Source organism: Apodemus sylvaticus, chromosome 10, assembly GCF_947179515.1.
Source record: "Apodemus sylvaticus chromosome 10, mApoSyl1.1, whole genome shotgun sequence".
NCBI classification, from domain to species: Eukaryota; Metazoa; Chordata; class Mammalia; order Rodentia; family Muridae; genus Apodemus; species Apodemus sylvaticus.
In genome coordinates this window covers 96814159-97087446 of record NC_067481.1, presented here as the reverse complement: position 1 = coordinate 97087446, position 273288 = coordinate 96814159, and the positions used below count along the sequence as shown (strand labels likewise).

General features: G+C 51.6%; 15 protein-coding genes, 2 long non-coding RNA genes and 2 other non-coding genes across 40 annotated transcripts in view; 11 read left to right on the top strand and 8 right to left on the bottom strand.

The window, feature by feature from the left end:
• The window catches only part of Abca3 (ATP binding cassette subfamily A member 3), a 58670-nt gene extending 24794 nt beyond the window's left edge, over window positions 1-33876 (top strand). For all 3 annotated transcript variants that reach the window (XM_052197118.1, XM_052197116.1, XM_052197117.1), the window contains 25 exons: window positions 1098-1214; window positions 1398-1518; window positions 2427-2600; window positions 6643-6824; window positions 8409-8552; window positions 8994-9123; window positions 9934-10088; window positions 10351-10506; window positions 10685-10895; window positions 11924-12074; window positions 16800-16898; window positions 20494-20680; window positions 21388-21691; window positions 22387-22660; window positions 24458-24662; window positions 25013-25232; window positions 25431-25589; window positions 26915-27087; window positions 29272-29400; window positions 29537-29731; window positions 31221-31408; window positions 31771-31941; window positions 32203-32393; window positions 32491-32564; window positions 32922-33876. In XM_052197118.1, coding sequence (XP_052053078.1) covers window positions 1098-1214; window positions 1398-1518; window positions 2427-2600; window positions 6643-6824; window positions 8409-8552; window positions 8994-9123; window positions 9934-10088; window positions 10351-10506; window positions 10685-10895; window positions 11924-12074; window positions 16800-16898; window positions 20494-20680; window positions 21388-21691; window positions 22387-22660; window positions 24458-24662; window positions 25013-25232; window positions 25431-25589; window positions 26915-27087; window positions 29272-29400; window positions 29537-29731; window positions 31221-31408; window positions 31771-31941; window positions 32203-32393; window positions 32491-32564; window positions 32922-33053 — 4242 coding nt within the window. In that variant the 3' untranslated portion in view covers window positions 33054-33876. The remainder of the gene's footprint in view (window positions 1-1097; window positions 1215-1397; window positions 1519-2426; window positions 2601-6642; window positions 6825-8408; window positions 8553-8993; window positions 9124-9933; window positions 10089-10350; window positions 10507-10684; window positions 10896-11923; window positions 12075-16799; window positions 16899-20493; window positions 20681-21387; window positions 21692-22386; window positions 22661-24457; window positions 24663-25012; window positions 25233-25430; window positions 25590-26914; window positions 27088-29271; window positions 29401-29536; window positions 29732-31220; window positions 31409-31770; window positions 31942-32202; window positions 32394-32490; window positions 32565-32921) is intronic.
• Window positions 33877-34511: 635 nt separating this feature from the next.
• Window positions 34512-41442, bottom strand: LOC127695178 (uncharacterized). The gene is made up of 3 exons (XR_007979913.1): window positions 41171-41442; window positions 35435-35552; window positions 34512-34981 (listed from the first exon to the last, which is right to left on the bottom strand). It is a non-coding gene; the product is annotated as an uncharacterized LOC127695178 (long non-coding RNA).
• Window positions 41426-51529, top strand: Rnps1 (RNA binding protein with serine rich domain 1). 4 transcript variants are annotated; one of them, XM_052197121.1, is made up of 8 exons: window positions 41452-41521; window positions 41833-41952; window positions 44803-44958; window positions 46337-46528; window positions 47557-47659; window positions 48094-48247; window positions 50078-50219; window positions 50697-51529. In XM_052197121.1, the coding sequence occupies exons 2-8, from the start codon at window positions 41909-41911 to the stop codon at window positions 50794-50796; spliced, it is 891 nt and encodes a 296-aa protein (XP_052053081.1). In that variant the 5' UTR covers window positions 41452-41521; window positions 41833-41908; the 3' UTR covers window positions 50797-51529. The 4 variants fall into 4 exon arrangements, with proteins under 4 accessions (XP_052053082.1, XP_052053081.1, XP_052053079.1 ...); XM_052197119.1 differs by lacking the exon at window positions 41833-41952 and adding an exon at window positions 44380-44560 and having other exon boundaries at window positions 41455-41521; XM_052197120.1 differs by lacking the exon at window positions 41452-41521 and adding an exon at window positions 44380-44560 and having other exon boundaries at window positions 41837-41952.
• Window positions 51530-52080: 551 nt separating this feature from the next.
• Window positions 52081-68362, top strand: Eci1 (enoyl-CoA delta isomerase 1). The gene is made up of 7 exons (XM_052194537.1): window positions 52081-52194; window positions 52307-52393; window positions 59886-60013; window positions 65620-65766; window positions 66738-66859; window positions 66950-67128; window positions 68105-68362. The coding sequence occupies exons 1-7, from the start codon at window positions 52155-52157 to the stop codon at window positions 68269-68271; spliced, it is 870 nt and encodes a 289-aa protein (XP_052050497.1). The 5' UTR covers window positions 52081-52154; the 3' UTR covers window positions 68272-68362.
• Window positions 68363-69041: 679 nt separating this feature from the next.
• Window positions 69042-72743, bottom strand: Dnase1l2 (deoxyribonuclease 1 like 2). 4 transcript variants are annotated; one of them, XM_052194542.1, is made up of 7 exons: window positions 71714-72743; window positions 71487-71575; window positions 71316-71399; window positions 71089-71189; window positions 70897-71009; window positions 70525-70776; window positions 69042-70214 (listed from the first exon to the last, which is right to left on the bottom strand). In XM_052194542.1, the coding sequence occupies exons 1-7, from the start codon at window positions 71912-71914 to the stop codon at window positions 70161-70163; spliced, it is 894 nt and encodes a 297-aa protein (XP_052050502.1). In that variant the 5' UTR covers window positions 71915-72743; the 3' UTR covers window positions 69042-70160. The 4 variants fall into 4 exon arrangements, with proteins under 4 accessions (XP_052050502.1, XP_052050500.1, XP_052050498.1 ...); XM_052194540.1 differs by having other exon boundaries at window positions 69042-70776; window positions 71714-71872; window positions 72080-72743; XM_052194538.1 differs by having other exon boundaries at window positions 69042-70776.
• An 86-nt stretch (window positions 72744-72829) lies between these two features.
• E4f1 (E4F transcription factor 1) lies at window positions 72830-84939 on the bottom strand. 3 transcript variants are annotated; one of them, XM_052194535.1, is made up of 14 exons: window positions 84723-84939; window positions 80911-81062; window positions 78803-78914; window positions 76376-76566; window positions 76154-76274; window positions 75842-75994; window positions 75577-75743; window positions 75055-75267; window positions 74540-74645; window positions 74210-74427; window positions 73830-74028; window positions 73593-73735; window positions 73460-73522; window positions 72830-73383 (listed from the first exon to the last, which is right to left on the bottom strand). In XM_052194535.1, exons 1-14 carry the CDS (start codon window positions 84874-84876, stop codon window positions 73027-73029), a joined length of 2349 nt encoding a protein of 782 aa, XP_052050495.1. In that variant the 5' UTR covers window positions 84877-84939; the 3' UTR covers window positions 72830-73026. The 3 variants fall into 3 exon arrangements, with proteins under 3 accessions (XP_052050495.1, XP_052050494.1, XP_052050496.1); XM_052194534.1 differs by having other exon boundaries at window positions 74540-74648; window positions 84723-84938; XM_052194536.1 differs by lacking the exon at window positions 84723-84939 and adding an exon at window positions 84022-84120 and having other exon boundaries at window positions 74540-74648.
• Window positions 84940-93092: 8153 nt separating this feature from the next.
• On the top strand, window positions 93093-95801 carry Pgp (phosphoglycolate phosphatase). Its single transcript, XM_052195039.1, has 2 exons — window positions 93093-93833; window positions 93930-95801. The coding sequence occupies exons 1-2, from the start codon at window positions 93194-93196 to the stop codon at window positions 94253-94255; spliced, it is 966 nt and encodes a 321-aa protein (XP_052050999.1). The 5' UTR covers window positions 93093-93193; the 3' UTR covers window positions 94256-95801.
• A 355-nt stretch (window positions 95802-96156) lies between these two features.
• On the top strand, window positions 96157-98027 carry Bricd5 (BRICHOS domain containing 5). Its single transcript, XM_052195989.1, has 6 exons — window positions 96157-96226; window positions 96692-96933; window positions 97105-97260; window positions 97331-97432; window positions 97681-97834; window positions 97933-98027. Exons 1-6 carry the CDS (start codon window positions 96157-96159, stop codon window positions 98025-98027), a joined length of 819 nt encoding a protein of 272 aa, XP_052051949.1.
• On the bottom strand, window positions 97992-101741 carry Mlst8 (MTOR associated protein, LST8 homolog). The gene is made up of 9 exons (XM_052195040.1): window positions 101665-101741; window positions 100977-101115; window positions 100768-100819; window positions 100511-100673; window positions 100121-100196; window positions 99874-100026; window positions 99029-99153; window positions 98750-98913; window positions 97992-98652 (listed from the first exon to the last, which is right to left on the bottom strand). The coding sequence occupies exons 2-9, from the start codon at window positions 101103-101105 to the stop codon at window positions 98534-98536; spliced, it is 981 nt and encodes a 326-aa protein (XP_052051000.1). The 5' UTR covers window positions 101106-101115; window positions 101665-101741; the 3' UTR covers window positions 97992-98533.
• Window positions 101742-110317: 8576 nt separating this feature from the next.
• On the top strand, window positions 110318-130449 carry Caskin1 (CASK interacting protein 1). The gene is made up of 20 exons (XM_052196960.1): window positions 110318-110725; window positions 117498-117549; window positions 117652-117749; window positions 117976-118121; window positions 118204-118299; window positions 118401-118531; window positions 120863-120971; window positions 121066-121174; window positions 121258-121352; window positions 121500-121617; window positions 122498-122599; window positions 122692-122780; window positions 122860-122944; window positions 123033-123136; window positions 123884-123994; window positions 124088-124189; window positions 125571-125709; window positions 125792-127795; window positions 128317-128731; window positions 128927-130449. The coding sequence occupies exons 1-20, from the start codon at window positions 110632-110634 to the stop codon at window positions 129024-129026; spliced, it is 4299 nt and encodes a 1432-aa protein (XP_052052920.1). The 5' UTR covers window positions 110318-110631; the 3' UTR covers window positions 129027-130449.
• Window positions 130450-130666: 217 nt separating this feature from the next.
• On the bottom strand, window positions 130667-149354 carry Traf7 (TNF receptor associated factor 7). 2 transcript variants are annotated; one of them, XM_052195562.1, is made up of 20 exons: window positions 149196-149354; window positions 140880-140995; window positions 140431-140488; window positions 138330-138424; window positions 136371-136487; window positions 135817-135909; window positions 135575-135608; window positions 134844-135027; window positions 134607-134735; window positions 133888-134179; window positions 133648-133696; window positions 133444-133571; window positions 133189-133271; window positions 132477-132516; window positions 132268-132384; window positions 132063-132185; window positions 131767-131886; window positions 131547-131678; window positions 131346-131465; window positions 130667-131182 (listed from the first exon to the last, which is right to left on the bottom strand). In XM_052195562.1, the coding sequence occupies exons 2-20, from the start codon at window positions 140955-140957 to the stop codon at window positions 131168-131170; spliced, it is 2007 nt and encodes a 668-aa protein (XP_052051522.1). In that variant the 5' UTR covers window positions 140958-140995; window positions 149196-149354; the 3' UTR covers window positions 130667-131167. The 2 variants fall into 2 exon arrangements, with proteins under 2 accessions (XP_052051522.1, XP_052051521.1); XM_052195561.1 differs by having other exon boundaries at window positions 134601-134735; window positions 149196-149353.
• A 286-nt stretch (window positions 149355-149640) lies between these two features.
• Window positions 149641-150226, top strand: LOC127694210 (uncharacterized). The gene is made up of 2 exons (XR_007979807.1): window positions 149641-149873; window positions 150074-150226. It is a non-coding gene; the product is annotated as an uncharacterized LOC127694210 (long non-coding RNA).
• Window positions 149913-149990, top strand: LOC127695678 (small nucleolar RNA SNORD60). Its single transcript, XR_007980048.1, has one exon. It is a non-coding gene; the product is annotated as a small nucleolar RNA SNORD60 (small nucleolar RNA).
• Window positions 150227-150584: 358 nt separating the features above from the next.
• On the bottom strand, window positions 150585-155145 carry Rab26 (RAB26, member RAS oncogene family). Of its 7 annotated transcripts, none has more exons than XM_052197149.1 (9): window positions 154793-155145; window positions 153623-153733; window positions 152229-152318; window positions 152088-152154; window positions 151918-151970; window positions 151593-151658; window positions 151450-151506; window positions 151274-151360; window positions 150585-151191 (listed from the first exon to the last, which is right to left on the bottom strand). In XM_052197149.1, exons 1-9 carry the CDS (start codon window positions 154988-154990, stop codon window positions 151135-151137), a joined length of 786 nt encoding a protein of 261 aa, XP_052053109.1. In that variant the 5' UTR covers window positions 154991-155145; the 3' UTR covers window positions 150585-151134. The 7 variants fall into 7 exon arrangements, with proteins under 7 accessions (XP_052053109.1, XP_052053108.1, XP_052053111.1 ...); XM_052197148.1 differs by having other exon boundaries at window positions 151274-151350; XM_052197151.1 differs by having other exon boundaries at window positions 151274-151321.
• A 13583-nt stretch (window positions 155146-168728) lies between these two features.
• Window positions 168729-215164, top strand: Pkd1 (polycystin 1, transient receptor potential channel interacting). 3 transcript variants are annotated; one of them, XM_052195033.1, is made up of 46 exons: window positions 168729-169142; window positions 184095-184166; window positions 184281-184352; window positions 184526-184695; window positions 184961-185632; window positions 185733-185916; window positions 187040-187260; window positions 187527-187642; window positions 188129-188255; window positions 188555-188787; window positions 189267-190019; window positions 191096-191227; window positions 191436-191611; window positions 191907-192040; window positions 192575-196197; window positions 196393-196542; window positions 197481-197624; window positions 197711-197990; window positions 198057-198270; window positions 198342-198501; window positions 198784-198936; window positions 199734-199878; window positions 199968-200588; window positions 200908-201064; window positions 201251-201503; window positions 201614-201809; window positions 204961-205131; window positions 205208-205351; window positions 205452-205662; window positions 205746-205872; window positions 206450-206563; window positions 206672-206721; window positions 206915-207099; window positions 207190-207283; window positions 209728-209846; window positions 209922-210124; window positions 210194-210388; window positions 210730-210869; window positions 211501-211613; window positions 211868-212009; window positions 212142-212267; window positions 212473-212647; window positions 212763-213053; window positions 213143-213277; window positions 213354-213659; window positions 213754-215164. In XM_052195033.1, exons 1-46 carry the CDS (start codon window positions 168928-168930, stop codon window positions 214219-214221), a joined length of 12882 nt encoding a protein of 4293 aa, XP_052050993.1. In that variant the 5' UTR covers window positions 168729-168927; the 3' UTR covers window positions 214222-215164. The 3 variants fall into 3 exon arrangements, with proteins under 3 accessions (XP_052050993.1, XP_052050992.1, XP_052050994.1); XM_052195032.1 differs by having other exon boundaries at window positions 206669-206721; XM_052195034.1 differs by lacking the exon at window positions 206450-206563.
• Window positions 215165-250687, bottom strand: Tsc2 (TSC complex subunit 2). Its single transcript, XM_052195035.1, is given in 43 exon segments — window positions 215165-215463; window positions 215547-215645; window positions 215728-215819; window positions 215887-215965; window positions 216552-216691; window positions 216842-217028; window positions 217703-217789; window positions 217969-218044; window positions 218269-218759; window positions 219093-219223; window positions 220243-220311; window positions 220937-221140; window positions 221849-222061; window positions 222985-223097; window positions 223185-223337; window positions 223526-223690; window positions 224852-224980; window positions 226032-226126; window positions 226296-226398; window positions 226552-226645; window positions 227386-227575; window positions 228640-228774; window positions 229540-229662; window positions 230664-230759; window positions 230761-230815; window positions 231027-231133; window positions 231811-231933; window positions 234797-234913; window positions 235350-235505; window positions 236643-236724; window positions 237008-237111; window positions 237570-237707; window positions 238480-238623; window positions 239394-239520; window positions 240550-240623; window positions 241308-241433; window positions 241724-241772; window positions 243753-243870; window positions 244680-244824; window positions 245591-245701; window positions 247924-248010; window positions 249964-250130; window positions 250589-250687. Coding segments are annotated over 42 exon segments (5430 nt in total). The 5' UTR covers window positions 250102-250130; window positions 250589-250687; the 3' UTR covers window positions 215165-215298.
• Trnak-cuu (transfer RNA lysine (anticodon CUU)) lies at window positions 249298-249370 on the top strand. Its single transcript has one exon. It is a non-coding gene; the product is annotated as a tRNA-Lys (tRNA).
• A 43-nt stretch (window positions 250688-250730) lies between the features above and the next one.
• On the top strand, window positions 250731-257299 carry Nthl1 (nth like DNA glycosylase 1). 2 transcript variants are annotated; one of them, XM_052195036.1, is made up of 6 exons: window positions 250731-250905; window positions 252102-252340; window positions 252917-253087; window positions 253861-254020; window positions 256878-256983; window positions 257062-257299. In XM_052195036.1, the coding sequence occupies exons 1-6, from the start codon at window positions 250803-250805 to the stop codon at window positions 257183-257185; spliced, it is 903 nt and encodes a 300-aa protein (XP_052050996.1). In that variant the 5' UTR covers window positions 250731-250802; the 3' UTR covers window positions 257186-257299. The 2 variants fall into 2 exon arrangements, with proteins under 2 accessions (XP_052050996.1, XP_052050997.1); XM_052195037.1 differs by lacking the exon at window positions 250731-250905 and adding an exon at window positions 250931-252033.
• Window positions 257300-257776: 477 nt separating this feature from the next.
• On the bottom strand, window positions 257777-268541 carry Nherf2 (NHERF family PDZ scaffold protein 2). Of its 2 annotated transcripts, XM_052195714.1 has the most exons (7): window positions 268156-268541; window positions 265737-265937; window positions 260268-260447; window positions 259913-260066; window positions 259805-259848; window positions 259087-259149; window positions 257777-258889 (listed from the first exon to the last, which is right to left on the bottom strand). In XM_052195714.1, exons 1-7 carry the CDS (start codon window positions 268366-268368, stop codon window positions 258734-258736), a joined length of 1011 nt encoding a protein of 336 aa, XP_052051674.1. In that variant the 5' UTR covers window positions 268369-268541; the 3' UTR covers window positions 257777-258733. The 2 variants fall into 2 exon arrangements, with proteins under 2 accessions (XP_052051674.1, XP_052051672.1); XM_052195712.1 differs by lacking the exons at window positions 265737-265937; window positions 268156-268541 and adding an exon at window positions 263099-263319.
• Between the last annotated feature and the right edge of the window lie 4747 nt (window positions 268542-273288).

Genomic DNA, 273288 nt, shown 5'->3' with positions numbered 1-273288 from the left:
TGCTAACTCCTCCAAGATCCTCCTGGGTTTTGTTTTGTTTTGTTTTGATTTTTGTTTTCTGTGCTAGGAATGGAACTCGGGCGGGGCTTCAAGAATGTAAAAACTCCACCAGTGAGCCACACTCCCAGTCTTTCCGTTCCCCAGTCTCCGCAGCCCAGCTTTAACCTCCCAGAGCCCATAGGCAGCACTGGGCAGTGGAGGAGCCAGGTCCTCGTGGCACTTCCTGACAAGCTGATGAATGGGAGAGAGGGGAAGGTGTGGTCAGAGCACTCCGGCTCACCTTACCCTGTGCCTCCACAGAGACAGGAAGCACCCTTCCCTAAAAGGGTTCTGGGCTTCTCCTTCAAAGTGGGAATGAAAATGAATGGATCCCAGGTCTCTTAATGCATGTCCTCAGCCACACACTTGTCAAGGCTCACAGCCCAGGAGGCTGCTGGCAGTGTGGTCAGTATGGCCTGCAGAGTCTTTCTGCCAACTGTAGGAAGGGCCAGGCTTCATGACTCTGGACATTAGTGCCAGATGCCACACTCCTGACTTCTGGGAATCAGCTCAAGCAAGGTGAAGACTTGGGACTATCCCTTGAGAGTTTGGAATTGCTCCACAGCATACGAGGCTTCCCTGAAGGACTCAGAGAAGTCATCAACCTAACATCTCTTGGGTACTTGTGTCAGGCCTGAATGGGCCACAGACAGAGAAGGGGGTTTCCCAGTATGACAGAGTTTGGTGGGCCAGGCTGGGAAGTGACTTCACTCCCATGTTGAGGATAGGGCAGGCCATCATGACTTAGGAGGAAAGGGCAATTAATACTGAACTGACCGTCAGGGATAGCCTCCCAGATAGGGTAGCACGTGCCACTGATACAGAGCTAAGAGCTGTTGGACAAAGAGTAGCACGCCAGACCACAGCCTTCTTGTTCCCCTCATGTGTGCTGGCTAATTCCTGCCTATGCTATATAGCACAGGCATCCTGGTGCACTTTCCTGCTCTATACGCGCACTGCATTTATGTAAGCAGACCGGCACACGTGGAGCTATGGGAAAAGCCAGCTGCGTGCAGACAGGATAACAGCCCGACTGCGATACTGTCTCCCGTTCACAGGAGTACATGCGCATGATGGGACTCAGCAGCTGGCTACACTGGAGTGCTTGGTTCCTCATGTTCTTCCTGTTCTTCCTCATCGTGGTCTCCTTCATGACCCTCCTGTTCTGTGTCAAAGTAAGTGTGGCTTCCATGAGGGCTCTGGAAAGAAGAGGGTACGGAGGCCATTCATGGCCCCCGACCTCAGGGCAAGTCTTTCCCTGCTGTGGAAGACAAGCAGGCCTTCTCCTGACCTGCACCTTTAGACCTGCCCAGTTCATTTCTGCCTTCCCTGCCTCACCTGGCCGGCCTGTCCTGCAGGTGAAGAAGGACATAGCAGTCCTTTCAAACAGCGACCCGTCCCTGGTTCTGGCCTTCTTGCTGTGTTTTGCAATCTCCTCCATCTCCTTCAGCTTCATGGTCAGCACCTTCTTCAGTAAAGGTGAGCCCTGTTGTTCCCCTAGGGCCAGAGGATGAGGTAATCCGAGTCTAGGGAAACTAGGGGGATTTATACACAGTTAAGGGGCTAAAAGGGATGTCTTTCTGATGACCCAGAGGCTGAACTGAAGAGAGAACTCCTGAAAGGCTGAGGCTTAATATAACTGGTTGGCGGGAAAGGCAGACAGGAATACAGCAAAGCTCATGAGCCCCCCAGAATCCCCCCAGGAAGAAACAGGCAGTGAATAGGGGCAGAGCACCTGCTGCGGGCCGAGGAGGAGAGGCCGCTGTGTTAGGGCAAAGGCAGTTGGCAGAAGCTGAGCATGCCCACTGTGGACTGCTAAGAATACTAGAAATAAAAGCTGTATCTGCTTGCCCCCTGTGATTTCTGATACATTCAAGCTCTGCCCTTTGAATTCGGGGTTCAGCTTATTGTTTAGTGCTTATGTTTTCTGCCTCACTGCCTTCTGTTGGACAGAGAATGCTTCCAGTAGTTTTTAGAGCTCTGATAGCTTGAAATATACAAAGTACCTTTCTTTTAGTGATTACCCTTAACTTGAAATGCTTTTACATTACTCCTAAGAAGTAGTATGTCTCAGGTCAATCCATAACATGCTGTGAATCCCCAAGCTCCCTATTATTTTTATTTTTTAAAAAACCATTTGCAAGATAGTAGTTTAGTTGCTATTTTTGCCTTCAAGCTGTTGCCAGCCTGCTCTATGTGTATTCATTGGTGTGTGTGTGTGTGTGTGTTACTGCTTCAGGTGGGCAGAGGACCTGCACGAGGGGCCTAGCAACACCAGAAGCTGCAGTCCCCCAGTGCTGGGATTTGGGTGGGATGGGACTATGACCTCTGTTACTCCTGAAAGTCTCATGGCAAATTCTTGCCACCCCCTCTCTCTGTGCCCACAGCCAACATGGCAGCAGCTGTGGGCGGCTTCCTGTACTTCCTCACCTACACCCCCTACTTTTTCGTGGCTCCTCGGTACAACTGGATGACACTGAGTCAAAAGCTCTCGTCCTGTCTGCTGTCTAATGTCGCCATGGCAATGGGAGCCCAGCTCATAGGAAAATTCGAAGCCAAAGGTGAGTCCTGTCCTCAGTAAGTCCTCAGATCACCAGTTCCTGGTCCTTGCAGCTTAGGGAGCACCTTGGCAAAGCGTTCCCAGCAGTTAGCCTCACCTCGGGTGGGAGGCAGGCGATTGGAGCACCTGAGCTAGGCCTTTATCAGAAAACAAGTACTGCGTGTGGACAGAGAGCTTGGCCCTGGTCCGATGGGGAAATAGCTCAGATAAGGCCAATCAGAGCCAAATACAACCAAGGGTTAAAACGCCCAGAGGTGGTGGTCACCCAGCTGCTCTGCCCAGTGACTGGATCTTACCGGTTGGTTTTCGAGTCACTTCCTACTTTTGTTTCAAAGATTTTTTAAAATATATTTTTATTTTCAACACTGTGTGTGTGTGTGTGTGTGTGTGTGTGTGTGTGTGTGTGAGTGAGTGAGTGAATGGGGGTGTGCATATGTGAGGGAAGGTGCCACAGAGTCAAAAAAAAAAAGGTATCAGACACCCACTCCCCCAGAGCTAGAGAGTTGCAAGGTATTAGGAGCCATCTGATGTGGGTGCTGGGAATTCAACTCCGGTCCTCTGGGAAGAGCCACAATGCTCTTATGCCATCGGCCATTCCCCTTAAAAACTTCTTATTACGTATTTTATTGTGAATGTTTGTATGCACACAAGAGCATACATGTGCCACAGAGCATGTGTGAACAGCCAGCTGATAAGTCAGGAGTCATTCTCTGCTTTCACTGTGTGAGGTCCTCCTACCACATGAGCCCTGCTACAGAACTCGGGACTGGCAGTACCTGCCTTTGCCCCTGAGTTCTCCTACCAGCTCCCTTCTTCTTAACACCTTCAAAGTGGTTGCACAAGTGACCTCAGAGCTAGGGGATCTTGAGGTCTTTGAGTCAGCTCCCAGCGTTTGGTGAGTATAGGGTTAGCATGTCCTGCACTCCAAAACCCCCTACAACATCTGACTGTGAAGGCAGAGAATCCTGAGAGAAGCCAGTGAGAGCCCTGGAAATGCATGCTCTGATTTTTGTGAAATTTCCTGTTTTGAAACATCACGGAGGCCAAATGAAGCCCTTGCTGGGCTGACTGACTGGCACACTCCTGCTTGTAAAGCCCGTGGTGGATACTCAGAGTTCAGACACTCTGAGCTTCTCACAGGAGAACACTGGAGAGGGGACCACAGACTGGGACGTGGCCTCCCTTCTCCCTCTGCAGGACGGGTGAGGAGATATAAGTAGCTGTGTCTGGCCACTACACAGTCCCCCGACATCCACTCTCAGGGGATTTGCATGCTGCTCGGCTTTCCTAGAAGTGCAGTACATGAGATCTACTTCCTTTTAAAAAAAAAGAATTATTTATTCATTTTATATACATAAGTACACTGTTGCTGTATTCAAACACACCCGAAGAGGGCATTGAATCCCATTGCGGATAGTTTGTAAGCCACCATGTGATGTCTGGGAATTGAACTCGGGAAGAGCAGTTGGTGCTCTTACTGCTAAGCCGTCTCTCCAGCCCGTAATCTACCGTCCTAAGGACTCAGCTAAGATAATTTAAGATGGTCTTGTCTCTCCTACCCAAATGTTCCCCTAGGCCAAATTTTCCCACTTCTTCCAGTCATATGCCTTTGCCTGTTTGCATTGCTATTACAAAATACCTGAGACTGGGAAATTTGTGAAGAACAGAAATTTATTTCTCAGTTCTGGAAGTCCTAAGATGCAATACCTGGTAAGAGTCCAACGATTGCTTCCAAGATGGCACCATGAATGTCATCCCTCACAGAGAGGACACTGAAAGACACAAAAACCACTCCTGTAGGACCTTTTATAGGACAGTGTTGTCCATTATGAGGGATATCTCTGACCAATGAACTTAAGGCCAGGCATTTAAACCATACCCTGAGCAAGATAATCGTAGCACTAAGGAAGCTGAAACAGGACTGCTGTGAGTTTGACCACACGATGACTCCACACCTGGGCTAAAGTGAAACCCTGTCTTATAAAATAAAAGCAAACAAACAATAACAAGACAGCTAAAACGTGTGGGCCATATGCACATGTGTGCACACATGGAACCAATGGACATATGAGCCATATGCATGTGTGTGCACACATGGAACCAATGAAATGTAAACCTATCTAGTCAGTTCATGAGTCAGTTCCCTAGCACTGCATAAAACGAGACATGGTAGTGTGTGTGTGTGTGTGTGTGTGTGTGTGTGTGTGTGTGTGTGTAATTCCAGCATCAAGGAGATGGGGCAGGAAAATCGAGAAGTCAAGAAATGAGGTTTATGTCTTTCTAGCATTAGTAGCCTCCTGATAAAGTGTAGACTCTGTAAACTAGCAGAAACTTCCCAGGCCTCTAGTACTTTTTAAAAAGTCTTTTCCGGGGCTGGAGAGACAGCCCATATTTAAGAGCACTTGCTGCTCTTTCAGTGGACCCCAGTTCAGTTCTCAGCACTCACGTCAGGCAGCCCACAAGGTCCGTCATTCCAACTACAGGGGAGCTGACCCCTCCAGGCACATGCACATAGCCACATGCTGACACACAGACCTACCTACATGTAATTAAATATAATAAAAAATCAGTCTTTTTAAAAGTATTAAAAAACTATAGTGACTTTTCTTAAAACAGACCAACCGCTAGCTGTTTAATGGTAAGCATTCAGCAAGGCTGTAGAGCAGACATTTGCATCCAGGAAATGGATGACCAGACTGTTAGACACTTAGGTCCAGGCTTGCATGGGCTGTGACATTGATGGATCATGAGCTTTGTAGCGCTTCACATTAATTTTGAGTTCTCCTGGGGCTGGAGAGATGATGGCTCAGCAGGTAAGAGCACTGACTGCTCTTCCGAAGGTTATGAGTTCAAATCCCAGCACCCATATGGTGGCTCACAACCATCCGTAAAGAGATCTGACTCCCTCTTCTGGTGTTGGAAGACAGCTACAGTGTACTTACTTACATATAATATGATAAATAAATATTTAAAATAATATTTTGAGTTCTCCCAGGTTCATTGGTTACATTGACCTAACACCTATGTGTGTGTGCATTTGTGTGCATGAGTAAGTATACATGTGCATATATGCACATGTATGTACACCTGTAACCAATGAAATGCTAACCCATCTATCTAGTCAGTTCATGAACTTTTAAAAATTTTAAAGATAGGGGCTGGAGAGATGGCTCACCAGGTAAGAGCACTGACTGCTCTTCCAGAGGTCCTGAGTTCAATTCCCAGCAACCACATGGTGACTTATAACCATTTGTAATGGGATCTGATGCCCTCTTCTGGTGTGTCTGAAGACAACTACAGTGTATTCATATAAATTAAATATAAATCTTTAAAGATGTACGGTGTGTGTGTGTGTGTGTGTGTGTGTGTCTGTGTGTGTCCTGCATTCCTGTCTCTGCACCATGTGCATGGATTACCTGTAGAGGCTAGAAAGGGGAGCTGGATCCCCTAGAACTGGAATTTCAGAGGGTTGTTAGCCACCAGGTTGGTGCTAAGCGTCAAAGCCAAGTCCTCAGGAGGACGCGCCATTGCTCTTAACCTCTGAGCCTTCTCTCCAGCTCCAGCTCATTGATAGGTCTATAATCTACTGATTTTTTAAAGGTTCAGTTGTCTTTAAGACTTGAAGAAAGTTGGGTAAGGGGTGGGATATAGCACAATTGGAAGAGTTTACCTAGGGTTCAGTCTCTAACATGTCATAAATTGAGGGTGATAGTACACACTTGTGATACCTGCACTAGGGAGGTGGAGCCGACAGGATTAGAAGTTCAAGGTCATTCAGGTCATTCTAATCTACACAGTGAGTTTGAAGTCAGCCTGGAATACAAGATTCTGTTTCAGGGCAATTGAGAGAGAGAGAGAGAGAGGGGGGGGGGGGGGACAGACTTGAAAGCTGTCAGATTTGTTACAAAGTCTGTAAAGAGACAGTCAAGGTAAGAGCACAGGGAACATGTGCACACACACAAGCGTGAGTACACGGGCCATCAATGGCTTTGGCACCTCACCCCTCCTAGCAGTCAGGACTATCTTCCTGTTGCGTCCTCCAGGCACTGGCATCCAGTGGCGTGACCTCCTGAGCCCTGTCAACGTGGATGACGATTTCTGCTTTGGACAAGTGCTGGGGATGCTGCTGCTGGACTCGGCACTCTATGGCCTGGTGGCCTGGTACGTGGAGGCTGTCTTCCCAGGCCAGTTTGGCGTACCCCAGCCCTGGTATTTCTTCCTCATGGTGAGTGCTAATGCCCCTGTTCTTCAAGCAGGCCACTTTGGGGGACGAAGGTGTCCCCTGCACTCACTTGGGACCCCTTTAAGTCCCAGAGCATGACCTGCATAGGCCTGGGATAGAAAACTCTGACCTGTGCTTGTGTCCTGAGGGCCCTTATGATTTGTCCAGGGTCTGAGACAAAGGACAGGGAGGCTGACTGATGCACGTGGCCTCTGCTGCCCCCCCCCCCAGCTCACTTCTTTATTCATGAAAAATCTTTTTTAAAAATGTTTTTGAGTAATACTGAGGTCTAATTCCAGGACCTTGTATATATGAGGCAAGCACTCTAATACTGATCTATATGCCAATATCTTACTGGATTTTCTGCCTACAAAGCAATGAAGCTTTTGGGGAAGGCGGGTAGAGGGGCATGCTTTAAAATAGATAGCATTTGCCACGTCAGGAAAAAAAAACACCCTTGACACCTGCTTGTGCCTCTCTGATGCTTTTCACATTGACAAAATAACTAACAAATGCATCTTATGAAAAAAAGGTTTGATTGTGGCTCATAGATTGGGGGAAAGGCGTGGCCATGGGACCATGATGCCGCAGTGTCTCTATTCAGGAAGCAGATGTCCTGAGTGGCAGTGCTCCGCCTTTCCCCCCCTTTGTTTCAGTATGGGATGGATGGTACAATCTATATTTCATATGGGTCTTCCTACCCCACCCAGCACCCAATCCAGAAACTCCCTCCGAGACACACCCACAAGCTTGTCTCCTAGGTGATCCTGGATGCTGTGGAGTTGACAGTACTGATCATTGTAGCCTTTTCAGACTTGTCCTGTGAACGTTCGACCTGCCCCTGCAGATCATCTGCTTGATAAAAGCGGGCCATGTTATAAACAGACCAGAAACTCGTTTTTGTTTTTGTTTTTTAATTCTAACAGCTTCTGTTATCTTAAGCACATGAATGTACCTATGTATCTATAAATACAGTTCTTTAGACTTTTATGTAGCCATTCTTATAAATGTATTGTTAATTTAGCAGTGTATTTCCACCTAAATATATAGCTTTTTTATGAATGAACTTCATTTGTAATGACCACGTAGCATCCCCATACTCTTTACATGTGAGATATGTGTCCAGTACTGCCATTGCAGTATTCCTCTGTGTACTGGAGACAGAAATAACAGGTCCTCACCAGGCAGCTGACTCTCTAGTGTCCCTGTCCACAGGGAGCCTGCCACAGAGAAGGTCTGAGACACGGCCTCTTTCCTCTTAGGCTCCGACATGCTCTAGCCTGGGATGTTCAATAATGTCTCTTCATACATTGACAAGTTCCCTTTTCTCTCCATTAAATCGGAGTTTCACAACAGATTGTGCCCATTTTCCAGATTAGGAAGGCAAGAGTTAGAGCTTTCCCAGGTACAATCAAATCAAGAAATGCATTGGAGTCTAAGAGGGTGTTGCCTCTTTAATCAGATGCCCTGTGGTTAAGGCTCAGGTCATGTTTTGCATGTTTAGCGGGTCAGTGGTACTTATTTTGTTGGTGGCATACAAAATGGACTGACACTGCTGACCGTGGCGCCCATGTGCCTCCATCCCAGCCATCCTACTGGTGTGGGAACCCAAGAACTGTCGTAGGGAAGGAGGAGGAAGGCAGCGACCCAGAAAAAGCTCTCAGAAACGAGTACTTTGAAGCCGAGCCGGAGGACTTGGTAGCTGGGATCAAGATCAAGCATCTGTCCAAGGTGAGGCCTTGGAGGCAGACTGGTCAGCGGCCGGCTGGCCGGTGCCTTCCCCTGCAGGCGCTCCCTCCAGCCGCCCCGAGCACCTGAAGGAGGAGGACAGGATTCCCCCGGGCAGCTGCTCTAGACCCACTCTCCAGGGCACAGGCCATCCCTCCACACCTGGCCGCATGCTGGCAGCCATTGCATTGTTGTGGCACTGTGACCATACAGTCCTGGGTGCACTTGTCATTGCCTCTCAGTTCATGTCACACTGGATGCACAATGACAAGAAGAAGGTCATGAAGGGACTAAGAGGGGGATGTAACCTCTGCCCCACATTTCTGTTCCATGTGCATGCCTGGGACTTGGTTTAGCGTCCTGAGATGTTAGGATCATGTTCCAAGGGGGAAGGGAGGCCCTGAGGGCCACAGGAAGTCAAGGCAGCCTCTGACTTACCTACAGGTGTTCCAAGTGGGTAATAAGGACAAGGTGGGCATCAGAGATCTGACCCTGAACCTCTATGAAGGACAGATAACAGTCCTACTGGGCCACAACGGTGCTGGGAAGACCACGACCATGTCGATGCTGACAGGTGAGAGGTTGCCCCGAGGCCATCTGGGCCTGGCAGGCCCTTCCCCTCTGTCTGCTTTACATCAGCCACAGACCTGTTTTCCCATAAGGCCTCAGCCCTTCCCTGTGACAGGCAAGCTATGTTTAGAGCCAGTAAAGTTTTAGTCCCGTGCTCCAGGGGAACACCTGAGGGGCCATTGATGGCTCCCACCCTGCCTCAGCCTGTCTGTGAATGCCCAAACCTGGTGGGATCAGCAGAAACCAATGAGAGTGATTCTACAGCCACTGAAGGACAGATCACCCATACTGACTGACTAGCACTCATCCCCCTGTGCTAGGCTAGGGAGGAGACCGGCAGAGTGAGTGACAGGCAGTCATTGAACCCTGGGTTCAGTCCTAGTTCCCATGGGGGAAAGTAAGTGATAAAAAGATGAAAGGTGGGGACCTGCCCCCCCCCTAGGGTGCTGCACCATCCGAACTACTCCTTGTCTTCCCGAAACAGAGGTGCTTGTGAGAGCACACACCTTAGTGTTGAGAGTGGGGTTTGTGATTGTAATGGATTTGGTTCCTACACACTGTGAGAGACACACAGAGCCAGCAAGAACGAGGCTCTTCTTTATGACAAAGCAGTGTGCCCTGTAACAGAGCTGGAGCCCATCTCTGGGCTCCAGAGGATGGATAGAACCCAAAGTGGAAGAATGCAGGGTCCCTCCTATGGACAGGATCCTCAGTAAACTGGGGGAAGTGGCTTCCGTGAGTCAAGAAGGTCATGTACCATGCACAGATGAACGAGATTTTCATAATGAATTTGGGGCCTTTGATTCGGCTGCAGGTCTCTTCCCCCCTACCAGTGGACATGCTTATATTCACGGATACGAAATTTCCCAAGACATGGTTCAGATCCGCAAGAATTTGGGCCTGTGTCCCCAGCACGATGTCCTGTTTGACAACCTGACAGTTGCAGAACATCTTTACTTCTATGCACAGGTAAGTGTGTGCGTGTCAGGGGCATGTGGGTGGTGACTGTTCCCTTGATAATACACCTAGGGATGCTGCGGCTGCCCCAGTATACCATTAGCCTCACAGCAGTCTGTTCTGAGGAGCTATTCTGTGAAAGCAAGGGTAATCTTGGTGGGATACGCAGAGTCCAGGAATGCCAAGGGAAGACATCTCTTGAGCCAGAGAACCGCTGGATGGTTTAGCGCCTGTCAATCCCCCTGCCTCATGTCCTCTCATTCCTACCTTCCAGCTGAAAGGCCTCTCTCTCCAGAAGTGTCCTGAAGAAGTCAAGCAGATGCTGCACATCCTCGGTCTGGAGGACAAGCGGGACTTGCGGTCCAAGTTCCTGAGTGGGGGCATGAAGCGAAAGCTCTCCATTGGCATCGCCCTCATAGCGGGTTCTAAGGTAGAGGGCAGGGGCCAGCCTCTCAATGCAGCCACGTCAGGCTCCCACAAGGACAAACCCAGGGTGGTGACTTACCCAAACCCCAAATCAAGCTGCAGAAGGCCACATAGCGCAGCCATCCCGAGCCTGAGCTACAGCTCTGTCATTGTCACACAGCTTTATCCCCTCCGCCCTCCAGGTGCTGATGTTAGATGAACCCACCTCAGGCATGGACGCAGTGTCCAGGAGGGCCGTCTGGGACCTTCTTCAGCAGCAGAAGAGTGACCGCACCGTCCTGTTAACCACTCACTTCATGGACGAAGCTGACCTGCTGGGAGACCGCATCGCCATCTTAGCCAAGGGGGAGCTCCAGTGTTGCGGGTCCTCACTGTTTCTCAAGCAGAAATATGGTGAGCAGCGGTGGGGAGGAGCCTGGTCAGCCTCGTGACAGGCCCGTGCCACCACCCTCCAGCATGGTGAAGGATCCAGACAGTAACTGGGCAAGGCTATCTTCAGGCTTGTCTCTCATTCCACACCTAGGTTTGCAGGCATGGTGAAGCACAGTCATGCCAGGACGACAAGCGTCCTGTGAGTGGTCACCACCTGTGAGTGGTCACCACTGCTCTCCTATGTGAGGCTCTGAGAGCGATAGTCACTGTACAACCCAGTCCAGCAGGTGGAGCCAGAAGCCAGGACTCAGCCACCTTGCTGTGTGGAATGCCTGGCTTTCTGCTGTTACTTCCTGGTCTAAGTTACAAACCTGGCTCCTACCCTCAGAGAACTCGTCCCCTCAGAATGCCCCATGGTTCACATCTTTCTCTCTCCTGTGCCAAGCGCATACCCCTAGCAATCCCCAGTAAAGCTAGAGCAAGTTAGACAGGGGCCGTCGTCCTGAGTGGGAGGACCTGGGGTACCACGATCAAAGAGGGGTGGCATCGGTCTCTACTAGAGCCTCAAGAGCACCACACTCGCTACTTCTCGCCTGGCTGCGGGGTAGCCAGACCCTGGGTCCAACACCCTTACCTCTAAAGGGAGTAAGAAAGGGCCATTTCCTGCAAAGCATTATTGGACAAGAAGCCAGATAGAGCTCAGTCTACATACAGTTGTCTCTCAGCTCCTGCTGTGTCCCTTCCCTGCAGCCATGTTCAGCATGAGTCTTCAATGCAGACACTCATATGATCAGATCACTGCTGTGGTTTTATCCTCAGGAGGTCTCTGGCTCCCTGTAGGTGTGCCTGGCTACATTCAGTGAACAGTCCCCAGCGCTTCTCCCCAAATGGGTTGTGGGAAGTAACATGAGCGCCGCTTGGAAGAGCCCAGGGAGCGTCTGCTCTGGCCCACTTGTACCCCGCTGTGCAGATGCTTCCCCATAATCCTGTGTGGCATGGCAGAAGAAGTGGGACCCCGGTGGGCCTAACACTCGCCCCACGTGTTACAGGCGCTGGCTACCACATGACGCTGGTAAAAGAACCTCACTGCAATCCTGAAGGAATCTCTCAGCTAGTGCACCACCACGTCCCCAATGCCATGCTGGAGAGCCACGCTGGGGCTGAGCTGTCGTTTATTCTTCCCAAGGAGAGCACACACAGGTATGTGTCCTAGAGAGCACAGGTCCAGACCCGGGAAGGCCTCGTGCCCATGAGGGCTCTATACCCTCTCTCTTGTGGCTACCAGCACCCCTCAGTCTTTAGGTCGGGGATGGGCGGCGGCGGGGTGAAATTGCTTACTACGTATTGCATATTACTTATTACAGCAGAGAGAGATACTGCTGGTGCCTGAGGAGGACAGACAGACAGCAGACAGGCTAAACACATTCAGTTCTTGTCTGCATTCAGAAGGGACAGGGACTCCCTTCTCACACCAGCTTGTATATATATTAAAGCTATTGCCAAGCGTGGTGGTGCACACCTGCAATCCTAGCACTTGGGAGGCACAGGCAAGAGGATCATTTCAAGGTCATCCTCAACTACACAGAGAGTTCAAAGTCAGCCTTGACGATTTCAGCCTCCCTCCAAAAATAAGAAAATAAATAAATAAATAAAACATATGTAGAAGTACAGTTATTTGTGCAGCTGCTGTGCATTTGCAGACAAATTGCGAGTGTTCAGAACGTCTCTGTCTCAGGATTAGAAACAGTCAATTCACCCATTTTCCCGGCTCATGCTCCTTTTCCTTCCTTCCTTCCTTCCTTCCTTCCTTCCTTCCTTCCTTCAAAAATATAAACATTTTACAAACTTAAAAAGTCCCAGACTTTAAAAATTCCAATGTTTCAAAATCTCAGTCTCAGATGGGCAGTGCTGGTGGCGCACGCCTTTAATCCCAGCACTGGAGCCTGGTCTACAGAGCAAGTTCCAGGACAGCCAGGGCTCCACAGAGAAACCCTGTCTCAAATAAACAAAAAGTCTAAACTCTCCATAAAACTCCAAAATCTCTTCTAAAACTTGAAGTCTCTCAACTGTGGACTCCTCTAAAATAAAAAAATAAGTTAAATACTTTCTTATTTCAAGAGGAAAGAACCAAGACACAGTCACAACCAAATCAAAGCAAAAGCAGACTCTGCCTGTGTAAATAAGACAGTGGATGATGTCTGAGTCCCTGATGATTTTCTAGGATCCTCAGACTTGGGCCGCTTCTCTGGACCCTCCACAGCACACACAGATTGTCTCCTGGGCTCAGGCTGGCTCCATCCAAGAGCTGCTGTCCTTGGTGGTCATCCCATGGTACTGGCATTTCCAAAATGCTGGGGTCTCTGCTGCAAGTGGGCCACACTTTCACCAATAGGCTCTCCTGGGCTCTCCAGAATTCTGGCCCTGCCACAGTGCCAAGTCCCAGCTGCTCTTCATGACTCCTCCATGCCTGCATGTACCACCTGACCAAGTGTGGCGCCCAGGATGAGGTACCTGATGAGGCCACCTCTGGAATACAGCTGCTGTGGGCTGACTCTGAGGAAACATTTCCCAGAAGATTTCATCTTAATGATAATGGTCTTTTCTTTTGTTTTATTTGGTTTTTTTTGTTGTTGTTGTTGTTGATGTTTTGGATTTTGGTTTTTTCGAGACAGGGTTTCTCTCTATAGCCCTGGCTGTCCTGGAACTCACTTTGTAGACCAGGCTGGCCTTGAACTCAGAAATCCACCTGCCTCTGCCTCCCAGAGTGCTGGGATTACAGGCGTGCGCCACCACTGCCCAGATGATACTGGTCTTTTCTTAATGCCGGTTAATTTCTCAGCTCCAGCTGAATAGCATTGATTATCCCAGCAAAGCAAAGGTTTCACATTAGCGATTCTGGTATCTTATTAAGCACAGCTGATTCATCATCCCCAGTAACTAGGACTACAAATTAACTGAAAAATATGCAGCATCCTCAATAGAGTGACTTAGAATTCCCCCGCCTCATCCCTACCCTGGAACCACACAGCCCAGGCCTCCATCATCTGCATTCCTATTAACACCTTCCTAGCTCCCACAGAACAGCTCACCAAAATTTGAACATATAATGGCTTTTCTAACCCAAAGTTGCAAAGTCCACAATATTCTCGAAAGTACGCGGTCAGGTCTCTCTCGGCAATACCCCACAATCCTTGTACCAATGTCTGTCTGTCTTAGGGTTGATATTGCTTTGATGAAACACCATGACCAAAAGCCAATTAGAGAGGAAAGGGTTTGTTTTGCTTACACTACCATATGACTGCTCCTCACTGAAGGAAGTCAGGACAGGAACCTGGAGGCAGGAGCTGGTCCAGAGGCAGAGGAGTGCCACTTACTGGCTTACTCAGCCTGCTTTCCTATAGAACACAGGCCCCCCAGCTGAGATGACCCCACCCACAATGACTGGGCCTTTTCCTGTCAATCACTAATTAAGAAAGTGCCTTACAGGCTTGCCTGCAGCCTGACCTTCTGAAGGAATTTTCTTAATTGAGGTTTTTTCTGTTAGAAGTTGATATAAAACTAGCCAGCACATCAAATATGATTATGTGAGGTTTTGAAGAGGTTTCTTTTTTTTTTTTTTTTTTTTTTGGTTTATTTGAGACAGGGTTTCTCTGTGTAGCCTTGGCTGTCCTGGAACTCACTCTGTAGACCAGGCTGGCCTCAAACTCAGAAATCCACCTGCCTCTGCCTCCCTGAGTGCTGGGATTACAGGCGTGCGCCACCACTGCCCGGCTTTTTGAAGAGGTTTCTAATTGATTTTTGTAACACAGAGGCTCAAACCCAGGGCCTCATGCATGCTAGACAAATACTCTGCCCTAAGCGACATCTAACATTGTTAGGTTTCCCTCATGTGTGTGAGTGATTTGCTTGTTTGTGTGTCTAAGCATTACATGCCTGCAGTGCTCCCAAAGGCCAGAAGAGGACTGAACCCAGGTCCTCCGCAGGAGCAGCAGTTGCTCTTCTGCACCATCTCCCGGCCCAGTGATGCACTTTTATAGAAACATGATGTCCTATGACTTGGGTGCGGCAAGGTTTAAAACTCCACTATTATGCACTCATTTCACATTTTAAAAAAAAACTTTGTCAATCAGACCATTTTAGGGAGCCCACATCTCTGTCATCAGTGACTGTCCCTGCACAGGTCCCCAAGAGCAAAGCAAGCAGATCTCCTTCTGGACGAATAAGCTTCCTTCTTTTCCCATCTTCAGGAGAAGAGCATGCAACTGGGTTTTTTTTTTTTTGGGGGGGGGGGGGTAGGGAATGAGACAGGGTCTCATTATGTATCCTTGGCTGTACTGGAACTTATCTATATAGATCAGGCTGACCTCAAACTCAGAGATTTGCCTGCCTCTGCCTCCTAGTGCAGGGGTCAGAAGTGTGCACTGCCACACCCAGTGGAGAACATGTACCTTTTACATGGCTGCTTGCTTTGAATGAGTCCCGTTGTTAGTGTTTAGTAGTTAGTTTTCCAAAGCAAGGTTTCTCTGTGTAGCCCCGACTGTCCTGGAACTCACTCTGTAGGCTCAGCTGTCCTCGAACTCAGAGATCTGCCTGCCTGTTCCTCCCAGTGCTGGGATAAAGGTGTGCGTCAGTACATCCCAGCTTCAGCATTTCCTGAACAGGTGGACAAATACTTGAGTGCCACCTTTCTCCATTCTGCCATCCAGGAGCAGAATGGTTTCACGGCGGTTGACTTGGGGTGCGTCCTCTGGGTGGTATCTCTAGCTCTATGATATGTCGCTTTTAGATGTTCATGACTAGCAAGCGTTTGGCCCCAGAACTATCTTCATATCCACTGATCCATTGAAATGTCTATATGGTTTACATGGTTCCGTGGTTCGTGTGTGCTGTCATCTGCCATTTCACATTTGTGCATCACATCTGTTCCATGTGGTTCCTTACAATTCTATTCTCAGTCTTCCACTGCCCCACCCAACTCGTAGCCATCGGAAGGTTAGTGTGTGAGTGTGCATGCCCGCTCAGTCTCTCGCTCACTCGCTCAGTCTCTCGCTCACTCACTCAGTCTCTCGCTCACTCTGTCGCTCAGTCTCTCACTCACTCGCTCAGTCTCTCGCTCACTCTCTCGCTCAGTCTCTCGCTCACTCTCTCGCTCAGTCTCTCGCTCACTCGCTCAGTCTCTCACTCAGTCTCTCGCTCAGTCTCTCGCTCACTCACTCGCTCAGTCTCTCGCTCAGTCTCTCGCTCAGTCTCTCGCTCACTCGCTCAGTCTCTCACTCAGTCTCTCGCTCACTCGCTCAGTCTCTCAGTCTCTCGCTCACTCGCTCAGTCTCTCGCTCAGTCTCTCGCTCACTCGCTCAGTCTCTCGCTCAGTCTCTCGCTCACTCGCTCAGTCTCTCGCTCAGTCTCTCGCTCACTCGCTTAGTCTCTCGCTCAGTCTCTTGCTCTCTCAGTCTCTGGCTCACTCGCTCAGTCTCTGGCTCACTCGCTCAGTCTCTCGCTCACTCAGTCTCTCGCTCACTCAGTCTCTCGCTCTCTCTCTCAGTCTCTCGCTCACTTCTTGGGTTGTGTTCTTTTCTGGTCTCAGAGCCCAAGTCCAAGCTTTCTGCTGAGAGGCAGAAAAATGAGCAGCATGACATAAACTCTGTCCTCTCCTCTAAGGTTCTCCATAAACCTAAAATTGCTTTAAGAAAACTAAGAACTCAGAACAGAAGTGTAGCTATAGCTCTCTAGGCAAACACAAGCGGGGCCTCGGGTTTAATCACCAAATACATTTTAAAGAAGGAAATGTCATTTTTAAAGAAGGAAAGATGTCATTGCATGAGATCATTCCAACCTGTCTCTTCCTCCTTGCATACAGGGGCAATTATTTAGAAACAAATTATTTCGGTGTCTGAAAAAGCCTTACAGCGCTGGGTCTTCTTTCAGGTTTGAAAGTCTGTTTGCTAAACTGGAAAAGAAGCAGAAGGAACTGGGCATCGCAAGCTTCGGGGCCTCTGTCACCACCATGGAGGAAGTCTTTCTTCGGTCAGTGTGGGCTTCCGTCCCTCCCAGACCGTTATGGGAGATGATGCTGGTAAAGGGTTCTGCTCTGGAGCACTGTGAGAGACAAGGGCCGAGGGCAGGGGCTCAGAGCCACACTTCAGATGCGAGTTGTACGGACACCTGCATCCTCAGGAAGTCATGGCCTCCGTGTGGGAATGTGCCTGGGCTACCAGGGTCATCCTGAGACAACCATCCACACTCAGGTCACACTCAGGTCACACTCAGGTCACACAGCTAGTAAGTTCTCTGAGGCATGGATCACCCCACAGGCTTTAGGCTTCTACCCCGGAGTGTGAGGGTTAGCTCTCAGATCCTTAGAGTGCCAGGCCACTGCCGTGGTTACGGAATATTTCTAGAATGCTTGTTTAGCTGATAGAGTGCTAATAACTGGAAGTAAAATATATACTTAAGTAATATTTTTTCTCCTTGAGGAAACCATGGTCAGAGGAGGCAGAATAATAACTGACCAAAAGCTGTAAGACCTTGTGCTGTGTGCTCAAGGCATCTATCTCAGGGGCTGCGGAGACAAACAGGGAAGGCCAGCTACTGCAGGGACACTGGTGGGGAGAGCTGAGCACAGGAGTTTGTACACCTCAAAACAGAACAGCCAAGAGGAAGGAAGGAGGGGTGAAGGAAATAGTTGTTTGCTCACCTGTGTCCAGCACAGAGCGAATCAGAGTGGCTTTTGGTGTGTCTTGATTGATTAATAAAGCCACATTCCAACCTCCTGCCAACTGTGCCTCAGGGCTCAGTTCCAGCTTGCTCTCAGAAGCTGTGGGGCCTCTGCCCCTCAGTGTTTCCTGGGAGGTGGTGCCTGCCTAGCCCCGCCCACTTGGTCTCCCCATTCCCATCCAGCACACGGCCCCGCCCAGATTCCCCGGCCTTCCCTCACCTCAGCTCCAGGCCAGTGCCTGACAGTGGTTTGTTTATCTGAGTGTCTCAGGTAAAGAGATCTGCAGGAGGATCCTCAGTGGTAAAGGCAGGTAGCCCCTGCAGTCACTCAGATGGTGGGTGGCCTGTTGTTAATTCAAAGAAAATATTGGTGAGACAGTAACACTTGGTGCCTCTGACTTGAATCTGTGATTTGACTGAAAAATCAACAGGTCTGGAGCCAGCGATGGTTCAGCACAGGCCTGTCAACCTGAGCTTGGGCTGCAGGCTCCACAGAAAGGTGGAAGGAAAGAAACGCTCTTCAAAATGGTCTTCTGACATCCACACATTCATACTCTCTCTTTCTTTCTCTCTTTCTCTCTCCCTCTCTCTCTCTCTCTTACACACACACACACACACACACAAATGTTTTTAAAGGCCAGGCATGGTGGTATACACCTATAATCCCAGCACGAGGCAGAGGTCGGCAGATCTCTTGAGTTCAAGGTCAACACCAGGCCAGCTAGAGCTGCACAGCAAGTTCTTGTCTCAAAAGGAAAAAAAAAATGGTCTTGAAGGAAAATCAGTTTTTTTAAAAAAAAAAAGAGGGGTTTGGTGAAAGACCAGCAGAGCAAGGCCTGAAGCAAGCTTGGGGCAGGTGGGGTAGGTGGGGCAGGTGGGTAGGTGGGGCAGGTGGGGCAGTTGAGCAGGTGGGAGGTGAGGCAAGTGAACAGGTGGGCAGGTGGGTAGGTGGGGCAGGTGGGATAGGTGGGGCAGGTGGGCAGGTGGGGCAGGTGAGCAGGTGGAGTAGGTGGGGCAGGTGAGCAGGTGGGCAGGTGGGTAGGTGGGGCAGGTGAGCAGGTGGGCAGGTGGGAAGGTGGGAAGGTGGGAAGGTGGGGCAGTTGGGCAGGTGAGCAGGTGGGGCAGGTGGGCAATCTAACCAGGCAGAGATGAGCTTGTTTGGGCGAGATCAGAAAGCTCCCCCAGCCTCTCAGTGGCTTCTCATCACCCCTGATCATGCTGCTGGAAAGTTTGGTTTCTGCAGGGCTAAGGATCAAACCCACGACCTTTGCGAGGTGTACAGTTGGGTGGCTTTGGTGATCTTGAGATTTTTGTCATTCTCGCCGTATTCAATTTACAGTGTTTTAGTCATTCTCTGTACCACCCTGAAAAGAATCCACACACTGGCGGTCACCTCCAGTTCCAACTGTGTGCCTGATTCTGTCACTAAGGCTTTGCCTGTCGTGAACATTTGGCATAAATTGAATCATACAACATGTGGTGGTCATGTCTCCTCTTCAGCTGAGCACAGTGCCTTTGCGGTCCATCTGTGCTGCAGCATGGTCAGGAGAGTGTCCCCCGCCATGCAGGACAGCGTGCTTCATCTGGGGTGCCTTTGCGGTCCATCCGTGCTGCAGCATGGGTCAGGAGAGTGTCCCCCGCCATGCAGGACAGCGTGCTTCTTCTGGGGTGCCTTTGCGGTCCATCCGTGCTGCAGCATGGTCAGGAGAGTGTCCCCCGCCATGCAGGACAGCGTGCTTCTTCTGGGGTGCCTTTGCGGTCCATCCGTGCTGCAGCATGGGTCAGGAGAGTGTCCCCCGCCATGCAGGACAGCATGCTTCATCTGGAGTGCCTTTGCGGTCCATCCGTGCTGCAGCATGGTCAGGAGAGTGTCCCCCCGCCATGCAGGACAGCGTGCTTCATCTGGGGAGCCCTGGGTTGTGTGTTTGTTTCAGTTGAAGGACATGGGTGCTGTTTCTCTTTTTCCACTGTTGTCTTTTTTTCTTTTCTGGATCATGTTGCTGTGAACATTTTGTATACACGTTTTTGTGTGGCTGTGTGCATCGATTCCTGTTGGATAAATGCCTCCATTCGTGACAAATTCCCCTCATTTAGAGGCTTCTGTCAGAAGCACTGGAACAGATAAGATTGTCCTTAGCATCCTTGCTTGTCCATCTGGTCACTTGTCACACTTGCTCACCCATCTATCCATCCTGTCTCTACTCAGTGACTTCCTAGGGACATCATGGGCAAAGCTGGAAAATGAGAGAGAAGGGACCAGACAGGGCTCTGCCTCTGAGAACTTTCTAGGTGTGTGGGGAGGCTAAGTAAAGTTCATATTTGTAACCAGAGCCTGAAGAGAACGGTATTAACTCCACGGAGCCTGATAGCCTGGAGTAGGCTACAGTATGACCACAGCACGTTCTGACCCTGAGCACCTTCTGCAGGACTTGCCAGCCCCACCTCCTGCCCTCCCGCTGCTGTGTCTGTCCCTGTCATGGCCTCCTGGAGCATAGCTGGCTGCCACCTAGTCTCAGCCTTGGCAGGCGGTTCCCCTGACCTTTGCCTTCTTGGGTTGCAGCACAGGCTGGCTGTGTGATGTGCCCTTTCCATACGTAGGAAGCCATGATGCTATCCATCCCTTCTTTCTTCCTTGAGTAACTGGTTATAAATGATGACTCTGGGAATCCCCTTGGGAAACAGCACCCTATGCACTGGAGCCCCAACTGGTGGTCTCTTTGCCATGGACATTACATCTGGCTACCTAGAGAGGATGTTCTGGAGATGTGTTGATGAATGAATGCGTAAGACAGAGTATCCACTGATAGCTTTGTTCTGCTTCAGAGCCTCGTTTTAAAGTCCTCCTTCTGGGTCTGTTGTCCTCCCCACAAGCTGAGTCATGGCTGGCGCCTGTGTTCTGCTGCAGGGTTGGTAAGCTGGTGGACACCAGCATGGACATCCAAGCCATCCAGCTTCCTGCACTGCAGTACCAGCACGAGAGGCGGGCAAGCGACTGGGCTTTGGATAGTAACTTGTGCGGGGTGATGGACCCAACGAACGGCATCGGAGCCCTCATAGAGGAAGAAGACGTTTTGGTCAAGCTCAACACAGGGGTGAGTGAGCACCTCAAGCTGGGGCCACACAAAGGCTGCTGGGAAGGTTGTCATCCTCTGAGCGTCACCAGGGCTGATGTCTACACGGCAGGAATTTCACTGGGAAACAGGGCAGATTACAGCTTGTGCTGCAAGGGTCAGCAGAAAGGGGAAACATTCAGATGGCTTTTTTTATTTGATTTTTTTTTTTTTTTTTGAGAAAAGAGCTTACCCTGTTATCCAGGTTGGCCTAGAACTCAGTACATAGACCAAGCTGGCCTCAAACTTGTGATCATCCTGGCTCTTTCCAAGTGCAGGATTATAGATATGCTCTGCCACACCCGGCCACAATGTCTTGATGTTCTAACTTGGGCAGTCACAGAAAACTCTATTATGAAATTGCCTTGTTGGGGAGCCTGCCTTATGCCAAGCTGTGTGCTAATCTGCCATGAGAGCCCCCTAATGAACTAAGAGGGCAGGAGGGACCCTGCTCCCATTCTATAGCCAGCGAGGAGAATGTCAGCCAAAGTCCCACAGTTGGTGCCACTAAGGTCGTCATGTATGCATGCCCCGTGTGCACCCTCTGTGTGGTGTGCATGCCCCGTGTGCACCCCCTGCATGTACCCCCCCTGTGGTGTGCATGTTCCATGTGCACCCCCTGTGTGGTGTGCATGCCCTGTGTGCATCCCTGGTGTACAGCCGCATCACCTGCCTTCCCTCTGCCGCAGCTCACCCTCCACTGCCAGCAGTTCTGGGCCATGTTCCTGAAGAAGGCTGTGTACAGCTGGCGGGAATGGAAGATGGTAGCGGCTCAGGTCCTGGTGCCTCTGACCTGCCTCACCCTGGCCCTCCTGGCTATCAACTACACCTCAGAGATCTTCGATGACCCTCTGCTGAAACTAAGCCTGAACGAGTATGGTAGAACAGTTGTGCCCTTCTCGGTCCCAGGCACGTCCAGGCTGGCTCAGCAGTTGTCTGAACATCTAAGAGACATGCTGCAGGCTGAAAGGCAGGAGCCCCGTGAAGTGCTAGGTAAGGAGTACTGGGACATGGGGCCCAGTGGTGCTGACTGCCAGTGCTGTCTCTGGTGACTTGTCCTTTCCTGTCCTTTGCCTTCATAACACAGTTAGCATCCCTGGCTTGGTCTTCATCATATCGTGACAACCAACTTTGCCTTTGGACAGCGCCAATGTCCCTTAGGCCAAACTTGATGGCACTGAGTCGGAGGAAATATTCCTGGGACACCAGAGACACAGTCTCACTGTTCGGAGTTGGACATACCTATTCTCCCAGACCTTCTCTGAACAAAAGCAGAGCCCGGTGGTCTTCCTGGGCCTTATCTTTGTAGATCCCTTGCTCATGCAACACCTGGACCTTAAAACTGGAGTCTCTAATAGCCATGGGTCAGCACTGCCTCTGGTTAGAACCACCACGTTCTGGTTAAATGGAGTGTACTGTTTTTTCCTCTCACCACTCCCTCCCACATTGTGACCAGCAACCCTGAGGTTCTATGGTCAGATCAATGACAAAATAACCAAATTCCTTCTTGGCAAATGGGTGATTCTATGAGCCGTCGGGAAGCAGTCTGCATCATGATGGGTACTACTGGCCCAGCAGACGCCCCATCTCAGCTGTGTCTGTGTCCTGAATCCCTGATGAGAGTCAGTGGGATGCTGATGGTGTCCTATCTGTCCCACCGGGTACCCTGACACTGCATTGCTCCACAGGTGACCTAGAGGAGTTCCTGGTTTTCAGGGCCTCAGTGGAAGGAGGCGGCTTTAATGAGCGGTGCCTGGTAGCAACATCCTTCAAAGACAGAGGAGAGCTGACCGTGGTCACTGCCCTGTTCAACAACCAGGCATACCACTCCCCAGCCACTGCCCTGGCCATCGTGGACAATCTTCTGTTCAAGCTGCTGTGTGGCCCTCAGGCCTCCATTGAGATCTCTAACTATCCCCAGCCCCGGAACACCCTGCAGGTCGCCAAGGACCAGTTCAACGAGTACGTATACAGCCCACACCCCTCAGGCTTCCCTCACCAGGACTGCCACTGAGGCAGCAGCATAAGTAAGGTTTTGTAGATGGCAGAGTGATGGAATTATTCTTAGATGCTGCTGCTTCTTGGCCAAGGTCACTTCAGCCTTTCGCATCAACCATTCTGTATCCACAAATCAGAACTGAAACACCCGTCCCAGAGCAGCTAAAGCCTGAGGATCCAGTGGGCATCTTGGCCTTCTCTTCCAGGCAGGGCCCTCATCAGTAGGGCAAGGGCTGTACTTAGAGCTCAGAAAAGGCAATGACATCAGTCAGGTTGCAGGCCAGAAGGCCCAGGGAGCAGCTAAGGGCACAGACTACCGTGAGGACAGTCATCCAGGCGGGGTGTGATCTAATAGACACCAATTATGCACGACAATATCACACACAGAGAAAGCATGCCGTCAGAGGCTTGTTTGTGCAGCCAGACATGGCCCCTTCCCCTCTGTCATCTTATTGGCTATCTCATCATCCCCAAAACAGCTGTACCCTCTAGCGGTCACTCCCAACTCTCAGGCCTCGAAGCTGCTCACCTGCCCCGTCTCTGTATGTCTCCTGGTGTCTCATAGAGTATGTGACCTTTCAGCGGGGTGTTCTCATGCCCAGGCCCTCACTTCTCCCCTCTTTCCCCTTCTGCCCCTTTCTTTCCCTTGTCAAATACTCTGTTTTTGTTTTGAGACAGAATCTTTACTATGTAGTCCTGGCTATCCTGAGGGTCACTGTGTAAACCAGGCTGGCCTAGAACAGAGATCTACCTGCCTCTGCCTCCCCGGTGCTGGGATTAAAAGTGTGCACCACCACGCCCAGCTTTACTATTCTTTACCTCAGTACCATTTGTTAAGATCTGAAGATTTTTAAGCCCTGGAGTAAATAAAGCCTTCACGGTGAAGGGCTTAAAAAGAGAGGATTGGGGGTTAAGGGAGTGTGGCATGGCGGTGTGGGGGAAGGGGATGCCCAGGCAGGCCCTTGTCCAGGCACTTCTTCCCTCTGAGGGACCACACACACAGGCATGGTATAGAATAGAGTTTATTCAGGGTAGAGAAAGGCAGAGAGAGAGAGAGAGAGAGAGAGAGAGAGAGAGAGAGGAGAGAGAGAGGGGGGGAGGGGAGGGGAGGGGAGGGGAGGGGAGGGGAGGAGAGGAGAGGAGAGGAGAGGAGAGGAGAGGAGAGGAGAGGAGAGAAGAGAAAGGAGAGAAGAGAGTAGTGGAGGCCGGCCATGACCACATGGAGGGGGGGAGAGGAGAGCCGAAGGGGCAGAGAGGTGAGAGTAGGTGGGAGAGCAGAGAGAGAGCAAAGAGGGAGAGGAGGGGGAAGTAGCCCCTTTTATAGTGGGCCAGATCTATGGGGCGGGGCATACCTGGCTATTGCCAGGTAGGTGTGAGGTGGAACTTAGACAGAATACCAACACATGGCCTGTTTCTAGAAGCTGTTGCTGTCAACTCCCTGTAGAACACAGGATGTAACAGAAAGAGGATTTATCTTCCACAAGGTCCAGGAACTTACAGTGAGGTCTGAGTGGAGAACAGTGCAGAAGCTCCCAGGGACACTGTGCAAACAGAAGTGCAAGCATCCCACTGAATGCTCAGGGACAGGGGGCTTAAAAACACCTAGAAGCCTAGGAGGGAACGCTGCCCTTGTTCATGCAGGACGCTGGGAGGAGCTGTTCCCCCTGGAGTGGTTTGGCTACTGTCCTTGGATGTGGATGGTCATGACCAAGGGCTCACTCTTTCCCATTACCCAGACGCACTGTGCTCTGCCCTCCCCAGGGGCCGGAAGGGATTTGACATTGCCCTCAATTTGCTCATCGCCATGGCGTTTCTGGCCAGCACGTTTTCCATCCTGGCAGTCAGTGAGAGGGCTGTCCAGGCCAAGCACGTCCAGTTTGTGAGCGGCGTCCACGTGGCAACTTTCTGGCTCTCCGCCCTGCTATGGGACCTCATCTCCTTCCTCGTCCCCAGTCTGCTACTTCTGGTGAGTGCTGGGTGTGCTGGACCCCTACTCTGCACACCCAGGGAGCACACCTGGGATCCCCTTGCCAAACCTGGACCAGCAGGGAAGACCATCTATAGCTGAGTCTGCCCCAGAAGGCCAGTTGGGAACTCCAGGTGTTTTCTTTCCTGCCCTTTGATAGGCGAGTGCTGGGCTGGCTCTGCTGGTTCTAGCTCTAATAACCAAGATGCCACTGCTCAGGACCTCAGGTAGCAGCCACTGTGGAGGCCTTGGGTCAGCGTGGCCAGTCGGAGCCTAGGGACCACCCTCTTCCTGACCGGGGGAGCCTCCCCTGGCCTGTACCCTGAGCTGCCTCGTGTGTGCTGCTGCAGGTGGTGTTCCAGGCCTTCAACGTGCACGCCTTCACGCGGGATGGCCACATGGCTGACTTGCTGCTGCTGCTCATGCTGTACGGCTGGGCCATCATCCCCCTCATGTACCTCATGAGCTTCTTCTTCTCGGCTGCGTCCACAGCTTATACCAGGCTGACCATATTCAACATTCTGTCGGGCATTGCCACCTTCATCGTGGTCACCATCATGCGTATCCCAGGTGGGAGACTGACTGCCACCCTAAGCCACTGGCCACCCACTCAACCATTTTGTCCAAGGAGGCTCTGCTCAGCCAGTCACAAGGTGGGAGGGTGGCTAGAGCGTTCTCCCAGGGGAGGGACCTTCTTCCCTGCCTGGATCTGTCCTCAGGCACGTATATAGTGTCTGCCAGCAATAACTAGTCTGTACCTCTTCACAGCCGTGAAGTTAGAAGAACTTTCCAGAACCTTAGATCATGTGTTCTTGGTGCTGCCAAACCACTGCCTGGGGATGGCGGTCAGCAACTTCTACGAGAACTATGAGACTCGGCGGTACTGCACGTCCTCAGAGGTTGCTGCCCACTACTGCAAGAAGTACAGTGAGTGTTCAGACCGGCCCTTCTGCAGCAGTTAGCAGCCAGGGCTTCCCCAGGACTTGCCGAGCCACAGGGCTTGAGTTAACCTGTGTTCTCTTCCCTGTAACACAGCATCAGAGACTGAGTATGTTTTAAACCAAAAAGGACAAAGGCTGACTTCTGGTAATGGTCATCTTGCTCAGTGAACCCCTAAGATGTGCAGGGCTTCCTGTGACCTGAGACGGGTTGAATCTCATGTGTCCTCTGGCCCCTTTAAAGCCACCAGGGTTCCGTTGTGAGGCTTTGCCCTGTAGACTGTATGTAATGCTAATAACCTTCAGGGGCCCCACCTTTGAGTGCCACAGTTGGATTAAATGTCTGTCTTTAAAAGAAAAATGCCCATAAGGGTGCGTGGCTGATACCTACTGTCTGTGTACCACTTTCATGCTTGGTACTTAGAGCCCAGAAAAGGACATCAGAGCCTCTGAAGCTGGAGTTACAGGTGTTGTGAGCCACTGTGTGGGTACTGGGAACTGAATCCTCCTCTGGAAGGGAAGCCAGTGGTCGTAATGCCTTGCCTTCCCCCAGCCCTGGATCTCCACGTTTGTAATACCCCACAGTAGGGATTGCATCTCAGCCCCATAACAGAGCCCCTATGGTCTGAGTCATCCCCACACCTGCCCCTTACTCCTGCGTACATGTTCTGGACCTGCACCTGGGCATCTGACTTTCCTAACTGTCCTGGTGCCCTGAGCTTCTAGAGCAGACTACCCTCTCTCCTTAGGTCGTTAACCAGTGACATCGTCAAATGTCTCATCATAGATTAAAGGTTAGCTCTATTTGGGGTGGGGAGCTTTTTACACCTGGAATGGTCTCCTTTGTACATCAGCAGGGAGCTAGGCAGTCACATCTACAGAGCCCTGCATACCTTCAGGCAAAAGTGAGTCTCCCCTTTCTCCCCCTATGTTGCTGAGCATTGTGCTAGGACAGAGCTTGGGAATGCCTGTCCCCACTCTAAACTTGAATGCCTACCATCGGGGATATGATTTGGACGTCTTCAGATTAATACACAGTCCCAACTCAAGGTAGTGTGACTAGCAGACAAGGGTGTAATTTGTGAGCCGTCCCTTGTCACAGGTGTGCAAGCGACACCTCAGATGGCAAAAGTCTTCCAGAGGTCAAAACACCTAGACTCTTGTTTGACATTGACTGACACAAGTCATGGCTTAAAGAGTTAGGACGTAGGGCCTGGCCATTTGTGTGGCCTAGGGAGCTAAAGATAGACCTGGGGTCTGGGAAGGGAGGGGGTCCTCAGCCGGAGGCCCAGCCTTGCTCCTTGCCCTGCACAGACATCCAGTTCCAGGAGAGCTTCTATGCCTGGAGCACTCCAGGCATTGGCAAGTTTGTGACTTCCATGGCTGCCTCGGGGGGCATCTACCTCACCCTGCTCTTCCTCATTGAGACCAACCTGCTGTGGCGACTGAGAACCTTCGTCTGTGCCTTCCGGAGGAGGTGGACTCTGGTGAGTGGCCCCTGGAAGCTCAGGGGTGCTGGAAGGTGCACCCCATCTCCTCCATTGGCCTGGAACGGTGAAGGACTGCCTCCCTCTGAGCCCAGTCTTGAAGCTTAGCTCCTGCTCCCACTTGTCACACTCATGGCTGACACGGTTTCTCCAGCACGGCCAGATCCAAGGACACGGTCACAGCCCAGGGAGGGGTCACAGCATTCATTATTTCCAAGGTGTGCCATAAGGCCTGCAGCCCGTCTGCTGTGGCAGCCTGAGGCCGTATGCAAAGGCAGTTCCTGGTCAGTTGAGGTGCCCAGCTGGGCAGGTATCTGCGCCACTTGTTAGCACATATACATACATATCCATTTTTAATTAATTAATGTGTACTTGTGGAATATGCAGGTCAGAAGACAGTTTGTGGGAGGTGACTCTGTCCTCCTTCCATGTGGCTCCCAGGAATGGACCTGGTCATCACCTCACTACCACACACACTCGTTTTTTCATATATACCCCCTGGCTTCATTCCCTCCTCACGTAAACAAAGACTGTTAGAATCATTCTGGCTCTCCAGATGAACCTGAATTGAGCGGACTCCGCAGAAACATTTCAACGTCTCCCAGATAAGTTCTCTCCACAGGTCAGTCTTCCCAGACAGACGCAGTGGCACACATGTACAGTTCCAGCTACTCAGGAAGACAAAGCAGGGGGATTATTCGAGCGCAGTAGCGAGACTAGCCTGAATGACATAGCAACACACATCTCTTTAAAGAAAATGAAACAATGAGCTGACAAGATGTTTCAGAGGGCAAAGTGCTTGCCACAGAAGCCTGACAACTTGAATTTGACTGGAACTCATGCTGAAAGACAGAACTGAGTCCTACGGGCTTGGGGAAAGCATCTTAGCCGTTAAGAGTGCATGCTGCTCTTGCAGTGAACCCCAGCTCAATGCCTGCCACCTACTTTAGATGGCTAACAAAAACTACACATAATGCAGGGGTATCTGACTCCTCAGACCTCTGTGGGCTCTACTCATGTGCGGACGCACACACAATAGAATTTTAACTTAAAAAAAGATGCCGAGGGCAGCAGAGATGGCTCAGAGGTTAAGAGCATTGACTTCTAGAGGTTCTGAGTTCAATTCCCAGCAACCACATGGTGGCTCACAACCATCTGTAAGAGATCTGACGCCCTCTTCTGGCATGTCTGAAGACAGCGACACTGTGCTGATACGTAAAATAAATACATCTTGTTTGTTTATTATATAGGAGTACACTGCAGCTGTCTTCAGACACCAGAAGAGGGCGCCAGGTCTCTCTACAGATGGTTGTGAGCCACAATATGGGTGCTGGTATTTGAACTCAGGACCTTCAGGAGAGTAGCTGGTGCTCTTACCCACTGAGCCATCTCTCCAGCCCGTACCCCCCCCCCCCGGCAATAAATCTGAAAAAAAAAAAAGGCTGAGCAGTGGTGGCGCACGCCTTTAGTGCCAACACTTGAGAGGCAGAGATAGGTGGAGCTCTATGAGTTCAAGGCCAGCCTGGTCTACAGAGGGAGTTCCAGGCCAGCCAGGTATACATGGAATTTCTCTGTGTAAATAAATAAATAATAAAGACAAAAGAAAAGTAAAGCAGGCTGGGAGCCGGCTTGCTGGTGATGAGCAGTTGTTGCGGTCCAGAGGCCCCAGCATTAGTCATCAGATGCATATGGTGGCTCACACCCAACGGTAACTCCCTTCCCAAGGGCTCCACCGCCCTCTTTTGGCCTTCACAGACAAGGCACCCATGCGGTGCACGGGTACACATACAAGCAAACCAAAACCCATACGTATAAAATACATTTTAAAAAGCTACTTCTTAAAAAATTGCCTGTAACTCCAGTTCCATGGGATTCAGTGCCCTCTTCTCCAGCGACATGAGACATGCAGGTGGTAGGCAGACATACATGTAAGCAAAATGACCATACACAAAAATAAATTTAGAAACTTCTTTCTTCACATCACTCAGTGATTATGATTTTTCTCCCTGAGTTCCACACAGTTTTTGAGCTACTTCCCCTCTCCCTGGACCCTGAGGTCAGCCCCTCAGACCACCTGCTTCTTGTGAAAGAGTGGGTGGGCATGGGAGGGGTGAGATGGCCCATGGAATTTCCCACCTCCTGGGGCTGGAATCCACTTGTGTGTTCTTCGTCTTGACCAATCAGGCAGAGCTGCAGAACCGGACATCCGTGCTCCCTGAGGATCAGGACGTGGCTGATGAGCGCAGCCGAATCCTGGTCCCTAGCCTGGACTCCATGCTTGACACACCACTGATCATCAATGAGCTCTCCAAGGTGAGGCAAGCTCTGCCCTCCCCTGGCCACCCAGCTGGCCCTAGTGCCCCAGAAGCTAGTGGGGCTAGAGGCCAGAGGGCCTGCATTGTCCTCAGGCCTCCTCACCAAGGGCTCTCCTCTGGCCGCCATTTTACAGGTATATGACCAGCGAGCTCCACTCCTCGCCGTGGACAGGATCTCTCTTGCTGTCCAGAAAGGGGAGTGCTTCGGCCTCTTGGGTTTCAATGGAGCTGGAAAAACCACAACCTTCAAAATGCTGACTGGGGAGGAGACGATCACCTCAGGAGATGCCTTCGTTGGTGGTTACAGCATCAGTTCTGAGATCGGGAAGGTGAGTGCAACAGGGACTCTCTACTGGTGTGGAGCAGGCAAGACACGGGCTGCCCTGGAGGCAAGAGAGACTCGCCTCTGGCTCACCATAGACATAGAAATATTTGTGGACATCAGGACGGGACAGTTGCATGTGGTGAGCGTGTGGTAGAAAGGAAAGAAATGCTAGCCAAAGAAACAACTCAGCTCTGTCTCTGTCCATCCAAGACTGTTCTGTATCTAAATGTGGACAAAAATAAATAAATATGCATTTGAAGACCTAGAAAGATAAGCAGAAGGAAAGGAAGGTCCATTCACAGGTTCTCACTTACTGGGCTGAAACCACAGTGGTGGCCAGGCACAGCCCGCGTGTCCCCTAATGCCCGAGAAAGTAGAGAAGGCTCATATGTGCCAAGCAGATCTGGAAAAGGAGAGGGGATGAGTGTAAGCCTGGCAGTGGACACTCCCGCTGAGCTGGTGGCAGGGGGCGCTGGACTGCGGCATCCCCACATGCTAGGATGCCAGGAAGTCCTCTGGAGGGAGTGCCCAGTGCTCGGTCGGCTCTGAGATTGAAACACCATGTCCTGGTGTGTGAGCACCGAGAACCTAAAGACTCTCTAGAATCTTTAGGATGTGGGCTTACCTGCCCCAGCCAGCAGCAAGTATGGCGCAGATGGCACACAACTCACACCAGAGCCAGGAGAGGCCTGCTCTGGTGTCCTGGCTTTGCCGCACAGTCACTTGCCGGACACCTCTGAAGAGTGATGCCCACAACAAGGCTATTTATTACCGATGAGCACCTCTTATTAGGAGAAGAAACATCAGATATTTGTTAAATACCTGAGAGAGGAAGTGAGTGATCACATGTCAGCTGTAAAGTTTTATGTGGTGACCACTTGTATAATAATGAAACTATTTTCTTTTTTTGTTGGTTTGTTGTAACTGGTCTTGTTGTCCTTATTGTTGTGGTGGTGGTTTTTGGTGGTAGTGGTGGGTTTTTGTTTAGGTTTGTTTTGGTTGGTTGGGTTATTTTTTGGTTTTTCAAGACAGGTTTTCTCTATGTATCAGCCCTGTCTTGGGACTCACTTTGTAGACCAGGCTGGTCTTGAACTCACATAGATCCCTGTCTGCCCCTGCATCCAGAGTGCTGGGATTAAAAGCATGCACCTCCACACCTAATGAATTCTTATGCTAGCTAACCTCACAGTGGTCTGTCATAGGCTCCCAGCTTGACCACTTGCTTGCCCATCTGCCCCTTTGGCAGCCAAGTCCTTCCTGTGTCCCTACTTGGTGGGTGTATGGCTTAGAGAGCTTCGGCTGTGGTCAACCACCTGGGCCTAATGACTAACTCTTTAGACAACCCCGGGCAGACTCCTGGGATGTAGACTGTGGACAGGCATTGAGGACTGCCTCTATAGGCAGGTACCATGGCCGGTGGGGGTGGGGGGGTCCTCTGGTCCTCTGAGAGCTGACCTCTAACCCTTTCCCTCCCATACCATATTCTAACCTAGGCACGGCAGCGGACGGGCTACTGCCCCCAGTTTGATGCACTGCTTGATCACATGACTGGCAGGGAGATGCTGGTCATGTATGCACGGCTCCGAGGCATCCCGGAGCGACTCATCAACGCCTGTGTGGAGAATACTCTGCGGGGTCTGCTCCTGGAGCCACACGCCAACAAACTTGTCAAGACTTACAGGTTCGACCTATACCCACCCTCTGTTCCTGAGATGAGCCCTGGCCTTCTCAAAAATAGTTTAGGGTCCCCTTATCATAGAGCTCAAGGTCAGTGGCTCCAGAAGCAGCCTAGATGTGATAGCATGTCTCAGACCCAGATGTTCCCGTCATTTCCTGCTAAGACAAGCTGACTGGCCATGTTAAGGGTCCCTGGTCACAGCTCCCTGGGTCTCCAGCCCCATGCGGTGGGCTTTCCTGTCCTACCCACCTCTTTTCTCTCCGCTGGGGTGCTCTAGAGTCCTTGGCTGTGGGATTTGGCTGGGAGCGAGAGTATTCATGTCAATTACTGACTTTGTCTCTCACCTGTCACCTCTCCACCGCCAGTGGCGGTAACAAGCGCAAGCTGAGCACTGGCATTGCCCTCATTGGAGAGCCTGCAGTCATCTTCCTGGATGAGCCGTCCACTGGCATGGACCCCGTGGCCCGGCGTCTACTCTGGGATACTGTAGCCCGGGCCCGAGAGTCTGGTAAAGCCATCGTCATCACCTCCCACAGGTAGAGTTTGGGCATCTGTGGGTCAGTGGAAGAGCCAGGATGGGTGACTGGGTGGGAGCCCGTGAGCAGAAGCCACGGCAGCACCTTACACACAGTCTGCCAGGCCATTCACCAGGCTCTGCATGGGGGTACGCTCGGAATGGACAATCTGGAATGTCCTGGTCTGGGCACAGATCCCCCTCCTGTCTGCACAAGACTTTGACATTCAGGGTGGGCATCAGCCTCCTCCGGCACTGTCTCAGGCCTCCACCCTTTCCCCAGTATGGAGGAGTGTGAAGCCTTATGCACCCGGCTGGCCATCATGGTGCAGGGCCAGTTCAAGTGCCTGGGCAGCCCGCAGCACCTCAAGAGCAAGTTCGGCAGCGGTTACTCCCTGCAGGCCAAGGTCCAGAGTGAGGGGAAGCAGGAAGTCCTGGAGGAGTTCAAGGCATTCGTGGACCTGACCTTCCCAGGTGTGTGACGCTGCTGGATGGGGCCTGGACGCGTGTGGGCCTGTCGGCTGTCACACATTTATCCACACACCTGCCCCGCCTGGTCTCTTCTCTGCAGGCAGCATCCTAGAAGATGAGCACCAAGACATGGTTCATTATCATCTGCCTGGCTGTGACCTCAGCTGGGCCAAGGTGAGTGCAGGCCCCAGAATCCCGCAGGGTGCTAGCAGGGACTAAGAAAGAGCTTCTAGGACTCCCCTTGCTGCGTGACTCCAGGCTCTTTTCAGGCTAGAATCACATTCTAGTTTTCCTCTGCTGCTCACCCTCATATTGGCTGAACTTGAGGTTCTGTGCGTAAAATATTTAAGGTGGAAAAAAAAATAAATGTTTGCATGCAAGAAAACTGGCCCGGAGATGAGACACAGTTTACCCTCATGGGAGTGCCGTCTCCAGGGGACAATGGTAGGGTGAGGTCTAGCCTCCCATTCTCAGAGGACCCGCCTTCTGGGACCTGGGCTCTCTTACCAATAGCTTTTCTGTTTCAACAAGGTATTTGGTCTCCTGGAGAAGGCCAAGGAGAAGTATGGCGTGGATGACTACTCGGTGAGCCAGATCTCCCTGGAGCAGGTCTTTCTGAGCTTTGCCCACCTGCAGCCCCCCACCACTGAGGATGGCCGGTGAGGCCCTCGACTGCCTCCAGAGCACCAGGCGTGGGAGGGGCGAGGCAGTGCTTAGCTGTGCGCCCTCCCCCTCCCAGTTTCTCTTTTCTTTCCTTTTTAATCACTCTTTTCTATGATGGACATGAAAAAAATCAAGGTGATATGCACAAAGTGGACCGTGTGTGTCTGTCGGTGCCTGCAGGCAGGAGTCAGCATGCAGGTTCCGCTCCTGAAGTCAGGGCTCTGGAACCACCGTCCCAGAGCCCATCCCGCTGTGCACGCAGACAGGCCTTGGTCTTAGGATGGGGAACTGTCCCAGCTGGCACTGCAGCTAACCTGGGGGGTTGAGCTTCTTTCCAGTGCTTATCCAGGGAGCCCCCAGGGACCTGTCTATGTTTACATATGACACTAAGCTCCCCTAGGGGGGAGGGATAATGAAAGCCAACAGGGTTGAGCAGCAACAAGGACTTCCAGGCTGCCAGGAATGAGCAGCAACGTTGCAAATAACTTCATGAAGGGAAGATACTGGCTATGACTAGGTGCTGAGACCTTTGGCTCCCAGTGCAACTGCGGAGGCATCCTTGGAGGTTATTTCCTTCCGGTATGGACAGTGCACCGGGCAAATCTGATCCTGAGCCAGATGTCATCCCACAGAGCATCGGCAGCACAAGAGAGACGTGGCCAGACGTGAAGCACAGTCCTCTGTTCCCAGTTCTGTGCCTTCAAGAAGTCACTGGCCACAGGACAGTCAGGGACCACTACAGGGCTGAGTAGTGTCATCTCTTGAGGATACACTTAAACATATTGTGATTCTACAAAAAATAAAGGCTAAGGGGACATGACCAGTCTTTGCATCATGCAAATGTGCTATGGGGAGGGGTCATGGGACTAGATCATTATTACCCAACAAATCCCATATGGCTTTCATACCAAGTTTCAAACAAAAGCAGGAGTTGGCTTCTCCTAACAGAGGAATTCACTGCTATGGAGTGAAGGATTAGGTATGAATTACTTTCCTTGTGATAAAATACTTGGACCAAAGTAACTTAAGGGTGTATTTTGGCTCCTGATTCAAGGGCACAAGGGGACAAAGCTGTGGTGCTGGCAGCCTGGAGTAATCAGTAGGCAAGGATGCCAGCCCTCACCACTGGCTGCCGCCTTTTCAGTCCAGGACCCCGTGGAATGCTGTTACCCACATTTCTCATAGCTCAGTCTGCCAAGGCAGACACTGGGACTACAAGAGAAAGGTAAATTGCAGGTCAGACTTCTCACCTCAGTACAACCTAGAAACTCCTTCATGTGCTCAAACATGTTACTGTGGTGATTCTAAATTCTATCAAATTAATAATCATCCCTATCACAATTCCCAAAGGTAAATGAAAAGTGGGTCCTGTCTATATGGAAGCAAGCAGTATGAGAACAAGTGCTAGACACCTCAGGCTCCAACATCACCCATGGGCACAAAGACTTTCAGAAGGTCCTTCAACATGAGTCCCCTTTTATTTATGTGCTATTGCTTCTTGAGTCAAAATTTCTGCATTTTACATCTTTCTAGAATTGGCTAGTTTCAGAAGAACTGCTTTTCAGAAGTCATGGCCACAGGACAGTCAGGAACCACTGTAGAGTCAATGGTATCTCTTGGCTATCCAGAGAAAGGCTGAGGGACATGGTCACGGTCTGAGTGACACAGGCAATGGGGACTTCTGGGGTTTGGTCACTCTCTGTCTCAGTGAGCTTTCTTATTTCTGGGTAAAGCTCCCATGACAACGAACCATTCATTTCAGCTCAGGTTATGCTCTAGCAAACCAAAGTCACAGCAGCTTGAAGGAGTTGCTCATGTTGTATCTTCAGTGACGTAAGAGTGGAAAGCAACAACTGCTTGTGCTCAGCTCACCTGTGTCTTCTTAGAAAATGAGTCCAGGACCCAGCTGTGGGAGTTCAGGAGTCACCCTACAAACCACACGAACACCAATATCAGTCACATAGGGATGGTTTATTGAACACACACCTAAAGACTGATGGACCAGGATGGGACCGTACATTTCTCAGGACCAGTTTATAAGGGCAAAAGCCACCACGAGCTCATACTCAGGTGCAGAAAGTGCTGCCTGGTGGTGGGCTCTGACCATTTAATGGTTCAAACTGACCTTTAATTTGATGAGTCCTAAGTGAAGCTTATAGTTGTGTAACTTCTTAAAATTAACAAACCTCAGAACATTACAGGGTATGTGGTCAGCATGACCCTGCTCTGAGTCAAGTTATTTTTCTGTGTCAATGACTGGCAACAATATGAAATAGCTGGCAGGCGTGGAACAAGGTCACTACAGCCATGTGTGCTGGCTATCCCTGGCAGTCAGTTTAACTACATCTGGAACAACTACAATCCAGAAATGTAGGGCATACCTGTGAGCCAGATCTTGAGGCTGGAAGACACAGGCTTCTGACCTGGATCTTGACCTGAAGATCTTGAGGCACAGTGGCCATGAAAAGCTTATGCCCAGGCAAGGTAGTGAGTGCATGCCTATAAGATGCAGAGATTGAGTCAAGCAGATTTCTGGGTTGAAGGTCAGCCTGGGACAGAGCAAGTTCCAGACCCAGGCATGTTGGTACACACCTTTAATCTGGGCCACACCTGCTGCACTGGAAGAAGGAAGATTCTCTCTTCTTCCCCTGCTTGCACTTACTTGCCAGCACATCTGTTGGAGCCCACTTCAGGATTCCAGCTCATACAGAAGACCAGCTGAAACAGCTCCTGGGACTGAGCAACTACGAGAGGCCTGCACTCCCCATTCACAGCTGAACTGCAGACTATAAGTTATTACAGTAAATTCCCTTATATAGAGACATGCCATAAGTTCTGTGGCTCTAGAGAACCGTGAGTTCTCTAGAACACACTATGCTAGGGGGCTGGCGTCAACATAACCTTAGGAAATGAGGCCACCCACAGTGGGCATGCCTTCCTACCTCTGTTAACCTAATTAAGATGATCCTCCAGATGTGCCCAGAGACCCATCTCCTAGGTGACTATAAATCTCATCAAGTTGACAACTGAGATTAACCATGATGTCTCATCACTTTGAGACAGTTTGTTTTATTGTTTTAGTTTTTTCAATATTTATGTGTATGAGTTTTGCTTACATGGATGTCTATGAATCTCACTGTGTGCATGTGTTCTTAACCACTGAGCCACTGCTCCAGTTCCTCTATTGTTTTGAGACAACATATCACTACGTAGCCCCGATCAGCCTGGAACCCTCTGGAGACTAAGCTACCTTCAAATTCAGAGGTTTCCATTTCTGCCTCCCAAATACTCATTAACAGCATGGGCTACCACACTAAGCAACAATGTTTTTAGCCAGTCTCTGGAATATTTATAGGAATTTCAAATAGTTTCCATAGCATTCATGGCTTTAAAAAGTCTTCGAAGCAGGGCAGTGATGGTGCACACCTATAATCCCAGCACTTGGGAGGCAGAGGCAGGCGGATTTCTGAGTTCGAGGCCAGCCTGGTCTACAGAGTGAGTTCTAGGACAGCCAGGGCTACACTGAGAAACCCTGTCTCCACAAACAAACAAAAAAAACAAAACAAAAAAAAACAAAAAACTTCAAGGCTGGATATAGTGGTGCACACCCAGGAGCAGAGCCAGGTGAAGCTCTGCATGAGCCCCAGGTCACCCAGGTCACCTAGAGAAACTGTCTCAAAAGCAAACAGCAGATCCACCTGCTGCTGCTTCCCAAGTGCTAGGGTCATGCTGAGATGAAGCTGTGAGCCGCCACCACTCAGCCCTGGCTTTGTTTTTTGTAGTTTTGTTTTGTTTGAGACAGGGTCTCTCTATTATGTACTATGGCATTTAAAAAGATTTATTTAAGTAGATGAGTGTTCTATCTGCATGTACACCTGCATCAGATCACATGATAGATGGTTGTGAGCCACCATGTAGTTGCTGGGAATTGAACTCAGGTCCTCTGGAAGAGCAACAAGTATTCTAACCACAGAGCCATCTCTTCAGCTCCATTATGACATTTTTAAAAACAAAGTGTTTTAGTGATTTTCTTTCCTTCTCATTTCCCCCACCCCAACATTTTTTTCCAAGTGTGCAAAAAGCCTGGATAAATAGGCTATACAAAATATACCTGTAAGATGAGCAGGCTTCAGTACACATGGACACTAGCTGTCCTCTCGAGGGCAGGGTAAAGCTGCCAGCAGAGGGCTTATGTGAGGATTGCAGCACCAGACTGCTTCTAGGGAAATCTTCTAGTTTCCTTTCCATTGCTGATAAAATACTCTGATCAAAAGCAATTTAGGAGCTGGGACTTGTCTGGCTTACACTTCAAAGTCACAGTCCACTGAGAGGTAAGTCCAGACAGAAACTCTTCTAGAAACCATGGGTGAATGCTTCTTGTTGGCTCACTTTGTGATTTACTCATTGCTTCATGCTTAGCTAGGGGTGTGTGTGTGTGTGTGTGTGTGTGTGTGTGTGTGACACAAGGTTTCTCTGTATAACCCTGGCTGTCCTGGAACTCACTCTGTAGACTAGACTGGCCTTGAATTCATACAGATCAGCCTGTTTCTGCAGATCAGCCCGTCTCTGCTTCCTTAGCTCTACAATTAAAGGTGTGCACCACCACCACCACCACCACCACCACCACCAGCTCTTAGATTGTTACCCAGCCCAGGATGGCCTGCCTGAGGAATAGTGCTGCCCATAGTAGACTGGGCCCTCTTATATCAATAATTAAGATGATCCCCTTACAGACATGCCTACCTGATCTAAGCAATTAACTCAAGTAAAGCATCTCTGATGGTTCCAGGCTGTGTCATATTGACAATTAAGGCTAACCAAAACAAAGACAATTCACAGCTATGTAAAGAGGTTATGGACAGGGCTGCAGAGATGGCTCAGCCGGTAAGATCACCAATTGCTTCCCCCTGAGGTTCTGAGCTCAAATCCCAGCAACCACATGGTGGCTCACAACCATCTGCAATGAGATCTGATGCCCTCTTCTGGTGTGTCTGAAGACAGCTACAATGTACAGAATACGTAAGATAAATAAATAATTTAAAAAAAAAAAGAAGTTATGTATACATCCCTGGTCACGGCACAGGGATCAAAAATATCAGACATATACACAGCTACAGGCAGAATCCAGAACTTTGGATGTCTATGAGAGGAGCCAAGAACAAAGCATGGGTGACAGAGCAGCCTAGTTTTAAAAAGACCTCAGGTGAGCCAGGCACTGGGGGGAGGCAGAGGCAGGTGGATCTCTGAGTTCAAGGCCAGCCTGGTCTACAGATCGAGTTCCAGGACGGTGAGAGCTGCACAGAGAGAAACTGTCTCGAAAAAAGCCACAGAAAGGAAGGAAGAAATAAAGGGAAGAAGAGAAGGAAGACAGACCCTAAGAATAGCAGGAAGGGTTTGCATGTTAAAAAAAAAAACTGGGTGCAGGGCTAGGTGCTCAGTACTGGAGTATCAACAGCAGAGGCAAGAGTGCACCATCTGCATTGGCATTTTTAAAGCTATGCAGCGATGCAGTTCTAAGGACTAGAAAGGAAAGGAGCTGTGTGGATTTCTGAGACGGTGCTCTAGTTTGTCCTTTTCATATTCATTCTCTTCCAGACCCAAGGCCCAAGCTAATTTCAGGTGGCTGCTGTACCTGGCTCTCTAGTTCTTCCCAGGGACTCAAGAAGCGAGGCTGTTTCCTCTGTTCCCCATGGTTTCAGGAGCCAGTCCTGCCGGACAGCCACTATTTCTTCCCTTAGTCCTATATGCCCAACTAAGTGGCTCAAGTGAGACACTGCCACTGTGTGCAGAACTTCTTGGAGAGGATGTAAGCGTGGGGAAGCCCTTGTGTGGGCAAGACTGGAGCCCAGCCCCTCGCTGCTTTTCTAGGTTGAAGGGAAAGGGCTGCCAGGAATGATACACACACCTGGACCCACCACTTGGAAAGTAGGCACAGGATGATCCCAGATTTGGTTGTTGTTTTGTTTTTTGAGACAGGGTTTCTCTGTATAGCAGCCCAGGCTGTCTGGAACTAACTCTGTGGTCCGGGTTGGCTTTGAACCTTGAGAAAAGGAAGGGAGCTTAGAGTACTTGCCAAGGCTCACGTCACCCCTCAATTGTGGCCAGCTACTCATGTTTCTTCCAGCAAACCAGGGCTACAGATGCCCTGAGTCCCTGGAAATCCTAGCTCGGTGGCCCTTAGCCATCTTGGCTAACATAAATAATAATCTTGGCTGGTATAAGTATGCTCGAACTCTTGGAAAGAAAGAAGGGTCCAGATATTCAGTTCTCACAATCTTTCTGCTAATCCTCAAAATGGTAAAAGACAGGAAGCTCAGCTCTCAGGGCCCAGCAGCTTGATAGTACACTTGATTTACAAAGCCCAGAATATTTAGCAACAATTTTTTTATCAACGCATCTGAATAAATCATGCTTGTAGATGTGATCCATGTTAAAGCTTACATGCATGCCAAATTAAATTACTTTGAACATCAGGGGGGAAAGCAGGGAAGAGGCTGTTAGCCTGGCTTCTTCAGTCCTCACCCTACCAGCCATATGGGGTCACCAGGTTTCTAGGGTGTCTATGCTGCTCTGGACCAAAAACTCATTAGCTTCTCTAGTCAGAGACTCCACCAAATCTTCAAGAAATGGTACATGCTGCCCAGTGTGACCATTACCACCTCATCAGAGACCCTCAAAGGCCCTTTCTCTACAAGAGCCAGCTGAAGTCCCTGGAACACTGCTCTTCTGACCCACTGAGATGGTGGTCGACTTGACTGAATTTGGAATTAACGGAGAGGCATGCCTCTGGGCACACCTGGGAGGGATGTTTGTGATTTTGTTAAGTAGGAAGACAAACCTAAACCCGGTCAGCGCTTTCTCTAGCGTCTGCACAGAAGGCCCGAGATTCACTCTTGTTGCTTTTCTCCACAAGTCCGTCTACCTTTGTGCTGCCATCTTTCACTGACATCAGAACCCAGCTTCTTCAACCTTCCAGCTAGTGAAGACCAGGAATCCTCATGATTTCAGCACCAGATTAAGACTACAAAGGCATCTTAGAAAGCTACTGGTTCTCAGCCTTTCTAGTGTGGATAAACCAGACTACGTAAATGAGTGTCATTATTTATTTGTTTATTTTCATTCTGAGTTCTGTTCCTCCAGAGGACAGCTAACATCCACTTACCACTTGGGTCTGACCACAGCAGACACGACAGCAATGCAGGAAAATCAGCTTATCCTAAATATCCTGTAAACCAAATATCTTCAATCCAACAAGGGTACCAAACTAGTGTCTAGATCTGCTAACCCCACCCCCAAATGAACTGGCTCCTCAGGAGAGCAGACTTCAGAAACAGGCTCCTTTTCCTGGCTGTCCTGTGCCCAGCTCCTTGGACCGAGATAATTTCTTCTCTCCATCTCTCCGGGGTCACCAAGCTGCACGTTGGCTTCTTTCCTATCTCACAGCAATATGTAATCCGAATCTAAGTTACTTCCCCCTGAAGCCCACCTTAGATCCGTTCCTCTTTCTTTGTTCCTGCCTCAAATCCACGTTGAAAACCGCGGGGACTGTGTGCATATGCCTTTCTTCCGGAAAAAGTCACGGAGCAAGAATGCTAGGCAGAGTTGGAAGGCGGAGCACTACGGCGGGCGCTACTCTTTAGCCTCGTGCAAAGACCGGATCTCCAAGTCCTTGCCATGAAGGTACTGACGGTAACCCCGATCCAGACTAGCGTCCCCCGTCTTCTCCCTGCGAGTCTGAGCGCCTTTGCTGTTCCTTCTGCCCCACGCATCCTTGTCAGAAATGTCACCTTGGAGAAACCTCCTCGTCTTCAACACTTCCTCAAATTCCTTTTCGTTTTGTTTTTGGATTTGGTTTTTTCGAGACAGGGTTTCTTTGTATAGCCCTGGCTGTCCTGGAACTCACTCTGTAGACCAGGCTGGCCTCGAACTCAGAAATCCGCCTGCCTCTGCCTCCCAAGTAATGGGATTACAGGCGAGCGCCACCACCGCCCGGCTCAAATTCCTTTTCTTTCTGGCCACACCGGCCGCCCGCTGCACCCAGTCAGCTGAATCCTACCAGCAGAGACCACGTCTACGTGAACACTAATGACCAGAGAGTTTTGACGATACGAACTCACCGTCTGTACCAGCCTGTCCCTTTACAACAGCGCGGCCTCAGCAGGGTGCATAGCCTTAGACCCTGAGGACAGCAGAGCTAACAGTGGAGGGAACCCGAGTAGCTCCAAACACACAGATCCGGGAAAGCATAGACCAGCGTCCAATCAGGGGGGGGAAGAAAAAAAAAAGCGCTATTACGCTCCGCCCACAAACAGTTGCTGTCCTTTAGTCCTCACCGCTAGCTTGCATTGGTTGGTGTGCTACGTCATCGCTGCGCGCCGACGGCTGCGCCTTCCCGCTTCTCTGACGACAGAGTTGCGCCGGCGTCCGGGTCTGAGAAGAGCGGGAGGTGGCGGCGGCCTTGGGAAGATGTAAGTCGGGATAGGAATCCGGCCGCATCCGACCTTTGGGGGCCTTCTGCCAGGCTTGGCGGGGCGCATCGTGGAGCCGGTTGCCTTCCGCAGCTCCGCAGTGCGGCAGAGGTCCGCCGGCGAGGAGCAGAGCACGAAGAGAGTGTGGTGCTGGTCGGGCGGAGTGGGAGGTGTCGAGGCCGCGGCCCGGAAGTGGTCGAGGCGGACGCGAACGGAAAGGCGATCCCGCACCGTTCGCTCGGCCGCGACCAGTTTAGCCTACAGGACTCCAGCAGCTGCGAGCTCCGCCGCTTCTCTTGTTTTCTTGTCAGGCTGGAGACCTAGGCTCGCCACGCCGGGCCCGACCTGAGTAGTGAGTGGAGAAAGGGTGGGAGGCGAGGTCGCTGTATGTGGCCGGAGCGGACGGTGCAGATTGCGAGCCGGCCTAAAAGGTTGGTTTCCTTTTAGATCTCTTTCCACGAGTATTTGTAGGAATCCGGTATGTAGTGCTCAGTTCTAGGCCTTGAGGATCCGTCCTAGGATGGACTGAGCACGGTTACGGAGCTCAAAGGGAGAGGATATGGGAAGGTTATGGTTGATGGTAGAGACGCGGTGTATGCCTGCTCCCTCTACCTTGTGTTACTTCGTAGGCAGATGTGCTTTTATATGTCGAGAGTGCTTTGAAGATTGCCAAAACGCCCTCTGCTCGAGATTTAACTATTTGTTTTCTCCTCTCTCTGGCTGTTGGACGCACACCTTTCCGGAGGATGGGAGAGGTGACCAAGGTCCTGAGCTGTTACCTGAGCTCGTGTGAACAGAGACCCTCACCTTTGCTTTCTAGCACTCGACCACACCCAGCGAAGTGCTCGCTTACTCCATGGTTCACAATTTATAGAGCGCTTAACGATGGGTTCTACTTGTTTGGTTCTAGCAGGTTGGGTGGGGTGATCAAGGGTTAGTCTCTACTCTTTGCCATTGGTATGAAGCACTTGGATAGCAACCCAAACTGAAGTATAAAAGTGCATATCAGATTTAAATGACTTGGTATAGAAAACCCACAAAGAACTTGGTAATTTTATATTGGTTATATGTTAGAAAGATAATACTCATTATCTTGTTAAAAACTAGTTTGGGGACCCTTTAATCCCAGCACTGGGATGACAAGAGTTTGAGGCTAGCTTGATCAACCTAGGCTAGCCAAGGCTGCCTAGTGAGACCATGTCTCAAGAGGGGGAAGAAAAAAAAACAAGCAAAGCCTTTAATTTTGGACTGTCAGTATTTGTCAGTGGTAGAGTTCTTGTTGAGTGCACTGGGCTCAGGGTTACTTTGTGTAGCCTTGCCTGTTCCAGAACTAGCTCTGTAGACCAGGCTGGCCTTTGAACTCAGCCTCGTTCCCCGGTTCTTGAAAAAAGGGTTTCATTAATTCTTGTGATTTGGCTGAAAGGAAATTTAAGGATGTGCTCATGGTTCACACTCATGGACAGTGCTGCTGTAAGTGAGCTCACCCACAAGTGAGCTGAGTTATAACAGTTTATTAAGCATTCAGAAATCAACTACCATTTACCACTGAGCTTTTAGCCTTGCCAGATTGAATATTGATTTAGCCAAGCAAGGCTTTGGGGAACTAATTGTCAGGAATTCTTGGTAGTGAGCTTTTGCCTGTTGTGCTCTACGCCCTGGTTTCAATCTCTAGCCCCATATATAACGCCTATAATCCCAGGTGGAGGCAGGAGATCAAGTCATCCTACATAGGATATTTGAAGCCATCCTGGGCTAGAGACCTTGTCTTTAATAAAATTAAGCCTTTAGTCCCTGTACTCAGGAGACAGGAAGAATGACTTCCAGTAGGGTGTTGTGGCACAAGCTTTAATCCCAGCACTTAGGAAGCAAAAGTAGGGGATCTCTGTGAGTTCAAGGCCAGCCTGGTCTACAGAATGAGTTCTAGGACAGCCAGGGCTACACAAAAGCAAAAAAAAAAAAGAGTGCCACAATCCAGAAGGCCCTAGTGGGGCCTGAAGCACAGGCATGCTTACTTACTCCAGACCATTAGAAGACAGCTTGAAAGATGGTAAAGCCCTGGAAAGAAGCTGGATAGGAAATCATTTGTATTTGTCAGAGTGGAAGGGAGAGCTGTTCTCGTGGGCTAGACTTACTCAGCAGCTTTTAGAAGTGCCCTGTCTCTGAAATGGTATTTTCGGATAACAAGTCACATTTTCCCCATGTTTGTTTATAGTTTACCTGACAGTCTTACTATTTCTTGCCTTTTTCTTTTCTTTTTTCTTCCAGACAGGGTTTCTTTGTCGCTTTGGCTGTCCTAGAACTAGCTCTCTGAATCAGTCTGCCTCTGCCTCCCAAGTGCTGCGACTGAAGGCTTGCACCGCCACTCTGGCTTCCAGTCCTATTTTAATGTTCTTCTGTGATGTCTTGTACATTGTGTTGAGTAATGTTTTGGTGCTTGCCACTCAAAGTGACATCCACTCATTACTCATTGTATCTCTAAAGAAAACTATGCCAGTAAGACAAATCTGGGTTTTTCTCCTGAGGCCATTGCAATGTTTAGTATGTTGAAAGCCATCTACATACCTGCCCCATTACCTCTCCCATCTCATTAAGGAGAACGAAGAAGAATTGTAATATGCCTGTGCCTTAGATGTGTAATACAGTTTGCATTTCTTTTTCCAATAAAAAAACTAAGGTGGCCTATGGAGTCTGAAAGGCCTCCCTGAAGCGATGAGGACCGTCCCCTGGGTGTGCAGGCTGTGTGGACACTTGCTGTTTGCTGTGCTTCCTGTTTGTGTGCTCAACTTTTTTGATGCAAAGTAGATTTGATGCGTTGTCAATTGGCTTACTCTATTTAAATCCTTTTATCTTGTTACTAGGCTGCTCTTTGGCGTAAATTGCAATCGATTAGGGATCGTTTCTCAGACTCCACTTAGAAGTGAGAGTTCAGATAAGTGAGGCCGACATTGCTGCCTTGAAGAAGGGGAGAATGGATTTATCAGGAGTGAAAAAGAAGAGCTTGCTAGGAGTCAAAGAGAATAATAGAAAGTCCAGCACTAGGTAATCCTCTGTAAGATCTTTCTAGTGCTATTTTGGGGGTGCTTGCTGTTTAAGGACCCTCAGAAAGGGGAGATTTTTGTTGTTGTTGTTGTTGTTCTACAGTGTGTGCCCTAATCCACAGATGATTTCGCTCTGTGATCACCTGGGATCTTAGTAATCCTTTTGGACCCCACTACTGGGTTGTGCTATCTCAGGGTTTGGTCAGGGGAGCCTGCAACCTCACATTCTCTCTTATCGTGCAGGGCTCCTTCTCCTACCAAACGCAAGGACCGCTCTGATGAGAAGTCCAAGGATCGATCTAAAGATAAAGGTGCCACTAAAGAGTCAAGTGAGAAGGATCGTGGCAGAGATAAGACTCGGAAGAGACGCAGTGCTTCAAGTGGAAGCAGCAGCACCAGGTTGGGCAGACGCAACCATGTCTTCCTTCACTGTAAAGCCATACAAGAACAACTTTGGGAAAAGGGGGTGGTGTGTGTGTTGTGGAGGCCAGAGGTCAGCCTTGGGTGTTAAATTCCTTCCGTTGGAGAGATGTAAAGACCATCTGCCCTCCCTATGTTCCCACAAACAAACCTAGGTGGGGTTCACCAAAGTTCACTCTGGGGAAACCAGTGAGAGTTCGTTAGGCTTCCTAACAAAGTACAGTGGGTGAGGGATAGCTGGTGGGAGTGTGGGTGGTAACTGCCCTGTGATTGTGCTCCCTGCCCTCACAGTCCCCTACTTAAATCCTTTGCCTGAGACCTGAGGACCTGTGCAAATAGGGCAGAATTGCAACTGGTGGAGGGGGGGTCTGGATGCTCCACTGAGGGTCCCTTGACCCTGTCCCTTCCAAGAGAGACAAGCCCAGTCGAGCTGAGAATGACAGCATCTTTGCTGGGAGGAGAGGTCTGTCTGCCTTGCTTTTTGATTGCTCTTTCATTGGTGCCTGTAGCTTGCCAGTTGAATCCAGCTGGTTGCCCAAGGGAAGACTACCTTGCCTTAACTACTTCGAAAACTGACTGACCCTAGGGTTATTGATAAGGCCCTAATAGAGTATGCTGATTTTGAGTTTCATTATATTTTTTTTACTGTGTAATTTTTTTTTTTTACTGTGTAATAATTTTTTTTACTGTGTAATATTTTATGAGTTTGGCTGCATCCTATACATGCATACCATGTGTTTCCCTGGTTCCCACACAAGCCAGAAAGGTGCATTGGGTCTCCTGAAACTAAAGTCAGAGGCAGTTGTGAGCTGCCACGTGGCTGCTGGAAACCAAACTTGGTTCCTCTGACCTGCAGAGCCATTTCTTCAGCCCCTAGACCTCCTTTTTTTTTTTTAAAGACGTATTTATTTTTATGTTATCTTTTTTCTAAGTGCATTGTCAGACACACCAGGGCATCAGATCCCATTACAGATGGTTGTGAGCTACCATGTGGGTGCTGGGAATTGAACTCAGGACCTCTAGAAGAACAGTTAGTGTTCTTAACCTCTGAACCATCTCTCCAGCCCCTTTCTTTCTCTCTCTTTTTTTTTTTTTAAACCTGCCTGAACTGGCCTTCAGCACAGTTGAACTGACTTCTGCTAGACTGCTACTTTTTTCTCATTGGTAAAAATAAGTATTCTGTATAGGTAACAACAGCCTATCTCACAGTGTTGGGACTTGTCTGATGTCATTACTGGTGAAATGGGCCTTAAAGAACCAGGAGAGCTCTCTCCTCTCCTGAGCAGTCAGTCCTTGCAGAAATGCTACTCTAGCTCACTGACCCTGCGACCCCCACCCCCACCTTGTTTGTCCTCAGGTCTAGGTCCAGCTCAACCTCCAGCTCGGGCTCCAGCACCAGCACAGGCTCGAGCAGTGGCTCCAGCTCGTCCTCTGCCTCCAGCCGCTCAGGAAGCTCCAGCACCTCCCGAAGCTCCAGTTCTAGCAGCTCCTCTGGCTCCCCAAGCCCTTCGCGGCGCAGGCACGACAACAGGCGGCGCTCCCGCTCCAAGTGAGTTAAGAATGGCTAGCCTGCTCCTTGCCATGGCTGCTAAAAGAGTAGTTTGGGCTGACAGAAAGGTCTTTGCTGCCAAGCTTAACAGCCTGAGTTTAATCCCCAGGACCTACACGGTGGCATGTGGTAGCTCCTGTGGGCTGTGCTCTGACCTCCACATAAGCACAGTAACGCACACGTGCGGGGTGTGCAGTGGTGCATACAGCATTGTAGCAGATGGTCAGAGATGTGAGGTCATGGTGGGCTGCTTGTGAGCCTGTCTCAAAAAGACATGAAAGGACGTGAATAAAAGGAGTTAGAGGATGGGCAGGAAGTACAGGTCAGTGAGGGTGCTGGCTGCCATGCCTATCACCCAGAGGGCGTCTCCCACAAGTTATTCTCTAACTCCATCTGTGTTGCCCTGGTACGTGCCCACACAGAAACAGGTGCCACACATAGACACACAAATTTGAAGGGGTCTTAGTTTGATTTCTGAATCAGGGATAGTCTTATAAAGGATGTCATTGTAGTTTCAGAGGTTTGGTCTATTATCCTCTTGGTAGAGAACATGGTGGCACACAAGCAGGCACGGTAACTGCCAGGTGTACACCCAGATCCAAAGGCAGCAGGAAAATGGAGAAACAGGCCTGCCGTGCTTCCTCCCACAGGACCATGCCTCTTAATCTTCTTCAGATAGTGCGCTCCCTGTTACCTAAGCAAATACACGTGCTATGGGTCCAGTTTCATTCAAACCATAGATAATATAGGTGAATTAATAAGAAACTCCTCTAGAAGCTGTTGAAGCTAAGAAGAAATGTCACTGTGTTTGTTGCTGAGGCAGGGTCTCACTAAGGCAGTGCCAGTTGGCTGTTTAAACTCCTCCTGGGCACTGGGATGTTAGGCATATGCCAACCAACACACACACAGCCAATAGGTTTTCTTTTTCAGTGCTGAGGACCAAATCTAGGATGTTACCCTGAACTCCACCCCTAAAACCATACTGTACTTGGGGTGTGCTGAAAATTTCTGGGTATTTTTGTTTTCAGGTCCAAACCACCTAAAAGAGATGAAAAAGAGAGGAAAAGGCGGAGCCCTTCACCTAAACCCACCAAAGTGCACATTGGGAGGCTCACCAGGAATGTGACCAAGGTAAGGTCCACAGCGGTTGGACAAGCTGGAGTCGGGCAGCAGGTGCATGTAGAATGCAGACCTTCTGGAGAACGATATGTGTGCAGCCCATGACTTGGTTAGAATGCTGCTACATTTATTTACTAAATAAATGGTCTTAGCCCGGCGGTGGTGGTGGCGCATGCCTGTAATCCCAGCACTCTGGGAGGCAGAGGTAGCCTAGTCTACAGAGTGAGTTCCAGGGCTATACAGAGGAATCCTGTCTCGAAAAAAACCAAACCCAAAAAAAGAAAAATAAATAAATAAATAAATAAATAAATACATAAATAAATGGTCTTATTTATTAGACTTATGTCCAAGAGAGGTCCTGGAGAGATTTACTCAGCATTTAGTGAATTCCCTTTGGCCATTAAGTAATGGATTGGCAAACAGGGATGTGACCTTTCTCTCTCTAGGATCATATCATGGAAATATTTTCTACTTACGGGAAAATTAAAATGATTGACATGCCTGTAGAAAGGATGCATCCCCATCTATCCAAAGGCTATGCATATGTGGAATTTGAGAATCCAGATGAAGCAGAGAAGGCACTGAAACACATGGATGGAGGTAAGTGATGCTGTGCCCGCCCTCAGCCCTACCATCGCCTCTGTCCTTGGAGAGGGACCCTGAAGTAGATTTCCAAACTAGGTGCATCTTACGTAGTAGGGGTGTGTGTACCAAAACATGTTTTATGAAGCATTTGCTATTCTTGAAAAACTTAGCAAATATGAATATATTAGCATTTTAAGAAATCTTCAATCTGTTAAAAATGAAGCTTTTCACAAGTAATATATTTGGCTTTAAAATGGGAGTATTTTCTAAGTATCCTTTTTTATTTTGCCAACATTTCAGCATTTTTAGGATTGCTTTGCTGTATGATACATGTACTGACTTCATACAATGTATCTCTTAAGGCAATGTTTATAATTTTGTGTTAGTGGAGTGGTTTTTAAAGCACGAGTACTTAGGAATAGTTTTTGGTGGCCAATTTCCACTTTGTCTATAAATCAGCATCTTAAGGAATTACAAAAGTTGTTTCTAGCTCTAGGATGTAGGGTGCTGGGGCTGAGAACTGACAGCATACAGTCTGGACCATCAGCCTGTGTTGGGGGAACTGGAGAATCCTCAGGTGCCTGTTAAGCTTTACAAATGACGGTTTCGGGGTTTTTTTGTTTTTGTTTTTGTTTTTTTAATGATTGCCATTGAGTATGGATTTTCTCTGATACTTAGCTGCTACTTCAGGCCCCCTCACATGTTTCAGGGGCTCGCCTTAGCTACCTATGTTATTCTTACCAACTTGGGTCTGATGAGTCACTTTAAATCTGCCTATCATCTGGAACTGGCATAGTGAGAATTTGGTAATCAGTTAAATTCAGGGGACTAGAGACATTTAGGGTGGTCTGCGCTGGCAACTGGCTAGATGCAGTATCTTACCTAGATGCAGTGGTTTCTACAGTGACTTTCTTCATTGGAGCTGGTTTGGCTGAGAGCCAGCACCTGTCTTAGGCTGGGATTAAGTTATATTAAAACCTTTGGAGTGTAAATGAGTGTACCTGAATTAGCTTCTGGCCTTGTTAACCCTGAGCTAGGTTTGTGCTCTCAGGGCCAACCCTAGATGTGGAGACTTCAGCTGTTAGGTGTTCCTGTGTGCACCTCAGTGTTCTTGGCTTTTTTTTTTTCCTCTGAAATGTGTCCTACAGCGCTTTTCTTTGAGATCATTTCTAAATTTTTCTTATCTCTGTTTGAAAATTAGTTCATGCCGGGCAGTGGTGGCTCACACCTGTAATCCCAGCACTCTGGGAGGCAGAGGCAGGCGGATTTCTGAGTTCGAGGCCAGCCTGGTCTACAGAGTGAGTTCCAGGATAGCCAGGGCTATACAGAGAAACCCTGTCTCAAAAAAACCAAAAATCCAAAAAAACCAAGAAAATTAGTTCATGTAGAGTGCTGCAGACGTTTTCAAGCAGGTGTCCTTTTTCTTTAGCTCAGCCTGAGCTTCCCACTATCTTGAAAAGAAGGGAATTACAGGCCAGGTTTGATAGCATGCGTCTTTAATCCTAGCTGTTCAGAGGCAGGAGGTGGGTTTGTTCAGTTCCTGGTTGGTCTGTTCCACATGGTGACTTCCAGGACAGCTATGTGGGAAACCCAGTCTCGAAAAACAGAAGGAAGCTCAGCTTCTAGTGGCACCTTCCTGACCCTCAGGAGCCCCCCACTCTGCAGTCAGTCCTGTGCTGTCTTGTCACTGTTGACTCGAGTTCTGTGCCTTATATCTAGCAGCTTTCAACACATTCTTAACAATCTTGTCTTCTGGGAAGTTGTTCAGTGTCTCTTTTAGATCTCCTGCTTTTTTCCTGCTGTGATATATTAGAAATGTTATGGTTTTGTTCCTGTTTTCTACAGGACAAATTGATGGCCAAGAGATCACTGCTACTGCTGTGTTGGCACCCTGGCCTCGACCACCGCCTAGGCGATTCAGCCCACCCAGGAGAATGCTTCCACCACCTCCCATGTGGCGTAGGTCACCCCCACGGATGAGGAGAAGGTGAGTCAATTTGGAATTGTCCTTAACCCATCTTGCTTCTTTGTATGATTTATAAATCTAAATGGCTGTGATGACTTTTGGTCATTTAGGGTTGGATGTGTAGAAAGCAGGTCAGCAAGTATGACGTCGGAATTGGCCAGGAAAAGGACAGCCAGAATGTGTTATTGACAGGCAGATGCGTCCCTTCAAAAGAACTACTTCTGGAGTCTGAGGTGTCTTGGGTCCCAAGAGACCCTCTATCTTTCATAATGAGGGACCAGACAGGGTGGCACAGGCATTTAATCCTAGCACCCAGAAGACAGAGACAGGAAAACCCTGTCTCAAAAAACCAAACTGGAGTGTAGGGAACTTTGGGGTCAGACATAGCAGAAGCCAAGTTTGGGGTTGTGAACAAAAACAGGATTGTCTTAGAAAGGCCAGTCTGTCCCCTAGCTGCGCTGCTTGAAGATTGCACTGACCGAACTTCTCTTCCCGCAGGTCCAGATCCCCAAGACGCAGGTCCCCCGTGCGTAGGAGGTCTCGATCTCCTGGCCGCCGCCGCCACAGGAGCCGATCCAGCTCCAACTCCTCGCGATAAGCAGGGACATTGATTCGTACCTCTGTAACTTATGTTCCCCAGACTCAGTTTTGTCCTTTGCTCTAGCCAAATGAGGGCCTATCTGTAGGGAAGGACCCCTTTGAAGACAGCAGTTGAGATGGTTCCTCTGCAGGAGGGTTCTGGCTTGGAGAGGTACTGTTGATTCAGGACTGTTCCCATAGACTACCCTGTAGTTGTCTGGCTAGAAAGTTCACCCCTTCCATTCTCGATAGTCTGCTAGCAGAGCCAGCTGGAGCCCGTGCCAGCACACCCATTTCCTCCATGGATGACCCAGAACCAGTCAGACAACCTGCTCAAGCCCTTGGTGTCACCGCGCTGCAGCTCTGGAAAGGACCAAGCTGCTGTTCTGTTGGGCCTGACGGTGCCCCCTGCTGAGTGCTCTTCAACTTCTAGGGTTAAAACCTTTGCGGGATTCCTCCACAAATGCTTATCTTTTTTCTGTCCCTGTGTCTCTGTTACTTTGTAAAATTAGTGAGCCAGTTCTACAGGATCCTCATGGAACCTACCCCACCCCCACTGTCACCTGCCATTGGTGGTGACGTTGCAGGTTAACCTTGGCAGTGTATACATTGCCCCCTTTGCTTTTATTGTACAGTCGTACTATAAAATTTGTTTTGAGTTTTATAACTTTGTAGCATTTTAGATAAGGTTGTGGTTGTACTTGTGTAGAATAAAAGGACGGTGTTGAATAAAATCTAGGTTAAAATGCAAACTGAGTGATTTCACTGCCTCATCTTAGTCCAGAACAGTCTGGATTTGTGTGACTAAACTAAGAACTCACTTTGAGTTTAATCTCCAAGGTAGCATTTCTAAAAGCTCTGAGTTGGTGGGGGTGTCCAGTTTCTGATTTCATACCGGTGCGCCACAGAAGTCTTCACCAAGAAGGAAGACTTCTTGTATTTGTGCCCCTTCAGTATTGAAACAAAAATATTGAGGACAAGTAACCCGCGTAGAAGGCCTCCCAAGCTCGCCCCTGTGCTGGCAAGTCAACCTCTTCTTCCTAATCCCAGCTCTGCAAGTGCCTGCGGAAGTTCTGGCAGCTTTCCCAGCAGATATCTGGCAGGAACTCTAGAAAAGCTCTCTGTGACACACACACCCCGACCGCGCAGTCCCGGGCCCTGGCAGGAGCTCACTCAATGCCTAGTCAGATGCCAGCGGCTGAGAGCTGGGGGGGTCTCACTCTGACCCAAGTAACGGGCTGGGATCCTCCCAGTCTGGACGCTGCGGGCTGGCTCTTCGTGACCTGGCGGGGGCGGGGCCGGCCGGAGAGGAGGAGTCTGCAGCGCTGGGCTGGAAGCGAAGCCTCTCGGGCGCTGGTGTCCCCACCGGCAGCCAAGATGGCGCTGCGTGCTGCGAGTCGCGTTCTGCTGCACGCGGGTGCGTGGCCCGGGCGGGAGAGCGGCGGCACGGCCTCACGGAGGGCTGGGTGCGCGGGCGGCGGTGGTGAGAGTCTGGGCGTGCTCACTAACGTGCTCCGGGCTGTCCGCAGGATCCCTCCTCGGGCGCAGGGAGGCCGTGGACGGCGCGCGGCGCTTCGCTAACAAGCGGGTGCTGGTGGAGACGGAGGGCGCGGCAGGTGAGTGGGAAGGCGACATCTGAGTAAATGTCCTCCGGCTGCGAGCCCACAAGTTCCGTGTGAGGTCAGGCTGGGGACGAGCACTTTGAATTTCCAAAAGCAGAAACTCACATAAACTCAGATTCTGTTTAAAACTTAAGTTCATACCGGGTAGTTTCAATGACAGAATGGTTGAGTTTTTAACGTTTTGGTTAAAGTTCCTAAAGTTATGGTCTGTTACTTAAACGATTACTTAAGAATGATTATAGCTTGCAGCGGTGGCTTATGCTTGTAAAGTCAGCTGAAGCCAGTCTGAGCCTCATGAGACAGTGTCTCAAAAATCTGACGTGAAAATAATTGGGAGTATTTTTTGAATATTTTCCTAATACTGGAGTGTGGCACAGACCCCAGCAACCATTTTCCTAGTTAATGTTTGGGAGCTATAGGTAAAGTGCCGATGCTGGGGGTTTGGGGGAGTTGAGTGGAATTTTCCAAGATGAAAGTTAATGCACTTATGGAAGAAAAACCTGGGAGAGGAGGACGGAGCTGGGCCTAGAGTTTAGGATCACATTCTAACCCTAACCCTGTTCTCTCAACAGTAATTCTTGGCACCTATCGGGTGAGGGATCACTCTACCTTGGACATGGAGGTCAAAGTCTAGATCCCTGCGTGATAGGGATCACGCTAGATCAGTGCTAGAATATTAGTGCACTGGAGAGAAGTTCCTTAATGGTAGAAACTGTCTTAACATGTGCTAGGCCTGGGCTTTAATCCCCGTACCACAAAAGTAAATAAATAAAAATACTAGAATGAATAGAGGTGAAAACAATACCATGACAAGTCAACGGATTATACACTTAAAGGTGACTAGATATTTAGACTTACTATCATGTATTTGTCATCACAATTTAATAAGTGGCATATATTTTTACATGTATATATTTACCTATATTTTTTATATATAATTTAAAGTAATAAGTAGCATGTGTATCTCCAATGTAAAAAAAAAAAAAAAAAAAGAAAAGCAAAGATGATAGCAATTGGTTTTATTTATTTATTTTGGTTTTGTAGAACCAATGATACCTATATTTCAAAGGCAAAATGAAAAAGTCCACGTGTCCCTTTAGCTTATGGGATTTTTGTTGGTTTTGTTCGTTTGAGACAGGATTTTATTTATCCCAGGCTGACCTGGAACTCATTATGTAACTGTCATTGAGACTGACCTTTGACCTCAACCCACCTGCCTCTGTGATCATAGTTTAGCACACTTCTTTACCTTTTTTTAAACAATTTATTTTATTGCCAGGCAGTGGTGTTGCACGCCTGTAATCCCAGCACTTGGGAGGCAGAGGCAGGCGGATTTCTGAGTTCCGGGCCAGCCTGGTCTATAGAGTGAGTTCCAGGACAGCCAGGGCTACACAGAGAAACCCTGTCTCAAAAAACCAAAAAAAAAAAAAAAAAAAAAATTATGTACATAGGTTTGGGGATTTTCATTTTTTTTTAATTTTTTTTTATTCGATATAATTTATTTACATTTCAAATGATTTCCCCTTTTAAGGGTATTTTCATTTTTGTTTGTTTGTTTGTTTGTTTGTTTGTTTGTTTGTTTTGGCCTGTTTGTATGTTTTGGCCTGTGGAGGACAAAAATAGGATGTTAAATCCCCTGTAACTAGAGTTACAGACAGTTATGAGCTGCCGTGTGGGTGCTGGGAATCAAACCCTGTTCCTCTAGAAAAGCAACCAGTATTCTTAACCACTAAGCCTTCTCTCTATAACCATAAACACCCTAAAGACTGAACATTGCTACCACGGGAATAGTCTCTGTCAGGGTTGATACAGGGTCTTTTTGGCAGAGGGTCTCCTTATATGAAGATGGGCTCTTTGGCCTGTTTTACCGTCTTCCCAGTGTCGCCTAGCAGGCCCTTCTAATGGGCAGACTCCTCAGATCAGCTGTGCCAAAAGCCAGAGGCATTTATGTTTGGTTTTAGATTCTGCTCAACTCACCATTAAAGATTTTATCTAGGCCGAGCAGTGGTGGCTCACGCCTTTAGTCCCAGCCCTTGGGAGGCAGAGGCAGGCAGATTTCTGAGTTTGAGGCCAGCCTGGTCTACAGAGTGAGTCCCAGGACAGCCAGGGCTACACAGAGAAACCCTGTCTCAAAAAAACAAAAAATAAGAAAAAGAAAGATTGTATCTTCTGTGCGCCAGGGGGTCGGTTACCACTCCCACAATGACCAAGTTCACCTGTTTTCTCTTTTGTTATGTCAGGTTCACCTTTTGCCTCTTTACCTTTCCCCTAGTGCCCTCAGCCGAGCCAGACTTTTCAGATCTTTTTCTGCCATCTAACCTAGAGGTGTTTGCCCTATGCAGGCCTCTAACTGGGCCACAGTTACCTCTTCCACTTAAGTTAAAGGTCTTAACAGAACCCACTTGGCACCTGCGTCCTCAGCTGAGAGGCTGCTTGTGATCTGGGAGCCCTTTGAGCACTGCCGATGCCAGTGAGCGGCAGAGCGCAGCAGAGCCAGTACTTCTGGAGGCCCGCCCTGGCCTTCTGCACTTAGACTACAGTGACTGTGCCAGAGCCCAGGGCTGTGACGGGCACCTGGAGCCGGCATTTTCAGCCACGGTGGGTAAATGAGTGGGAGTTGATCCCCCACTAGAAACCTTGCGTATCTGGGTCTGAGAGGTTTCTGTTGCCTCTTCCTCTGAAGACCAGTACAGAAAAACAAGAGGGATTGCACAAACGGATGAGTTAAAGACAGGAAAGGTGAGGGCGGCCTGACCCAAACAGTCAGGGGCGCTCTGCCCGCTGCCATCTTGCAAGACACCAAAGTCACAGCCCAGATGGATCGTCTCTGCTACCGGCTCCTTGGTGTCTTTGGACTTGAAGCACAGTGCAGTGGGAGTAGCAAGCCGCTACAGTGTTGTCGGGCTTTGGGGTGTCAGGGAAACCTTTACTTCTAACTACAGTAGGTTCCTCGACAGACACGAATCTCCAGGCAGGTGGGCTGCCTTAAAAATCAGATGGTCGCCTGTGGATACTGGAAAGATGGGGAACACGCAGGGACCTGAGGCAGGTGCCATCCAAAGAACACGTGTTTCCTGTGCCCTTAGGACTGGGTGGCTTATGCCTGGAAATGGAGGTCTGTGGGTACTCCTTTTAATCTGTGTGTGTGTGTGTGTGTGTGTGTGAATGTGGGTATGCCAGTGTGTGTGTGTGTGTGAGTGTGAATGAGGGTGTGCCAGTGTGTGTGTGTGTGAATGTGAATGTGGGTGTGCCAGTGTGTGTATGTATGTGTGTGTGTGAATGAGGGTGTGCCAGTGTGTGTGTGTGTGTGTGGGTGTGCCTGTGTGTGTGTGTGTGTGTGTGTGTGTGTGTGTGTGTGTGTGTGAGACTGAATGTGAATGAGGGTGTACCAGTGTGTGTGTGTGTGTGTGTGTATGTGTGTGTGTGTGTGTGTGTGTGAATGAATGTGAATGAGGATGTGCCAGTGTGTGTGTGCATGCATGTTCTCTTTTCTGAGGCCCAGAACCCAGAGAGCTTACAAATTCCAGTTAGAACAGCTATCCAGCTTGCTCTGGGAATCCTGTCTGCCTACAGAGTGCTGGGATCACCAGTGACGGCCTTGCCTGTCCAGCTTCTATGTGGGCTCTAGGGACCAGAGCCCCAGGCCTCTGCCACTGTCTTTATGTGGCCTTCTTGCACCTTTCCTCTCATGAGGACAGCAGTCCTATTGAACATAAGGACCATTCTAGTGTGACCTCACCTGGCTTACTGCTTTCCTGAGACAGGGTCTCACATAGCCCACTGGCCTATGTAGCTGTTTCTTCTCGGGTAGAAGGGCATCTGGGACTTGGAAGCCAGGAACCACACAGCTCTGAGGGGAAAAGGTATCCCAGTGGAAGGGTGTCCTAAGACCCAGAGCCCAAGAACCATACAGCACTGAGATTGGGCAGCATCCCAATGGAGAGGCATCTGGAGATACGGGAACCACAGAGCTCTGAGAGGTAGCACCCTCCTCAGCAGAGTTGTTGCAGCTCCAGGAGAGGGGATCCCCAGCTGAGCTGAGCACTTCAGGGGCCCAGCCCCACTCCTTCTCTCCCCTTCTTCTCTTCATTGCTTCGTGTCTTCTACCAATGAGAGAGTCACACCAGGCAGCAAATCTGGAGGGTCCAGGATGTAGAAGGGTGAATCCAGGAGTGGCTACCTATGCTCACAGGAGCGCACAGCGGGGAGCTGAGCATAAGGCGGGGCTTCTATAGGATTTCTTAAGAGGTGGAACTTTTCAGAGCAGAGCTTTCTGGACCAAGGATTGGTGAGATTTCAAGTCCTGAGCTTCCCAAGGTTTGGTGGGGTTTTTTACCTCCTCTTCCCCTCTTCCATGGGTTGGGATGGAAAGACCTTCTTGGCCACAGGCAGCTTCGCCTGAGGCACCATCACTGCTGGGGGAGGCTGGAGAGGAGGTGTCACCATCGTGGAACCCCCCCCACCCCACCCCCCGCCGCAGGACAGCTCCTCCAGTGTTTATTCCACAAAAGCAGACGATCCACCATGAATAGCCCCTGTGGTGGCTGAGGAAGTGTCTTGGTGCCGCCCTGGTGTTTTCCTGCAGCTGCAGGCTGAGGCCTGCCTCTTGACAGCTGTTGCAGCACGCCGCTAAGACTGTAGCGACCAACTTTATGTTCATCCAGAAATGACCTTGAACTCTGATTCCCCTACCTCTGCCTCCTTCAGAGTCATCTTTCCAGCCCTTTTAAGGATATTTTAGAGTTCATTCCTAAGAGATTCTTTAGAGTGTGATTTGGAGTTAGTATCTTTATGTATTATTTTGAAATGGAATCCCACGCTGACTGAGTTTCTTGCCTGTGCTCCCAGGTGCTACAAGTAAAGGTGGGTTTTTTTGTTTGGTTGGTTTATTTTAAATGTTGTTTCTGTTTGTTTTTATGTTTTCTGTATAGAAAATGAAAGTAGATTCCCTATTGCAGGGGAGGGGGGTTCTCTGTAGCCCGCTGACCTAAAACTGCAACCTGCCTACTTTTTTAAAAGTTGAAATTGCTAGGCAATGTTGGCACACACCTTTCAACCCAGCACTCCGAAGGCAGACGCAGATGGACATCTTCAAGTTGGAGACCAGCCTGGTCTGTATAGTGAGTTGCAGGGCAGCCAAGTCTACGCAATGAGACTGTATCCAAAAAAGAAAAAAAAAAAAAAAAAAAAAAAACCTCGTTTATTTTTGCCGAGCCAGAGCAGATGGGACTATTAGCCACTTCCCTCCCCTCGCTGGACTTGTCATGTGGACTGTCTCCATCTCCCGGGCTCCCTGAGGTGCCTACTCAGGCTAGGCCTCAGTGATGCCTTCCTAGATTGGCACAGCTCCCTGGAGCTATTAAGTACCTAAGCAGAGCCAGGGAGGCCTGACTGCCGTAGAGTGTGTCTCCTGCCTCCGTTGGGATATCTCTGAAAGAAGGAACCTGAAAGGATGACAGAGGCACGGATGAGGCATCCAGGGGCTCCTGCCCAGTGCCTGGTTATTTGCTTCTTTTAGAGAAGCAGGACTCTGTCAAGCCTGTATTTAAAGGCGTGGTTTTCAGATGTGTCACCCTATAGCGAATAATATGCAGTAGCCAAGGACAGCCTAACACGAATTGTAAACTTACTTAACACATGAGTTGTTTTGTTTTTTGTTTGTTTTAGTAACTAATTGTATATTTCTCTTGTTTGTTTTATTTGATGTCCACAAACAAATTTATTTACTTATTTGGCTTAATAAACAGGGTTTCTCTTTGTAGCATAGATAGATAGATGGATGGATGGATGGATGGATGGATGGATGGATGGATAGATAGATAGATAGATGGATGGATGGATGGATAGATAGATAGATGGATGGATGGATGGATGGATGGATGGATAGATAGATAGATAGAGACAGATACTTTATTGTACATTTAGTTTAATTTCAAATTTTATTTATGTTTCTCTGTGTGTGCCTCCGTGTATGTGGGTGATGGTCACAGTTCAAAATTTTCAATGACTGTGGTAGGCTGCCATCTTGTCTGGTGACCTCGCCAAGGTCCATTATACAATTCTTGAATGTGAACTTTGTAAATGGCAATGGCATGTTGCAGAGTCAAAAGGCTGGATGTGGCGGTTAGACCACGTGCCAAGCTGTGTGTCTGTCATGCTGGGTGAGCATGTTGAGCTCAAAGCCTCAGAACCACAATAGCACGTTCCCAGCCAGGCTGTCTCCCTCCGTGAGCAGAGCTGGCAGCCTGGGCTCATGCCCACCTCAGTGTCTCGAGCTTTGCAGGTCCCAGGTCCTCTGATACTGCCGCCCTTGGTGAAACTAGAAATTTCTGGCAAATTCCACTTCTTGCCTCCAGCAGGGAGAGCATCATACCTCTCCATGGACTAGTTCTGCCTTCTAGGGTGCCGTGACCTCTAAAGATCGCGGACGGGCAAGAGTCTTGATGGCGGTACCCTACACCCCGGTGTCGCGTCCAGTGTCGTGTCCGTGTCCCCTGCCTAAGGATGAGAAGGGTTGTTCATGATCTAACATAGGCTTAGGTGCCCCTTTGTCCAAGTACTTAGAGCAGCTGCAGAATCTTTGTTCTCAAGAGGACTAGTGACATTGTCCTGGGTGCCTGAGACAGGACTTAACCTTGACCCTTCAGGAGGGTCATTATTCAGGGGATTTGAGATCGAGAAGCCAAGGGAGCAGAGTGAGGCTGCCCTCGGGTACACAGAACTCACCATCCATCCACACCCTCACCAGAAACCACATTTCCCAAATCCTGTATTTTCTTTACCTGCTAAGCCTCCTACCTGAACCATTTTTGCTTGTTTTTTTGTTTTTGTTTCTCTCTCACTCTCTCTTTCTTTCTCTCTCTCTCTCTCTCTCTCTTTCTCTCTCTCTCTCTCTCTCTCTCTCTCTCTCTCTCTCTCTCTCTTGGATTTGGTTTTTTCGAGACAGGGTTTCTCTGTGTAGTCCTGGCTGTCCTGGAACTCACTCTGTAGACCAGGCTGGCCTCGAACTCAGAAATCCGCCTGCCTCTGCCTCCCAAGTGCTGGGATTACAGGCATGTGCCACCACCGCCCGGCTTGTTTGTTTTTCAAGATAGGGTTTCTCGGAACTTGCTTCAAAGACCAGGCTGGCCTCAGACTCAGATACCTGCCTCTGTGCTTCCTAAGTACTGGGGTCAAAGGTGTGCACCTCCACACCCAGCTCCTGGCTGAAGGTTTTTTTTGGGGGGGGGAGGGGTTAAGACAGGATTCCTTTGTATAGCCCTGGCTGTCCTAGAACTAGCCCTGTAGACCAGGCTGGCCTAAAACTCAGAGGTCTACCCATCTCTGCCCCTGAATGTTGTGATTAAAGGTCTGTGCCACCACCACCTGGCCTGCCTAAACTTTTAAAACCAAATTCTGCAGCTTCTACAGCCAGACTGAGGCCCAGGGGTGGGCAGGTGCAGCTTGCACTGAGCCCTTTCTGAAGACCTCCTCTTTTCTAAACTAGGGATTGCCGTGATGAAGTTCCGGAACCCTCCAGTGAATTCCCTCAGCCTGGAGTTTCTGACAGAGTTCATCATCAGCCTGGAAAAGCTGGAAAATGACAAGAGCATCCGAGGTGTCATCCTCACTTCGGTACGTACCTGGTCAAGCCACACACACCCCAGCCCTGGCTGCGGTAGGGGTAAGAACCTGGAAGATCTGGAGCCCTCTAGCACATGGGACTGAGTCAACCGTAATCACCACTAGGGACCCTAGACAGTTTCCTGGAAAGCAGGTTTCGAAGCATTTACCTATAAAAGTATTTCTTCTCCTTTTGTAATTGGTGTCTCGGAAATTTAAAATCTGGCTTCTCTCAGCTCTGCTTGGCCTCAAACTACCTCTGGTGATCTGTTCTAATTAATCTTCTGTGTCCTTTTCATCCTTTACATTCTCGGCTAATTTTGTCTTCATCCTTGTCTAGCTTGTTCTTCAACCTGTCTCTGTAAAACGCTTCTGGTAAATCTCTCTCTCTCTCTCTCTCTCTCTCTCTCTCTCTCTCTCCCCCCCCCCCCTCTCCTGGTGAGAGTTGGGAAGATCCTATTCTGTCAAATCTTCTTTCTCTGATTCCGTCACTTTGTCTGCCACTCAATAAGATGTCACTTTCCAACATGGCTGCTTCCTTCCACCGTAGCCTTTACCTTCATGGTTTAGGATTAAAGATGTGTGCTAAGGCTGAGCCACACCACAACTAGAAACAACTTTTTTTTCAGTAAATTATACATCTTGGGGTTCATTGTGTGACCAAATGTCTGGTTAGGGTTTACATTTACCAGGCCCAGACTTTCCACAGGAACCTGCTGAGCACTCTCCTTGGAACTCTGTCGGGAGCAAAGTCTTTCCAGGAGCCACCTGAGGTCACCTAGTCATTGGCAGGCGCAGCAAGGATCTCCAGGCTGCCTTCCCCCAGGAGGCTACAGGTGTCTGAGCCAGTCTCAGCAGGACATATGCCTCCAGGGCATGAGTCTGCTCTTCTTTGGGGCTCCTAAGTCAGGTATCAGAGGGCAAGTTCTGCCATCTGAATCTGGCATTGCCCACAGTGCTGGTGAGAGCTGATGTCCGCACCCAGGGGAGGTTGTACAATAGATAAGGAAGTCCTCAGAGTTTGGGTCTCTGGCCAGCCTGGGCATGGCGTCCCCTGCCCTTCTCAGTGCAAGGACATGACATCAGATGTGGAGCCGGATGGATTATTTCAGTCACTTTGGTCTTGTCATTTGGAGTCAGGTTCTTGTGTCCCAGACTGGTCTCCAACTATAGTCAAGGCCAGCCTGGCCACCATGCCAGTCTGTGAGGGGCTGAGAGCCCGACCCAGTCTTTGTGGTTGCTAGGCCAGTGTTCTTCCCACTGAGCTACACACACATATATATATGTATATGTATATGTATATGTATATGTATATACACATATGTGTATATATATGTATATATATATGTGTGTATATATATATACACACATATTCTTTTTCTCCTCCTCCTCCTCCTCCTCCTCCTCCTCCTTTTTCTTTCTTTTGGGGAATGATGCTGGAGATTGAAGCCAGACCTTCTGAATTCTGGACAAGTGTTCTGCTACTGTGACACTTTCCTCAGCCCTATACCCTATGTAAGGTGGGGTGACAGTGCCACCAGCTCTCAAATTAGGCTCAGAACACAGATGTCTCCCCATGCTGCATGCTACAGTAATACCGAGAGCAGACTAATGAGTGGAAAGCTAATATTCACCACATCCCACGGGGCGATACCTCCGAGAGAATCAGTCACTACCCGGGACCATTCATTCCTGTGCTTTTTATCACTGGAAGTATTAGTTTATTTATTGAGACCATAGCCTTAGCAGTTCATCTCACAGCTAATATCACTGCAGGCCACCTTTAATGCATCTGATTGTGAGATACATTAGTACTAATAAGCATTGGTCCACAAAGTGCCACAATTACATTGATTATTTTTTTTAAAGATATATTTATATATGTGTATATGAGTACACTGTAGCTGTCTTCTTCAGACACACCAGCACCTGTACAGGGCATCAGATCCCATTAGAGATGGTTATCAGCTACATTTGGTTGCTGAGAATTGAACTAAAGACCTTTGGAAGAGCAGACAGTGCTCTTAACAGCTGAGCCATCTCTCTCTAGCCCTACAGTAATTATTCTTATCCCATTAACTGTCCTAGAATTTGCTGTGGGCCTTCTGTGTTTATACCCTCTAGTTAGTCTTTATTTACATGATAACACATATTGACCCACGAAATGCACTCATGTAATGTAAGCCAAGCCCAACACCATTAACTGGAGTCCTCTTGACCCTCTGACCTCTGGCCTAATGTTTCAGTTAGGGTTTCCATTGCTAAGAGACGCCATGACTAAGCCAACTCTTATAAAAACATTTAGCTGGGGCTGCCTTACAGGTTCAGAGGTTCAGTCCATTTATCGTCAAGGCATAGCAGAATCCAGGCAGGCCTGGCACTGAAGGAACTGAGAATTCTATGTCTTGTTCCAAAGGCAAAAAGGAAAAAATTACCTCCTGTCTTCCATGCAGCTAGGAAGAGGGTCTCAAAGCCCACCCCCATAGTGACACCCTTCCTCCAACAAGGTCACACCCACTCCAGCAAGGCCACACCTCCCAATGGTGCCACTCACTCCTGGGCAGAGCAGATTCAAACCAGCACACCTAGTAATGTGATTCCATTTCAACCCTTTCTCTTACTGTCCTCAGGCCTTATACCAAATACTCTTAGCATGTAACAGTGATGATGTGACATTATTCAAGAGTAAACATCCCAAGGCCATCACACCCTACAGAACAACAGAAAGACCTTTGTTGTCTTATTGTTTCTGAAGTCTTTTTCTTCCCCTGCAGGGTTTTTACCTGAGCTGTCTATCTTCCCTGCCTTGTCCCCTCACACGAGCTAGGTGGAGATGCTGACCACCTGCAGGAACTGTTCACTGGCTGCTCTCCGCAGCCTCTCCCACCCCCATGTGGTGCATCAGGTGTCCTACCACCGGGGCTTTCACACAGCTTACCACAGCTGGTAGAGGGAAAGTAAAATCCCATAGGCCAAGCCTTGCTAGTTACAACCGCGTTCAGACTGTACTTTACCATTCTCCGAGCCTCAGAACACTTGGAAACATCGTTTTCTGCTCTTACCGCCCATGCATTTGCCATAATTTTCTTTATGGAAACACCAATAACAACTGTAGACTTTGGAAATTGGTTAGTCCCCTTAATAATTGGAGCTCCGGAATGACATTCCCATGAAGCGTTGATGAATATTCTACTGAGAGGACGTATTATTTGGAGGTGATTTGTATTGTAGAGGTTATAATGAGAACCATCGTGGTGCAGGTGTCTGGACGCTCAGAATAGTGGTAATATTCCCAAGAGCCCTAGAAAATACTGAGGGAAAACTGTAGCGTCTACTCTGACAGATGTAATTTTAGAATGAGCTTTTGCTTATGTGTCATCTGGAATACATTCTGAAAAAAGGGAAATCGGTGGACAAAAGTATCCACTACAGAGAAGACGGAGGAGAAGCGAGCCACTAGGGACCATGGAGGACGGCTCCAAGTGAAACGATGGATAGAGCAGTTCCAGTGAGGCCCCCAACGTAAAGAGGCAGGAAATAAAGTGTAGGGCACACAGGATAGCAGTAATGCTTTCTCATGACATGCAGTCATCTGGGGCCTTGAGCTCCAGTCGCAGCAGCAGTAATTACTGTAGCTGACGGGAAGTAAGCTGAGTGTCTACATCAAGGCCTACTGTGGATATGTGACAAGCCCATGTGATAAATCTTAAGAAACTAATAGAGGACATATCAGAACTATTTCTGTATATCCAGTGGCTGTGGCTCACAGCTTAAATCCTGACCCTCAGATTTAGGAACAGAGGGCAGGAAGGACAGAGGCAGGAAGATCTCTGTGAGTTTGAGGCCAGCCTGGTCTACAGATGGAGTTCCAGGACAGCCAGGACTGTATGGGGAAACCTTGTCTCAAAAACAAAACAAACAACAACAACAAAAAAAAAAAAAACAACCAGAGGGAAAGGGAGAGACTGCTGTAATTAGGACAGATCACACCAATAATGGGGTGTGATGTTTGTGTTGTGACTGGTGGTTTCACGGGAATGATGATAGTGATAAAAGTAACTGCCCCCAGGATAGAGGAGACAGCATCAACTAAATGAAGGGAGAAAACAGTTCATCTAGAGATGCCCCTGGCGAACTGGACTCCCAGCTAATGGGGATCATCAGTTCAGCCAGTTCCTGCTGCCGCTTCCTGCTACCCCTAATGCCAGGAGGAACCAAAAGTTTATACTATTTGTGGGAATAAGCACCAGATTCTCTCTACATAGGCCATATTTACAGACACCAGAAGTGAGAGTTTGAATGTGACTTAGGAGACTCAGAAATCTATCAGTGTAACCTGTAGTACTTTACTTTCCTTCTCATGAAATCTGCCCTGGAGAGGTGGCTCTGTGGTTAGAGCACTGGCTGCTTTGGAAGAGGGCCTGGGTTCACTTCCCAGAACCCACAAAGAGACACACAATCATCTAGAACTCCATCCCAATCCCCAGGGGATCCGACACCATCTTCTGGCTTCTGCAGGCACCAGGCAGACAAAACACCCATCCATACACGTAAATAAAAAATTAAAAATAAAACCTAAATCCGCTGCTACCTTCCAAGTGCTGAGATTACAGATATTTGCCACCAAGACCATGTTGTTGTTGTTGTTCCTCCATATGGCCATTGTCCTGTCATCCTCTACTCATGGTGGAGATGACCCACAGGTCCGTTGTACCCAGTCTTATTAGAAGCATCTGAATTGGTCATGTATAGTGATGCCCTTTTAATCCCAGCACTCGGGAGGCAGGGGCAGGCAGATCTCTGGGTTCGAGGCCAGCCTGGTCTACAGAGTGAGTTCCAGGACAGCCAGGGCTACCCAGAGAGACGGGATGTTGGTGGGGATGGGGCTTGTGAATTAGCACAGTTGAGTTTTTTACCTTACAGGAAAGGGGTGCATTTCATGAGAACACTGAGATCAGCCCACAAGTGGGCATCAGTTCATGCCCAGGAAAAATGGACTCAGCTGCACTGTTGACTCCAGAGTCACAGAGGATGTCTGTCTGTCTATCTGTCTGTCTACTCCCTCATCTGACAGAAGGTGCAAATCTACCCACGAACTCAAGCCCTGGCTAAGAAACCACACAGAGGGGAGAACCCCAGGTGGGATTTTAACCTTGACGCGCTGGAGCCATTTCCCAGGATTTGGTGCTGGCCCTGGCTCGCGGCTCTGCCCCGCCCACTTTCCGCAGCCCACTGGCCTTCCTCCAGCTGAGTTCTCACCGGACCTGCTCTGGTAGCCGTCAGACCTGAAACATCCAGCTGAAGGCCTACGTGTGCTGCTGTGTCATTCTAGATCTTCTGCCCTAGCACTTAGTTTCTGCCCTTGCTCAACCTTGGAGGTTAGATCAGAACCTGGGCCCCTGAGGGACAGGAGGACTGAGCACAAGTGTGCCCAGGTGTCTCCAAACAGCACCCACTGTCACCTGTTCCAGGTTGAAGTTAGGAAAAGACAAACATTCTAGAAAGTAGTCAGCCCAGGGGAAGGTCCAGGGTATGTCCTTAGCACCCTCAGTTCTGGACTCCTTGGAAGCACCACCTTACCAGCCAGACATGACCCCCAACCCTGTTTCTCCCTGCAGGAACGCCCAGGTATCTTCTCAGCTGGTCTGGACTTGCTGGAGATGTATGGCCGGAACCCGGCCCACTACTCTGAGTACTGGAAGGCTGTGCAGGAGCTGTGGCTGAGGCTCTACATGTCCAACCTGACCTTAATGTCTGCCATCAATGTGAGTGCCCCTCCTACCCCCCCACACACAGTTTTCAAGGGCCTGCCCAGGAGCAGGGGACACTCACTTTGAACTCCCTGGGCCAGACAGACACAACAGAGGAAAAGCCACTGGGTGGGGACTAGGGCCTGGATAGCCGGAGTGAACCCTAAGCAGATCTACACTTAGGAAGTGGTGTCCTATCTGACCACTTCTCGCCAGTCAGGGGTGATGCACACCTTTAGTTCTAACACGCGAGGAGCAGAGGCAGGCTGGTCTACAATGCGAGTTCCAGGACAGCCAGTCAGATGCACAGAGAAACCCAGTCATAAAAACAAACCCAAAAATAAAAAATAAAATAAAAACACCAACAACCAAGAGAAAAAACCCAGGGTTCTCTGAGTGGGTGTGACTCTAAGGATCAGCGCCATGGGAGCCGAAAGGAAGGCGTGAAGGGACAAAGTCAGGTCTCAGAGAACGCGAGGGCCCGTCCCAGGCATCCTGGGCGCACTGCGCACTGACAGCTCTATAGCAAGACACCTAAGTAAATACTTAGAAGCTACAAAAGGCGAAGCAACTTGCTGTCCTGAGTAAAACACTAGAGTCCTATGCCCGCGCCTCTGAGCCTCTTAGGACCCCAGCTGCTGACCCAAGGTGCCGGTCGCAGTTTACACTCCTATCAGACATACTTGGCCCAGACCCCAGTCCAGTGTCATGACTTCTTACCTCCTGCTGGGTGGTGGTAGCACATGCCTTTAATCCCAGCACTTGGGAGGCAGAGGCAGGAGGATTTCTGAGTTTGAGGCCAGCCTGGTCTATAATTAGTTCCAGGACAGCCAGGGCTACACAGAGAAACCCTGCCTCAGAAAACAGAGAGAGAGAGCTCTTACCCATCCTCAGCCCTTGGAAGCATGGGCACCCTCTGCCCGGCCTAGGGAATATTACTGGGAACTGGAACACCTTCTGACCGATTCTCTTGCTTGTCTCTGCAGGGAGCCTCTCCAGCTGGAGGCTGCCTCTTGGCTCTTACCTGTGACTACAGGATTATGGCTGACAACCCCAAGTATACCATAGGATTGAATGAGAGCCTGCTGGGCATCGTTGCCCCCTTCTGGTAATACAAGGGACTACAGCCATTCTTTATGTTAGCATCCTGCTTGGACATCCCCTCATAGCTCAGAGGTGAAGGATGGCTTCTTTACAGGTTAAAAGACAACTATGTGAACACCATCGGGCACCGAGCGGCAGAGCGTGCCCTTCAGCTGGGGACGCTCTTCCCACCAGCAGAGGCCCTCAAGGTGGGTGTGGTGGATGAGGTGGTACCCGAGGATCAGGTACACAGCAAGACTCGCTCAGTGATGGCCAAGTGGTTGGCTATTCCAGGTAAGAAGCAAGCAGTGGGTATCTTTGGGGCAAGTGGGTAAAGGAAGCCCTTTCTCATTCTGGCGAGCCATGCTGGTGACACCACAAGTCCTCACAAGTTGGGATCTGGGACAGTAGGCTGTGCTATGGTCTGTTTCTATGATTCTGCGGAGCAGGAGTGCGCTCTACAGGTCATGAGACTGCTGCTGAGTGGGACTCTTACAGAAGAGAGGAGCCATCAGAGACACCGCAGGCCACACAGCTGGCATGCGGTGAATCTGCAGAGACACCAGGACGTTTTGGTGTTTGACTTTTTTGAGACAGGGTCTCACTGTGTGGCTAAGGTTTTCCTGAGGCAACCTACGTACTCTGTGTCTTCAGGTTTGGAATCTCCCCAGTGTTGGAATACAGGCGTGTGCTACCAGCTCGAACACCGAGCTTTTAATGTTATAGATTTCCCAAATTATAAAGCGTCTGGGCCAGCCTCCTCGGAACCCTCTTCTCTAGGGGCGCCAGTTGCTAGTCCCCCATGCACTAGCAAGCGCTTACGGATTTGAAATATGTGGTCAGTAATAGAATTCAATGAAAAAGACATCTGTGGGGTTGAAGATGGAGCTCAGGGCCCCATCCGTGCTCTACCACTGACTTGTGTGCCAAGCCCTAAAAAAGTGACTGTTACATGCCTGTAATGCTGCACATTAGACTTAGACCACCCTAAGTCACAGGGAGACGGCCTCAGCAACAGCAGTAAACACTCTCTCAGCAGTCTCCTGTCTGCTCCTACCTTTTATCTATGTTGGTTTGTTTTGACGGGATATTCGTACGTGTTTCAGGCTGACCCTGGATGCCCTAGCCCACCTTAGCTGCCCAAATGCTTTCTCTGATTTTCTGAACTCTCTAGGAGAGTCCGTATTTCAACACTTAGAAAGTGTGGAGGGGCCGGAGTGGCCCCACACACCACACAGGTGAGTTTCACGAGTAACCCCATTTTCTTCAGATCATTCTCGGCAGCTGACAAAGAACATGATGCGAAAGGCTACGGCAGACAACCTCATCAAGCAGCGAGAGGCCGACATCCAGAATTTTGCCAGTTTCATCTCCAGAGACTCCATCCAGAAGTCCCTGCACATGTACCTGGAAAAGCTGAAGCAGAAGAAGGGCTAGCCTGCGGCTGCCACACGGGTGTTTAGTCACATGTGCCTTCTAGGGACCCACTGTCCCAAGATTATAAACAAGGTGTTTTCTAACTTATAAACTCTGTGTTCCTGACCTTAAAATGTCCTGTCCCAGGAATGGAGAGGTGGGTCAATGGTTAAGAGCACTAGCTGCTGTTACAGAGGACGCAGGTTCAATTCCCAGCACCCCCATGGTGGCTCATAGCCCTCTGTAACTACAGTTCCAAGGGAGCCAATGCCCCCTCTGGCCTCCAAGGGCACTTCATATGAAGCATGTGGTACACATACAAACAGACGTGCAAAACACCCATGTACAGTGTGTGTGTGTGTGTGTGTCTAACAGTCCTGTTAGCTGGGTAGAAGTAGGTCTGTCAGTACAGTGCTGACCGTGCTATCGTGAGATCTTGAACAAAGCAAGACATGGTGGATGTGCTCACTCCCAGTGCTGGGGTCCCTGGGGCTCTGGCCAGCCAGCTAGTGAGTGCCAGTGAGACACCGCATCTGCGGCCCTGGCTTACACAAGTGTGCGTGTGCATACAGAGAAGCCATTCTTCCCTCTAAGCCTCGGCCCTAGGGCTGCAACTGCCCAGTGCTGCTTATTCAGTGGTTGGGTCCTGAATCTTACATTAGATTTTGCAAAATCCAGATAGGCTTGCACTAAAATCATTGGTTCAGTTCCCAGAAATGCCAAAGCAAACGACAAAACTTCTCTAAGCCATCATAAGGTTTTTCCATGTAATTCATGCCTTTTCTCCAATCTCACTATAAAGGTTTTATTGACCTTTGGCTTCCAAGTCGCACGTGCGTGTGCACACATACACACACACACACAGATAACAAGTTTTAACAACCAGAAACTTCACGAGAGCCTTGTGTCTACAGAGCTATTTCCTGCTCCTAAAGTGATGGCCCACCTGAGCATAAACTCTCCATCCTCCCAAGGCCTTACTCAGCCCAAGATTTTTTTTGTTTGTTTTTTGGATTTGGTTTTTTCGAGACAGGGTTTTTCTGTGTAGCCCTGGCTGTCCTGGAACTCACTCTGTAGACCAGGCTGGCCTCGAACTCAGAAATCCGCCTGCCTCTGCCTCCCAGAGTGCTGGGATTACAGGTGTGCACCACCACTGCCCGGCTCAGCCCAAGATTTTAAGGAAAATACTGCATAAGGCACCTCTGAATGGCTCAACCTAAGCAGAGTGCAGGCCGGGCAGGACTTAGTGCCAAGCACTGTAGCCTCTGTTGCTGCCAACAGTGCTATGTGAGAGCACACCCTCTGCCTCAGAGGAAGGCCTTAGGATCCCTGGGGGCAAAATGGCCATGGGCCTGCTCTCAAATCCAGTGGAGTCCAGAGAGACATTCCCACCTGAGCTGCCACTGGAGTGATGTTTGCACAAAGGAAATAAGGAGCGGGACCTGGCACGCTGTTGAGGAGCCAGTGTCCTCCAGGCTGGGAGATGAACACGCTCAGCCACCCACTTCCTGACAACAATGGAAACAGACCCACTGGGTGTTAAGACCAAGCTCTGCAGCCTAGGTTCAGAGGTCTCAGAAGCACAGAGGCCTCGTCCGCCCTGTGGGCAGTCCTGGCCAAGAGTGGCTGGTTTATTAAGCATGCAGCTGTGTGCTCGGTCCAGGCTGCTCTGGAGCCTTTCCTGGGTTCTCCTCACAGCAGCCCAGTGGGGCGGGTGATGTCAGATCACCTTGCAGATGAGGAAATGGGAGCGTTAAGGAATCCTGTAATGTCTTCATAGCCATTGTCCACGCCAGCTGGTCCCACCCTGTGTCCTCAGTGGGTGGGTGTCCTGCCACCTGGAATGATTCACTACGGTGCCATTCCTTGTGGTAATCGTCTGCAGGTGGCATATCCTGAGGCCTTGGCTGTCAGTGAGGCTTGAAAGTCACCTCCACAGGAAAATGGTCGCTGATGGCAAGAGCCTGGAAGGAGAGAGGGAGAGCCCCAGGGGCAGAGGGCAGCGTGGCCTCTAGCTGCCCCGTACCCACCACTACCACCAAGGAGGCAGTAAAGGCCTGGTAGCCACCCTGGGGCCTCATACTGCCTCCAAGTGGCAGAAACAGAGATGTGCCCACAATCCCTTCCTGGGCGCTTGGCATTCTAAGGATCCTCGGCTATTAATGCTTTTGCTAGAACAAGCACCAGTGTAAACTCACGGCAAGTGAGCATTTCTGTGAGTCCTCTCCTGAGGGGGCTGGCTAGTGTGTCTGCTGCAGTCCTAGCCACACTCACCTGGCTCTGATCGAGGTCAAATTCCTCCTGAAAATTGTGAACTGAGGCTGACTGGGGCTTCAGGCTCCTGCGTAGATGGGCACCACTCACTACAATCCGGTCATAGGCACAGTCTGAGTTGCCCACTGTGGTGTCTGCACTGTCCGGGATGAGCCACTTAAACACCTCGCTGCTTCGAAGGCGGATGGATGGCCAGTCATGCGCCTTCACGTACTTGCAGTCCGCATTAAAGTCACCCAGAAACAGCATGTCCTGTCGGCAAGCACAGCAAGAATATCTTAGGGGTGCTCAGGGGTCCAGACCTCTGAGAACACTCAGCACACAGTGGTCTGGGACAGGAGTTGGAAGGGTGTTGGGGGAGGGGTTGCCTACATTGGTATTCCACTTGTCAATCACATCAAGGTACACATCGTAGAGGGCATCGATCTCGGCCACCGCCTGGTGTGGTGCTGCATGGAGGGGAATCAGCACTAGCTCCTTGGCGGCTGTGGAGGGCGGGGATATGAGGGTCAAGGAAAGCCTAGAAGATGTAGGTCTGTCTGGGAGGTAGCAGCATCAACTCACCACAGCTAGGAACTGAGAATTTGACCACAAAAGGCTCCCGGCTGAAAGCATCCTCTGGGTCTGGGTACTGGTACGTGCTCACCACTGACACTGCATCTTTCCTGGGAGCAGCAGAGAGCAAGATGTCAGTGGAGCTGGTCACCTCTGCCCCTGCCCCCTTTACCCCCAACCTTCCCACCCCCTACCCCCTCCACCCCCGTGTCTCCTCCCTGCATCCTGCCTCTCACCTGTAGACAAACAGATACATCTCCTTGTACTGGTCACGTCCAAGTGGCTTGCTGCTCACAAAGCTGTACTCGTGCTTGGACACTCTATGGAGAGAACACCAGGCCCTGGGTCAAGGCACCGAAGCAAGCTTGTGATCTTGGCTAGGGTTGTGGTGCCCGGCCCTGCCACACCTGTTAATTTGCTCCATGAGCAAGGACACTGCACTTAGGTCTGGGTCTCGCACCTCTTGCACCAGGACGATGTCGTAGCCAGCCAGGATCTGGAGGAAGAACCCACGGCTGTGCTGTTCCAATCAGCCTAATTGCTTTAGATCCCTGTCTGCTCCCCACTTCTCAAGCCCTCCCTTTCCCACTCACCCTCCTTGTCCCCAGCCCATCCCCACCCCACTGACCCTCACCTGTGCTATGACACTGCCACAGTCTGGATCTGATGCTTTGTTATCTCCGAAGCTCTGAACATTGAAGGCTCCAATGCGCAGTGCTGTGGCCCGCAGGATCCCCAGTGCCCAAACTGCTGTCAGTGGGGCCCAGGGCCAACCCATGGCAAAGCACAAAACCTGGAGACAGGAATGTCCCGGAGTAACACCAACCCATACCATACCAGATCATAGCGTGTCTACAACCAACTAGATCTGTCACTCAGGATTGGCCTGCGTCCTGACACACTCCATGTGTCTCCAGTGTGTATGGGGACAGTGATATTGCAAAGATGGAAAGATTCTATTCCCATGCAGCCTCCGGCCCAGCCCAGCCCTTGGACTTACCTGGGCTGTGAATAAAGTGGTGTCAAAAACTCAAAGGTCTCGAGTCAGTGAGATTCAGTCCAGACGGAGAGCCTAAGATGGCTCAAGATGAACTGCAGTCTTGGACCTACAATAGCTCTAATTTCAAAGCACTCAGGTATTTGATGCCCTGGACCAGGAAGGGGCTGGGCTACAATGGGATCCACCCCTTCCATGGAGTGGATTCCAGAACTGGCTCCCATTCCAGAGACCCAAGAGGGCAAGGGACAGAGCATATGCTAAGCCACTTCCATTAACTGAGAATCAGGACAAAAGCCCCTAGCCTCCTCAACACTGTAATGAAAGGGCCAACTTCTCATTCTTCCTTCAGCTGTATTCCCTCAGAGAAAAAGGCTGAGAAATCAAGAAAGACCTGCTCCGCCAATTCCTGCTGCTTCTCCAACACCAGCCGCAAAGCATCAGCTACTCAGGTCCTAGGTCCTAGGTCTCTAGGCCAACCCCATAACCCCCGGCAGTCCCAGATTTGGAAGCTGAGAAGGAACACCTCACACCCTAGCAGGCCTGTGAAAACTGGAGTCACAGATCCAGCTAGGTGGGGTAGGAGGCTGTCTGTCAACATGCCAGAGACACCCACGCGCCTTGAGGCGCCACCAGGGCTAGAAGCCAAGTGTGTGGCTAGAGGGTGGCCTGAGCAGGCAAGTGTGTCCAGAGGGTACCTATGAAGGCAGCTGTGCCAGCCCCAGAGGCTGCCTCTACCCCAACACAACAAGCTGCAGGTTTTTTGTTTTATTGTAAAGCAGAAAACAAACAAACAAACACACACACAAAAAAAATAAACAAAACAAAACTGCGAGTTCGCTCTCTCCCCTCTGGCTGCCTGAATGTGGACGCCTCTGACCAAGCAGGTGAGGGCAGACACCCAGGGTCCTCGCTCCATCTTCTGTCCACAGCAGTTCGAGGCCCTCAAGCTATACAATGACTGTCTGCACCTCAAGCTGGCCCTCTGGTGACGCAATGACCAGTTCTCCTCCATGCTCCAGGATCTCTATGTCTTCTGATGACACCATTGTCACAGTGGCCTGCTCAGTACTGTTTGGACCTGCCCGGGCTGTGAGCACAGTGCCCTCACTGATTGCTGAAGCCAGCGTCATGGCCACCTGCTCAGTAAGACTCTCAGGCGTGGCGATGGTGATCGTGTCTGCAGCAGCTGCCTCTGAGCCCAATGCTGCCTCCTGGTCCATGGTGACATTCTGCACGATGATCTGGTGCCCCGCACCAGCCTGGTGCACGATCTGCTGTACCACCTTCATGATGTGACTGTCCACCTGTGGAGACATGCGTGCGTCAGCCCGAGGGGCGCTCAGCAGCCGATGGCCTTCCCACCCTCACCCAGACCCTCACCTCTGTCTGGGTGCCCTCAATGATCTCAGTGGCTTCACTGGTCTCTGTGTCATCTGCAGTAGCCTGGACAGTGGATTGGAGGTCATCGTGGGCTGTCCCGAGTCCAAACCTGCCCCGCCAGCTCTATACCTACCTCAATAATGTACTCTTGGGTGTCAGCTACCACAGATGAGAACTCTACCAGCACGGTGTGGGGGTCTTCTGCAAGCACGGTGGCAGCCGTAGAGGGGCTTTCCTCAGATACCAGCAGCTCTTCCACTTCCAGCAGGCAGCCCCCTGCCAACAGGGATGCTCAGCTCAGTCTGGGCCAGTTGTCCCCAACCCTCACACCCTCACCCCCTCACCCGCTCCTGCCACGCGTGGCCCAAACCTTTAGTGCGCAGGTGCCGGTTGAGTGTGCCGTGCTCCGCAAAACCACGGCCACACTTGTAGCACTTGAAGGGTTTCTCGCCTGTGTGGTGCCTCACATGCCGCACCAGGGAGCCCTTCTCCCGGAAGCCTCGGCTGCAGAACTGGCACACATGGGGCTTTTCTTCCAGATGTGTCCGGAAGTGCACTTGCTGGGCATTCTAGGGAGACTTTTCTGTGACTGCCTGTTCTCCACTGTATCCCCCTACCCCCAGGTCCGAGAGGCTAAGAGTAAACGGACTAGGCTAGGAAGAGGGTGCGGGGAACTGGGGGCATAACCAGACCCCCAGTTAGACAATGGAGGGTGGGTTTAGGTATAAGATCTTGGGACCAAAGGCCTACCTTGGTTTTGTAACGCTTGCCACACTGGGGACAAGGGAAAGGCCTCTCATCTGAGTGGACTCGTCGGTGGCCTCGCACATGAGCAATGGTCTTATAGAGCTTCCCGCAATCTCCACAGCGGAAGCGGCGCTCGTGCACATGCGCCTCCTGGTGCTTCTTGAGCAGGTAGGCTTTGGGGAAGGCCTTGCCACACTGTGTGCAGGTGAATGGCCTCGGCCCTGAAGTCACACGCAACGTCAGGGCATTTTCACCACCCACAAGCCCACCAGCTGCCGTCTGGCTGGTCCACAGAATACCGTACCCTGAACCCCTCACCTCCCTGCTACCCACCTATATGACCTCTCTTGTGGGCCTCCAGCGTGGCTGCCGTTGGGAAAGTCTCGCTGCACTGAGGGCACGGGTGGGTCTTGGGCACGGAGGCGGCCTCACTGGCCACCTGCTGGGAGACCACAGGCCAACCTCTAGTACCTACTGCAGGCTGTGCTTCAGTGGTACCAAAGCCAAGAGCCAGCCCTCTTCCCTCCGGGCCTTAGGTGAGGAAGCTAACAGTCTAGAGAACAGTTAAGCATAAAGCAACGCTGCTTTTCACCAGGCACAGAGTGCATGCCTGCAACTCTAGTACCCAGGAGGAGCAGGAGAACCTAGAACTGAGGCCAACGCTGACTACACCATAAATTTGATTGAGGCAACCTGGATTACACTAGACTGCTTCTCAAAAGACAGAAAAAAACCTAAATCAAAATGAATGAGGCAGCTAGCAGCCCCCCACCCCCACCCCTACCCCTCGTGAGAAGCAGGCATTGGGGCAGCCCCACGAGATGAGCGTGCCAGTAACAGAAACCTACTGTTGTCTCCATCTGCTCCACCTTCAGCAGTGGCAGCTCTGGGAGTCCCTCTCCCAGGGCCTGGGGACTGGTCCCAGAGGGAGGGGCTGGCTCCAGAGTACTCTCCTCCCCAGCAACCCTCTCAAGGACAATGCCGGAATTCTGCATGGCCTGATGTAGCAGGTTCTCACGGCTGTTCTCACTGGAACAGGGGAGCTCCTCGGAGTCTGGGGACTGTAAGGGAGGCAGAGGAAAGGAGGAAGGAGGAGGCTGGCCAGGGCAGCCCTCCGTCCTCACCCACATGGCAGACCCCTGACAGGCAGGCCCATCTTCGGGGCCCCAGGCTGCACAGCCCTCCCTGGACTTGCACTCACCCCTCGCTGCTGCTCTATGGTGACACGCCATCTACTAAGTTCTCCCACGCCATCTACTAAGTTCTCCCACACCCTGATGTGCTTTCTCGGGGTGGGGGTGGGAGGTAACCTTGTCCTGTTCCTGCTGATCTGGACACAGCCTGGCACTGTGCTCAGAAGTGGCACCTACCTCTGGGGTCAGGGCTTTCATGCCCAGGGGAAGCTCCTGCATCTGGACATGGACTTCATGGATGACAGTGCCCTTGGCATCTGTCACCAGGTGAATCACAGGGGATGTCTCCATGGGTTCTCCTGCCACTGATGATGTCACTGTCCCCACAGTGGAGGCACTGGACCCTTTAAGGCAGAGTTCAATGAGTCCTTGAAGAGCCTGGCAGCCAGTTTGGGGAAGCCCAGGCCCAGGAACTCAGGCAGGCAGCCTCCCCCAAGCTGACCTGCAGGCACTTCCTCTTTGCCTGAAGCTGTGTCCTTGCTTATGCTGAAGCGGATCTTCTCTGTGCATGGAGTGAGAGATTTGAGGTGCCGAGTCAGCGCGCCTGACTCTCGGAAACTCTTTCCACACTTGGCACATTTGTAGGGGCGCTCATCTGCAGAGAGAACAGTCAACCCCCGGTGGGAGATGGGCAGTGTCCTGTGTTGAGGGGACACCAGGTCTTTTCATCTAGAAGGACACACAGACAAGCTGTAGGGTCCTCTGGAGCCAGCCAGCAGGGAACTTAGTGTAGCTCTAACCCCACTTCACGTACCAGTGTGACGTCGGTGATGCCGGATCAGAGAGCCCTTGGTCCGAAAGGAGGCTCCACAGAGCTTACACTCATGGTCCTTGCGGCTGCTGTGCGTTACCATGTGGGCCTTGAGGATGCTGCCCTGTGGGGGAGTGGGGGTGGGGGGCAGTAAGGCTCAAGGCATTTCACTGGACAGGAGCAGGCAGGGGAGACAGTGGGCGGGCCCTTGGTCCCAGGGCTCACCGTTTTGAAGGTCTTGTGACACAGCATGCACACGTAGCGGCCTTCCTTGTTCACCAGCAGCTTGGCTTGGGCCTGCTCGCCCTCCCCAGTAAGCCCAAGTTCCTGATGGTTAGGACTGCCTGGAGCCTCCACCTCGCCATCCCCTGGCTCTGCCTCAGCAGCCACAATGACCTCTTTGATGTGCCCACTTCCTGAGGGAGAGGCAAGGTAACATAAGCCTCAAGACCCGTCACCATCTAGATCACACACAGATGTAGGGCTTAGAACCTAGATCCAACCTACACTGAGGGAAATCCATGTGGCAGCCATTACAGACAACCTAACATGGTAGAGAGACCACCTCCACCTCAGTAGAGCTGTCTGAAGCTCAGGACCCCCACACTGTGCCCAATATGGGCACTCTCCATGAGGAGATATCCCATCCCCCATGACAAGATCTGCAGGGGCTCGGTCCTACAACAGGGTAGGCAGGTAAACAGGCACTGCACATCCTAGGTCAGCTCCCTGCATTTCTTTTTTTTTATTTATTTATTTATTTATTTATTTATTTATTTATTATAAATAAGTAAGTACACTGTAGCTGTCCTCAGACACTTCAGAAGAGGGTGTTAGATCTCATTACAGATGGTTGTGAGCCACGATGTGGTTGCTGGGATTTGAACTCAGGACCTTTAGAAGAGCAATCAGTGCTCTTAACCACTGAGCCATCTCTCCAGCCCCCTGCATTTCTTTCTGCTGGATGGTCCCAATCCCATCAATATAAAGGAGAGAGAGTTCTGGGGGCTGTCTGTTGGCTTTGGCTGCCAGTGGGTAGACAGGCAGGCCTAGCCAGATCCGTGTGCAGAACTGAATGGAGAAACTAGACACTGAGATGCTAGAGAAAGAATGTCAGGATTCTGCACTTCCTGGAGGATGCTGAGGAGCCGGCCTATAAACACGCCTCACATTCTCTACTGAAGGTGCTGAGTGGGAACTAGCTGCGCGACTGCTTCTTAGACATCTCTCAAAACAGAGTAAGCACCGTGACTCAGAAGCAATCAGGACTTCTCTCGCCCATGCTCCAGCCCAGTGCTCCAAAAGTCCCTTCCCAAAGGACAGACCTGATGGGTGAGGAACACAGGTGCAGCAGCCCAAGAGGAAATTCCTTTGTACTAGACAGGGTGCAGAGAACCTACAGCTGATACTCTGCCACCCACACAGCCCCTGCTGTCTTTTCCTTACCCAGGCCATCAGAAACATTGGTGGCCCCTGGATCCCCCCCGGGGGCGCCTGCAAAGAGCACAAGGGGTGCCCTGAAGAGGGGACTGCTGGGCTAGGCCAGAGCTTGAGTGCTGCCGACTGGGAGTGGGTGGGAAAGGCCCAGCTGGTAGAGCCTGGTTATACATCAGAACCCAGGGGACTTGTTTTCCTAAACACTACCACCCACCAGAAACTAAACCATGTGCCAGGGCCCTGCCCCCATGTGACAACATTCCAAAGTCTGAGTGGTGAGGGGTGAGTCTCCTGTTGCAGGAACATTGAAAAAGGCAGTGGAGTGGAAACTCAGACAGGTGTGCAGGTGCCTCCTCAGGAAGGGTAATGTGCTCAGAGGCCCCCTTCCCAAGGTTGGCTTCCTCACCGGATCTTTCCACTTCCTGCTCCAGCTGACTGTCAGAGCTTGTCAAGGTCAAGTTCTATCCTGTCTCAATCCCTTCCTGCCCAGCTGCCCGTTCATCCACCTGCCTTGGTCCCAGCGAGCACTGAGATTATCTTCCCAACATCCATTATCCTTCAATGGCTTCTGAACACTCATCCCTTTCCTGAATTCAGTCTCTGACTCCCTCCACCTGTCCAAGCCCAGAATGCCCTTTGAATGCTCCCTGCCTCCTCAGCACAGCCTCCAATTACTGAGCACCTGACCCAACCAGGTCGCTCAGTAGCCCCTTTCCACTGCAGTCCGTGAGCACTTCAATGAAAGCATTAGCCATCAAAGAGGCTTGGCGTTAGATGCTCATAAAAGCCCAACAGGGACCAGGGCACCAATCCTCATGCCAGTGTAAACAAGCAGAGGGACAGGAAGGAAGGACCAGGTGGCAGAGAGGTGCAGACAACACTAAGGGGGACCAGGATAGAGGCCTGCAGATGCACAGCAGAGAGACGAGTTCGTGGTGAAGCACCCCTCTCCCCCAAGATTCCCAATACCTACAAGACTCTGGGCAGTAAGAAACGTCTTGGGCTCCCCTTCCTAAAAGAGCAGAGTGGCTACAGAGCCTCTTCCCGAAGGGACTGCCTGGGGGCAGGCTCACACAAGGCTTGGGCCCCTCTGTGAACAGGCCTGGCTCTTGAGAGAGTGAAGGATATGAGCAGTGGAGCTCCTCCAGCCCTGACTGTAATCAGCCATCAAGCAGTCCCTCAGAATTGAGGGCGACCCATGGGCAGCTGGCTTACCAACAAGGTCAGGAGCATGGCTGATGTCTTCTGCCAGAGAGGTGGCCTCCACCACAATGTGGGCCACAGTGATGGCTTCCTCTGGACCGCCCTCTGCTGCTGTTGGCACCACCTGTCAATGTGGTCACAAACAGATGAGATGCACCTGTGGCTTCCAGAATTCAGAGAAGAACGTCGGCTCCTTCTGTGGAAGAAGGGGACTTCCTTCTAGTCCAGTCCATGTCCCACAGCAAGGCTGCAGGACGGGCTCCTAAAGGAGCATGCCTCAAAGCCTGACTCGCAGCCTGGCCCCAGAGTCTGGATCAGCCCCAATCAGTCTACCACCTCTGACCACCACGGTCCGGACACAGAGCAGAGAGCACAAATAGTGAGGGTCTGTAACAGGCACCGAGATGGGCTAGCTACAGGAGTACAGTACCCCACCCACGGCCCCAGCCAGCCGGTCAGAAGAAAGGACCCCATAGCTGTGAGACAGACCAAGGAAGGCACTCGGTGAGGGGGCAAGTAACGAGGGCCGGATTGGAGAGTTAATCCTTTTCTATTGCAAAAACAATACAATGTTTGTCTGTACAACTCCCTGCTCAGAGCCTGAGGCCACTGTCAGTTCCTAGCAAAGGTCCTCAACTTTCCTAATGCCACACCCTATAATAGTTAGTTCCTCACAATGTGGTGACCCCCAACCATAAAATTACTTTTGTTGCTACTTTATAACTGTAATCTTGCTACTGTTATGAATCATAATGTAAATATTTGTGTTTTCTGATGGTCTTGGGTGACCCCTGTGATAGGGTTGTTTGACAGCTTCAAAGGTCAAAACCCACAGGTTGAGAGCCACTGACCTAGAGGTTCCCTTCTCCTTCTCCCGGAGCAAGGATGCTAGAGACGGAACCTTAGTCGTGTGCAGGTTAAATAAACATTCTACTACAGACCTATAGTCCTGGGCCTCTTTTAATTTGTAAAAATATAAAAGATGTTTTTATTTTTATTTTATGTATATGAGTGTTTGGCTTGTATGTATATATGCATGTATGTATATATATATATATGTACACCACATGTGTGTGGAGTACCCACAAAGGCCAGAAAGAAGGCATCAGAATCCACAGAACGGAGTAACAGATGGTTGTGAGCTGCTACACAAGTGCTGGGACTGAACCTGAGTTCTCTGCAAGAGCAACAAGTGCTCTTTTTTTTTTTTTTAATTATTTTTAGATCTATTTATTTATTTATTTATTTATTTATTATGTGTAAGTACACTGTAGCTGTCTTCAGACACTCCAGAAGAGGGCGTCAGATCTTGTTAAGGATGGTTGTGAGCCACCATGTGGTTGCTGGGATTTGAACTCAGGACCTTCGGAAGAGCAGTCAGTGCTCTTAACCTCTGAGCCATCTCTCCAGCCCCGCAACAAGTGCTCTTAACCACTGAGTCATTACTCCAACCTCCTTTAAATTGTTATTTTGAATCTAAGTTGTCTAAGATAGCCCCAGACTTACACTGTAGCCCAACTAGGCCTTAAACTTGAAATCCTCCTGCCTTAGCCTCCTCCACAGCTGGGACCACAGACCCATCCTACCAGGCCTGGCCAGGGGCTCTTCTTAGTTCTACCCCAAAAGACTGGTGAGACAGCACCCATCTCAGAGGGATGCTGACTAATGTAGTGACAGGGAGTGCATCCCTACACACCCCTGGGACCTGGTCAGGTGGCCTATCTTCCCATAGGTACCAGGGCCCAGTTGGGCCTACTTCAAGAGATCTTTGGGAACCGTATGTGTAGAACAGGAGATAAGGAAAAAGACCAAAGGTTCCACAATCTCTTAAGCTAAGAGACCTTCACACACAAGAAAGGAAACACACACACACACACACACACACAGACACACACACACACACACACCCTACAACTACGTAGGCTGCTGAGAGGTTGAGTTACCCCAGACCATGCAAAGCACCACCGCCCTCTTACTAGGACAGCCTGGTCTTCCTTCACTCACAGCCATGCATATCTGCCACTCGTCATAAGCCAGCTGTACAGGTTGGTCAAAACATCCTGTTTCACAGATGAGCCAAACCAGAGGTGTGAGGATGGTAACAGCCAGTATGGGCTCACCTCCTGGCCCAGCAGCGCAGTGGCAGCAGGGGTGGTGGGCAGAGCCTCTTGTGGGGCCCGATGGCAGGTCTTCTGAATCTTGTGCTGGACAAAGTCCTCCAAAGCAGTGAACTCCACTTGGCAACGGCCACATCTGTGCACATCGTCCTCGTCTGCAATAAGCCTGATGTCAAGGGGACTGGGGCAGCCAGGGCCTCAGCCAGTCAAAGTGAGACAAAGATATCCAAGGATGGCCTCAAACCAGAGCTGGGACGCCTGCTTACCCAGGAGCTGCTGGGAACACACTGGAGTTGTACAACCAAGGATGGGGAAGTCTAGCATCTAACCCTCTTAGAGGTCCACAGAAGCAAGGCCTCCCAGAGAGACCAGCATTCTGTACAGAGCTACCCTGACCACACATTTATCAGCAAGGGCACATTGAAGCTGTCATAGCCAAAGTTCCCACCCTCCAGCCCAGGGAGGGAGAGGCTGGGAGGCATAGGAACTCACCAAGCAAGCTTGGAGACAGCAGAGGACCCAAATTTAAGATTGGGGAGTTAGAAATGTAGCTCAATGGTAGAGCACTGGCCTAGCATGCATGAGACCTCTGAGTTTGGGTCCCCAGAACTTAAGAAAATTTTAGAACTGCTGGTGATTGAATGTGTAAGCATCTCACTTGCCATCCTGAAATTTTTTTCCACATCTTGAGAAGAATAAAGTGGGCTAATTAGTATATCTGGTGCACAAGGTCTTTTAGAAGGCTGATATGCACAAAGCACTAGCTAATAGGCCAGCTTTTTAAAAACATAAGGAGCCTCACCTCTGACCAATCTTAACTATTGTGTATATGTGTGTATATGGTGCTGAAAATGAGCTTTGAACATGCTAAGCAAGCATTCTATCATTGGCACACACCCACACCCTGCCCTTCCTTTCTCTCTTCTGATGCTACATTGTGCCATTGGGTAGAATCCTGCTCCAGAGTCTACTCCAGGGATAAAGCAGTCCAGAGTGCTTACACATCCCACCCACAAGCACTGCATCTGTGCCCCTCACCAGCAGGAGACTCTTCTTCCTCACTGAGCCCCTATATATAATGACTACATAAGAATTGTTTTGGAAGCCAGGGGGTGGTGGCGCACGCCTGTAATTCCAGCACCCTGGGAGGCAGAGGCGGGCGGATTTCTGAGTTCGAGGCCAGCCTGGTCTACAGAGTGAGGTCCAGGACAGCCAGGACTATACAGAGAAACCCTGTCTTGAAAAAAGCAAATCCAAAAAAAAAAAAAAAGAATTGTTTTGGGGAGTTGGAGAGATGGTTTAGCGGTTAGAGCGCTGGTTGCTCTTCCAGAGGACCCAGGTTCAATCCCCAGCACCACATAATAGCTCACAACTGTCTGTAACTCCAGTTCCAGGGGATCTGATATCAATGCATAAGAAATAAAATTATGGAAAAAAAACCTAGTTTTCTTTTTTCTTTCTCATTTTTGTTTTGCATTTTTAAGCCAGGGTCTCTCTACATGGCCACAGCTGTCCTTAAACTGACTATTAGAACCAGGATGGTTTGAGCTCAGATTCACCTTCCTCTGCCTCTGCCTCCCCAGTGCTGCTGTACACCACCCCTTTTTGCTTTAAGATTTGTTGTTTTTTACTTCATGTGTAGGTGTTTTGCCTGCATGTATGTCAGTGCACTATTTGTGTGGCTGATGTCCACAGAGACCAGAAGAAGGTATCAGGTATCAGATCACCAGGAATTGGAGTTACAAATGTTTACATTTATTAGCTACTGTGTAAGCAAAAGCAACAAGTACTTTTTTTTTTTTTTTTTTTTTTTGGTTTTCCCAGACAGGGTTTCTCTGTACAGCCCTGGCTGTTCTGGAACTCACTCTGTAGACCAGGGGGCCACAAACTCAGAAATCCACCTGCCTCTGCCTCTGCCTTTGCCTCCCAAGGTGTGCGCTACCACTGCCTGGCTGCAACAAGTAACCACTGAGCCATCCTTTCAGCTCAACACCTAAGAATTTAGCCAAATCATGCCAGTACCCTGGGGAAAGGGATGACTTAGTCCATCCTAGAGAGATTACTAAGGTTCAAGGTCACTGAGCTGAGCCAGCCAGACTCAGCTTCCAAAACAGTCTGCCAATATAAGCCCAGTCTTATACTCAGTGCCACATCAAAGTCAAACCCAGCCTGGGACAAGGAGGAGTCAATGACAAATTAATGATCAAATAAAAGGCCAAACCCAAGCTATGACTGGCCCACAGGCCACCTGAGAGAGGGTGGTGCCCTCCACGAGGCTCACACTCACAAAGCAAGCACTGAAGTGCCTTACTCCTCCCACCCCACTCATTTGGAGTCTGACTCAGCACCAAGATGTTGATACTGAAAGAGCCCCTGACCCAGAAAAGGACACACTTATTCCATTTCACATGGAGAAAAGACCATAAACCAGTGGTTCTCAACAGGTGGGTCCTGACCCCTTGGGGTTGCTATCAGATATTTACATTGCAACTCATAAGAGTAGCAAACTTGTACAGGGCGGTGGTGGCGCATGCCTTTAATCCCAGCACTAGGGAGGCAGAGGCAGCCTGGTCTACAAAGTGAGTTCCAGGACAGCCAGGGCTACACAGAGAAACCCTGTCTCAAAAATTACCAAAAAAAGAAAAAAAAAAAAAAGAGTAGCAAACTTGCAGTTATGAAGTAGCAACAAACAGTTTTCTGGTTGGGGGTTCCACAACATGAGGAACTATATTGAAGGATGGAAGCATTAGGGAGGTAGAGAAACACTGTCATAAGTAAACCCAAGATAAAGGCACATGCCTTTATCCCAGCAATGAGGACACTGAGGTAGGAGGATCTCTGTGAGTTCAAGGCCAGCCAAATCTACACAGTGAGACCCTGTCTTAAAAAAAACAGAAAACAAAAACCAGAAACTCCAAAAAGATCCCCAAGTCTGTAACTGTGTCTCTCCAAGCTGAAATAAGGGAGAGAAAAATTAAAGTGGGACTGAATCTTTTTGTGACAAACAGCAGCAATATACCAATAATACTTGTCAAGCCACTTCCTGTCTGTGCAAATCTACAGCTCCGTGGAACTAATACACAGGAGATACCAATCTCCGAAAAATATCAGTACCTAGAGAAGTAATCCTTAATGTACCCAACACAGCCCTCGGCATAAAGACACGATTTTAACTCTTTTCCATCTTCCTAGGAAAAAATTAAAGGGTTTAGGAGAGGAGTTACAGCCCTGTCTCCAATCTGATCCTTGACAGGAACCAGATGGACAGGAACCAGGAACAACTTTACAACCCTTGAACCTCAATTATCTTCATCTCTGAAGTGAAGAGTAGTAATAATAGTTGGCCTTTCGAGGTTGAAGGGATGCTAAGAGTCAGATAGAGCGGGTGTTCCACCCATTCCTGGAATCGTTGCTCCACCCAGTAGGGAAGACCCAGGTCCTCAATGGGGCGGTGCCGCCTCCCCAGGTCAGGTCCCTAATCCCTTTCTGGCAGGGCGGCCCCGCCTCCAGTCTCCAGCTCCGCCCGGGCTAAGGCCCCAGTGGCAGAGGGGACGCGGGAGCTAGGGCTGATGAACGCTCTAGAGGAGCGAGCGATGTTTGTTTGGCCAGATTTACTCCAAGGAGCTGGAGGAATGGGCTCCCTATGAGTCTCTGCATCTGGCCCAGCGGGTTAGAGGTGATCTGGGGGGAAACCTGTCAAGAGTTGTGAAGGTTTGCAGACACGCGGGGAGCCTGGATCCGGGCGAGTCTGTACACCGCAGCCCGGGCAGAGCCGCCCGCAGCCCGGCCGCACCAGGCTCCTGTAGCCCCGTTACCTTCCTCGCTGAAGGGCGCTGGGAGCCCCAGGAAGCCGCCGGGGGATAAGGCCGCCGCCGCCGCAACCCCGCCCTCGCCCGCTTCACGCCCGGCTTCGGCCCGGGCTTCTGCCGTATGAGCGGCCGTCACCCGCACTGCCATCGCGCCCTCCATGTCGCAACGCACCACAGGAAGATGGCGGATTTACGACCGTGTCGTCATAACAACGGGCCGCACCGAAGGCTGCGTGTCCGACAGGCAGGGGGTGGGACAAGAACGAATTTGACAGACAGGAAAAGGGGGTGGGGCTACAGGTTGTGGTCTAGCGTGTCAGTAGAGGCGGAGCTTGTCTCTTGTCTCTTTTGAGAGCCTCTAGCTTGGGACTGCAGGGCGGAAGTGGGCGTGGCCTGTGTTAAATTGGAGGGACTTGGTTGAGGGTGAGCTGTCCATAGAGCGAAGAATCTGAGAACTTGTGTCTCATTTGACTAATACAAAGTGTTGCTCTAATAATAAATTCTTGTATAATTTGCTCTTATATTTTTGTATTGTTTCCAAGTCGCTTTTTTATTTTTAAGTAGCTTCTTGAAACTATTGCTGGATTAGTCCTTTTTTTTTTTAAAGATTCATTTATTTATTTATTTTATACATATGAGTATAACAACCACCATTGCTCTTTTCAGACACACCAGAAGAGGGCATCAGACCCCATTGCAGATGGTTGTGAGCTACCATATGGTTGCTGGGAATTGAACTCAGAACCTCTGGAAGAGCAGTCAGTGCTCTTAACCACTGAGCCATCTCTCCAGCTCCCTGGATTAATCCTCTTAAGATAGCAATCATGGGGGCTCCGGAGAGGGCTGCCACCTGTCACCTGCCACCAAGCCTCACAACCTGAGTTTGATCCCCAGGACTCACAGAGAGGAAGATGGCCTCTAAAAGTCACACACACGCTATGGCCAACAAGCATTCATACACATGTGCAACACTCATTTGCATATACACAAGTGCACTCTCATGTGCACGTATACACACACATTAAAATGTAAGGGTTAAGCCGGGCGGTGGTGGCACATGCCTGTAATCCCAGCACTTTGGGAGGCAGAGGCAGGCAGATTTCTGAGTTCGAGGCCAGCCTGGTCTACAAAGTGAGTTCCAGGACAGCCAGGGCTATACAGAGAAACCCTGTCTCGAAAAAACCAAATCCAAAAAACAAAAAACAAACAAACAAAAAAAAAAAAAACAAAAAATAAAATGTAAGGGTTTTTTGTTTTGTTTTAAGATACCAGTCATCAGATGGCTCATCAGGTAAAAACAGTTCCCTCCTCGGCTTGATGGCCTCTATTCAATCCCTAAGACACATGCCATGGCACAGACCACACATACACACATACAAATAAGAAGATAAACAATGTAACTTTAAGATTTCAGAAGCATATGATACTAATAAAGGCTTTGGAAAGCCCTGAAGGACAGAGGTTCAACCCAGGCCACACTGAGGCGACAAATGCATGCATGTCTACCTGACACACTAGTAACTATGCATACAAATTTTAAGAGAGTTAAAGGGGAGGTGGAGAGATGGCTCAGTGGTTAAGAGCACTGTCTGCTCTTCCAGAGGTCCTGAGTTCAATTCCCAGCAACCACATGGTGGCTCACAGCCATGGGATCTGATGCCCTCTTCTGTCATGCAGGTATGCATGCAAATAGAACACTTATATAAACTTTAAATAAATAAATGAACTTTTTTTTAAGAGAGAGTGCTAAAGGGCTGGAGAGATTGCTCAGTGGTTAAGAGCACTATTCATTCTCCCAGACAGGGATTTGAACCCCAAAACCCATATAACCTCTAACAACCTTCTGTAACTCCATTTCCATGGGATCAGATGCCCTCTTTTGCCCTCCCCAGGCATCGGCACTACTTCCTGAGTGGTGGGATTAAAGGCATGAGCTACTATGCCTAGTCTGGTAATTTTATTAGGATAAAATTGAATAACAAATAGCATAGTATAAGAAAGCCCAACCAGCATTTTGTAAAGGAGGAATGATTGACACCTTTAACTCATTCTTTAAAAACTTTATTTTATATTTTTATTTAGATTTATTTTATTATTAATATTTATTTATTTTATGTATGTTAGTACACTGTAGCTCTCTTCAGACACACCAGAAGAGGGCATCAGATCCCATTACAGATGGTGGTAAGCCACCATGTGGTTTCTGGGATTTGAACTCAGGACCTCTGGAAGAGGTCTTATGTGCTCTTAACCACTGAGCCATCTCTCCAGCCCCTTTATTATTATTTTGTGTGTAGTATTCTATACCACATACATGCATGATGCCCAAGAAGGTGGTGAGTGTCCATGTGGGCACTGGGAACCAAACATGGGCCCTTTGCAAGAACAACTGCTCTTAACCACTGAGCCAACTCTCCAGCCCCAGAAGGTTTTATTTTCTGTGTATGGGTGTCCTGCACACTTGTATGTTTATACACATTTATGCAGTGCCCACAATGGCCACAAGATGGTGTCCTACTTCATGGAACTGGAGTTACAGAAGGTTGTTAGCTGCCATGTGGGCTCTGGAATTCAACCACTGTCACATCCATCACCCCTTAGTCTGGAAGAACCACCAGTGTTCTTAACCACTAAGCCACCTCTCTAGTGCCAAGCCTGGGCTACATAGAGAGTTCCAGGCCAGCCAAGACTTCCTAGTGAGCCCCAGTCTAAAAATGAATTTAAAATAAATTAAATTATCATCCTACCAGCCAAGAAGTTTTTGTTCAAAGGGTAATCCATTATCTCTATTTTGTTGTTTTCAAAAGTGGGGAGAGGTGGGGGATAGTGGAAGTCAGAGAGGATGCTGCTGAATGGCCTCCTCTAGAGCTTACAAATTTTTGGCTAGGCCGGTAGCTAACCCCAGTGACCCTCCTATCTCTGTCTCTGTCACACACATGAACATGCTCAGTTTCTTTTTTTTCCCTTCCTTTTTCTCCCCATTTTCTGGAGACAGGGTTTCTCTGTGTGGCCCTGGCTGTCCTGGAGCTCACTCTGTAGACCAGGTATGTCTGTCTCTGCCTCCCAAGCGCTAAGATTAAAGGTTTGTGTGTGGGTTGGGGTTGTTTGTTCATTTGGTTTTAGCCCAAGGTTCGAGAGCTTTCAGGAAAGAGATAAGCCCAGAATCCTGGAACACTTCCCTCAGAAGATATACTGAAGAGGAGTTGAAAAGCCAGCATCCAGGGAATTTAGGAGTGAAGAAATGCCAAAAGAGAGGAGAGGATGAGTTGGGCATGAGGGGCCAACGTGGAATTCTAGCACTGGGGAGGCTGAGGGCAAAGGATTGAGATGAATTTGAAGCTACAACGTAACGAGTTCACCAGACTGGGCTGCACAAGAAGCCCCTATCTCACAAAAATACCAACTAGGGGTAGAGGGCAGGACCCTGAAATAAAAAACAAAGGGAGGTGACAAATGTGAGAAGCTGGCTCAAGAGAGACAGAACCTGCTGGGTAGAATTCTCAGGGGCAAGCCAGGACTCCTGCCTAGTCACCCCTTAGAGGTCAGAATGGGGGACTTTGACTAGAATGCCTGGGCCCACGCCCATCACCAAGCACAGGGGCAGATCACTGCAATCGCAGGCAGCAAAGCAGGCCGCACCTCAGATGGCCTCCTTCCCTGGACTCCAGCTGGACACCAAGTGTCCATGTCCCATGGTCATCATGGACAGGAAATCAAAAATCCTTTTTAATTTTTTAAATTGGAGGATTTTTCTTTCCAGAGAAAACATAAATTTCTTGAGGAAAAAATTAGGAAAACTGGGAGTGGGAGGGGTTATGAGAGGAGTACCTGTTCTTTAAATTTTGAGGTGGGATTTTGATAAGTTGTTCTGGCTGTCCTCAATGCCCTAGGGACGGGCCTGGCTTCAGAAGAACATCGAGGTTGTCCCCCATGCCCCCTTTCTCTGAAGATCTTAAGTATCTAAAGTTGGCCTTGAACTCCCTATGTAGTCAATGATGACCTTGAACTGGGTTTTTTTTTTTTTTTTTTTTTTACATTCCTTTATGTGTATGCCTGTTTCGCTGAATGTGGATGTGGATGTACCATTTGTGTATCTAGAGGATGCCCTCAGAGGGCAGAAGGCATTGACTCCCCTAGAACTGGAGTTACAATTATGAACCACCATGTGGGTGCTGGGAACTGAACCTGAGGCTTCCAGGAGAGCAGCAACTAACTGCCTTTAACTACTAAGCCACTTTGTCAGCCCTTCTGATCTCCCTTCCTCCATTTTCCGAGTTCTGGTATTACAGTTATGTCCTCCCATGCCCAGTGTTTTGCTGGGATGCAACTCAGAGTCCTGTGCACACCAGGTAAGTGCTCTTGAACTGAGACCTCCTTAACCCTGGAAGTTGTTTTGAGACAAGGTTTTACTTTGTAGCTGAAAGCTAGCCTGGAGCTCACAGAAATCCTTCTGCTCAGCAAGACAGCTAAGCAGGTAAAAGCACTTGCCACACAAACTTGACATGTTGAGTTTGATCCCTAGAATTCATAGTGGTGTTAATGTTGATGTGTATGAGTTTTTATTTTATTTTTGGTTTTTTGGATTTGGTTTTTTTGAGACAGGGTTTCTCTGTGTAGTCCTGGCTGTCCTGGAACTCACTCTGTAGACCAGGTTGGCCTCGAACTCAGAAATCTGCCTGCCCCTGCCTCCCAGAGTGCTGGGATTACAGGTGTGCACCACTACTGCCCAGCGTGTATGAGTTTTTAAAAGTTGGCCTGTAGGGGATGGAGAGATTGTTCAATGGTTAAGAGCACTAATCTTCCAGAGGTCCTGAGTTCAATTCCCAGCACCCACATGGTAGCTCACAACCATCTGTAATGGGATCTGATGCTCTCTTCTGGTATGTCTAAAGACAGCAACAGTATATTCACATACATCTAAAAAAAAAATCTTTTTGGGCTGGAGAGATGGCTCAGCAGTTAAAAGCACCGACCACTCTTCCAAAGGTCCTGAGTTCAAATCCCAGTAATCACATGGTGGCTCACAACCATCCACCATCCGTAACTAGATCTGATGCCTTCTGGTGTGTCTGAAAACAACTACAGTGTACTTACATATAAGAAATAAATAAATATTTTTAAACGTCTTTTAAAAAATTAAAAGAGCCAGGCGGTGGTGGCGCATGCCTTTAATCCCAGCACTTGGGTGGCAGAGGCAGGCAGATTTCTGAGTTTGAAGCCAGCCTGGTCTACAGAGTGAGTTCCAGGACAGCCGGGGCTACACAGAAGAAACCCTGTCTCGGGGGGAAAAAAAACAAAACTAAAAGATAAAATGAAATAAATCTTCTTGCATCAAATTCCCAGACTCTGGGGTTGTGTGAGACACTCTGCCCAGCATGGCCTGTCTTTGTACTTAGGTCACTGAAGCAATAACACTAATACTACTACTGCCTCTCTGTGCTCTACAACTATTATAATGGTGTCTCTCAATCACTTACTCTCATTACTGCGAGCTGTGATTTAAGGGAACACACCATAAAAGCAGCAGAGCTGGCCGGTGCCATAGCTCGGTTGGTAGAGCGCTTCCCTAGAAAGCCAGAAGCCCTGGGTTCAGTGTACAGCACAGCAGGAAGTAGGCATGATGTCATAGGCCTGACACGGAGGGAAAGAGGATCAGAACTGGAAGGTTGCCTCAGTTGTACAGCAGCTCTAAGACAGCTGTGGATACAGCAGATGCTGTCTCAAACAAAACTATCAGAAATGAAGATCAAGTATCCCAGTCAGTATCCCACTGTCCATCCTGTATGTACCACTGTCTGTCCATCCTGTACCACTGTCTGTCCTGTTCCACAGTCTGTTTCACCTCCTACGGCAGGTTCCTCACTTGGGAGGACATGACATTGGTACCATCTACTAGAAAATCTAGACTGAGTACCAACTGTGTGTAAGGAACACATTGAGATGGACTTTTGTCCATGAAAGTCACTGTCCCCTCCAGACTTTGGCAGGACCTCTCCAGTCACCTTCTCTCCACAGTATTTCTTCCACTATGTAGGCTCAGCCCTGTTTGCTGACAGCCATGCCCTCAGCAGATGAGGAACTGTTCCCGCTCTGCGTACAAAATCTAGCTGATAGCTCTTCCTGGCTCAGTTTCCTCACTGTAATAGAGAAGTACTAACAGTGTCTGCTCCTCAGGACTCTATGGTTCTGAGAGCAGGAGTGGTGTTTTTCTGTCTGCGTACTTACCGGGTGTCCAAGTGAAAAATAAAAGCGATCAGGTAAGTCTCAGACTCTGGTCACCTCTGTACACAACTGCCATTTGCCACTGTGGCCTGTATACCAACCAGATCCACTCAGGGCTTCTTTCTTTTCTTTCTTTTTTACTCATTTTTATGAGTACACTGAGCTGTCTGCAGACACACCAGAAGAGGGCATCAGATCCCATTACAGATGATTGTGAGCCACCATGTGGTTGCTGGGAATTGAACTCAGGACCTCTGGAAGAGCAGTCAGTGCTCTTAACCACTGAGACATCTCTCCAGCCCAAAACTTGGGGTTTCTAAGTGATAAAATCAGTATTTGAATGTTTTTAATCAAATCCAGCTCTTCCCAGGGACAGCTCAGGTCTCCAAACTGACCATGAAGACTGGGATGAAGGTGTTCTCCTGGAAGTCTAAACTCCATGAGGGAACCCCGCAGCCCCTGTTTCCAGGCCAGCAGAAATAGGATGTTCCATAAATAGGACCCTGAGGAGAATTGAGGTCATTGGGTTTATCTGGTGAGTTTAAGATAGAAGTAATTTAGAGGAAAAAAAAAAACCTTACAGAGAGAACGGGGGTTCAAGAACAATGCAGGAGGGTGACACACTGGGCTTTGCGAGTCTACAAGACACTGGGATCTATTGTTATTCTGACCCCTAGTTCTAGTCAAAGCTCTGAATTGCTTTGGACATGGGAACACATAGCCCCATAGTCATCCATAAGGATAAGACTGTTCCCAGGGACATTACAACAGCTTTAAACTAGAAACAACCCAGCGTCCATCAGCAGGAAAACATAAAACCACAGGGCTACTGGTGGCATGTTTTACCATGGTCCAGGTGGCAATTCAATAAAAACTAAAACAGTAGAAATAAGAAACTTGAGGACATATTACTCAAACTATTGTTGTTTGTTGAGACAAGGTTTCTCTGTGTAATCGCCCAGTGGAGACCAGGACAGCCTCAAACCCAGAGGTCCACCTGCCTCTGCCTCTGAGCCATGGGATTAAAGGTGTGCGCCACCATGGTGAACCAAAGGTGAACTGACCACCATGTCTGGCCATTCAGGTTTTTTTTGTTTGTTTTGGTTTGGTTTTTCCGGACAGGGTTTCTCTCTATAGCCCAGGCTGGCCTTGAACTCAGAAATCCGCCTGCCTCTGCCTCCCGAGAGCAGGGATTAAAGGCGTGCGCCACCACCGCCCGGCGTGGCTATTGGGTTTTTTGTTGTTGTTGTTTTTTGTTTTTTCCGAGACAGGGTTTCTCTGTGTAGCCCTGGCTGTCCTGGAACTCACTCAGTAGACCAGGCTGGCCTTGAACTCGGAAATCTGCCTGCCTCTGCCTCCCGAGTGCTGGGATTAAAGGCGTGTGCCACCACTGCCTGGCAAACACTTCTATGTATAAAATAAAATCTTCAAAAATATTTCGAATTATGTGTGGGTATGTGTATGAAAATGTACACAGCGCATTGCCTACTGTATGATATCGACCAATTGCTCAATATCATTAAGTAGGCAAATTCACCCTGGATCCTACTACGGCTTTGCCATCACTGGTTCATTTTACTTCAAGGTACTGGAAACTTCGGTTTGAAGAACCGAAGGTAAGAATGCAAGTAGCCTTGGGAAAGGAAGTTCTAGGTGGGCTACAAAGACCGAAAGGTAGTCGGTTCAAGCGCCGACAGAACATCCAAGGCGCATACGTGACTACGGTGTTGGCAGCCCCTTCCGCCTTCCTCTTGAAGATAGCCCCGCCCAACCAAGACCTCTAGAAGAAGTAGCCAATCATCAGCCGGCCTGGCCCGGGGTCACTGACCAAGTCTCCGTCACCTAGGCTGACTACCAGTTTCCAATGAGCGTGCTGTCCCGTGGCCACCCACTAACAGACGCCTTACGTCCCCTGCCATTCGCGCCCCGCAGCTTTTCCGCGGCGTATGCTCTACTCTTGCCGGTTGGCGCTCTGCCAGCCAATTATTGGTGTAGCTGGACCAGGCAGCCAATGGCTGCTCGCCTCCGCGCGCCTGCCCGCGTCGGTTGTCGCTGTGCGCCTCGCCGCTCGCGGAAAACGGAGATGGATTGGCGCAAGCAGGGGCCAATGGGCGGTGCGCGCGAGGAGCGGGGCCAATGAGCGTCCCGGAGGCGGGGCGGGCGCAGCGGCGGGCGGCTGCGAGGAGCGGCCGGTGGTGGCGGCGGCGGCAGCGGCGGCAGCAGCGGCGGGTGGCGGCAGCGGTCAGCGGTCGGCCATGGCGGAGGCGGAGGCCGGCGGCGACGAAGCCCGCTGCGTGCGGCTGAGCGCCGAGCGGGCCAAGTTGCTGCTGGCCGACGTGGATACGCTGCTGTTCGACTGCGATGGCGTGCTGTGGCGCGGCGAGACGGCCGTGCCGGGCGCGCCGGAGACTCTGCGGGCGCTGCGGGCCCGCGGCAAGCGACTGGGCTTCATCACCAACAACAGCAGCAAGACTCGCACGGCCTACGCGGAGAAGCTAAGGCGCTTGGGTTTCGGCGGCCCGGTGGGGCCCGAAGCGGGCCTCGAGGTCTTCGGCACGGCCTACTGCAGCGCGCTCTATCTGCGCCAACGCCTGGCCGGCGTGCCGGACCCCAAGGCCTACGTGCTGGGCAGCCCGGCCTTAGCCGCCGAGCTGGAGGCCGTGGGTGTCACTAGCGTGGGCGTGGGCCCGGACGTGCTTCACGGCGATGGCCCAAGCGACTGGCTAGCCGTGCCGCTCGAACCCGACGTGCGCGCGGTAGTGGTGGGCTTCGACCCACACTTCAGCTACATGAAGCTCACCAAGGCCGTGCGGTACCTGCAGCAGCCCGACTGTCTGCTCGTGGGCACCAACATGGACAACCGGCTCCCACTAGAGAATGGCCGTTTCATTGCGGGTCCGTGCGCCCAGGGGCTGGCGGTTGGAGGGCGGGCCCAGCCCTTCCTTGTCCTCTGACCCCAGCGTCCCCTTCCCTCCCTCCCTCGCTCTGCAGGTACCGGCTGTCTGGTACGAGCCGTGGAGATGGCCGCCCAGCGCCAGGCGGACATCATCGGGAAGCCTAGCCGCTTCATCTTCGACTGCGTGTCCCAGGAGTATGGTATCAACCCGGAGCGCACCGTCATGGTGGGAGACCGCCTGGACACAGACATCCTCCTGGGCTCCACCTGTAGCCTGAAGACTATCCTGACCCTCACCGGAGTCTCCAGTCTTGAGGATGTGAAGAGCAATCAGGAAAGTGACTGCATGTTCAAGAAGAAAATGGTCCCTGACTTCTATGTTGACAGCATAGCCGACCTCTTGCCTGCCCTTCAAGGTTAAAGATCGAGTGTCTTTAATCTCTGGAATAAAAAAAAAAAAGAAAAAAGAAAATCAGCTACCTAAATTAATAGGTGGGGTTTAGGAATTGCTCTGTTAGGTGACTGCAGGTTAATGGAAGTTAAGTAATACGCAAAGGCAGTAGTTAATCTTGTAAGTAACCGCTGGGGGGGGGGTGTTGTTTACAGAGAATTATATTTTAAGATGCACTTTTAAGCTTGGAAGGCATTATGGGATGGGCAGAGCAAGTGCCCAACATTCAGGTAACCTCAGGCCCTGTTTCTGAGATTGAAATGGGTCCATGGTTGTGTGTCCAGTTTTTTAGTGAAATGTAATCAGGGATCAGGCCCTGAGGTGGGTAGAGAGTAAAAGGGCTCTTAATGACACACAGACCAAACCTGGGGTCTCCCCTAGTGATCATGCAGGCAGCAGAGGTGCCTGCTACTGCACCCCAGTTCCTCGCCTTTGGGGTGGGGTGCTGGAAGCTGCTCCCAGAGGAGCGTTCTATTGTTGGGGTTTGGGTGCTGTCCATGACAACCTCCACTCACTCTGCTGCTTTGAAAACCACTTTGACATCACAATTGTTCTGTTTCAGATGCCCAGCACTACAGGCCCTCATGCACAGTAGCAGCCCAGCTAAACTTTGTCTTGTGTGAACTTAAACCCGGGTGTCTTACATGTGGCCTGCTGGCTGCAGAGTGGGTGTGGGATGCCTGCCCTGAGCGCTGTGCTGCTTGACAGCGAGCTCAGACTCGTGTTTTTATCGAACTAGCGAATGACATTGTCAAGTGTGGAATTGGATCTTAAGTGTGTGGATTAATAGCTGTGCTCTGTCTCAATGGTAAACCCCACTGAAGAGAAATCTCATGCCCCAGCCAGCAGCAGAGCCAGTGTGCAAGCCAATTGTCTTGTTTCCCAGAGTGTCCTCTGGGTAGGAAGGAATGAGGGGTCCTGAGGATAGTTAAGTCTCTCAGAAAGCATCCGACCCCCTTGTCCAGACCACTTTTGGTTGTAGACAGGTTAAGTGGCGGTGCTCCTTGAAACCACGGGTCTTCACCCTGGACTTGTTGGTGGCCAGCCATAAGGCCTACCAACCAGTTGGCTTCTCTACATCCCTGGCCTGTTCCTCTGCTCTCAAGTCCCTGACCTTTAGCAGTGTGCTGAGTAGACTGGGAAGCATTCGTGGGGCGGCACACCCGGGAAGTTGTTCCTTTTTGGCTGGTTCCTTTCTGGCACCTTGCCCTGTACCAAGTAGCTACTCTCTGGGCTGCAGCCTTCACCTGTTCGCCGAGTTCTCCGAGCAATAAAAGGCATCCCGTGCCTGCAGCTGCTTCCAGGGCAGGGCTGGGAGTGGAATGGTGCCATAGGTCAACACAGTGGCAGTAGTGCCTATGACATTGGTGGTGCTGATCCCCTGACCAGGCTTGGCAGGTGCATAGCCAGGGATGCCCCTCCTCTGGGCAGACGCTTGAGAACCTGTGTGTGACGTCTGTCTCCAGCTTGTCTCACTGTGTGATCTCAAATGCACATTAAACTCTCAAACCCATGATGATTAGGTCTGCCTTTAATTTCTTCGAGTAGCAGTGTTCTATGTAGCTATGGGTGGGAACAAGGCAGGAAGACTTAAGGCAGGCTGGAATTCCAACTCCAAAATCACAGAGGGTACCACCACAGCCCCACCCTGCCTGTAAGGAACAGGCCCTAAAGAAACAGGAAGTACGTGGCATAAAGCCAAAGTAGAATAAAGCCACTGAGTAAAGTACTTTGGATGTATGTACAACTGAGCCATCCTGTCACATAGCTAGACCGATAAGGGACAGAGCTAGATGAGAAAAACCATGCCAGGGAACAGGCTGGCTAACCTTGTGGAGCAAGCTTCTTGTCCACAGCCCAGGGTCACGCACATGGAAATACCAACAGCCACATCTGATACTAATGGGGTCTTGAAAGACGCTTGGGAGTTTGTGGGGGAAGGTAAGAAAGCAATTAGCCTCGTACTGATGGTTCATACACATTTATTAATAGTTCCTGTGTCTAGCCCAGGAGTCTGGAGGTAACAACAAAAAACACTGCCCAACCAAATAAAAATCATCCTGGCCAGACCCTAGCCAATTCTAACTTCAAGGCCAGCTCACACACACTCCAAGACCCCATGTTCTGCACAGGCCTAGAGTCCAGAGACAAACCTGGTGCCCAGCAATCACAAGTGGGAGAGAGGGTTGTCCTGGCTCTGAGGCAGGATATCAGATACTGGCTGGGAAGGCAGTAGTGGGGTTGGAAGGGGAGGATACAGTTTGATTCATCAAAGGCATCCTGAGGTTCCCCTGGCTGACTCCTCCAAGGGGCTGCAGACAATCAGTGCATTGTCAGCAGGGGCTGCAGCATGAAGCCGGGGCTCGTCCACACTGAGAGCCTCAGGTCCAAGCCTGCTGAGGTAAGTGTCTCTACCACCCGCAAGACAAGAACTCAGGGATGCCATAGGAGACGGGAATGTCACCAGGTACCATCCTCAGCCCCTTCCCCGAGTCTCTAAACCAGAAGCCCCACAGCCAGTTCTGTGCCCTCAGGTGAAGACCAACCCTTGCTGGAGGTCAGCAGGCCTGCTGCTACTGCTGCTGGCACTACTCACTGCCGGGGCCATGGCTGGAGGGCTTCTTGGCTTCAGGTACAGCCCTCCCAAGGTAAGCACCTCTTCAGGCCTTGGGGCATACAGAGTGGAAAGGGAGCAGGAAGGCCAGTCAGTACCTGTCAGCTCTCGCATGGGGTCAGGTCTAAACACCAGCCTCGAGCAGGTAAGAGAACCAGAAGGATAAGGAAACATGGATTAAGGCCGAATCCCAAATACTCCTTAGCCACTGCTGCAGACACTCCGAAAGACTTTCCCGACCTCCAGGGTACCCTGGCCCAACCAAACCACTCTAGTGGATGTGACCCAGAACGTGGCGACCATCGTGGTGACTCCGTTTCAGAGCAACCACAGCTGGGCGGTGCTGTTCGACGGGCAAAGTGTGAGTGGGCTTGGGAGGGAGGAGTAGAGGTGTCAGGGGGTGGCCTCGACTTACCTATCTGTTCCCCCAGGGCTACATCTGCTACCGCCCTGCAGAGCACCAGGCCTGCTTCCTCCGTCTGATGGAAGCCCAAGATTGGGAGACCCTGCAGCTGTTGCTGAACACATCCAGGGTGAGCAGTACTACTTGGCTTGCCACCCACAAACCCCCAAGGCCAGAGGATAAACAAAAGGTCCTCTGTACAGCCCAGCTGGGCCAGCCAAGGCTCTGGTTTCAGGGGAACAGAAAGCTCTATCTTCCCCTGACTAAGGCTGTTGACAAGGGCAGGTGAAAGGGTCATCAGGCTGGGGTGGGCACAAAAGCCAATCCAGCCAGGAGCAAGGACGTACTATACGGTGGCCCACCAGAGTCTTCCTGCAGGCCCAAGAGTCACATGTACCTGACCGGGATACCCACTACACCCAGGAACTGCTGGCAGTTTTGGGGGGCCAGACTGTGGACCCTACCCAAGTGGGAGCTTCAGTGCAACATCTTTGTGCAGACACTCCCATCTACTGGGCCCAGTGGGCAGAGGGTAAGTTGGGGTAGTAGGCTGGGTGAAGAGGCCTATGGGTCCTACAGACAATACTGCATAGGGGGCCCTTGGGATTCATGAAGTTCCCTTCTCCCCAGGGACCCAGAGACAGCGGCTGATCTACCTCTGCATTGACATCTGCTTTCCCAGCAACATCTGTGTGTCTGTCTGCTTTTATTACCTCCCAGACTAAGACCCCGACCAAGCCCTCCTGGCCTTTGGTCCTACAGGCCAGTCCTGTCCCCACAGGTCAGCAAGCTGGCAAGGTCACCAGTACCCACGGAAGGCAGCTGACAGTAGGTGTGAATAAACCCAGATTGCCTGGCCATAATGGTAATTTCTGAAGCGAGTGTGGGTAACGTACCTGGGATACAGGATCATCCCTCAATCTTCTCAACAGTCCCAAGCCCTGTAGGTCTAATCTCTCTAAAGGAGAAAAGACTCCCATTCCAGGCACACGTAGCCTGGCTTAGTGAGCTTTCTGACAACAAACTGGGCATGGAGAGAGTCCCAGGGTAGAGTAGCCAAAGTCTAGGTTGGCCAAGAGCGGCCGGCGGTAGTGTGGTCAGGTCCAACTGGCCTGACATGCAGAGGCTGACCCAAGAGTCTCACTTGGACCCGGGTATTGTTCAGATACATCTCTTAGAGTCACCATACCAGGCAGTCCTGATTGCCCAATGCAGCCTCAAGGGGCCGAGGCTAGCCCAGCACACTATCATTGAAGGCCAAGCAGACGACGGCTTTCTGGTGGCCACCATACTCTCTCTTGATTTCTCCAGTCTCTACACACCAGAGCCGGGCCAAGTTGTCAGAAGAAGCTGTAAGGAGAGATCAGATAGACAAGAGATAGCAGCTGTGAATGGCCTCTCTCTAGAGGACTTGGCAATATGGGGGGAGAAGGAGGGTAGGGCTCACCTGTGACGATGTACTGGGAATCCCCTGAGAAGGCACAGCCCCACATCCAGCCACGGGATGACTCTCCAGGGTTACCACTCTTGATGCTAAGCTCTGTCATCAGGGAGAAGTTGGATGTCCTCCAGATTTTACATGTCTGGTCAGCTGAACAGGTGGCAAGAAGCCTGGGGTTGGACATGGGGTGTCTCAGTAGCTACCACTACCCCATATCTACTTACCACACACTAGGTCATGCCCCCAACATGTAGATTCCCCTTTCCCCCAGGGCCCTACACGCACGTGGAGTCGGGACTGAAGCGGCATTGCAGGGCATAGCGTGTGTGGGCTGGGATCTTGGTCTTAGGAATGAGCTGAGTCACCTCGTCACCAATGCCCCCCGTCAGGTTCCAGACATAGCAGTTTCCCTATAGGATAGGAGGGCAGTCAGTCAAACCCCAGACCCTCAGATACAGATTGGGGACACCTGGGCCAAGGCAGGAAGGCTAATGGCATCCTGGGTCGTGTCGATAGGAAATTTAGCCCCAGCAAGGAAAAGTGCCCAACCAGCCAAAAGCAGGAACTCACACTAGCCAGGTCAACACAGCTCCCCAGAGCTGTGGCCAATAGAGATGTGCAGGGGAGGGGCAGTAAAGAGGGCACCGAGATAGATAATGGGACAACCCAAGGCTGGGAGGAGGGACAAGTGGTGTTCTGGGATTTAAAAGGAGACTATGAGACTGGACATGAGAGCAGGGACCAAATTGAAGCATCTGCAACTGAGGAGTTGCTTCTTAAGGTCTCGGAACAGTGCGGCCTGCCAGGAAGACTACAGGATACTTCCATGGTTGAAGGGGAACAGATCAGGCATCCCAGGAAGGCCACAGAGAAGATTATCAGTGTCAAGGAAGTTTGAAGCCATGGACTGGGACATGAAGGGAGAAATAACTGGTCCTGAGAAATACTGGGTGGGGTGCCCAGCCTGATGGGTGGGGCTATGGCAGACAGCAAGGTGAACACCAGGAGTGGTCCCAGGTGCCTGACTTTGGGAGCTGGGTGGGAGCTCAGCAGGGCCTGAGAGAGAACCAGGGAATCAACTCATCTGAGGAAGACAAGGGGCTGTGCTGAGATGCCCCGCAGTCACTCACCGCACTATTGACTGCTGCCATGTAGCTGGCATCGGGGTCAATGTGGGCCGACGTGATGGAAAACTCAGGCTCGGGGATCAGCTGCTCGTTGTGGTCTGTCTTCAGGTCCCAGATGTGGATAGCACCGCTCTGGTCACCCACAATGAGTTCTGCCTGGGATGTAGTGGAGGAGAGACGTAGCAGTACCCCCGTCCTCTGAAGCCCCCCCTGTCCCCCAGCCCTGCTACTTGGCTCCATGAGTCCTCACCTGGTTGGGATGCAGACACACACAATTAATGGGTGCATTCACCTGGAAGATACGCTGACACTGCAGGTTCCGGGACCTGCCGGGAGTTAAGGTGACACATGGCTTCTAATGTATGCGATTTGTGCCCTCACCAAAAGCCCCCATTTTCTGCTCATAGGAGTTGCTTGTACCTTAGGAGAAAGGCCTGTGAAGTGTAGCTCTTTCCCCACAGGTGGCAGTGTGAGGTCAGTGAAAAGGGATGGAAAGTCTGGCCCCTAGCCTCTGACACAATTCCATTCTGCTTTCCCCTTCCCACCATCACCCACTCAAAGCTCCCCTGCTTAGTCGGTTTGCAGAACAGCCTGCCCACTCCCCGGCAGCGACCCTCTCCTGCCCAGCACACAACAGCACCTGAGGTCCCAGATGCGAGCTGTGCAGTCCTCCCCGCCTGTATACATCCAGCGCCCGTCCTCGTGGAAGCCCACGGACGCAATGTTCTTATTGACTCCATCATAACTGATGATGGGGTTGGGGTTATTGGAGTTGAGATCATACATTCGGATATGCTGGTAACCTAGGGGGTCACAGGACGAATTGAAGCATGAGTACCAGGTAGAACTGCCGCCGCCGCCACCAGTAAAGGGTCAGAGGCAGAGAATCTCAGGTACCTGCAGCAGCAATCATGCTTCGGTCTGGCGTGATCTCCAATGCATTCACCTGCTGAGCATGTTAAGGATAATAGGAAGGGAACCCCAGAGAGGGAAGCCTTGGGGCCACAAGGCCAAAACGACCTCCACCACCTGTCCTGAGTTTCCCCAAACAATATCATTCATACTTAATCCTGGCCAGCACAACCCTGCTCCCAAGTGGAGGATACAGAATCCTGATGCTGCACCGTTCGAGTGCAGATTCCACTGTGAGCCTGCCAAAAGCGCACCGTGTGGTCATAGCCTGCAGTTGCTAAGATGACAGGGTCACTGCCCACTGTGCCTGGGGTGGTATTCATTGTTTGTTGGCTGGGGGAAAAAGAAATGAGACCTGCACTGAGCCACGAGCTGATAAGGTCCAAAGGTCAAAACATTTGGAGAGAAAAGATGTACGTATAACAATCTGCACACTACAGTGTACCGGTATTATCATCACTTTAAAGATAAAAAAATGAGAGCGTTCAGGGTCACGCTGACAGTCTCAAGAGACACGACTCAGCTCCTTTGCTCCCCAGAGAGTGTTCCTTCAGCTTCACCCGCACGCTTGGAAACGCCGCCTCGCCAGCAGCCAGCAGGAGGCAGTCACCCGCGGAGGGCAATCGACGGGGCGCCGTCTGCCGCAAGGGCAGGCGACGCATGCGCAGGGCGACTAGGGAAAGCCGGGCACGGCTGCTGCTGAGCATGCGTGGCTGACCGGCACTGGGATCGGAAGGGTGGGGGCGCTGTCTGGCAGGACCCCCGCGCTCCCCAGTGCTCTGCACACCGCCCTGGTTCTGTCCTACCGGCCTGATTACCCCGACCGCACTCTCCTAGCCACCCAGCGGTCGGTACGCAGCTCTCGTCCCGCGGCCCCCGTACCTTAACACACGCTCTGCACTCTGCCTTAGTCCAGGACGGCGAGACGAGAAGGAGCGAGTCGATCGAAGCCGGGCCGAGCGTAGAGTTATCGATAGTAACTCCGGGCGAGACCATGAGTCGCGGGAGTGGGGGAGTTGACAGGGACAGCAGAGTTCTGAGACGAAGATCTCCGGAAGTGATCGTGCGCAGAGTGGCCATCAGCTGCGACCCCAGCCGTGAACTCACTGGGAACTACAGCCATGATACTGCTGCCTATTTTCCAGGCTTGGCTCCCTGAAGGAATTACACTGTAGTTGTCCCTCCACCCCCCGCTGACATACACAATCACCTACCCTACCAACCAAGCTAGAATTTCTAGGTAAATACAAAACTTTCAGATAAAAAAACATTTCTTTTCTTTTTCCTTTCTTCCTTCCTTCCTTCCTTCCTTCCTTTTTTTAAGTATAAACATATCTAAAGCATTGTACTAAAAGAATTACTTTCTTACAAGAAGTTCAAATGCAGCTGGGCGTTCTGTACTATTTGCTTTATCTGGTAGCTGTAGTCTAGGCCCTTTCAGACCTGTCCAGCCCCAGCCTAATCCTGAGAGGACATAAATTAACCCAGAAACCCGTTTAAAAAATATTTTAACACACTCAACATAAATATTTGTGCTTTTTTAAATTTTAAGCTTTGAAATATAGTGTGCATCATGTTCCTGTGAGAAGTTTCAATTTAGACTAGATACATTACAAGCACTCAACTGTTTTATGTGTCTACTAAACATATTGAACAGATCGGATGTAGAACAGCTGATTCAAGAATAGCAAATTATATTTCATTACATCTGTTGATTATAAGTTTGCTTTATGTCTTAAAAGTCAACAGTATAATGTATTTGATGTTATACACTCTAATGATATTTTAAACACTTTTATCAATTGAGAATTTTTAATATAATTTATTTTATTTTATGAGCATTTGGTGTGAATGTATCAGATCTGCTGGAACTGCAGTTGCAGATAGAGTTGTGAGCTGCCATGTGGGTGCTAGGATTTGAATCTGGGTCCTTTGGAAGAACAACCAGTGCTCTTAACCATCTCTCCAGCACCCACCTGAGAATTTTACATAACATGTTTTAATCACTCCAAGTCCCTAACTCCCTCCAGATTCACTCCTGCTTCTTAATCTCCAATCTCCATATAGTCCTTCTGCAGCCTGTTCTGTGGAGGTCTGGGAGCCTTGAGGTGGATTGTGGTATAGATGTCCCCCTGTGGCTGAGCACCCCGCTGATACTTATTCTCTTCACTTGGACCAGTCCTGAGTCAGTCATCATCCACGAAACAAAGAAACTTCTCAGATGAGTCTGAGAGTTTAGCTAATCTATGAGTATGGAGATGCAAATTTAGAAAGTAGCTTGATCCTCTATCCATTTAGTAGAAAAACTTTAGTTAGTTGGCCCCTGGAGCTGATGGGCTCTCCTACCATAGTTTCTTGACTAGATTAACAGTACCAAGCGTGTATCTCCTCAGTGGAGCTAGCCTTAAACACAATCAGAAGGCAATTAGCTATTTCCCTACCATTCCTGCCACTGCTTAACTCATGGACATATCTAAGCTTCAAGAACAGCAAATGTTATTTCATTATACCTGTGGAATATAAATATTATTCCCTCCTATATTAAATCCCAAAAGCGGTTTCCCCTCCCTCCCTTCCCCCCCAAGTCCCTCCTTCCATCTCCCCTCTCCCCCAGATTCAGCACCCCCTCCAACTCCCCTCAGGAAAGAGCAGGCCTCCCAGAGACATCAACCAAACACAGCACAACAAGCTACAATAAGACCAGGCACATGCTGTCACATCAAAGCTGAAAGAGGCAACCCAGCAGGAGAAAAAGGGTCCCAGGCAGCAGAGTCAGGGACAGCCCAAGCCCTCACTGTTAGGATCCCAGAACACCAAGCTACGAAATCATACCTTATATGCAGAGGACCTAGGTCAGGCCCCTACAAGCTCCCTGATCTATAAGTCCCCATCAGTGGGCTGTGTACTTGTGGTGTCTCTGACCTCCCTGGTTCTTCTAATTCTTTCTTCCCCTCCTCTGCAGGACTCTAAGCTCTGCCTAATGTTTGGCTGCGGGGCTCTGCTCTGCTCCCGTCAGTTGCTGGGTGAAGCCTCTCTGGTGTCTTAGTGATGATTCTGCTATCATGCCTCCATTTTTATCACCCCTCTCCCAGCTCAACAAAGTTGACCTTGCTTTCTCACGAACTCTGCCCACTGCACCTGTAGATGGGACTGCAACCCCCTTTCCCTCTCGCCACAGAGAGGGTGAGTCCAGCTCCTTAGCCAAGGCCAATTCCCCTGTCCATGCACCCAGGTTCCTGGTCATAGACTCTCTCTTCCTATACCTTTCCCCAGTCCCTGTTTCACTTCCTTAGCATGTTTGCAATATGGAGTTTTTGTTTGGTTGCTCTCTGGGCCAGACTGACCTTGAACTCAGAGACCTGCGGCCTCTATCTCCCAAGTACTGGGATTAAAGGCACGGCCTAAACTCCCTCCTTCACATGTTTTTGTTTGCTTTTTTTTTTTTCAATTAGGATTTCTTTGATAACCTACATTGACCTCACACTTACAATGTAGCCAAGGATGACCTTGAACTTCAAGTCCCCCTCTCTATCTCCAAAACACTGAGATTATAGGTGGCTGTCACCACACCCAGCTTTATAAAGTGTTGGCGATCTAACACCGGGCCCTGCAAATACTTCTGCCCTCTGAGTTTCAATGCTAGCACCAGCTTCCCCGATAATGCACATGCAGCACCCCCATGCTGCGCTCACACACACACACACACACACACACACACCAATTTCAATTCTCCTTACAGCTAAAACTCTCTCTCCTTCAAAAGGCCTCACTTCCCACCTCCCCCTCAGCTCTCTGGGGAAATTCCTCAAGGCCACTGTGCAGCTTAATCTGTCAAACTTGGTTGATACTTTCTTTCCACTTCTTGACCCATGTGTACTATGATTCACAAACAGAAAAATCTCACCTCCTCCTTATGTCTGAGCACCAGTACCGATCTAGCTCCGCAATCTCCCTTCCTGGCCCCATCCACCTCTGGAGACTCTTTTTTCTTGACCTGACCCTAGAGGTCTGTAGCTTCCAATGCCATCTTGACCCTGGAGTTTGGCCACCCTCATCTCCGGTTCCCAGGCTCTCTAAAGAACAGCTAGCCTTCTGTTACATATGGCCCACAAGTGCCACAAAAGAGGACACTGCCTTCCATGCCTAAGGTAACTCCTCCTCGCTGACCAGTTGCCCCTCTGTGAGCAGTACTTAATAGCTAGCTATCATTGAGTACATCCCTCGAGTGGCTTTTTTGGTTGGCTGGTTTTTGGTTTTTCAAGGCAGGGTTTCTTTGTGTAACCCTGGCTTTTCTGGACTCAATTTGTAAACCAGGCTGGCCTTGAACCCAAGAGGTCTGCCTGCCTCTGCTTCCCAAGTGCTGGGATTAATGGCATGCCCCACCAGGCTTGGCCACACCCTTCTCCACTTATTCACATAACTTCATCTAGGCTGGTTGGAACTTGCCTCATAACCAAAGATGGCCTTGGCCTTCTCCTCTGCCTCTCAGATGTGCTTGTATGGTCTCTGACAAACTGAAATCTGGCCTTACTAACCTACAAGGACCTTCAGGGGTCCCAGAAACCTGGGTCTAGCCCCTGCCTCTGCCTGAGTGCCACCCCTCCCCCATCCTCAGGCCAATGGCTCGGCAGAGGAGGTCACTCACCTTGCCACAGCCTTACGTAGGTCTAAGTAGGTCTAAGCCTGTGCTTAGGGTGTTCTCCCCTCCACCTCCTCTTCTCCCGACTCTTGGCTTCAGTTCCTTTCCTTTGACTTCATGAGCTCGTTCTTCGTGGGACTCTGCATTATTTAAATGACACTCACAATGTAAGATCACCCATTTACTAAAGGTTTGCTTTTATCTATAGATATGTGTGTGTCCATGTCAGTGTGCATGCATGCATGCAGGTACCTTCAGAGCCAGAAGAAGGTATATGATTCCCTAGAGCTGGGGTTACTGATGCTTCTCAGCTGCCTGATATGGGTGCTGGGACCTGAACTCAGGTCCTCTACAAAACAAACAAACAAACAAACAAACAAACAAAACAATTACTTGTAACTGATAAATCATCTCTTCGGTTCCCAAATTGGCCATTTAAATTAAACAGGTTAGGCCAGGGTGCAAATCAGTAGAATAGAACCTGTCTGACACAAATAAAGACAGAGTAAACAGTTTAGTCAATATGTCACTTTTGTTTGTTTGTTTGTTTTGGTTTTTTGGATTTTGGTTTTTTGAGACAGGGTTTCTCTGTATAGCCCTGGCTGTCCTGGAACTCACTCTGTAGACCAGGCTGGCCTCGAACTCAGAAATCCATCTACCTCTGCCTCCTGGGATTACAGGCGTGTGCCACCACTGTCCAGCTTCTTTTTTGGTTTTTTGAGACAGGGTTTCTAATATGTCACATCTGTAATCCTGGCACTATGGAAGCTGAATCAGGAGAATCATGAGTTCAAGGCCAGCATTACTTGGATTCATAATGACATCCAGTATTTTAAAATAAATCAATTCACTGGCGAAGCATCACTTAGTGCATCGACACTGTGCGACCAACCACCTCTCTATGGCTACCAGATGTTTCCTCCCTCGCAGAGAGAACAGGCAGCTCCTCCCCACAGTCCCCAGTCCAGATCATGGAAACCATCAATCTTCCTGCCTTCGCACATTGACCTCTGCTGGGCATTTCATATTAATGGAATCATAAAACTACAGCCTTTTGCTTTTCTACTTAGTGTCTGTTTTCAAGTGTCATTCAGTGTCATTCCTTACTGTGGGTCATTCTGCCATTCCTTTCTATGGCTAAACAGTATCCTGTTGTACGCATGGGCCTCATTTTGTTTGCCCACTGGTCACAGACATCTGAGATATTTCCTTCTTTCCATCCATTATGAGGCAGTACCGCTATAAAGGTTATGCCAAAGCCTTTGTTAGCATATGTGTTTTCATTTACCTTGGGACTATTTGTTTGCTTGTTTGTTTTTGTTTTTCAAGATGGGGTTTCTCTGGGTAGCCCTGACTGCCCTGGAACTCACTCTGTAGACTAGGCTGGCCTTGTATCCAGAAATCTGCCGGCTTCTGCCTCCTAAGTGCTAGAATAAAAGGTGTGGACCAACACTGCCTTGCTATCTTGGAACTATTTCAGGAATGGAGTTATGTTAGCTCTGTCTTCAGCCACTGAGCAATTTCTCCAGTCCTATTTCAACTTTATGAGGAACTGCCAAGACAGCATGAGGGTATTCACTGCATCATTTTAGCATCCTTACATGACTTCACTCAGGAGGATCTGTCCCCATCTGGGGACATCTTGTCAGAAAACAGGTTCAGACCTGTAGAATTGCCATCAAAGGTTCATGACTGGAAGATGGTGGATCCCAGTTTGGTCCAACTGCAATCCGGACCCCATTCTCTCCTGATCTCATCCTTTCTGGCCAGCTGAGGAGGCTGTTCCTCTGGGATCCTATACCTCATACACCTTGCTTATCTTCCTGAACTTCCCCAAAGGCAGCCCCACTGAAGATTCAGAGGCAGCTTCTGTGAGTCCTGGGCGTGCTGGGTGGGAGAGGAGAGCCAGGATCAGAAGACTGTCTGAGTCAGTATCAACCATGATAGGACCCAGGAACAAAGGGGAAGAGTAGCTAGATGTATGTCACCTGTCACCTGAGCTTTGGGATTCTGGGTGGAGCTAAAGGCTGGGCTGCTGCAAATGCTCCAGCCCAAAGATAGCTGTTAAACTGGGCGTGGCTGTGCACTTTCTGAGCCATCCCAGCATCTCTGTGGGGTAGAAGGAATCTGGAGCACGCAGCCTTTGAACCTTTGTGAGGCATTACTCACAGGTATAGCACTTTACAGAGGTGGCACCCACAAAAATGACACCTGATATATGTTCCCAGCAGCCCATGAGAAGGCACGTTCAACATCACCACTGTATACATGAGGAGCTGGCACCAGTGCTTGGGGGATGCCCTAAGCAGGTACACAGCTGGTAGGCAGAGGCAGGGGCTGCGGGCTGGCTGGCGGCAGCTAAGCATCCGGGAAGAAAGCCAGTCAGGGCTGCAGCGAAGCTGCCCTCAGCTCAGCAATTCTGCTGGCTCAGCGGCCCCTCCTTCCAGGATCCTCTTCAGAGGCCTGACATTCTGGAGGGCTGCCCCAGTCCCACAGATCCGCATCCTTTGCCCCAGTTGAGGTAAATATCTGCCTGCTATGCTGCCCTCTTCCCCAGGCAAATGGGGAGGGGAATCCACACAGATAAACATCTTTGTATCCCTTCAGACCTTCCCATCAGCCCTCGGGGCATAGCCAATGTCCCATTTTACAGGCGAAGCAGCTGAGCATCAGGGAACTTGTCCACCCATGGTCACTAGTCAGCGGTGTGATGTCTGACCTTGGTCTTCTGGGCCCACTTCTGACCTAGAAGGGGAAGGCTCTGGCCACCATGCACCCTTTGAGGTAAGGACCCACCTACAACCCAGATGTCCCTTCAAGACCACAATGTGCATATTTGAGTCAATTTCCTTTGTCTGCACATCTCTCTCCCTGGGTGGGCTACACAGTGGGATACCCGAGCCTAGTCTGAGGAACAGCTCAGGGGTGCCTGTTCATGGGGTATACATGATCTAAAGCTGCACAGAGAACAAAAATATGACAGCTACAGGCAAGGGCCAGTTCATTACCGCAAAGTAGTCCAAGAATACTAAATTTAAACTTGTCCTTTCAGGTCTTGGTGAATGAATGTTTGCTAAGGTGGGAGGCTAGAACATATTTTATTTAACAGGTTATTAGTGTAATTTACAACTTTGAAATAGGCATTTGGTGAGTGGGTTTCTGTTTGTATTTTTGCCCCAGGTCCCACAAAGATGATTTCTCTTACAAGCTCCAAACACAGCAATGATAGTCATGATAATAGCAGTTTTCTTTTTATATATTTACTTATTTTTGTAGTGTTTCCTGTGTGCTTGGCACTGTATCATGTGAAGATGAATCTAATACAGTTGGAACCCCTGCAGCGAGGTCCAAGGGCATCACAGTATTTGCAGCAGCTTTTTACTGGACGTTTACTATATCCTGGATTGACTGTGTGAACAACCTCACAATGAACCCTGGCGTAGATGAAGGGGAGACATTGTTTACCCACCTTTGGCAGGGAGGGTAGATAAGAGACTCAGAAAGACAGCTGTTCAGGATGATACAGCCAGTGCAAGGAAGAACAGAGACAGGAATTAATGTAGGCTTCAAGTCCAGACCTATAACCTGGAGACCCGGGGACCTGGAGCCTGTACACAGGACTGCAAAGCACTTCTAGTCCTTGGCTGTTGTTTTTCAGTCTGTAAAATGGTGACAGTAAGTTCAGCTTTATCCCAAATGGCCAGCACAGCACCTGACCCCGTCACTAAGTAGGATTCAGTCACTCTAATGGACCAACGGAAGGATTTTTCCTCTTTCAGACCTCTTCTGAGAGCCTAACACATACCAGAAGACCTAGGCTCATTCCCCGAGCCTCATGACTCTATCATGATCAGAATTCCACGGTCCTGGAAAGCCCTGTAGATGATGCATCCCCTGCCCTGCCCTCCTGAAACTGCTCCACGGTCCAGGGCTACAGAGCTTATTATATTGGTTGTGCATATGTGAACCCTCGACGCATTCTCTCCACTGTATTGTTGGGTTGGATAATGCTCTCTCTCCTGCTTGCAAATGAGGAGGCTGACGGAGCAGAACCTTACTCCACTGTGAGCTCAACTGCTGTGTGTTCATGATGCCGCAGGCAAAGAAAGAGGCCCGGTGCAGCCCTAGCCTTCAGGCAGGCAGGAGAAAGGTGAGGTGTTGGTTAAGATCCTGCCTGGGAACCTGTGGCTAGGAGAGTGCTTAGGTTGGGCTAGGCTACAACGGTTCTGGGCAAGGCTGGGCCTTCATTGGGGCTGAGGATGGGAGTTAAGTTCCCTCTCAGTGGATATAGACAGTTACATCCAAGAGGATGATGAGGAAGTCAAGCTCCCTTCCAGGCTGTCCTCGAAGGAGAGCTGTCATCCTGCATTGTTGTGGAGAGAAGCCAGAGGCTGCCAGGGAAGAAGGTGTAGTTGGGGGGGGGGGGGGGGGAGGAGGGGTACGGGTTCCCTGACACCGAATTCATTATTGGGAGATTCCTCTTCGCAATCTCTCAACACCTCCCACAGGAATCACGGGCCAGAAATGTCTGACAGCCTCTGGAGGGCCGGCACCGGTGGCACTTGTGCCCGGCTTCCCGCCCGCCCACTGCCTCCGAGTCCCTCCCCCTCAGGTCCCGCAGCCTGGAGAAACCTCTCCTAGGTTTAGCCTTGCGTCGCGACCGCCGTGTCGGTGCTCGGTGGCCAGCCCTCCCCACCCCCCTGCGCACCGTCCTCTGTCCCCGGCGGTCGCCCTCGGTTCCCCGCGGTTCGCAGAGGCCTAGCCTGACCCACGCACCCAAACGTGGGGAGGGGGCGTCGGGCGTGGGGGGGGGAGGGCCGATGCGGGGGCGGAGCCTCGGAGCCGGGCGCGCGGCCGGCGCGGGCTGACGGAGGTCAGCGGCCGCGGGAGCGGACCCAGGCGTCCGGGAGGCGGCTCAGACGCGGCGCGCCACCGGGTGCCCGCCGCCGCCGCCGGCTCCCGCCCCTGGGCCGCCCCCCGCCCGTGACGCGCTATCCGTCCCTTCGCGTCGGAGCCCCAGCCCCAGTTCGAGCCCGAAACCCCAGCCCGAGTCCGAGCCCGAGCCCGAACCCGAACCCACGGAGGGCGCTGGGCGGCGGGCGGCGCAGGGAGCGCGGGCTGGAAAGGATGCGATCGCAGACGCGGAGCCGCCGCTGCGTCTGAGCCGCGGAGAGCACCGAGCGCCGAGTCGCTGCGGGCCCGGCGGCGCCATGGGGAAGGAGCAGGAGCTGGTGCAGGCAGTGAAGGCGGAGGACGTGGGGACCGCGCAGAGGCTGCTGCAGAGGCCGCGGCCGGGGAAGGCCAGTGAGTGCGGGGGGCGCGCGGGCCGCGGGCGGGGCCCACACCGCCCGGGTGCAGGGCGAGGAAGGGATGCTGTGGGTCTCCCGGGGTGGGGCGGGGCCAGGAGCGCTCAGACCCTTAGTCCGCGCCCCCCCTCTCGCCCCAGCTCTGGAGGAGGGGCGGCAACGAGCGCCGAACTGTCCGCCCAGCCCCCTGCGGGCACCTGCGGCACCCACTGTCCCTGAGGCCGCTGGCGATCACATCCTCCCTCGGATCCCCTCCCTTTCCAGGCTGCAGGCTGATTTCGACTTGTGCTTTTTAAGGGCGAGGCGGATCCCCCCACCCCCCAAGAGACACTGTAGAGAGAGGGAGGGGCCCTTGCAGTGAGGGGCGACCAGAGGCTAGCAATCTCTGTCAGACCTCTTCCCCACCCTATGTTTAATAACACGCTTTGCAGGGAAGGGGGGGGGGCAGGACCACGCTGGGGGTGTGGCTGCCCAGGCATGGCCAGTGGGGGCCATTTACTGACCGGGAGTGAAACACAGGCGCCCAAGGTCGCCCAGCCCTGGGGGCAGGCTGGGCTTCTGGCGGGGACAGCCTGGGGGATAAGGACTGGAGGCTCTTGCAGGCTTCTACAGACCTTGGTCGTTCCTGGCTTTTCTGCTGGAAAGGGGTGCCGAGGATCTGTAAAGGTGTTCCCACACCATCCCTAGCTTGTGCCCTGGGGGTCCCGGGAAGGCCTAGGAGCTTGGAGCTTTGATTCTAGCTCTCAACCCTGCTGATCCTAGAGCCTCCCTGGGGGCCTCTGGAGATGGATGGATGGGCATAGGACTAGCCAAGTGTGCAGCTGCGCACGTATGACCGTGTCAGTGTGTCAGGGCACCTGTGCGGGCGCTGCAGGTCAACACATGGGATCTGGGTGCCTTTACTCCCAACCCACCATTATAAGCTGCATGTAGGCTGGGGGAGGGGCCCCATTTCTCCAGGGGGCTGCTGAGACTTGGGACTGTCTGGAGTGGCTCCTGTCCACTTTGCTGTTGGAGGAAGGACACTGGTGCCTCCAGGGCACACAGGCTGCCTGGGAGGCTCCACTTACTGGAGCTGGCGTCGTTAGGGCCTCAGGGCTGAGTGGAAGAGCTTCTTAGGGAGAGAGGCAGACAGACGGAAGAGAGGAAGCCACAGCTTTCTAACTAGCAGCCTGTGTCCTTGGTCACTGGCTCTCGAGGCCTTAATGGACTGATCTGTAGGATGGAGCATCTGTAGTCCCTGCCACCCCACTGCATCGGGAAAGCAGTTAAGAAGGGACTGAGAAGACACTTACCTCCAGTTCAGTAAGTGCTAATGGAGCTGGCTTTTTTTCTGCTGACAGCCAATGGGAACCACAAATGTGGGGACTCTCTTCCCCTCCATTTGGCCATGTGGTTAGGTGAGAGAGGGCTGCCATCTCTGCCTGGGTCCCTCCCTCTGCCTCTGCCTGATGTCGTGCCCCTTATGTCTGTACTCTCTGAGTCAGAGGGGCGGTGTAATAAATCAGACAGAGAAATCCCTCCATGAATTAGCTCGTTGTCATGGCAACACTGGCCTGCTTTGGAGTAAGATGTATTTTGATTTAGCAAAGTACAGCTGGAGTTATGGCCATAGGGTGGGGGGTGTCCATAAGTATCCTCGAGAGTGTGTCCTCCCTCCCCAACGCACACCAGCCAGGCTTAATGTAAATACTTTTTAATCCTAGCAGTTGGGAGGCAGAGACAGGCGGATCCCTGTGAGTTCAAAGCCAGCTTGGTCAATGCATAGGGAGTTCTTGAGACCCTGTTTCGAAAACAAAAAACAAAAACAAAGCAAAAAAGAGAATGTGTTCTCCAGTCCAGACTAGAGATTTCTCCACAGCCTTGTTCTTGAGCCCTTCTGGATCCCCAGTTCTTCCCTCCCTACCCCATGACTCTGTTAGCCCTCACCTCGCCTCCAAGGGAGCCTGTGCGTGCAGCACGCATGCTCATTTAGTGGTTGTCCTGGAGGGGAAAAGAGACAACTTTGGAAGGAAGATGTGGGTAAGAGGTCCTTGTCTAGCTTTGTGGCCTAGTCTCCACAAAACTGTGGAGACTGTGCCTCTCCAAGGCAGGCTGATGACACCCTCTAGAAATTCCCAGAGGAATCACACACACACACACACACACACCACACACTCACACGCACGTATGCACACGCACATACTTCTTGGCCCATTAAGAATTCCCTTCCAAGCCAGACAATGGTGGTACATGCCTTTAATCCCTGCACTCAGGAGACAGAGGCAGGGCGATTTCTGAGTTCGAGGCCAACCTGGTCTACAGAGTGAGTTCCAGGACAGCCAGGGCTATGCAGAGAAACCATGTCTTGAAAAAAACAAATCCAAAAAAAAAAAAAAAAACCAAACCAAAACAAACAAACAAACAAAAAGAATTCCCTTCCAGCAGGCTATGTGACACACACCTCTAATCCTAGCACTTTGGAGGCAGAGTCAGGAGGATCTCTGGATCTCTGTGAGTTCTAAGTTACCCTTGTCTACATATTGAGTTCCAGGCTAGCCAGAGAAGCATAGTGAGATCTGTTTGTTTGTTTGTTTGTTTGTTTTTAAATCCCCTTCCAACTCGGAGTTTGGATCTGACCTCAGACTGGAATCTGGAGGGCAGCTTGAGATCTGAGGTCACAAGAAACAGGGGCACGGTTTGTAGGCTAATGGTGTATTGTGTGGTGCTGGGGATGAAGCCCAGGGCTTCAGGAATGCTGGGTAAGCTCTCTGCCGTGAAGCTGCATACCTGCCTGTGTCCTGTATTGATGCAGAAACCTACTAACAAGTGAAAGAGGCTCCTGAAGCCCTTGGCCTGGCCACCACTTGCCCCTCCTCTGTTCCCAGGCCTCCTCAGCTGTCTTGGCTTCCATTTCATTCTCAGAGCCTGTCCTGTTGTGGGATGGCCACTCTAGCCCTACACCATCTTCAGCATCTCCTGCAGGTGCCCTTCAAACTTTTCACACTATCCCCTCCCTGTGGGACTATACATGTGTGTCCTTGGAAAGGTGACCCTCCCCAAGTGGGGGACCTTTCCCTCCTTTTATAAAATTAATTCACTTTCTTTTGAAACAGTTTCACAGTGTAATCCCAGCTGGCTAGCTGGGGCTATGTAGATCAGGCTAGCCTTGGACTCACAAGAGAGCCATCTACTTCTGCTTCCAAAGTGCTGGGATCGAAGGCATACAACACCACACTCTGCTGGCAGACCTATCCTCCCCTCCCTCTCCCCTCCCCCACCCTCCCACCTCCCTGTCACTGAGTCTTGACCTCCATACCCTTCCAAAACATTGGCTTCTGGTGTCTGGCCTCTGAGCAGCTTGCCTGGGCTTCCCACTCTGCAAACCTGACTCTAGCTGCCCGGAAGCCCTGTGGTAGAGGGAGGACAGGAAGCTTTGGAGACCCTGTGACCTGGCTGCACTATGGTGGTGAAGAATGGGGGGAGGTGTCTTGAGCAGGCCCTGGTGCTGTGGAACAGCAACATCAGTTCACAGCAGGGGACAGTAGCAGGCCCAGCCACATATAGTTTTCAGGTCCTGCACGAGATGCAAATGCAGGCCCTTATTTGAAGTCAAAGTTCTCAAGAAGAGTACCTGTGTGAGGAACTGCACAGGTCACCTACCCTCGACGCTGGCCCCAAAGATGGACAGACAGCATGTAGGATGGAGAGGGCAATGTTTTAAACCACCAAAGCCAAGAAGATGTTTGATGTGCTACACCAGCAGTGATGGACAGGGCTAGGCAGAAAACTAGAACTAATCCAGGGAGGGATGGACGACATTTTGGGTGAGAGACCTTGGAGAAAAAGCTACATCCAGACAGACCTGAGGTATGTAAAGGAGGTGTCATGCAAAGACCCTCTGACCATGGTGTTTTACAGAACATCTAGGAGACCACCCAGCTGGAGCAAGGATAACGGAAATAGAGGAGGGGGAAGAGGCCCAAGCTAAAGCAAGGGCCAGTCTCAGGAGACATAGCAGCCTCGGCCGCCATCCCAGTGAAGTGGCCAAAGTGGGAGCCAACACTTTTGTTTGTGGAGGTTTGTCTTGAGACAGGGTCTCACCGCCTCACTGGACCAGGCTGGACTCATGTCTGCCTGCCTCTGCTCCCAAGTACTGGGATTAAAGGCGTACACCACCATAGCTGGCGGCTTTTTTTTTTCATGTTTGTATGTATGTGTGTTGTATTTATGTGTGTGTGCAAGTGTCGTGGTGCATGCAGCAGGGGACAGTGAGCATGGCTTAGTTTCTACTCTCTGCCTTCAGCCTTGTGGGCAGCCACCTTTGCCTGGTGAGCTGGCTCATTGCTGCATACCCCTCCCCCACCCCATGGCTTGCTTGCTTTATTTATTTATTTATTTATTTATTTATTTATTTATTTATTTATTTATATTTTTCGAGACAGGGTTTCTCTGTATTGCCCTGGCTGTCCTGGAACTCACTCTGTAGACCAGGCTGGCCTCGAACTCAGAAATCCGCCTGCCTCTACCTCCCAAGTGCTGGGATTAAAGGTGTGCACCACCACTGCCCGGCATATTCATTTATTTTTTGAGACTGGCTCTAACCTGCAGCTCAAGTTGAGCTGGAGCTTGGAGCCCTTCTGCCTTCTCCTCCAGAGGGTTCTGATGACAGGCATAGTTCCCACATCTGGCTGTAGCTTGTGGGGTTCAGAAGTTTTGTTTTGCCTGCTTTCTTTCCTTCCTTCCACCCATCCTTCCTGCCTTTCTTTTCTTCTCTCTTTCCTTCCTTGCTGGTATAGAGGCTTAGGTAGCCCAGGCTGGCCTCAGACTTTCTATGTCGTCAAGTTTGGCCTTCAATTCCAGATCGTCCTCCCTTTGTCTCGTGACTGCTGAGGTCACAAATGCATGCCACTATGTCTGGCTGTGACATGCATTTTAACAGTGCTCCAAGTTGTGTGTACAGAGGACAAACCGAGGGGTAGGAGGATTCAGTAGTGACACCAATGGTGAAGCAATGGCAGGGGTCTTCCTTGAAGTGCTACTCCGGTCCATGGTGATAACCATGACCAGGTAAAAAGCATAGGACTGGGGTGTGTTTCGAGTGTATCTAACCTGAGACCATGTCTTGAGTCCATGAGAAGGACTCCCAAGACTGCCTCGTTGTTTTGAGACAAGGTTTCTCTGTGTAGCCCCAGCTGTCCTAGAACTCACTCTGTAGACCAGGCTGTCCTCAAACTCACATACATCTGCCTGTTTCTATCTTCCAAGTTTTGGGATTAAGGGCGTGCACCACCACCACCTGGCTTGACATGTATGTGTGTGTGTGTGTGTGTATGTATGTATGTATGTATGTATGCATGCATTTTAAGACAGGGTCTTGCTGTCTGACTCTGGTTATACTGAAACTCACTACGTAGACTGGCTGTCCTCAAACTCACAGGGGTCAGCCTCCCTCTGACTCCCAGGCTCTGGGATTGAAGGCGTGTGCCACTACGCCTGGCAGTCAGGGTTGACTCTTAATGCCTGGTCTGGTTGACCATGAGGAAAGTGGTCTGCAGTTGATGAACTGGACCCAATAGTTATCTGGGAGACACAGGAGGGACCAGAAGGTGGCGCTACGTTCATTCTATTCAGGAGAGACACTAAGATGTGGGGTCTGCCCAGCTGGTGAGAACAAGGCCTAGTGCTCAAGTAATGCCCTGAAGCTCATCTGCTGGGGCTGGGGGGGGGGGAGGGGGGATGCCGCCTTTCTAGCTCTTGGAAGAGCCTGGTGGCCAAGGCCACAGGGCTAGGAAGTGTCAGAAGAAAGATTCAAATTAAGGTGCAGCTGGCTTCTTGGGCTTCGGGGATTGTCAAGAGATGTACATGCTGTGCCCAGAGGCTGGGGCTGAGCCGATCCAAGCTCAGCCCTACAGCCAGCCCACTGTGACTCTACTCTCTTGGCTCCCCTGCCTTTGGGTCCCCACCCCCACCCCAGTCCTGAGCCTGGACAAAGGGGCTTCTGTCCTTCCAGTCCCCCCCCCCCCAGAGTGACTGACCCACAAATGGGTTATATAACCATGGCCCAGACAGGCAGGGGGTTGGCAAGAGTCCGGTGGACAAGGGCCCACTCGGATGGCTTTGGTGGGCTCCTCTTCTGAAAGCTCTAAAGAAGGCCAGGGTGAGGGAGGCCCCAAGATGAGAGAGAGCCCAGAAGAGGAGTGTGGGCCCGGGGCTTCAGTTGCTCTGAGTATGGAGTCTGAACATGGCTTTTGTGGGCAAGGTGGCCGTTGGCATCGGTTACCTGGAGCCCCTTGCCCACACGACAGCCTTTCCTTTACCCTGCAGGATTGTAGGGCTTATCTGCCTGGCAGCCAGAGCTGGCAGCAGAGGGCTTGGAGATGTAGTCTTTCCCCCCAGAAATACCCCATTTCCGGGTGTTCCAGCCTCTTCAGCCACCCCCGGCCCCATCTGGGTCCTTCTGAGAGACAGATGGGGCTGGCTCTCTCCCTCCCACCAACGGCAGGTGCTGAGCCAGCGTCCTGAGGGAGGGGTGCATGTGCACATGTGTGTGCCCATGTGGTGCATGGACTGATCTCCCATTCCCAGATGAGGACAGCCCGACATTCACGTATGAGTGCAATGGGAAAGCAAGGCCCGGGTTGCTGGCCCAGAGCTGAGTCCCTACAGAGCTGGATGTGTGACTGTGGATTTAAGATTTGCTAGAACAGCCAGGCAGATCACCACTACCGTCTCCTATTCTCAGGAGGGTCTGGACCATCTTTCCTTACTGGGTCTCCCTCTCTCCACAGAGCTCCTGGGCTCTACCAAGAAGATCAATGTTAACTTCCAGGACCCAGATGGGTGAGTTGTCAGCTTGGGGAGGAGTAGAATGCATGGGGTAGGTGGGCCCCAGGGAAGGCTGGGCGCTGGCTTCTTTCCTAGACCTGTCCTTCACCTGCTCAGCTTCTCAGCCCTGCACCATGCCGCCCTGAATGGCAACACAGAATTGATCTCTCTGCTGCTGGAGGCTCAGGCTGCTGTAGACATCAAGGATAACAAAGGTAAAGCCTGGCCTGGGGGGCTCGAAGCCCAGGGCAGGGGACACGCTGAGGGTAACATCCGGGCAGCCTTGATGGCCTCACCACCGTGAGACCTGGCCTGTGAGTCTCAGCCCAAGGTGTCTGCCTGGGTTAGGACAGAACCTTCCAGCTAGTGATATGTCCTTAGCGAGGGAGGGTTGGATTTAGGGTCAGGACTTAGTTTCCGACACACCACACCTGTCCCCAGGCATGCGGCCATTGCACTACGCGGCCTGGCAGGGCCGGAAGGAGCCCATGAAACTGGTGCTGAAGGCAGGCTCAGCAGTAAATGTCCCATCCGACGAAGGCCACATACCCCTGCATTTGGCTGCCCAGCATGGTCACTACGATGTGGTGAGGCCTCGTGGGGAGTCTGGGTGGGAAGTCAGGCAGAGGGGTGGATGGTCCCAGGGATAATCAGGTCCTTGTCCCGCAGTCAGAGATGCTACTGCAGCATCAGTCCAACCCCTGCATGGTAGACAACTCCGGAAAGACACCTCTGGACCTGGCCTGTGAGTTTGGTCGTGTAGGGGTAAGTTTCTCACAGAGATGGGAGGGGGGCTCCTCCTGCCTGTCCTTCTCACCTGGGGTGGGGTCCAAGCCAGGACCACCCTACCCTGATCTTCTTTCCAGGTGGTCCAGCTGCTGCTAAGTAGCAACATGTGTGCGGCCTTGCTGGAGCCCAGACCAGGGGACACCACTGACCCCAACGGCACCAGCCCCCTGCACCTGGCAGCCAAGAATGGCCACATCGACATCATCAGGTATAGCCAGGGGCAGGAATGGGACCATAGGCCTCCAGGGCATGGTGGTATCCAGGGGCACAAGGCTCCTGTTCCTAGGTGGGGAATAAGAAAGGAGCCTCCAGGGTGGTGGCACAGGTCTGTCATGCTCTTGAGAGGCTAAGGCAGGAGGATAGAATGTTCAAAGCCAACCTAGGCAGCTTAGCAAACATCCTACCTAAAAATGGAAAGTAAAGGCCTTGAGTTAGGTGTGATTGTGTGTATCTGTAATCCCAGTACTCAGGAGGTGGGGCAGAGCCTGTAAGATCAAGAGTCCAGGGTCTTCTGCTACATAATGAAGTTGATGCTGCTTGGGCTATGTGAGACCCCGTCTCCTTGCCTTAAAAGGGGGGAAGGGCTGGTGAGATGGCTCAGTTAGTAAAGTGCATGCCATGCAGTCATGAAGACTTATGTTTTGATCCCTAGTATCCAGGTAACGGCCAGACACGGCAGCCTGAGCCTACAGTCTCATTGCTGGGGAGGAAGAGACAAGAGCATCCCTGAGGCTTTGCCGTCAGCCAGTGTAGCTGAACCAGAGCGCTCAGGTCCCCATGATAGATCCTGTCTCAGACATTAAGGTGGAAGGAAGAGAGGTGGTTCAGCAGTTAAGAGCACTCTTTGCTCTTCTAGAGGACCCAATGCTGGGCAGCTCAGAGCCTCCTGTAACTCTAGCTTCAACGGATCCACAGCCTCTTCTGGCCTCCACAGGCACTCCACACACTCACATGCACACACTCACATGTGCACACATGCACACACTCACATGCACATACATGAACATACATGTACCACATGCACACACTCACATGCATGCACATGCACACACTCATACACCACATGCACACACATGCACACACCCAAATGCACATATTCACACTCACACACATGTATACACTCACATGCACACACACATGTACATACTCACATGCAAACACATGTTCCACATGCACACACTCATGCACCACATACACACATTCACATATACCACATGCACACACTCACATGCACACACATGTACACACTCACACGCACACACATGCGCATACTCACATGCAAACACATGTACCACATGCACACACTCATATGCACATACCCATTTGCAGACACATGCACACACATACACATAAAGAGCAAAAAAAATGTTTAAAAACTTGAAAAGTGATTGATGAAGACATCCAGTGTTGACCTCTGGCCTCTACACACATGTACACTCACACACTGGTGCATTACAAATGGTGATGTGTGGCCACAAAATTGGCTGGGATATAGTTCTGGTAGAGTGCTTGTCTAGCACACATGAGGCCCTAGGTTCAATCTCTAGCTTGTGTGGCACGCACGCACACACACACACACACACACACACACACACACAGAGTTTCCTGTAGGGAGGTGCAGGGTTGTGGTCAGGCCTGAGTGTGCCCAACTGATAAAGGAGAGGCTGGGGAGATGCCTTTTTAAAAAGATTTATTTAGCCAGGCGGTGGTGGCACACGCCTGTAATCCCAGCACTCTGGAAAGCAGAGGTAGGCGGATTTCTGAGTTCGAGGCCAGCCTGGTCTACAGAGTGAGTTCCAGGACAGCCAGGGCTACACAGAGAAATCCTGTCTTGAAAAAAACCAAAAAAAAAAAAGATTTATTTATTTAATGTATATATGAGTACACTGTCACTATCTTCAGACACACCAGAAGAGGGCATCAGACCATATTATAGATGGTTGTGAGCCACTATGTGGTTGCTGGGAATTGAACTCGGGACCTCTGGAAGAGCAGTCAGTGCTCTTAGCTGCTGAGCCATCTCTCCAGCCCAGGAAAGGCTTTTTTTTTAAATTAAGTTTTTCGAGACAGGGTTTCTCTGTGTATCCCTGGCTGTCCTGGAACTCACTCTATAGACCAGGGTGGCCTCGAACTCAGAAATCCGCCTGCCTCTGCCTCCCAAGTGCTGGGATTACAGGTGTGTGCCACCACGCCCGGCCCAGGAGAGGCTTTTGTATCTTCTCAGTCCTGGCTTTGACTTGATCTTGCCACCTGTTGAGATTTTGTAGAAGCATCTTCCCTGAGCCTCAGTTTCCTCATCTGTAAAGAGAGCCCACAACATTGAATACCCTAGGATTGAACAAAGTAACAGCTGTGAAAGCTCAGTCAAGGACAGGCCTTCTGCAAAGCCTCAGGAGACTCAGACATGGTCTCATCACACAGGGGCACGGTGGCTGGTCATCCATCCCCAGCAGGCGGCTGGACTCAAGGTCTGATTTGAGGATCCCGAGAAGGGCTCCTGCTAAAAGAAAGGCCTTGTCTGCTTTCTCCACCTTTGCAGGCTCCTTCTTCAGGCCGGCATCGACATTAACCGCCAGACCAAGTCTGGCACGGCCCTTCACGAGGCTGCACTCTGTGGGAAGACAGAAGTGGTTCGGCTACTGTTGGATGTGAGTCTGGTGACCCAGGACACAGAGAGAAAGGTTGGGGCCGAGTGAGGGACATGGGGACCCCTGACAAGGCCTGGGCCTTTGGTGTACGCAGAGTGGGATCAATGCCCAGGTGAGGAACACCTACAGCCAGACAGCACTGGACATCGTACACCAGTTTACTACGTCCCAGGCCAGCAAGGAGATCAAGCAACTGCTTCGAGGTGAGCCTGGGTGGGGCCGAGGGCTGGGACAGGGCTGGGAAGGGCAGCTCCCAGGACTGGGTGTCTACTCTCTGTATTTCCAGAGGCCTCAGCAGCTCTCCAGGTCCGGGCGACTAAGGATTACTGTAACAATTATGACCTGACCAGTCTCAATGTGAAGGCTGGGGACATTATCACGGTGAGGACAGCCCCTGGGTGCTGTAGCTGGGATGGAAGGGACTCTGTCATGCCTAGTACACCATCCTGAAGCAGCTTGGGGAGGGCGCAGGCCTCATCCGCCAAGGCGAGGTCTCTTCCTGAGCACACACCCCGTTTGTTTGGTCAGGTACTTGAACAGCATCCAGATGGCCGGTGGAAAGGCTGTATCCATGACAACCGGACAGGCAATGACAGGGTGGGCTACTTCCCGTCCTCCCTCGGGGAGGCTATCGTCAAGCGAGCAGGTAAGTCTACCCCACTCTGGAGAGAAGCAAGCAGGGACCACTCAGCCTGAGACTGGGGACTGGAAAGGAAGAAGTATACTTTAGGATGCTGGGGGCAGAGCCAGGACTGGCATCCAGTAACCCCTCCTGCTGGTACACTCTTAGCAGAGTCCCACATGCCGTCCATAGTCCAGTTCTTAGGTGGCCACTAAGCACATAGGGTCCTAGGCAGACGTGGGTCTTCTGAGGTAGGAAGAGCAGGGAAACCTGATGTTAGTTAATATAAGAAAAGAACCAACCGGTGACATGAGGAAAGTGACGCAAAGCCCGCCTTAGTTAGATCAGAGAAGGCTCTGAAGGGTGTTGGTAGCAGGCAAGTCATGAGCAACAGAATCCTGGCAACACAGACCTCACATTCAAGGGCAGTGGGACAGGACGACAGGACAGGTCTCAGCTTAATGCACAGGTGAGCAGCACGGTGGAGCATGTGGGAGGGGGTCAGGACCAAGTTGGAAAACTCCATACTGTGGTTTAAAGAGGCTGGAGGCAGGGTAGGGATGGGTCTGACTTCCTTAAGAGTGGATGAGGATGGAGATTGGCAGGTGTGGCCAGAGGGCCAGGTAGAAGGTCAGCCGCCTGGGACCACCTGGTTTCTCAGGCCACTGGGTGGCTTCTTACTTGTCCCCTAGCACAGAGAAAGTCAACCATCCAGGGACCCTCAGCCCCTCGGCCTACAGGGCCTTAGAGCTAGTGGTCCTCTACCACAGTGACCTGGTCTCAGACGTTCAGTGTTCTCACATTACTGAAGGCAGAAGGCTGTAGAATGGCCTCTATGCTGCTCCCTCTGGTCTGGCTGTGCCTGGGCTGCCCAGGGTTCAGGAAGGCTGTGTTTGACCTACAGGTTCCCGGACAGGCAGTGAGCCAAGCCCACCCCAGGGAGGTGGCTCATTGGGTCCCTCTGCACCCCCGGAGGAGATCTGGGTGCTGAGGAAACCCTTTGCAGGTAGGCCAGGGCCCTCCAGAGCTCTGGGGCAGTCGTTTGGCTGCTGGGTGTTACTGTGGGGACAGCACACTTCACGGTCCCTGTCCTGGCAGGTGGAGATCGCAGTGGCAGCTTGAGCAGCGTGGCTGGGGGCAGGAGTACTGGAGGCCACGCCCTGCATGCAGGCTCTGAAGGAGTTAAGGTGCGCGAGCAGGGCAGGGTGCCTGGGTGGGGTGGCCAGGCCTAGAGCCGGGCTAGCAAGTGGCCTTTCTGGGTTCCAGCTCCTGGCAACTGTGCTTTCCCAGAAGTCAGTCTCTGAGTCCAGCCCAGGAGATAGCCCGGTCAAGCCTCCAGAGGGCTCTTCAGGTAAGAGCATGGACTCAGCTGTGCTGGCCCAGCAGGTAGGCGGCCACTCCATAGCCCCTGCCCTGCCATTCCCTCTCATCACCAACAGGTGCTGCCAGGTCCCAGCCTCCCGTTGCCCATGCTGGGCAGGTATGTGGGGAGCAGCCACCCAAGAAGCTGGAATCGGCCTCAGCCTCAGCCTCTGAGGGCAAGGTACAGGGCCTGTTCAGTTCCAGGCCTGGATCTGGGAGGGATGGTTTGACAGTCTGACAGGCATACCTGGCCACAGCAGCCGCTGCAGGCCTTGACAGACCAGACTCTGTCTTTCTGTCTGTCTCTGTGTCATATACACACGTGTACAGGTGTTGTCTATCGTGTAGGCTGTGAGCTAGTGTGTGCACACTTGCAGAAGTACGAAGGGTGTTGTGTGGATGTGAAACGGTCGACTATGAGCTAGGCATACATGCGTGTGGCTGCAGAGATGGAAGGGAATGGTGCGAGACATGTCAGTGTTTCTGTGGGTGTGGCAGGTCATGCGTGTCTACGCCTGTGTGGCTGTGATGCATGATCTGATGGCTGAATCCCATACAGCAGAGGAGGCGAGGGACTTCTGACTAGGGCCCAGAGCCCAACTTCCAGGGAGCATCTAGGCCTGAAGTGCTTCCAACAGAGTCCCCTCCTTGGGGTCACATCATCTGCATCTCTGAGATGGTATGGGTGTCACTGGGTGGGGGAGGCCACGGACAGATGCAGCAGGACCTTCCTGGTGGAGCTCACAGAAGAAGTCTGGAGGGCAGCAGATGCTGTATCCAGGACGACAGATCATGGAGTGCTGGTACAGTGGACCACAGCGGCGGACCCAGCACTCTGGCCATGAACCAAGCAGAGAAGGAGGCACAGTGGAGGTTGGGGCGGAGCCCAGCAGTGGACAGGCTGCAGTTGGTGCCTTGTGTCTTGCAGAGTGCTGAGGCAGTCAGTCAGTGGCTTGCCACATTCCAGCTACAGCTCTATGCCCCCAACTTCACCAGCGCTGGCTATGACCTGCCCACCATCAGTCGCATGACCCCTGAGGTGAGCTGCCGTGGGCTTGTAGCCAGCTGCTTCCCCTCCTGCTGTGAGGCAGATCCTCCTACCTGTTAGTTAACGGGCCTCCTCTTTGCCTAGGATCTCACAGCCATTGGTGTGACCAAGCCAGGCCACCGTAAGAAGATTACGGCAGAGATCAGCGGCCTGAACATCCCTGACTGGCTGCCTGAACACAAACCCGTAAGGCTCCTTGCGCCCTGGTGGCCGAGCCAGGACCAGCAGGCAGATGGACAGACAGACAGGCTGCCTTCCTGGCTACACCCCTCATCCCTCATCTGCCTTCTGGGGTCCTAGGAAGTGGAGTTACAGATGGAGCCAGGCCCGGTGGCACAGGCCTATAACCAGCACTCAGGGAGGCTGAGGCAGGAGGATCATGAGCTCAGAGCTTGCCTGGGCTACAGGGAGCAATTTGGACGGCCTATTTGTCCATTATGGAGGTAAACTCTCCAGGCAGGCTCATGGCTAAGACTCAAGGAGTTGTGTGGCTAAGACTCAAGCCAGGTTTGCCTTCTCTTTTCCCAGCCGGCACCCCTATAGCAATGTCTTTTACACATATATGAACTGCAGATGGGCTGGTGTCAAACATGCTTGCCACATGCATGCCCACAAGTCCCATTGCACATGCTGGCTTGTGCTAATGGCTGACGAGAGCGGCCTTTGCTCTTTCTTTTGAAGAGATGCCTATATGTGGGGATAGCTTCTGAGCTGATGCTGGCCCTCTGAGTTGCACACTCGCTCTGATCTCCTATCCACCCACGGGAGAGGGGTCGCTGGCTGCCCATCGCCTGCCCTCCCCAGGGACTTGGATCTCTTGGTTAACAGGGCTGTACCTATCTGCCCCACCTTGCCACTCAGTAGTCAGCAGCTCAGGGATCTCCCCAGGAGCACATCCAGGTCTCGTGGACCTCGCCTCACTCTGTCACCTGCATGACTGAAGGTGCTGAGTGTGGGTGTAAGAGTGGCCTCAGCTGGGAGCTTGGGACGATTGGGCAGTTCTTGGTGGACACTGGATATTTGCACATTCCTGGTATGGCTGTGTGGTGGATGTGTAACAGGAGCGTGGCCATGCATATGCTGTGGGTGGGGAGACGTCGCGAGGGTGATGGCGAAAGGGTGCCTGTGCTTTGTATAGCTGGAAGCAGCATGCAGGGCGTGCCGTGTGCCGCGTGCTGTGTGCCGTGTGCATGGATCTTCTGTGGCATTGTGCATCTGTGTCTGGCGTATGGGTGTGTCTCCTCAGGACACTGCCTGTGGCCACCTGATCAAGCAAAGAAGCACTTTTTTATATCTGAAGTTGTGTCCCAATGATAGGTATCCCGAGTGTGTTTGCGCGTGTTGACTTATGTGTACCCTAAGTGTGCGGTTGGCATGTTGTAGAGCTGGTCTGCAGTTCCCACCAAGACTGTGACTAGTCTGTCTGCAATATTGATATTTCAGGCCTGTCTGTTTGTCCTTCTGTCTGTCCGTGCCCCCCACAGGCCTATCTTCTAATAGTTCCAAGTAGGTGGTCATGGTGTGAGCAGCCAGCCTGGGCTGCCCCTCTCTCTCCCACTTTCCACAGGCTAACCTGGCTGTGTGGCTGTCAATGATTGGTCTGGCCCAGTATTACAAGGTACTGGTGGACAACGGCTATGAGAACATTGATTTCATCACTGATATCACTTGGGAGGACCTGCAGGAGATCGGCATCACCAAGCTGGGTAAGGTCCCAGTCCGCGCCCCTTCCTCATCTGCCTGTGCCTACAGGTCCCCCTGACCAGCTTCCCCCTACTCCTGATTCAGGACATCAAAAGAAGCTGATGCTGGCGGTGAGGAAACTGGCAGAGCTGCAAAAGGCAGAATACTCCAAGTATGAGGGGGGACCCCTGCGCCGAAAGGCACCCCAATCACTTGAAATGATGACTATCGAGTCGCCGCCCCCACCTGAGCCTGCTGCAGCAGAGTGTCAGTCTCCTAAGATGACCACCTTCCAGGACAGTGAACTCAGTGACGAGCTGCAGGCTGCCCTGTCTGGCCCAGCAGACGCAGGTGCAGCTGCTGCTGAGAAATCCTCCAACCACCTGCCGCCCACTCCGAGGACAACCTTGCGACAGGAGTCCAGCCTGAGTGGACGTGCTCGGCACATGAGCAGCTCCCAGGAGCTGCTGGGGGACGGGCCTCAAGGGCCTGGCAGTCCTATGTCACGAAGTCAGGAATACCTGCTGGATGAGGGGCCAGCTCCCGGCACCCCTCCAAAGGAGGTGCGCCCAAGCCGCCATGGCCACAGTGTCAAGAGGGCCAGTGTGCCCCCGGTGCCTGGCAAGCCACGACAGGTCCTTCCATCCGGTGCCAGCCACTTCACACCCCCACAGACACCCACCAAAGCTCAGCCAGGCTCCCCTCAGGCCCTTGGGGGACCTCATGGTCCAACCACAGCCAAGGTGAAGCCCACCCCACAGCTGCTACCACCAACAGACCGACCCATGTCACCCCGTTCCCTGCCGCAGTCACCCACACACCGTGGCTTTGCCTATGTGCTGCCCCAGCCAGTTGAGGGTGAGGCAGGGCCACCTGCTGCAGGACCTGCACCCCCACCGGTAGCAGCAGCGGTGCCTACGCTATGCTTGCCCCCGGAAACTGACGTCGAGCCTGGGCGGCCCAAGAAGCGTGCCCACAGTTTGAACCGTTATGCGGCATCGGACAGCGAGCCGGAGCGGGATGAGCTGCTGGTGCCTGCTGCTGCTGCACCCTACGCCACAGTCCAGCGGCGTGTGGGGCGGAGCCATTCGGTGAGGGCTCCTGCTGGCACGGACAAGAATGTCAACCGCAGTCAGTCCTTTGCGGTGCGGCCACGTAAGAAGGGGCCCCCGCCGCCTCCACCCAAACGGTCCAGCTCGGCCATGGCCAGTGCCAACCTAGCCGATGAGCCAGCTCCAGATGTTGAGACAGAGGACGGCCGGCTGGGGGTCCGGGCACAGCGCCGTCGGGCTAGTGATCTCGCTGGCAGTGTGGACACAGGCAGTGCCGGCAGCGTGAAGAGCATCGCAGCTATGTTGGAGCTGTCTTCCATTGGGGGCGGGGGGCGGGCTATCCGCAGGCCCCCCGAAGGCCACCCCACACCTCGTCCTGCCAGTCCGGAACCGGGCCGAGTAGCTACCGTAATGGCCTCTGTGAAGCACAGAGAGGCCATCGGACCTGACGGCGAAGTGGTGAACCGGCGCCGCACACTGAGCGGCCCGGTCACTGGACTTTTGGCCACTGCTCGCAGGGGACCCGGGGAATCGGCAGAGCAGAGCCATCTTGTGGAGGATGGCGCAGCCCGACAACGGCTCCGTGGTCCAGCTAAGGGTGAGGCAAGTGCGGAGGGTCCTCCCCTTGCCCGGGTAGAAGCCAGTGCCACGCTCAAGAGGCGCATCCGGGCCAAGCAGAGCCAACAAGAGAACGTCAAGTTCATCCTGACAGAGTCGGACACAGTCAAGCGCAGGCCGAAGGCTAAGGAGCCTGACACTGGGCCTGAGCCACCCCCACCACTGTCTGTGTATCAGAATGGCACAGCCACCGTTCGCCGACGGCCAGCCTCAGAGCAGGCTGGGCCTCCAGAGCTGCCCCCTCCTCCCCCTCCTGCTGAGCCCCCACCCGATGACCTGATGCAGCTGCCTCCACTGCCCCTGTCCGATGGCAATGCACGGAAGCCTGTGAAACCGCCCGTCTCTCCCAAGCCCATCCTGGCTCAGCCTGTGTCCAAGATCCAGGGCTCACCTACACCTGCCTCCAAGAAGGTGCCACTGCCAGGCCCTGGCAGCCCAGGTAGGTTCAGAGGGCCAGCTAAGACAGAACAAAGGGTCTCGGGACAGGACCCTTGCCTGCTCCCATTTCATAGTCTGGTTTTCCTTTTTGAGTCTGATGGAGCCCAGGTGGTGTGGGATAAGACTCTGTTCTGAGAGTTAAGAGTTCCTTAACTATCTACTGTGGGATAGCTCTGCCACGCCCGTAGTGGGCAAGCCTCTTGTTCAGTGAGGGAGGTGCAGAAAGCCCAGTGGCATGTATGCAGTAAGACCGAGCTGGAGTACCCTGCTACAGGGGAGGGGAGGTTTCCAGACAGGAGAGCATGCACAAGTACTGAGACCGCCTTTGTGGCCGGCTGCATCAGGCAGCATCTGAAGGAGCTTAGGAAGCAGTGACACATTTTGCAGTAGATGCGCATACCCTAGCGGCTACGGGGAGAATAGGGCGGGATAAAGCATCTCTCCTGCTTAGATGGAGGGAACACATTGAGTGGTAGGTGTGTTGTTATTTCCTGGGTACCAACGTCCTCCTCCTCCCTGCAGAGGTAAAGCGAGCTCATGGCACGCCCCCGCCCGTGTCTCCCAAGCCTCCGCCACCACCTACAGCACCTAAGCCAGCCAAGGCTTTGGCGGGACTACAGTCCAGCAGCGCCACCCCGTCCCCTGTGCCCTCGCCGGCGCGTCAGCCCCCAGCAGCCCTCGTCAAGCCAGCTAGCTCGCCGCCTTCGCAGAGCGCCAGCCCCGCCAAGCCCTCTTCCCCAGGGACACCTGCGCTGCACGTACCCGCCAAGCCCCCTCGCGCTGCCGCTTCAGTGGTCTCCGGACCCACAGTAGCTTCAGATTGTGCTTCGCCCGGGGACAGTGCTCGACAGAAGCTGGAAGAGACTAGCGCGTGTTTGGCTGCAGCACTGCAGGCAGTGGAGGAGAAGATCAGGCAGGAAGATGGACAAGGCCCTCGGTAGGTACTTCGATCTGGGCCAGGAGTGAGTACTGGTCCAGCAGAGAGTGAGAGTGTGGTTCTTGCCAGTGGACTGACTGATATGGGTAGGCGGAGCTAGCCAGCGTGGTTTAAGAGTGGGTTGCTGTGGGGCCACCTAATCCTGAGTAAGGGGGCCTGTGCTACCCCACCCCACTGATACATGCCCATCCTTAGCCCCGCCTCCATCGAGGAGAAGAGCACTGGCAGCATCCTGGAAGACATCGGCAGCATGTTCGACGACCTGGCCGACCAGCTGGACGCCATGCTGGAGTGAGGCAGCCGTCCACATGGGCCCACCGTTCTCCCCGCACTTTGACCTTTACCTCAGGACGGGCACCTCCAAGCGGTGGGTGGGGGCCGAGTGGGTGGGGCACGCCCAGCTCTGCACAAGCACAACTCCTACTCCTGGCCCAGGCTGGTCGTCAGCCCCCTGGCATGGGGGTCGGGGGGCGCTCCAAGGGCTCTGGGCAGATGCGCTGCCCGCTGGTGCCCATTCCTGTCTGCTGCTCCCTGTGCAACAACTGCTGGGCCCTACCTACCCTTGCGGGCTTTGCTCTGCTGGGGGAGGGCTGCCCCTCCCTTGCCCTAGGCAGACTGAGCACCAAGGGAAGATGAGGGGTGGCCACTGTGGCCCCCTCTCCAATCTGTGGCAGAGCACAAGCCTATGCCCAGCACAGAACTGCCCATTGGGGAACCTCTGCCAGCTGCTCTGGCACAGCACAAGGGACAGGGGGGCCAAGGTTGGGCTCGCCCCACTGCACCCCAGAATATAAGCTATCAAGAGTATTAATTTATTGGGAATGAGCTGAGGCAGATTTCCCCAGAAAAACAAAAAGATAACTTTAACAAATATATATTTAAAGAGAAGAAATATTATTGAATCTATAGAAACCATTTACCAACAGTAAATTACAGAAGGTTACAAGTCCAGCTTGAGACTAAAGCTGTCTGAGGCTGAGGCCGCCTGTCTGCCCTTCTCTTTCATCTAGAAGTGGCCTCGTCCAAGCCCTTGCTCACGAGCACACACACCTGGGAGGCATAGGCTGGGGGTGGCTCCACCCAGAGCTTTCCCTCTGTTCTTCCAGCTTCTGAGTCTGAAGAACGGGAAGGATGTGCCTTGCTCTTACCGGCTCTCCTCCCAGCCACACAGGGCTCAGGGAGGGCTTCTTCCTTCTGGGTATGGCTATGCCCTTGGGGTGCTGGTGTGAGGGTGCACCCAGTGTAAAGCCTGTGTGAACGTGGGCATGAGTGCAAGGGTGTGCATGCCAGCCTAGGGCAGCTGTGTGTGAGGCTGCGTCTGCCCCTGCCTCCCCAGGCGCCATCCCACCCAGCTTGAATTCATGGATGTTCTGCTCATGGTCTGAGGCTGTGTTGTGTAGTACTTCTTACCTTTTCCTCCCTCCGAAAACTACTGACTGCTCTCCTCCCTCGTGTTTGCTGATCCACAAGTGTTGGGCATAACATTGACATTTCTTTAAAAAAAAAAAAAAATCCAAAAAAAAAAAAAAGAAACCCAAACAAACCCATAATTGTGGTGGAGGCTAACTAAGGTAGTGTGGACACGGGGCCCTTCCAACTGTCACTCCTGGCGCTTCCTTATCTGAACATGCTGACCATTTATCAGCCTCCTCTGTGTGGGCGGCCCAGGCTAGGGCTCTAGGAAGTGGGGAGGGGGGTCTGGACAGGGAGCTGCTGTCAGCTGTCAATAAACAGCAGAAAACAGCTGCTTGGCTCACTCTTTGGGGCATGGGGGGGGGGGGGGTCAGCCTGGAAGCTGGGAGACAGGAACAAGAAACCAACTCCTGCAGGGAAGGAAAGGCCGCCCAGCCTCCTTCCCTCCCATCCGTGCCCGAGCATACCAATGCCCTTGGGGTCATGTCAGTGATGGTCCCAAGAAGCTGTCTCACTCACAACCACAGTCTGTGCAGCTTTTATTTCAACAGAGAAGTAATAAAATCTATATACAGTCTAAAACCAGTAGAAAAGGTGAGTAAAAAGGACCCGTGGTCCATCTGGGTCCTGCCAGGAGCGGGGGCGGTGGCGCACGCCTTTACTCCCAGCACTTGGGAGGTGGAGGCAGGCAGATCTGTGAGTTGGAGGCCAGCCTGGTTGACATAGTGAGTTCCAGGCCAGCCAGAGCTACATAGTGAGACTCTGCCTCAGAACAAGAGTCTGTGGAGTGATATAACGGTAGGGCCGGGCAAGCATCGGACCTGGTGTCCAGAGAAGGGCCTGGGCATTTCTCTGGTCCAAGTAAGCGGGGCCTTATGAAAGACCCCTTGCCAAGCACAGGCAGAGGTGATGCTTCCTAGCTGTTGAGCCTGTCTTTTGGAGACGGGTAGACATTCCAAGGCCATCATGGAGGTCCAGCCTGACTTACAGACCCAGAGCGAGCCAAGCCTGGCCTGGATTCTGTTAGCAAGTCCAAACCTGCAATGAAAGAGTTCTATTTCAGATCCCGTATGGCCCAAGGATTCCCTTCCAGCCAGTCTCCCAGCCCTCTCCTGTTAACCTGCCTGGGCCTCTTGCCCCTCACCCACTCTTTAAGCTCCGTCCTATGCAACTGTCAATGGCCCGAGCCACAGGCACTTACCTTTACGGTACTATCTACAGCCCCTGAGAAGAGCCGGCCCCGGGAAACAGCCAGTGCGGTTACACTGCCCTGATGGCGCAGCAGCGTCTGGGTGCAGATCATGTTGTCCATACTCCAGACCTACAGGAGGAAGGGGTATGGGATATGAGGGCCTGCCCTGGCCCAGACACCTCTGGCCTCCTCCTCCTGGGCAGCACCTACCCTGAGGGACCGGTCATAGGATGCACTGAAGACTTTGGTCTGGTCTGGTGTTGAAATGACCGCCAGGGCATATACTGTGCCCACGTGGCCTGTTAGGGTCCGCACCTGCTCTTTGGATTCAATGTCCCACACCTGAAAGGGGGCAGAGTCCAGTAGGTTAGAGATAGGGACCCACAACAAGGGCAGAAGCCATGGAGGCCTGCTGTATGGTAGCCCTTACATGAATGAGGTTTTCATAGGTGCCACACACAATGTGGTGATTCGTCACGGCAATGGAGTACACACTGCCACCAGATGTCTGCAGGACATGGATGCAGTCAAGGGTCCGAATGTCCCAGATCTAGGGGAAAGTGTGTCACTTAGTCTCAGGCCAGACACCTGCTTACCTTGGGCTCAGGGATCCAGGAGAGACAGCTGAGAGCATGCTGGAGGGTAGGGAGAGGGCAGAAGAGGCTCTAGGTCACCCTAGGAAGGACAGTAGGACAAGTCCCTGCCACCAGGGGTAGCTTGGCACACCTTGATTGTCTGGTAAGAGCCACTGTACAGATAGCTCTGTGCTGCCACCAGGGCCCGCACCCAGTGGTTGAGGCCTGTGAGTTCTTTCTTCAACTTTAGCTCAGTGCCCACGATGTCCCAGACCTGTAGGGATGGCCATGAGCCTGGGTAGGAGGGTATCCATTGCCCCAGGAGCCCCCAGTCCACGCACACTCCTTGCCTGTACCTTGATAGCTTTCAGGGAGCCACTGAAGAGCATGTTATGGGAAGACACCAGTGTGCACACAGGGTTGTCGTGGGCCCGGATGGTGTTCACCTTCTGCAGGTTCTGGATGTCCCATACCTGTGGGGAGGGGGAGGACTTGGGATTAGTGAGGAAGCAAAGACCAATGGGTCTTCTCGACCCCCAACCCCTCTCACCCTGTGCCCACTCACAATGATAGTGCAGTCTGCAGATCCACTGTACAGTTTACACCTAGGGAAGCAAAGTCAACACAGGGAAGCAGAGTCAACAGGAAGCAGAAGAGGCTACTATGCCCTAGCTAGCCCTAGCTACTATGCCCTGGCTAGCCCCAGGATCTAATGTGGCTTGGTCTCAGGGCTACTGCTGCTCCTCAGTGCCATTCTCTGTGTGCATAGTTGGATGTGAACAAATAGGCTGCGAAACATCTGATGGCTGGGCTGAGCAAGCACGGAGGTCACCTATTCTGAATACCAAGCCCCAGGGCGGCTACCACCGCAGGAAAAGCTGGGCAAGACCTAGAATCACCACACCCAGCAAACCCAACAAGACACGAGAAAGGTTAGCCAGCCGTGGGAAGAGCCTACTGACAGCTTATTCATGGTAGCTCCTATATCAACTCTAACCAGAGTGAAGCCCAAGGTGCTAGCTGTCCTGGTCACAGGTGAGCTATCCTCCTCTCTAAGAGTGCCACCTCTGGCACCTAGCACATTAGGGCTGGGCCAAGTTCTCCTGGGGTTTTATAGACTGTCACCTAGGTATCCAATATTGCTCAGGTGTGAGTGCTCCAGAGATGGCAGAGACACAAGCTACACAGGTTCAAACACAGGCTCAGGGCCCACAGTGTGGCAGTACAGCACATTTTAGTGCTGCTTTGTGGCCAGCGGGCCCCATATTAAGACTCACCCCTGGATACAGAGCGCCAGCACAATACCATCATGACCTTCCAGTGTCTTTTGGCACTTGTAAGTTGTACACGTGTCCCATACCTGCAGAGATCAGGTCAGACCAGGTCCAGCAGGGTAGGTTTGGTGACAAAAGGGCAGAATAGCAGCCATTAGAAGAGAAGACCCATCCATGGAGAAGGATAGCTTAGGTGGCATGCAGTGCCCAGCTGAGCCCAGCCGTGCTGCAGGGCCTGTGGAACAGGGCCCCACTCACCTTGATCGTCTTGTCAGAAGAGCCACTGAAGAGCAGGTCACCCATGGAATAGACACAGAGACACCAGACAGGGCCCTGGTGTCCCACAAAGGTCCCTTTGCACTTGAAGATCTGCTGAGGGTCATAGGCTACAAATGGGAGAGGTTAATGAGGGACCAGTAGGGCTCTGGGGACAACGTGGGAGCAGGGGCAGGCTATACTCACATCCAAGGATACCCATGTTCAGGCGTGCATTGATGTGAGACAGCTCATCCTGCAGGGCCAAGAATGGCAGAAAATGGGTGGGTGGGGCTCACATGATCTGTGGTGAAGCTACAGAGCTCTGGGCCTAGGGTCAGCTCTTACTGGAACGTAGATCCTGAACCCTGAGCACCAGGAGCGAAGGCCAGAGGAGACCCCAATCTGTCCTCCCGAGTCCCACCACTACAGCCCTCACCTACTCACATTCAACATGGACGCATCTCTCCGGAATTCCATGAGGTCCTCGCTGAGCTTGCTCTGGTTCTCATCCAGGACATCAAACTTGAGCTCAAGGCTCTTTTCCAGCTGGTCAATCTTCTCTGAGAGTTTGCCCAGCATGGAGCGCAGGAAAGCAATCTCCTGGTCCTTCTGGGCCAGTGCCACATGCATCTCGTGGAAGCGGTCATCGGTCTGCTGCAGGAACTCCTTCAGGCCCTCAAAGCGGCATGTTTCTAAGTGCGTCTCATAGGTGTCCTGATTCCCAATAAATGTGCACCTGGGGGAACAGCACAGCTGCCCACCTGCCTGGCTGGCGGAACTGACCCCTTAAGCCTCCCTGACCCCATTAAATCTCTCTAGAGTCATCATGGCCATGCTCAGTACCCCCAGATCAGCAACCTTCTTGACCTCCGCCACCCAGTAGTCAGGACATCACACCAGTGAATTCTGATACCCCCAGAAAGCTTCAGGACCCCTCTCTAAGGATGAAGCGTCTGCCTATCACCAGCCTCCCTGCTCCCAATGCTGGGCAAGATCTTTTTTTTCCCCTGCTTCCCCTTCACACCCATTCCAACCATTTGTTCAAATCTATGCCCCTTTACCCACCTTCCCTGATACCCCACTTCCAACCTGTTCTGCTCACAGAAGCCCTCAGCCTAGGAACTCAGACCCACCAGCCCCCGCCCCCACCCACTCACCCGTACTTAGAGTGGGGACACTTGATGTGCTCGCATTCTTTCAGGTGGGCCTCGAGATTCATCTTGAGAAGGGGTGGGCAGCTGGGGTTGTTAGGGCAGCGCACAGGTCTGTAGTCACAACTACTCTCGTGGTCCCTGTGCATGCACAGGACACAGGGGCTGAGCTGAGACCCCACAATGTAGCCCCAGAGAGGTAAAGGTGCTCGGAAACCCCAGGGAGGGAGAGGACCAGAAGGTACTCACTTCCGGGCACTAAGCTTGATGGTGAAGGGGCAGCCCCTTGGGTCTACCTCAAAGACACCAGGTTTCCCAGTGCCTGCTGCATGGCAGCCATGCCGACAATGTATGAAGAGCTCTCCAATCTGCTCGGCTACTGCAATGTTGTTCACCACCACTGTCAGCTTGGCATTGTCCACAGGACACTTCTCTGGGAGAGGAGGACATGTTGAGCCCACCACCTACCCAGCCACCTCTCCCTGGCAGCTTTGCCCAGTGGGAAGTCAAGTCCTGGGGAGGGAGATGCAGTGGCGCGGCAGGTGGAGAGAAGCCCTCCAGGTGCCTCGTCCACTCTTCCGTCTGCCCCAAGGTGCCGGTGCAGGAAGAGCTGCCCAGCAGACCTCCCAGAGGATGAATGGGTGGTGACAGACGGTAGAAGGACAGCCAGCTGGGTGTGGAGAAGAAGCAGGGACTGCCAGGGACAACAGCACCTGTTGGAGCCCCAGCCCTCACCCTGGGACCCAGCCCACACCCACCACAGCCACGGCTCTCCTGGTAGAGACCCCAGGAGTTGGAGGTCTGCTTTGCTGTCAAGGTCCTTTGCCAGGCCTGAGCTCTTGTGACACTAGTCAAGCCCTGGCAGAGGCCACACATGCCTGGTTAAGAAACTGGTGGCCTCTGCTGGCTACCCGGGAAATAGCAGAGCAGAATTACCCACCAACCTCACAGGTCTGGACAGGAGGCACACACACACCTACCTGACTTCAAGGCGCATCGTCTGCAGAAGGTGTGCTGTGGGGACAGAGAGTGGACTTGGGGGAGAGCTGTGACTGTCTTCCCTCCAGTCAAGGTCAGTGGCAGCCCAGGGCTCGCACCATCCCACACCACTGCAGAGAGCTCCCGCTGGACAGCCAGCTTGGGAGGACAAGAGGGGACTAGGGTCCAAGCAGCAGAGCCGGCAAGCAGCCCTGGGCTGGGGAGCAAGTGTCTATGGCCTCACCCCACATGTAGTGATCACAGGGTCCTTGAACACACTGCAGCAGAGCTGACAGCACAGCTTTACTGAGGGCTGCTCGGCAAACACCAATGGCTCCTAGACAGAGAGGAGCAAGACGATCAGGACACGGGCCAGGAGTGCTGATGTGGCGCTTAGTAGACCTCAGTGACACCGACTGCCCAACCGCCCGCATGTCCACCCTGCCCAGGGCCGTTCACCGACTGCTGACAAGAGACCAGGAGCCAACGCAAGAGGTGGTTCAGGGGCAGGCTGAAGCAGCGAGACGCCGCGCATCTGGCACCTGCAGTCTCAGACTGCCTTATTGTCTCCCCTCCTGGCTCACAGACTAGCAAAGCAGCCCATCAGAGCCCCGCCTCCCCACAGTCATCCCCAGGCCTTCTCAGGAGTCAGAGACTTCAACATGGACTACAGGCCCTAATCGGGTCTGACCTACCCTCAGGGTGAGCTATGTTGGTGTGGTCTGAGGGGAAAGTGTCCCGTGCCACTGCAGCAGTAACACCCTGGAAGATGACTCCTGCCAAGCCTACCGCACCTACCGGCTCCTCCTCCTCCTCAGGCAGCGAGAATGTGGAGCGCAGAGACATGCTGGACTCGGAGTGTAGGGAGCGGACAGAGATGGCTGAGTCGGAGCGGCGAGGAGTGTTGATAGGGGGCTGCACAGATGGAGGCAGCCTATCAGGGGGTTGAGCCCTGTGGAGGCAGGGGTGCCCCTAAGCCACCCCACTTCCAGCAAGCCCTCAAGGCTGTGGATTGTGTGTGGGAGGCTGGTATGGCCTCAATCCCGCTGCCTGTGGTGGCCAGCCCTAGCCTTCAGTGCTGGGCTGCCCGTTCTTGCCTGCCAACTTTCTTTGTGTAAATGGAGAGATTTCCTGCTATTCAATTCTACAGGACATGCTCAGGCCTCTTCCTGCTTCCCGTGAGGGAATGTGGGCTGCAGAGAGGCTGCATCCAGCAACCAGTCCTGAAGCAGCTAAGACCCCAGATTACTGAACAGAAAAGCGTAGATAGAAGCCTGGTCAAGGAGAGGTGCCCATGGTCTGAGCTGCTTTCTTGTCCGAGAGTCACTCAACCCAGCCAGGGAGGTTCGCTGTAATGACAGGAATACTTTTTACCAGAGGCTGACCTCCTCCTGGGATCCCTCCTAAAGGGATCAGACTTTGATGAGGTCGAGGGGAGAGAGGCACAGATTCCAAGCATTACTGCCGCCGTAGCTTCTCCTCCATGCAGGACCCACTGCTAGGCCCACCTACCTCTCCTGAGCCTGTGTCCAGAACAGGGAAGGAGCCATGGGATTGGGATGCAGGCCATCCCAGCTCTGGGTCTCCCTGAGCAGGAGGCAGAGACTGGGTACACACACGATCCACCAGGGCAGTGCTATCCCTCCTTACAGTGTCCCAAGTTGCATCTTGCATGGGAATGCCACGTGAGACCCAGAGGGTGAAGTTAAAGGAAGTGGGTCAGACACCCGCACAGGCGGCAATGGCAGGCAGAGGAAGGCAGAGGACCAGGCAGGAGCTAGCCCAGAGCTGCACTCTCCCCCGCCTGCTGACTAGCAAGCTCTCAGGCTCCCACCCCAAGCACAGCAACGGAGGCCAGCCAGTGGGGTGGGGTAGGCATGGTTGCCCAATGCCCCACAGCAAACAGAAGATTGTAGGACATCTCTAAAGTTTCTGTAACCTGTCAGACACCCCAGAGTTATCCAAAACCAGAAGCACAATGAATCCCCTTCCAAGGCCCAGACTGCAATCAGGAGTTGGGTGGAGTTTGAGGTGAAGCGAGGGCACGGGTACCACACATCTGACCCATCCTTAGGCTCAGGGCAAGCCTGGTCCGTAATAGACCTACTCAGCAGTTATCTTCCTATTGAAAGGGAAACAGAGATTGGGCCTGGTGACATTCCTTTGATCCCAACACTCCAGAGACAGAGATAGACAGATCTCTCTGAGTTCAAGGACATCCTGGTCTACATAGTGAGTTCCAGGATAATGTGGACTACATGAAGACCCTGCCTTAAACAAATAAAAATAATAACAAAACCCACCAAAAATAAAGAACAAATAAAATAAAAGCAAAAAGAAAAGGGAAAAGAAGCCTGGTTCATCTGCCTCTTGAGTGAGGAAGGGCTTTGGTCCCGACAGACCTGCTCTGTCCCACTGGTGACTTGCTTGAGTGACCTTTTGTGGCTCCCACCTCACTTAAGATGGAGCCCAAACGGCCTGACACAGGCCTTCAGGGGCCACACCCTAAAGCACCGTCCTACAACTGGCTGCTCCTGCCTACAGGAGGGGCCACACCCTAAAGTACCATCCCACAACTGGCTGCTCCTGCCTACAGGAGCCTCCTCTTGCGTCCAGGGATGCAAGAGTTCAGATGTCAGGTGCCTCGCTCTCCCAGCTCTGCTCTCCGGCTCGCTCCTCCTAGGGCCTGGGCCTCGGGAAGGTGTGCCTGGCAGGAGGCTGGGAATCACACTAGGCTCCTGCATCATGGACACCTACCATGCCATCCTCCTCATCCCGTGGCGAATAGGCAAGGGTGCTAGAGGAGGAAGGTGTCCTGCGGTGCTGTTTGTATGTGCTGGTCCCATCAGCCGCTGAAAAGAGAGGGGAAGGGCTGAATGACATGACTGTCAGTGGAGGAAGAGGCTGACGTGGTGGAGACAGCTGGCGGAGGGAGCCCTTCAGGGTCTATGGAACCCTTCAGACTGGCTCTAGCTCTCAGCCTCCCTCTACTAGACTGGGACACAGTTATCCAGAGTTGTCTTCCAGCAGGAAGGCCCTGTCTCATCAGCCTGGACCTGCAGACAACTGAGAATGGACTGCTAGCTGCCCCACCCCGCTTACCAACAGGACACTTAAATGTACTTCCTTCCTTTGGTGTAGACAACCCAGGACTTGGCTCATGCCAATCACCAGCAGCTGATCCCTAGCCTTTTCTTTTTTCTTTCTTTTCTTTTCTTTAACTTTGTGTGAATGAGTGTTTTTACCACCATGTATGTGTGTACACCACTTATGTACCTGGTACCCCCCGGAAGCCAGAAAATGGCATCGGATCTCCTAGAACTGGAGTTAAAGATTGCTGTGAAACACTGTGTGGGTGCTGCAAATTGAACCTGGATCCTCTGGAAGAAAAGCCAGTGCTTTAACCACTGAGCTATCGCTCCTGATTCAGTTCTTGTTGAATTTGGCTTTTTGAGACCTGGAACTCATAGAGATCAACCTATCTATGCCTCCCAAAGGCTGGGTTAATGTAGGGAGACAGACTCTCCCTGCACTGCTCAGGGTTACTTCAAATGCATTACTTTCCTGCCTCTACCTCCCTAATAATTGCTAGGATTATAGGCAGACACCACCAAACCCAACTAAGGCCTCTTTCTCAGAGCCTGTACAAGGTTCCATGCCTAGCTGGACCTACAATCAACCCCAAATAGTACATCAGTGGCCTGGTATCTTTCCAGGGTGGGTCACTTGGGGCTTCCTTTTGATCTTTAAAGTAATTCTGCCAGGTTGACTTTCTAGAAGAGGAAACTGAGGCACACGGAGACTGGAGACCCTCAGCTAATGCATGCTAGTCTAGGTCTTCCCTACTCCTCCCTAGGACAACCAGAATCAGGAACTGGAGCTAGAATTTGGTCTCTCTCCTCTAGCCTATAGAATGCCCTGCCCACCCTGGGCTAGAAAGTAGAGATCCCTCAAGAATGAAAGATCAAGGGTCCACATGGGAACCAGAGAACCATCTCACAGTCCCTATAAGACCACAGTGCTAGGGACAGGCTACAACCAGCACAGGTTAAAACAGATCCAGATGTCACAGCAACTAGGACCCTATAGGCCTCCATTCAAGATTAGGAATGTGACTGCCTATCCTGTGACTGGGCCTCAGTTTCTCCATCTGTAACAAGAAGAGCCAGATGGGGCAAGTACTGGTACATTGCTGCCTAGTTGGCAGAAACCAGGGTATAGCAGACCACATGCCATTTTGTCTCTGGAACCCTCAACAGTGGTGACAGACACTGTGTAGTTTCTAAAGGTATATGAACTGTTAAGCAATGGCCTCCTGGGTAGGGGTGTGGTAGAGGCCCTTTCAGAGCCTTCTCAGGTCATCCAGGAATAAAAGGCCCTGGCGTGCACCTTCAGCCACGGGAAGGCAATTAAAAAACCAATTAGTAGCTGGTGCACTCCTGCGGTGGAGTGAGCACTGAAAAGCGGAACAGCGTGCCCCAGAAGCCGGGCCCTCTCTAGCCTCAGCACGGATGCTGCCTCACGGCCCCACCTATGCTACGATCTCTTGAAGCACTGTCTGATGGCACCAGATCCCACCCGAGAAAAGGTGCTGTGCCACTCACACTTTTGGACACTAGGAGTCATGGTTGGGCTGAGGCAGGGTTGCTATAATAGGATAGATATAACTAGTGGTGCCAGGAAGGTCAAGACTGGCCCCAGAGGGAAGAAGAGGGGGCACTAATAACAAAGGTGAGGCACGAACAGGACTGCCTAACTGTCTAGAGACTGAGACACGGCAAGCAGCAGCCAGGAGAGCACCCTACCGGGAGGTGCCCTGCATCCCAGCAGAGTACAGATTCTTCCTGGTCAGGCTCACCTTTGGTGATGGTGGTGACGGTCGAGAAGGTAGGCCCAAAGGTCGTTTCCATCCTGGTCTAAGACAATGGAAAAGGCTTAATGCAATATCCATAGGGTCACACATGCTGACCTGCTTGTGGCCCACCTGTGTGCATATGCAGGGACACACCATCAACAGGCACAGGTTATCCCAAGGGTCCCTTCAAGAGCTGTAGCTCTGTCCTCAGTGCCAAGTTATCTCTCTCTCTCTCTCTCTCTCTCTCTCTCTCTCTCTCTCTCTCTCTATATATATATATATATATATATATATATATATATATATATATATATATATATATATATATATATATATATAAATATAAAATGATTGATTGATAGATAGATAGATAGATAGACAGATAGATAGATACAGATAGCATGCTGGGGGCCTGGGGTGTGGTATGCAGCAGAGGGCAGGCCTTCTCTTACCCCACTGCTGTCTGATGAGGGCAGGCTGGCGGGGGCCCCGGAGAAGCGATTGTAGCGGGCACTCTGGGCTGAGCTCATGCTCTAGAGAGGCATCCAGGCTCCTTGGGCAGTGTGCCCTATGGGAAGACACAAATGAGGGGCTTCAGTGGTGGCGTCCTGGGCTCCTGCAGGTTAGCAGAGCTTCCCCACCTGGTAGATTTCTGGGCAGTTCAACTCAGGGCAGGTCTTAACTTCTTGCCTCTAGTGCCATGCTAGTAGATCCACAGTGGGCAAGGGCCTTCCTGCCTACCCTATTCAGGCGGTAGTGGTACCATCCCTTCAGGCCTGGACCTTTTGAGGAAGCCAACTTTATCCTGACGTGAGAAACCCTATCTGTGCCGGCTAATCCTCTGGTCCTGATTACAGCCAGTCACTTCAAGGTCTACTTCTCTGCAGGTCAAATGTTCCTATGACTAAGGCTGGGGTCTCGCTTTCTGCCCACCCACCCACCCACCCACACACACCAGGACTTAGTCACATGAGAACCCACCAGAGCACATGAATGTGCTCTCTGCCATAGCACATGCTATCAGGTCCCAGCCAGGACCACAAAGAACCCATGGGCAGTCACTTGGGCCTGTCTCCCAGATGTGGTCATACAGGGCAAGTCACAGGAAAAAGGTAAATCTTAGAACTGAACTAATGGAGATCACCCATAAAAACTGTACCACTCAGGAGCTAAGGTAGCAGGGGGACAATGACAGCATACAAGGGCCAGTGTCCCTACTCAACCCAGAAAAGAGGGTCAGGAGAAAGGGTAGATATGTGTCATCTACAGGGAAGGGAAGATTAAAAAAGACCCAGTTAGTAGGTCATACTCAGGACAGGTCCAGGACAACACCCACCCTGTGACAAACAGCTATAGAAGACATGCAGAGACACAGCATCATCAGAAGGTATCCCCTAAGGGAGGCCGTAGTCTCAGGATTCCGCAAGGGTGGCACTAAGTCACCACTGTTCAACAAACAGGCGGCACGCATTCTTCGGGCTCACGGCCCATGGGCAGCCTTTGAAGCCACCTTCTAGGGAGCCATGGCACTGGAGCACCCATTCCACAGGCCAGGACCACACCACAGGATAGCCTGGTCTGTGCCAAGGCCCGCGAGGACAGACAAGTAACAGGAAGGGAGAGCGCTCCAGACGGTCCCGGTGGATCACGTGCTAAGCCCAGGCTCAGTCGAGGTGGGACAGTTTCTACCCCCAGACCCTAGGGACAGTGCATGCACCATGCTCTCAGGCCCTCCTGGCACTGTCTCTTCCACACAAACACTTGAAGGCCACCAAGTATGTCCTGCTTTACTCAGACTTGTTTAGCTCCCACCACAGGGCATTGAGGAAGGACTGGCTCCCACCCTCTGCAACCCCGGCTGACTCTTGGTCCTTTCCTTTTACTCCCCAGGCCTCACCTACCTCTTCAGCTGTCAACTGCACCAGAAACCCCTCACCCCAACTCACAAATCAGGGTAGCTCCTGCCCCTGCACTGTCAGGCACCTGCCACCTGTCACTCTAGACACCCTCAAGTACAGGTAAGTGGAGCTCTCTAAAAGGCAGGCAAAGGCCTGCCTTGTCCTGACCGTAGCCTCATGGCACACGGCTGCCACCGCAGTTGCCAGTGTGAGCCAGAGGCTCTGTGGTGGTCACTTCCTCCCTCCATTACACCAGCCTCTAGACCACCAGACACCGCAAGGCTCAACCATGATCCTAGGGCTTGGCTCTCTATACTTTAGACTGGACTCTAGGGAAAGACAAGCGCAGAGGAGGGAGCCTGCGGAGATGTGAATGTGGCCTGAGGGTCACCCTGCATTCTTCGGCCCCTTTCCCCCAGCAGTCAGTCTCCTTCCTGAGGAGAAAGGTTCTCGACAGCCTGCCAGGGTCTTGTTTGTCACAGAGACAAGCAAGGATAAATGTGTGAATCACTAGGTGGCCTCCTGAGAGGAGAGTGCCCAGTTGACTGTGACCCTCTTCCCTGCAGGGAGCCTGTGGGTTTGAGCAAAGCTGGTGATTGTTTGTAGAACAGTGGCCCCTCCTAGCACACACCTTTTGCTCCTTTGACTTTCAGCCAGCCTAAACCTGGGGGCTTCATTCAGGGCTTGCTCTGTAAGTGTGAAAGGTTCAACCCTTTGGATAAACCTAGGAAGTGGGCTCACTGGGTGGTATTAAGAGACAGACAGAAAAAAAAAAAAAGAGAGAGACAGACAGACAACTCTACATTCTATAGAGTTGTTTCCTAGCACCTGTTACTCTGGCCTGTGAGCCCAAGAACACAGTGCCTGGTTAGGCCTCACTCTATCATAAGGTTAAGAGAAAAAGTACACATGGCGACACACAAATCAGCAGCCAGACTATAGAGTCAGTACAGGGGACCAGAACCAGCCTGAGAGGAAGCATGGGGCCAAAATGAACTGGGAAAGCGGCAGCATATTCCCAGTTCACGCTGGTTCAGCCTCCTTCAGGGACCCAAGGTAGGCTAACCTCAGGCTAGGGTCCAGAGCCTCAATCCGTGCAAACCCCACAAGGTAGCCACCACCCTCCACAGGATTGAGTAGCACTGAAGGTTATGTTTTCAGGGTCTAAGCTTTACAAAAACAGGATTCAGCAGCTGTGGGGGGCAGGCCCCAGACAGCAGGGAAACTGTCACACAAGTCAAACCCACCAGGCTGCTGAAGGCTCTCTGGCAGAAAGCTGTTTATCTCAGTGGGAACTCCTTTGGGGTTCTGTGTCCTGGAAGTCTGATCTCTCCTGTCCTCTAATTCCCAGAGCGGAAGGACAGCTTCCCACAAAGATGGCAACCCATTCTCAAATTGGAAAAGAGCTATGGGCAGTGAGCTAAGCCAGGATTTGCCATTTAAGCTCTCTGCCCCTCTCCCAAGTCCAAGACTATCTGTGGAGTCCAGAACATATAAGCCCCTAAGAAACGGAATTCTTTCAGATTTTTTTAAAGTGGTATTAAAAACTGAACTTAGTGCTGGGCTGTAGTGGTACATGCCTTCAATCCCAGCACTGGGGAGGCAGAGGCAGGTGGATCTCTGTGAGTTTGAGGCCAGCCTAGTCTACAGAGAGAGTTCTAGGATAGCCAAGGCTATATAGAGAAACTCTGCCTTGAAACTCTGTCTGAACTCAGCTGATGAGATGCCTTAGTGTCCCTGAGTTCAATTCCCAGCACCCACTCTGGCTCACAGCAGCTGTAGCTCCTGTTCCAAAGGATCTGATGTGCTTTTCTAACCTCCATAGGGACCAGGCACACCTGTGGTAAACAGACATACATAAGACAAAACTGTCAAATAATAAAGATAAATAAAAGTATACAATTTTAGGAAAAAAAAAAAGGAAATTAAACTTGGGATCTCATACAGCCTGGACAAGTGCTCTACCACTGAGCCCTGTTCCCAGTCCCGAGATTTATTTTTTCAAGACAGGATTTCTCTGTGTAGCCCTGGCTGTTTTGGAACTCACTTTGTAGACCAGGCTGGCCTTGAACTCACAGAGATCCACCTGTGCCTGCCTCCCAAGTGCTGGGATTAAATACATGTGCTACCAGTGCCCGGCCTAAAAATGTTTTAAGACAGTCTCACTATAGCTCAGGCTGGTTTCGCACTAATGATCTTCCTGCTTTAACCTCCACAGGCTGGGATGACCGGCATAAGGCATGGCAGTTGGCAACAGAATCTTACTTCTCATTTTCCTTTTTTTCCTTTTTCTGATTCTTTTCCCACTTATTTTTCTGTGTGTGCGCTTCAGTATATGTGTGTACCACGTATATGTGTGTACCACCTTCCCTACACAAGTGTGCAGTGCTCAGAAAATAAACTGTGGAAGTAGGCTCTCTCCTTCCTCGCAGGTTGCCACGCCTGGCAACAGGCACAAGTCCACACTGATCTCTCCCACACTAGGATGGCACTTTGTGTGTGTGTGTGTCACACACACACACACACACACACACACACACACACGGGAGCACACATGGAAGTCAGAAGACATCTCGTGGGAGTTTGTTCTCTTCCTGGTGTCCTGTGGGTACCAGGGACTGACCTCAGGTCTCCAGATCATCAGGCTTGCAGACAAATGCCCTTATCTGTTGAGCTATCTCCCCAGATCAAGACTTATCTTTTCTTTTAGATTTATCTTTATTATTTTATGTATACAACTGTTTTACCTTCGTGCGTGTCTGGTGTTTGAGAAGGTGTTGCACCTCTATGTAGGTGCTGGGAATCGAACTGAGGTCTTATTCAATGAGTGCTCTTATCCACTGAGCAGACTTTCCAGCTCCCCCAAGATTTATCTTAAAAAGAAGAAAAAACATGTGTGTGTGTGTGTGTGTTTAAGCATGCATGTGTACTGGTACCTACAGAAACCAGAAGGAGAGCTGGATTCCCTGGAGTCAGAGTTTTAAGTGGTTGTGAGCAACTCAGTGTGAACACAAGGAATTCAACTTCAGGGAGCGCTCTCTTAACCAATCCCTCAAGAATCTTTTGTTGTTGTTGTTGGTTTTTTGTTTTTTTTTTGATTTTTGGTTTTTTTGAGACAGGGTTTCTCTGTATAGCCCTGGCTGTCCTGGAACTCACTCTGTAGACCAGGCTGGCCTCGAACTCAGAAATCCGCCTGCCTCTGCCTCCCAGAGTGCTGGGATTACAGGCGTGAGCCACCACCGCCCGGCTAAGAATCTTTTTAAGATCAAAAAAAAAAAAAAAAAGATTTATTTATCTAATTTTGTATGTGTTACTGTTTTGCCTACATGTATGAATGTGTACAAAACACGCAGTGCTCACACAGAGGCTACAGGAGAGCACTGGGTCCTGTGAGCTGCCACGAGGCCCTGAGAGCTGACCTGGGTCGTCTGCAAGAGCGTGTGCTCTGTTCTTGAACACTGAGCTCTCTCCAGCCCCAAGATCTGGTCTCTTTAAAGACAAAAAGTTTGAGAGCCTGAGGCAGGATTGCTCTAAGGCCAGCCTGGGATAGACAGTGATACTCTATCTTGGAGACCAGACAGACAGACAGACAGACACACACACACACACACACACACACACATCTTGGCTGTCATCACCAGTAGACAGGCAGCTCACGGCTCCAGTCCTGCCTGAGCTGTGGGTGGTCAACACTCTGGACTTCAGCCAGAGCACCCTCTGGTCACACTTGCCAGAGTCCCAGGCATGAGGAAGCCAGTGTAGGGGCCTGAAAAATGTCCAGCCCCTACTTCAGCTCCCCTGGGCTCAAAACCAGGTCTGGACGCCAAATCCTATAGAAACAGACTTGGTTGCCATAGCAAAGATACATGCACTTTCCCTGGCTGTTCCCGTGAATGTCCCCTTAAGCACATCTTTTCCATCCCAAACAGGCAGAGTATTACAGCCAAGATCCCCAGCGTGCCTCAGACGTGAAGATCTCCCAGAATCTCTAAAAACTCTGGAAAGAAAGAACCCTGTTGGCCTCCGTCCTTCCCAGCCCCCCAGCTCAGCCTCTGCCCTCAGTTTTCCTACTGTCTACGTCCACAATCCCAGCTCAGTGGTGGGGTCCCTTAGCATGCCTCTCCTTCCCAGTGTTCTGCTTCCTCCTTATACCCCATATCCAGCCTCTGTACCTTGCCTACCCAGGCTGAACCCCTCAGAGTCCAGTGAACCTCACTCCCCTGCTGCCAGTGGCCCTAGCCTCACCTCACTAGCATTTATTTGCCATGGCTGTGGTATAGGAATCAGGCTTTTTTTTTCTGTCTAGAAGTGCAGAGGGCTTCTGGGGGAGGAGGATAGCCAGATCTGGAGCTGACAGAAAGAGCGCTCTGAGGTATGTGTCATCCCATTCTAGGCCCTGCTGCCTCAAACAAATCTAACTGCTGTCAAACTTGTGGCAGCAGGTCCAGGGTCTGCTTCTTCCCACCCCACAGAAGCTTGGGTAAATCACTGAGGTGCCAGGCCAGGCAGAATGGACAGCAGAGCCCTCCCAGTCCCACACCACACTACACACCTGCTTCTGGCACTCACAGCCGCTCCACCCTCCAAACCTGGATTTCAAGGCTGCTTGCCTCCCTTGCATCCCTTCCCCCTGCCCCATACAACAGGCGTCCTCCCCTGGGCCTCTTGGGACTGGATGGCCTTCTTTCTTGGCTTCTATACTGTGACCTCTTCTGCTTGGGGTGTTCAAGAAGCATCAGGTCCTACATTATTACCTCAGTCTTAGTAGTCTGTTTCCTTAAGTCATGTTACTCTTCCCTAAGACTGGCATTCTCGGGATGCCATCTGTTGAAGGATGTGGGTTTGCTGGGTTCTTCTCTAAGGGCTTCTCATACACAAGCCAGTCAGAGATCTAATAAAGTGCTGGTTACCCACTTGCTGGTTAAGACCAGATTTATGGAAACCCTTGTCTCCAGCAAGACAAAACCAGCTGACAGCTCTCCCCACTCCACCCCCCTGCTGTGCGCAGAACCTGGCAGCCTAAATTTATCAACTATTCTATGTTAGAAATCTTCCGGTGGCGATCCACGAGGATCTGCCACCCAAACTAACAGCCTCCAGCTTACATTGTGTCTGCCTGGCTCCCGCAGTCCAGAAGCCCAGCTGACAGTTCTTAAAAGCAGGCACAGGCTGGCACTTCCCACATATGGCACTTAGGACAGAGTAGTTGGGACCATGGGCTCTAGACTCAGACAGACCTGGGTTCAAATTCTACTTTGACCATTCAAGAGAGGAATAACTGAGTAAGGTGCTTTACCTTGAAGGAGATTGTATTTCTCACTATAAGACATTTTAATGGATCAAAGTCTGAAAGGAGCTATCAGAGATAGCCTCAGCTGCACCTTCTTCCTATTTTCCACACCAGGCATTGTCTCATCCAAGATGTATACCCTCCGGGTGATAGCCCCAAAGACTGTTTAGAAGCTAGAGGGAAAGAAGGGCACGAAGCCCCATTTGTTTCCATCTGTCAGCCTCAGATCATAACTAAACACCCTGATCTTTCCTATTCATTTCCAGAAAAACTCTGATGTACAGCTACAAGAAGTTACACTAAGGGACTTCTCGGATTTGGGCAATACTCTTGGCCACTCCTTCCTCATCTGTGGTCACCTTAGTCAGGATGAGCATAGTCCTTCTCATTTCCTGAAGAGACAGCTGCAAATAGATTTAGGACCTCAGGGTATAGGGACTTGAGTTTCCAGAGAAACATGAATGTATGGAGTATCTTCAGGAGTGCCTTTATGACTGAAGCAGCGCCTGCCACAAAGACCATCAAGAAAGGTATCTGGGACATGGAGAAGCCCAAAGACGACTGAAGAACAAGGCCAACAGTGAACGGTCTGCAAAGGAATGAGCCTGTGTGTGCAGGGGGAGGGGCAGTAGGGGAGATGAAACTGAACTGGCAGATATCTCTAGACTTCATCCTCATCTGATCATGTTGGCCTGGCTCAAAAGAATCTAGGCTGGGACAACTGGCCTCTAGTGAGGGCTAGAAGGCGCTGATCTAGTTCCTCACTATCTCACTTGAATCATAAATCATTACGCATATCAGAAGGCTCTCAGACTTTGCCCTGATCTGCCTCTTAACCTCACCTATCACTTGTTTGTGCTTGCTGGCTTGCTCCAAGCCCTTCCTCACAGCGCCTTTGTCCCTCTAACTCCCTCTGCCTGTAAGGTTCTTCCCGCAATGTCTCAAGACTGACTGCTTCTCCATCAGGTCTTTGGCTAACCATAGGGCTCCCTACCAAAGATTTATGAACGCCCAACGCTTTATGTGTGTTCAGTTCCCCCCCCCTCCGTAATACTTATCACAGTTCCTCATGATTTTTAACTTTTTGTCAGTCTCTTGTTCCTCTTAGAGTAACAGTACTGCAGGTGAGTTGCCACAAGGAGACATTTACCAAAGTCTTGAGACATTTTTGTCGTAAAAACACAGGGAACAAACTCAGAAACGCTGCTAAACTGCGTGCAATGCACAGGACCCTAGAGGCAGAATGATCTGTCTCAAAACCGCGTACCAGATGAGCTTATCAGTTTGGAATCCGGTTCTCCGCCGACTCTCCAGAGCCTAGGATACTGCTTGGCACACAGGCAGCACTCAAAAAACGTAGGAGTGCAGCGAGAACGAAGGAGAGAGTGAAGGGAAGGAGTGACAGATAGATCTACTGAGAGTCAGAAGGAGGACTTACAGAGGCAGAGACCCCAGCTGTTTCAGTCCCGCCCCCTAGGCTAGGCCCACGACCGCTCGCGACGCTCCCATAACCAGCCGGCGCCCCACCGCACTCCCCGGAAGAAGGAGCCCGGGGTCCAGTGCTCCGCGCGCTCACTCACCCGCCCGCGGCTGCCCGGGAGCAGCGGCTACACCCTCCGGCATCATCTTGCCCCTCTCGGCCCGCGGCCGGGAAAGGTACAGGATACAGAAGCCGGAAGTCCCGGGGCACTGTGCAGGTCGGGACTTGTAGTTCACGGACGGCAGGAACTCTGGGGGCTGCTTTACTCTTTGAGCTTCCTAAACTACGACTTCCGGCGACCTCTGCACTGAAGGAGCGGATTGGTAGCTTCAGAATCACTCTATGTTGCAGATTGGAATTTGATTGACTAACTAGACTTGTCACTCATGGACTCAATGGCTCTACAACCAGGAGGATATTCGAGCTACCCAAGATACCGCCTCCAAAACAAACTCCACGGTACGATTGGTGGAAACTGCAGGATAGCTTGAGGAGCGTATCAGCAGTGGAGGAAGGTGGGCACTTCCTTAGAGATGGTCCAATCACATAAGGGGCAGTGCTATAAACTCTTCAGCCTCGCGAGGAGCCGTTCTTTTGGGGAGTGAGTGTGTGCGTCTTCTTTTGTGCTCGTTTTGTAAAGACCGTTTCGTGAGTAGTGGTCGCGGGAACTCAAAGGTCCTCTCAACTTGCATGCAGGTCCACCTTCCTCCAGAGTTGAAGTACTTTAGTCCTAAGGGTTTAATCCTTTCCCATTCATCTTCTGACTCCCTATTGGCAGGTAAGAACGAGTCGGGCCTGGCTTCCCTTTGCAGCCCCAAGCCTATGATGAATTAATTTCTGACACCTCGTATGAAAACTGCATGCGCAGTTTGATTACATTTTAAGACTGAGGCTTGGGTGCGACGTCATTAGTTGGATTGGTTTTGAGTAAAAAGTTACCTAAAGTGAAGATTTATGTCGTTTGATCTTTTTTTCCAGAGTATCCCGAGTCGGCTGCAGACCTTGACCGTAAACTAGCTGCATCTAGAAACCCAACGAGTAGGAGTGTTGTCTGGTAAGATGGGCATCTGTTTGTTAGCAATAAAGCTGTGTATCTCAGTTTCTTAGCAATAAAGTGAAAGTGCAACCTTACCGTGGTTTCAAACGTCGTTATTTCGTGTGCTGTTAGCACAATACCGCAAGACCCTGGTTTGTCTTCAGGCAGTCTGCAAAGGAGTTCGACTGAGCCCTTCTGTTTATCATTCTAGCCTAGGGTGAGCTTATGAGCCAGTACTACTTCAGGAATAGGTTGTGAGGCACCCTAATCTTGAAAGTAAAGCATTCCTGTGGGAATTTTGATGGGGGTAGCTGCACGTGTGTAAGTTAGTATTCCCCAGGTGAGTTCTGGGGCGAGTACTCCAGCCAACTTGCTGGAAAATGCCTTTACCCCAACTAGGCCATTCTTTTTTCCCTAGAAGGTGGTTTTCCACAGATGACACAAACTCCAGAAACGCCTTTATTAATAGGATCTTTGAGGACACATTTTTTTCCCACTGGGCATTTATGGTTTGGTGGCTATAGTACAAGGTGGAAAGGACTGGGCCAAGTGGTGACTGGGTTCTAGCATCCTTATATTCCTGTGGTAATTTGTATCAGAGCCTCGCAGTGAGTTGGAAGCAGCCCAACAAATGGACATGGATGATGGACATAGCTTTGAGTCCCAGGTGGAGTCCTGAAGGAGCAGTGTGTTAATATAGCATGGCTTTTCATAGGGGTGCTGTGTGGTGCCGTCTAAATTGCTGGGAGTGCCCATAAGAGGGCAGCAATATGCCACGGCACGGTTCGTATGCTTCAAAACCATTTCTAGTGGCCACTGGGACAAAGGGGTAGGACGTTAGCCTCTGGTGTCTTGGAAGACATTAAGGCATCCATCCTCTGAGGTTGAGTCTGTAGGCTCCCAGACAACTTTCAAAGGCAGAGCTGCTTCTTCCAGTGTGGAACTGAGAGTCCAGGTTCAGAGTCGACAGCAGGAGACCCCTTGCCCTTCCCTCTTCACATAGTCATGCAGCCTGAAGCGGGGCTCGCTGGGAGCCTTGACTGATCTTTGTTTCAGCTCCCTGAAGATATAGATATAATATAAAATAGCACAAGGTAGCCCACTTCTAGAACGGGAGGGTAGTGTTCATTACCAGGACTTACTTTGCTATGGCTGTAAAAGCTAAGTCCACGTTGAGGCCAGTCTTTGCGCTGGTCTCCATGAAAGGTAGCCCATACTCCTGCAAATAGCTACTGCCAGCTGGGTGCTGGGCACATGGGGGCAGCCCAAGTGTCAGAATCTCAAGAGCTCCCTCTTCACCCTCCCTGATTTGACTCACCTTGGCTAATTTCTCCCCATCTTCCCTCTTTACCACACGTTCTTGAGTTGAGTCAACCTAGCCCGGGCACAGGAATTTCGTTAATGCCAGTCCATGGCACGTCCTGTGGGACCAGGCTGGAGAGGACAGGCCCAGATGCCCACCTTGTTCCCCAGCAGCATGAGCACCACGTCCTGCTGGGCATATTCCTGGATCTCTGTCAACCAGGCCTGTATAGGGAAAGCTGGGGCCAGTCTCAGGGCTGGTCCTTGGCCTCTTGTGCCACACCTGATGGAGTGGCTTTTCTAGAAGCCCTTATTCCAGGTGGTCCTGCTAATGGAGGCAGGAGTCACCCAGGCCCATTGAGTTAGCAAATAACCTGGCAACCATGAGAGAGGGGTTCATCAGGTTCCTATTAAGTAGCAGGAGTCTGGGGGTCCTGATGCCATTTAGACAGTCTTGGTTCATTCCCCTACCAAGGCCACTGACCTGGATGTTGTCGAAGGAATCTTTGTTGGTGATGTCGTAGAGCAGCAGCAGTGCTGGGTACAGAAAGTAATGAGGACCCTCACCGCCATCTGTAGTGTGCCTACATGCCCCCTGCCCTAGATATCCCAGACTATGTGGGGGATAGCCAGACCCCATGTCTATGGGCTTACCGTGAGCATCGCGGTAGTAGGCGTGGGTGACACTTCGGAACCGCTCCTGACCAGCTGTGTCCCAGATCTGTGGCGACAGGCACTGGTCATACTGCCCAACCTCTCCCTGGTGTCTCCAGCCCCACACTCCTGTAACCTCACCTGCAGCTTCACCTTCATGCCATCCACATCCAGAACTTTATTCTGAAACAGAAGCAGCCAGCACCAGTAAGAACGCCTGCCATCCTCTGGCTGAAGGAGGGGAGGCTTATTAAGCCGTGGATGAACTAACCAGTGAGTGGCGGCTTGAGGACACCCCACCTCTTCCCATTCCTACAGCACCTCCTGGGTCTCTTTCTGCTCTGAGAACTTAAGGCCACATTTCTGCTTAAAATCAGAGGCTCCTAGCAGTGCCACCAGGTCATACACAGTTCCTACTTGCCAAAAGCATAGCACTATTAGTACAGTTCTTAGCTTAGGAGCACCTTCAGCTTGAGCTACAAGGAACATTGAGAACTACACCCTGCCTGGAGAAGCCAATTTAATCCCTCCCCACCTCGGTCACTGGGACACCCATTTCCCAGGGGGTGGGGGAGGGACTAATGCTTGTCTGACTCTACTATGCACACAGAGCCCAGATCTACTGTTGCTGAATAGGTGACATTAGTGAATTTGCTGTCTGTAGGTTTTCCAGATTGGACCCTTTGAAGAGTAGATGCCAGACTGGAGTGCCACCCACTTGTCACCCCAAAGAAGGGTTGGCTAGAGGCTGGGGCTGTGAGAGGCCAAGCCCAGCTCTCCCTTTCCCCAGAGCTCTCTCCCGCTATTCATCAGTGCTTCCAGGGAATCAGTGCCAGGCTCAGCCGTCTGCCTGGCAAGGGAGGATGTTCTCTCTGCCTTTCCTGCACCCTGAGTAGGGGTGCAAACCAAGGGAGGAGGGCAAGCCCCAGGTCCCATGCCTCTCCTGCTCTTCCCCCCCCCCCACCTCAGCCTTTACTTCACCCTAGACTCTTAGTACCTAGAGGGTTTGAGGAGACCTACAGTCCTAAAGAAGTTCCCACTGGAGGGAGCCCTTTCTCCTGTCTCCAGAAATGGGCCTTCCTCCCAACCTCCTGCTAACTGGGTCTAATTAAAGGGTGAGAAAAAACGCAAATTTGGGACTTGCCAAGAACACACCAGCACCTCAGCACATGAGATTCAGACTGGGCAGGGTTGGGGGAGGGGATGGGCTTTAGTGTTAGAGATCCCAGGACCCTGCCTGGGATTCTAAGGAGGTCTCCATATGTAGAGGCAGGGACCTCCTGAGGGAACAGGCCTCTCTCTCTCTCTCTCTCTCTCTCTCTCTCTCTCCTGGAGCACAGATATAGCTCAGCACAGCGACAACCCTGGTGAGAAAACTCTGCTTCAGCTGAATGCAGGTACTACCTCAGATGTTAGGACCCCGGGACCCTCAGGTGTTGGGAGGCAGCTGGCCAAGGATACTGGGAGGATTGTGTGTAGGAACCATAGCACAGCTGGACCCAGCCAGAGCTCAAGACATCATCCTCCACTCTCACCCGGAAGTCGATGCCCACGGTGGAGATGAAGGTACCAGCCAGGAAAGCCCCATCCTTGAAACGCACAAGCAGGCAGGTCTTCCCCACACCGGAATCCCCCACCAGCATGACCTAGAACGGGCAGGAGGGTCAGAGGATTCAGGCTTGGAGCTGAGGGCCTTGCCCACCTAGAGATGCTTCTAGTCCACCTTGAGCGGTGGGGGAGGGGCAGGAGAGGAGTGTTCCAGGCCTGTCTGTTCAGCACAGCCTGCGGAAACACAGCAGCATGGTCCCCAATAGCATGGATGCCCAGCTTCTCTGCCCCCAATAGTCCACTCTCACCAACAAAATGCAGCCTCAGTCAAGAGGGACTGAGGGCAGCTGTCCCCATCCAGGGTCTCACCTACCCCTCCTCCACAGACAACATGCTCGATCTGGGAGGGCAGCATTTGGGGCATGTGGGGAGCAGGGCCATGGAGGGCATCTGGAAGCTCCTAAGAGACCTGAGGGGACTTCTTCGAATTCCAGCAAAGGCACAAATCTCAGCAGGGAGGCTCAGGAGAGGTGTGCCATCAGCTTTTGAAGTGAAGAAGGCCTAGGGATGATCTGTGGGCCTGAGGGGCAGACCAGTGAAGTCTCTCCCTCCCCCGTGATCCCTGAGGCCAGTGTTCCAGACCCCAGAGCCTGGGAACATGGCCCTGCCTTTGGAGGTCAGTTCGCTTAGGCTTCAGTTTTGGTCTGGTCTGGGTTGGCCTCTTTCTCCTCTCTCCCAGAAAAAGGAGACTTACAGCCCCTGGGGGTGAGGGAAGGCAGCATATGGATGGGAAGTGATGAGACAGACGGGAGCACTGGTAGGGGCCATCGGTCCCAAGGGACAGCTTCGGAATTCTGATCTTTCAGGACCCCTTGCTTGGCCTCACAGTAGGTGGAGTGGGGTGGGGCCCTGCCAGCTGTTGCATACCCCAGACCCAAGTCTAATAGTTGTGTGTGTGTGTGAGTGTGAGTGTGAGTGTACGCGCGCGCTCCTGCACACATGTAGGGTCGCGCGACAATGTAAGGTACTGCCGTGCCAGCGGCAAGGTGCCGTGGTGCCAGTTCAGAGCGGAGGGTCCGCACGGCCCTGCACTCTTCCCCAGCGACAGTCTAGGATCCACCTGCTGCATTCCCATGGCGGGGAGGTGCCTGGCTCACCTTGAAAGCAACGTCGTAGAAGTCTCCAGTACCACCAAGTGAGGGCCGACCGGACTGCGGGGGCCCGTTGGGCGGTGCCTCTGGGCCAGGGCGGGCAGTCCTGGGATGTGCCAGACGTGGCCCGTTGGCGGCGGCGGGCAGCGTAGAGGTAGCCGGCACACTCCCCGCCTTGCTCTTGGGGGTCTTCTTCCTGGACATGGTTCTCAGTGTGCTCCTGCTGCCACCACCGTGTCCCGCGTTGTCCCACGCCCCGTGCCCGCCAAGACCGACTCGGACCCGAACCCGTCCCGCAGCAGCAGCAGCAGCAGCAGCAGCGACAGCGGCGGCGGCAGCAGCATCTCCAGCACTCAGTGCCTGCCCCGCCCCCGCGTCCCCACAGTCGGCGCAGCCACTCAGGCCCGGCCTCCCGCCACCGCTGCCAATGGTCGCTCTGAGGCGGAGCCATGCAAATAAGCCCGTGGCTCCAGGGGCGGGATCAAGAGGTCCCAAGAAGGCCTTAGGTGTGCATCCCAGGAGCCTGCCCCAGTGCACTATGCTGTCTAGTGAAGCACTGGGATCCTGTGTCCTCTCGGGGTACTGTTCCTTGCCTCAGTCATTAATGTCCCAGCTCAGTAACCTAGCTCAATAGACCGGTCCATGGACCTGGGACTCCGATGTGTTCTGAGATGAGGATGCTGGGGTAGATGGCTTGCATAGATAGGCAGCCTGAGAATCAGGGTTTTTTTTTCATCAAAGATACCAGCCACCTGACTACTTGTCCTCCATGCTATTCCCTCCAGGGCAAGAAAATTCAGGAAGCTCCGACACTCATGTGTCACAAACAATCCCTGCTATGCCGGAGCATTCTGCTCAGCTGATCAGAGAGGCACAATGGGCACGATGTTCTTCCTCGCATATTTTGCCACCTGGGTTGAGAGCACAGGTATCTGAAGTGAGAAAGGAAGTGTTATCACAGGCAGCCAGCATCAGGCCTTCTGAGATAATCATTGCAAGACCTCTGCCCTGACAGCCTAGCAGATTGAAGGTCCCTTCCCCAGAACTGGCTGGCTGTGGTCTTTCCATCCGAGGCTTTCATCCAAAAGAGGTCGGTGTTGATTCTCTAGACCCCAAATTGGTCCAGGACCTGGTATGTCCTCCTCCTCCTGGATCTGATCCTGCTGCCTCGCCTATGCTGACTGGAGGAGTTCTGTCCAAAGCCCTCTCACCTAAGACTCCAGTCAGGAGAACGAAACTTCAGTGGTCAGAGGTGAGGACAGAGAATGCCAGAGTGTGGTGCCTTTGAGACGTGGTGTTTTCTTGGTGTTCCTCTGGAATGGCTTAACTGTTCTCCAAGATGTGATTGTTGTCACCAAAACTCTGGGTCCCTTGGCAGCCTCCTGAACTTTCTCAGTTGGCACCGAGCAGAGCACGAAGAACTCCCTACCTCGGTGGCGCAGAGCCTCCTCCTATCTCTTTCAGGTCAATCTCCAGATCTCTATGTCCTGACCTAGAGTGGGGCTACTGGGATCTCACTTTTGCATTCCCTGAGACGCCAGTATCCTGTCCTCACAAGGCCAACAACCTCAAGGTTCTCTGCTGTTAACCTCAACAGCCTGTGCCTGTTGCCCTAGGAAGTAGATCCTACAGCCTCCTTCCTGCTGCTGCCTAGAATCTGTCCAGGACGGGGGAATACACACAGAGTTCAAGTTTGGATGGTCTGGGGCAGCGGCTGCAAGGAGGGGGATTCAGGATGGGAGCGCTGGAAACAGTGCAGGCACCTAGGAGGAGAGAAGGAACGGGCAAGCCAGGAAAGTGGGAGGGCAGCAGAGGAGGGGAGCCTGCAACAGCAGAGGAGACAGACTTGCCTTTAAAAGGAGGAAGGAACATTTACATAAAATCCAGGTCTGCTTTCTCCTGAGAAACCTCCGGGGCCGTCTCTCTCTCTCTCTCTCTCTCTCTCTCTCTCTCTCTCTCTCTCTCTCCCTCCTCTCTTCCCCACGCTTCTGCTCATCTTTGATCACTGCTTCTCAAGGCTCCTCTGCTCCCATCCATTTCTCACTCTGGAACGGAAGCTTTTCTGAGCACAGGAAGCAGCTTGTCTTGGTCATCGCCGTCTCCCGGCAGCCAGCCCCTGGCCTCAATAAGCAGCTACTAAATTGGCGAAGGAAACATACGCTAGAGACACGGCTCTCAGATGGGTATGGCCGTTAATCCTTCTACTCGTGAAGCATAGGCAGGCAGATCTCTGTGCGTTAAAGGTGAGCCTGGTCTACATAGCAAGTTCCAGGCCTGCCACATAGTGAGACCCTGTCTCAAAAGTAATAATTAATTAAAATTGAAAGAGTCAGGTGGGGCTGGAGAGATGGCTCAGTGGTTAAGAGCACTGACTGCTCTTCTGAAGGCCATGAGTTCAAATCCCAGCAACCACATGGTGACTCATAACCATCTGTAACAAGAGATCTGATGCCTTCTTCTGGAGTGTCTGAAGACAACTACAGTGTACGTACACATAATAAATAAATAAATCTTATATAAAAAAAAAACAAAAGAAAATGGCAGCTGGGAGATGGTAGTGCATACCTTTAATCCCAGCACTTGGGAAGCAGAGGCCAGTCTGGTCTAGAACAGCCAAGGCTATCCAAAGAAACCCTGTCTTGAAAACAAACAAAAACAGCGGTTAAGAGCACTGACTGCTCTTCTGAAGGTCCTGAGTTCAAATCCCAGCAACCACATGGTGGCTCACAACCATCCATAATGAGATCTGATGCCCTCTTCTGGAGTGTCTGAAGACAACTACAGTGTACTTACATATAATGAATAAATAAATCTTAAAAAAAAAAGAAAACAAACAAAAAATATGGCAAGGATGTTGGCATTTTTCCTGGTGATAGGGCAGATCTGTGTCTCCTCCCCTTGAACCTGGGCTGCAATACAGCAGATGTGATCCCAGGTTCTCACAACCTGAGATGGTGGTTTTCAGAATCTGGGTACCATGATTAGAGAACACCCAGGCAGCCAATGGGGAGTAATTGACTGAGTAAGCAGAGTCTCTGATGGACACAGGAGCCCAGGGGATGATGCCGTCCGTATACAACAGGGTTTCACTATGTAGACCAGACTGGCCTCAAGCTCACAGTCTTCCGGCCTCAAGCCTTCCAAGGGCTGGGATTCTACCAGGCCGCCATGTTCCTCTAGAGACGAGCCTTTTAAAACCATGGCTTCCTGAGTATGAGGGAGATGATTGTTACATGGCAATAAATAAGTTATTGTGACTCAGAGCAAACTTGAGGGAAGGAGCCAGCTGAGCAAGACAGGGTAAGCAAGATGTGACGGCCTTAGTCTGGCTTGGAGTCCTCCAAACTCGGAGATCTTCAGACTTGGGAAGAAGAGCACAGCTGGTAGGGACCAGTCCCTGAATTGGCTGCATGCCCCCTGAAAATCGTAGCTGAAAAATTCCTTCAGCCTTGGAATGCAAAGAAAAAGACGTGCAGCACACGTCCGTGTCTCCGAATGAGTGGAGCCACCCAGGTCTGGTTGAACCCTTGCCCTTGGTCTCTCATGGCCCTCAACTCCTGCAGACATCTAATTGGTCTTCCCAGGAGCTGCCCTAATATAGCCTGTCTCTCTCATTCCCCCTCGGCTTCTAGCTATACCCCCAAGCCCATGGTCTGGCCTATGCCGGAGAACAGGCAAGAATGAGAGCCCATCTCCTTGACCTTGCAGGTTCTGCTTCCCGTCACTCCTCCTGTCCCTACTTCCTGCACCCTGGATGCTCTCCAGTGTTTCTCCAGAAACTTCGATACCCATATCTGGGAGCTTTCTGAAGACAAACCCTTGTGCTGCCTGCTCTTTTCCTCTTTGGCACCAAAGGGAAAGGTCTGTGATTGAGCAGCAGAAAGGAAGACTGGGTCGCAGGGGTCCTTTAGCAAACAGAGGCAGAGCCCCCAAAGCATGTGTTCTCAGAGCACCTCCTGAGGAGTCAGCCCTGCGGAACTCAGCCGCCTGTTATCTAAATGCCAGAAGGCAGAGGTCCCTTTCTTGCTGTGCGACCCTGAGTATCTAGGCATCGTCTCTGGGCCTATTTCCTGTTCCGTAAAATGTGGAGGAGGAGTTGCTCTCCAAGGGCCCTTCCAGCTCAAACACCTTATGTTCTATGAAATCCTTGTGAAAGTTGCCATGGAAACGTCAGAAGAACTGCAACAGCTCTGAATTGTAGGAGAGAGGGAGAGAGAGAAAGAGAGAACACTGAGTCACCCTAGAAAAGAGATGATGTCAGAGATATATTGACTCTGGCACCCAGATGTAAAAGGTGCAAATATATTCCAAATATATTTTTCTCCTGAAAAGATATACCCAGGTGTCTAGTTATCTTGGTGGCCCTAACTTGCTATCCCTACTGTCCTGCTGGCTGGTAATAACAGGTGAGTGGTCACCTTTGCCTGAAGAAGCATCATCTGTATGGGGCCCAAGCAGGGAGTAGTTCTGTTGGAGGTTAAGACCACAGTGGCTTATGAGGTGCTCACCACACTGGAGTGAACTTGTGCACAGCCACAACCACAGGACTGGGGTGGGGTGGAAGCAGAGCTTCTTTTAGCACGACGGGATTCTATCCCAAGCACTGAAACTAAAGTCCCATTCTCTGTTCTTGGGGGCCATGGTTCCTAGTCTGCATTCCCATGGAGTCAGGGACCAGTTCTCAGCAGTGCTGGCTCTCAGCTCCTGAGTGGGACCCTCTTGTCAACAGAGGGGCCTGAGTGGGGTCTAGTGGATCCACACTCTCGAACAACATAGGAGATAAAGGCATTATTACAAACTGATCAAATAGTTCTTTGCTTTACCACATAATCCCTAGAGCCGACAATAACTGGCTTCTCTGAGCATGATGTCTTCTTTCTTTCTTTTTTTCTTTGCAGGGGGGATGGGAGGTGCTTTTTGTGCCAGTTGCCTTGTTTTTTGTTTGTTTGTTTGTTTGCTTTTTCCTGAGCTGGGGACTGAACCCAGGGCCTAAGCACTCTACCACTGAGCCAAATCCCCAACCCTGGGAAGTGTTTTTTGATACAAGAGCTATGTTGCTTGGTTTTGTCAAAAAAAAAAATAGTTTTATGGGTATGTAGGTAATATAATATCCAAGAACTGCATATGTTTAAAGTGTTCAAGTTGAAGAGCCAGGGAGATGGCCTAAGGGCAATGTGCAAGCTTAGGGAGCTCACAGACCTGAGTTCTGATTTCCAGCACCCAAATTAAAGGGGGCGGGGCTGGCTTGGCACTATGTCAGCTGTAACCTGGAGCTGATAAATGGAGATGGGGGATTCCAGGGACTCGGTGGTAATCTAGTCTGGCTGAAACATTAAGCTCCAGAATCAATGAGAGACTGTCTCAAAAGCTAGGCTAGGACAGGAGAGATGACTCCATGGTTAGGAACACTTGCTGCCCTTGCAAGGAACCTGGGTTCCATTGCCAGCAGTTTACAGGGGTTTGTAGTTGCTTTTCCAGAGGATTCACTGCCCTCTTCTGGGTTCTGTGGGCACTGCATGCATGTGATACAGTTCCATACATGCAGGTAAAACACCCATATACTAATTCCAGCACTTGGGAGGCAGAGGCAGGCAGATTTCTGAGTTCGAGGCCAGCCTGGTCTACACAGTGAGTTCCAGGACAGCCAGGGCTACACAGAGAAACCCTGTCTCAAAAAACCATAAAAACAAAACAAAACAAAACAAAAACACCAACACACTACAATATAAATAAATAAATAAATAAATAAATAAATAAATAAATAAATAAATAAATAGACAAGCTGGGCAGTAGTGGCACATATGTTTAATCCCAGCACTCAGGAGGCAGAGGCAGAGGTGGGCGAGTTCAAGATCATCCTAGTGAGTTCCAGGACCTAGTGAGACCCTGTTTCAGAGGGAAAAAAAGGAGGTGGTGGTGCTGGGAAGGTACAAGCAGCAGAGGCGTATGCACGTGCACACATGCATACATGCACACATCACACATGCACACATCACACACCATACATATGCACACACAGAGAGCATACAGTTTAATAATATGAAACTTTCTCATCTGGGCATAACTTGGCCATCACAATCTTTTTGTTTTTTTAAAGATTTATTTATTTTACATACATACATGTACACACACACACACACACACACACATATACACATTGTAGCTGCCTTCAGGCACACCGGAAGAGGGCATCAGATCCCATTACAGATGGTTGTGAGCCATTGTGTGGTTGCTGGGAGTTGAACTCAGGACCTCTGGAAGAGCAGTCAGTGCTCTTAACGACGACATCACAATCTTGAAATCAAAGCAGCTGTGGTTACTGTCATGAGACCCTCACAAGATTGGGTCCCTTTACCATTTCCTCCTGAGAGGCGCTGGGGGGAGCTTCCACAAGACACACAGTCCCTCATCTCCTGAGAGAAAAGACTCTTACTCTTTCACACAGGGGCACAGTTGCCTGTAAGTTGCCCATGGTCTATTAGTAATCCCAGTTACATGCATTGATCCCACCAAGCTAAGCTTGGAGACATGGGGGGGAATCCTGTCTCGGTCTGGTATTATTACCCTCCCTATCTAAGGTGTAGAAATAGAATCCCCAGGAAAAGGCAGGCAACAGAAAAGTTTCAGTATTTTTATATTTGTACATCCATGAAACTATCACGAGTATACATCAGCCAAGACAAAAACATACCTGTTCCTCATTGCCACTTGGTATTGGGATGTATAGCTTTGTCCCAAGACCTTCTGTAGAGAACTCTTAGGCTCCCTTCTCAGGTGGGAGTCCATGGTTTAGGGTGGCCTTGGAGAGCCTCACTGGTATATCTGTCGCCTCCATGGCCAGGAGTAAAGAACACAAAAGAACCTCTAGGGGCGCTATTGCACCAGGCCTTGCTCTGTGTGCTGAAGGGGGTGTTACCTGCTGCCTCGCTGTTACCTAAGTATTTCTTCTGACCTTGTGGAATACCTGCATTCTAGAATATACTTAATAGGTCCGTTATACATTCACATAGATTGCCCTGACCATTTAACACCCTTTTCTTTATTTTTAATTTATTTACTTATTTTTTTTTAGTTTCAGTTTTGGTTTTTCAAGATAAAGTTTCTCTCTGTAGCTCTGACTGTTCCAGAACTTGCTCTGCAGACCAGCCTGGCCTTGAATTCTAAGATTTGTCTATTTCTGCCTTCTGAGGGCTGGTCCATTTTCTTGTATGGCATGAATACTGTGATCCTTGTTCATGTTTTCTCGTTGTTCGTGTGTGTGTGTGTGTGTGTGTGTGTGTGTGTTCAATTTATGTTTATGTATGTTTTGCTAGCATTTGTGTCCATGTACCAGGTATGTACCACAAAGGCCAGAAGCGAGTGTTGGATCTCCTGAAACTGGAGTTACAGACCGTGGTGAGTCACTCTATGGGTCCTCTGAAAAAGAGCCAGTGCTTTAACCTCTGAAACATCTTATCCAGCCATGTATTTTGTGTGTTTTGATGGACATACTGATTTGATCTTTCTCTTCCTTCCTTCCTTCCTTTTTCTGGTTTGAGTATTTTCCTGAACTGATCGGATTTTCTTGTTTATTTTTTTCCCTTTCTAATTTCTTTATATTATTAGTTACTGATATATATCTATATATATATATATTTGGTTTTTTGGATTTGGTTTTTTTGAGACAGGGTTTCTCTGTGTAGCCTTGGCTGTCCTGGAACTCACTCTGTAGACCAGGCTGGCCTCGAACTCAGAAATCCGCCTGCCTTTGCCTCCTAGAGTATTTATATATTTTTAAGAAAGCCTATATTTTGGGTATAGTGGCACCCAGCTGTAATCCAAGTGCCCTGGAGACTGACAGAGAACTGGTACAGACTGAGCTGTAAAGTGAACCTCTGCTTTAAAAAAATAATAACCAGAGGCAGCTGTTCACGCCTTTAATCCTAGTCTTGGGAGGCAGAGGCAGGCTGATCTCTGAGTTTAAGGCCCCAGTGGTCTACAGAGAATGTTCCAGGGCTACATAGGGAAACTCAGCTCAAAAACCCAATAATAACAGTAATAGTAGTAGTAATAAATAATAGAATCTGGGTGTACACAGTATACTCTGTCTTTAATCCCAGCACTTTGCAGACAGAGGCAGGTGGATCTGAGTTCAAGACCAGCCTTGTCTACAGAGCTAGTTCTAGGATAGCCAGGGCTACACAGAGAAATCTTGTATGTATATAGAACAAAACTAAAAGTGTCTGCATAAAAAAATAATTAAATTGTTTGGGAGATTTTGTTTTTTGTTTTTTGTTTTGTTTTTGGATTTTTTGAGACAGGGTTTCTTTGTATAGCCTTGGCTGTCCTGGAACTCACTCTGTAGACCAGGCTGGCCTTGAACTAAGAAATCTGCCTGCCTCTGCCTCCCAGAGTGCTGGGATTAAAGGCGTGTGCCACCTCTGCCCGGGTTTTTTTTTTTTTAAGATATATTTATTTATGTATGAGTGCCCTATCTGCATGTACACCTGCACACCAAAAGAGGGCATTAGATCTCAGTATAGATGGTTGTGAGCCCCCATGTGGTTGCTGGGAATTGAACTCAGGAAGAATAGACGGTGTTCTTAATGGCTGAGCCAACTCTCTAGCCCTGCCCCCATAATTGGGTTTTTATAGAAACCGAAATTCTCACTACAGCTGCAGCGATGGCTCAGCAGCTAATGGGCTGTCTGCCCAGAAGATCCGATTCAGTTTTCTACACTCATGTCAGGTGTAACTCCAGCTCCAGGGAATCCTACACCATCTTCTGGTACTTACACACATGTGGGACGCACGCGCGCGTGTGCACACACACACACACACACACATGAATGTAATAAAAAATAAATAGATTTTTTTAAATGTAGAGCTGATTAGTCTGTTTTCCTTATGAGACAGGTTCTCATTATGTAGTGTTGGCTGGCCCAGAACTCACTGCTTAGAGTAGGCTAGCCTTGAGATCTGCCTGTCTCTGTCTGGAGTGCTGGGATTAAAGGTGTGTACCACTCTGCCTCGCTGTTTTCTTGTGGGTGTATCTTTCTATGCTTTGAATCCTAAAACAAAAAAAATCTGTCATCTGTCTGAAGAAAAACCTGGACTTTGAATATGATCCTAAGTCTGCTATTCACCTGCTGTGTGGCCTGGAACATTTCTTGGCTTCTCTGTTTCTTCAGAAATCTCATTTTGTAAAGGAGCAACGATAGTCTCAGTTGGTAAAGCTGTTGAAGTTCAGTAGACTACAGCAATGAAGGAGAGGGTGAAGAAGTGGGTGATATGAGCACTTTCCTTCCATCTCCCAAGATGTCTCTGCTTTGCTGTCCCGCCTCTCTGCTGGCATGCTTCCCGTGATCTGTAAACCCTTTCCCATATGAAGAGAAAGACTTATTTTGCTCTGTTCTTTGTTGTTCCTCTTCCCCGCACAGCAAGGCTTTTTGGGACAGCTGACCACAGACTGTGTTTACAGTCCCTACATGCTGTAGATCTGCTGGCCTGTGGCTTCCTGCCAAGTCTTCCTTTCAAAATGCCTTCTGTAAAGGTCACCCCCTGACACCTTTCCTTTAGCTATGCACAGGTGACATGGTACGGGCCAGGGCCAGGATGACCTTGGAGAACCCTGTCATCCTTCTGGGTTTCTGACAAACTTGAGACAATTGCTCTGCCTACAGTAGACGGCTGGTAGATATGTGTCATTTCTCCCTTCTCCCTGGGGTCCTCATGGCCAGGGTTTTCAAATTGTTTCTGGAATGTTCTCCATCTATACAACTCTTTACTAGTTTGTAGCTTTCTCTTCCTTCCTTCCTTCCTTTCTTCCTTCCTTCCTTCAGAAATCCATCTGCCTGCCTCCCAAGGACTGGGATTAATGGCATACACCACACACTTGCTCATGTATACACATGCACACACATAGAATTAAAAAAACTTTTTGTTTTTCTTTTGCTTTTTGTTTGTTTGTTTGTTTCCTTGCTTTGTTTCATTTTGGTGGTTTCATAAAAGAATTTTTATCATTTATTTATTTATTTATTTATTTTGGATTTGGTTTTTTTGAGACAGGGTTTCTCTGTATAGCCCTGGCTGTCCTGGAACTCACTTTGTAGACCAGGCTGGCCTCGAACTCATAAATCCGCCTGCCTCTGCCTCCCAGAGTGCTGGGATTACAGGCGTGCGCCACCACCGCCTGGCTAAAAGAATTTTTTAAATAAAAACCGCCTGGCTAAAAGAATTTTTTAAATAAAAACCATAGAAGTGCATTGGCTGGGAATTGAACCCAGGTAAAAAAAAATATTTCTTGAGACAAGTTCTCACTATATAGCCTTGACTGGCCAGGAGTTAGCTATGCTGACCACGCTTGCTTTGAACTCACAGAGATCTTTCCTTCTCACCAGTGTTGGGATTACAGAGTGTGCCATCACTATGCCTAGCCCTATAAGATAATTTTTCTATCTATCTATCTATCTATCTATCTATCTATCTATCTAACCATCTACCTATATCGATTTATCTATATTTTGTTGTTGTTTTTCAAGACAGGGTTTCCTTGTGTAGCCAGGATGGCCTTAAACTCACAGAGGTCTGCCTGCCTCTGCTTTCCAAGTGCTGGGATTAAAGGCATGTGCTACCATTACACAACAATAAAATTTTTTTAAAAGATTAATGAATTTATTTTATTTATTTGAGTACATTGTAGCTGTCTTCAGACACACCAGAAGAAGGCATCCGATCCCATTACAGATGGTGGTGAGCCACCATGTGGCTGCTGGGAATTGAACTCAGGACCTCTGGAAGAGCAGTCAGTGTTCTTAACTGCTGGGCCATCTCTCCAGTCCAATAAAAAATATTTTTTTAAAGATTTATTTATTTAGCCGGGTGGTGGTGGCGCACGCCTGTAATCCCAGCACTCTGGGAGGCAGAGGCAGGCGGATTTCTGAGTTCGAGGCCAGCCTGGTCTACAGAGTGAGTTCCAGGACAGTTTGGGCTACACGGAGAAACCCTGTCTCCAAAAACCAAAAAAAAAAAAAAAAAAAAAAAAAAAAAAAAAAAAAAAGAGAGAGAGAGAGATTTATTTATTTATTTATTATATGTAAGTACACTGTAGCTGTCTTCAGACACTCCAGGAGAGGACACCAGATCTCATTTACAGATGGTTGTGAGCCACCATGTAGTTGCTGGGATTTGAACTCAGGTCCTTTGGAAGAACAGTCAGTGCTCTTAACCGCTGAGCCATCTCTCCAGCCCCATAAAAATATTTTTAAAAATTAAAAAAAATTGCTGGGTGGGGTGATGCACACCTTCAGTTCCAGCACTATAGAGGCAGAGGGAGGTGGGTTTCTGTGAGTTCAAGGCCAGCCTGGTCTATATAGGGACCAGGCAGGGCTACATGGTGAAAAATTGTCTAAAAATTAAAAAACAAAACAAAACTTGCCTTATCTGTAAAACATAAATATTAACCAGATATGATGGCTTATACCTGTAATCCCAACATTCAGGAGGCTGAGGCAGGAACTGTCCTAAATTTGAGGCTGAACTTGAGCTATAGTGTGAGAAAAACACATCAAAACAAAACAAAACAAAACGGGCTGGCAAGATGGCTCCGTGGTTAAGAGCACTGACTGCTCTTCCAGAGGTTCTGAGTTCAATTCCCAGCCACCACATGGTAGCTCACAACCATCTGCAATGGGATCTGATGCCCTCTTCTGGTGTGTCTGAAGACAGCCACAGTGTACTCATGTACATAAAATAAATCCTTAAAACAAAACAAAACAAAACCCCCAAATGAGTTAGATGGGGGGTGAGCATGCCTTTAATCTGGAGGCAACGGCAGGTTCATATCTGAGTTCCAGGCCAGCTAGAGCTACCTAGTGAGACCTTGTCCACAACTGCATGCATGAACACACACATGCATGCACATACAAGCAAAAAATTGAGATACAATTCACCAAGCATGATATCTAGTATTCTTTTTAAGAATATTTAAGCCCAGGGGGTGGAGAGATGGCCCAGCGGTTAAGAGCATTGACTACTCTTCTGAAAGTCCTGAGTTCAAATCCCAGCAACCACATGGTGGCTCACAACCATTTGCAATGAGATCTGAGGCCCTCTCCCTTCTCCTGGTGTGTCTGAAGACAGCAACAGTGTTCTTTCTTTCTTTCTTTCTTTCTTTCTTTCTTTCTTTCTTTCTTTCTTTCTTTCTTTCTTTCTTTCTTTCTTTCTTTCTTTCTTTCTTTCTTTCTTTCTGGTTTTTCGAGACAGAGTCTCTCTGTGTAGCCCTGGCTGACCTGAAACTCACTCTGTAGACCAGGCTGAACTCAGTCAGCAATCCACCTGCCTCTGCCTCCCAAGTGCTGGGATTAAAGGCGTGCTCCACCACTGCCCGGCAACAGTGTACTTTCATATAACAATAAATAAATCTTTTAAAAAAACCAATATTTAAGCCCAGCCTGGGAAACTTTCTTTCTGGAGTACTGGCCTGAGAAATGCACGCTACCATGCTGCCCGTTTTAATATAGTTAATAAGGCTGTTCAATCACTTGATCTAATTACGGAACAAACATGCTTGTTGGCTCCAAAGAAACCCTCACCTCTTCCCTCCAGCCTTAAAGCACTCATCAGTTTCCTGTCTTTGTGGACTTTTTTTTTAAATTTTTTTGATTTTCCTCTTTTGAATATTTCCTGTAAATAGAAACACAGAACATGTAGTTTTTGGTACTCGGGCGTCTAAACATGCTTTCAAGGATTATTCCCCAGTACTGTGTTTGGAGTCTTTTTTCATTTTCATTTTGTCTTTAGCTCCTGCGCACAAGGATTTGCAGTACCTGGAATCTAAAGCCTGAGCTGGAGCTGCTCGTGGGTGGGCGGTACAGCTTCTCCCCAGCACTTCGGCAGCAGCAAGGTGGGCTGCGCGTAGGGGTGGAGGACGCCGCGCTGAGCTTCACCCACTCGAGGTGAGCGCAATCTCATGCATCACTTCCGAGCCTCTGCAGCATCCTTTGGCAGAGGTCCATGTATGACGACGCCAGTACTTATTGACTCAGGTCAGCGGTACTCTCCAGGGGCTGAGAAGACTTGCGGAATGGAAGCTCGCACAGCTGGCACCCCGAAACTCTAGGCCGCAGGGTTTTTTTGTTTGTTTAATTTATTATTAGTGAAGGGCGCGTGCTATGCCAGGGTGTAGCGGGCAGAGGACAACTTTGTGTAAGTTTATCTTTACGTGGATTTCGGGATAGAACTCAGGTGATTAGGCATGGCAAACTCCTTTATCCGCTAACCGCCCCCAACCTCGACAGGGTTTCTCCTGGAACTCACTCTGTAAATCAAGCTGGGCTCGAACTCAGAGACCCACCTGCCTCTGCCACCCGAGTACTGGGACTAAAGTCTTGTGCCACCACCGCCCACCGCTGAACCCTCTCTTCTACACCTATTAGGATTTTCAATGTTGTGACTGTTGATTGCAGAAGGCTGGGAGCGAAGAAACCTACTGACTCCGAGGAGGCCTCAACAGTCAGAGGACCTCAAGGGGGAGCTCGGAAAAGCGGGGTGAATAGCCCCAAGCCCTCCAGCCATAGTGGGTAGGGTACAGAGCCTAAGCGGGCAGCAGCTCAAACCGTAGCCTGCTGAGCCGGCTCGAAACTCCGCAGCAGAAGGGGCGGAGCTTCCTCCACTTTCAAGCCGGGTCTGTCGCTGGCCCAGCTGAGCAGAGGGCGGGGCCTCTGGAGGACTCCCCTCCCGTGAGACCCCGCCCAGCAAGGCTCTCGCTTATTGGGCGGAGTCTCTACGGGCGCCCTTCAGGATCTGCAGTGGAGAGGGCGGAGCCTGTGAAGGCCTTCTCTTCATTCAGTCCCACCTACGGCCAACTTGGAAGCGCAGGGGCGGGGCCTGTGGGCGCGCCCCGCCCCGCGCCGGGGGTTGGGGGGAAGGAGGAGGAGCTGGCGCTGGGTCTGCAGTGCAGCGCGAATGCGCGAGCAAGCGGCCAAGGCCCTGAGGTGCGGCCTGCCCCAGAGCACTGAGCAGCTGTCGCACCGCAGACCGGCCACGGCCGCCGCGGCATCCAGCCCCGGCCCGCACCATGAGGTCCGCGGGCCCCTCCTGAACTGCGGCTGCCGGCGCAAGGGGCCTCGGGGAACCGGGGCCATGCGCGGGCTGCGCTGACGATGCCGCCCGGCGCGCCCGCTCGCCTGGCGCTGGCCCTAGGCCTGGGCCTGTGGCTCGGAGCGCTGGCCGGAGACCCTGGGCGCGGCTGCGGGCCTTGCCCGGTCCCCTGCTTTTGCGGCCCGGCGCCCGACGCTGCCTGCCGCGTCAATTGCTCCGGCCGCTGGCTGCAGACGCTAGGGCCGAGTCTGCGCATCCCGGCTGACGCCACCGCGCTGTGAGTAGCTGCGCCGAGGCAGTGCAGGCGGGCAGGCGGTTGCCATGGCGGCGGGTGGCCTGGCTGGAGCATCATGACTGGGTCCGGCGGGAGCAGGGCTGAGGTAGATAGAGCCCTTCTGGAGCATTGCCGGGCTGTCGGCCGCAGAGCGTGGGCGCGGTCCTGAGCTCGGGCCGCAAGGCGCAGCGGGGCCTGGCCGCTCCCAGGGCGAGGCTCCAGCAGGGATGTCGGCCCGACTAAATAAGGAAAACCTTGGACCTCAGCCGGCGTGACCCAGAAGAGTAGCCAAAAATCCCAGTTCCTATGAAGACTGACGTTTTACGCTGCGGGGCTCCTCAAACAGGAGCTGCAACAGAGCGTGGGGCGTGGTAGGAGGTTGCTGAATAAACGTTAATTAGAGACTAATTGAGATGCATCCTGGGGTTAGAGATTTCTGTTGGGGCTCAGAGCTGGCCTCTAGGGGAGGATCCTCGACAAGAATTTTATGGATGTGTAAGAATTGTCTGTGCTTAAGGGACAAGAGGTGGGTCCAGCGGCCTGTGAACTTGGCCACACATAGTGACTACTGGAGAAGTGTTATGGAGTAGAAGGTGTGATGGGTGTGGGCCTCAGGTACTTGGGGACGGGGACGGATTGCCAGGAAGGGTTAAGACATTTGAGACTTCGTCAGTTTTGACTCTGAAAGTAACGGGCAAGTCTCACTGAGAGATCATCTTGAACCGGGCTTAAGTAACAGGCAAATCTCACTGAGAGGTCATCTTGAACCAGGCTTAACTAGTTTCTTTTTACAGATTATTACACCTAATTCTTAGTCCAATTCTCTGGAGGGTGGTAGAGCCAGACCTCTGTTTTACAGGTGAGGAAACAGGCTCGGAGATGTGATGCCTTTTTAAGGTATCCTTGGCTTGGAGGTTTTGCAGTGCTGGCAACTAGGGTTGGATCAAAAATGTTGAAGAAGACAAGATTGCAGATATTTGTCTCAGGACCTGCTGATTCAATCTCTTAGACTTCCTGGGCACTTCAGCCCCAGCAGTTCCTGCTGGAATCCCCTCAGGAACTTGTTAAAGTAGAAATGGGCCCTTTCACTGGGTTTTATAATGGGCTTGGTGACTCCACCTTAGTAAGGAGCTGAGATTTGGGTTCACCCAGCCTATCATTGTGCTCCACTGTAGCAGTTGTGGTGCAGCTGTCTCTGGAGATGGATCCCCTTTTGCTGTCTAGTAGTATCCACAGAATTGCCTCAGAATGAGGGGTACTTCTTTATCTCTGCTACCTGGTATCTGTGGGATCAGGTCTAGCTCCTGATGGTTCTTTCATCTTCTGCTAGCCTCCTGGGTGCTGTCTAGGAAATGAAAGATGAGAGCCTACAAGTCTGTGGTCTCTCTGCTCAGGAGTGGGCTTGGGCTGTTGCCCTGGGTTTTGATCCAAGGGGTTTTCTGAGAGCTGATAGCCTGGCCCAGCCTGAGTTCATAGGGTTCTCAAGATAATTAACCCCTCACATTGCGTGAAGAGACATCAGAAAGACCTTATGTGTGGACAGATGGGTAAAGAGTCCACATTTTTCTTTCTGCTTCCAACACTGCTTCTAAGAGACTTAACGAGCTGTGAGAACCAGCTGATAGGAAGCTGAGGCCTTGGACAGGTATTGAGTTCCCCCTGTTGCTTCTCAAGGCCAGTTTGTGTCCAGTAGGTTGTCCACCCTGTAGACTACTGGAGATCTGATAGGTGATTTTCTCTGAGGACCAAGGATACAGACAGCAACCTTTAGGCCAGTGTTTAGGTGCCCAAGGGACATTGCCTTCTTTCTGATCATCAGACCCCTCTGTATGTGTGTGAGTCTGTCTGGTAGCAGGACAGCTGGCCTTCTGAGAAAGAGCATAGCTTCCTAGCGTTTCTTGGCTTAAAACAATGCTGCTGCTTAAGAAAGGTGACATTACTGGAAGGGTGCTGCCACTTGACTGATGGTGAGCTTTACTGTGGGTCATTTAAAGCCTTGCTTCTGTGACAGGTGCACAGAATGGAGTAATGAGCCTCACCCTGCCTGCCTGTCATTCCTATTTTATATTTTGAGCCAAAGACCAGCATCTTATTTTATTTTTTTTTTTTGTCTATTATAACACTGAAAACTCATCTAAAATAGAAAATGCTTCCTTAGGTCTAGTGGATATTAACTGTGTACATTTTTATAAAGCTGACCTCAAACTCAGAGATCTGATTGCTTCTGCCTGTCAAGTGCTGGGACTGAGGGTGCTTGTTACCATGCCCAGCTGTTTGTGGTGGTTTTGTTTGTTTGTTTCTATATTTTTTGAGACAGGTAGACAGGTAGTACAGACTGGCCTTGAATCCTCAAACATTTGATCCTCCTGCTTCAGTCTTCCTAGTGCTGGAATTACAGATGTGTACTATCAGGCCTGGCTCTGGATTTTTGTCAGTTTAAATTAGGGTCTAAATTAGGTCTGCGTAGTATTGAATCTAGCTGATGGCTACACTTTTTCCAGTTCTCTTTTTCTACTTTTGACTTTGGAAAAAACTAACTCCTGCATCCAGTTTCTGACTGACTGAGCTGTGAGCTATTGGTTTCTTATATGTCTCTGTCCTCCTCTGTTGTGGAGGGTTACAACCTCTTTCAGGGTCTCCGGGACCTCTCTGGTTAGTGACTACAAGGCAGGATGTTCTATTGTTGAAGAAAGATCTCTGGAACACTTACCTGGCAGTAGGTATAAACTTCAGACATGGTTGTTTTAGATATCATTTCTGGTGACAGGTACTACACATTTTTAAAAAAGATTTATTTATTTATTTTATGTGTGAGTCCACTGTAGCTGAACAGATGGTTGTGATCCATCATGTGGTTGGTGGGAATTGAATTCAGGACCTCTGCTCAATCCAGTCCTGCTTGCGCCAGCCCAAAGATTGACACACACCAGAAGAGGGCATCAGATCCCATTACAGATGGTTGTGAGCCACCACGTGGTTATGGGAATTAAACTCAGGACCTTTGGAAGAGCAGGCAATGCCCTTAATCACTGAGCCATCTCTCCAGCCTGGTACTACACTTTTGTTATTGTTGTTTGTTTGTTTTTTTTCAAGGCAGGGTTTTTCTGTATAGCCCTGGCTGTTCTAGAACTCACTCTATAGACCAGGCTTGCATCGAATTCAGAAATCTGCCCGCCTCTGCTTCCAAAGTTCTGGGATTAAAGGCATGTGCCATCACTGCCCAGCAGATAATACACATTTTTTTTTTTCCGAGACAGGGTTTCTCTGTGTAGTCCCGGCTGTCCTAGAACTCACTCTGTAGACCAGGCTGGCCTCGAACTCAGAAATCCGCCTGCCTCTGCCTCCCAAGTGCTGGGATTACAGGCGTGAGCCACCACCGCCTGGCAATAATACACATTTTTAATACACATTTTAAAATTTTGAATTCAAGGCCAGCCTGGTCAACATAGTTTCAGGACAGAGCTAGAGCTATGTACAGAGACCCTGTCTCAAAAAAACCAAAAACCAAAAACCAAAAACAAAAACAAAAACAAAAAACCGGGCAGTGGTGGCAAACGCCTTTAATCCCAGCACTTGGGAAGCAGAGGCAGGCAGATTTCTGAGTTTGAGGCCAGCCTGGTCTACAGAGTGAGTTGCAGGACAGCCAGGACTATACAGAGAAACTCTGTCTCGAAAAAACAAACAAAAATTAGTGGGAGGGGGTAAGTAGGTATGATGGTTTATACTTGTAATCTTGACACTGGGGAAAATTGAGGCAGGAGGATTTTGGATTTGACGTCAGCCTGGGCCAAACACAGAAATATTGTTACTAAAAAAATGAAACCCAAAAGCCTCAAAACATTAAAAAAAAAAAAAAACTAAAAAAAAAGTTAAGAATAGATAAATCTATTGAGACAGAAAAAGATGAATAGTGTGGTGAGAATAGGTAGCCAAGAACTGTTGGGCTTCTTTGTGGAATGATAAAAACATGAAATTAGTGTTGATGGTTACCCAGGCTTGTGAAGGAAGACACTAAAAATCATCAAATTGTAAAATTTGAAATGTGAACTTAGTATGCAATTTTTGTCTGAATGTTGTTATTGATGAAAATAAGCTTTGATTACACCAAGTAATAAATATATACAAAAATAGACTTTGGTCATTGGGTGGTCAGGTATGCTGTACATCCCTATCATCCCAACACTTGGAGACAGAAGCAAGGTGATAGCTACAGATTTGGATCCAGCTTGGCTCATGTAAGGAGAACCCCCGCCTCCCAATCTTGAGAGACAAAAAACAAGTTTGAGGAAATTACCCAGGAGACACACTCTTCCATGTCTACTCCCTCAAGGCTTATGCTGGGCTTCTGGTGTCCTTTGTGCCAGTGACATCTTTCTGTGGGGTTGTGGGATGGAGTCTTCTCAGCTCTTGTATTGACTTTGAAACTGAGGCTCCCCAGGTGTTGAGGTAGTTTTTAGAGTCATATACTAGTGTGTCACAAAGAAGTAATGTGGTCAAAATGTTTTACGCTGACCCCCCAAGACTGTCCTCAAGCTGGTTAATAGATGTCGAGGAGTAGAGATGACAGGGTCTGACAGGGCCTCCTCTTGCCTGGCACCACTATGCTAGGCTTCTTGCAGGTTTGGTATGTGCTATGAGCTCCCTGGCGGCTCCTAAGCTTGTCCTGCTCTCCCTGCCCCAGTTCCCTTTGTCTGGAGGAAAGCATGGGAATCTGTTATCAGACTTCAGTTCAGGTCCCAAACCTTGCACTTCCATGTGACTTTGGCTCAACTAATCAGCCTCAAATCTTAATTTCCTTGCCTATAAATAAAGTAAATGCTTTAAGGGATCTTAAGGGTGAGTTAGGGGCCTCAGATTGTGGTGCATGGACAAGTTCAGGCACTGGTACTCACACTAACACTTGAGCTGTAGATAGGTCCCCTTGTCCGTACATACCAGCAGCCACCAGGAAATGCACCCAAAGGGCATCCTGTTGCATTGCAGACAGAACAGAGAGCCTGAGTGTGGGATGTGTGCTCAGGCCAGGTGCTGTACAGAAGGAGAAACATAGACCAGTGTGAGCAGGCAAACTCGAACTCATACCTCAACAACCAGGTCAGGTACCCCAGAAGTCTGACCTCAAAGATGCTTACAGGTTTTGGGAGGATTTATGAGACCTAGCCTAGTACCCTCTCACCTCTGGGGGCATGTATGGCAGTGGTGGGGTGTGTGTGCTAGGGTTCTGGCTCCATTGCCCAGGATAGTCTTGAACGAGTCCAAGAAATCCTCTTTCTTCAGCCTGTATTGGGACTTCAGCATACATCTGAATTTATTTATTTTTTATTTTTTGAGGCATGATCTCACCTTGTAGCTCTCTCTGGCCTAGAGTTTGCTGTGAACCATCTCAGCCTCCTGAAGCTGAGGTTATAAGTATGAGCCACTACACCCAGCTTCTTTGTTTAGATTTTTAAATTTATATTTGGTTTAAAGTATTATTTTACTTTAATTTTTATATTTCATTTATTGGTTTTCAAGATAGGGTTTCTCTGTGTAGTCCTGACTATCCTAGAACTTGCTTTGGAGACCAGGCTGACCTTGAACTCAGAAATTCACCTGCCTCTTCCTCCTGAGTGCTGGGGCTAAAGGTGTGTGCCGTTGTGGCCAACTCTAGATTTTATTTTTATTCATGTTTATCTGTGGTGTGCTTGTGTGACTGCTATATATGTGCAAGGACCCTGATAGGCTGAAGGAGGATGCCATATCTCCTGGAGCTGGACAACATGGGTGCTGGAAACTGAATTTAGGACCTCTGGAATGCAGCATAAGCTTTTAGCTGCTGAGCTACGTCTGCAGTCCCCAATTTTATTTAGTTTTTTTGAGATAGGGTCCCATGTTGGCCTCAAGCTTACTATGTACTGAAGATGGGCCTTACGCTTCCTGTTCTCCTGCCTTTACTTCCCTGTGCCTCTGGTACTGCGTGTGGGAGTAACTGTGCCCATCCTTTTAGTTTTTCTTTCTTGCCTTTTTTTCCTGTTTTATTTCTTGAGAAAGGGTCTTACTGTCTCATTCTGTATCTCTGACTGGCCTGCGCTTAATATATAGAGTAGACTGGCTTCTAACTTGGCATAATTTCTGTTTGTCTCACTGGTGCTGGGATTACAGTGGAAAACCAACATACTTAGTTTTCCTCTTATTAATCTCAGCTTTCATGTCTATTTTTTTTTAAGATTTATTTATTCATTATATATAAGTACACTGTAGCTGTCTTCACACACCCCAGAAGGGGGCATCAGATCTCATTACAGATGGTTGTGAGCCACCATGTGGTTGCTTGGAGTTGAACTCAGGACCTCTGGAAGAGCAGTCATTGCTCTTAACCGCTGAGCCATCTCTCCAGCCCCTCATGTTGTCTTTTTATGTCTCAAAGGGCATGTGTGAGGCAGGAAGGCTGTGTGAGATGTGTGCTGTGGCGTCTTTCTCTCGGTTCTCCTCATTCTCTGAGGTGGGTGATGATGGGATACTGCCCTGCATTCTGGCCCATATGCCAGTGAACCTTGGGAGGTTTTAGGAAAAACAAAATGTATGTAAGCCTCCGTTTTCCCTTTCTGTTTTTGTTTCCGTTTTGAGGTAGAATCTCACTAGATATCCCTGTCTGACTTTGAACTTGGCATCAGTTTTTCTGCTCAATGTCCCAATACATGGGCCACCATGTTAGGCTTCCTCTTCTCGGTTCTCCAAAAGCATTCTGATTTTTCCATCAACAGTGGGCAAACAGAATGTCGCCACGTGGGCTCCATGTGTAGGCTTTTTCTGCCTTCTCTGGCTACCATTTTGTGACTCTCACTAAGTTATGCCTGGACCTCTCTGAGCCCTCCTGGAGCTTAAGGGCCCATTCTGCTGCCTCCTTTCTTTTCTGTCCCAAGGTGTCTTCTGAGGGGGAGGGGGCATAGTGACCCTGGGTCCTGAGGGAAACCTTGGCTGGGGTTGAGTTTCAACTGAGGAAGCCATTTTGGATGGAGACACATTTTCCTTTCCGGAACATTGTGGTGGCCAACATCAGCAGCAGGAGCCCAGACAGCCGGCCCGCCTAGTGCTCTGGAATGAAAACACTCTGCTTCTCCTGCTGCCTTCTGGGGTGTTGGCTGTCTGGGCTCTATGCTTAGGCCTGGCCTGCCTCAGCTGTCTGTGTGGCTCCAGCTGGCCTGGTGTGGGCGCCACAGGGTGTGAGCAGTCTCTCTGAAGGACGAGATACAGCTGGAAAATGCGGCTCATGTCTTTTCTCGGAACACCTCGTTCTTTCTGGCTTGGCAGAAGTCTTCTGTATAAAGAGGCCTTGTGATGCCCAGGCACTAATTGCCAAGGAGAGGGGTGTACTTGGTGGTCGAGGTAGGCAGTCTTTCTCCCTGGGAATCTTGTGGGTTGGATCCTGGTAAAATGTGGTATCCCTAGTGCTAAGAAGGCAGGTTGGATCCTGTGGGACCACCTCGGGAAGAGCTTTATCCCTCTGGCGGTGGCTGAAGGCACTGGTTGCAGCCTTTGGGGTAAGGATTATAGTAAGGGGCTACCTTGCAGCTTAAGAGGGGAGAGGACTCAAGGGTCCTAAGCCCCCATGCTGCTCCATTGTCTGGGTATTGAGCTGGTTCTTGTTGCTGACCATGCCTGCTTCCTAAGTAGTTGAGATGTGACTATAGCTTCACTGAGGCCCCTGCCCATTACAGGACACCACAGGGCCTAGAAAACTGGGACAACTGAGTCCCATCTGCCTGTTGACACGCTTTCAAGAACTTAGGTCTGCTGGTTGTTGGTAGACATATCAAGTAGTGTGCAGGAGGAAGAAGGCTCTCTGAACCATGGGATCAAGGTTGGAGCAACCCCTGCCCTTGCTGAGTGTAATGGGATATTAGCAGCCACATACGGTCCTGGCATTGTGTCAAAGTGCGTGGACATCAGGAGGTGGTCTGGAGGGAGGCTAGTGTCTCCAGTACCGGTTCTTTTCCTTCTTGTGGTCTGAATGAGTGGCCTCCATGCCCCATCCATGTGAAGGTGAGCAAGCCTTCCACCCCTAACTGGTCTTGTTAATATGGGGACAGTGGACAACTCTTGGAACATTTCTTGGGCTAACCTGGCTGTTCTTGCAATATTAGGAGGACCCACTGCCTGTCGCATTCCTCCTGGTTTTGGGTCTGTGTCTTTGATTACCATCCCTGCCTATAGATCCCAAGAAAATCCTAGGTAGGTAATGTCACCCTTGGCATCTCATACTGGTGACAGTTTAGTTGTGGGAGGACTCAGGACTGTGACAAAGGGTTCTGTAAGGACAAAAAGACCCTACAGAACATATTGTAACACTGTGGGGCTTGTTCTGTCTCTGTGCCCTGGGACTATGAGGTCCTGCAGCCTGGTCAAGGGACTCTTAAGATGGACATCTCCCCTGCCTGAACACTGGTGTCCTTTCTGAGATGAGCTCCTTCCTGTGTGTGCAGCGTCCTGGTTTGGAGCCAAGAGAGAGATGGGCTTCAAGATGCATGTGGAGTGATGAGAGGCATGACTGGCCTCTCTGATCCTTCTCCCTGACGAACAATTGGCATAATCCAGAGACTACCCCCATCCATACTGATGCCAGTGTGTTAGGCTGGTTTTTTCCCCCCAACTCTGTTTCTTAAACTTGAATTCATTAATTTAAACATCATTTCCGGCCCTGGAAGCCAGCCTTGCCTGCCATAAATAGAAGGGAACAAAAAGCAAAGAGAACAAAAACAGAGTAAGGATATTACACTTAACTGGCTCTGCTGCTAGGCTACAAAAGGCCCATTAGTGCTGAAAGGCACCCAGAGAGGCCAGCCCAGGGCTGTCCCTCTGCCGAGACCTAAGGCTGTGCCCTCATGGCGGTTTCCATTTCCTTCTGTCCTAGCTCTGGTTGGAAATATTTATGGGGGACTGTCCTTGCTGATTGAAGGGACTCTGTTCTCCTAGGGAGAAGATGAAGCTGGGCCTCCGGGGAGCACTGGGGGCTTCCTCCTCACCCTGCTGGCCTAGCCTGCTAGAGGGAGGAGGCAGCTGGCTCCTGTGGGATGGATTACATAACATCCACAAACGGCCCCTCAGAACTGTTCCCCCGGAGCCCTGTTTCCAGCATGGCGGCCAGCAATGGGCTGGGGGTGGGGGGGCTGGCACTCACCCTCCTGTTGACCACATGTGTCTGGAATGTGCAGATGTTTCCTTTGGGGCTCCAGCTGGCCCTTACATCCCCCCTACCCCCTACATCTAGACTAAGGAATGGGCACCTAGGCCACTCCCCACAGCTGAGGAGGAAACCGAGGCTGCTTAGCTCTTGGTCTGGGTTGTAGCTTGCTCTGGGCAGCCTGTTGAGAGGCTCCTATTGCAGCTCTGGAACAGGGCTGATCCTAACAACTGGTCCATCTTAGTAAGGGCTTGCAGTGTCACAGTGACCCTCCTTGCTCTCCACCTTTGCACAGACATACACACTTGCTCTTGCTGTCCTTGACTCAGAGGTTTGCTCTGAGGTTGCCTCTTTTCACTGTCTCACGGTGTCTTCCCAACTTCTATGGCCTTTGTGCTGAGGCCCAGGGAGCCCCCTGTTCCTCTTTATTAGAGGGAAATTGGGAGTCAGAAACAGGATGTCTAGTGGGGATGTGAGCCCACAGATATGCTTGGGAAGCTGACGTCCCTTTCATCAGGCCAGGTAGCCCCACAGAGGTGGCAGTATTGGGATCTAGCCCCATCAGAGGGTCTGATCTGGAAGGCAGGGTGCTCACATGGATGGAGTATAGAAGGTCTTTATTCACCATTTCCAACATAGTCACCCTTTGTGGAACAGGAGAAGGGCAGCAGATAGCCCAAGCTGGAAGCACTCCACATCCATGTGGAGACTGAGGTTATATCTTTCCTGGTAATGTAGGCAGTATGATGGCCTGCCATACTGGGAAATAGTACAGACATTTGTCCGTTGCCCCAGTGAGTGTAAGTCCCAGCTCAGGTTCCCTCTAGCCTTGACTATTGGGTCTTCTGTAAGTTGCTGGCTTAGGTCTTAGAGGGTCCAGAGTACCTAACTGGCACATGCCCTCTTACAATTTTCTAGTTAGGCTACTGGCATTCTTCCTCATGGCAGGGAAAGGGCCTGTGGTACAGCCCCTCTCCTCCTCCTCCTCCTCCTCCTCCTCCTCCTCCTCCTCCTCCTCCTCCTCCTCCTCCTCTTCTTCTTCTTCTTCTTCTTCTTCTTCTAACTTTTTATTTTTTAGTTTTTCGAGACAGGGTTTCTCTGTATAGCCCTGGCTGTCCTGGAACACATTCTGTAGACCAGGCTGGCCTCGAACTCAGAAATCCGCCTGCCTCTGCCTCCCAAGTGCTTGGATTAAAGGCGTGCGCCACCACTGCCCGGCAGGCATTCTTCTTCTTCTTTCTTCTTCTTCTTCTTCTTCTTCTTCTTCTTCTTCTTTCCCCCCCCCCCCCCCCCCCGAGACAGGGTTTCTCTGTATAGCTCTGGCTGTCTTGGAACTCACTCTGTAGACCAGACTGGCCTTGAACTTAGAAACCCACCTGCCTCTGCCTCCCAGAGTGCTGAGATTACAGGCGTACCACCACCGCCTGGCTCAGCCCCTGTCTTCTGTGTGCCTTCTGCTAGGATACCTTGTGCCTGCCTTTGTTTGTTCCATATCCTTACAGAGAATCCAAATATGATTCCTGGGCATCAGACTACGGTGACATCATCTGGCAGGAAGTCAGGCCTTCGAAGATGGGGCTGGTCAGGTTGGCCATATTGTCAGAACAATAATGGCAACAACAGATGGGGACATGGAAGATTTCTGTTCAGGGCCTTTGGGCAGGGACACATCCCTTCATACTATTGGTGCTATTCTCTAACCCCAGAGGTATGAGTCAGAGTTGCGTCCAAGTTGTCTTGTTCACTACTGTGGGTTTGGGGAGCTTAGCTGAGTAGATTCCCTATGGCTCTGTTTCTTTTCTAGGCTATAACCAAGTCCAGATGAGGTCTGGGGAAAAGCAGCCCCTTGGGAAAGGAGACTCACTGGCTTCACTGAGCTTGGTTTCAGTGGAGTACCTGGTTGGATGAGGAATTGAAGTGTTCTTAGATAAGAAGGGGTCTCCAGTACCCCGAGGCTGATGTGCATCACCTGGTTTCTTAGGTGACTCTAGCAACTAAAATTCAGGGGGGCTTTCTGAGAAAATGAAATTTGGAGACACTTCCTTCCTTCCTTCCTCTTCCTCTTCTGATCTTGAAGGCTGGGCTAGAAAGCCTCCATGTTAGGGATAAATGTAAGAGCCTGCCTACGTTGGTCTCTAGTGCTACCTCAGCAGCCTTTCCTGGATCACTGCTGCTCAGTCTACATCCTGGTTTCTTCTAAAAAGCTCAGTTTTTCTGTTGTTGTCACTAGCCACTGGGAAGTCCTTACTTAGGTCTAACTGATATTTCCCCTGATATGACCATTGCTTCGCATGTAGGAGCTTGGATAGTGGAGATGAGATGAGTATAGCAAAGGGCCAGGGTGGTGTCTGGGAGATCAGTTAGGGATAGAGGCCAGGCCAGGAAGACCCTTACCTTTGGCTTCAGCAACTTGGTCATGTCATGGCACCAAGTTCAGTCTTTCCTGTGTCAGTCTACAATCTGTTCATTGGGATGGTTCTTACTGATCTTAATACAGGTGCTTTGAGTGCTGCTTCCACAGGATGTGTGAAGGTTTTTCCTCCTCTAGGGAGACAGATGACAGTGGGGCAGCCAGTACACAAGACTATCATGTGTGCATGGCTGACGACAGCATCCTGGATGTTCATATCTTGTGAAGTGTAGATTGAGCTCTGTACTGGGTGCTTATTCTTTGTTGTTGTTGTTGTTGTTGTTGTTAGTTTTGAAACAAGGTCTTCCTTCATAGCTCTGGTTGTCCTAGAACTCACTGTGTAGACTGGACTGGCCGCCAACTGGGAGATCTGCCTGCCTCTGTCTCCCAAGTGACGGCAGATTAAAGGTGTGTGCCACACCTGGCAACGTGCTTTCTCTTAGGTTTTCTCTCTCCAATTCCAGAATGGAATGAAGGAGATCCTTTGCAAGAAGCATGGTCTTGATGGGAGTAATCACCATCAGAAAACTAAGCACAGTCTTGTAGGGAATGTAGATAACGTGAATTAGAGAGTGGAGTGGTGTATAGTCCTAGAGGGTCCCAGAAGTGTCCTCTGAATCAGGGTGATGCAAGGTCTCCTGTCTCAAGAGCCTCACGGGACATTGGAGTATGTAGGCAGAGAGCCCAAGATGTGGATGGCAGGGCTGACTGAGGGTTACCAAGAACCTGGAGCTAGAAAGTAGGCAGGTTGTTGGGTAGAGTTTGACACTAAAAGGGCCCAGCAGTGTCTCGGTCATTCATTTGGCTTTATGGGTGGAGTCCAAGTTAACTCTCTGTTATTAGAATTGGGCCTAGACTTCTGACATTAACACAACTACAGACTTCAAGGGTGAAGTCTGTATGATTCGGTATGAAGTCTGTATGAAGGCATGATTGCATTGTTTCTGTCAGTAGGTATCAAGTTGTTATGAAAGCTTTCTTTAATGCTTCCTTTTGATTGGAGCTGTTACTGAGCTATATCATTAGCTTAAAAGGCGTCACTAGAATTTGTTGAATAATCTATTCACAGGGTTTGCAACAAGGGTGTGATTGGCCTATAGATAGTGGGTTAGATGAAATCCTATTGCATTTCCAAGCCTAGGGTTCTGTTACTGTTTTTCAAGTATCTCACTATTTCCTGGAACTCCTTCGTGGACTTACTGTAGGCGCCTGCCTCAGTCTCCTGAGCAGCTGTCACTCCCTAAGTGTGCTGCTGCAGTAGCTCCAGCCTCTAATTTGGTTTTTATTTTATCTATGGTCTTTTATGTAGAGGTTGCTTATTTTAGAATGTAGTGGATCTATTGATTGGTGTTTTTAGATTGTTTTGAGATGGGCTCTCACTCTATAGCCCTGGCTGCTCTAGAATGTGTAGCAATTCTCTTGCCTCTGCTTCTAAGTGTATATGACACCAGACCTGGCTATGTCTCTGTCTTAAAACAAATAAATACCACCTGATTTTAAAATTATTTGTTTTTTTTTTAATGTGTACCTGTGTGTTTTGTGTCAATCTATCACTATGGAAGCCAGAAGAGGGGGCGGGTCCCCTTGGTCTGGAGTTACAGTGGTTGGGAGCTGCCCAGTGTGGATGCTGGGAATCAAATATGGGTTCTCTGAAAGAGCAGCAAGTTTTCTAACTGCTGAGTTGTCTCTCCAGTCTTACGTCTCTTGTCTTGAGGCTTTATTTTTATGCTTGTTCAGGTTCATGGTTTGAAAATATATGTCTGTCCCAGTGACAGCATGTTCTGGCTCTATCACAGGTAACTTGAGTAACAAGGCCACGCTCTGTGCTGTCATCCTGTTTCTCTCCTGAGGCTTAAAGGCAGTGCCTTTCTGAGACTCCTTCCTCTCAGTTAGTTTCTCTACTCCAGTTTACAGACAGAATAGAAAGCAGTAGTACAGTTCATGTTCCCACATTTCTTCATTTTTATTTCTTATAATGTGTTTTATTTTATGTGTATGAGTGTTTTCTTGCATGTTTTTCAGTGCCCCATATGTGTATAGTGCCCACAGAGGGCAGAATAGGTCATTGGATCCCTGAATCTGGAGTTACAGATGGTTGTTAGCAACCATGTGTGTGTTGGGGGCTGAACTTGAGTCCTCTGCAAGAGCAGCAAATGCTCTTAACCTCTGTGCCATCTGTCTTGTCCCAACATTTCTGGGGTAAGGTGGAGTGGGGCGGGGCAAAGGACAGCTTCAGTTGTCACTCCGTAGAAATACTGTCCGGCAGCTGGGTGTAGCGGTACATGACTTTAATCCCAGAACTCAAGAGTGATGGATCTCTGAGTTTGAGGCTAGCCTGATCTACATAATGAGTTCCAGGCTAACCAAAGCCACATAGTAAGACCCTCTTAAAACAAAAACAAGACAAAACAAAAAAAAAAAAAAAAGGAATACTGTCCACCATAATTTGAGGCAGGGTCTCTCATTGATCTGAAGCTTGCATAATAAGGGCAGGCTGTCTAGCTAGCAGGTTCCAGGGATCTGCCTGAATTTACCTCCTTGTACTGGATTACAAATATGCACTACCACACCTGGCTTTTTTATGTGGACTCTGGGGAATTAAACTCAGGTCTCCCATCAAGCACTTTATAGATTGAACTATCTCCCCACATTCCATTCCCACATTTCTTAATTCTTCTCAATAGTGCCAGTAGACAAACCTTCATAGCATCTTTTTTTTGAAGTCTGGGGTGTCTTTCCTCCCCATTTTTATGTGTCTGTGTATGTGGCATGTTTGTGTATGTTTGCATGTGTATACAGATGGGTGTAGAAAATCCTGAGGTTGATGTTGGGAATCTTCCTTGGTCAGCTTTTCATCTTATTCTTTGCGGCAAGGTCTCTCAATCAAACCTAGAGCTCGCCAATATGGTAGTCTCACCAGCCAGAATTTATGAAGGTTTTGGAGATCTAAACTTCAGTCCGTGCTTCTGAGGCAAGGACTTTAACTATACTGAGCCATCTCCCAAACCCAGAATTCAGGGTTTTTGATAGTTTGTTTGGAGAGACTTATTGTATATCCAGCACTGTGGTATGGGATTATCCAGTAGGTCTCTTCCTTATACATCTTACCTTAGTGACCTTATTGCATCTTGGGAACATTTGAGGACCCTTTACTACCAGCTGATTTCTCCAGCCCTGGTGAATCCCGAATCTTATGTAAAAAGTATAAGGAGCCAGTCCTTGATGGTGTGGGACCAGCCAGAAAAGCCCTCATGGGGACTGAGTATAAGGGTGGGGCTTGTGGAGTGAGGAGCCATAGTTTTAGGTGCTGGGAAGCTCCTGGTGAGAACCAGCTATGCCCTCAACTAGCCCAGAGCTCCTGTCCTGACCATCACCTGTTCCTCAGAGACCTGTCTCACAACCTACTTCAGACGCTGGACATCGGGCTCCTGGTGAACCTTTCGGAACTGGTGGAGCTGTGAGTATCCCCTCCTTGATGGCATGCCAGTCACACTAAAGGTTACTCAGGACAAGCAGGAAGAGCTACCTGTCATCAAAAGGTTACACCTTGCCCCATCCTTCTTTCTTGCAGGGACTTAAGCAACAATAGGATTTCTACATTAGAAGAAGGCGTGTTTGCTAATTTATTTAATTTAAGTGAAATGTAAGTTTCTTTGTTGTTAGTGGGTTTCAGTGATTTGACTCCTGTTCCCATCACCTCCTCTGTCATCTTGCCCTGTCCCCTAGCCCCTCCCAGTTTTGAGAGAGCTGTGGGTCGTGGGAGGCTGAACTGCACCTCTGCTGGTCTGGTGCCCCACACCTGCCCCTCCTCTGCAGAAACCTGAGTGGGAACCCATTTGAGTGCAACTGTGGTCTGGCGTGGCTGCCACGCTGGGCAAAGGAACATCAGGTGAATGTGGTACAGTCTGAGGCAACCTCGTGCAGGGGGCCCATTCCACTGGCCGGCCAACCTCTCCTCAGTATCCCCTTATTGGACAATGCCTGTGGTGAGTGCAGTGGGTGTGGGGCTGTAAGACAGAGATGACATTATTTTTTCTTATTGGGCAGGACCCAGGGAGAGTGGAGCCACAGACTTGGTGGCAGATGAGGCTCAGAGAAAGGCATACATGGGAAGATAGTGGCCAGATAGGGTCTAGAAAGCCTCTTTGGGGGCGGTGGCTCTGACATGGAGTTTAAAGAGGGTTGGTAAGGGAACATGATGCATCCAGAAGAAAGTAAGTCCCTGGGACCAGTGTCTCTCTCTGTTCCCAGGTGAGGAATATGTCGCCTGCCTCCCTGACAACAGCTCAGGTGCTGTGGCAGCAGTGCCCTTCTTCTTTGCCCACGAGGGACCACTGGAGACGGAGGCCTGCAGTGCCTTCTGCTTCTCAGCTGGTGAGGGCCTTGCGGCCCTCTCAGAACAGAATCAATGCCTCTGTGGGGCAGGCCAGCCCTCTAACTCTTCTGCAGCCTGCTCACCCTGGTGTTCCAGCATCTCACTGTCCCTCAGCTCTGCCTGTGGGGCCCCTACCTTGCTCCAGCACACCTTTCCTGCCTCCCCAGGGGCTGCCCTGGTGGGGCCCCATGGACCCCTGGCCTCTGGCCAGCCAGCAGACTTCCATATTACTTCCCCCCTGCCCATTAGCTCAACACGCTGGAACTTTGGAGATGGCTCCCCTGAGGTGGACATGGCTGGCCCTACTGCTACCCACTCCTATATGCTATCTGGACACTATCACGTGACAGTTGTGCTGGCCTTGGGGGCTGGCTCAGCTCTGCTGGAGACAGAGGTACAAGTAGAAGTGGCCCCTACTGTCTTGGAGCTTGTGTGCCCACCCTTTGTGCACAGTGACGAGAGCCTTGAACTTGGCATACGGCATCATGGAGGCTCAGCCCTTGAGGTCACCTATAGCATTCTGGCATTGGATAAAGAGCCTGCCCAAGGTGCCTACCCTGGTTCAACCCGCATGCTTCCTCTTGTAAGCTGGTGGTAGGGCAGAGTCTGGCATACACTGATGTTGTGTTCATTGCTTACCATCCCTAGTGGTCCACCCACTCTGCCCCTCGGACACAGAGATCTTCCCTGGCAATGGGCACTGCTACCGCCTGGTGGCAGAGAAGGCACCCTGGCTGCAAGCACAGGAGCAGTGTCGGACTTGGGCTGGTGCTGCCTTGGCCATGGTGGACAGTCCTGCTATCCAGCACTTCCTAGTTTCCAAGGTTACCAGGTATACCTATCCTGGAAATGGCAAAGTGGGTGGAGGTTGCTCAGAATTCTGGGTGTGGCCAGAGCCCTGAAGCCTGTAGCAGCTCAGGAGGAAAGCTAGGGTAGTTGGGCCTTTGTGTACTGCCCCACATGTGGGTAGCCTTTGCTGGCAGCACTGTGTATGTAAAGGCAGATATAGGTAGGGGCAGCTTCTCTAATGCTTCTGGGAAGTGTCACAGGTGGAGCTGGGTCCTGGCCCCCAGTCTTTCCTGTCCCTGTAGGGGAGGGCCCTTGGTCCTGCTGACAGGACTAGTTCTTGGTCACTGTTGATTGTATTTTCTCCTTCTCATATTGCTGTACTCATCCCCCACCCCACCACCTGAGTACCTCCCCTCCCAATGCCACATGCTGTCCCATCTGTGGAAAGCCTGTCAGGCTCCTATGCCCTGCCCAGGCTTGTGGGAACATATTCTTTAGACCCCCACAACCCTGTGTCTGAGTGGGTGGTAAAGGTGCTTGCTCCCTGGGTGGAATGGGAATCTGCCTTGTGCATGGTTAATCACATGCTTTACATTGCCTGTGCTGTTGGAAAGGGGAAAGAGGTCCAGAGTAGTTAGACCTGCTCCAGAATCATCCAGTTGGTGGGTGATAGTGCCCTCCATGGAACAGGGCTCCATTATGACTCCCTCCCAGGGTGTGTGTTTAGGCTTGTGCTCACACCTGAGCATGTATGTTTGTGCATATATGTTCCTGTGTGTGTACCTGTGCCTAAACATGGCTATGGACCTTTAAGTTTTGCCTCTGGAGGGGCCTTCCAGTGCTGATAATACTATCATGCAGCACCCATAGATGCAGTCTTGGTTCTCTGCTGCAGCCTTAGAGTTTCCCTTCAGGTCTGGTGGCCTGTGATCCTTGGCCAAATCTTGGTCTCCAATAACAGCTGGTTCCATAGACATGATTCTGGACGGATGTGGCTATGAGCCTGGGTTTGTGGTCCTTGCTGGGTAATGTTTCTGAGGCTGTTTTACCACTTGGAAAATGAGGTGAATATGGCCCATTTACCAGGGTATTATGAAGAGTATGTCCTCAGAGGTAAGGCAGAGCTGCCCCCTGATGGCCTGACTGTCCCTTGAATCTGGCCATAGGAGCCTGGACGTGTGGATTGGCTTCTCATCTGTGGAGGGGACAGAAGAAGGCCTGGATCCCCAGGGTGAGGCCTTCAGCCTGGAAAGCTGCCAGAACTGGCTGCCTGGGGAACCACACCCAGCCACAGCGGAGCATTGTGTGCGGTTGGGGCCTGCTGGGCAATGCAACACAGACCTGTGTTCGGCACCACATAGTTACGTCTGCGAGCTGCGACCTGGAGGTATGGACTGCTGCGTGGCATAAGCCTTCCCTCCCTGTGCTTGTCTTCTCAGCTCAGTAGTGACCATGAATGTTTGCTGAATGTTTGTTCTTGTGCCCGGGTTGGGACAAAACCAGAAGAACTAAGGACAGAGGAAACAAGATAAGAGGGGACCATATGGTCTTGGCAGGTGACTTAGTTCTAAGTCCAGCTCCAACCTGGATGTTTTTCCAGTGTCACCTCTGCATACTTTACTGGCACCTCATTGCATACTTTACTATCCCTAGGGCCTGTGTGGGATGCTGAGAACTTTCTTGTGGGAGTGTCTGGTGGAGGCCTGTCTGGACCCCTACATCCACTAACACAGCAGGAAACAGTCCAGGGCCCCCTGCGGCCTGTGGAGGTAGGCCAGCCTTTCTGTGTTCTAGAACCCTTTGCAGACTACCCTGTTGCTAATAATCAAAGTGAGGGCTGGGGATATGGTTCAGTATCTGGGTTCAGTTCCTAGGATCCTAACCCTAAACAACAAAACAAACAAAACCCCTCAAGTTGTTTTTGTTAGAAGTTGTTAAAATTGTTAGTGTGCCCACTGTGACAGAAAAATACTCAAGAGTGAAGACATGAAAAGCTTCTAGTTCTGTTTTCTGAAAATTGTGCTTCTCCTGAGCTTTGCTCAGATAAATTTTTTTTTTCACAAAATCTTGTTGTATAGCCCAAGCAAGCCTTGGACTTGTGATCTTCCTGCTTCAAGCTTCCTGTTGTTCACAGGTGGCTTTGTTTCGGGTTTTCTTCCCAAGTGATATGAAATGAGGTTTATGGTGGCCTTGAGAGGGATGTACTTATACTGCAAGGGGTAGATCTTTTGAGCTGAGTCTCTCATCTCCTCCAGGTTATGGTGTTCCCTGGCCTGAGCCCTAGCCGCGAAGCCTTTCTCACTGCAGCAGAGTTTGAGACCCAGGAGCTTGAAGAGCCTGTCCAGCTGCGTCTACAGGTGTACCGGCCCTCAAGAGAAGCAGGTGGGGCTCTGAAGGGAAAGGAATTGGAGGCGTAGTGGGTTGTCTGAGTTTTCTCATGCCTTCTGATTCCAGCCTCAAGGTAGAGTGATGGTAGAGTTCTGCAGAGTTGCCAACTTCTGTTCTCTTGTCCTAAAGATAGATGGGGTGGTACCTGCTTGGGCATGGTCTAGAGGCAGGGGAGTGATGATGGAGACTGGGGAACTGCTTATCAAGGTTTGGCTTTATAGTGGATAAGTGGAGCATCCCTGATAGTAGCTTGTTAGTGAGTCAGGCTCATGACATCATTCCTTTCCCAACAGTGGCCCCAGAAGGCAGCAGTGAGCCTGACAACAGGACTGAGCCGGCCCCCAAGTGTGTGCCTGAGGAACTCTGGTGTCCTGGAGCCAATGTCTGCGTACCTTTTGATGCTTCGTGTAACTCTCATGTCTGCATCAATGGGTCTGTGTCAAGGCTGGGACTCCCTAGGGCCAGCTACACACTATGGAAGGAGTTCTTTTTTTCTGTGCCTGCAGGGCCTCCCACACAGTACTTGGTATGTGTCTTTGTGTGGGTCTCTGACCTATTCTTGAGCTACTTCCCCTATCTACCCAAGATCGTGGTCTTTGAACTAGATATCTTGCAGGCTTCTTGTATATGCCCAGTAGCCCTGCCCTAGTGCTCTTGCCTGCATCCTGCCCCAGTGCCCCTGTCATCTTCTCAGGGCCTCTGTCCTCTGTCTTCTCAGGGGAGCTTGTGCTGTCACTTGGAGCACCCACCTGCTTTCTAGCCTTAGATCCCTGAGAAAGCTCTTCCACCTATGGCAGTCACTCTTGCTATATCTTCCTTGTGCAAGTCCCCTGTATTACAATGTCCTGTTTGACTCAGCCATGAGTGCCTTGGGGCAGGGACTCCATGAAGCACCATTGACAGTGCTGAGGCCTGTATGAATGTCCTGTCTACTCTGTCTCAGTTGTCCTTCTAGTCTTTATTATGGAAATGTGATATATATAACACTGCCTTCCTCTTCTATAGGTCACCCTCCACAGCCAGGATGTTCCTATGCTCCCTGGTGACCTCATTGGCTTACAGCATGATGCTGGCCCAGGTACCCTCCTACACTGTCCCCTGGCTTCCAGCTGTCCTGGCCAAACCCTGTACCTTTCAACTAATGCCTCAGATTGGATGACCAACCTGCCTGTCCATCTGGAAGAAGCTTGGGCTGGCCCTGTCTGCTCCCTTCAGCTGCTTTTGGTCACAGAGCAGCTTACCCCACTGCTGGGCCCTGGGCCTAACCCTGGACTACAGCATCCTGGGCACTATGAGGTCCAGGCTACAGTGGGCAACAGCGTATCCAGGCAAAACCTGTCCTGCAGCTTCAGTGTGGTGTCTCCAGTAGCTGGGCTGAGAGTCATTTACCCTATGCCCCTTGATGGCCACATCTATGTGCCAACCAATGGCTCAGTCTTGGTGCTTCAGGTAGATTCTGGTGCTAATGCCACTGCCACAGCTCAGTGGTTTGGGGGCAATATTAGTGCTCCCTTTGAGGATGCCTGCCCTCCTGAGGTGGACTTTCTCAAGCAAGATTGCACTGAAGAGGCCAATGGCACCCTGTTCTCGGTGTTAGTGTTGCCCAGGCTCAAGGAGGGAGATCATGCAGTGGAGATTGTGGCACAAAATGGAGCCAGCCAGGCCAACCTCAGCCTGAGGGTGACAGCTGAGGAGCCCATCTGTGGCCTCCATGCTGTGCCAAGCCCCGAGGCACGAGTGCTACAGGGCATCCTGGTGGTAAGTGTGTCCTACAACCCAGCCCTCTCAATGGTAAGAATGGGAAGCTCCTCCCCATTGAGGAAGGACGACCTTCAGCTGTTTTCTAGGGATGATAGCATCTGTTAGATGATGTCCAGTGGGACCTGTTGGGGAGCCCCTGCCTAGTTAGTGATTATATCTTTCCTTAGTGGTGCCGGGTATAGAGCCTGGGATCCATGCACGGTAGACATGTTCTATTGTTGTGAGCTACACCTGAGCCCCTTTTAACAATGTGTAAGTTACTGAAGGTCACAGTTAAAACATCTGTTCTAAAGACTCAGATTTCCTTACTCTTCAGATTCTAGAAAGTACTTCATCACACTTGCCCCCACCCTTCCCTGAGCCTCCTCCACAAGTCCCCATGTGCTTCTGGGCCATCTGCAGTGCTTGTAGCTACCTGTTGCATGTGCCTGTTGAAATGGGGTCTGAAAGCTCAAGATCTAGCTAGCTACTTTAGTACCCTAGGGGATGGCATTGTTCTCATCTTGACCATGCCCACCCTAGCACCAGCAGCCATTCATTTAAGGGCTATTTCTGTCCATCTCTCACAACTTGTCCAGTTGTATGCCATGACTTCCCCTGTGGATACACCTGCTCTGCATTAGCCTGGGTCAACCTCTGAGACTGAGGCCCATTAAGATTCAAATGTTTCCTCCCCCTCCGAAAGGTTGTCTACCTGAGAAGGAAGCTTATGAGGACTAGTTGGTCAGAGTGACAGTGTTGTTGTGCTAGGTCCACATCACAGATGCAGGGATTGAGGGAGAGGTCAAGGTGTAATTAGACTACTTGGCTAAAGATTAGAGAGGTGTCCTTGACACTGGCTATCAGTACTCAAGCTTTAGAGCTCCTAAGTCAACATGGTCCTAGGTACTTCCTTGCCCTCCTTTACCTGGGTGCCCCGCAGTCAGGGTTCAGGTGGTAGACCCCCTTGGCTACCCTGTACCACACACAAAATTCTTTAGTAAGTCTGAGGGGGACAGATGGGGCCAGGAGCAGAGTCAGCTTTAGGCTGGAACAAAATCATAGCTTTGGCCAACATCATGTCCTTTCCCTAGCGGTACAGCCCCATGGTGGAGGCTGGCTCGGATGTGGCCTTCCGGTGGACCATTGATGATAAGCAGTCTTTGACTTTCCACAATACTGTCTTCAATGTAATATACCAGAGTGCTGCCATCTTCAAGCTCTCGGTAGGCAGGGGCCTGTGGAGGGAGGCATGGGGTCCTGGGATATCTGGGTGCTCACTTTTGCCTTCTGTTCTGCTTTGCTTTGCCCCTGAGGACCCTGCTGCAGCTGTGGGTGAGTGTGGGGAGGTTGCTGAGTGGGGCTCGAGGCCTTTCACCCATTGGTCTGTCCTTGCTGTCTCTGGGCCATACCCACTGATGCCTGTCTCCTCAGCTGACAGCCTCTAACCATGTGAGCAACATCACTGTGAACTACAATGTCACTGTGGAGCGGATGAACAAGATGCGTGGGCTGTGGGTATCTGCAGTGCCAGCTGTGTTACCCCCCAATGCCACACTGGCACTGACAGGTGGTGTGCTGGTGGATTCAGCTGTGGAGGTGGCCTTCCTGTGAGTGCCTCTGGGTTTTTTTTGGGGGGGGAGGATGGCTAGGTGAACAGGGCCTGGGTTGGAGGTGGCATCAGGTTCCTATTTCAGCCCCTAGCATTTACCCTGGAACCCTGATTTAGAGCCTCAGTTTCCTCCTCTATTGGGAATGCTAGTGGGTAGGACCATGGCAGGTATAGTAGAGCCAATAGAGTGCCTTGAACCCATGGACCAGGAAAGAGTGATTGTAGGTCATTCGAACCAGTGGCACCCTGTCTGCTCATCTTGCTTGCTCACTATCTGCCTGCTGCCTTGGCAGGTGGAACTTTGGGGATGGGGAGCAGGTACTCCGCCAGTTCAAGCCTCCATACGACGAGTCCTTCCAGGTTCCAGACCCCACAGTGGCCCAGGTGCTGGTGGAACACAATACCACGCATATTTACACTACCCCAGGTGAGGGGTGGGGCCATTGCCCTTCAGGTCCTGAGCTTGGACAGCTTACTTTTGGGTATGGCAGCCCATATTACTGCCACTTTGATCCCACCTGGGTTGGTGGCGTAGGGTCCTTAGATAAAGGAGGGGCACCCTCACATTGAAGATTGGGGGGGTGACAAGGTCCCTGCAGCCTCAATTTAAAATTGCCAGGAATGGGGTCCTCTAGTCTCCAAATTTCAGCCTTTTGGGGAAAGTAAGACTGAGCTGTTGTTTACTTGTAAAACAGCCTGAGACTGCACCCTGTCACAGCCCCACTCCCCAGTCGGCATGTGATATCCATGTGTGTCCTTATTCCTGCTTGTGCTGGTGTTCACTTCCATGTTCACCCTACGCGGTTGTGCTTAGAAATGGTCCTATCCGTTTTCTTGCTCCTTGTGAACTCTTGGGTGCTCTGCCCCATGGGTGGCCTGGGTGTGAGCACTGTCCATGCAGTGACAGGTGTTTGGTGGGGGTTCTGTGAGTAGGAAGTCCCACTTGAGCCTGTCTCCACAGGTGAGTACAACCTGACCGTCCTTGTGTCCAATACCTATGAGAATCTGACGCAGCAGGTGCCAGTGAGCGTGCGCACTGTTCTCCCCAGTGTGGCTATTGGCATGAGCAGCAACGTCCTGGTGGCCGGCCGATCCATCACCTTTTCTCCACATCCGTTGCCCTCAGCTGATGGCGTCCTATATACATGGGACTTTGGGGATGGCTCACCTGTCCTAACACAGACCCAGCCAGTACTCAACCACACCTACAGCATGACAGGCACTTACAGAATCACCTTGGAGGTTAACAACACAGTGAGCAGTGTGGCAGCACATGCAGACATTCATGTCTTCCAGGAGTTGCATGGCCTGACTGTGTATTTGAGCCCATCTGTGGAGCAGGGAGCCCCCATGGTAGTCAGTGCTTCTGTGGAGTCAGGTGACAATGTTACATGGACATTTGACATGGGAGATGGCACAGTGTTCACAGGCCCTGAGGCTACAGTACAGCATGTATACCTGCAGGCTCAGAACTTAACAGTGACAGTAGGAGCAGCTAGCCCTGCTGGCCACTTGTCCCAGAGCCTGCATGTGCAAGTGTTTGTCCTGGAGGTATTACGCATAGAGCCCTCTACCTGCATCCCCACACAGCCCAGTGCCCAGCTTATGGCCCACGTCACTGGGGACCCTGCCCATTACCTCTTTGATTGGACTTTTGGGGATGGCTCCTCCAATGTGACTGTCCATGGGCATCCATCAGTGACACACAACTTCACTCGGAGTGGCGTATTCCCACTGGCATTGGTTTTGTCAAGTCATGTGAACAAGGCACATTATTTTACCAGCATCTGTGTGGAACCTGAGATAAGTAACATCACCCTGCAGCCTGAGAGGCAGTTTGTGAAGCTGGGGGCCGAAGCCTGGCTGGTGGCCTATTCTTGGCCCCCATTCCCGTACCGGTACAGCTGGGACTTTGGCACTGAAGAGACTACCCACACCCAAACTGGGGGCTCTGAAGTGACATTTATCTACCGAGAACCAGGCTCCTACTTGGTGACAGTCACTGTGTCCAACAACATCTCTTCTACCAACGACTCAGCTTTTGTGGAGGTCCAGGAGCCCGTGTTAGTCACTGGCATCAGAATAAATGGCTCCCATGTGCTAGAGCTGCAGCAGCCTTACCTGTTCTCAGTCATGGGCAACGGGAGCCCTGCCACCTACCTGTGGGAACTGGGAGATGGCAGCCAGCATGAGGGCCCTGAGGTCACCCATATCTACAGCAGCACTGGTGATTTCACTGTCAGGGTGTCTGGCTGGAATGAGGTGAGCCGTAGTGAGGCCCAACTCAACGTCACCGTAAAGCAGCGTGTGCAGGGCCTTACCATCAACGCCAGCCGCACAGTGGTGCCCCTGAATGGCAGTGTGAGCTTTAGCACCTTGTTGGAGGTGGGTAGTGATGTGCATTACTCCTGGGTGCTCTGTGACAGATGCACACCCATCCCAGGTGGCCCTACTATCTCCTATACCTTCCGCTCTGTGGGCACCTTCAATATTATTGTCACAGCTGAGAATGAGGTAGGTTCTGCCCAGGACAGCATTTTCATCTATGTTCTGCAGCTCATTGAGGGGCTGCAGGTGGTGGGGGGTGATAGCAGCTGCTGCTTCCCTACCAACTACACACTGCAGCTGCAAGCTGCAGTTAGAGATGGCACCAACATCTCCTATAGCTGGACAGCCCAGCAGGATGGCGGCCTCACTCTCTTCGGCAGTGGCAAGAGCTTTTCTCTTACTGCACTCAAAGCTAGCACCTACTATGTCCATCTTAGGGCCACTAACATGTTGGGCAGTGCCTCGGCCAACCGTACTATAGACTTTGTGGAGCCCGTGGAGGGTCTGATCCTATCTGCATCCCCCAATCCAGCTGCTGTCAACATGAGCCTCACCCTTGCTGCTGAACTGGCTGGTGGCAGTGGTGTTGTCTACACGTGGTACCTGGAGGAAGGGCTGAGTTGGGAGACCTCCATGCCATCCACCACCCATACCTTCGCTACACCTGGCCTGCACGTGGTCAGAGTCACAGCTGAGAACCAGTTGGGCTCGGTCAATGCCACAATTGAAGTGGCCATACAGGTGCCTGTGGGTGGCCTGAGCATCAGAACCAGTGATCGGGATAGCATCTTTGTGGCAGCTGGCTCCACTGTACCCTTCTGGGGTCAGCTGGTCGAAGGTACCAATGTGACTTGGTGTTGGACCTTGCCAGGTGGAAGTAAGTACAGCCAGAACATTGCTGTGCGCTTCCCCACTGCTGGCAACTTCTCTCTGCGGCTTAATGCTTCCAATGCAGTCAGTTGGGTCTCAGCTATGTACAATCTCACAGTAGAGGAGCCCATTGTGAGCCTGGTGCTATGGGCCAGCAGCAAGGTGGTGGCACCAGGGCAGCCAGTCCACTTTCAAATCTTGTTGGCAGCTGGCTCTGCTGTTACTTTCCGACTTCAGGTTGGAGGGTCTGTGTCTGAAGTGCTCCCTAGTCCCCACTTCTCCCACAGCTTCTTTCGGGTTGGAGACCACGTAGTGAATGTGCAGGCTGAGAACCATGTGAGCCGTGCCCAGGCCCAGGTTCGCATCTTAGTGCTAGAGGCTGTTGTTGGGCTGCAGGTACCCAACTGCTGTGAGCCGGGCATAGCCACAGGCACTGAGAAGAACTTCACAGCCCGGGTGCAGCAGGGTTCCCGAGTTGCCTATGCCTGGTATTTCTCCTTGCAAAAGGTTCAGGGTGACTCCTTGGTCATTTTATCTGGACGTGATGTCACCTACACACCTGTGGCTGCAGGGTTACTGGAGATCCATGTGCGTGCCTTCAATGAACTGGGTGGTGTGAACCTCACGCTCATGGTGGAAGTCCAGGATATCATTCAGTATGTAACACTTCAAAATGGCCGCTGCTTTACCAACCGCTCAGCCAGGTTTGAGGCTGCTACAAGTCCCAGTCCCCGGCGTGTAACCTACCACTGGGACTTTGGGGATGGGACTCCAGTACAGGAAACCAGGGAATCTTGGGCTGACCACCTCTACCTGCATCCTGGAGACTACCATGTAGAGGTGAATGCTACAAACCTAGTGAGTTTTTTCGTGGCACAGGCCACAGTGACTGTCCAGGTGCTGGCCTGCAGGGAGCCTGAAGTGGAGGTAGCGCTGCCTCTGCAAGTGCTGATGCGGCGTTCCCAGCGTAACTACCTGGAGGCCCATGTTGATCTACGCAACTGTGTCTCCTACCAGACTGAGTATCGATGGGAAGTGTATCGTACTGCCAGCTGCCAACGGCCAGGACGTATGGCTCAAATGGTACTGCCTGGTGTGGATGTGAGCCGGCCCCAGCTGGTGGTGCCACGGTTGGCACTGCCTGTAGGCCACTACTGCTTTGTGTTTGTGGTTTCATTTGGGGACACACCACTGGCACGGAGCATCCAGGCCAATGTGACAGTAGCTGCTGAGCGTCTGGTACCGATCATTGAAGGTGGTTCCTACCGGGTATGGTCAGACACGCAGGACCTGGTGCTGGATGGGAGCAAGTCCTATGACCCTAACCTGGAGGATGGTGATCAGACACCGCTCAACTTCCATTGGGCCTGCGTGGCTTCAACACAAGTAAGCCATGGGGACTTAGGGTAACAGGTCCTCCCTGCCTCTTCTATCTCATGTTTCATGTCTGCTAAGTGCCTAGCACTTGGGTTATTCCTGGGGTGAATCTTAGGCCCAGCATAAAAAAAGGTTTTCTAAGCTAGGCTCTGCTTTGAGGATGGTTAACGATCTTGTACCCCATTTCCTTATTTGCTGGTACAGAGTGAGACAGGTGGCTGCGTGCTGAACTTTGGGCCCCGTGGGAGCAGTGTGGTCACCATCCCCCTGGACCGCCTAGAAGCTGGTGTAGAGTACACCTTCAACCTTATAGTGTGGAAAGCAGGTCGGAAGGAAGAAGCCACCAACCAGACGGTGGGTCGCACCCCCACCCTCCCAGTGTGTCCTCATGCCAGGATAGGACCAGTTACAACCTGGTGTTGTTCAGTCCTAGCTGTAGTATCCCCTGGGGCTGTGACTTCTCTCTAACCTAGTGCTGATTTTGATAAATGATCAAACTCAGCATTGCTTCTGTCTGAAAATCCAGGACATAGATGCTCAGTAGTGTGAAGTTTTAGAGGAGAGGCGGCAGGGCGGCCCTTGTGTAATACTAGCACTCTGAGAGTGGAGGGAGGACTGGGAGGTAGGACCTCACCAACACAATGATAACCTGTGTTTGAAAACCAAAACAAGGCCCTGAGTCATACAAGCACCCTGCTTTGTAAAAACTGAACTTTATGCCACCAGCATGCAAGGCAAATGATGAGAAAGCAAGGCCTTCACCTACCTAGGCAGCAACAGCCGTCCACATAACATGGCCTTGCTTCCGGGGCAGGCAGCCAGTTCTTGCTTTCAGACTTCTTCCCTGGATAAAGATAAGGACCACTTCTGCTGCATGCTGATGAGTCCTGCTCATGTATATGGAGAGGTGCCTCAAAGGGGGATTGTCTTCCCCAGCACTAAGCTTTCTCAGGTCACCTGCCTAATAAAGTCTTACGAGAAGAGGACACTGTTCCAGGGCCCACTTGGGTCAGCCAGTATCTCTGTGACAGATCTATGTAAAAAACAACTAACCTTGATTTCCTGGATGCTTTGTTTCCATCGGCGTGTGGTGGGTGCCCATGCTTCCTACTGCCAGGCCAGAAGGGCCCTGGACTGATGCTACTCACAGGCCCTTCTGGATTTAGCTAGTTAGCTCCTTACAGCCCAGAGGTACAACCTGGAATTTGGGCCAAATGGGAGTGACCTAGTCCAGAAAGCTTTCCCTGCACACACAGTGTGCAGCCTCCCTGTGACGTGCTTGTCCCTTCCAGGTGCTGATCCGAAGTGGGCGGGTACCCATTGTGTCCCTTGAGTGTGTGTCCTGCAAGGCACAAGCAGTGTATGAAGTGAGCCGCAGTTCCTATGTGTACTTGGAGGGTCACTGCCACAACTGCAGCAGGGGCTCCAAGCAAGGGGTGAGTAGCCATTGTTGAATGGCAAGGGTCCTAGGAGGCATCCAGGGCACCACTCTCACCGTGTCCTCCATGCTTCCATCACGCAGCGCTGGGCAGCTCGTACTTTCAGCAATAAGACCCTGGAGCTGAATGAGACGACGACATCCACGGGTAGCACTGGCATGCATCTCGTAGTGCGGCCGGGTGCACTGCGTGATGGGGAGGGCTACATCTTCACACTCACTGTGCTGGGCCACTCAGGGGAGGAAGAGGGCTGTGCCTCAATCCGCCTCTCACCCAACCGACCCCCGCTCGGAGGCTCCTGCCGCCTCTTCCCATTGGATTATGTGCGTGGCCTCACCACTAAGGTTCACTTCGAATGCACAGGTGAGTGTGGGTTACTTGGAGGTGCTGCTATGGGCCTGGACTCTGTACTGATGCTGTTGTCCATAGGCTGGCGTGATGCAGAAGATGGTGGAGCCCCACTGGTGTATGCCCTACTGCTGAGGCGCTGTCGTCAGAGCTACTGTGAGAATTTCTGCATCTATAAGGGTAGCCTCTCCACCTATGGGGCTGTCCTGCCTCCTGGATTCCAGCCCCTTTTTGTGGTGAGCCTGGCTGTGGTTGTTCAAGATCAGCTGGGTGCTGCAGTTGTTGCACTCAACAGGTGAGCTGAACCCTGGGGTCTGGGAACACAAGCTGACCACCGACTGCTTACAGTCTCCTTCCACTCTCTAGGTCTCTGACCATTGTCCTACCAGAACCCAGTGGAAATCCTGCAGACCTCATACCCTGGCTGCATAGCCTGACTGCCAGTGTGCTGCCAGGGCTCCTGAAGCAGGCTGACCCTCAGCATGTCATCGAGTACTCTTTAGCCGTCATCACTGTGCTCAATGAGGTCAGTGCACGAAGACTGAAAAGGACCCCACACTTGCGCTCCATGATTGGGTTCAAACCAGTGAAGTGCCCTAATGTCTTGGAATGCTAAGTCCTACCCCCAGCCCTTACCATGGGCACCTTACCCACAGTACTCTCTTGATACCCTGATCCCTGTCCGTGACCTGAATTATCCTTGATCTTTAAATCCCATGCCTCATATCTCTACTCTAGAATCTGTCTCAGATACCACAGGGAGGCCTGTCCTCCTCTCATAGTTCTCCTATGTTCCCTGTTCCTCCAGTATGAGCAGGCCCCAGATGTGGTGTCAAAGCCCAACCTTGAGCAGCAGCTGCGAGCCCAAATGCGTAAGAACATCACAGAGACCCTGATCTCCCTGCGGGTCAACACTGTAGATGACATCCAGCAGATCACTGCTGCATTAGCCCAGTGCATGGTAAGACAGATAGATGCAGCCTTCTGCACTGTGTACAGCCCTCTGTGCATGGGTGCACATACGTGCAGCATGAGTAAGGGCTTTGAGACTAGGTGTTCTTCCCAGCCTGTGCCAGTTTTCTGCATCCTCATGTTGTTTTCCAGTATGAGCCCACTTGCTCTTCTGATGACTTTAGGATATCCCTGGATAGGAAGAATAACACAGGTGTGTGTGTGTGCCTTCTCATCAGACCTGTCATCATGCCCCACTTAACTAGGCTTACCTGACATGGCCTTACTGACCTATGAGGTATAAATTTTCCAAGCTATAGACTTGTGAGCCAAGTGGGCCATAACTGATGGGAAAGGCCCTTTTTCAGGGTTGGAATCAGTATTGGGGCCAGCACAATAGTCTAGTCGTTAGAGGATGAAGATTCAGAGAGCTCTGGGTGGAGATCCCTGTCAGCATATGGGTTTCTATATCCTTGTGTGTATTTAGATTTGAATTTGTCTAGGCCCTTGACATCTGTCTTACTTTTAGCTATGGAAATAGATGGTTGGAGGGATCAATATATAGGCCACAGGAAGAACCTTGCTGCATCTTGGGGTTGGGAGGAGCCATAGAAGTCTTAGCAGGGAATGCCTAGAAGATTTGCATCCAGGCAGGTGCTCAGTGAAGGGTTAGAAGCAGGAAGCTGCCTCAAATCTCAGCCAGTGTGAGGAGGCCGAGCTGTTCACTTGTGTGTGGGTGGAATCCCTGGATGTCATAAGTCTGTGCTCTGCGGGAAGACCTAGACACCGCGCTGATCCTCCTTGTAGGTGTCCGGCAGGGAGCTCATATGCCGCTCATGCCTAAAGAAGATGCTGCAGAAGCTGGAGGGCATGATGCGCATCTTGCAGGCAGAGACCACTGAGGGCACCTTGACACCCACCACCATTGCTGACAGCATCCTCAATATCACAGGTACACAAGCTGCCCCTCCCGCTTTCTGGCCTCCCCTCCACCTCTTACCACCTCTTCTTCACACCCCTTACTTCCTTTGCCTGTCCCAGGTGACCTCATCCACCTGGCCAGCTTGGATATGCAAGGCCCACAGCCCTTGGAGCTGGGGGCAGAGCCACCCTCCCTGATGGTGGCATCCAAGGCCTACAACCTCTCATCGGCCCTCATGTGCATCCTCATGCGCTCCCGAGTGCTCAATGAGGAGCCTCTCACTCTTGCGGGCGAGGAGATTGTGGCCCTGGGCAAGCGCTCAGACCCACTCAGCCTTCTGTGTTATGGCAAAGCCTTGGGGCCCAGCTGCCACTTCTCCATTCCTGAGGCCTTCAGTGGGGCCTTGTCGAACCTCAGCGATGTGGTGCAGCTCATCTTCCTTGTGGATTCCAACCCCTTTCCCTTTGGCTACATCAGCAACTACACTGTCTCCACCAAAGTGGCGTCTATGGCGTTCCAGACACAGACTGGTACCCAGATCCCTATTGAGCAGTTGGCTGCAGAGCGTGCCATCACAGTGAAGGTGCCAAACAACTCAGACCAGGCTGCCCAGAGCCCCCACAATCCTGTGGGTTCTACCATTGTACAGCCCCAGGCCTCGGTCAGCGCTGTGGTCACTGCAGACAACAGCAACCCTCAAGCTGGGCTGCATCTAAGGATCACTTACACAGTGCTCAATGGTGGGTGTCTAGGGCAGGCACGTGACTTGTCTGCCTTTCTTCCCTGCTGGTCCCTGGGGAGGGCATATTTGTGCAAGTGGCATTCAGTTTGCAGTCACTTGTCCTGGAGGTGTGGCTAACACTGTTTCCCTGCTACTCTTGTTCCATAAAGCCCACATGCCTGTGGCCACAGAGCAGAGACTTGTATGCTGACTTCATGTGCAGTGTCCTGTAGTTCTGTGCTTACATGGCCCTTCAGCCCTGTGGCAGCAACTCATAGGGTATACCCAGGGTGATGAGTGTTTTGGTGGCTGTCTGATACTGTATATGTTGTCCCCAGAGCGCTATCTGTCTGAGGAGCCTGAGCCCTATTTGGCTGTGTACTTGCACTCGGTGTCCCAGCCCAATGAGTACAACTGCTCGGCCAGTAGGAGGATCAGCCTGGATGTGCTAGAGGGTGCTGACCACAGGCTCTACACCTTCTTCTTTGCCCCAGGGTGAGTGCCTCCCACCACAACCACAGAAATGGGTGTTGCAGAGAGGAAGGAGGTGGCAGAAGGGTGAATATAACTTGGCTTGCATTAGTGACAGGTGTGTGGGCTTTATTGAACCAGGGAACAGGAAGGCTGGCCATGGCACCTGGCAATCAGAGTCTGGCTATGACACTACTCTGACCCTTGTAGAAATGGGACCTTGGACAGGACTTACTACCTGAACCTGACCAGCCATTTCCACTGGTCTGCACTGGAGGTGTCTGTTGGCCTATATACATCCCTGTGCCAGTACTTCAGTGAGGAGATGATGATGTGGAGAACTGAGGGGGTTGTACCCCTGGAGGAGACCTCGCCCAGTCAGGCTGTCTGCCTCACCCGCCACCTCACTGCCTTTGGGGCCAGCCTTTTTGTGCCTCCCAGCCATGTCCAGTTCATCTTTCCTGTGAGTACTGCCTCTGCCCCCTCTCATATGAGAGGCCTCCTGATTCCATCCTTAGAAACGAAAGGAGCAAGAGCTGAAGCCACCTGCACCTCATGACTCCTTCTTTCCAGGAACCATCTGCAAGCATTAACTACATTGTCCTCCTGACATGTGTCATTTGCCTGGTGACCTATGTGGTCATGGCTATGATCCTGCGCAAGCTAGACCAGCTGGATGTTAGCCGCGTCCGTGTCATCCCATTCTGTGGGAAGAGGGGCCGCTTCAAATATGAAATACTTGTCAAGACCGGCTGGAGCCGAGGTTCAGGTAAGGAGAGGGGTGATTAGATGGGGACATGGAGTCTGCTGTGGTCTAGACCCTCCAGCCTCAATCCTGAACCCCGTCTGGTGATAATGGAGATGGGTATCACAAAGCAAGTGCTCAGTACTCAAAATGTAAATAAAGACATACCTTGGAGATGAGAAAACGACAGATACGGATTGTGGGTGTAGCTCAATGGCAGAACAGTGACCTAGGATGTACAAGGCCCTGGGTTTCATCCACAGTACTTACATTCATTTGTCTTTCCTGAGAAAAACAACAGGTCCAAAAGCCAAAAACTCTGCAGAGCAGCCTTGTACACGAGTTCAAACTACACTATTATAGTTGCTCTGCAACTCTTCCTTAATGTTTCTTTCTTTATTGACTGGGGGCAGGGGGCAGACTCACTGCGTAGCTCTGGCTAGTCTGAACTCCCTGTTTACCAGGCTAGCCTCACAACTATCCACCTGCCTGTGCTGGGTTAGAGTGAGTGCTGGGACTCAAGAATAGAGGCGTGCCCTGCCGTGCCAGCTGATGCTTCATATTGACACTAAAACTCATTTTGGGGGCTGCAAAGATGGCTTAACAGGTAAAGGTACTTAACCACCAAACCTGGCAACCTGAATTTGGCTCATAAGCTGAAAGAGAACAGACCCTATGGTTAATTCTCTGACCTTCATTGTTCATGTGCACTGTAGCTTGTACTCCGTAAGTAAAATGCAATAACAAAACAGAACAAAAAATTCAAGGTGCTAGCTGGCAGTGGTGGCCCTTTAATCCCGGTTCTCAGGAGTCAAGGCAGGAGGATCTCTTTGAGTTTGAGGCCAGGCTGGTCGACAGAATGAGTTCCAGGACATCCAGAGCTACACTGTCTTGAAACCCTGTCTTGAAAAAACAAACAAAAGAAAACAAAAAATTCAAATCAAGGTATTTAGCTGGGTATTGCCTTTAATCCCAGCAGACAGGAGGCAGAGGCAGATGGACGTTTGAGACCAGCCTGATCTATATACAAAGTTTCAGACCAGCCAGTGTCACATAGTAAAATTCTGTCCCAAATTTTAGAAAAAAAATTTAAAAAATAATAAAATAAAAGCTCACTTTTTATGAAGACTGGAAAACTGGGTTGTGAAGGCACTTGACCAAACCAGAGTTTCTGGGATCAACATAATGGAAGGAAAGAACCAACTCCTGCAAGTTACCCTGCAACCTCCATATGTAAGCTGAGACACATGCCTCCAAAAGAAGCAGGACTTTGCTTTCTCTTCTCTCGTACACTACGTCCCAGCTGCAGCCTCCCTTCCCTCAACTCCTCCCAGTTCCCCCTCCACCTACCCTCTCCTTCACATCCACTGTTCCTCCATTTCCTGTCAGAAAACAGGTCTGCCAAGAATATCAGCCAAACATGGTATAAGCTGTAATAAGGTAGGCACAGACTCCTCTCACGGCTGGGGAGACATCCAGAGAGAGGGAAAGGGTCCTGAGAGCAGGCAGAAGAGTCAGAGACAGCTCCATTCCCACTGTTAGGAGTCCCACAAAAACCCCAAGTTAAATAACTACAACATATGTAGAGGACCTAGCGCAGACCCATCCATGCAGGCTCTGGGATTGCTGCTTCAGTCTCTGTGAGCCTGAGTCCTGCTCTGTTGATTCTGTGGGCTGTGTTCTCCTGTTGTCCTTGGCCCCTCTGCCTCCCCATCTTCCTCAGGGTTTCCTGAGCTCTACCTAATATCTGGCTCAGGGTCTCTGCATCTGCTCCTCAGCTACAGAGGAAGCTGCTCTGATGACTGGGCATGGATCTATGTGTATAAGTGGGCTCGTTTCATTTTGTTTTGTTTTTAAGCAGAGGTACTAAGGATAATAATAATTCCTCTGTATTTCACTTAAAATTCACACGCCTGGCTGGAGAGTGGAGGTGCGTATCTTTAATCCCAGCACTTGGAACACAGAGGCAGGCGGATCTCTAAGTTTGAGGCTAGGTTGGTCTACAGAGCAAGTTCCAGAACAATCAGAGCTACACAGAGAAACCTGTCTTAGGAGGAAAAGTTTACAAGTTTGGGTTTCACATAGTAAGGCTCTATTCCAAACACATACAGATGCACAGAAACAGCCTAGAACTGCTTGCTTTTGGACTCTTCAAATATTGTGAACGCACCTACTCCAGTGACTTCTGAGACAAAGAGTAGGCCCTGTCAAGCGGCAGAGTCCAAGTTCAGATTGGACTGTCAACATTTTGTGTTTGCTGTGAATGTTATGACATGTCCCTGAGGGCTCGCTGGACGCTCTCACCAACATCTCTGCTGAGATAGCCCACTCTTTTTTTTTTTTTTTGACAACTTCCCTTGTTTACATGGAAATTCTCTTTTCTGACAAAATCCAAGGCAAGAGCTTTTACTTCAACAATTTTGTTTATTTTTTATTCTAATTTTATGTCCAGTGTTGCCACTTTTCCCTCATGGTGTGTGTGCTTGAGATGGTCTCGGGGCTTCCTGCTGAGCACACGCTGTGCCCTGAGCACTACCCTAACCCCACCAGTTTATTTCTTTGCCACGCTTTCATTATTGCTGCCAGTTCTCTCTTCTGAGTGACCAGTTTTTAAAAGTTGTGAATTCATCTATAGAGAAAAGGAGACGCCCTAGCAGTATAGCTGTTGTCTGTGTGGATGAACTGTGAGGGGGCTTGGTTACTAGTGATGTGTATGCTGTCACTTGATAGACGGGCAAGGTTTATGGTCCTGTCTACTAGAAGCCATGCTACTGTGGGCTTGGTGTTTGTTGACAAATTTAGGAAACTGAGATTTGTGTTTGTTTGAACTTTGCATGCTGGACTTGGTGGTGTAGGCCTGTAATCCTAGCTACTTGGGAGGCTGAGGCAGCGGGATCACAAATTTCAGGCAAGTAATGGCAAATTCTAGGCTAGTTTGGGCAACTTAGTCAAATTCTGAATTAAAATAAAATATTTTTTAAAATAGATAGGGCTGGAACTCTGAGGTGGGGGCATTGCCTGTCGTACATAGCCCCGGGTTCAGTCTGCAGTACTATGAAAGTAAAAATGTTAAAACCTGTTTAAAGCTAAGGATTGCCTGTTTTGTTGGCAAATAGATGATTCATACAAGTTCTGTATATAATTAATAGCACACCTTGAGTTCTCTGCCTTTTAGGTACCACAGCTCACGTCGGCATCATGTTGTATGGAGAGGACAACCGTAGTGGTCACCGGCACTTAGATGGGGACAGAGCCTTTCATCGAAACAGCCTGGACATCTTCCAGATTGCCACCCCGCACAGCCTGGGCAGCGTGTGGAAGATCCGAGTGTGGCATGACAACAAAGGTCTGGGTGATAGCTGGTGCCACCCCTGCATCCTGCCAGCCTGCTTCAGTCCTCACTGAGGTACTTTTCTCCATAGGGCTCAGCCCTGCCTGGTTCCTGCAGCACATTATTGTCCGGGACCTACAGAGTGCCCGCAGCACCTTCTTTTTGGTCAATGACTGGCTGTCTGTGGAGACCGAGTCCAACGGGGGTCTAGTGGAGAAGGAGGTGCTTGCAGCAAGTAAGGCTATAGCACCTGCTGGGGTGAAGACAGGGGGCAGGGAGTGCCAGTGATGGGTGGCTCACTGCTTCCCTGCTGTGACTCTCCTAAATCTTCCCAGATGAAGCTGCCTTGTGGCAGTTCCAGCGGCTCCTAGTGGCCGAACTGCAGAGGGGCTTCTTTGACAAGCACATCTGGCTTTCCATATGGGACAGGCCACCTCGGAGCCGCTTTACTAGAGTCCAGAGGGTGACCTGCTGTGTCCTCCTTCTCTGCCTGTTCCTGGCTGCCAATGCTGTGTGGTACGGAGTTGTGGCAGATAACACCTACAGGTAGGTCTTGTGAGGTTTGCTGCTCCTGCCTGACTTCCTCCTACTCTTCTCTAACTTGTTCATCCTTTTCCTTCTCACCTCAGCATGGGGCCTGTGTCCAGTCTGATCTCTCCCAGTGTCGACACAGTCGCTATTGGCCTTGTGTCCAGTGTGGTAGTCTATCCTGTCTATTTGGCCGTCCTGTTCCTCTTCCGGATGTCTCGGAGTAAGGTGGGCTGAGCACAGGCCTCGGAACTCTGAACTCAGGCGTGGTTGGTGTTCTTTGTGGCAGCTGGAGAAAAAAGTCCAGAAACCAAGAATGATGCTTTGAAAGGGTTGACAGGTCTGATTAGCCATTAGCTAGAGTGACTCAAATCACCAAAGTGTGAATTAGAGGAGGCATCTTGGTCTCTCCAGAGAAATAGATGGGGCTAGAAGCAAATTCCATCAGCAGCTATGCACCAACAGAATAAGGAACCTAGAAGGAGCAGTTGATTGCTAGAAAGATACAAAAGAACTCAAGTAGCCAGGTAATGGTGGCACACACCTTTAATCCCAGAGGCAGATGGATCTTTGAGTTCAAGGTTAGCCTGTTCTACAGAGCAAGCTCTAGCACACCCAGGGCTACAGAGAAACCCTGTTTTTTTGTTTTTTGTTTTTTTTAAATAAAATTCAAAAATCAAAAAAACCCTCAAGGATCCCTATTGCAAGTAAAGAGCCCAAGTCAGTCATTAGACAAGCCAGGCCAATGGCTTCCTGCCCAGTTGCAGCAGCGTGGAAGACTGACATCATTGTTCTCTCCTCGCAGGTGTCTAGGGACCAGAACCCCACACCCACAGGGCAGCAGGCCCTAGATGTTGACAGCTACCTGGACCCATCTGTGCTAGACAGCTCCCTTCTCACACTCTCTGGCCTCACAGAGGTGAAGGCTCCCCCAGGGACTCAGGGCAGGCTGAGCTGGTTAGGACTGGTTGGGCTGTCATCTTCGCTGCTGCAGAGTACACTGACCATACTTTTCCCTTCTAAGCAGGCCTTCTCTGGGCAAGTGAAGAATGACCTGTTTCTGGAAGATGCTAAAAGGTGAGGCTGCCTAAAGAAGCTGTGAGCTAAGTCAACACTGCCTGGCAGGCCACGCCAGCGTGTTGGGCTGCATATCCTCATGGACAGTCTCTGGGTATCATCCCTGGTGTGTGTGCCTTTGTGTGTGATGCTTCCTGTGCCTGTGTAACTAGGCTTGGGTCAGTACATGTAACAATGTCTATGTTGCCCACAGCCTGGTGTGCTGGCCGTCCAGTGAGGGCACTCTTAGTTGGCCAGACCTGCTCAGTGACCCATCTGTTGTGAGCAGCACTCTGCAGAGATTGGCCCAGGGCAGGCCTGGCTGCATATTGGGCTCAGAGGAAGATGGCACCTCTCTGGTTAGCCCTTCCTTGCCTGCCAAATACTTGTCAGCTTCAGGTGAGCCAGAGGTTGGAAGGAATGACTTTAGAACTCTAGGGGAATTCAAGGTACCAAGTGTCATGCCACTCCATGTTTTGTTCTCTCTAGATGAAGACCTGATTCATCAGGTACTGGCTGATGGAGCCAACCACCTGGCTTCTACCCAGGATGCCCTCATAGAAACAGACCTGCTTACTAGCCTGTGAGTGCCTGGCATGGTTGGAAGGGAGTAGAGTGTTTGGGGTAGCTGTGTTGTGGGACCCTGCACCTGCCTCAGGCCGCTGAGGCCCTGACTACACTGTGACCAGTGCTGGGCTGTGCCTGTGCTGCTTGGCTGCTCTGTAGAGGGGAGTTCATGAGATCCCCAGGGACCCAGTTTCCTTTAGAGAAGGGGCAGAGGCGTGGGATGTTTAAGAAACAGAGAGGCAACCAGCACGTACCTCAGGGACTTGGTCTGGGAAGATATTTTGGTTTGTGTTTTGAGGCAAGGTCTTACTGCATAGCCATAAAGGAACTTTGATTGTGGAGTCAAAATTGAGACATCAAGGAAATGTTCTTAAGTACCTTATTTTCATTTTGAACCTATTTTGATTATTTGAATGCTTAAGAATTAACACGTTTCTTGGTTTTCTTGATTCAGTGACAAGAGTGCACATAGAATTATATATTCTTTTTCTCATCTGTATCTATTTCAGTATCTAGATTTTTGTTTAAATTTTTGTTTGTTTGTTTTTGTTTTTTAAAACAGAGTTTCTTTGTGTAGCCCTGGCTGTTCTGGAACTCACTCTGTAGACCAGGCTGGCCTTGAACTTACACAGATCTACCACCCTCTGCCTCCTGAGTGCTGGGATTAAAGGTGTGCTCCACCACCACCTGGCTCATTCTAAATTTCAAACACCAGAAATTAGTGATGTATGAACTATACCAGAACATAAGGGAGATGTCTCTGAATTAATTGACCATGGCATGGAAAAACTAGAGACTTAGGGAATCGCTACCAGGTCCCCATCTGAAGCTCTTCTACAGCTGTGCTCCTTAGGGTCAACCCAGGACTGAGTCCCCCAGAGGTATTCCATCCCTACTAGTTGACAGAGACAGGAGACTACTTTGTGTCTCTCTTCACCATCATTCTTTAACAGATTCTCTAAGCTGCTTTCCAAATGCTGGGACTTGTGTGTTCCCAGCCGTACCTTCCATCTCATGCCCTTTCCTACCTGGGCCATTGCTAGGACCTGCTCCCTGGGCTCAGTACAATGCCCCCACAGGGCTCTGCTTTGTGGGCACTCTGTACCAGCTCTGTAGTTCTCTGACCCTGTTTTCCTGGCTCCCTCATGTTCTTGCTGTATCATACATTGCCTTGTATTCCATGCTTAAAAGGACAGTCAGTATCCTGGCAGATTCTAGTTCTCCCATGTCAGCCTCACAGCGGGGATGGAGCTAGCCAGTATTCCCCGGGACTTTGGCATCCAGTTGAGAGTGGATCTGAACCTGGTAACTGATTGAACAGTGGTGGGCACAGCTTGCTCATGATGAAACTGAGTCTGATGAAAACCTGGTGCTCTGTGCTGTGCATCCTAACAGTATGTCTCCACAGGTACTGTGGAGACAGCCACAGGTTGGATGGATAGTCAGAAGTAGTGGGCCTGTTCCTCATTAGATGGGAATGCTGATATTAAATGTCCTCAATTTTTAAACTCTTAGCTAAATGCTTTTTGACTTCAGCAAAGTCATAAAGAAAAAACATTTCCATTTATTTGCTGTTCTGTGAGTACTTGTCTTGATAAAACTTGCACATCAAGTGGCACAAATCCAGAGACATTTAGCAGGGCTCAGGGGCAGTGAACACTTGGTGTGGACCATGTAATTAAGAGCCCTTGGGACACAGAAAGTACCAGCAAGCCTGGGAACATCCCCTCAAACGGCGGGCAGTCTCGTGTCTTCCTTTTACCCTCTTAACCTTGCTTCTTTGTTTGTTCATTTGTTTTTGAAACAGGGTCTCACTGTGTATTGGCTGAATTGGAACTCACTGTGTAGACAAGACTGGCTTTTTAGCGGGACAGTGGTGGCGCACGCCTTTAATCCCAGCACTTGGGAGGCAGAGGCAGGCGTATTTCTGAGTTCAAGGCCAGCCTGGTCTACAGAGTGAGTTCTAGGACAGCCAGGGCTACACAGAGAAACCCTGTCTTGAAAAAACAAAAGACAAAAAAAAAAAAAAAAAAAAAAAAAAAAAAAAAAAACCTCAAAACAAAAACAAACAAACAAACAAAAAAAGGACTGGCTTTTTAAAAGCACAAAGCTCATAGGAGTGCGCATCTCTACAGCACTCAACAGGGTGGGGCTTGGAGAGTGCATGCAAGGTTTAGAGCACAGTCCTTTGTGGCTGGCATGAGGTTGGAGAAGGGCCAATGGGTCATGCCAGGACAGAACATGTAAGCTGTGGGCTTAGTTGTCCCTTAGTTGGGCCCTGGGCAGTGAGTGTTTGTACAGGAAGCAAGGAGAATGACCATGGTGTCATGCAGCCCAGCGACACGTCGTCTGCTTCAGGACTAGGATGCTGAAGCAGCTTCCCCCAGATGAATGCCCTCACGCCACTGCTGCTGCTTCCTTGGGGGATGCACAAAACTCTTGGTGCTTTCCTGTGCCCAGGTCCAGTGTTCCTGGGGAGAAAACAGAAACTCTGATACTGCAGACAATGGGGGAGAAGAGGCCACCCAGCATGGGCCTGACTTGGGAACAGTCCCCGGTGACGAGGCTTTCCAGGACAGGTACACTCAAACAGAGCAGGACATCCCTCCCAGGCCTTCTCGGGCTGGCAGCCATGCAGTTGTCTGTGTCTCCAGGACTGGTGGAAGGTCTTCGGAAGCGACTGCTGCCTGCCTGGTGTGCCCCGCTAGCCCACGCTCTCAGCCTGCTCTTGGTAGCTGTGGCTGTAGCAGCTTCAGGGTGGATTGGTGCCAGCTTCCCTCCCAGCGTGAGTGTCATGTGGCTTCTCTCAAGCAGCTCCAGCTTCCTGGCCTCATTTCTTGGCTGGGAGCCCCTAAAGGTGAGAGGGCTCCTGGAGGGGAGGGGCTGCCAGTCTCAGGGCTGCCAGCTGATCGCACTGCCGCCCCAGGTCCTGCTGGAAGCCCTCTACTTCTCACTTGTAGCCAAGCGGCTACATCCTGACGAAGATGACACTCTGGTGGAGAGTGCAGCTGTCACGCCTGTGAGTGAGCGTGTGCCGCGGGTGCGGCCCCCCCATGGCTTTGCACTCTTCTTGGCAAAGGAGGAAGCCCGCAAGGTCAAGAGGCTCCATGACATGTTGAAGGTGAGCCCTGGCCACTGGCAGCCCCACCTCAGCTCCCAGTGTTTGCCCTGCTCCTGACCTCCAGGGGACCATCAGGGCTTTGTCACCTGCTGCCCCCTATCTGTGTTAATGTGCATCTCAAGTTCCTGTCCCCACCTAGCTTGCGCTGGACACAGCCATTTTAGTTTACAGAGTCTTTGTGTCTTCCCCCAAGAGGAGCAGTGGCCACAGGACTATAGGACTATAGGACAGTGCTGCCATTCCTCAGTATAGACACCTGACGAGGAGGGTAGTCTTAAAACCCTGCTCTGCCCCTGTGGGATGGGATCAGCTGACCAGAGCCATCTCTCCCTGTCCCCCAGAGCCTCCTGGTGTACATGCTTTTCTTACTGGTGACGCTGCTGGCCAACTATGGGGATGCTTCTTGCCAAGGTCACGCCTATCGCCTACAGAATGCCATCAAGCAGGAGCTGGATAGCCAAGCCTTTCTGGCCATCACCCGGTAGGGACACTCAGGACACATACATTCATGCACTGGGCCAGGGTGGCACTGATGCCCACCAAGGCCCACTTTTGTTTTGTCTTTAGTCCATCTCAGCCTGTAGGGAACATTTTGAAGTGTCTACAATCAAGGGTGTCCTTACAGTTGATGAGCCACATGTAACCCAGGGTAGCTATGAATGACTCCTAACACAAAATCACATATTTTCTATTTAAAGCATGAGATGTTTTTTGTTTTTTGTTATTTTTGTTTATTTCTGCTTGTTTTTATAACTCAGTTATACAGATCTCAAGCATAACCTTTATAGACAACATGTCTCAGTATCATACAAAATGAACCTGTGTAATGAAAACCCCTGTGTGGCTCAGAGAAGCAAAAGACTGGATATCCCTGATCTAGATGCTGCTTGGTGGTCAGAATCAGAAACATGCTAAGATACCCAGTGGGTAGGGAATTGGAACACTGCTTAGTCTTGTGTGGTACATAGCACGGTACCAAGATAGAATTATCTGCCCCAAATGCCAGCATTCCAAGAACAGGGAACATGGATCCAGCATATTCCTTCCCATGCCACAGCAGCACCTCCTGGACCCTGACAACCTTGGTCTCAGGGACTGACTATTGTTGGCAGGTCTGATGAGTTCTGGCCATGGATGTCACGTGTGCTCTTGCCCTATGTCCATGGGAACCAGTCTAGCCCTGAGCTGGGGCCTCCACGGCTACGGCAGGTGCGGCTGCAGGAAGGTAAGCTGGGGATGGTGGTCCGGGCCTTAGCACCCTGCTGCCTCCTTAACAACCTGCGACTGAGCTGTTTGAACTCTGCTTGACTGTATGACTTTGTTCTCGTTAGTTTTCGTCCGTTACCTTTTTATTATATCAGAATGTTTGCTTTCTGGGCGGCTAGGGGATTTGGGGAGGTCACAGCACAGGAGCTCAGCTCAGTTGATCAGCGAGTCACCCATTGGGTGTGTCCTGAGTCCTGGTCCTATGCTTTCTAGCATTCTGCCCAGACCCTTCTAGCTCGGAGCACATGTGTTCAGCCGCAGGAAGCTTGAGCACCAGTGACTATGGCATTGGCTGGCAGAGTGTGGTGCAAAATGGCTCTGAGACATGGGCCTACTCTGCCCCAGACCTGCTGGGGTGAGTAGAACACGAGCCTAAGGCCCCACCTGGGTGAGGGAAGTTCTCCAGAGGATCTTCTGGCCCCCTGGGGGCATGCCTATCAGATGCTCTCAGGACTAGGGTGTTTCCAACCCTGCCCTGTCTCCACAGCGCCTGGTACTGGGGCTACTGTGCAGTGTATGACAGCGGGGGCTACATACAGGAGTTAGGACTGAGTCTGGAGGAGAGCCGTGCACGGCTGGGTTTCCTGCAGATGCACAACTGGCTTGACAGCAGGTGGGTGCTGAGCGGGGAAATGACCAGGAAACTAGCTGCTCCCTGGCAGGCTTCTAGCCAGCTGTCCCCAGGCCTTGCCCTGAACCCCCGTGCACCTTCCTCCCTCCCGTTTCTCCTGTGTAACTGGTGGTGTAACGAGCCACTTCCTACCCTGCATGTGCTCCTGCCCACATGGCTCCTCGTGCTGACCGCAACCTCCATGCAGGAGCCGTGCAGTGTTCGTAGAACTCACCCGCTACAGCCCTGCTGTGGGCCTTCATGCTGCTGTTACCCTGCGCCTCGAGTTCCCTGTAGCCGGCCATGCACTGGCTGCCTTCAGTGTTCGCCCGTTTGCATTACGGCGACTCAGCACCGGCCTGTCTCTGCCACTCCTCACCTCGGTATGCCCTTCCATTTGACATCTCTCCTCAGGCTCCTGATCGTGCCCCCACAGGAATCGAACACTTAACACCGCCCCTCATGTATCTCCTCTCAACCATCTCCACCCCACCCCAGGTGTGCCTGCTGCTATTTGCCCTGTACTTTTCCATGGCCGAGGTGCAAACCTGGCGCAGAGATGGGTGTGCACGCACAGCAAGGCCTGATGCCTGGGCACGGTGGCTACTGGTGATGCTGACGGCAGCTACAGGGCTGGTACGCCTGGCCCAGCTGGGCATTGCTGATCGCCAGTGGACCCATTTTGTGCACGACCATCCACACCACTTCACTAGCTTTGACCAAGTGGCTCAGCTGGGCTCTGTGGCCCGTGGACTGGCAGCTTCACTACTCTTTCTGCTTTTGGTCAAGGTGAGTGAGGGTCAAAGGCGTGGCCTGGTGCGTGACTGGGATCAGACTTCCACGGCCTGCTGAAAGCTGACAAACTGTCCTACCCACAGGCTGCCCAGCAGCTGCGGTTTGTGCGCCAGTGGTCCGTTTTTGGCAAGACATTGTGTCGGGCCCTGCCAGAGCTCATGGGAGCCACCTTGGGCCTGGTGCTGCTGGGCGTGGCCTATGCACAGATGGCCATTCTGGTAGGTTGCTGTTCTGGGGTGTCCCAGGGAAGGGCCTCGCCCAGGGTGTGCCTTCATCTGTGTCTCTTTCCCATAGCTTATTTCCTCTGGCGCTGACACTCTCTACAACATGGGTAGAGCCTTCCTGGTGCTGTGCCCTGGGGCGAGGGTCCCCACTCTGTGCCCTTCTGAGTCCTGGTACCTGTCCCCTCTGCTGTGTGTGGGGCTCTGGGCTCTGCGAGTGTGGGGTGCCCTGAGGTTAGGGGCTGTCCTCCTGCGTTGGAGGTACCATGCCTTGCGTGGGGAGCTCTACCGCCCAGCATGGGAGCCCCAGGACTATGAGATGGTGGAGCTGTTCCTGCGTAGGCTTCGGCTCTGGATGGGCTTCAGCAAAGTCAAGGAGGTGGGTACGGCCCAGTGGGGGGGAGAGGGACACACCCTGGGTCTCGCGAGCCCAGGGTGCAGCCGGACTGACCGAGCCCCTGTGCCGCCCCCAGTTCCGCCACAAAGTCCGCTTTGAAGGAATGGATCCACTGCCTTCCCGCTCATCCAGGGGCTCCAAGTCATCTCCAGTTGTGCCTCCACCCAGCGCAGGCTCAGAGGCTTCACACCCCTCCACCTCATCCAGCCAGCCAGACGGGCTGAGTGCTGGCTTAGGCCGCTCGGCCCCGAGGTTGGAGCCGGAGCCCTCACGCCTACATGCTGTGTTTGAAAGCCTGCTTGTCCAATTTGACCGACTCAACCAGGCCACAGAGGACGTCTACCAGCTGGAGCAACAACTCCAGAGCCTTCGAGGCCACGGGCACAATGGACCTCCTTCCTCCCCCTCCCCTGGCTGCTTCCCAGGATCTCAGACAGCCTTGCCCAGCCGCCTTGCTCGGGCCTGTCAGGGGCTAGATCAGACTATAGGCCCCAGCAGGGTGTCCCGGTGGCCTAATAACAAGGTCCACCCCAGCAGCACTTAGGCCCTGGGGGTCTTGGCCATTCCCTTCCCCCGGGAACACCTAGAGCTTCACACTGGCCTCTCAGAGCCAGGGTGGACACCACTCAGTATTACCTTCTGCTGCCCTCTAGGTTGGGCCAGGAAGAATGGCTGCATGCCAGTTCTTTTGGGTGCAGGTATTGCTGCCTTCCGTACCTGTCCACCTATGGGGCTTCAGCACTTTAAAAGGCTGTGTGGCCAGCCAGGACCCAGGGTCCCCTCCCCACAGGAGGACACAGCAGTATTGGACCAAGTGAGTACCCAGCCTCCAAGATGCTAATTTATTTCCCTCAAGTCCTCAGGTTCAGCGGGCTGTGCCCAGCTCTACCCCAAGTGGCCATCTCCTCTTGCTAAAAATCTAAGCTCAAGGGAGGGCTAAGCCCCACTTCTCCTTTCTCCGCCCCTAAGTTATTACCTCTGTTGTCTCTGCCGCATACTTGCCCTCTTGCCCTCTAGCTACCGTCTGCTCTCTATGTCCACCACCAATAATTTATATGGGGTTAAAATGTATATATTTTTGTATGTCAGTATTTTCTACTTGGGCTGAAAATGGGTCGATTGTTACCCAGGGTAGGGGTGCAGGAGAAGCTGCAGCTATTATTGGATCCGAATTTGGCCTTGGGCAGGTGCTGGACAGCAATTGGGGCCACCATGGCTTCGTTTTCCTCCCTTGTCTGGGGGCCAGGCAGCACGCAGATCTGCTGGTTTCAGATCTGAGCAAGGGCAGGACTACTATGGGATGAAAGATGCCAAGAAGTTATTAGACAAGCCCACCAATGGGGCCGGCCCCATGGTGGGGGGGGGGGGGAGAGAATGTATGTGATGGCACCTGCCTGTTTCTGTGGGCTCAGCTGCAGCGCTAGCCTGGATTCTGCCCCAACCCCAAACAGAAAAGACAAAGTCAAATAAAGAAGCTGACTGCTGTCTGTGCTGCTCTCTGAACTCCAAGGGCCAGATGGGCATGGGCAGTTTATTTCATGTAAAAGTACAGTCAGGAGGTACTATCAGACAGGGAAGGGCCAGCTGCATGGCTAGGACTCGAGTCATGGGTCTGGTGGCCTCACACAAACTCTGTGAAGTCATCCACAGAGGAAATGAGGCGTTTCCGCTGGCCTGTCTCGTAGGTGGGTGTAGCCTCAGTAGGAACTTGAGCTGGGACTTTGGTGTGGGCTGGAGGGTGCATCAGAGGCAGGCTTGGGTTTGAGTAGTGCACCTCTTCACGGATCTAGAGAGACAGAAAGCAGTGAGCCCAGAAGTTGTGTTCACCCAGGTTGAGACATCACATCTCAGAAGCCCTGTCCTCCCTACCCGCTGGCGGAGACGCTTAATGTGGCGGAGTCTTGCAATCCACTTGGAGGGATAGATGTCAGTGGGGTTGGATCGGCTGTGGTGGACCTGTGAGGCCATCTGGAAGTGACAGAGCAGGATGGTGACAGAGCTCCATCAAGGAGCACCCACAGCCACCTCCCAGGCTGCAGCCACCACTCACATTTGCATGCAGGGCCATCTGTCGGGCCACAAAGGACAGGTTGCGGTCAGACACAATCTTGGCCACACTGGTGTCCACAAGGCCCTCCATGTCTGTGGAGACACATTGCTCATACCTGACTCAGGCCAAAACTGCCACCCTCTCCAGCCTGGGCCTCACCTTTCCTGCACTGCAGGGTCAATAGGTTGCATTGGTAGTCCAGCGGTGTGATGATCACATGGACAAAGTTGAACTGGCCCTGCCCAGACAAGAGCACGTGCTGAGGTCACTGCTTCACAGCTGTGTCGAGGTTTATCACCTCAGTAAGGCAGCGTTTGCCCACCGCCTTTGACTTCATCTCTGGCGGAACATCTAGACCCTTACACAGATTTGCTTATGCGTTTAGCATAAAGCATACACCCCGCCTTGCAGGCTTCCTGGACTCCTAAGTACTCCTGACACACAGACACACACACACACACACACACACACACACACTCAGACAGACTATATATAAGAGAGCTGAGGCTATTCTCTTAGGATGACACTGCCCATGAGCCCCTGTACTTTGGCTTCCCAGAGCCCTGCCTCATCTCCCCTCAGATGTGTTATAGTGCAGACCCAAGCGTGCTACAATGTGTCTAACAAGAACCCTTAAAAGCCACTGTGCACAGACAATACACTCCTGCTGAGCCCTGTATACCCACCAGGACATAATCACCCAGTTACTCATGGGGGCCGACAGCTCATCATATATATGAAGAAAGGTTCTGTGATCATGTCTCCTGTGTCTGATAGCCTGTCCCAGTGCATGGGGCTCCCAAAGGTTGGGAGATCTCACTCACCTTGATGGTGCCCAGCTTGAAGTCCTCACCAGAATCATTGTAGATGATGGAAACAAAGTCATTGCCCAGGTGCCGTTTCTTGTCACAGCGGTGCTTGTCCACATCCTTGGTGGGCATCAGGGTGGCAATGTGGAAAACAGCTGTAGGGTGGGTGACATTGGACTGAGTGCGAGGACAGGGCACCAATTACTGGATTTAAGGGCCCAGGCTCAGACCTCTGTGTCCCTCCAGATTGCCCGTTTTTCCCAGAAGCAGGGCTCGGAAACAGGCCTGCCTAGAGCAGTACACACCTTGCATGATGTCATCATGCCAGCAATAGGTGAACTGTCCATCCTCGCCACACACATCCAGTCCACCTAAGTACACCTTGTCTGGCTGGCAGTCCTTGAGCTCAATAAGCCGGCCCAGGCCTGTCAGAAACTCTGTGTACCTGTAAGAGCCGTGCTCATTTGATAGAATGGCCAACTCACTGCTGCTCTGTGGAAAAATCCAGGGGATGAGAACAGCACCAGTTCACAACCGTCCAGCAGACTGGGCACTGATGGAAAGCCACCCCCCACTCAGCACTTTCACGCTTACAGCTGTCCAGTCTATATACATGGGTGTCACCTAGCCTCCCTCCCTTCTCTACCCCTACATATTCAGCTAGCAAAAATCAACATACCCGGAACCCTAGCGCAGCTCAGGAACCCTGCAACCAAACCCAAGCCTGCGCCTCTTGCTTGGATAGTGATCACCTAATTCCATCAAGGCTCTACACAGCAGAGGGATACTTTTCAAAATGCTGGCGTTAATGGTGGCTCAAAGTAGTCTAGGGGTCCCTACATCACTCAGAAGAAAAGTGTGGCTTATGTTCCTATACTGGGCTGAGATTGTCCAGGATGGCCCTGTGTCCTGCCACTTAGCTACACTCACTCCGTGGCCCACGCTGGGACCTCCGAACTCTGCTACTGCGTGTATGGACCCTGTAATTCTCACAGCTCTGCTCACCAACACACTGGCCTATCATCTCATGGCTGTGCTGCTGGCTCAGGATCAACAGGCTCCCAGCATTCCAGAATATCAAAGAACCAGAGACTGAACTCTGAGGTGGGAGAGACCTAGACCCACTCTTGAGACCCAGTAGTCCTATGCTGACCCCAGGGCCTTACCTGGCCTTCTCCCACATACAGGACAGCAATCTTGTGAGTGTCATAGGATGGGATCTGGTCAAGGAGCTGCACTGACCGTTCAAAGGACTGTAGGCACACAGAGCCGAGGTGAGCTCAGGGCAGAGACTACCCTGCCACCAGCCACCAGCCACCAACCCAGATACCCAACAGCACCAGTCCTCAGGATGACTCTCTACCCAAGCAGAGCACAGCCTGCTGACAGGAGGAGACCTACCCTGATTGTGGCAGAGAGAAGGCCGGCCTACCTCATTGGGCAACAGGATGGGCTTATTGGACTCATCTCCAAAAAAGGGTGAGTGGTAGAGCTGCAGGAACACAAAGCTGCAGAGAAAACATTGGTCAGGGCAGGGCCAGGGTGGACGCCCCACCTGCAGAATGGCAGAACCTAAACTCTATGGCCAAGGACCCACCCTCCTTATGGCTCCCACCAGCCACAGGGAAGACACAATCCATGTCTGCCTGCTCTCCCATGCAGTGTCTGGGAGCTCCAGCCAAGAAGAAAGTGTATCCCCTGGAGTTGGTAGCAACCTGGGATTTGTGCCCACCTAGGGTTGATGCCTGGCACCTTTTCAGCACTGGAGGCCGCAGCTCTGCTCTTGAAGTTATCCCTCTCTACCCTCTTTCCCCTTCGTGACGGAGCTGAATCAGAGATGGTATAGCCTCGGGGCCGGAGGCCACTGGGGGAGCGGGGAGAACTGGAAGGCAGGGGACCTTCAGGTGGGACTGTGATACGGCTCTCTTCACCTGGAGCTGACCAGGTAGATGCTTCCCCATCCAGGATCCCCGACTGGGACCGGACCTTAGCCTCAGGACTCAGCCGTCCAATGTCAGTCTTGTCCCCTAGGTCTCCAAGGATGTCCTGTAAGGTCTGCAGCTCGGGAGACGAGCTTGACTTGCTCAGAGGCTGTGAGGGTTGGAAGGAGAGGTCCACTGCAGGCCGAGCCCCCTCAGAGGAGATGGCCCTCTCAATGGGGATGCCCCCTGCGGCCAGCTCCTCCAAGTGGGACTTTTCTTCCTGGCTCGATGCTGAGGAGGACTGCAAAGACAATTTGGAAAGATGCTCTGTTAGAAGGCACTTAAAGCACCAGGTCCTCTGGCAGTGCCTGCTATCCCTTCTGACAAATTGAAAAAGGCCCACGATAAATGTCACCCAGATAGAGGGTGAGAGACCAGATGGTGGGAGCAGAAATGGCATGGGAGGAAGACCTGGCCATTCCTTAGTCAAGAGGAAGACCTATCCAGTTCACACAGCAAGTAAGTACAGTGCCAGGAGGTCTGAGATGGACACTATGCCACCTGGCCCAGCAAGTCTGAGACAGACGCCATGTCACCTGTCCCAGCTGTCCCAGCGGCTTCCCATGACACTCACCCGGCTGAAGGTGTTAGGCCGCTGGCAGTGCCTGTCTGTACCTAATGCTGCCTCCAAGTCCTCCAGTTCGGGGGGCTCCACTGGCACATGAGCCTCTCCTGGACTCCCCTCCTCAAGAACCACGGCCGAGTCTGGGAGGACACAGACAGGGCTGCTTGCTGTGTGCTGGGCAGGTCGGACGCTCATGTGACCTCAGGACAGCAGCTTCTCCCTGCTGGAAGGGCAGCCCCCTGCAGCGCTTTCTGCCCTCTGCCGGTGGCTGCCCCTGGAGCAGGCGGGGGGATGGACTCGGGAAGCCTGGGGAGCCCTGGCTCTAATGCCTCCAGCAGGACAGTGTGCGGCAGCTCGACCCACCCCTGCGGCACTAGCAAGGCAGGGAGACCAGGGTAAGAAGCCCTACTTGAGAAGAGCTCCAGCGTGGGAGGGATACAGAGTCTGAAGCCAACTCTGAGAATACAGAGAGGCCTGTTTCTCTGGGGCTTTGGACCTGAGAAAGAAGCTGACAGGATGCTCCCACATGCAGACTTGTGGCCCACTCAGAGAACAGAAGCTGCAAGTCTGGTGCTCGCAGGAAGGGATGAAGTCCCTAGGCAGCACATGCCAGGGCAGGGTATGGGTAAGAAGCAATCACGGGTCACAGCAGCCTGACTGACACGTCCCTAGCTCCTGCCCACACTCCAGCAACCATGCATACAATGCCCTTCCCAGTCTGGCTCCTGTACACATGAGCCAATCTGCTGAACAACCTTCAAGAGCCAGTGGCAGAGCTAGGGCTTTGTTATCAAGGCTCTTGATCACTATGATGAAAGGAGATGCCCAAAACAATCAGACATCAGTGGCCAGGAAAGGGGTTCACCTGCGCCCGAGGGCAACAGGGAAAAGGAGACCGACCCAACCCGTCGGCCAGGGGCCACATACAGCTCAGAAGCAGAGCTCAGCTCAGAGGACATGTGTCAAAGGGTTCCCATGGACCAAGCACAGGTGTCCTACACAAATGTCCTCATGTCAGCCAGGACCCTGCTCCCCAAGGGCAACGAGAGGCTCAGCCAGCCATGGCAGGGTGAGCAGATGTGGGACGAGGGAAACAGCGTCTATGAGGCAGAGTGGTGCTCTGCAGACCACATGGTTCCTCAGAGGGACGCGCCAATACCTGCCCAGGAAACGCTCCTGTGCAGCTGTCCTTGGCAGCTGGACTGGTACAGGGAGGAGAAAGAAGCCACTGCAAGGTAACCACGCGAGTAGCCTCGTCAGCGACAGAGACTGCACAAGGCCGAGCAGAGAGGACGGGCATAGCCCCGGGCCTGGAGAGGAGAGAGGGGAGGGCCAGCGGCGGCCAGGGCCGGCACACAGGGCTCCCAGCTCTCCAAACAGCATGCACAGCCTTTGGGAGGTTACTGCTGGCCAGCTGCTGGCATGGATGTCCTCAGCCTCCAAGTACCATCTATGGCCACGTATGACCAAGGGCCAGGCTGGGAGGGTTGGCAGGCTGGGAGCAGCAGGCAGGCGGGCGGGCTCAGGCTCCCACCCCAGGCCCGGGGTATGCTCAGCTCCCGCAGTGCCTCCTCACCCTAGGCCAAGCCCAGCATGTAAGTGCTGCCAAAGGCTCCAGAGAGCTCCACCCAGACACTGCCAACTTCAGCAGCAGCCTGATGGCGGCAGCAGGTACCAGTCTCCAAGGAAGAGAGTTTTTTCAGCAGACATGAGCCTGCTCCTAAACTTTAGGGACCAGAATACTAGGATCTCCCCCAAACACCCTGAAAACTACGCAGGAGAGGCCTCAGGGGAGGAGCTGTGCTGCGCCAGACCAGGCATCCGAGCGCGGCACTGCCCAGGCGGGCACTCACCTGTATTAGAGCGTGGGAGAGGAGGAGGCTTGGCGGTGCCGGCCGCTGGCACTGACAGTGACTTGTACAGAGCCGTGTCCCGGTGCTCCTTGAAGCGTTCAGCAGCCATAAGGGCATTGGACAGCTCTTGCAGGGGCATGTTGTTGATGTCTGAGGAGAAGGGGCTGAGAGGGTTCTCCAAGCTCATCAGCCAGCTGGTGTTTCCTGGGGGGGGGGGTGTACCTAAGCCTTAGGCCACACCTTCCAGTCATGCCCCACTCCTAGCACTATCTCCACAGCCTACACCCACTCACACCCTGGGCTGCTCCAGCTGAGTCCTAGACTGAGGCCAGGTAGGCCAGGCAGGCCAGGCTCAGACACACACCAGGGCAGTAGCTCCTGACACAGCCTGGCAGCCCAGAACCTTCTTGTACCACATCCCCACAACACCCACAACTGTTCCTGGACTTAGGGTCTTTGTTAAGCCCCTCCTGGTGACTGGCATGCCCCTGCTGCAGACTAAATTCATATGCTAAGCTCAGAGAGGACCTCAGAAAATGACTGTGGAAATGGTAAAGAAGTTATTTAACAAGGTCAAATGAGATTACACGTAGGGTAGCCCCGTCTAATGGCTGCTGTGCACATAATAGAGGACCTGGGCTCAAGCCTGGAGACAGAGAGGAGCCCCACGCAGGCTCAGGAGGAATCCACCCTGCCCACACTGAGACTCACCCTCTGGTCGTCTCCACTGGGGGACTAACCGTCTGAAGGGCAAGCTGCCCTGTTTGGCACTTTTGCTGTGGTGTCTCAGCTAGCACAGGCCTCTGAAGACCAGCCTCAGAGCCAATGCCTCAGTGCCCCTGTGCTCGCTGCTCTGGGTCTACAGCCCGGAGACGCCCACTGTACACTCTAGGCTGCCTGCTTTCCTAGTACCTGTGGGCCTGCGGACCAGGATTTCTGCCCAGCCCTGGGTCAGCAAAGGCACGTAGGCTGCCAGATTCGTCTTCTCTGCTGTTGGAAGCTGGGCTCCTCCAGAGGGCTTCTCAGGCTTTGCTGCTGGTGCTGTTTGTGGTCCCAGAGAAGCAGGGCCACCTGGGGTATACGGAGCTGAAGAATCCAGGACACCAACTCGAAGGCCGTGGCCCCCTGAAAACAAGGGAGTTTAGAACTGGTGACCGCTTGCCCAGTATAGTCTCCAGCACTGAGCAGACTCTTAGACAGAGTCCAGCCAGCCTGGAAGCACCTGGCCCATGCCCAAGGAAAGTCTGAACAGGACAGCCCCAGCCCCTGAGTGTTGGCCTTCAACAGTGGTAGCCTCCAAGGGATGGCGCTTCCAAGAGGACCCAGGTTCAATTCCCAGCACCCACATGGCAATTTACAGTTATATGTAATTCCAGTTCCAGGAGATCTGACAACTTCACACAGACATACATATAGGCAGAACACCAATGTACATAAAATAAAATTAAATAAATCATTAAAAAGTTAAAAATAAAAAAAAAAAAACAAAAAAAAACCAGGCAGTATTGGTACACATCTTTAATCCTAGTACTGGGGAGGCAAAGGCAGGTGGATCTTTGTGAGTTTGAGGCCAGCTTGGTCTACAGAGCAAATTCTAAGACAGCCAGGGCTACACAGAGAATCCGTCTTGAAAAAAACAAAACAAACAAAAAAGAAAACAAAACAGGAAAAGGAAGAAGGACAAGGAAGAGAAAGAAGGGAGGAAGAGGAGGAGGAGGAGGAAAAGTGGTGGTCTCCTGCGCAGAGAGCAGCACAGAGCGCCAATGCTCACCACTGACCCACAACTCAGTCACAGCAGAGAGTGCGCTGGGTGAGCTGGCTTCCCGGCTCTTCAGCTGCAGGAGCCTCAGGCCACGGAAGAGCAGAAGAAGTACATGCCTCTCTTCACAGACTGAGACAAGTGTGCCAAAGGACCGACCATACCCAAGAGCTCTCAGGAAGTGGCCAGTCACAAAGCAGCCACAGTCCTTCAGCATTTCTGCACATCGGGGCAGGCCGAGAGGTCCTGAGGGACGGGTGTGTGGAGGACATTGCTCTGGTAGTCTTACCTGACATGGAGCGGACCCGGTCCCGGGCCCCACGGGACACTTGCTGCCCAGCCTGGGACTCCAGCTTGGCCGGTGCTTCCTTTGTCTGCCTCACATGTGTGCCAGAATCAGAGCTGAGGAGAGACGTGGCCATACAGAGTCAACCATGGTCCCCCAGGGTTTCTAGGAGCACAGTATACACAGAAGGGAGGGACAGTCACCTTGACTCTGAGCCACCCTGCAGATCTCCGGAGTCCAGGCCCAGCAAGGACCGTGTACCAGTCCCCACACTGGTTGTCACGGTGACGAGCTTATTTCCAACCAGCCAGGTTTTGGTCCTACCTCCGGCCAGAAGGAACTCTCCCACAGGGGACCTAAAAGAGTAAGAGCGTCCACCTCCTGCTTGTACATGCAGGTCAAAGGGTACTCCAAACTGAATCTCAGCCCCTGAAGGCCAGCAGGACCTCAGGAGCCCAGAGCAGCTGACACCTTGGGCATTGTTCAGCCAGAGAAACTAGTAGACCGCTGCCCTGCCCACCCACAGTCCTGTAGGTCCTCACACCTCTTGGGGACTGCAGTGAAATTGGAGAACACATATCGGGCCATCATATCCAGACATGTTTCTGTAAGCTCCAAGTGGAGATTCTTCAAGTTGTCATCAGCCTGGGCCATAGAGTTCTCATCTGCAGACCCCAGGCTGGCGCTGGTAAGGGATGTCTGTATTCTGCTAGAGGGAGAAACCATGTCCGGGTTAGAGGTCAGGACTAAGGGAAGGACTGTGCTGAGTCACCTACCACCAGGAGCCAAAGCTCAATGCATGCACGGCCAAGATGGCCTTGCTCAGAAAGCCCACCAGGCCCAGGGCACAGTGGCTAGTGGAGCTACAACCTCACAAGCCCTGTGGACCACGTCACCCCAGAGAGGAAGGGAGGCGGGAGCCTCATGGCAAAGCCCCCCTGTCTGGAGCACAGCTGAGAGACTAAAGAGACAGAACATCCCTCTCCCTAAAGCACATAGGAGTTAGCCATGGCTGCAGCCCACAGCTTAGTCATGCAGACTCCAGAGACCACAGGAGAGCAGAGCAAGATTGCATTCTGCCCACAGGGCCACCTCCTAGCAGGGACGGGGAGCGGCTGAGCTTTATGGGCTAAGTGAACTGGGGTGACGGGCCAAGTTCCAGTCATGCCCCAAGAACCAGAGGAAGGCCTTTTGTAGGTTTGATTCTGAAGTACTTTAGCCACATTTTGGTTATAAGGAGTCTGCCAGAAAGAAAGAGGTGACAGGTACTACTGAGGACCTCACTGTCCCCAGCTCTCAGAAGCCACACCCACAAAGGGTTGGAAGGTGAGGGAAAGATGTCCTATCACTAGACAGACACAATTCACAGAAAGATGCAAGCACTTACCTACCTCTGGGGCCCAGCATTTCCCTCACCCCTCCAGACTGGCCTCTACCCCAGATCCCTATACCAAAGCCTCTAGTTCCTCTTAGAATGAAGCCCAGGAAGAAAATCTGCCCTACAGAATGTGACGCCAAACTTAGGGTAATGTGTCTGCCACCTGCACAGGAGCTCGTGGCTTTGCCTTTGTGGTACCAACCTGAGGGGCTGACACTGCCTCCCAGTTTCCTGAGAGCAGCTACTCTAGCTCTCTGGGGGCTTGGAGGATCTCTGAGGAGGCTGTGCAACCAGCTGTGCTTGGACAGAATGCAACCTTCCCACCCTCTGCCACCAGGCTCTGCTGGGCTGGGGCCAGGTTGTCCTCCAGCTCCTGTCAGGGAGAGCCGCCAGCAGGCGAGGAGGCATGCATGCAGCCCCATGCACCACCACCCGGGTGCTCACGGGGTCAAGCTCCAGGTCCGTGCCCCCCGCCCGACACAGCCCCACTACCTGCGGACCACATGTTCAGATACACTGATGCTGCGGCACCGGAAGGCCTCGGCTGCACAGCTCTCTTTGAATTCTTTCACAGGTGGAGAGTTATTCAGGCCTTGTTTGGGGGCTCTGGCTATCCTCAAACTACCAGGCGAGGAAGGAAGCCCCAAGCCCCAGAGAGCCCAGCTCCCAGGAATGGGAGAACAAGCCATTGAAGGGGTGAGGAGGAAAGGTCCCAGGCCACAGGGTCAAGATGGAGAGGTCCCGCGGGTGAGATGAACAACAGAACCATGCCAAAGGACAGTGAGCAGGGGAAGAAACAGAAAACAAAAATGCATAAAAATACAGCTTGTAAATGCGACGGAGAAAAAAATGTAAGGTTTCACGCATGACACCAAAACAAAAGACATTAGTGCAAATTAAATGTGTGGATCGCCCGGCACGGCAGATTCCAGGCTAGGCAGACCAGACAGCCCTGCTTACCCAGTAGAGAGGCCTTGAGGCCAGGCCCTGGAACTCACTGTGGAAAGGCTACTACTTCTCAACGCAAGCCCCCGAGGGGCCGAAAGCCCCTGAGAGGAGGCAGCTCTGGCCAAGGACGGCCAAACTGACACTCTTGTGCGACAACCATGGGTTGAGCGCAGGCTGCACTGGAAAGTGCCGTAGCCCACCCAAGGAGAGCTGCGGCAGCCCTCAGGAAGCGGGGCGGGCAGGGCGGCAGGGCGATGAGGCGCAAACGGAACAATGAGGGCCAGCACAGCTCTGCTTTCAGGTTTGGCACAAGCAGCTGTGATGGTGAAGAGCGTGTCCCTGATGAGCAAGCTCTGGGGGAAGAGGGGTGGCTCTGGCTAAGGGCTGGGCCAACCAGAGACCATGGGACCAAAGAGATGTCTCTGGGCTCTCCCTGGCCAGGCCCAAGTCCTAGCTGCCATCTTTTACTTGTGTTCCAGTGCAGTGAGGCCCCGCCCTGTACGTAATCCTGGCCCAGAGAGGCCAAGATGCTGGCACAGGCTCCACAGGGCTGGAGGCTATAAGCCATTCTAGCAAAAGGTCCTGCCCAGGGTCATCTTAGCCTCAGGTTACCATGTATGATAACACCCCTTCATTCCGAGTCCCATGTTCACTGGCCTAGATCACACATCACAGCCCAGGGTCCTACCCACTTGACATCAGCTATACCCAGCAGCCCCCGAACCTTTTGGGTCTCTCATTAAGACTGGTACTCCGTGCTCTGAAACTGTCCTTCTCAGGGGTATCATCAAAAGACAGGAGGACATTGGATCGCAGACCCTGGAATTGGGGTAGAGACACAATCCATGAAGGGGACCATGGGTGACAGAATCTGTAGTTCTCTTCCCATGCCTACCTCAGGTTGAGCCCAGTAGCCTGCTCAGCACAGCCAGCTCCTGAGTGTCGGAGCCCCAACTGTTTCCCACTCTTCCACTGCCTTTGGACTGACCTTAGTGATATAAGGGACAAAATCCTTCCGGAAGGGCAGTCGGCACCGAATGAACCACATGGCTATGACATGATGGGCCAGACACACAATGTACTGGTTGAACCTGGTGGAAGAAGAGACAGAGACCCTGGTCTCCCTCTGGGCGTCAGGGGAAACCATCATGAGGCTCAAGAGACTCTTAAGCTTGGAGCCCGCTGTACTCCAAGAGGCTGGGCCCAGGCCATGGCTCTGGGTGGGCCCAGGCAAGCAGACTTACTTGGAGGGGTTGGTGTACGGTAAGGAGATGGCAAACACACTGGCATACTGCTCTGCGGCAAAGTTCCTGTAGAGGTGGGGCAGCCTGGCCAAAGCTGTGACACAAGGACAGCCATCAGGAGCCCAGGCCACAGCTGCAGACTGACACAGCACCCTGTGCTTCATTCTCAGAAGTCAGGGCAGCTACCCACAGCCAGCTAAACATAACCTTTGAAATCTAGGTCTCAGCTCCCCATCTCAGGGACAAGCAGCCTATGGCTCCCAGACCAAACAGAGCCTACGGGCCGCAGCTGTATGACCCAGAGCCGCAAGTATGTTGAGAATCTTTACAGAGTAGGAAGCAAAACAAAGTTCCTGTGGCCACCAAGGATCACTGTTCCACTTGGCCATCCCTGTCTAGTATCTCAAGATGCAGACACACGAAGAGGCAGGGAAGGGGCCCAGTACAATGCCTGGCCTCCTGGGAGTTCTGACAAGGGAGGGACAAAGCAAGTACAACTGGCAAAACCCACGTGTTCTAAGAGCAGAAAGAAGGCTACAACAGAGCCGGTCTAGGCATGGGGCAGGGGCTGAGGATGGCGGGCAGGCTCATGAACAGAAAGAAAAGGAATGGACTATCCGAGACCAGACAGCAAAGCACCAGGAAAGACTGTAGGAGAGGCCAGGCCCGAGGCAGCACAAGTACCAAAACCCATGTCCTCCAGGGAGGCCAAACTGTGCGCAGTCAGGAGGGCTGGAGAAGTCACAGGACTTGCTCACAGGTACAGGCTGACACTCAAAGGTCCGCCCCACAGATACACACGCACAGGTTGCGTAAGCAGAACCACACACTCACTAGACAGGAACTCCAGGAGAGGGATGGCCATGCTGGCTGTGGCAGAAATGTGTGTGAGCTTCACCACCAGGACAGGAAGCGCCTTGACGATGATGTCCGGCATCTCCACACTGCAAATGGCCAAGGCTACCACGCACTGGCTGGCACAGCGGTAGATAAGGCCTTGTTCCAGGCAGTAAACCATCTCACGCTAAGGGAAGCAAGATACGAGATACAACAGGTCTGCCTGTTATCAGCTGGCAGGGTCCCCGACCCCTGCCCAGGAGGGCCAAGTTGCTCTGGTATACCAGGTACTTCCCCAGGCCTTATCTCTTTCTTTTGCCTGCTTTGAGATAACTCTGGAAGGAGAACCAGAGCGAGTCTTAGAAATGCCCCTCAATGCCTAAGCAAGGCCAACTTCACAGATAGTACCTCCCTACAGCCAATAGGATGAAACCATATGTCCTGGGCTCATAGGCCCATCACTCTGGGCCTTCAGGGGAGGCACCAACTGAGGCAGCGAGTCCCTCCTGGGGAGTATCCTCTATGAAGATAACAGTAAAACTACATTTCAGGCCACAGACTGGGGCTCACGGCCCTAGAATATTTCCGCTTTCCTGAAGCCAACCCTCAGAAACAGTTTAGAGTCAGAGAGCCCTCTGAGCTGGCTTAGGAGGCACAGTGCCAGCAGGGACTGCGGGGCACACCCCAGTGCGCAGGAGCATTCCATTCAAGCTGGGCCTGTGTGGGGCCTCAGCGCCAGCTCCCAGTGGGGCTGCAGTCAGGAGCCTGGCCTCAGGAAGACGCAGGCCTGAGCTCCTGTCCCTCTCCAGGCTCCTGACCTCAGCGACAGCTCCATTCTGTCATGGAGACAGAGTAGAATCTAGGGGACCCAGGGAGGATGGTAGAGAACATGCTCACAAGAAGTGAGCAATGTGTGACTCTGATAAAGGAAGTGACAGCCAGGGGTCCTGACCAACCACACTTCTTAAAGCTGGTCTGGTCACTGGTCCCCAAACCTAACAGAAAGAGTGCTTCTCAATGGGGAGGTCCTGCTGAGGAGAGGACAATGGACACAGCCAAAGGTCATTATCAAAGCCCAGAGCCTGCAGAGAAGTGACAACTTCTGTAGAGCCTGGGTTTCAGTTGCCGGCACTCCCTGGCTGGCTGACAGACAGGGGCCCACAGAATGGAACTGAGCCAACCTTCACTCTGGCCCAGCAGCCAGCTCACTGAGTGCCCCTTGGTCCCACTGTCCCCCTTCCCATCTCTCACCTGTCTGGTCTTGTCCAAATAGTTGTGATAAGATATTAATGCTGTTAGCACAGGAACCACAGCCAAGTGCAGATCGGTTCTCGAGAAGCCTTCTGGCGTGCCTTGGAGCCGCTCAAGGGTCTTTGGGGCTGAAAGCTAACATAAAAGACACAGCCCTGAAACCTCTGCTCCACAGCATGATTCCTCAGGATGCAAGAGTGTGCTAGGGAACCCAGGAGCCTTCCAGGCAGACAGAGGTCTTTGTGAGAAACCCTCAACTTGTAACAATGTGGCAGAAGTACAATATGAGCATCCCAGGGGCTCTAGTCTAGTCTGGGGGATGTATACTTAGTAACAGATCTGTGGTGGTCAGAATAAAAGTGGCCCCCATAGACTCACAGAATGGCACTACTAGAGGTGTGGCCTTGTTAGAGTGGGTGGGGCTTTATTGGAGGAAATGTGTCATTGTGGGGTGAGTTTAACGGCTCACTTGTCTCTTCCAGCTGCCTGCAGATCCAGATGTGGAACCCTCAGCTACCTTTCTTTCCAGCACCATGTCTGCCTGCATGCTTCCCACCATGATAATGATGGGCTACTCTGAACTGTAAGCCAGCCCCAATGAAATGTTTTCCTTTATGAGAGTTGCCATGGTTATTGTATCTCTTCACAGCAATGGAAACCTAAGACAATAGACCAGCGACCTCTAATGCTCCTGTCTGGGATGGGATCCCTAGAGCATCTTGGGCAGTATAGCCTCTGGCTTCTGTTAGCCCCAGGAGCATGGCCTGGTGTCAAGGCTTATTCTGAAAGACACAGGACCGCAGCTAGGTAGTATAAGTATCTGTGAGGAACACTGTATATGGAAGAGAAAACCTATACTATAGTCCACGGGAGCTGGCCAGGGGCTGTGGTGGGCGTTACCATGGAGCAGAGGGCAGAAGACAGCTGGTCCACGCTGCAGGGGGAGGTGAAGATGAGGACTTTGTAGCGCAGCGACTCAGGCAGCTTGCTGAGCACCAGCTTCAGCACCTTCCAGTCGGTCTCCTGCAAGGAGGAGGCGGTGGGAGGGGCGCTATGCCTGGGCGACAGAAGGTCCATCTACAGCCGAACTGCGTGCTGCTGCTACACAGCTGCAATGCTTGGATTGCTGCTCCTTTGCCACAGGGTATGTATGGAGCCTTGACCTCTGTCCCTCAAATGCACTAGCAGTCACTGCTCAAAGACAGCCTTGGACATTGACAGTACCTTCGACAGCAGTGGCCGCAGTCCAGAAGCCAGACTGGGTGGAGACCCAGCAGAGAGCCAATGCCTGTTCCATCTTCTTAGGAATTTACAACTTCCCCAGACTAGCTCTGTCTTCCCTCACCTGCCCAGCGAGGGCCCAGTGACTGCCTGCCTCCATGGGGCATTCCCAACCCCCCCCCCCCCAAACAACTTCCATACCAGCTAAGCATCTACAGCAATGACACTGTGGCAGAAAGCAAAATCACAGCTGACGGTGCAAGGGGGCACACAACAGTCCATAAGGCAAGACCTCTGAGAGAGCCAGTGACAGCCTAAGGCCACAGCCACAGAGAGGACACAGTCAGAGAAAGCCCACTCCCAGAGCCAAATCACAGGCAGTCCTGAAAACCATCAGCACACTGACAGAAGGCCTAGATACTCCTAGGAAACAACCTGCCAGCTGCCCCGCCCCTGCTGTCTCACTGCCCTTGTCTCTAGCCTGGCATCTTTAGCACCTCTCACTGCACAAAACCATACCACCCACTTCCAGGCTTCCCTGACTCCTGTCTCCGGACCCTTCCTTATTTTTCAGGCCTGACTTCAGACTTACCCGGCAGATGCCCAAGACAGGAGCGTCCACCTGTGCCCTCCCCATGAGGTGCACACTGGTCTAGGGTTACTGTTATCTGGCTACATATCTAAGTGCTGTTGTAAAACTTCACTCTTACAAGAGTGAAAAATCGGGTTTGTTTCAAGAATTTGATACACTTAGGGTAGGGACAGCTCAGTCCGCCTGACAGAACCTAAGCAGGCCCTCTCACCTGCTTGAAACACTGCAACAGGACACGGAAGAGCAGGGAGTAGGGCAGGTGGCCAAGCCGTACAGCAGGGCCCGCAGGCACAGGGCTGGGGGGGCCCGGCTGGAGGTGAGAGGGGCCCACTGGCTTTCTTCTCCGAGGCCCTGTCCAGTTCCCTGTGGAGGCAGACGGACAAACAACTGAGGCAGCAGCACACTGTATGCGTTAAGTGGCACGGTCCCTCTTAGCCCCAGCTTCCGCTGGCATCCCTTCTGGACAGTTCCTCTTACATGAATAACCCAGAGTGGGGCAGACAACACCCAGTTTCGTCTAATGACCAGCCCACCCTGGAGCACATACATGCAGTTGGGAGGGCCTCGCACATACGTGCAGTCACAGAGGCAGTAAGGACTGAATCTCACGACCCCATCCTTGTTGGGCAGGCCCAGTCGATGCAGCGAGTCAGCCTGCAGCAGCAGCAGGAAGTCAAAGGCCTGCCAGGGAGGAAAGGAGCCATCAGTCAGGCCAGAGCCCGGCTCCAGGGCAGGTGGAGGAATCCGGATCACTTCACACCACGAAGACAAGAAGCCTGAACTGCTGAGCTGGTGTCCTTCACAGAAGGAGACTTCTCCCCAGCAGCTATCAGGTAGCAATGTATAGTCACTGACATCAAACAGCAAGATATCTCAGAGCCCCATGGCTTCCTACAGTGACACACGAGGCTGGGATCCTTAAAGAACCTGGGGGGGGGGGTCCTCGGGGCTTCCTTCTTAGTGACCTCTACTCAGCAGAGGTATCAGGGTGACCAGCTGTGTGTCAGCAACTGCCAAGCCCTGTCCAGCCACGCCCTTCCCTCTCCCTTCTAGCTACATCCAAGGGAGCCCATGCTTCAGGTTGTTAGGAGACTCTTCAGCACGGGAGCACTGGAACCATACACCAAGCCTAGAGGCCAATGTGCCCCATCTTGGACAACTGTGTAACTTCATAGTAATAAGCCAAGGAAAGGCAGAGGGCCTTGGCAAAACAGACACAGCAGATGTGAAGGAGAAATGTGCCTTGCACAGGGCCCGTCCTAGACCACCCACTGCCTCTCTAGAGTGCTGTGCATCAGTCAAGTCTAGGGCAGCATGTTGGGCCCCCGGAAGTGCCCCCCTCCCCCCGGCAGCCTTACCTGCAGCCGAATGCTGCTGGCAATGGGCAGGGAGTAGCCGTGCTTGTAGTGGAGCTGGATGTGGCTAATGAGTGTCTCATACACTCGAGTGGCATGGCTGGCGGGCAAGGTGTAGAGTTTGGTCTGCAGAGAAAGAGTGCATCAACCCTATGACAGCCGCCAGGGAGATGGCTCCTGACCCAGTCTGAGGAAGCAGCATCACTTCTCCAGAGACTATCCAGCAGCAGCTGCCATATTCCCCTCTACACCCCTCAGTCAAGGAGCCATCTTACTAGGTGGCCATCTTACTGGCAGGACATCAGGAGACAAATCAGGAAACACATCCCGTGAGCACTGCACAGCAGTGACCACTCTACGCATGCCACAAAGGGACTTTTAGTCCTCTAAGACTGAGGAGGTCAACAAAGATAGCCTGGTGAAGCAAACACGCTGCGAGGGTCATCACCCCACTAAAGGGTGAATTGGGGGCACCCTTCCTCCCAGCCCGTACCATCCCAACAAGGCTTGAGTCCTCCCTGGCAGGTAACAGGCAAACCCAGGAGAAAGAAGCCCTGCTGTCAGAGGGGCCGCCATGGTCCCTGAGCCTCAGAGGCGAGCAGTGGGCAGTGATGAAGTCATTTCTCCTAGTTTTGATTGTTCTGTTTTCCTGTCTGGCCTGGAATTCTCGGTATTCTCTGACCTTGAACCCATCTGCTTCTTCCTCCAGAGTGCTGGTATTAAAGGTGTATACCACCAACTCCCTACTGTTCTCTTAAAGACCACTGACGTAACCAATTTCCCTAGTTTCAGAACACACCATTCAAAGTCCTGCCCTAGATGATGTGAGGTGACAAATTTAACACAAACCATACCCATGATGGACAATTTGGGAAAGGACATATGGGGCCTCAGACAGCTGCTGCTGGCAGAAAATCTAACCCTTCTGTGGGGCTGAACCAAGGAGAACTGTGCTATTTCTATTGTAAGGAAATGACCAGGCCAAGACTCTGCCTCCAATATAGCATAGCTCAGCCTATAGCCAGGAACTTGACTCAACTAGACTTCTAAGGTAGGACAAGAGACACCTTAAGGAAGTCCCCTCTCCCTCTACCCAGACCATGTGGCACAGAGTAATGGCTCCTTTCAACAGAGCAGGGGGCAGAGCATTGAGCTCTTGGATGAAAGCCCAAGAAGATCCCAGGAGCTACGGAGCTGTCCTTATGCCACTGACAATTTGGATGCCAGTTGGGTGTGGTGGCCGATGATGTAACCTTGTAAGATAGAGGCTGTAGAATCTCCAGAAATAGGCCAGCCTGAACTGCAACAAGAGACCGTGTTTGGTGCACATGACTTTAATCCCAACACCTCGAGGCAGAAGCAGGCACACTGCTGTGAGCTTTGGGGTCAACTCGGTCTACAGAGTGAGTTCTAGGACCCAGAGAGGCATAGAGACCCAGTCACTCAAAAAAAAATGCTGGGGGAAGGGGGAAGGGGGAGGAGAAGGGGGAAGGGGGAGGGGGAGGGGGAGGGAAGGAACAAATCTGCGTGCGAGGAGGTGGTCATCGTCGTGTGTATCAAGTGGAGGAGGAAGCTTATGAATTCAAAACAGTCTTCTCAAGATAATGAGAGCTTCTTTGAACAAGAGGGGAAAAAATGGCAAAACCCAGATGTGATAGGGCTACAGAGAACTACATATACTTCGATGAAGAAGCCGGAACACATATGAAGCACAGCCTGGGACCACGGCAGCCCAGCAAGCCAGCTGCAGCACTGCAGACGTGTAACAACACACGGGAAATGGAAGCAAGCACCAAGAGTTCAGAGCCAGTCCCGCCGGTGCCGGTCCCACCTTTAAAAGAGGGTTGGACCTGGAGTGGCAAAGGACTTCTCACACAGTGTAAAGGCCCGCATTTGGATCCGCAGAACCCTCGAGCAGCAGGCCATGGTAGCACCTATCTATACCCCATGCTCCGTGGGGCGATCGGAGGCAGAGGCAGGAGAACCCCCATAAGCTCCTAGGTCTGCTAGTCTGGAGCAGTCCGTGGTAAACAAGAGTCTTTCAAACACACGCAAACACATGCATGGACACACACATGAACACACTAAATGAAAACCTCACAAACTGTGACAACTCCTCGGATGTCAAACACAGACTTTGCATGACTCAGCAGTTCCTCCTAGGTACACACACCGCAAAAGGAAAAGATGTTTGCAGCACACTATACAACACGGCAAAGGCACCAACACGTAGAAACAACCTGTGTCCATCCACAGACTACTGAATGGGCCATGCACGCAATGGAACATTCTGAAAACCAATGAAGCACTGACACACGCCACAGCATAGATGCTGGGTGAAAGCCAACCACAGAGGCCCACACACAAGGCCACGTATGTGAAACATCTACAACAAGAAAAGGTCACTATAGACACAAACAGATCAGCAGCCCCCAGGGCCTTGGGAAGAGGGCATGATAGCAGCGGTCTGCAGGTATAGGCCGACTGACTGGAGCTGGACACATGGTCATTTGGTCCTATATTCGTAGCTCTCAGAGGCTGAAGAAGGAAGACAGCTTGAGGTCCAAGGCCACAGTAGGCTACATAGTGAGGCCCTCTCCAAAAAAAAGTGAGAAAAAAAAAAAAACAGCCAAGTAAATTGCTTGTGAGAACAGCCTCGTGGACGTATTCATAACCAATGAGCCATTCACTATAATGGAGGGCACTGTATGATATGTGACAGAGTATCCCAGTAAAGCTCTCACAGGGCAAGAACAGCTTCTCCTCAGCAGCTACAGGAACAAGTCCTGGCAGCAACAGAGGAGCTCTGGGCAGCCAGGACTGAGGAACCCCTCTGCATTCCCCACTGCAGGTCTGTCACCCTCCATGTTACCGCCCAATACCTGTCAACCTGTCAGAGCTGGATTTTTCCGGGAGATTTATCTCCTTAGAGAAGCTTCCAGGGAGACTGAACAAATAATTAGTCTTCTCGCCCTTGCAGAGCACCCACCTGAAGGATGACCAGGAGCCCCAGGACCGCAGTCTTCACGTCCTCCAGGGAGGCCGAGTATACAGCCATGTCCCTTTCCTCCAGCTCCGGGGGTGGAGCAAGCGAGCGCGCCATCACCTACCAAGAGGCCAGCATGTGAGTCCCGACTCAAGACTCTGACTCACGGCTCCCAGGCCGCCCCACAGAGCTAACCACCAGGAGTACTCCTCTTGGACTTCTCAGGGGCAAAGATACATCTTCACACAAGTGACTGTCCATAAACTACATTTCAAAACTGAAAGGACAGACTGGCTACTCCGGAGGGATGTGGGCCGCAGCCCTGGATCCCTGCTCCGGGCTGTTCTCCAGATGTCCAGCCCAGTCCCCGAGAGTAACAAGGTGCTGTGGCAATAAGAACACCGGCCGAGCGGCGAGCAGGCTCAACACAGTCTACTGACACGGCACCTTTCCGCTGCCCGTGAAGACAGCCCCAGTCACAGTGATGAAACCAGGACAAAAAAGTCTATCCACAGGGCTTTGTCCATGCCGGCCCAGACCTCTAAATGGCTCTCACCTTTTCAATGATGTCCAGCAGACTGTTGAAGTGGTGGGTGTGGCAGCCCTCTGCCAGGTCTACCAGCAGCTGGGTAGCCAGCTTTCGGACCTGATGGTCTTTATCCTCGGGGACGTGGGAGAGCTGGGAGATGACCACCGAGTTGATCAGCTCCTCCTGCAGTGAGCACAAGGTGGAGGAGGTCAGTGTCCAGTCCCACAGTGGGCAGGGGACACACTTCAGTGACTCCCTCAGACACAGAGCCAAGGAAGCTAAGGTGTCCCACAAAACTGCAGAAAAGCTGGATATCAAAGGGTACTTTCTTTAGCCGTTGTGCGTTCCATGTCTAACACTCACACATACAAAGAACCCTCCTCGGTGGAGGGCCATGTATCAACGTGAGAGTGTGTGTGTTGGGCGAAAGGAAACCCTGACATCAAAGATTCCACTATAACAAGGACATTGCAAGGAGTGCTTTCACATAACTGGCAGAAGATAACAGGAAGAGAACAGCTAAACACCAACTCTGGTAAGAGAATAGAGCATCCAGAGGGCCTTCCTGAAAGGGCGCTGCGCTCCTCCCTGAGGGATGAGGGGCCGGATTGCAGCAGACACAGCAGAGCGCAATGTGGAGTACAGAAGGGCTGGGAGGGCAAGAAGGGGAAGCTAAGGAAGCTGGGAAGTCAGGCCCTGACAGCCATGCAGAAGGAGAGAGATCTGTCCAAGGCACAAAAAAGGCCGCACAGACATCAGCACTAGCAGGCTCCTGAAAGCAAGAATACCTCAGACTGGAGGAAGCCCAGAGGCAGGAAGGCACAGCAAGACCACCTGGTGGTGCTGGGGGCGGCCTGCGCCTGGTAATGGCTAAGGGATGCTGGACAGCAGAAATGGTTAGAGATGAACGCCACTCACTATGCCACAGGGTGACAGAGCACCTGCCTAACAGGTGTGGGACCTGAGTCCTTCCCCAGAACAACACACACACAGAAGTCTTCTGAAGTCAAACCAGATTTTTCAGGAACTCCTGGGTTCTAAGGGGATCTTAGGCCAGAGCTCCATGAGGGTGAAATACCTACCTTGCTTCTTGGCAGCCTCCAGGCCCAACACAGGCCCAACCAGGACATGACAAAATAAATAAACTATTGAATATACAGGGAGAAGAAAGCCAGCTGGAGGCATGCTGTAAGGGGAAGCCAGTGGGACCCCAAGTAGACCTCAGCTCTGCTGGAGGAGTCCAAGGCCCAGAGGGGGTGGAGCCCGGAGCCAGCCCCACCCCACCCACCCACACCCCTGGCTTTCGACCTGAGTGCACACCTCATAGAACTGCCTGTTGATCAGCAGCACGAAGGACAGCACATCCAGCACCTTGATGCGCACGGCACTGCGGCTCTCGTTCCTGGGGGAGGAGCAGGTTCGCTGCAGCACCCTTGGCACATGTGTGCTTTGGGCCCCGCACAGCTGGCAGGGAGCCTCAACTCTGGACCACCCTCATGGAATCCACGACAACCAGACCGGGCCATCTTTATGGACCACCATGTGGGCCAGAGGACATGTCGTACGGAAAGGCCAACCTTCCTTCCCACTCATTCTGTGGTTTTGGAGATCAGAAAGGAAAGCCTGAACTTCCTGAGGTCATAAACAGACCCCTGGTGACAAAGGGATTATAGAGGCTCCACTACCTGAAGAACCTCTCCATCAACAACTGCAAGGTCTGGATCCAACCATCCTTGCCTGGGTGGATGGACTGGGCTCTGTAGGATATCAAGTTTAAGAGAGAGGATTCCTGTCGAAGGAAAACAGTTCTAAGGTCAGTGCTGCCCTTCTGCAAGTGCTGCTAACCTGCTACTAGGCTGCTAAGCCAGGAGAGCCCAGTTTTCTCAGACATTAGCCACATCACAGCCCGTGGGGAATTAGCAAGGATGAATGTTCCCTGGAAGTGAGGAACTCCCGTCAAGGTCATGCGATAATCTGGCAGTGAACGAAGTAATCCTAGCAAAATGACTGCTACCCCCTGGGAGAGCCCAGAACCTTCTCCACACAGGCGGGAGGAGGCTGATGGTTAGGCTAGCACTAAGCTCTCTGACAAAGCCACACAGCCTGCGAGCTGAGGCCTGCCAGGAATCCTGCTGGAGCATAGGTCCAGGACACAGGAGCCTGTCCATCTTTTACTTGAAAATCAGAAATCACGGCTCCATGGGAACCATTCCCCACCACCAGGCTCCACCAGGAGAGGGTCCTTACAGGTCTCTGGTCCGCATAGCTCTCCACCAGTTCATAGTATCTTTCCTTCGAGCCATGGAACTCTTTCTGGTCACATAGCTCCTCCACAGTAGTCAGCAGGTCATGGACAATGGTCCTGAGTTCTGGGCTGTCCAGGTTCTGCAGTACCAAGATACACCATATAAACTGATTTCCTTTACCCTCTCAACACAGCTTGAGAAGAGCTACTTACAAACATACCACCTACCATACACCCACACCACCCATATGCATGCGCTCACGCTCTCTCGCTCGCTCTCTCTCTCTCTCCCCCCTTCCCTCTTTCTCACTCACTCCGACTAGACCACTGAGAGAGACTTATGGCCCATTTCCTCCAATAGGAATAGAGGCTGAGCAAACAGGAGGTGAGAATACCGCAGCTTCACACCCTTGCCTGTTTCTCCCAGGTCGCAGTCTTCCCCCACTGGCCTTTTCATCTCCTGCCCAAGGCTGAGCTAAGCCAGATGCTGACCTCACCTCACAGAGCCCCGCATCATGAGAACCTGTGGCCCTGGTGTTTTCTTTAGCACTGTGTCACTTACGCTGTCCTCCACAGTTACAGATGGCAGTGTAGAAGCTCTGTAAACTGCCTTTGGGGCTACTCAGGCCATGAAGGTGACCTGTCCTGTCACTTGGTCTGCCTTGGACAACTAGCTCAGGCCTCGCTAACCTACTGAGTATGCCTAGAGTCAAAATATAGGAGCACACTTGGCAAAACACAATCTGTCCTTCAGAGGAAGACAAACTGGCACCACCGAGAACCACCAGAAAACATCCACAGCAAGCCTCAGACCCCAAGAAAGGGCCCAGATGCACAGAGCACATGTCCGCCTGTCCTCAGGGACAGGCCTGCCTCTGTGAGGTCTCAGTCCTTCCGGCCTTCCTGACTGACCTGGAGTTGCTGAAGCAGCCGTTCAATGATGTCCAGCAGAATGTCCCACGTCACAGCCTGGAGGTCCTTCCTATACTTCTTGATGAGTCTTGTTATGGATAGAACAATCTCATATGACACCACCTCGTTGGGACAGGTCATAGCCTGAAACATAGTAGCACGGGGCAGAGAGGAGCATCCTGTCTCCTATCCTGTCTCAGAGGTGGACATAAACTGCATGGATGAGAAGCACTGAGCACACAGGCCCACAAAGCCTGTGGAACTCAGAAAGGTATCTGTTATGTAAGGCTCAAGGCCCCCACCTCCAAAAGGCCTGACTTGGAGGGGACAGTAACTCCAAATTCCAGAACAAAAGTACTGTCTTAGCACAAACTGACGGGTGCTCAGTTGTGGTGTTGGCAATGCAATGTGTAAAGACCACAACTTGCACAGAACCGCAGGAGCCGTGCAGATTAGGAGGAGACTCTACAACTAGATGAAAGGCACTTTGTCTGAGTAGCTCTGCTGTAAAATGAGGGCCCCAGCTTACCAAGGAGCCCCGAGAACTAAATACAAGCACACACAGGAAGTTCTCTGAACACCTCAGGGCACCACAGAACAAAAGTCATGCTGTGTACATCATCCAGAGAGATGGAAAGATCACTACTTGACAGAAGGGAGCCAGCACTGAGAGGAGGAATGCTATCCCAGGGGCAACACTGAGCACTTTGGCACTGGTGGGTAGGGGATGAAGTCTGTACAATAAAACATTTTCTTACATTTGTATAGCCCTAATGCTCATCCACAGTTAAAAAGCAAGCGACTAGGAATAGCTGTTCAGTTCCAGCCCCATAAGACACAGCCAGATAGGTGGGCAAACCTGATGTAAGCTCTCCCACTTTCTCCAACCCGCTGCGGTATAGAAAGCCCCTTACCTCATAAAAAGACGGCAGCACAGACGTGGGGGAGTTCTTGAGAGAATAGAGTCGGTGAGCTCCCCAGAGGGCCATCCCCACAAAGAACACAGCTCCTCTCAGCAACGGAGCGTCTTCCATGTAGGATCTGAAAATGTTTCCCAGAGAGAGCTGTGAGCAGAGTGCCAGCTCGGAGTGGGACCCAAGGTAGGGCTGCGTTCTGGCAGTGTCCCCAGGAGACACTCTGCACTTATGGTGCAGTGGTGTGGTTGGGGAAATGGGCAGGGAACGAAGAGGCCAGCCGCAACTGTGACTCCTTCACAACGTGCTCAGCCAATCACTGCTGATCACGTGGCTTATGGCTCACATTAGACACAGAACTCATGTGACAAGGCCCTGGGCCGCATGGTGCGATTAGCCTGGTGGACGACAGAGACTCAGGAATCTCACAAAAGGCTGCAGCTGAGACCACAGCTGAGAAGCCATGGACACAGTGAGGACAACCTAGAAAGCCAGGGAGCTAGCCACGTATCAGGACCTCACAAAACATCCAGGATGCAGCACAAGTGAGGACAGTTTTCCAGGAGTGACAGGTGTATGTGGAGACCCTTGGCAGGAGGGAGAATGCCAAGGACAAGGCAAGAGGTTTCTGGGAGTAAGACAGGATTAAGACTTCCACTGGGTCTGTTTGCACTGAGACCACTATGATCTCACATGAAGGCTAACATGGTCAGATCTGTGAAAGAGGAACCTCATTTGGTTGTTCTACAACAATATGCTTAAGGAGGCAATGATGGAGGTCAGGGAGAAGAAAACGGGGAGCTCTGATGTGGCTGTGACAGTGGGTAAACCTGAGCTGCCCCTCAAGATAAAACCATCAGTGCTTACAATGGCTTGGCTACAGGGGTGAAGGTGTGGACAACATCAGGCCATAAATCTAGACTACAGCAGAATGGAAAGGCCCACACTATGGCTATCAGGCTTAGGACGGAAGGTGAGTCTAAAGGTGAACATCGTGATTGGACTGGCAGACACAGAAGATGGGAAGTTATGTCCGAATGGAGAACGGCTACCCAAAAAAACCAGGAAAGCCCCAGCTTGATCAATACCAGCCAAGCATCGAAAGCCTCCCCCGTGATGCTAGCCTGCCACCCTCACCAGGCACACACACACTCACCTGTTCTCCATGATGCGGCACATGTTGTAGATGGCACTGTGGCCCAGATGGGTGCCTAGAAGGTTACGCATCAGCTGGAAAGCAACATACACACACACCTTAAGGGTTAAGTGATATAACCCCAGCCTTAAGCGGGAGCCCCAGCCTCAGCCTGCCTAGCATGGACACTGTTCTACAATCCCACCTTGATCCCAGGCTCCCTGTGTCATCCTTACACACGCGAAGGACTACAGAGCCCTGTGGCGGTTTGAACACTTTAGCCCAAGGGAAGTGGCACTATCAGGAGGTGTGGTCTTATTGGAGGATGTGTAGCCTTGTTAAAAGAAGTGTGTCACTGAGGGGTGGGCTTTGAGACCCTCCTCCTAGCTGCTCATGAGAGTTTCTCCTGGCTGCAGTCAGATCAAGATGTACAACTCTTGGCTTCTTCTCCAGTACGATATCTGCCTGGAGGCTGCTATGCCTCCTGCCTTGATGATAACGGACTGATTCGATGAACCTGTAAGCTAGCCCCAATTCAATGTCCCTTATAACAGTTGCCTTGGTCATGGTGTGTCTTCTCAGCAATGGAGACCCTAACTACCCTCAAAACATCTCCCAAACCTGGGCCTCCACTCAGCCACCCGGGAAAGGGCCACTGGGACGTCCTCAGCGTTTCAGCGCCTGGTGACCCCAAAAGTCTAGCAGCATCCACTGACAGGTGAGTGACAGCAGAGTGTGTCCTGGGACGGAGCTCCCAGGAACAGCCTGGAGACGCCTACCTTCCAGCACGGCTCACACAGTTCCTTGACATTGATGGTGCGGCAGAGGGTGATGATGAACAGAGGCAGGCTCTCGGCTGGCAGACAGTTGTAGCAGACCACAGCATCCAGCACCTGCAAGGACACCTGCAGGAGGGGCAGAGCATCGTGCTGGTGCCTAACTCTTACCCTCCTACCTGCCCCCTGAGCAGCCTGTGTAGGAACCACAGTGCAGGTAAACAAGAGTGAGTGTGCACGTGGGAGGGGCTGTAGGCCGCCATCAGTCTACCGCAGGCACGACTGCCCATCCTATGCAGATCACCCAGCTGCCCTGACAGCACATGTCTACAGCTCAGAGAAGCTGAGCAGCCTCCAGAATCCACACAGCCAGAGCATGGCAACAGGGCCTTCCACAAATAAAGCCGGGAGTAACTGACCTCAATGTCCACAGAGGACACGGTCCGGATGCATAACAGACAAATCATGCTGGAAGAAGAAGAACATTGAAGTCAGTTCAAATAGCGTTTCAGTTAGACTCTGTGACATATATACATACACATACACCCACACATATAGGTTTTTTTTTTTTGAGACAGGGTTTCTCTGTGTAGCCCTGGCCGTCCTGGAACTCACTCTGTAGACCAGGCTGGCCTCGAACTCAGAAATCTGCCCACCTCTGACTCCCAAGTGCTGGGATTACAGGCATGCGCCACCACTGCCTGGCTATCTTTTATTTCTTCTCCAATGTATGCTATCAGTCATTTGAGTGGCTTGTCTATGCTGTGCCTATTCTGTGCCAACCACATGCCCAGTGTTGCATGCATGGTGGAAATAAAACAAACCCTCTGCTTCATAGAGATTTCAAGATGGTTTTAAACAAACAAACAAAACAACAAACAACAAACAAAAACAGGGCTGGAGAGATGGCTCAGTGGTTAAGACACAGTCTGCTCTTCTATAAGACCCAGGTTTAATTCCCAGCACCCAAATAGTGGTTCTCAACCACCTTTATCTCCAGGACCAGGGTATCTGATGCCCTCTGGCCTCTGCAGGCAGTGCATACACATGGTACACAGGCATACATGCAAGAAAAATATCCATATACATGATAAACTAATCAAAATAAAAAAAAAAAAAAACTGGGGCTGGAGAGGTGGCTCAGCGGTTAAGAGCACCGACTGTTCTTCCAAAGGTCCTGAGTTCAAATCCCAGCAACCACATGGTGGCTCACAACCATCCATAGTGAGATCTGACGCCCTCTTCTGGCGTGTCTGAAGACAGCTACAGGGTACTTACATATAATAATAAATAAATAAATCAAAAAAAAAAAAAAAAAACTGACCAAAGAGTGCTGGGCATGGCAGTGCACGCCTTTAGTCCAGCCCTCAGGGGAGAGGCATCGGCTGTCTGAGTTGGAGGACAGCCTGGTCTACAGACTGAGTTCTAGGCCAGCCAGAACTATACAATAAGACCCTGTCTAAAAACCACAAATTTAAAAAAAATAATAATAATAACAAAAAAGGAGCTGGCAAGACGATCAATGGGTAAAGTGCTTACTGTGTAAACCTACAAACATGAGTTTTATCCATACATATAAAGGTGGGAAGGAGAAAACAGACACCACAAAGTTGTCCTTGACCTCTACACATGTGCCATGGTACACAGGAAAAAATGATAAAAAAGTAAAATGCAAAAATAAAAATATGTGCTTATAACAGGTGATGGTGGTGCACGCCTTTAGTCCCAGGTCTCAGGAGGCAGAGGCAGGAGGATATCTGTGAGTTCAGGACCAGCCTGGTCTACAAAGTGAGTTCCAGGATAGCCAGAGCTATAAAAAAAAACAAAAAACAAACCCTGTCTCAAAAAAAATGTGCATGGGCTGGAGAGATGGCTCAGTGGTTAAGAGCACTGACTGCTCTTCTGAAGGTCCTGAGTGCAAATCCCAGCAACCACATGGTGGGTCATAACCATTCTGTAATGAGATCTGACACCCTCTTGTGGTGTGTCTGAAGACAACTACGATGTACTTACATAAAATAATAAATAAATCATTTAAAAAAATGTGCATATGTCCACTGGCAATCTCATTTATCTGGTAGCTTCATGACATTATTCATCCTAGAGAGCTAAGCTTGGGCTGGAAAGATGGCTCAGTGGTTAAGAGCACTGACTGCTCCTCCAGAGGTCCTGAGTTCAAATCCCAGCAACCATATGGTGGCTCACAACCATGGATAATGAGATCTGACGCCCTCTTCTGGTGTGTCTGAAGAAGACAGCGACAGTGTACTCACATAAATAAAAGAAAAAGGAGCTAAGCTTGAGACCTAAGACAGCAGAACTGTTATCAAAGGGACCCTAGAGTTCTTTCTTTCCTCTGAGCTGGGAGTGGGATCCAGGGTCTCTTCCATGCTAGCAGCAGCTCTACCACTCAGCGGCACCTCAGCCCTTAATTCAACTTTTACTTACTGAACCATAGATGCAATGTATTCGTCAAGGTAACAGCTGTTGAATTTGACCAGGTTCACGAGTACCAGCAGGAATTCTGACGATAAGCCAACATCCATCCACTGCAGGACAAACTCTGCTGTGGGAGAAAAGCCAAGGCTATACTCCCCCCTCCTCCTCCTCTTCTTCCTCCCCCTCCCCCTCCTCCAGGAGAATGGTCTACACCCCATCACCGTGTCATCCTGGCCCCAGGGATGCTCCTCAGGGCTCTGATCAAGCCCTGTGCACACACAGCTCTGCCTGGGTGTGAGAGCTAGGCTGATAAAAGCACCAAACGTTCCATTCAAGGGCTGACTCCATTACAGGGGACACAGACATTAAAGTTCTTGCTCAGGAAGCAGGTTCTTAGGAGATCCCCAACCCCACAAGAAATCTCTAGAAGATACAGGCTGCAGGCCATACGGCCTCTGAGAATCTGATGGCAAACTGTGACAGCACCTGTCCCAGTCGCAGATCAGCAGCCAAGGACCATTTCTGGGCATTAGGACGGCAGAGCCCTGAGCTGACTTACTCCCAAGTCTTTCTTTTTTCCTCACCGAAGGGAAAGGAAGTCTTATTACTGTCACATGACAGGAGGCAGGCAGAAACTGGGGTGGGATGTCAAGTCACATTGACGCAGCAGTGACAACACAGGTCCGCTGATGACAGGGAAGAAGACAGGGCCCAGGCACGCAGATTCAGTACCCTCTCCAAGACAAATGCGCCACCCATTTCAAAGGCACTTTCTGGGCCCTGCCAGTCTTCAAGCACCAGGTCTGCAGGGAACCCCATGAGGGCGCTGGTAAGCTCCCAAGGCAAATGGCAATATGGTCCTGCGCCCCCTGCAGGCCACCTCATGAACAGCGACACCCTTTGTCATGCCAGGATCTCACTCTATGTGACACCTACCCAGTTCTTCTTCCAAGTAGGTAATGTGCCTTCCATTGTCTGTGAGGGCTTTAAAAACTTCCAGCCGTTCATGGAGGTCTTCATTGGAGGGGTAATCCTTGATCACTTTGAAGAAGAGGGCTCTGAGAACCCCCAAACGATCACCCTAAAGACAAAAACAACAGAGCCCTTTCAGCATTTCCCATGCAGCTGTCGAAAAGTCAAGTACATCAGGACCCAGGACTCCAGACATGCTTGTTCTCCTAGAAGCACCTTATGGAAGGCAGGTCAGCAAAATCACAGGTTCAGACGGGAGTCAGAGGCACCAGCCAATGGCTGAATGTCATGTGTACACTACCTAACGCATCAAGCTCTGGACATGGGCGGGGCAGGCACACAGTGTGGCAGTGAAGCTCTGGTCCAACTCAAGAGCCAAGCTAAACTAGTGTGCCCTCATATTGTGAGGACGAAGATCTAGCGCCAGAAGAGGTGCCATGGCCCTTAGGAGAGACAGCACAGCTCTTCGGGAGGCTAGACTGTCAAGGAAGAGAGTGGCCTAGAGGAAGACCCTTCCAGGAGTGACTGGAAGGAGCAGGCGGGTTAAAGGCCAGCTGGGGCCTAAATGGCTAGAGAATGACAGGGAGTGGTCATAACCGGTCAGTAACAGCAAACTAACAACCGCCACACCCTAATAACCTGCATAAGCTACTTGTGCCACCACCCCCAGAAGCTACAGCTGTCCTTCTCTACTCTCACATAAGGTGGAGGCTCAGGAGCTACAATGACACACGACACCAGGATGTCCTCAGACTCAGCCGGCTCCAGAGCCTGTAAACCGCTGGACCCTGCCCCTGGCAGGCCAGCAAAGGCAGGAGCTCAACCAGTGAGGGACTGCCTTCATCCCGCAGGCTCACGCGGCTCCGCCCTCTTACCTGTCCCTGCACAATGGCCTTCAACAAGGCAAGAACTGCATGTCGGGCCTCTGGTGGCCGCTCTGGCTGTAGCAAGTCTGAGACAGCCTTCCAAAGTGCCTCCACTGCGTGCTGCCACAACAGAAAGGGGACAGTGAGAAGGGTGTGATCTCCAGGGACCTCAGCCCCTCAAAGGCCCACGACACAAAGCACAGGATAGGGTCTTCTGACTTAAAACCAACTCCATGAGAGACTTTTACCACCACACCTGACACCCAGCCAAGTCTGTTTACTGGGCGCAGGATCGGATCACAGGCTAGACAGGGAAGCAGACTTCAGGAGCCCCTAGTAGCTCTCTGCACAAGAAGCACCGTGATGTCCAGAATAAGCAGCACAGGTGGAGCCCTACACAGGCATCTGCCCCAGACACCTACTCCAAGGCGTTTCTGTGTGAGTGAGCCCCGACTCAATGTTCTGGATCCACTCTGAAGCCACGTGGCAGCCGCGCAGCCTTTAATCCCACCACTCCAGGCACAGGCAGGAGATTCTGAATAAAGGCCAGCCTGGTCTACATAGTGAGTCCCTGTCTCAACCACCACCCCTCCACCACATCTACAAAGAGGATAAGCAGATATGCAGAGCCATAAGTTTTTCCAGGAATTCAGGGAAGGTCCATTCCTTTTGCAACCACCAAGGTAAGTCTCTCAGGGTTGCACTTTGGGCATTTCTAGAAGCTTCCACATCACTAAGATGGAAGCTAAATTTCAAGCCGGGCGGAGGTGGCGCACGCCTGTATCCCAGCACTCTGGGAGGCAGAGGCAGGCAGATTTCTGAGTTCAAGACCAGCCTGGTCTACGAGTAAGTTCCAGGACAGCCAGGGCTATACAAAGAAACCCTGTCTTGAAAAAAGAAAAGAGAAAAAAAAAAAGAAAAAGAAAGCTAAATTTCTCTAAAGTGGTAAAAATTGAATTATCACAAAGCTAGCTGCCTGGGATATGCCTATAATCCCAATCTACACTGAAGGAGCTAAGGAAGGAGAATCATATCTGCCACACCGACCCCAGGAGCATGTGTGTGACAAGTTCCACAGACTGAGGCGTTAGATTTCAAAAGGAGGTCTCCTGGAACTGGTTGTGGAACTCTTGGCTGGAGAAACCATATTGAGGCGTAGTTCTCGTGGCAATTTTTCTTTTTTGCTCTCTTTCACTCCTTTTCTTACCTGCAGGTTCCTGGGAGCCCAGACCATGACCTAAGCAAGAATAATGGGTGAAAAACCACCCCTTGAGACGGGTCACTAACATGGCCGTATCTCCAGGGAAACCAATGCTTTACTTTTCAAATCGTTTACAAAATTATGATAGATAAAAATTTTCCCAACAATAAAATTTCATATGGCTACATGTGTGTCATCGGAGGTGGGTTTTGGTATATGGTAAAGAAAGCCTTAATTAAAAAGAATTAAAATAGTTTAAGTTTATGCTTTGAAGATTTATAAAAAAATCAGGTATTAGATGTTAAGCAATAATTAATCACAGGGGCTGTAAAGTTAGCTCAGCGGTTAAGAGCACTGATCATAAAGATTTATTAACCTGTTCCTGGGAATATGCCACTAGCCTTGGACAACCACCCTACTGAACATATTCTTTTAGAATTGTTATATTTTTGATGATGACGTTACCTGTTCTGTTTGTGATTCACTGAACATGTAGTTCAGAATTGTAATGCTTACATGACTTTTGTATTTTACTGTGCGAAGTGATTCATGTTGGTATTCACAATTGTTTAGCTGGATATGGTTTCTTAGAGTTATGTCATGTTTGGTTTAATGTATAAAATCCCCTGCTTGAAAGCTACAAAATACACTCAAGATTCAAACTGCCTCTGTGTTTGTTTCTGTTTGTCACCACCAAATCCTTACCCACCTGGACTTCGAGAACCCTCCATCCCAGGGACCCCCACACCCGGCTGGGGTGGTCCATGGCACATATCCAGCTCACATCATATCAGCCTGAACCACACAGTGAACAACAGGCCAGCTAGCAATCACAAGCCTCACGAATAAGAGAAAACAGTTCGGGGTTGGCGAGATGGCTCAGCGGCTAAGAGCACTGACTGCTCTTCCCGAGGTCCTGAGTTCAAATCCCAGCAACCACATGGTGGCTCACAACCATCTGTAATGGGATCCGATGCCCTCTTCTGGTGTGTCTGAGGACAGCAACGGTGTACTCACATACATGCAATAAATCTTTGAAGAAAAAGGAAAACAGCTCAAGAGAGCAACTGCAGATTGAAGGATTCTCCACAGCCCGCAGAGGGCAGGCCCCGCGTCAGCAGCATGGCCGAGGCAAACTTACCTCTTCCAGTTTCTTGGTTTTTGCCACATCACAGATCTGCCCTATCATTCGGATACGATTGTTGAGGCCGCACTCACCACTCAGTTCCTGGAGAAGAGAAAGGAGGAATAGGGCAGAGCTTCAAAGAAGAGGTCTTCCTGACCACTGGTCATAAACCGCCTGCAAGCCGTTCTGTGTCTCCCCTGTAAACCAATGGGGTATTTTTTTTTCCCTTTTCTCATTTTGTGCTGTCTCTGTCTCTCTCTTGACGGGGTTTCTCTGTGTAGCCCTAGCTGTACTGGAACTCGCTCTGTAGACCAGGCTGGCCTCAAACTCACAGAGATCCTCCTGCCTCTGCCTCCCCAGTGCTGGGCGGGAATACTAGCATACACCAACCACCACTATCACCCAGGATTTTATTTTCTTTTGTTTGTTTTTTTTAAAGGCTAGGTCTCTGTGCATCCTGGGTTGTCCTTGTACCACATTATAGGCTAGGCCAACCTCAAACATACAGCAATTCTCCTGCCTCTGCTTTACGAGTACTGGGACTACAAGGGAAAGCCATATCCAACTGTAGACCATGTTTTGTTTTGGTTTGGTTGTTTTGTTGTGTCTGTAGCCCTAGGTATCCCAGAATTCACTGTGTAGCTTCAACAGGTGCTGACAGAGACCCACCTGCCTCTACCTCCAAAGTGCTGGGATTAAAGACACATCCCATCAAACCTAACTATCTGTAACTCTTGGATTGACAAGGGGCAACTTTATTTACCTAACTGAAAGTTTTAGTAGATAGAACTCACATAACATTAGATATACCATTATAACAACTTCACTTATTTATTCAGAGTATCCTTTTCTGTGGCCCTCACTAGCCTGGAAGTCAGGCCCAGGCTCTGAGCTCAAGGTGATCTTCCTGCTTCAGACTTCCAAGTGCTGGGATTATGGGCGTTTTCATACCCTGGACTCTGGCACCATGAGGCTGTCTATGACCAGCTTCCCTCGTAGCCTGCTTTCAACGTTCCTTCAAGCTGGGACATGTGTCACTACTTGATGCTTTCTACTGGCAAATCCTACCCACTGGATACAGATGTTCCATATGTATTTACAACTCTCACCAAACGATGAGTATTTGCTTTGTGTATGAGTGGAAAATGCTTCAAGTACAAATTATAGGCAACAACTATTTATGGGCAAGACACCCACACACATAAGACAAAAATTAAAAATAGTAAGTGGGAAGCCGAGGCGGTGGTGGCGCATGCCTGTAATCCCAGCACTCTGGGAGGCAGAGGCAGGCGGATTTCTGAGTTCAAGGCCAGCCTGGTCTACAGAGTGAGTTCCAGGACAGCCAGGGCTACACAGAGAAACCATGTCTTGAAAAACCAACAAAGTACAGCACGGCTAGCTCAGTCGGTAGAGCATGAAACTCTTAATTTCAGGGTTGTGGGTTCGAGCCCCACGTTGGGCGTGACTGTTTGCCGGGCGGTGGTGGTGCACACCTATAATCCCAGCACTCTGGGAGGCAGAGGCAGGCGGATTTCTGAGTTCGAGGCCAGTCTGGTCTACAGAGTGAGTTCCAGGACAGCAAGGGCTACACAGAGAAACTCTGTCCCAAAAAAACCAAATCGGAAAAAAAAAAGAAGAAAAGAAAAAAGAAAAACCCACAAAATAAAAATAAAAATAAAAAGTGGAGAAATGCTGGTCATGGCTCATATATTATAGCTCAGGTAGGTTAGAATTATGTTGCCACAGGGTAGGCTCCAACTCCATAGTCCTATCTCCTCTGCCTCTCAAGTGCTGAGAGCGTACAGGGCATCTATCCATCATAACACTAAATAATGTAAGTTTTCATACAACATCTAAACTCTAAAGCAACTGTGCTAAAGCAGGTCACCAAGATCCAGGCATATATCAATGTCTCCACAGTACTGGGGACAGCAGACTTATGCAGACAGTCACCAGCAACCCATCTCCCACAGAACCCAGTGACAGACAAACCCAGCCTTCCTTGCATTTCTTGCTCTTCGTGCTGGGTTAGCCAAGACAGAGGCGCTCACTCACTCTCAAGATTTCCGAAGTGATGATAAACTCCGTCTGTTTGCCTTCTGTACACCTGGGATTTGGCCTTGATGTTCCCAGTCCCAACAGTATCTTGAACTTCTCCTTCAAGCCTGAATCTTTGCTTGTTGGTTTGGCCATGGTGGGCAGGGCAGTACTAGAGGGCTGCTCTGTGCAGAAAAAACAAAAAACATATTATTTGATACACCCCAGGAAAGGTTCTCCCTTCTGCCCTTGAGGTGAACCTCCAGCATCCTAGGTCTAGGATAGGCAATAACCTGTCCTCCCTATAGCCCCTGGGGCAACTCAACTCCATGCAGGAGGGACTGCCACAAATCAACCTGGAACGTATAGGCTTAATCTAGCAAGCCGCCTGCCGCCTCTGGGTGAGCAGAGCCGCGATGATTGCCATTAGTTCTCCCTGTGTTAAGGAAGAGCTGTCGCGTGAACAACAGAAGCAGAGGCCGGCTCACACCAGCAATGGAGGGCTTGGAGCGCTGGGACTTGTCAGCGGTGGGCGCGGCGGAGAACTGGATACAGAAAGGCCAATTCCCCTTCACCCCATCGCAACGCGACCACACAACCATCGCGACCTGCCCCAGCAGTCAGAGCCTCTAGAGCTACTCACCCCGCGCGCGCCTTTCGCGCGCAGGTCCTCCTGCACCCAGGGAAGGGCGCACACCCCCGGCCCAGGGCAGCTGCCGGAAGCGCAACCCGTACTTCCGGGGGCGAGGCCTTGCTGACTATCTACGTTGAGCTCTCTGGGAATTGTAGTTTTGCGTGCACGTTGAGCAAGTGGTGGGCCCGCGGGGCCGCCCGGAGGTGTAGTTTACAGCCCAGGCATGAACTCCGGGGTGCGGATGGTGACTCGCAGTCGGAGCCGCGCGACTAGGATCGCGTCGGAAGGGTGTAGGGAGGAGCTCGCCCCGCGTGAGGCTGCTGCAGGTAGCGATGCGCCTGCAAGGGTTTTGGAGGAAAGGAGGAAAGTGGAGCTTTGGCTCCAGGCTTAAGTCCCGGGACTCTAGGCGCCGCTGAGTAGGCAGCCGCCTACAAACGCTTGAGTCTCACGTGGCCCCACTCTAGCTTTTTTTCAAGGGGCTGGGACTCGCAGGATCTGCAGGGGTCCGTAAGACTGGGTTCTGGATGTATTTATCCACTCTTGTTGAAAAGTTTTAGTACAACCAGCCTAACTTAGGACATTTACTTGTTCCAGGCTGTCTGTGGGACACAGCTCTGTCCTCAGAGCTGCCTCCCTCTCTGGTAGGGCCGGCTGTGTGCCAAGAACACGCCCAGCTAGAAGTCTTCTCCCCCAGCTGGATGGTGGTTCTGAAAGAAAACAGGCCCAGAGAGCAAACAGGAAAGGGCATGGCACGCAATTGTATTTGTCCTGTAGCCCTTAAGGACCTACTATGTGCCAACTAGTGGTACTCAGGGAGCAATTATCGGAGCCCCTGCACGTCTCCAACTGAGACTTAAACATAAGTGGTCAGAGCAGGAGTGTGCAAGGTAGCAGTGGTCCCAGAATCGGCTCAGTAGTGGAGACCCGCTGGATCCAGGCTGAGACTTGGCAAGAGCCGCGTGCGGCGAAAAGTGTTGCCGGGGCGGTGGTGTTGCGCGCCTTTAATCCCAGCACTTGGGAGGCAGAGGCAGGCGGATTTCTGAGTTCAAGCCAGCCTGGTCTACAGAGTGAGTTCCAGGACAGCCAGGGCTACACAGAGAAACCCTGTCTCGGAAAAAACAACAAACCAAACCAAAAAAAAGTGTGATACTGTTAGGGCAACAAATGCTTTGAAGTTAGCAGAGTTTGGAGCTCCTCCTGAATGCAACGATTTCTGAAAGGGGAGTGGCATGGTCCAATCTAGGTGTGAAGAGGTTCTCTTGAATGCAACTCAAAGGACTTGGGACAAAGGAGAGAGGTTGCATTATCCTAGAGGCTAGTGTCTTGGTGTGCTAGCAGACACTTTGTCAGACTATCATGCACTTTGTGACAAGGGCAGAGCACAGCACTTCTCTACACAGCATGGTAGATAATAGACGATTGTGCAGACAAGTGAGGGAGAAGAGGATTGGCAGGTAAGCAGCACCCTCCCCCCACCCTCATATAAAGCTCACCCCAAAGACTGAATGGCACTTTTTTGCAGAAGGAAGAGAAAGCCACAGGCCGGTGAGACATCCACGGAAGACACAGAAAGTACACGTGGCCTATGAGGTCGCTAACGGTGAGGAAGGAAAGGATGCTGAGCCCCTCAGAGTGCCAGTGTGGGAGCCCCAGAACTGGCAGCAGCAACTGGCCAACATCCGCATCATGAGAAGCAAGAAGGATGCACCTGTGGACCAGCTAGGCGCCGAGCAATGCTATGACGCCAGTGCCCCCCCAAAGGTAGGCAACGCCTCTACCTGTCCAGCAAGGTGCCTGCTTCCTCTTAGGTCCCTAACAGATAACAGAGCAAGACCTACCAGCTCTCGCAGCTGACACCGTACAGGATGCACCCAGGAGGATGTGCTCCTACTGTAACCTTAGAACACTACAGCATGCATCGCCTGTCAATCATTGTGGCCACTGTGCATGTGTCAGAGGTGGCTGAGTCTTGAGGCCTTGTGCATAGTGGTGGTACCTTTGGGAACATCCAATAATTCAAGAAAAGCAGACTTCCTTACATTGCATTGGTTCCTTAGGCTAACCATAGAGGAACCACCCACCTTCTGATCCTGGATAATTGGAGTAGCTCTGACTCCGGGCCTTCTTGTCTATAAAATGAGTACTGTTACTGACCAAGCAAACACTGTAACAGTAATAGCTAGCGATGGTCTAATATCCATCCCGTACTAAGTACGATTCCAAGTAGTTCATCAGAGCTTCGTGCTACTCTGTAGTCCCTTTCAGATGTGACAAGACAGATGGGTAAGGGACTTGACCGGAACCAGTCACCATCCTGGCCCCTGTGCTTACATGCAGGTGAGGAGGTACCAGGTACTCTTGTCGCTAATGCTCTCCAGCCAGACCAAAGACCAGGTTACAGCGGGCGCCATGCAGCGGCTACGGGCCCGGGGCTTGACTGTGGAAAGTATCCTGCAGACAGATGACGACACACTAGGCAGACTCATCTACCCTGTGGGCTTCTGGAGGGTAAGCATTAGTTGCCTTTGGCAACAGAGTCAAGAGGGAGCACTGTTGTAGAGATGAGGGCCAGGCAGCTCTGACTGCAGAGGCGTTTCATGCTTCTCACCTGCCGGGAGTCTGTCCCATGGGGCTAGTGCCCGGTCCCTGAAGTTCCTGGGATTCCCCCTGTATACATCCCTGCATTTCTCTACCCTCCCTCCCAGCCTGCTGCCTCCACCTCCCTTTCTTCCCTTCTCCTCCTAGGCTCCCCAGAGGGTGTCACACCACAGAACCCTGGGAGGTGGGTGGATCTGTTGAAAGTGGCTCTGTGGGTGGGGCGCTTCCCCTTGGCACTGCGTGGGCCACCGTCTATCAGATTGGTTTTAAATAGCCCTCTCCACCCAGGCACAGGATGGGAACCACCCAGCTGTTCTAGCGGTTGTCTGGGGGAGTCCCAGGCTCCAGCCTTCCTTCCTGAAGGTCCAGGTGCTATTGAGTCTAGGTATAGCTTAGCCTCTGGAGGGAGTACTAAGGCAGAGGACCCAAGCTGGTTCACACACACACACACACACACACACACACACACACACACGTATGTACGTCACTGGCCCACATTAGAGGGTGGTGGGTCTAGTCATGCACTGGAGGCCTGCCAGGGGTTCCTTCAGGCCTCTTTGCTGCCTTTGGTTCTTCCCTCCTGGAGAGGTGGTTACCTCTACATGAGACGTGGGCAGGTGATCGGTGACTCCTCCCCAATTAGGCTATGCCTTACCCCAAGGCTGACTCACACCATCTTGCAGAGCAAAGTAAAATTCATCAAGCAGACAAGCGCCATCCTGCAGCAGCGCTACGAAGGGGACATCCCTGCTTCTGTGGCCGAGCTGGTAGCCTTGCCAGGTGTTGGGCCCAAGATGGCACACTTGGCAATGGCTGTGGCCTGGGGGACCGTGTCAGGCATAGGTGAGTAGTTTGCACTACTAGGAGGAAGTCAGCTCTGAACCTTGGGTTCTATTGGGGTTCCCTAAATTTTTTTGTGACTCAAAACCAGAGTATCAAAAGGGTATTGTCAGTGATGAGCAGGCTGGCACTGCTGGGCGCTGATGACAAGAACTCACGTTCACTGAGTTCTGTCTGCACGCTGATCCCTGTGAGGGACCTCAAGGCCAGATGTGAGGAAGCCCTTCCCCCTCTTGTGCGTGCGTAGGAAAGGCGATAGGCAGGTAGAGTGACAGCCCTGTGAGTCTGACCCAGGCTTCAGGGATCTGGGAAAACTTTCAGTTTTGGTTTTGGGGGGTGGCTTTTGTTTGTTTGTTTTGTTTTGTAGACAGGGTTTCTCTCTGTAGCCTTGGCTGTCCTGGAACTCAGTCTGTAAACCAGGCTGGCCTCAAACTCACAGTAACCTGCCTGCCTCTGCCTCCCAAACACCAGGATTTAAAGGCCTGCGCTACCACCCATCGAATCTGCCTCAGCTTCTTAAATCCTGGGATTATAGTCATGCTTGACTGTGCCTAATACCAGGAAATCTTTCTGAGGTCATGTTCAGTTTAGAGTTTCTTGTGAGTCAGCCGGACCAAGAGGTAGAAGTGTGTCCCAGACAGAAGGAAGAGCGACCATGAAGCTGAGTGACTCCAGCATGGGTGGGGCAAACTAAGGAAGTTTGGTGGAGGAAGAAGGGGAAGGTGGTCTTGTGGGATGGGAATGGAGAGTGATTTCTGGTATCCTCCTTCTGGGTATCATCTCGTAGCATTTGAAGCATCTCTGTGTAGCTAGGTTGAAGACATACTCCCTGGGGCAGGCACAGAGGTGCTACCTTCTCACAGCTTTGCCTAGAGTTGCAGGCGCTCCTGTGGTAACATAAAAAAAAACAAGATTTAAGCCGGGCGGTGGTGGCGCACGCCTGTAATCCCAGCACTCTGGGAGGCAGAGGCAGGTGGATTTCTGAGTTCAAGGCCAGCCTGGTCTATGGAGTGAGTTCCAGGACAGCCAGGGCTACACAGAGAAACCCTGTCTCAAAAAACCAAAAATCAGAAAACAAAACAAAACAAAAAAACCCAAGATTTAGCCCTGACCTCTCTTTGCACCCCCAACCCTTGGCTCCTCCTGCCTGTGCCTAATGGAAGGATTCCTTCAGAGGTCTCTAAGCTGGTAGCACCTTTTCGCACTGCCCAGTGGGAAGAGGGCAGCTAGGGGCCCAGGGCTTTGACTGGAAGAGCCTGGCCAGGTAGGAAGTGGGTGAGGCCTCCCGCCTCAGTCTCCACTCCTCAGCTCCCAAAGCCACCAGCAGCCTCTTAGTTGACACTTGAGCTTATCTAGACAGTGTCCTCAGCTGCCTGTGTCCCAGGAGTAGGGAGTGTCCGTTGTTGGGTAGCTATGTGGGGGAAGGGCCCTGCAGGGAATTGTGCTTCCAGTGAACAGGACAATGCCTGAGTACCACCCACTCCTCTGTAGTCTGAGGGCCTGACTACCTGCAGTGAGACCCCAGGATTGCCTCCTGAGGAGAAAACGTGTTCTCTCAAACGAAAAGCTGGAACTATGGCGTACTGACCTTTGCAGCTGGGTGACCTTAGGTCAAATACATGGCCTCTCAGAGCTTGAGTTCACAGCCAGTGAAGTAACTGCCTTCCTTAACAACACAAATGCATAGGAAGCCCTTTTGGCCAACATAGGAAGTTTATACATGTGTCCTGGGTTGGGCCTCTGGGGTTCTAATGAGTATGCATCGCCTCTGTGACACAGAAACAGGCTAAGTCCTCCATGCTGTGGAAGACCCCTTAGCCTAGCCTGCACCTCCAGCCTTTCCCAGTTAGCGAGTCAGGGTGCTGGCATGGGCACTGGCTAGCTGTTGGACGAACCTTTGGCAGGTGCTGCAGTTGACCAGGTGGCCTGGCGGGAACCGCCAGTGAAGGCACGAGGCTGATCCCTACAGCGGCCAGCTGATGGGAGCAGGGATTGGAACCCAGCTAGAGCCAGCTGGAGCCAGCCTGATCCTGCTCTCCATTCTGTCCCCAGTAGCTTAGCAGGTGCCAGCTAGCTATGCAACAGTGAGCCACTGGGGCCAAGCTTCTGCCACCCAGTCCAGTGCTCACAGACAGAGGATAGGCTGGGAGGGGCCTTAGGACCCAGGGGGATAGAGCAGAGGAAGGCCCTGCCTAATCTAGGCCTCATTCTTGGGAAGCTTTAGACTACGAGTTCACATTTTGGGGTTTGGGGCTTGTTTTGCTTTTCCCAGGATAGAGTTGTTTTGTGTTTGTTGTTTGTTTGTTGTTTGTGGTAGTTTTACTATGTAGCCCAAGCTGGCCTTGAACTCAGAGCAATCCTACTTCAACCTTTCAAGTGCTGGGAAGGAACCACCGTGCCTGCCTTACTTACACTTTGGTTTTGTCTTGTCTTGTCTTGAAACTGGGTTTCTTTTCTCTGTGTGGCCCTGGCTGTCCTGGAACTCACTTTGTAGAGCAGGCTGGCTTCAAACTCGGAGATCCACCTGCAAGCCTTTAATCCCATCACTTGAGAAGCAGAGGCAGGTGGATCTCTGAGTTTGAAGCCAGCCTGCTCTACAAAGTGAGTTCCAGGAGGATAGTCAGGGCCTTGAAGAAAGACCCTGTCTCAAAAACAAACAAAACAAACAAAACAAAAAACCAGGCTGCTTACACCACAGACCAAGGGCTCAGACTCAGATGGCTGTGCCGATGCTGTGCCTTCTCTCCGTGGAGAGACCCAAGCTGTCTCCTAGCCACACTTGCTTAGGACTGGGGGTTGGAATAGGGACACAGTCCAGGTGGCAGAGTGCCCTTGTTGAGCCTGTCCTGTTTTCAAGCAGCAGTGGACACACATGTGCACAGAATCACCAACAGACTGAGGTGGACCCGGAAGACAACCAAGACCCCAGAGGAGACACGCAAGAACCTGGAAGAGTGGCTACCCAGGTACAGTGCAGCTTGGTGAGTTTGGGGGTGGGAGGTGTCCTGCTGTCTTCCACGCTGACCTGCCCCTTCCCCTCACAGGGTGCTGTGGAGCGAGGTCAACGGACTACTGGTAGGCTTCGGCCAACAGATTTGTCTTCCTGTCCATCCTCGATGCCAGGCCTGCCTCAACAAGGCCCTGTGCCCTGCTGCCCAGGACCTCTAGGAGTCACAGGGCTTCCTCTGGCTAGGGTCTGTGAAGTGCCTTTGGGGGGCAGGGATAAGTTTGGGGGCTTGTTTGTGGGTCATGTAATAAAGCTGAGGAGTTTTCACAGTTGAATCAGGCCAAGAAGCACGTGTGTAAATGTAGTGTGTAAATGCAGTGTGTGCACTCTGTTCACATGTCCGGGTCAGGATTGCCTGGGAGGCTGTGTGGGGACATACTGTATCCTGGGGAGTCGGGGAGGGAGGGAAGAGAGGGGAGCACAAGCCCAGGAGGGAGGAAGTGGAGCCAGCTGCAGCCAGCTGCTGGGAAGCCTGTGGGGGAAGTCACCCTGTGAACTGTCACACTGTCACACACCGTCCTGCCGCCCAGCACTCCTCTAGACCTAGCTTCCAAGCTTGCGCTTGGCCTGTGCCTGGAACCCACCCCCGTGTTGACACAGGAACTCTAGACACAGAACTTGACAGGTCTCAGCGACCCAGGGGCAGGAGAGAATGAAGTCATTCCCTGTTCGCCTAAGGGTCTTCTGGGATGGGCCGTATTCCTCACCCCTGCCCCTCAACTGAAGAGTCAGAAAACACACAGGCACCGGAGTTCAAGGCAAGGCCTGTTTAATTTGAGGGTGCGCGCGTGCGCTATGGCTTATGAGGCGGACTACAGTGCCAGTAAGTGAGTTTGGGGAGTTGGGGGCGGAGGGTGGGAGCCAGGTAGGCGTAAGGCAGGGGCCAGGCCCGGGAGCCCAGGGTCATACCTGGGAACGGCTCACACAGACCTGCCATTCCAGGTTCTGGAGCTGCAGAGCAGGAGAAGGGGCTTGTCCGTCCCGAGGCCGCCCTCTAAGAGTCGCAGGCCGCCCATCCTCTTGGCCCCTCGAAGAGTCTAGGCTCTGCATTCCAGAACCCAGCATGTGGGAGGCAGCACGGGGGTAACTAGGCAGAAAAGAGAGGCTGGCCTACAGACCGTCCCACGTGAGGGATGGGGCAGAGGGACAGCTCCTCCAGGCACAGCTGGCCCGGAGGTCCCCTGACTGTCTGTTCCCTGGTCTCTGCTCAGGATGGCGCTGCTGACAGGGTGGGTAAGAAAGGGTTTGCAGAGAAAGGTTTTGTTTTATTGCAATTATTTAGAGTGAGTCCCAAGGGGTTGGGGGAGGGGGCTCCACTATTAACTAGAAACATATGTGGAGCTGGAGACCTTTTAGGAAAAAAAGCGAAAACATGAATTCCTTTCAGTCAGCAGGCCCAAGGCAGAACGGCAAAGGCCCTTGGCAGACCACCACGCACAGCTCCTCCCTCTCCCTCTGTCCCTGTCTCTGTGTCTGTCTTGGCTGGCTGTGTCTATCTCTGTCTCTCTCTTCTCTGGGTTTCTCTCTTCTCTGATCTTGCTATGACCACCGCGGCACCCAGTGGACAAGACAAGGGTTCATGGGGTCATGGGTTGGTTTCTGGGTGGTGTGATACCACCCTCCAGTCTGCTGAGGCTTGGGGAGCTCTGGAGAGGCCCAAGGTCCGTGCAGGAAGAGACCCTGGGACCCCTGGACAGGCAGAGAGGGGCTCAGAAGTTGCTGAAGATCTCTCGCTTCCGGTTCCAGTCCATCTGTGGTGCCCGCTTGTTGACCCGAGTGGCCCGAGCCTTCTCCTTGGCCTCTGCTGCTGTGGGGCTCAGATGGAGACCACTTTCCTGGAAGGGGTCTCGTTTCCAGGCACCGTCCTGAGGGCAGGCAGGGTACAAACAGTGAGCCGTACCCGTGGCAGCCACCTTCCCAAAGGACTTACGCCAGGGCCTCCTCAGGGCCTGGGAACTAGCGCAAAAGGCTTCTTGGAAGTGGTAACCCCACCATCCTGGTAGGTGTCTCCACAGAGATCCATTCCGAAGGCCTCTGATGCCCAGTGTGTGAGCAGAGTTACCTCGTGGTCCTTCTCTGAGCCTGGCAGGTCGCTTCGGGACGAGCACACGGAGCCGCCATTGAGCTAGGAAACCAAGGGTAGGTTGTGGTTTCAGCATCCCCATCCTGGTGCACCCAGATCTTCATATGCACACACATACACACACACAGAGCTGCAGCTAGCCCTTGTTCAGCAGTGAGCACACTTTGGTCACTGTGTCTGGGCCAGGGCAGAGCTGGCACCTAACAGGAGATGGGCAAGTCCAACCTGAGCTGTCATGATAGGGGGGAGCAGCTGTGGAGACGGGAATCAGCTATGTGAATTCATCTGTCACCAAACCAGGACAGTAAAGACTACTCAGTAGTTGTGTAGGAACAGGGTACAGAAAAATGGCCTGGGACCCCAGTATCTGCCTGCACTGTGCGTCTGAGCTGGTGCTAACCCCATACAGGGTCCGCAGTGGCTATTGGTTTTGTTTTGAGACAGGGTTTCTCTGCACAGCTCTGGCTACCTTAGAACCAACTCTGTAGACCAAGCTGGCCTTGAACTCAGAGATCTGCCTGCTTCCGGCTCCCAAGTGCTGGGATCAATGCCTGGCTAGCACAGTGGGTATTTTTGAGATAACCAGGCCAGTTGGTTTCACAACTGTACATCTTCAAGGGCAAAGATCTCTAGAAGCAGCCTCTCTATCACGTCTGGGGACAGAAGTAGAGGCAACCACTTGGGCCCACCCCCTCACCTGGGCAGGACTGGTCCCGTTCGTGACTGGTGATGGCAGTGGACCTGTGGGGACAGCACGTTAGTGGCTGCACTGACCCTACCCTCCGCCCCGAAGGCAACAGCCTACCTTCTACATGTTCCTCGGTGGGTACGACCCGCAACCGCTTGAAGTATTCATCAGTCTCGGGATCAACTACCAGCAACCGGGCCTCGTCCTCCTGCGCCTTGATTCTGGCGACAACCTCTGCATGGCGCAGCCCCTCCACATTCTGACCATTCACCTGCCGCCACCCACACAGGGTCAGAAGGGCCTGAGGGGCCCAGTCGGCCCAATGCCACCCAGCCAGGTGTGCCATCAAATATTCATGGAAGCCACCAGCAGCCAAAGCAGGAAGAAGAGCGCCAGCTCAAGTTCCCGTGTGTCTTCCCTCCTCCTGCAGGGACCCGGGGCCCAGACATGGACACTCGGGGACCCAGGGTACCTCAACAAGCCGGTCCTGGGCCCGGAGGCCAGAGTGAGAGGCGGGAGAGCCGGGGTCCACAGAGCGGATGTATTGGCCAGGCCGGGACTTGTCACTGTGCAGGTTGAACCCGTAGCCCTGGGGTCCCCTTCGCAAGTGGCAGAGCCGGGGACGCAGCTCTCTTGGGGGTCCATTGACATCCTGTAGATCCATAGGAAGTGACATCAGGGTCTTCCCACGGCCTCCCAGCCCTCATGCTCTAAGGAACTAGTTCCAGGGTTCACTGACGACACTCCCCACCTGCTATACAGCTTTAGCTCTGCAGCTAGGGACAAAGCATGTTACCAAACATGAAACATCTAATGAGGTAGCTGCTGGCGGGACCTGTGGAAGAATTCATAGGGGGCACTGCGCACAACCTAGGGATCTAGAAGGAACCGGAAGGGATAACTGCCCCATCAGAGGCTCCAGGAAGACTGTCCCTTTGGGTTTTGCCTTTCCCTGTCTCCCTTCTGCCCCCTCTGCTCTACCTAGTGCCCTAGAGGCCTGAACAGCTTTGTTTTCTTCTCAAGGCCTTCAAGAGGCTCCCTGGGCTGTTGCGGCAGCTGTTTGCTTTACAATTCCAACACTAACTGGAGCCCCTGTCCCAACTCCATGGGCCCAGAAGGCAGGGGCATCAAGTAAAAAAGATCTGGTGGTGACCGGTCCTAGCCTATGATGTTTCCCAGCCTACCCCATGGAAGGGTTCATGGTACCCACAGGGAACACCACCCCTCACCCACCGCTGCCCCAGGCTACCCTTCTTTACCTCTGGCATCCTGCAGTAGGTCTCTGGGCCAGGAGGCTATGCAAGCAGGGGCCAGCCTGCTGACCCCCCACCCCAGCCAAGGGCCAAGCCAGAGATGCTGGGGCTACTGAATGGCCAGCAGCTGCTGGTGCCCAGTTACACAGGGCCAGTGGCTGGGGTGGGCAGGCAGGTGGCAGCTCAGGTTTCTGGGTGTGAGTGCAGGTGACAATGTGCTAGCAGGGGGCATTTCCTCACCTTCCACTACTACCCTGCCCCCTCATGGCTGCCAGCTGAGGGACTCTAGAGCTGGAAGGATCGATCCTTCTGGTCTCTGGGCAGATCTCTTAAGTCTCAGGTAACTGTCCCCAAGCCTGGATACCTCTACACTCCTGATGTCCACTACCACCACACCTCTTTTGGAGTTTTGGGGAAAGGTCCCATGTTTTAACCAAGGCTAGCCTTGAACTCACAACTCAGAGTGATCTTTTTGTTTTAGCTTCTGAGTGCTGGAATTATAGGCATATACTACCACTTAGCTCCAAACCCTAAGTGTGGCACTATCCATGTCCGCGGGCAGCAGCCAGCTGAAGGAATAAGTACGCTCTTCTATGCAGGGCCATTCCTAGCTTTAGGGTTCTGGGATAGCCCTTCAACCTGGATACTCTCTTTGTCTTGCCTGCACTCGGGACTCCTTCCCTGATCCCAGCACCCAGCTGTATAGTCATCTGGATTCTCCTGCTGAGCTTTAGTGCACGGCTACCATCTGCACCGTCACACCAAGAATTACAGATTGAATCCGGGCGGTGGTGGCGCATGCCTGTAATCCCAGGACTCTGGGAGGCAGAGGCAGGCAGATTTCTGAGTTCAAGACCAGCCTGGTCTACCGAGTGAGTTCCAGGACAGCCAGGGCTACACAGAGAAACCCTGTCTCGGAAAAAAAAAAAAAAAAAAAGAATTACAGATTGACCTGTCCTCTAGGGACTCAGGTAGGCAATGTTGCCTAAACTCAGGGTTGTAAGGCCTCAAAGATCCTCAAACCCCTACTACACAGAACTCTCAAAGACACAGCTGAAAATACAGGTATAGATAGAGCTTTGGGGCAAGGCCAAGAGAGCCCCTCGCCATCAGCCTGGGACAGCCAGGCGCTAGCTCACAGGGGAGAGGCTGGAGAAGTAGTGACAGAAGCCAGTCCAAAACAGAACGCGTGGGAATGTGTGACCCCCTCCTGGCACAAAGTCATGTCCCAGCAGACAGGGCCACATCGTGTGGCCATAGAGACACGACATCCAGGCTTACGCTCATAAACAAGCAATAGAGACACACACAGCCACCCACACATGCAAACTTAGATCCATGGCACAGGCCCTGTGACCTCTTCCCACGACCTCTGCAGCAGCCTACAAGGCAGGGTTTCTTGGGGCTCCGAAACGGGAAGCAGGACTTGGCACGCTGTTGTGGCCATGAAACTAGGGGCTAGTCCTGAGAGGTGGCTGTTCTGGCCAGCCCTTCAGCCCCAATCCAAAACAGCCACTTCTCCCACACAGGCTAAAATGATTCCTCTTACTAAACGAGCCTAAACCATCTCTGGCCATAGGCAGAGTCCCAGCGCTGACAGGCCTGGCATAAGACCCTCAAGGACTGCAAGACACCCCCAAGCCTGTGGGAGAGAGGGGAGTCAGCTAAAGCAAGCAAGTGCCCCAGCGAACAGCGGGAGGGGTGCATTGCTGAAATTCTTCCTCCCAGCCCTAGCCCTGAGCACACTTCCTGCCTTCTTCAGACAGGCCCTCTGGCTCCCACAGGCTCTGAGACACATAGCCAGAGAGCTGGGTAAGCCCCAGTACCCCCACTGAGCCTATAGCCAGACAAAGGCTGATATGGGGGTGCCCTGGGAGCCAGGCTCTCCCCCCCCCCAGATAATGACTCACCAACCCCAGCAGAGAAAGCCCCCATTGTTTCTTAGGGTCCGTCTTGTAGGCATAAACATCCCCAAGTTCCCTGCCCTTCCCCAGAGATTGAGCTAAGGCTGGGGTCCTGACTGCCCGGCCCTGCCTCACCCCCATCTGACCTGCACAAGCCCCAGCTGAGAGTTCACAGGAGGGGCTCCTGGGGACGAGGCAGGCGGCATGGTAGTTCTGGACCTAGCCATGGGAAGTGGCGAGGAGTGGTGGCAGCAGGTGGCCAGCCTGGAGTGGCCAGAGTTCTTGGACCAGCTGAGACTGTCACCCCACTTATCTACCTCCCACTGTGGCCCAGGTTCCCTGGGGATGGGTGGGGACATAGGGACTGACTCATTTGGGGTAGCAGGGTGGTTACTGAGCCCCCTCCCCTGTCCGGCGTCCCCCCCACCCAGCTCGGTTTCCGTCCCAAGAAAGGAAGGAAGGAAGCCGCTGGAGGCCCTGCCCTGCTCCAGGACCCAGGGCAGTGGAGACAGGGAGTCAAGGGAGGGGACCTTGGCTGGAGAACAGAAGACAGTGGATGGGGGAGGGAAAAGAGGAAGAGCGGGAACCAGGGGAGCCCCCAAAGCGGTCATGCTATCACTTTGCTCTACACCTTCCTAGCCCATGAACCCACCACCTGCAGAGCCATATCAGGCATAACTCAGCCCCCATGTCCTCCAGGAGGGGCAGACATGGTAGGACCCAGCAGGTAGAAAGGCAAGGTCCACCACTACCTCCCTGTCCCTGGCACTGCTAGCTGCTGGGTCTCTGTTTGGGGGCTGTCCCTGTCACCACTGCTAGAGTCAGCTGGCTGCAGCTGCAGCCACCCCCAGCCCTGAATGGCCTGGGACTGAGTCACCACTGACTAGGCCTTCCCGCCCCCAAAGGGAGGGGCAGACCATGTCACTGTTCTCTCTTGTCCCACCACCCCTCTCCTGCAGGCTGGGACAGAGAACGCAGGATCGCAGGATCGTGTGTGTGTGTGTGTGTGTGTGTGTGTGTGTGTGTGAGTGAAAAGGCCCTAATCTCCTGTGGGGGCACTCAGTGGACACCCACCCTGAGTGTGAACAGAGGCATACAGGCCTCACCGGTCTGTCCAACCACCAGTACCCCCATCAGAGCTCAACAGAGTAAGGGGAGCCCTCTGCAGCGCCCACACCACCAGCCTGAGGAAGGCTATCTCTAAACCTGGTCTGTAGAGATCTTATGTGGCTCCCCATCTCCTCCATGCTGAGGGTGTTTCTTGGATTTCTCTACCTCCTAAGTCCTTGTTCCTAGGTTTGACCCATCTACAATGGGACAAACCCATTGTACCCCCTTTTGTTCCTCTAAAAATACACCCAGAGGAAGCCCCCTCCTAGAACTTCCTGCAGCCCCTCCAAGCCTGAAATAGCAGAGACGGGGAAGGACCCACCCACAGCCAAAGGGCCTGGGCCACCCCATCTCCAGATAAGGACCCAGGGTGGATTTTTCCACAGGAAGGTGAACTGAGCTGTTTGCTTCTAAATGAATGGATACACGCCTGAGGTAAGGGGGGTTTCTTCCTAAGGAGGAGAAAGGGGTGCTTGGGAAAAAGGGAGGCTCCTAGTCCCCAGGCAGAGGAAGGTGGGCCTGGCACCATCTTCCCACAAAAGTCCTATTAAGATTCCTGATCTTAAACAGCCCAACCAGAGTGCAAAATCTAGATTCTGGGCTTCGCACCTGCCTTCAGGTCTCTAAGGGAAAGAATCCAACAGACGCAAAGCACAGAGCTTGGCCCAGGTTGGCCTTACAACTGGGGATGTCACCTCCCAACCTCCGGACAGGTCCCACAGGGACCAGCACGGGCCTAACCAGTAGGAGACATTTGGATGAGGTCAGAGGTAAATGTTAAGATCTCAAACACATCCAGAAATTTCAAACCTGATGCTCCACCGACCTAAGCCGATGGTTCTCAAAGCTGGATATTAGGAACTGATTGGCTCAGGTAATAATTAGAAGACAAAAGAAACAATAATACCAGATCCTCCAAGAAGTAGAACAAATAGCCTTTGGCCCTTCCTCCCTGCCTCAGGTTCTGCCTAGGCAGCAGCCTAGAAAAGGGTGGAACAGACCCTCTCTTGTTCTATGCGGGTCTCCTAGCCTGGAAGGATGAAGGGGAGGGGAGGGGCTACCCAGTGGGGGCCATGGGGCAGCAGCACAGAGGGTTCCAGCACCAGTGGGAAGCAGGGACAAGGACAGGAACTGGAACCCAGTTGAGCTGTCTGTGGGTCTTCATGGGAAGCATCTGCAGGTGTGTCCTTCCCTCGACTCCCTTTCCCTAGAGGAGGCCCCAGCGTTCTGGAACCCACCCACTCTGGCCCACCCCCGTCACTGACCAGCTAAGGCACTAATCCCTGCAGCAGGATCCAATCCACCACCCAAGGGCTTCAGAGCACATGGATAGCTTAGACTGGACACTTCAGACAGAGACATGGACAAAACCCAGGACGGCAGATACCTAACACAGACACCCAGTCCCTTAGGGTCCCAGCAGCTCCTCTCAGAGCTAGCTCCTGGGTGACTGCAAGAGGGGAACAAAGCCCAGCAGAGGAGAACAAAGGCAGAGGAGTTGCTGCGGGTGGTCACTGTCACCAGCCAGTGGCATAGAGTGGTGACTGTAGTAGGAAAGCTCCCAAAGAGGAAACTGAGGCTTAGAGAAATGACCAAAGGGAAGACCGTTATCAAGAGGCTGTGATGGTAATTCTGGGAAAGACTCATTGTTCCCACAGACATAGCCCGCCATACCTTCTGGCCAGTGTCCGAGCCAAGGCCGCCCGAGCATGCCCAGTCCGGCTTTGGCTCCCAGGGGTTGTGGGCTGGCGGAAGCCCTCGATGGGCCATCTCCTCTGTGCAGGTCAGTTGCCGCCGGCAGAGCTCCTCATCTGTCTCCTTGTCCACCACAAGCAGCTGGGTCTGTCCCTCCACAGCCTTGATCCTCTGTACCACCTGGAACGGGTGTGAAGCAGGACCCGGTCAGCGGCCAACACCCTGGGCAGTACATGGATAAGGCACCACTCCCGGCTGGGCCAAGGCTCACAGACAGAGGGCAGGGGTTGGCCTGCCAGGGGTGGGTAGCTGGACTGAGAGGCCTGCGGGCTCCACCCCCCACCCCCAGTTTCTAGCAGTTCCCTCCCTCTTCGCCCTGGAGCTAGGGCCCAGGCTGCAAGAACTTCAGATTCTCTCAGGGCCTGTCTCTCGGCTCAGGTGAGCACAGGAAGGGGCTGCTAGGAACAGCCAGATGGGCGAGCAGAGAATCTGTTTAGTTGAGCTTCCGAGTTTCAGTCTGGTCTATGCGTGTGTGCAGACTCATCTGTCTGTGTGTGCATGTGTGTGTGCTTTTCGTATGTGTGTGTGTGCCTACTTTAAAGTCTGGGTTTTGGTCCAGGGATAGGAAAGAGCAATAATTTGTTGGCCCCAGTGTGAGCATTTGGGCTTATTTCTTTTTCAGAGATGCCCAGCAAGCTCTAGAACTTCAATTTCCCTCCAGCCCTGCTGGACCTGCGAAGAGGTGGAGCCCTAGGAATTCTAAGGTGCTCACATACGTCAAGTAAGCAGAACTCAGCTCCAGCAGGTACAACAGCAGAGCAGATGTGGCTTGACAGCCATCTGCCTGCCTGTCTGGTTGGGTGCCTGTGAAGCGTGGGCCACCGGGGATCCCGCAGGATGTTTGTATGCGTTCAAAGGGAGAAGTGCTCACTGGACATCTGAAGGGCAGGAAGCATTGACAACCCCGCCCCACAGCCTGGGAGTGAAGAGACAGGATCTCCAGCATTACTCCATGAAGTGCATGCCACCACAGAGAAGAAGGTCCTACCCAGACCTCTCTTCCCCTGGCCCGCAGTGATTGTCCTCTCTCCCCATGACCAACAGAGAAGGATCCCAGCACTCGGTACTTTTCTGGCATGGGAGCCAAGCCAGTCACCTGGAATCTCTAAATATCAGCAGAATGGGAGTCGTGGTTTTGCATCCTTATCTCTCCGAGCGGTAGAAGGAGTCTAATGTGGCTCTACGTGAAAGTCTTTAGAGACTAGCGCCCCGGAAACCTGGGATAAACAGGTTCATTCCAGCGACTGCTAGAGGTAGATGATACCAACTCTGCCAGTCTCCCCCTCCCCCCCGCTTTTTGGGTCAACCATTGGGCTTCACTCCCTAACTCTTTAGCACCCAGCCAAATCCAGGGGTCACTGTAGGCGGAGAGCAGGTCGCTAGGGAGACAGATGTCCAACTCAACCCAGCAAAGAACCATTCTGCTTTCTTCGGGCCTCAGGACTAACCACTCACACAGGTCATGGACTCAGTGGTACTAGGGTTCCAGAACTGAAAAGATGGAGGGAGGCTGAGGTGTAGCCAAGGTCTTAACTATGTCTGCCCCTCAGTGGGATACAGACACCCCAGAGGTAGAAACTGCAGAGCCGGACATCTCTCCTCCTTCTTCCAGCTGCAGCAGGCAAGGGCTACACAGTGACCTCTGCAGGGCCAGGCAGCCTCCCAGGAGGAAGCTTTTTCTGAACCCAAGGAATATGCTGCCACTAGAACTGACTCCACCAGACCCAGACACACCGGCCCATGAGAAGTACACTAGTGTAACCAGGCAGGCAGGCATGCACACGCGCGCGCGCACACACACACACACACACATTCTGTCAGCACACATGCCTGATGTGTCCACACAACCCTAGACACACATTCCAGCACTGACTGACACAGGACGCTTTCATCAGCTCCTGGAACACTCGGTTAGTGTCTTCGTATAGATGACCCCAGAGAGACCTGCAAGCACACACACCTAGCTCACACACTGACAGAAAGGCATCTATACCACAAGGCCAGAAGGTGCCTTCGCCACCTCCTCCCCCTCCGTGGCACACGGAGGCCAAAACTAGCAGAGGCAGCCAGGGCCCTGGCCAGAGTAGCCGCAGTGCGGGCCCCTCCCTACCAGGATGTCCTCCCTCCCCCGCTTGTGCAGGACCGAGCTTCCTTACCAGGAGGCCAGCTGGCGGGCCACGTCCCACACCTCGACACCCGAACAGCAGGCCCCCATGGGACCCTTGCCGGGTCCCACCATACGGCACGCAGAAGGGTGGTCGTAGGCATCTTGGCCAGCGCTGTAGGGACGCGCCCCTAGGAGGGAACCGGGGGGGCGGGGCGCAGCGCAGGGACCCACCTGGTGATGCGTCTCGCCCTCTACGTTGACGCCGTTGACCTCAACCAGGCGGTCCCCGGCGCGCAGCGCGGCCGCCTCGGCTGGGGAGCCTGGCTCCACGCGCCGGATGAACTGGCCACGGCGGCCTTTCTCGCCATGCAGGTGGAAGCCGTACCCTTGCTCGCCGCGCACCAGGCGACACAAGCGGGGCCGCAGCGACTCCGGCGCGGCCATAGCACCCGCTGCCCCCTGGCTGGCCGCGACTGGCCACGACTCACACCACCCGCAGGCTGGAGCGCGGAGGCGGCGGAGGCGCGGGCGGGAGAGCAGGCAGCGGCCTCGGTGGCTCCTGCACAGCTCGCGTCGCCTCGGGCTCCGGCTTCGGCTCTGGCCCTGGCCCCTGCTCCTGCTGCAGCGCCGCCCCCGCGCCCGCCCCTTCCCCGCCCTCCCGGCTGCCCCCGCCCTAGCCCAAGCCCCGCTAGCTAGGCCCCTGCATGGGCTCCCAGAAACTCTAGGACCAAGGAATGGGATTGCATCGACAGGAAACCCTCGAGTCCCTGGGAGTCCTATCTTATCCCATCTTGGCCACCCTCCGTAGCGCCAGCACCGTTGGCTTCTGTTCCAGGAACCACTTTTTTAGACACCTGCATATGCTACAGAGAGAGGTTCCTGAAATGGGAAGCCTCTTAGAGAAAGGGTCCAGTCAGAGACACTCTCCACAGAGGCCAGAGGGGAAGTGCAAGGGCCACTGCGCCTCTTCCTCGGGATGCTCCCCACCCTCTACCTACTGGGATTCTCCTGCCTGCTCCCTCTAGATTCCTGAAGTTGTCTTGTCCCGACCCAGGGCGCAACAGGCAAGAATAAGAATTTAAAGAGACACTACAGAAACCAAAGTCTTTAGGAACAGCGTGTAGGTGTCCCCCTGTTCCTCCCAGGAAGTGTTTGTACATTAAACATCCTGTCTCCCATATTCCCTGCTTTTTGGGAACACAAGTTTATCTGGCAGAGATTGGAGGTGTGTGCTGCTTTCCTCTTGACCTGATATGAACTGTGCTGAGGACTTTGGCCTCTGAGCTCTAGGTGGTGATCAGCTGTCCTAAATTAAACCCCACGGGGCTCCCATCCCCGGTTCCTAGGTCTATAGTCCTAACACACTTAGATTTACAATTGCATAGGCTCTTATCTACTCTTACAGGACAATAGTCCCACCGAGAACCACTTGTACATTCCTATATGGTTTTCCAGGAACAACTCGAGAGAAAACCGACCATTTTACAGATCAGAAAACTGAGGCCTAGAGAAATCCTCTGCTGGAGTCCAATACTGTGAGGCTGCACTTTCACCTCGAAGCATCCTCCCAAGCACATAAGACAGCTGAGATCTGGGCTCACCCACAGCCTGCTTCTCCCCTGCCCACAGCTCCTTACTTACCTGGTCCCCCTGAGTCAGGTAAAGCCAGCTCAGACAGTTCCCCATGTGGATGGGAGACAAAGCCCCATTCAGTGTTCGCCTCTCCCTCCCCTCTCTCCAGAGCCCTTAGCCGGGGCTTTCAACCTCCTCCACCCAAGCACTAGGACCCGCCTCTCAGCAGCATCCTCTGAGGCAGCCCCGTGGGTACCCACACCCTAGTGCCTGCTCCTAAAAGGCACTTAGGCTGAGGATCCATTGTTGCTCCCTGCCCCCAGCCCTCTCTGCAGATTCTAGCTGATGCTGCCACAGGCCTGGATGACCACTTCCATCTGTCTGTCTGCCTTCCTATCCAGAGTTTGCCTGTCTGTCTTAGGGTTGGTTTCTCTGGGCCTGCCCTAATGCTGGTTACCCATGGAGATTGTTAATGTGCATAAGCTATGTGCTTGCTATATATCCCACCCCTGTGGAACTTGGAAGTTAACCCCCACAATAACCAGGAACCTTCCAGACCTGCTAACAGCATCTTTGTGGTCATACTAAAGAGGTTGGCAAAATGGGAGCTCTCCAGGCCAGGAGTTGAGGGAGGTAAGGGACCTCTTTCCACCCCATGGGGTGGGGGAGCAAGGACAAGAACGTGTGGTGTGGTCTCAGAGGGGCCAGGAGCCAAGGATGACACAGCTCTGCAGTCACAGATTAGAAGCAAAGTAGTTCCCAAAGCAAAAGGTCTGGAAAGTGACAAGGGAGGTGACAGAAACAAGGTCTTAGCCACAAAGGAATCTTGGGCCGCAGAGTGAAACAGCAAGGAAGAGAAGCCTGAAGTCTGTGATCTTTGTAGCTAGCCTGGATAGAATGTTTCAAAAACAAGAGCAAACAATGGGGCTGGCAGGAGAGATGGCTCATCTGTTGAGAGGACCAGGGTTTGAGTCCCAGGACCCTTACCACAGCTTACAGCCATCTATAATGGAATCCAACTCCTTCCTCTGGTGTGCAGACACAAATGCAGACAGAGCATCCATATACATAAAATATAAAAACAGGGGGCTGGAGAGATGGCTCAGCGGTTAAGAGCACTGATTGCTCTTCCAGAGGTCCTGAGTTCAATTCCCAGCAACCACATGGTGACTCACAGCTATCTGTAATGGGATCTGATGCCCTCTTCTGGTGTGTCTGGAAACAGCTACAGTATACTCATGAATAAAATAAATCTTTGATAGATAGATAGATAGATAGATAGATAGATAGATAGATAGAAAAACAAGCCGGGCAGTGGTGGCGCACGCCTGTAATCCCAGCACTCTGGGAGGCAGAAGCAGGCAGATTTCTGAGTTCGAGGCCAGCCTGGTCCACAGAGTGAGTCCCAGGACAGCCAGGGCTACACAGAGAAAACCTGTCTTGAAAAAAACCAAATCCAAAAAAAAAAAAAAAAAAGAAAAGAAAAAGAAAAAGAAAAACAAATCCTTCTACCCTCCCCAGACAGGGTTTCTCTGTGTAGCCCTGGCTGTTCTGGAGCCCAATCTGTAGATCAGGCTGGTCTCAAACTCAGAGTTCACTTGCCTTTCCCTCCCGAGTGCTGAAATCAAAAGTGTGTGCCACTGCTGTGCAGTGGTGGAGCACGCCTTTAATCCCAGCACTTTGGGAGGCAGAGGCAGGTGGATTTCTGAGTTCGAGGCCAACCTGGTCTACAGAGTGAGTTCCAGGACAGCCAGGGCAACACAGAGAAACCCTGTCTGGGAAAAACAAACAAACAGACCCTCCAAAAAAGAGGGAGTTGGTGACAGGCATAGGGGAAGAAGAAAGTCTGGTGCAGGCAGAGGTGGGGGTCTCTCAAAGACCACACCTCCTAGACCTTCTTCCCTAATTCCCTCAGAGGCTTTAGGCACACAGGATACCCCCATGGACTTGAGAGGCAGGCACAATCACAATACAAGTAGAGACAGAGATGGGTTAGAAAGGCAGATGGCTAGTGAGGCCTTGAGAATCCAGAGGGCTTTATTTTTCTACTTCTTTAAAAGATGGGGCAACCTAGACCCCAGACTGGCAACATCCAAGAAGATTGGGACAGCATGGGATGCTTAGGGGAATGCCCACCCTACCCTACAACTTGCTATACACATGAGTCACCTGGGTGACAAAGAGCTGGTATATCAGTTCTCCCCTCCTCCGGATTATCCAAGGCAACGGGAGGGGGGTTGCTGCCCGCTGCCCTGCTGCCCCCCTCGTGGGACAGAGGGTTTTTCAATAAACAGTGTAAAAAACATGTGCATCCTTCTCGGAAAGAGCCAAGACAGGGTGTGGGTGGGACCTGGGAAACCCTGTCCCAGGGGTGGAGCCAGTATTTTGACACCTGGTAAAGGCTAGGATCATCCTGGAAAAGCACTGCTACCTTAATGGGTAGTGATGGATCGCCCTGCCTGTACCTACCAGGTCTCCCTCAGGGCCTTCTCTGTCCGACTACATCACGCCTCTCTTTGGATCCCCAACTAGAGCAGGCGTGATCAGCGTTACGAAAGGAGAAAGTACAGAAATTTGGAGGAAAAGGGACAGGGCAGGGAGAGAAAGGGTGGAAAGGAGGGACAGGAAACTGACCACCTTCAAGAATTCCCGAGACCTCACCCCGTCCCCTTCCCTGCCTGGGTCTGGCTCCCTTCCTCGGCGGTGGACTGCCAACAACAGCTGCGTAGTGCCACCTGGCGGAAGCGAGTGTCATTGCACCATCGCGGGGCCGGACGGGCTGGAAGGTTGGGGGTGCGTGGGAAGTGTCGCGGGCAGATAGGTCGACCTCAGACTTCACTTCCCTACTTTAGACCATGTCCAGTTCTGTGGGTTTAGGATTTGGTCGAAGCCCTGGAGCTGTTTACACCACTCAAGCAGAGGAATGCAAGCCTTGGGGAGTAACAGAAAGAAAAGGTCTCTAATAGGCCCCAGCCAGCTTTGCCCTTCACCCTGGCCCTGGCCTCCACTTCTCTAGAATGAGATAGCTCTAGGCAACCAAACCAAGTGCCCCAGCCCTTACGACCAAACATTTGCCAGCTACTTGGCGTTCAGCACCAGCACTGGCAAGCACTGGGTAAACATTGCTCAGACCCAAGGAAACAGAGGTTTGTGTACTTTGGCCTGAGCAAGAGAGGTCCAGAGCTAGAGAAGCCCCCAAAGGATCATTTAAAGAAGCCTGAAGACTCCTTTGTAATGCACTCTCTAGGACGCTTAGACTGCTCTATGCATGGATCTTGTAAACTGGGTGGGAGGTAGGAAAGTCAGGAAGCACATGAGCAGATTAAACTCATCCCGTGGGCCGTGGGGATCTGAGGATGACAAGGTCAGGACACTGATGTTAAATTTGAGTGGGGTGGTGGTGGCACACGCCTGTAATCCCAGCACTTGGGAGGCAGAGGCAGGCAGATTTCTGAGTTCGAGGCCAGCCTGGTCTACAGAGTGAGTTCCAGGACATCCAGGGCTACACAGAGAAACCCTGTCTCGAAAAAACCAAATCCAAAACACCAAACCAAAAAAAAAAAAAAAAGCAATTATAAAATGTAGGGGCACAGACATAGCTGAGCAGTTAACGTGTGCTTGCCCCTCTTTCGGAGGACCGGAATTCAATCCCAGCACCCACATCGGGTGCCTCATACCCCCACCGCTCAAGTTCCAGGAGATCCAATGGCCTCTCCCAGGCACGTGCTACTCTTGGATACGTGCAGGCAGCGTGTATACATATTTTAAATCTTTTAAAGGTATGGAGCACTG

What these genes read in the sequence shown, in the direction of transcription:
- Rnps1 (XM_052197119.1), top strand. Translation starts at nt 44,490, where the DNA reads ATGGATTTATCAGGAGTGAAAAAGAAGAGCTTGCTAGGAGTCAAAGAG. An exon ending in AGTGGAAGCAGCAGCACCAG is followed by an intron (nt 44,959 to 46,336) that starts GTTGGGCAGACG and finishes GTTTGTCCTCAG; the next exon opens with GTCTAGGTCCAGCTCAACCT. An exon ending in ACTGAAACACATGGATGGAG is followed by an intron (nt 48,248 to 50,077) that starts GTAAGTGATGCT and finishes TGTTTTCTACAG; the next exon opens with GACAAATTGATGGCCAAGAG.
- Eci1 (XM_052194537.1), top strand. Translation starts at nt 52,155, where the DNA reads ATGGCGCTGCGTGCTGCGAGTCGCGTTCTGCTGCACGCGG. An exon ending in TCGCGTTCTGCTGCACGCGG is followed by an intron (nt 52,195 to 52,306) that starts GTGCGTGGCCCG and finishes GGCTGTCCGCAG; the next exon opens with GATCCCTCCTCGGGCGCAGG. An exon ending in GGCATCGTTGCCCCCTTCTG is followed by an intron (nt 66,860 to 66,949) that starts GTAATACAAGGG and finishes GCTTCTTTACAG; the next exon opens with GTTAAAAGACAACTATGTGA.
- Dnase1l2 (XM_052194538.1), bottom strand. Translation starts at nt 71,914, where the DNA reads ATGGTATGGGTTGGTGTTACTCCGGGACATTCCTGTCTCCAGGTTTTG. An exon ending in CTCATGGAGCAAATTAACAG is followed by an intron (nt 71,400 to 71,486) that starts GTGTGGCAGGGC and finishes TTCTCTCCATAG; the next exon opens with AGTGTCCAAGCACGAGTACA. An exon ending in ATTCTCAGTTCCTAGCTGTG is followed by an intron (nt 71,010 to 71,088) that starts GTGAGTTGATGC and finishes CGCCCTCCACAG; the next exon opens with CCGCCAAGGAGCTAGTGCTG.
- E4f1 (XM_052194534.1), bottom strand. Translation starts at nt 84,876, where the DNA reads ATGGAGGGCGCGATGGCAGTGCGGGTGACGGCCGCTCATACGGCAGAA. An exon ending in AGCGCCCTTCAGCGAGGAAG is followed by an intron (nt 81,063 to 84,722) that starts GTAACGGGGCTA and finishes GGCTTATTGCAG; the next exon opens with ACGAGGACGATGTGCACAGA. An exon ending in TTGAGGGCACCCAGACAGAG is followed by an intron (nt 73,384 to 73,459) that starts GTGAGGGTCTGG and finishes ATGTCTCCACAG; the next exon opens with GTGGACAGTCACATCATGAA.
- Pgp (XM_052195039.1), top strand. Translation starts at nt 93,194, where the DNA reads ATGGCGGAGGCGGAGGCCGGCGGCGACGAAGCCCGCTGCGTGCGGCTG. An exon ending in GAATGGCCGTTTCATTGCGG is followed by an intron (nt 93,834 to 93,929) that starts GTCCGTGCGCCC and finishes CTCGCTCTGCAG; the next exon opens with GTACCGGCTGTCTGGTACGA.
- Bricd5 (XM_052195989.1), top strand. Translation starts at nt 96,157, where the DNA reads ATGGAAATACCAACAGCCACATCTGATACTAATGGGGTCTTGAAAGAC. An exon ending in TTGGGAGTTTGTGGGGGAAG is followed by an intron (nt 96,227 to 96,691) that starts GTAAGAAAGCAA and finishes TGCTGAGGTAAG; the next exon opens with TGTCTCTACCACCCGCAAGA. An exon ending in TGTTGCTGAACACATCCAGG is followed by an intron (nt 97,433 to 97,680) that starts GTGAGCAGTACT and finishes GTCTTCCTGCAG; the next exon opens with GCCCAAGAGTCACATGTACC.
- Mlst8 (XM_052195040.1), bottom strand. Translation starts at nt 101,105, where the DNA reads ATGAATACCACCCCAGGCACAGTGGGCAGTGACCCTGTCATCTTAGCA. An exon ending in TGGCAGCAGTCAATAGTGCG is followed by an intron (nt 99,154 to 99,873) that starts GTGAGTGACTGC and finishes CCTATCCTATAG; the next exon opens with GGAAACTGCTATGTCTGGAA. An exon ending in TTCCCAGTACATCGTCACAG is followed by an intron (nt 98,653 to 98,749) that starts GTGAGCCCTACC and finishes CTCTCCTTACAG; the next exon opens with CTTCTTCTGACAACTTGGCC.
- Caskin1 (XM_052196960.1), top strand. Translation starts at nt 110,632, where the DNA reads ATGGGGAAGGAGCAGGAGCTGGTGCAGGCAGTGAAGGCGGAGGACGTG. An exon ending in GTGAGTTTGGTCGTGTAGGG is followed by an intron (nt 118,300 to 118,400) that starts GTAAGTTTCTCA and finishes TCTTCTTTCCAG; the next exon opens with GTGGTCCAGCTGCTGCTAAG. An exon ending in GGCTATCGTCAAGCGAGCAG is followed by an intron (nt 121,618 to 122,497) that starts GTAAGTCTACCC and finishes TTTGACCTACAG; the next exon opens with GTTCCCGGACAGGCAGTGAG.
- Traf7 (XM_052195561.1), bottom strand. Translation starts at nt 140,957, where the DNA reads ATGAGCTCAGCCCAGAGTGCCCGCTACAATCGCTTCTCCGGGGCCCCC. An exon ending in GGGATGAGGAGGATGGCATG is followed by an intron (nt 136,488 to 138,329) that starts GTAGGTGTCCAT and finishes CCATCTGTGCAG; the next exon opens with CCCCCTATCAACACTCCTCG. An exon ending in CTTCTGACAAGACGATCAAG is followed by an intron (nt 133,272 to 133,443) that starts GTGAGTGGGGCC and finishes TGATCTCTGCAG; the next exon opens with GTATGGGACACGTGTACAAC.
- Rab26 (XM_052197146.1), bottom strand. Translation starts at nt 154,990, where the DNA reads ATGTCCAGGAAGAAGACCCCCAAGAGCAAGGCGGGGAGTGTGCCGGCT. An exon ending in CCGTGGGCATCGACTTCCGG is followed by an intron (nt 152,319 to 153,622) that starts GTGAGAGTGGAG and finishes CCCCTCCTTCAG; the next exon opens with CCAGAGGATGGCAGGCGTTC. An exon ending in ATTCCTTCGACAACATCCAG is followed by an intron (nt 151,659 to 151,917) that starts GTCAGTGGCCTT and finishes TTCCCTATACAG; the next exon opens with GCCTGGTTGACAGAGATCCA.
- Pkd1 (XM_052195032.1), top strand. Translation starts at nt 168,928, where the DNA reads ATGCCGCCCGGCGCGCCCGCTCGCCTGGCGCTGGCCCTAGGCCTGGGC. An exon ending in CCGGCCCTCAAGAGAAGCAG is followed by an intron (nt 188,256 to 188,554) that starts GTGGGGCTCTGA and finishes CTTTCCCAACAG; the next exon opens with TGGCCCCAGAAGGCAGCAGT. An exon ending in CACTTACACAGTGCTCAATG is followed by an intron (nt 200,589 to 200,907) that starts GTGGGTGTCTAG and finishes TGTTGTCCCCAG; the next exon opens with AGCGCTATCTGTCTGAGGAG.
- Nthl1 (XM_052195036.1), top strand. Translation starts at nt 250,803, where the DNA reads ATGAACTCCGGGGTGCGGATGGTGACTCGCAGTCGGAGCCGCGCGACT. An exon ending in ACCCTGTGGGCTTCTGGAGG is followed by an intron (nt 253,088 to 253,860) that starts GTAAGCATTAGT and finishes ACCATCTTGCAG; the next exon opens with AGCAAAGTAAAATTCATCAA. An exon ending in GGGGACCGTGTCAGGCATAG is followed by an intron (nt 254,021 to 256,877) that starts GTGAGTAGTTTG and finishes GTTTTCAAGCAG; the next exon opens with CAGTGGACACACATGTGCAC.
- Nherf2 (XM_052195714.1), bottom strand. Translation starts at nt 268,368, where the DNA reads ATGGCCGCGCCGGAGTCGCTGCGGCCCCGCTTGTGTCGCCTGGTGCGC. An exon ending in CACCGAGGAACATGTAGAAG is followed by an intron (nt 259,849 to 259,912) that starts GTAGGCTGTTGC and finishes CTGTCCCCACAG; the next exon opens with GTCCACTGCCATCACCAGTC. An exon ending in ACGGGACCAGTCCTGCCCAG is followed by an intron (nt 259,150 to 259,804) that starts GTGAGGGGGTGG and finishes TTGGTTTCCTAG; the next exon opens with CTCAATGGCGGCTCCGTGTG.